Source organism: Tachyglossus aculeatus, chromosome 22 (genome assembly GCF_015852505.1).
Source record: "Tachyglossus aculeatus isolate mTacAcu1 chromosome 22, mTacAcu1.pri, whole genome shotgun sequence".
NCBI classification, from domain to species: domain Eukaryota; kingdom Metazoa; phylum Chordata; class Mammalia; order Monotremata; family Tachyglossidae; genus Tachyglossus; species Tachyglossus aculeatus.
The window spans coordinates 17,983,594-18,271,951 of NC_052087.1; the positions used below are offsets into that span (position 1 = coordinate 17,983,594).

At 41.6% G+C, this 288,358-nt stretch overlaps 2 protein-coding genes and 2 non-coding genes across 10 annotated transcripts; 2 read left to right on the plus strand and 2 right to left on the minus strand.

Annotated features, from left to right (window-relative positions):
• The first annotated feature begins 32,073 nt into the window (after positions 1-32,073).
• ANO1 (anoctamin 1) lies at positions 32,074-213,805 on the plus strand. Of its 6 annotated transcripts, XM_038764537.1 has the most exons (28): positions 32,265-32,322; positions 99,103-99,281; positions 123,680-124,009; positions 136,537-136,635; positions 137,589-137,740; positions 141,079-141,133; positions 143,466-143,517; positions 145,931-145,996; positions 146,525-146,580; positions 149,405-149,446; positions 160,668-160,732; positions 162,021-162,155; positions 166,522-166,682; positions 178,253-178,335; positions 179,836-179,847; positions 180,504-180,575; positions 185,021-185,098; positions 186,057-186,131; positions 190,884-191,085; positions 191,166-191,277; positions 192,068-192,125; positions 193,413-193,513; positions 194,775-194,920; positions 197,428-197,580; positions 200,821-200,873; positions 203,313-203,497; positions 206,221-206,326; positions 211,878-213,805. In XM_038764537.1, exons 1-28 carry the CDS (start codon positions 32,265-32,267, stop codon positions 212,136-212,138), a joined length of 3,147 nt encoding a protein of 1,048 aa, XP_038620465.1. In that variant the 3' UTR covers positions 212,139-213,805. The 6 variants fall into 6 exon arrangements, with proteins under 6 accessions (XP_038620466.1, XP_038620468.1, XP_038620467.1 ...); XM_038764538.1 differs by lacking the exon at positions 145,931-145,996 and having other exon boundaries at positions 32,074-32,322; XM_038764539.1 differs by lacking the exon at positions 185,021-185,098 and having other exon boundaries at positions 32,075-32,322.
• On the minus strand, positions 51,956-52,093 carry LOC119944305. Its single transcript, XR_005455798.1, has one exon. It is a non-coding gene; the product is annotated as a small nucleolar RNA SNORA7 (small nucleolar RNA).
• Positions 213,806-217,862: 4,057 nt separating the features above from the next.
• On the minus strand, positions 217,863-218,000 carry LOC119944213. The gene has a single exon (XR_005455712.1). It is a non-coding gene; the product is annotated as a small nucleolar RNA SNORA7 (small nucleolar RNA).
• Positions 218,001-254,078: 36,078 nt separating this feature from the next.
• Positions 254,079-266,453, plus strand: FADD (Fas associated via death domain). 2 transcript variants are annotated; one of them, XR_005455674.1, is made up of 4 exons: positions 254,079-254,107; positions 254,467-254,771; positions 259,741-260,091; positions 266,282-266,453. XR_005455674.1 is itself a non-coding variant. In XM_038764633.1 (3 exons), the coding sequence occupies exons 2-3, from the start codon at positions 254,477-254,479 to the stop codon at positions 260,016-260,018; spliced, it is 573 nt and encodes a 190-aa protein (XP_038620561.1). In that variant the 5' UTR covers positions 254,079-254,107; positions 254,467-254,476; the 3' UTR covers positions 260,019-260,331. The 2 variants fall into 2 exon arrangements, 1 of the variants encoding a protein (XP_038620561.1); XM_038764633.1 differs by lacking the exon at positions 266,282-266,453 and having other exon boundaries at positions 259,741-260,331.
• The last annotated feature ends 21,905 nt before the right edge of the window (positions 266,454-288,358 follow it).

The window sequence follows — 288,358 nt, forward strand, 5'->3', positions numbered from 1 at the left end:
CAGGTTGAGAGATGGTGGCTGTTGGACTCTGACCGGCCTGCTGGAACAGTGAGGTGTCTGAATACTGATCCTCACATCTGTGATGCTGGTGTTCTCCTTGTTTTCATTGTTCTCCTTGTTTTCCTTATGTGGTTATTTGTTCAGCACTTACTATGTGTCAAGCACTGTTCTAAGCACTGGGGTAGATACAGGTTAACCAGGTTGGACACAGTTCTTGTCTCATAAGGGGCTCGCAGTCTAAGAAGGAGAGGGAACAGTTATTAAATCCCCATTTTATAGCTGAGGGAACTGAGGCATGGAGACATTAAAGTAACTTGCCCTGGGTTTCACAGCAACCAGCTGCAGATCCAGGATTAGAACCCAGGTCCCCTGACTCCCAGGACAGTGCTCCTTCCACCAGGCCATACTGCTTCTCTGTATCCGTCAGCCCTAATTCTTAGATTGTGATCTACTTGGGACCCAAGGACCTTTTTTGAATGATTATCCTTGTTATCTTGATCAGTACCTAGCACAGTGCTGTGTACTGAGTAACTATTTAATAAACACTAATGAATGAATAACTTCTCCACTCCATTGATTTGTTTTGTGGTATTAAGTTCTTACTATATTGGACACAGGTTAGACACACTTCACGTCCCATGTAAGGCCCACAGTCCTAATTCCCATTTCACAGATGAGGTAATTGAGGCACAGAGAAGTTAAGTGATTCGCCCAAGGTCACCTACCAGACAAATGGCAGGGCCGGATTAGAACCCAGGGGGTTCTACCCCTGGCTTCCCATAAGGAGCTTGAGGTTCTTCATAGGATCCTCCATCCAGGTAGTCATTATAGTTAATAACTGCTAAGTGAGATCTGCCTGAAATCACTCTGTAAAAATATAAGATCATCTCAGAAAACGGATCATGTCAGTGATAGAAATCAGAAGAGGATTAAATAAACAGTGGCCAACTCTCCCAGAGAAAAACATGAGCCTACTCTAAATAGAGACAATGTTCATGCTTCAGTGGTATTTAACCTCAGAGGAACAAGTGGTCTTTCCCTGGACTTCGATTTCCCTTAAGCATAAGTACTGCACTCCTCCCCCAAGCGTGACTTCAAAGTGCCCCTTGTCGGAAAGCCTGCTCCTGCTGAGTCAAAAAGCAGATGGATCCTCAAGTGAATATGCCCCATTCATTTCCATCTGCAAAGTCTTGGCGCTGTTGTCGTCTGTTCATACTGACTGCTAGAAATAGAGACAGGATGGCCTAGAGGTCCAAGGGTGCACATCCTGTGTTCCCATCTCATGGGCTGGCTCTGGGGATCCAGGAAAATTATTGAACCTCTGGATCTGCTTCCCTACCTGCAGGCTGAGCAGCTGCTGTTGTCAGGAGGCTGGCAGAAAAATGTCTGGTAAGTGCTTAGAGATGCCCAGATGAAAGAGGCACTTTCGGTCGGGTGCTTGTTTTTAAAGTCATTGCTGTTGTCTAGATTTGGATAGAGGTATAAGGGTGTATAACTCAGAAATAGGAGTCTTTGATGTTAAATAGCCATCCTGATTGTATGTACCCTTTGATTGGAGTTTCTGGCTTTGGGGAGAGAAGAGAAAGGCTAGTCGATGCTTTGGAGGGGATTCTGCTTCGGGGTATAATGTCCTTCCAGAGGTGTTCTTAAGGACTGGAATAAGGTAAAATATTAATAATAGTTGTGGCATTTGTTAAGCACTATACTAAGTGCTGAGGTAGATACAAGAGAATCAGGTTGCACACAGTCCCTGTCCCACATAGGGCTCACAGTTTTAACCCCCATTTTTAAATGAGGGAACTGAGGCACAGAGAAGTCAAGCAACTTGCCCGAGGTCACACAGCAGACAAGTGACAGAGCAGAGATTAGAGATTAGAACTGCTAACCTGCTGGTTCAATCTCTCATCCTAACCCGACTGGATTACTGCATCAGCCTCCTCTCTGATCTCCCATCCTCCTGTCTCTCCCATCCTCCTGTCTCTCCCCACTTCAATCTATACTTCACACTGCTGCCCAGATCATCTCTGTGCAGAAACGCTCTGGGCATGTTACTCCCCTCCTCAAAAATCTCCAGTGGCTACCAATCAACCTACGAATCAGGCAAAAACTCCTCACTGTCAGCTTCAAGGCTCTCCATCACCTCGCCCCCTCCTACCTCACCTCCCTTTTTTCCTTCTATAGACCAGCCCACACCCTCTGCTCCTCTGCTGCTAACCTCCTCACTTTGCCTCGTTCTCTCCTGTCCCACCATCGACCCCCGGCCCAAGTCCTCCCCCTGGCCTGGAAGGGCCTGTGCCTGGCCCTCCACACATCCGCCAAGCTAGCTCTCTTCCTCCCTTCAAAGCCCTACTAAGAGCTCACCTCCTCCAGGAGGCCTTCCCAGACTGAGCCCCCTCCTTCCTCTCCCCCTCCCCATCCCCCCACCATACCTCCTTCCCCTCCCCACAGCACCTGTATATATGTTTGTACAGATTTATTACTCTATTTATTTTACTTGTACATATTTACTATTCTATTTATTTTATTTTGTTAATATATTTTGTCTTGTTGTCTGTCTCCCCCTTCTAGACTGTGAGCACGTTGTTGGGTAGGGACTGTCTCTATATGTTGCCAACATGTACTGCCCAAGCACTTAGTACAGTGCTTTGAACACAGTAAGTGCTCAATGAATATGATTGAATGAATGAATAAATGAATGAACCCAGGTCCTTCTGACTCTCAGGCTCGTGCTCTACCCACTAGGCCACATTGCTTCTCAGCCTGGGGATGCATATATATCCCCAGACAAAGGCCTATCAGATGGCTATGGGGGAGAAATAAATCAATGGCATTTACTGGGCACTACTCTGTATAGAACATTGTAGTAGGCACTTGGAAAATACAACAAACAGCCAGTCAAAATAACCCTTGCCCTTAAGGAGTTTACAATCTAGAGGAGAAAGAGAATTAACAGCACTTTTTTCAGCTTCCCCTACCTCTTCAGATGACACAGGTTTGGATTACCTGTGAGAGCCATGTCTCTTTTGGTGGCCTCTTATTAAGACTGTTCAGTTGCTGAATGCCAGTGAGTGAAAAATTACAAAGATCCCAACCCTTGCATGGTATAAGCGAGTGCCTCACTCAAAAATTGTGATTGTAATAGATGTGGTCCAGAAATGCTCAGGTGAGTGTGCAGATATTCTTTCATTCCTAAAGGCAGAGTTTGGACTTCCAACACCATTATGTGTTGTTGGCCACCAGGGAAGTGTGGATTGGTGAACACAACCCAGCATCACCCCTACCACCTCCATCTATCAGAAAAATCAATCAGTTGTATTTACTGAGCACTTAGGAGAGTATAATATAACAAATATAAGATATAACTAGACAAATCAAGTGCATGCCATAATAATAGTAATAATAATGATGGCCTTTGTTAAGTGCTTACTATGTGCAAAGCACAGTTCTAAGTGCTGGGGAAGATACAAGGTGAGCAGGTTGTCCCACGTGGGACTCACAGTCTTAATCGCCATTTTACACATGAGGTAACTGAGGCACTGAGAAGTTAAGTGACTTGCCCAGAGTCACACAGCTGACAAGTGGCGGAGCCGGGATTAGAACCCATGACCTCTGACTCCCAAGTCCAGGATCTTTCCACTGATCCACGCTGCTTATCTAAATAATAATAATGATGGCATTTATTAAGTGTTTACTATATGCCAAGCACTGTTCTAAGTGCTGGGGAAGTTACAATGATGATGGCATTTATTAAGTTCTTATTATGTGCCAAGCACTGTTCTAAATGCTGAAGAGGTTACAAGCTGATCGGGTTGTCCCATGGGGGGCTCCCAGTCTTCATCCCCATTTTACCAATGAGGGAACTGAGGCCCAGAGAAGTGAAGTGACTTGCCCAAAGTCACACAGCTGACTAGTGGTGGAGCCGGGATTTGAACCCATGATCTCTGGCTCTCTAGCCCATGCTCTTTCCACTGAGTCATGCTGCTTCTAATAATGATACTAATAATAATGGTGATGGCATTTGTTAAGTGCTTTCTATGTGCCAGGCGTTGTACTAAGCATTGGGGTGGATACAAGCAAATAGGGTTGGACACAGTCCCTGCACCATATGGGGATTACAGTCTCAATCCCCATTTTTCAGATGAGGTAACTGAGGCACAGAGGAGTGAGGTGACTTGCCCAAGATCACACAGCAGACAAGTGGCAGAGCCAGGATTAAGGCATAAGATACGTTCTACCCTAAACAAAACATTTTATGCAGATGGCAGCCCAGGATACTGTTGCTTTGGTTGCTGAAGGGGTAACAGCGCTGTTTGGAAAAACCCTTTTGTGCCTAAGTCAACTTATTCAGGAATACACTGCTTGCACCCAATGGAGAAGGGGATAGAAAAGCTGTCCCCAAAATTACTTGCTTCATTAAACTCAGGCTGTGATAGAACTACTAATAGATTTGGACCTTGATTTTGGGAAGCAACAGCAAACAGAAAATTCCAGAGTTGGGGCAAAAGGAAATGATTACAACATGAACTATAAGAGACTCGGTGAGGATGAGAAGAGCAGACTTCTCACATGAAGCACCACTTGCATGCAAACTGGCCAGGTTCCAGAAATGAATGGAGTCTTCCAGCGCTTAGAACAGTGCTTTGCACATAGTAAGCGCTTAATAAATGCCATTATTATTATTATTCTAAAAGGATAATTCACAGGAAGGTACACAATATACTTTACCCTAGAAATGACTTCCTCCTCCTGAGCAAATGTTCTCAGTCATCAGCTTCATAATAAGATAATTACTTTCACTTACCTCGTCTTCCAATTTTATACAGAGACCTTAATGAGTCTGTATCTCTAAAATAGAAGTGCAATGCTACCTGTTGGATACTGATAAGGAGGAAGAAAGATTCTATAAGCCTCTCAACAGGCTTCATAGCAGTGATAGCAGTTCTAACAAGCTGGGAGATTCTAACAAGTCTTGGGAGATTTCAATGCAAATATAGGCAAACTGGCTGAAGCATGGAGAAAAATAATTGGTCCACGTGGGATTATCTACTTGTGCTTAGTGTATCAAGCATCAGTTACATTATCAATGAAATGTCCCATTTACTGAGTAAAGAAAGATGCATCCAGCATCTGAACTTTGACACCTTGCTGAGTAGGTCACTGTGCCTGGTACTGAATGTTGCACTTGATAAAATCCACACTTTCACTAGTGATACAATTAATAAATCATAAAGTTGTGTCTAAATCATCCAGATGGTTCAACGTCAATTCTTGGAGAATTAAGATAGTCCATTGCGTCTAGATCCTAAGCAGAGCCTTATTTGGACTGGCTAATGAAGAAATTTATTTACCATACACTCCCAAAATCACAATGTGACACAGCAATCAAAGATTTTGGCTGCATAGCGGACAAAATGTAAGTAAGAATCAGCATCAATATTTCTTCATCTATTTATTTAACTTTATAGAAGCATTTGACAACTTCAGTAGATCTGAATTCTGCCAGCTACTAAATAAGTTTGGCTACTCTAAGAATCTCAGCAAAATCCTAAAGCAGCTTCTTGATTATATGGCCAATTGTGTCATAATTTTGAAATGCACTGAATGATCCCCTTCCCAACAACCTTAAAATAAAGGAGACTTGATAATGATTTTGTTCTCTGTTTTACGCATCCAGATTTCAGGAAAAAATGGAAAATCCTGAAATGGATAGAATCTGCTTCTAGTCCTAAGGAAACTTGCAACTTAAAGAAAGGTTTTGAACCTCATTGAAAATCCTTGAATTAGATTCACTCAAACTGATGATTCCTCTCTGGGCGCACACACAGAAGGCTTGAAATGATTACTAATCACTTTGCAGAATTAGCAAAGCACAAGCCTGCATCTGGGAATCCCTTCACCTTGTTGAAAATATTTCTCTTGATCTAGGTCTGAAAGCTGTTCCGGATTGAGCCACATAGGCAGAACATGCTTTAATGAACCACATTTAGACAAAGTAGAAAGGTGAATCAAGAAGGCCAGCAGTTAGCCTCCTTTCTAATGGTATTTGTTAAGTGTTTACTTAACAAATGAGAGCTGGGCACAGCCCCTGCCCCTGAAGGGGCTCACAGTCTAAGTAAGAGGAAGCATAGATGTTGAATCCCCATTTTACAGTTGTGGAAAATGAGTCACAGAGAATTTAAATGACTTGCCCAAAGTTACAGAGCAGGCAAGAGGGAGACTTGGGATTAGAACCCAGGCCTACGACTCCCAGGCCAGTACTCTTTTGACAAGGCCATGCTTACTTTCTTTAGTCTCCTTTGAGAGACTAATGAACTGTGATGCCAAAGTAACAAACTTTAGACCAAACTGACTAGTAACCTATAGTAGTGCCCAACTTCTATTTGGGTACTAAACCTGGACCTATCATAAACATCAACTCAGTTTCTTGACTGGTTTTTATTAGATTCACCTGTGTGTCATAACATCAAAAGGCAGAACTAGTTCACAAAACAATAAGTGTTTGGGGCTACTTGGCTAATGTGCACCCAACCAAGATTAAAAATAATCATATAAATATGGACTTCCTAAATTCAGCACACTCCAGAGGCAAAGCCGGAGCAGGGAGGTTAGCCAAGTTCCATTTGCTAGCTCTGAACCAGATTCTCAAGTAGAAGAGCCCAAGTCAAGATTTAAATCAGTATTACACCTCGAAAAGAATACCAACAGTTACAGTGACCGGGGTTTACAGAATATTTAACACCACTGAGGTTTAAACCTGAAAATGCAATTGGATTGTCTGATGACAAAGGCCACTCAACCTCCTGTAGGCTTTAGTGAGCTTCATGACTGTGTCCAAGCTGATTATATTGTTTCTATCCCAGTGGTTAGCACCATGCTTGGTACATAATAAGGACTGAATAAATATCATCATTGTTATATAACACATGAACTTATTAAGCAGAGAGAAAGTTTTCAGACAGTCAGTACTCAAGAAGCAGGGAAGCAGCTACCAGCAGGGACTAAAGCAACACAAAGAGTGAGACTTTCTTCTTGGCAATCCCTTAGGCAAATGAGGTGGGGTGGAGCACTTCAGAAGAGGCAAACTCCTTCCAGAATGTCCCAGTAACTTCTGGGAAATTTAGACAAACCAGTTCCTTTGCACTTGGGTCTGCCTAGATGATCTTTTCACACTGTTTTGGCTGTGATGTAGCTGACTAACAAACATATAAGATTGGATGCCTCAGGTATCCAAAGCAGTTTCTTTACTGTGAGCTGAAGGGGAAATGAAGCCACAAGCTAGGATGGCAGAAGAAACAATATTAAGGATACAGAGAAACTGCCTTAGGCAACATGGAACAACTGTAGCCAAGAAAACTAGGCTGATCTTCCATAATCAGAATTAATTTAGGATAGGGACTTTGGGAAGATCTTGATGTTAGGGTTAGAACATAGTGTCAGGTGAAGCAAAAAACTAATTATTAAACTAATTTATTAAACTAATTTATTAAAACTAATAAAGTAGCTCAGCAAAGGACACTATTTTATTATTTTAGAATGCTTAGAATGGAAGGGATTTGGAGACACACATCAGGCATTCCACCCTGCCATGTCTCACATACAAAATCTTATGGTCAGTAGCACCATCCTCTAATCTACACAAGGGTCAGTTATAGTCATTACTACTATACTACTAATATAATAGATGAGTGCTCATAAGGTGAAATCTCAGAACTGGGGTTCCTCTATAGTTTTTAGTGGGAGAGACTTAATTTTCTGTAGGATAAGCACTAGGCTAGGATACAAGGTAATCAGATCAGATATCCTTGCCATTGTGGAGTACACAATCTAACCCTAGCCCTAATCCTAGGAAGTAAGAAGAGGAAGTTATCCCCATTTTACAGATGAGGAAAATGAGGCATAGAGAAGTTATATGGCTCAGTGGAAAGAGCACGGGTTTGGGAGCTAGAGGTCATGGGTTCTAATCCTGACTCCGCTGCTTGTCAGCTGTGTGACTTTGGGCAACTCACTTAACTTCTCTGGGCCTCAGTCACCTCATCTGTAAAATGGGGATTAAGACTGTGAGCTCCACATGGGACAACCTGATCACCTTGTATCCCCCCAGTGCTTAGAACAGTACTTTGCACATAGTAAGTACTTAACAAATGCCATCATTATTATTATAACATGATTTGTCCCAGGTTACTCAGCAGGCCAGTGGCAGAGCTGGGAGTAGACGCCCGGTCTCCTGACTCCCAGTGCTGTGGATAGTTCTAAGTATTTTGTTAGTATACATGATTTTAAAATGGCAAATGTCAGATATGTTATAATAATTATTAGGAATATTACTCTTAGATTTTTCTGCTTTTTGATGAGAAATCATTTTGGAGGCCTGCTTTGTTAATACATCACTTCCACCAAAAACTATAAGCACAGGGTGGGTTTTTACAAAAATGTAAACAAACACACTGTTTAGTGACACAGATCCTCTAGGATTTAATCTAAACATGGAGATTATGAACTTCCAGACAGAGTCATTTGAGAACAGCACCCACACTCCTTAGTAACTGCACATTGATGACAGCAAGACTGTGGAAAATGAAGGACAAATACTAATAATTTAATGATAGCTTGGGTTCTTAACCAAATAAGGGTTTGTTCTTGATTATAACCGTATTTAAAATTGCAAAGAGAAGAGCTTTACTTTTTTGGCTTTTCTATTACCAAGATTCAGTATCTTTACAAAAACTAATTAAAATGCACAGCAAGCTTACAAAATTTTCATGTTTTCACTTTTAAAATATATTAAACCACAGAGATGAATAAAATTTCTTGTCCCTGTCTGGTGTGTATAAAACTTACAAAAGAATTACTCATTGCAGTTTCTGAAACTAAGCTCACGCCTAACATGTGAAAAATGGCACATCTTATTCCAGGCCCTGAGAAAAAACAGAAGCAATTAAGAAAGTGTATACTATAGAGATAATTTTGGGGAGTGTGTGTGTTTCTGCCTTAAAAATTTATTTCAAACTTTATCTTACCAGAAAGGCTGCTGCTGCAAAGTGTATATTGTATAACCTTTATGTCCCGACAGTATTTATAAAATAAAATATACAGTTGGCAGGACCAAGTTTTAGTAATTGCCATTAATGATGAGTCGAGTGTAAATGTTTGAGCATATTAAATGGCTTTTAAACAGGCTAACCAATGTTTAAAACTCTTTGGTATCTGCTATGATGGCATGGAATAATAGTATATGCCTTTCATAAAACGTGATTTTCAGTCATGGAATTTCACCAACATTGAAGAGATCCACTACTATATAAATACATGTGAACAACACATAAATTATTTTTGATGTTTTAGTTGTGCTTTGCTAACTGTGCTTTACTAAAATTCTCATGATAACAAAATTAATTTATTTTAACAAAAACCCTGAGATCTTTCATTTTCTAGATAGTATTAATGTCTTCCCTGTTAATGAGTGGGTGGGGCACAAAAAGCAAATTGCATCTAACCATTTCCCTGATTAAATTATCTTAACCACTTAGGCTCCTTACTTTTCTGAGATGGAGGTGAGAGGGCGTAGGTACTGTGAAAGGAACAATCAGAAATAGAGATTTTATTTTTAGCTCTATCATTTTCCTATCTGTGGTATGTCCTTTCAGTCCCCTCATTTTCTTCCCTTGTCTAATGAAGCTAATCCCATATGTATTTGGAGGATGATGTGATGAGAGTTACTGTCAATTAGTTTTTGAACTCCATAGCTATAACTTGTTTATTGTGATTTCATAAGCAGCTTGAGCATTAATCATTAATGGAATGTTGCTACAACTCAAGTGCAAACATTCCTCTACCACTGAAATGAGTTGGTTATTTAATTTAGTGATTCATGTGCAAACTTTACACAACTGGAAGATTTGGCTTTCATGAATTAGGGTCACTTAGCCTGTAATGCTCTTCCCGAAGGTATTATCATTTATGGCTTTTACTGTCTACAAATTGCTTCTAAAGTAATTACACAATAAAACTTAAGAAGGCAGGGATTTTTACCTACACATTCCGGAGTTCATTTTCCCTTTCTCAACAACCGCCTGCTCTGTAAAACTGAAAGACTATTGCAGCCTTCTTTTTCAATCAATTAATCAATTGTATTTATTGGGCCATTGCTTACAGAGTGCAGGGCACTGTACTTAGTACTCGGGAGAGTACCATATAACAGACACATTCTCTGCCCACAGGAAGCTAATATTTTTTTCTTGTCAACCTGTCCCTAAGCCATATGAGTCTTTTAGGTCTACACTTTAAGTTTTCTTTAGCAGGGAGAGACATCACCAACAAATCCAAATCAAATAAATTTTTATGGCATGCAATTATTAATGATGATGAAGTGGGACAGTCTCAATTTAAACCCATGGTTCTAGGAGTTTGGAAACTATAAAACTTGAAGTTTACTTGCTTAAGACATGCCTTCAAGTTAGATTGCTGAGGAGACAGTGGAGAATCATTAAAGTGAGATTTCCAGTAAACAAAAAGATGTGACTGAAAGGTTCATTGTTTTGGGCCAAAGTCAAATTGGTAGAAGTCAAATTGATGCCTACCCTCAAGATTTTCCTGGGAGAGCCTGTCCCAGTTTTTAAACCTAAACCTAGCTACATTGCTACTGGAGTATTTGGGAAATAGTGATATATTGTATTTGTTATATAAAAGTTACATTTGAAAAGGCTGGAAACAAAATAAACAATCAGATCTCTAAGTCATGATCCTAGTCCAAGGGTGAGGTGGACTTGGGAAGCAGCATGTCCTAGTGAAAAAAGTACAGGTTTGGGAGTCAGAGGACCTGGATTCTAATCCTTTCTCTACCAATTGGATGTAGTGTGACCTTGGGCAAGTCACTTCATTTCTCTGTGCCTCAGTTTTCTCAACTGTAAAGTGGGGATTCAATACCTGTCCTCCCTCCTATTTAGACTGTGAGCCCCAGGTGGGACAGGGGCTGTTTCCAGCCTCACTAACTTGTATCTACCCCAGCACTTAGAAAAGTGCTTGACACATATTAAGCACTTAACAAGTACAATCTAATTAATTAGTTAATTAATTAGTTAACTAATGTGTGTCCAAAGTATATCTGATGAAAAACAACTTTATTGTGACAGACAGAGAGAGGAAATAAATATAATGGCAGTAATGGTATCATTTTACTCAGTAATGATATACTAGGGCCAGTGGAAACTCCTGATTAAGTAGAAGGGTCAGCAAAAACTGACTCTGTAGCTATCTTGGATGCTGGTGCATGCTCAGTTGGTCCATTCAAGCCAACAGGATGTCACAAGGTGTGGTGGGAAAAGAGTTCAATTCCCAAGCGATGTATCAATCTTCACCCAAACATTAGAAAGAATCATTATTCCCTTTAGAAGGAAACTGGTTGCTAGGTGGGAGGACCAGAAGAGAAAAAGGAGCAATGTAATGGCAGTTTAGCACTTTTGAAAAATATCTGAGAAACTGATGATGGAATCTCTCACCAGTAATGAAAAGTGAGCCTGAGTCCTGAAACTTCAGAACTGACAACTCGTGCAGAGGAACTGATTATAGTACTGGAGGCTTGCTCTCTCTCCTCTCTACCAGTCACACTACTCCATGCCAGTCATGGGTGCAATAAGTAAGTGGGAGGATAGAAGCAGGCTTCGGAGCCAGGTACAGGCAGAAAGAGAAACAGAATCCAAGTCTTCTGATCTCTAGTGTATTGCTCTTTTAATAGGAACAACAGCAGTGTTCGCTGCAGATTGAGTTATAAAATGCTTACAGATTAACCTCCATAACTATAATGGGTTGTCATGTTTCTGAGATTCCTAAATTCCTTTCCTGACTTGACTGAGACATTTACTGCTATTGAACTTGGAACACAAAATGATAGCAATTGAGTTTTAAGAACAAGTTTGTTTAGAACAATTATTAACTGCTCCCGGGTTCTATTGGCAACAGAGTTGATGATAGTTATAAGATAGCAAGCAAAAAAGAAGGAAAATGTTGTCTAGTTGGTGACATGAATTCCAGAAAAGCAACAAGTCCAATAGAGTACATAGAAAAGAGTTTAAAGCAGTGCATAAAAGTTATTTAATTTTGAGAGCTAAATTTAAACTGAATACCATGCAATTCTTCCAAACTAGGAGATTCTCTCAGGAGATATAAAGGATGTTTACCACCATCATCATATGGTTCATTTAAATTTAGTCTAGACAAAGCACTAGAAGACAAATAGATGAGGACGATGTTGCCCCAGTACCCAGTGGGGAATTGAATGTACTGTAGACCTTTCCCATTTCAGAAATTTAGGACCCTGAAATGCTGCTTTGAGCCCTCCACTTAAAGATTAATGAAACACTTGGATTACTTTTGAAATCAGCAATGGAAGGGCATTGAGTAATAGAATTCAGGTATCTCCCCTGTTACTTTAGAAATTTGTACAACTGAAAATGGTCAGGCTGAATAGGATTTTTCAAACTGTAAAAATTGCATGATTATAGGCATGCTGGGAGCTAAATCCAGTCCTGAAAAAAATAGAAGCAGGATCTAATCATTTTAAATCTAAAAACATTTAAATATCAAAGAAAGATGCCAGAGATGGAATTCTTCCTCTGAAGAACAAAGAATATTAATGGAGAAATTTCCATTGACTAAAATCCACAAGATTATCTTTACCATAGGTAAACATGGAAAAAAGTGTCTTTTAAGAGCATTGTGGAAATCATTCATCATTAATAAATATGCAAAAAGCATTCAACTAGAGACAGAATCAGGCCAAAAGAAGCTAAAAGTTTCAGAAAAAGGAGCAGGGCATTGCAGAAACATGAGAAGTTCATGCTTCTCTTGTTATAGTCAAGCTTCATTTTTCACTTGGCAGTCAGATGTGCTATTGTGTATAACAAAGCAGGATTAATCTATGGTCTGGGAATGCAGCATGTTTCAGAGAACACCTGAGTAGAATACCTTTGCAAGACTATCTGCTTCAAATAGTAAATTGGTTGCTATCAGCCCCAAATGGGAAATTGGTTGATCAGTAAGGACTGGTAAAAGATTTTACCCAAAAATGTTTTCCTAGTTTCAAATTTGTTCTTTCCTTGGCCAAACACACACTGTGGTTTGAAGGGGGAGTAAGCATGTAAAAAGCCCTGGAAATGAAATAGGTTTTAGAAAACAACATTTTAAAGAAATGAGGATAATTTAATTGAACAAAGGGATTATAATTTCAATTATATAATATATATTTTCAATATATAAGCATTTATCAACTGAAAGTGGGAAAGCACATGCAGGGAATCTGGGGATTGGGTAGAAAAGGGGCAGAAGCAGTTTGGATATTGTGCCAAACCTCAGAAGTCTTCAAGAATGGTTTGTGAAATTTGAAGAATCAAAGGGCCCCGCAACTGCTAGAGTAGGATCATTGAGTTCATGCTCCCTGTAGCTTCCAGTTAGCCCTGGAAGTATCTCCCATTGGCCTATGGTCATGTAATGTTCAGCTTTTGTGAATACAGTTTCATCCCAGTCATGCCCTGAAAGTTGTGGTTGTCGAGGTGACATCCTGTGTGATGGAAGTTTTCATTAAGTTCCTCAGCACTTCCCATTTTTACAAAAACTCCTCAAAGGGGTATCTTTTAATAATAATGATGATGATGATATTTGTTAAGTGCTTACTATGTTCCAAGCAATCTAAGCACTGGGGTAATTACAAGGTAATCAGGTTGTCCCATGAGGAACTCACAGTCTTAATCCCCATTTTTTAGATTAGGGAAAAGTCAAATTTCACTTTCTGTTCAAAGGCTTTCAGTTACAGCAGTAGTATTTATTGAATACAAATTATTTTCAGGGAACTCTACTAAAGGCTGGGTGTAGATAATAGGAGGAAAAGCCTGGTCCCTGTCTTTGAGGTGTTTATAGTCTAAATGGATATGCTACGTATAATTATCCTACCCAAAGTGAACCCTTGAGTTCCCTTTCAGGATCAGTCAATCAATCAATTGTATTTATTGTGCTTCTAGTGGGTGTAGAGCATTGTATTAAGTGCTTAGGAGGATACAATAAATACAATAACAGAAGATATGATTCCTTGCCCACAAGGAGCTAACAGTCTAGCAGAAGAGAGAGACATAAAATAATCTTCATATAGTGGGAAGGAAGTGCTCAAATTGCACAGTATGTTAAACAGAAGTGCAACCAGAAGTAATGAGGGCAAAAATGTTAAGGGGATGACAAAGTGCTGAGGCAGGAGTAGACAGAATGTGGGGGAGAAGAAAAATAATTGGTGAAAGCCTACTTGAGAAGGTGAGATGTCAAGAGGTTTTTGAAGATGGGGACAGCTATGATCTGGAGGATTATTATTTGAAGTGGGTTGGAGTTCTAGGCTGGGGGATACATTATGAGCTTCTTGAGGGCAAAAATCACATATACTAATTCTATTGTATTCTCCCAAGCACATAGTACAATGCTCTGCATGCAGTAGATGCTCAATAAATCCTATGGATTGGCTGATTCCTTGCAAAGGAATCAGGGGTCATAGGTGGGGATGATGCAAGAAAGAGGCAGAGTGAGAAGGTGAACCTGAAAGGAGCAGACAGTACAAGCTTCAGTGTATTGGGAGAAAAGAGTGGCTATTTAAGAGGAAGAGAGCTGAAGGAATGGCTTAAAGTCAGTGGCCAGGAGTTTCTGTTTGGTAAAAAGATGAATGGTAACCATTAGAGGTTTTTGAGGAGTGGAGAGATACGTGCAAAATGGCATTTATAGAAAGATGATCCAAGAAACAAAGTGAAGTGTAGATTGGAGAGGGGAGAAGTTGGAAGCAGGGAGACCAGTGAGGAGGCTGCTGCAGTAGTCAAGCCAGGATATGGTAAATACTGGGCCAAAGTGGTGGCAATTTGGATGGAGAGGAAAGAATGGATCTGGGAAATATTAAGGAGGAAAAACCAAAATGATTTAGCAACAGACTGGAATCAAGGATAATATCATAGTTGCAGGCTTTGGAAACCAGGAGGATAATGATTACTGTGAAGAGAAAGTTAGGTGGAGAAGAGGATTTAGAGGAAAGATGAGAAATTCAGTTTCTGACATAATGATCTTGAGATGCCAGCAGGACACCCACACAGAGATGTCTTGAAGGTAAGAGGAAGTGCAAGGTGTTAGATGAGGCAAAAGTTAGGATAGACACACAACAAGTGTGCAAATCCAACTACGAATTGGTAAACTTTTTCATAAAGACATATTTTCTTCATGGTATCACTGAGGTTAGCGAGATAGATTAGAGAATCATCCACATAAGGTGGTAGCAGAAGCCGTGAGAATGGATGAACGCTCCGAGGAAGTGAGTATAAAATGAAAAGAGTAAGGAAGCCATAACAGAGATTTGAGATATACCCACAGTTGGGGAGGAAAGGAGGAAGAGAAGCTAGTGAAAGAGATGATTGAGAAAGAGCAGCCAGAGAGGTAGAAGGGAAACAAGGAGAAAATTTTGTCAGTGAAGACAAGATTAGGGAGTGTAATGATAATGATGATGGCATTTATTAAGTGCTTACTATGTGCAAAGCACTGTTACAAGGTTACAAGGTGATCAGGTTGTCCCACGGGGGGCTCACAGCCTTAATCCCCATTTTACAGATGAGGTAACTGAGGCACAGAGAAGTTAAGTGACTTGCCCAAAGTCACACAGCTGACAATTGGCAGAGCTGGAATTTGAACCCACGACCTCTGACTCCAAAGCCCGGGCTCTTTCCACTGAGCCATGCTGCTTCTCCAATCAAGAAGAGGGAATAGTCCACCTTCCAAAAGAGGCTGAGAGGTCAAGGTGGATTGGGATGGAGTAAAGGCCACTACTTGTAGGAAAGAGGTGTTCACTGACAACTTCGGAAAGTGTGATCTCAGTGGAGTAAAGGTAGGAACCACCAGGCCTAGTGAGTCAAGAAGTGAGTTGGAAGAGAAGAAGGGGAGGCAACAGTTTTATATAATCTGTTCCAGAAGTTTGGACAGGAATGGGAGCAAGGAAATGGATGAGCTCCTTGTGGGCAGGGAACGTGTCTACCAACTCTGTTATACCGTATTCTCCCATTCTCCCATTCATTCATTCATTCAATCAATTCATTCTTTGCAAGTGCTTAGTACAGTGCTCTGCACAAAATAGGCACCCAGTAAATATGATTGATTGTCAACTATTGCTTAAAGAGTTATGAAAATAGCAATTTCAATATACTTTCATTCCCATGGGAAGATTTAACTAAATTAATTTAAACCAAAAATGGATGACAGTAGATTACACTTAATCCAAGAGCTCTATGGGTCCCTATAATGTCTCAAAGGATTTTTCAAAGAATCTGTTTGATGCAAAGAATTTGCTAGATTCTAGAATCTCTGGTGAGAAATCAAGGACAGCAGCAATTTTACATCTTAGTTGTCCTGGCTGGGTTAAGGCACATTTTTTCAAATGATTTTTCCTCTTATGACCTAAATTTTCTCAAGGAACATCTAACTTCTGGTGCTCTACTCGAGCTTGCAGGAAGAGTTCTAGGTATCTGGGTTAGTCTTTGTAGCTACATTCAAGCAGTCTGCTGGAGTCTTGCATGGGTTGGGTCCAATCCAGGGAATCTGATTTTCACCAGCAGAAAGCCAGATTCTGTAATTTTGGAACTGCTCCACCATATAATGTAATCAGATACCCCAGTGGGGGTTGAACCCACCCTTGGAAATGTCCCTTAGGAGACCCATTAATAAATAAATAATGATATTTATTGTGTGCTTACTGTGTGCAGAGCACTGTACTAGAGAAGCAGCGTGGCTCAGTGGAAAGAGCACAGGCTTTGGAGTCAGAGGGAATGGGTTCGAATCCTGACTCTGCCAATTGTCAGCTGTGTGACTTTGGGCAAGTCACTTCACTTCTCTGGGCCTCAGTTACCTCATCTGTAAAATGGGGATTAAGACTGTGAGCCCATGTGGGACAACCTGATCACCTTGTAAGCTCCCCAGCGCTTAGAACAGTGCTTTGCACATAGTAAGCGCTCAATAAATGCCATTATTATTATTATTATTATTATTATTATTATTATTATTACTAAGTGCTTGAAAGAGTGCAATAGACACAATCTCTGTGTTCAAGGAGCTTCCATTCTAGTTTTGTTTTAGGCTAAGGAGGTGGGAATAGGCCCAAAATAGCACTGATAATGATAGACTGTTTGAGGAGTGGAAGAGAAACTGCTTCGTTTATTTCTTCTCTTGCTGTTCCTCATTCTCCTCCTCTTCAGTCGCTGCTATTGCCACTGCTACTGTCAGTGTCCAGCGCTTAGAACAGTGCTTGGCACATAGTAAGTGCTTAGCAAATACCATAATTATTATTGTCAGTGGCAGGTAACACTAAACCTAAAATGACAATTTTCAAGTTGGTTCTGGGAGACTACTAATATGCACCTGATATGTTTCCAGCTGCCCCAGCAATACCACCCAGGGTACCACACACTGCCCCTTATACCATGGCTCCAGGTATGTAGCCCTTCTACATAGTTCTGCAGCCTCAGTGGGGGTCGATGCTCCAGTGGGTGAAGTCTCTGCCATTGCTCCGGAACTGCCATTGATGTCAGTGGTTAGGTGAATGCCATATGTGTGTGCGTGTATGTGAGCATGCACATATGTGCATTTATATGTTTCTGTATGCTTGCATCAGAAAGCCCTGCCCCAATCCTGTTTGAGTTCCCCAATATGAGGTGAATAGGGGGTTTCAGTCCAGGAAGAGCAGGGGTGTTGGACATTACTAAGCCAGGAGAAAGACTCAGCCAATCTGAAAGTAACCTGAACTTCACTATGAGAGGAGATGTCAAGACTCCCAGCAACCCACTGAGTCAGCTGCCATGTAAAGAAATACTCCCTGGAAAAGGGGCTAGGCCACTTCTGGCTTATCTCGGGCTCATTTTAGGCTGATTTCAACCCAGGTGGAATTCAGTTGTCATAGATGGAAGACTCCCTTAAGCAGGGCCTGGCAGTGTGGGTCAGTGGAAAAGAGCAAGGGCTTTGAAGTCAGAGGTTATAGGCTCAAATCCTGGCTCTACCACTTAGCTGTGTGACTTTGGGCAAGTCACTTCACTTCTCTGTGCCTCAGTTACTGCATCTGTAAAATGGGGATTAAGACTGTGAGCCCCCTAGTGGGACAACCTGAGCACCTAGGAACCTCTCCAGTGCTTAGAACGGTGCTTTGCACATAGTAAGCACTTAATGAATGCCATTATTATTATTATTATTATGGGCCTGGGTCAAAACAGGCAGGGTTGAGTTACTCCATCCCATTTAGGGCTCTAATCCTACCCCAGTGCCTGCCTCAGGATGTATGCCTATGTTCTTTCAGTCTGTGTTCCTTTCTCTGCATACATCTCTACCACTCCAGGGAGCCTCAAGGCAGGCTGCTGAGCCCATGCAAGTTTGCAAGCAGGATGAGGTGAGAGGAGCAGGGTTCCTGGCATTTCCATGCAAGCATGTACCAATAAATGGACTCTCAGGTAATTTGTCAAAAAGTCAGGGAAATAAACCACATTGGCAAAACCTTGGTTCGGAAAGGTTAAAACAAACCATTTTCAGCTGACTGCAAAATACTGTAGCAAAAATTTACTGTTTCCCGATCCCTCTCTGGTTTGAGAGAAAACAGATCTGGACACACTTGTGCTGCTAAAAAACATGCAAATTCAGGATTTGTTTTTAGAAACTAGCATTGGTTGAGGCCAGTGTAAACTTGGCCTTTGAATTCTGAAACCAGCTATTCACAAATATTAATTGTGGTATTAGACTGTGTTAGAAGGACAATCAGTACTTTTATCTCTGAGGTTGCATTACCTTTGAAGGTGAAGTTGTAAATTCCTCCCATTCTATTGCTTAATACATAGTTAATTTATGTTTATAACAATAAAAACTGATAGAAAAAATTTCTATAAATGGAACTCTTTATAAATGAGTATTTCAAAAAATGTTTCAGGTTGACTTGCCATGGTATTTGATGAGGATGTTGATATTTGAAAATGACAGATATCTAAATGTTAAAATACTTTGCATCATGTTTTTAAGGACACATTTATTGTAATATTTTTTTTAACACTCTGTGCTCAATATCAACATTAACCTAAAAAAAAAAAACCCTGCCGTGGCAACTATATAAAGTGACACTCACCTTGGTAGCAATTCCTTTTGGTGTCAATTCAAAAACCAGTGCTCATTTCCTGAACAATTCTTCAGGTTTTTCCAATAGGGTACTCCAAAATTTTATCATCCACAAATACAAATGTAGTCTTCCTAGAATTGTAAAACAATTTCGTGACAAATCTACAGTTTTTTTAAAAATCACAAATCACAACTGTTCTTTGAGTAAATCATTTAAATATAAATGTTGTGACCTCTAACTTCATTACCATACTGTTGCAAAAGAAATTTTACCTTACTTATTCAAGGCACTTCTAGGTCATTATCCTCTATAAGAAATCTTATGACATTAAAAATGCTTCATAAACTACCTGCCCAAAGGTAAATATTTATTTTACTAATATGTTTAGTGGATAAACACAAAAACTCAACACTGGAAGCTTTTGTAAAGACAGCAAGAGATGGAAACCATCTGTTTTTCAAAGTATTTATCTTTCCTACTGTCCTTTAGAGTGTCTATTAAAGATAAAAAAGTACGCCTTTAAGTCCTTGGTCTAGCAGCTCTGGTGAGTTATCTTCTCCTGGAATAGTATAATGAAGCCATACTGTGTCTATACTTATCTGTCCCTGCACCAAACAAGAAAGAAATCAAACGAGGAAGCCTGGTACTGACAATGCTACTTCTCTTCTCCACAGCTACATTTTGAAACACATATAGCGTTTACTACATACTTACAGGCCCAAGTTACTCTAACCACTAAAGGGCATCTACTGGGAGCATCAGTGTTGTTTTTAATTCTTTGGAGTTGTTAAGTGCTTTTTATGGTTCCCAGAGTTTTACTTTTCTTTCTCGGATTACCATTTATGCTCTTGGGGTGCTGTTTGACCTCACCATTTGCAAGAGAAAGCTGTTAATAAGCTGAAGTATGTCTCGGGTTGCAGTGTAAATGGATGATCTAGTAAGGATGATACAATTCTCTTTTTTAAAAAAGCATTTAGCAGTAGTGTACACTGGTCCAGGTTATGAATGTGGGAATACAATGAACGCTTGGCCTGGCTTCAGTAAACTGAATCACCCTAGAGCTGAACTGTATCAGCAGAGAGCTGAAAATTGTATCCCTACTCCCCAGAGACATTTTTGTCTCCACCAAAATCTGATCTGGGAGAAGAGCAAATTGTTCCTTTTCCCTTGTAGAAAATGACCTTTGTGAGTGCTCGAGTCTGCAAAAAAAGCTTCCCGCTGCAGAAAAACAAAATAAAAATGGGGCCTTTGCTTGAGGTCATTCAGTTCGTGTTTTTTGCTTTGAGTCTGGATTCTTTAGTTTGCGTCCTGAATGGCTAAAGATCTGATTGACAATTCTTGCTGAGAATGGCAGGCAGACTTGCTCTGCTAGCTTCACCCTGTTGCCAGCCATCCTGGACTCTGTAGTTGTCCCAAAAGAAGTCCCCATTCAAACAACAGATTTTTCTGCATTGGGAACCCCGAAGCTAAATTACAAGACTGCTCTCCTTTCGTGACACGTAAGTTTTTTCATTCCTTATGGAGCTTTTGCTCGAAGAGAGTCACTCCTTTCTTGAAAACAGCATCCAAACATTAAACATTAAACAAACATTAAACAGTAAAACATAACAAGGGACAGCCTTTTGGGGGTAAAATATGGCTGGGATTGTGGGTCCCACATTGGCCATTTTTTTAATGGTATTTGTTAAACTCTTACTACATGCCAGGCTCTGTACTAAGCACTGTGGTAGATACCAGACAATCGGGTTGGAACCAGTCCATACCTCACTTTGCCCCATACCTCACTTTGCCTCGTTCTCGCCTGTCCCGCCATCGACCCCCGGCCCACGTCCTCCCCCTGGCCTGGAATGCCCTCCCTCTGCACATCCACCAAGCTAGCTCTCTTTCTCCCTTCAAAGCCCTACTGACAGCTCACCTCCTCCAGGAGGTATTCCCAGACTGAGCCCCCTCCTTCCTCTCCCTGTCCCCATCCCCCCTGCCCTATCTACTTCCCCTCCCCACAGCACCTGTATATATGTTTGTACAGATTTATTACTCTATTTATTTTACTTGTACGTATTTACTATTCCATTTATTTTATTTTGTTACTATGTTTTGTTTTGCTGTCTGTCTCCCCCTTCTAGGCTGTGAGCCCGCTGTTGGGTAGGGACCCTCTCTATATGTTGCCAACTTGTACTTCCCAAGCGCTTAGTACAGTGCTCTGCACACAGTAAGTGCTAAATAAATACAAATGAATGAATGAATGAATGAACTAGTCCATGTCCCACATGGGGTTCACAATCTTAATTCTCATTTTACAGATGAAGTAACTGAGGCACAGAGAAGTGAAGTGACTTTCTTAAGGTCACACAGCAGACAAGTGGCAGAGCCAGGATTAGAACTCAGGTCCTTCTGACTCCCAGCCCCAACCCATGTTCTCTCCACTAGGCCATGCTGCTTCCTTTTCAGCCACACACTCACTAGTAGGTGAACTTCCCTATTGGTGGCTTCTTCTTTGAAAATCATGGACAATAATATACATAAAGCCAGCCCCACCCCCCACTTTTTGCCCCTCCCCAGTTCCCACTCCTCTTCTGGCCTTTCACCCTGAATTTGCCCCTGCTCCATTCTCTTTGGTCCCCCGACACCCTCCACTCTGGTATAAATCTATTCTTTCTGATTTATTTTGTCCACAGCTCCTGAGCTGCAAGGTTTCACTGGAGACCTACCTTTCTGGGACCTCACTGTTCCTTCCACCACTGCAGCTTGCCTTCCTCCCCTGGGACTGCCACAGCCTCTTCTTTCCCATTCTAGCCCCAGCTCCACAGCCACACAGAAGTGGTTGGGACAAGAACAGTGGTGGAGGCCGTAGCTGGGGCAGGGAGGTTCCTGATGGAAATGAGCAGTTCTTGAGCTGTTAAATAAAATCTGTTAAAATAATGGAAATAGAATAGGGGAGGGGAAATGCAAGAGGGATTGGGAGGCAGGGGAGGAATTTGGGGTGCAGGCAGGGGGGCAGGGAAACCTAGGGCCATGAACTGTTTAGAGTTAGAATGGGGGTGGGGACAGGAGGAGGAGGGAGAAACTGGGCTACCTCCCTGGGGAATTCACAAAATACAAAACTCAAGCTGCAACCACTTTGGGAGGAAGTGATTTCCAAGTGATGTGATACCCTTGGGACCCTCAGAGTAGAAGCAGTGTTGGGGGCAGAATTGTACAAGCCTGAAATGCAGTCTGTCAGTCAGACATATAAGCTGACATCATGTCTCTCAGGATAGCTCGAGGTCACATAGACCCTGCTTTTTGCCTATGAGCCTGCATTCTTCAGCTGGTCTCCTGAATGGCTAAAAGATGCTCCTGGTTGGTAGCCAGGTGGTTCATAGCTCCACAACTCTTTCCCCTGACAGCCTTGGGCAGTCTCTCCAAATGTTTATTTAATATCAGAGATTTGTTTGCTCTTTGCAAATTAGGATAAAAATAGTTAAATACAGGAAAATGGTCTTTTCCACAGTATATTTGCCCCAGGCCGATTTACAGTTTACTTTTTAGTAAGTCCACTAAGCTCAGTCCACTGAGACGTGATGGTGTCCCAGTAATGATCCCAGTTTCTTATGACTGCAATATTTGGGGAAACTCCACAGCTTTTATGTTGCAAAATACCTCCAACAAACAGAAGTCTAAAGTTCTGGGAGAGTAATCCTGCTGGTATGCAATGATCTTTTTATCTTCTCAGTAATTTTCACTAAATTGTCAGGGGGTTTCCTTTCTTGGAGAAGCATATTTTTGCAATAACTCAGCAACTCAAATCTCACTCGTGCCTGAGGCTCTTTTTAAATCCAATATGGTAAATTTTCTTTAAAAATCTCTCTGAATTGTACATTTTTAAATTATAAATCTAAAATTTTAAATGGCTTTGAAAAAGCATTCATATCCACTTTTCTGGCCCCTACCTGTTTCACCTCAGATAGCTCTGCTCGGGGCATTATTTTATATGAAAGACCAGCTATTTTTTCACATATAATAATAATAATAATGGCATTTATTAAGCGCTTACTATGTGCAAAACACTGTTCTAAGCGCTGGGGAGGTTACAAGGTGATAAGGTTGTCCCACGGGGGGCTCACAGTCTTAATCCGCATTTTACAGATGAGGTAACTGAGGCCCAGAGAAGTTAAGTGACTTGCCCAAAGTCACACAGCAGATAATTGGCAGAGCCGGGATCTGAACCCATGACCTCTGACTCCAAAGCCCACGCTCTTTTCCACTGAGCCACTCTGCTTCTCAAATCTGACATTCAGAATGAATATTTGTATCATGAACTAAAACTCTAGGCAATATGTGGAGTCCCTAAATGATAACAGATAGGGTGATACTATTCGCAACTCAAAAACTTTAGACCTAAATGTCTCGCTGTTCACCTTTTTACCTGATTTTAAACACATGATCAGCACTAGAATATAAGCATCTGACACAGTTCCTAGCACAGTGAAGAAATTTCAGAAATGATTATAATAACATTTTGTAACATCCCCAGCTCCTCTCAGGGTCACACCTGGAGAGTTTCCAGGCCTCTATCAGTCTCAGCTATAGGAGGGAAAGTCAAGCAGTGGCCTATCCATTCCATCTGTAGCTAGGGCAGTGGCTAGTGAGTGGAAGGCAATCTGCTACAAATCAAAACTCACCCATGCTGGGCAGCAGAGGCACGGGAGAGAGTTGAGGGCTGAGACTAGAGTTTACTGTGCAGAAGGAGGCAGTGGTAAATCACTTCCATATTTTTACCAAGAAAACTATGTATACTGCCAGAATGATCGCAGATGGCGAGTCGGGCATTCTGGGAGAGATGTGTCTGTGGTGTCACTGTCAGTAGGAAACAACTCAACGGCATAAGACCAGACAAGACAACATCACCCAGAATAACAATAATTCTGTAGACATGTACTGTTTTGAAAAAAATCCATCAACCCAAATTCCAAAGTCTAAGAGCATGAACCAGCCTGTATTTGCCTGGCACTTTATGTGTAGGTCTCTAAGAAAGTAGTTTACATCAACCTTGAAGTGCAGCAGCAATCACTGTGTTGTGGTACAGATGAAGAATGGTTTTTGAAATAAATCCTGTCTTCCAGGAATATTTTGGTACCCAGAACTTAAATTGTGTTCATTTGGAAAAGAAGCTTGAGTGCGTTTTTTCTTTTAACCCCTGGAAACTGAAATTCATGCCTGCAAAATCTGGGTTCAGCTTGGCTTTTACTCCATTCTGGCTAGAAGAGCCACAGATATTTGCATTTTTTTTTTTTTTTTTGCACACTGCTGATGGTGAATTCAAGCAGCAGCTTCAGTTTTCCAACCAACTATGGAATTATTGAATTACTGTGTAAATCAGCAATTATTTTCCATTTTAGCAGTTTTCCAGCACCCAGTTCACCAGAAATTAACTGTGCTATTGCGATCTTATCCTCTTTATGATATAGCCTCTCATTCTTTTCCTTCACAATGGTACTATCTGGGAAAACTTCAGAGAAACTAGAGACTAATTCTCTTATTCCTGATGCCAGCCTTTTGGGGAGGAACTTTGATATCAAGTCTTTTGCTTGCAGAATATGAACATATCCCAATATCATACAGCCCAGGGAAAACTAGAACAAAATTCTACTGTAAAAAAAATGTGGCAACCACTTATGTCTGATGTAGAGGTAAACTTGGGGGATGTACAACAATAATTTCATATTCCTTTTTGAAATATAGCAGCAACACTAGTACTGATGGCTAAATTTGGGATTCCATGTTGCATTTGTGTCGGTAGCTTTAAAGAACAATTTGACTCTGGTACAGATTCTCAGTCTTTAAAATACTAATGGTTCAAATAAAGTTTTTTAAGACAGTTAAAAAACATGCTATTATCTGTGGGTCTTGCTGAGTGAGGTACAAACGCAAAGTCATCTACAAAGAGTAAGACCCTGATAAGACACATGTTCTATGATAAGAGCTATGCAGCAACTCACTGCAATATATGTCTGTGAACTTATTTCACATATATTTTGTGCACATTTCAGATCTCTGGGGAGAGCTCAGTGAAGAAGAGATGGCTCCAGAATTGTAGAGATATGTAAACCTCTCCCCCATTATCTCATTCTTGCCAAAAAGGGAAACGTTTTTCTATAATTATATGCATTGGATTTGCATGATCATTCTTTAATGATAGGAGGGGTAAGCATCACTTCACTGAAGGGTGGTTCAATTTTTAGTATGTTTTTAACATAAATACATCCCTTCACATATGCAATATGTTTTGGGACGTGTGCATCAAATGACTACGTTTATCAAAGCGAGACCACACTGTTAAAAGACTGAGAACCGGGTCCTCAAAAATTGACTTGAAAACTCTTTTTTCCAAGCTTTTATCAATTATTGATTTGACTTAAAATATCTCAACTGTTTAAACCTAGAATGTAATAATTGTAGTATTTGTTATGTGCTCATTATGTGACAGACACTATAGGCAGGGAATGTCTGCTTATAGTTATATTGTATTTTCCATACTGCTCTGTACACAGTAAATGGTCAATAAATACTAGATATTCAGGTTGGGCATAATCTTTGTTTCCACATATAGGGCTCACAGTCTAAGAAGGAGAACAGGTATCTTATCCCCATTATAAACATGAAGAAACAGTGAAGTAGTGATTTATCCAAGGGTTAGCCAATCCATCAGTGGATTTATTGAGCATTCACTGTTTGCAAAGCACTGTACTAAATGCTTGGGGGAGTAAACTACCTGTGTTAGACACATTCCCTCCTCAGGTAACATAGCAGGCAGGTGGCGGAGCTGAGATTAGAACCCAGGAAAACTAATATTTTGAATATGTGGTGCATGGTTAAAGAGTTCTTTAGGACTGGCTATAATTAAATCCTAGGAAGTGAAAACTTAGAGAATTGGATTCAATACTGGATGTAACAGCATTTGTTAATAACTGTTTAACATATTGCTGCTAATAACAATACACTAAATAATGCATTTAAAAGTTGGCTAAACACATAGCCAGCCATAACAGCACTAAAAGAATAAATAATGATCATTAAAAATAGCCAAAATATGTATTTACATTTTTATGAGTCTTTATGGTTTACAGTTCATTGTGCCAGGGCTACGCATTCTAAAATTTTCTCTGTGTATTTACACAACTGAGCTTTTGCTATGTATCGTGTCAGTTACTAAATGCTTCCAAGAAAAATGGTTTTATCTCTTCTTTTTTTCAAACTTCAGTGGGGAGAATAACAAAGCTATTTGAAATGAATTTAGCCAAAGAAAGGGAAAGTTTGAAATAAGACTTGGTTCACATTCAACACTTTTCTTTTCCTGATAAGCCTAAATAGGGTAGCACAGAAGATATCATGGCCTCTTTGGAAAATTTTGCATCAGTTACGGTCTTCACCCTAGGAAAATAAATCTTGTGAATAGTGTTATCTTCTTGGTCAGTTGGATGAAAATTGTTCAATCTCTTAGAGGAGGAAATGTATCACTTTCATAGAGAATAGAAGGTAAAGTAAATTTTAGTTGCATGTATGTCCACCCTTGTATCTGTCTCTTTTATTTCCAATTGCAAGCTACTGGAGGATAGGGACAGATTATACAGTGTTCAGTATTCAGCCCTTTCTGCTTAATGGACATTTTGTCACACCTTTCTCTCCACCCAAACTGCTAACACCTTGGTACAAGTTCTGGTCTTGCCATGGGTAGACCACTGCATTAGCCTCCTTCTCAGTCTCCCAAACTCCAGTCTCTCCCCTTTCCAATCTGTACTACACACTGTTGGATGGATCATCTTCCTGCAACATTGCTCGGTCCACATCTGTCATCACTTCAAAACCCTCTTCTGGACACCTGTGTGTCTTCATAGCAAACAAAAACTCCTTACATTTGTCTTAAAGGCTCTCCACCATCTGCCCCTGCCCCCACCACCACCTGTCGGTTCTGTCCACCTTCTATTCCCCACCTCACTGTATTCATTCCTTCCATGCCAACCGTGGAGATGTTCCTTGCTCTTTAGTTCTCCCACATCTATCCTCTAACCTACACTATTCTCCTGGCTCGGAATTCCCTCCTTCCCCACATCAGACAGACCATAGCTCTCTCCACTTGTAAATCCCTTCTTAAAATCCACCTGCTCTAACAATCCTTCCTCAATTAATCTTCCAGCCCCCAACGCATAGACTTCCATCAGCAAAATCTAGCACTTTATAAACTTATTTACATCCATCATCAGAACTCTGAATATCTGTATACTTATTTATCGGGTTGTAAATATTTTTCTGTTTATCTCTCCCTTTAGAATTTAAGCTCCTAGTAGGCAGAGAATGTGTCACTTGGTTCTTCTGTACTTCCCATGTACCTAGTAGAGTGCACCACATCAACTAGGTGCTCAATAAATGCTGCTGCTATGACTACTAGTGCTACTACTACTATTGCTACTACCATTACTATTAGTATGGGTAATATTAAAAATAAAGATAACGGTATTAATGATCCCCCTCCATATCCAGCAATCACTCTCCCCACCTTTCAAAGCCTTATTTTAAAGCACATGTCCTCCAAGAGGCCTTCCCTGACTAAATACTTATTTCCTCTCCTCCCATTCTGTTCTGCGTCACCCTTGCATTTTAATTTGTACCCCTTTATTCACCCCTCCCTCATCCCCACAGAACATTTATTTATACTAATGTCTGTCTGCCCCTCTAGACTGTAAGCTCATTTTGGGCAGGGAACGTGTCTATCAACTCTGCTCTACTGTACTCCCCCAAGCTCTTAGTACAGTGCTCTGCACCCAGTAACACAGTAAGAACTCAATAAATATGATTGATTCATTTATTAATTACTGGGACTGAACTGAAAAGGAAAAATGAGATATGACATGCAGAAAAGCAAGACCCGTAGTAGAGGATTGCACTTTTATATCAAGATAGCTGGTTAGAAGGCTTCTCATCTGTGTTGTTTTCCTTAATGCTTCAAAACTGTCATTGGGTCTGTTTCTGGGGGCTGATAAAAACATGCAGGGGCTGGGTGTTATGTGGGGTGATTTTGCACAAAGTTTTATGTAGTGATGGCCAAGTTGGACACCATGGGAAGCTCATGTGGCCCCATGATGGGTAGCTTCCAAGAGCTATCCATGCTCCTGCAGTTTGAGTTGAAAGAACTTAATGACCTTTAGAGAGGAATTCTCCCTATGCATGTCAGCTGCCCCTGTCATTTGGGCAACTTGCTCCCAAGAGTAGCAAACTGTAAAATGTTTTGTTTAAGTTAGGCTCGTGTTGGGGTTTACTGTATTTGCCTGTGGGTGACACTTGTTTGGGGGTTATTTTTTTGGCTATAAAATGAGATGCCTTTATTTTTATTTATTTATTTTTTAAACAAGCTGAGGTTCAGTCTGTTCTCTTTCACATCAAACTGGTGACAGCCTCCACATCTTTGCAGGAGACATTGTTACTTTTCAAAATTGAATGAGGTTGGGGAATAGTACCCCAAGACAGGAAACTCCAAGGACACTTCCCAGACTCAGTTCTTTGCCTGGAGAAGGGTCATTCAAGAAGTCTTTCTCCTTGGACACCTGCAAGCCAGCTAGCAAGCCCAAGCCCCAGAGACAGTCCTGGAAGATCTAAAAGGAGGTGGGATGAGGTCAAGCTTTTATCCCACTACCTTCAGCAAGTCCCACCCCACCTTTATTCTAAGGGGACCTCAATCATCTCTCCTTGGCAACCTGAGGCTAATTTTTCCGTTAACCTCATCATCCATTTTCTCTCTCCATAACACCCCCTTCTTTGGCCTCCCTCTCCCATTCCTCCCTTTTCCACCCAGAGTCATCTGTCATGGAGAAGCTCCTCTGACAGGAGACAGGGAAGTTGCTGCCCCTTTCTGGACCAGAACAGTCTCCGACAAACTCCCCAGCTGCCCCAGGCACTCAGAGACAGCCCCCCAAAGTGGTACACAATTACATCAGTAATGCGAGTAGTAGTGATGGTGATCACAGCTCACAACTCTCAAAGCCAAACAAGGGCAATGACACCCAGCCCCAAGATCCCATTTGGGGGGATTAGAGATGAGTTCGCCGAGGAGGGGTGTGAGCGTGGGAGTCAGTTTGGGAGGCGCAGGTATTGCCTCCTGTTACACCTACTCAATCAATCAATCTATCAATCAATCATATCTACTGAGTGCTTACTATGTGCAGTGCACTGCACTAAGCACTTGGGAAGTACAAGTTGGCAACATATAGAGACAGTCCCTACCCAACAGTGGGCTCACAGTCTAAAAAGGGGAGACAGAGAACAAAACCAAACATACTAACAAAATAAAATAAATAGAATAGATATGTACAAGTAAAACAAATAAATAAATAAATAAATAGAGTAATAAATATGTACAAACATATATACATATATACAGGGCTCCTTAGCCCTCAGCACCTCCTTCAACACGGGGCTGAGGAAGAAGGTGGGTGGGCGGTGGTCTTGAGGAGAAGGAGGAGGAAGAGAAGAAGGAGGAGGAAGAGAAGAAGGAGCAAGAGCGGGTGCTTTATTTTGCTATTCAGACCTCGGAACAGAGTGGGACAAAAGCTTCACGAACTTCAGAGTGCGAGCGATCCTGCCTGTGGTGCGTGTCTCTGTAGTGTGAATCCGTGGGAGGGTTGTATGGTCAGGGAGTGTAGAGGGGATGTGTGTGAGTGTGGGTGGGAGTGGTAGAGTGTACTTTCCAAGCGCTTAGTACAGTGCTCTGCACACAGTAAGCGCTAAATAAACACTAATACTAATGATGGCATTTGTTACCAGCTTACTACGTGACAAGCACTGTTCTAAGCACTGGGATTGATACGAGGTAATCAGGTTGTCTCACATGAGGCGCACAGTCCTAATCCCCATTTTACAGATGATGTAACTGAGGAACAGAGAAGCAGCGTGGCTTAAAGGAAAGAGCACGGCTTTAGGAGGCAGAGATCATGGGTTCTAATTTCAGCTCCACCACTTGTCAGCTGGGTGACTTTGGGCAAGCCACTTAACTTCTCTGTGCCTGTTACCTCATCTCTAAAATGGGGATGAGGACTGTGAGCCCCATGTGGGACAACCTGATTACCTTGTTTCTACCCCAGCGCTTAGAACAGTGCTTGGCACATAGTAAGCGCTTAACAAATACTTTCATTATTATTAAGTGACTTGCCCAAAGTCACAAAGCTGATAAGTGGCGGGGTCGGGATTAGACCCCACGACCTTTGACTCCCAAGCCCGGGATCTTGCCACTAAGCCAAGCGGCATCATGCGATTGAATACGATTGACTAAATGAATGAATGAATAGGCGTCTCTGCCGATGAACAGGTTGTGTCTGTGATGTGTGTGTATGTGTGTAACTGAAATCTCCATTTATGTGTGTAACTATACCCTGTGTGCGTCTTTGATTATATGTATTTTTTTCCTAGAGTGAGCGTGTGTGTGAGGAGTGATAAGTGTGCTGAACTATCGTGTGTGCTTGACTTCGAGTATGTGGGTGTGTTGCGGTGTATATGTCCGTCAATGATGTGAGTCCTCTCCTCCTCCCCATCCCCCCCGCCCTACCTCCTTCCCCTCCCCACAACACTTGTATATATTTGTACTGATTTGTTACTCTATTTTACTTGTACATATGTAGTATTCTATTTATTTTGTTAATGATGTGCATATAGCCCTAATTCTATTTGTTCTGACGATTTTGACACCTGTCTACATGTTTTGTTCTGTCGTCTGTCTCCCCCTCCTAGACTGTGAGCCCGTTGTTGGGTAGGGACGGTTTTTATGTTGCCGACTTGTAATAATAATAATAATGTTGGTATTTGTTAAGCGCTTACTATATGCCAAGCACAGTTCTAAGCGCTGGGGGAGATACAAGGTGATCAGGTTGTCCCACGTAGGGCTCACAGCCTTCATCCCCATTTTATAGATGAGGGAACTGAGGCCCAGAGAATGGAAGTGACCTGCCTCAAATCACACAGCTGACAAAGGGCAGAGGCGGGATTAGAACCCAGTACCTCATCATCATCATCATCAATCGTATTTATTGAGCGCTTACTATGTGCAGAGCACTGTACTAAGCGCTTGGGAAGTACAAATTGGCAACATATAGAGACAGTCCCTACCCAACAGTAGGCTCACAGTCTAAAAGGGGGAGACAGAGAACAAAACCAAACATACTAACAAAATAAAATAAATAGGATAGATATGTACAAGTAAAATAAATAAATAAATAGAGTAATAAATATGTACAAACATATATACATATATACAGGTGCTGTGGGAAAGGGAAGGAGGTAAGATGTGGGGATGGAGAGGGGGATGAGGAGGAGAGGAAGGAAGGGGCTCAGTCTGGGAAGGCCTCCTGGAGGAGGTGAGCTCTCAGCAGGGTCTTGAAGGGACCTCTGACTCTCAAGCCCGGGCTCTTTCCACTGAGCCACGCTGCTTCTCTACTTGTGGATTTCAGGAGTCTCAAAACATCACTGCCTAATCCATCAAACTCTGAGCATGTCTGTGATGGACTTAGGGCCCAGTACGGTGCTCTGCACACAGTAAGCGCTCAGTAAATACGATTGAATGAATGCGAGTGTGCATCCCAGTGCTTAGTGGTGCTGCCGGCCGGTGTCACGTGGAATTCCCGATGAGCCGAGGCGTCTGCGGGAGGGGAGTGCGGGGCTATTTAAACTGGCCGCGCAAACCTCCTCGCCTCTCTCCGCTGCGGGAGCAGGGGGATGGGACTAGGGTTGGGCCCGGGGTCTCAGCCTAGGGACCATGCACCCTTCCCCTCTGCCGTTGAAAACTTTAGATTGCTGTTCTAGGGAGGATCAAAAAGAAAAAAGAGGGGTGTATTTAATTAGGACCCCAGCTGGGTCCTAATTTTAATTGGTGCCTTTTCACTCACCTTGTCTGATTGAGGGGCTTGCTTTCTACCCCTGAGAGCTATTCTTCCCAGCGCGTCAAGAGGCAGGCTGCTGCTGCTACTACTGAAACAGAGGAGGCTGCGGATGGTTGCAATTGAATGAACAGCCCCAGTTCCCTCTCCACATCCCTCGCTTTCAGACATTTTCATTTTGATACCCAGTTGCAGCTGAGCTCTCCAGGCTGGGCTAAGACATGAGTGAGGATGACATTGATCTTCAGAGAATCCCCCCGGAGGAAAGCTGGGGACCACGTAAGTATTTTAAAGTAAGAGAAAAAATGCAGAACGTCTGCGGAGTTGGGTTGGGGGGCGGCTAGAGGACGTTGGGGATTACATGAAAAGGAAATGAATTTTCCCCCCTCTAGACTGGACGTTTTTGAATGGCAAAATAAATATGGGACTGGGTGAGTTTTGAGGCAGCTTCACTCCAACTCGTGTCCTGGAAAGGCACTAGGGATTGACTGTCTCCCAGGCAAAGCCAAATGCTTATCATATGAAAATTATTTCCTAATGCTCAAAGTTTGATGGGTTAGGCAGTGATGTTTTGAGATTTCTGAACTGAAGACATTTTCATCAATTGCTACCTAAATATAGAAACTCTGAAACGTTATTTTCTAAACTCTGAAGGATGCCAAAACAAATCCGCAATATTTTAAGCAGCCAAAATATGAATATGCTCAGTAATTTTATGTTATATAATCAAAGCATAGGCTTCTAAGATGTTTCTAAGCAATGTATTTATATATGCATGCTATTTTAGATATCTATTTGGTATATAAGGAAACTACCATGTCTCAAAATAATATTATAAACCACAGAGAAGCTCAGATGAACTAGCTGGGCAGCTACTGCACATCGAGAGTCAGGGATAAATAGTTCTGAGGAAGGGGCGGAGGAGATTCCCTAGTTTTACACATAAATCACTGTCTTCTATTTTTATTCCAATAATCTTAAAATAAATGACCCAGGCAACGTTTACTAAGTGTTTGAGCTTATTTAATAACCTTTGAACTGGAGGGAAAAAGCAAAGTAAGCTACTAAGCAAGGAGTAGTATACTATGTTTTATTTGATTATACTACTGAATTGCACCCAGATGAAACAGGATAATTTATCATTTCCATTTTAAAATCAGAAAGCTAAATCTAACTAGTTGTTTCTAAGTATAGAATGGGGAGCCCTTTTCCTTGCTTTTCTATTCTTTTTTTTTTCATTCCCACGGAGACTGCAATCCCAAAGACTGCTTATTAAACAGCTAAATATTTAACTGGACTTTAGCCCATTTCTAAAAGTAACACTGTATGCTCCCCAAATCGGACCTACAGGAGTGGCTCAGAAAGAATGGGCATGGATGGGGTGGGAGAAAAGGGAGAAAGTACTAAACAGCTGGACTCCATACCAATGTATTGTTCTCATATACTTTCTTATAATAAATAAGGAAGCCATAATGTCATTGATTTCAATGATGAACTCCTGGGACCAGGAAGAGACAAAGGGAAAAGTAAAGTGTTATCAAAACACCTTACCAGATAAATTAATTGGCAGATGAAGCTCCAAAATGTTACTCATAGGTAGGATGGAAGATGGCTTACTAAATCAGCTAAAATTTCTGCATCCTTATGGGTAGATTTGAAAAAAAATCTTGAAGAAATGGAATCACACTGAGTAGTTTCAGAAACTAGAACATCAGAAATAATCCTCAAATAAAACAGCTGACAAAGATAGGTATCTGCTACACCAAAACTACTAGAAAGGAAATATTATCAGAATTTCATCATGATTCATTTCATATACCATGTGGAAACTCATTGTGGTTTGGTTATCTCTGATTAGGGTGGACAATCGTAATGACACCCTGGGTATTATGCATTAACATCTCCCCAGGGAGGTCAGTATACCTTCTCAGATTTCAATTCATATAACTTTTCAATATGCAAGATTCAGCTGCCAGATTTCTATTTTATATTTGGAGGGAAACTGAGGCCAATATACATTGTAACTTGTTCAAGGTCTCTCTGTGAATTAGTGATTGGAAGAGGACTGTATTGCACTTTTCTCAACTCTGACCCCAGAGTTCTGGTCATTACTGTAGTACCACAGCTCCATAGAGCTGGAAATTAATGAAATTAATGTCCAGTGAAATTGAACTAGAGTCTCTGGTTATTTGCATTTACAAGCAAATTGAATAATGTCTATTGGGTTATCGAGGTTATGAATCAGGGTCTGTAAGATTAAATTTAAGCTTTCTATCTTTAGTTTTAGCACAAGTTCCCTAGTTTCATTGTAAGCCTAGCTAATAGAACTTAGTGTTAACAAATATGAAGACAACATAATCATTTTAATTTAACTACTGTGAACTTTGTTCCAACAAGTAGCCACAGGAAGTTACACAAACTGCCTAACTTTTCACTGGTGTAATTATTTATTTGTATTTGTTCAGGTTTGCATCTTTAGTGGAAGGTCTGCCTCACCCATAAAGGAAAGTTTAGGAATGCCAGTCATCTCTGGAGAAGCAGCATGGCTCAGTGGAAAGAGCCCGGACTTTGGAGTCAGAGGTCAGGGGTTCGAATCTCGGCTCCGCCACATGTCTGCTGTGTGACCTTGGGCAAGTCACTTAACTTCTCTGAGCCTCAGTTACCTCATCTGTAAAATGGGGATTGACTGTGAGCCCCACGTGGGACAATTTAATCACCTTGTATTCTCCCCAGCTCTTAGAACAGTGCTTTGCACATAGTAAGCGCTTAACAAATGCCATCATTATTATTGTTATCTCTTCATTGTGCTCAGAAGTGCCTTCACCTTCTGGATAAGGGTCTTGTTTCATGCTATTGAGTTGGGTGGGGAGCCACTGAGTCAGTGGAATCATGAGACAGCAGAATTGGGCACTGAGTGAGGAGTCCCTGCCTTTTTTTTTTATCTCTGCAGAAGAGATTATAAGAGCCCTGTTCCTCTTATGGTATTTTCATTATGAAATGATGAGGACTAGAACGCCAGTGTAGAAGGCAGAAGTTTAGCCCTGAAAAGATGGGAAAGATTGGCAAGTGAAGAAAATGTGCCAATTCCTAAACCTCTAGCATCAAACCTATACTAAATACCTAGTGTTTGAAGCAGGGCAAGTGTTCAAGAATAATATGGAGGAAAGCAACTTTAGAGGGAGGAGATGAGACATGTATAATCTGCCACTGGTCAGAGGGGCCTGGTAGAGACTCAGGTCAGTTAGCAGACACGGTAGCTCTCTAAATCAGTACATTAGAGTAAACCTAGCATTATAGAAAGGAGGCATTTATCTTCAATTTCCTTGCCAGTGGTAGGTATTTTACCTGGCATTATGAAAACAAGACTAAGTATACTTCTGGGCTTTAATTTGGCCTATATCATGCATTTGCATATAATTCAGATGTGCAAGATTGGCATTGTTCTCCTAGACTGAATTGCTTTTCCAGCCTCTTAATGTACAATCTGTAGAGCACATGGTACCACTTTCAAACAGTGTAATGAAGCATTAAAAGCAATATAAACCCTCAGAAATCCATTTGACATTCAATCGCACAGTCATTAGGTAGGCAAATTATTAGTCTCTTATGTTTAACACCACAGGTAGAGGCAAATACATTCAATGTCTGCCTGGACCAGCAATTTCTATTCCTTTTCATGTGGCAAGTCGTGTGGCTTTTGTTATTAAGAGTCTCTTAAACCATGTCTGCTGCAATCAGAATCATTTGTGGAAAATGTTTAGTTTGGAGACCAGCTTGGATGGGTGAAAACAACCTGGGAAATGTATTTGTGATTTTTCCCATTCTTGATTGGGATCCGATTTTACTATGAGATTGTGTGCAAACATCACTCTTCTTACACAATATTTTAATCCTTTTCCTGGAATTGTCTCTGAGCTAAGCTTATGGTTTTGCATACTTAAAAAAAAAACTTTCATGGTATTTGTTTGGAACTGCTTAAACTGATAGCCCTTAGGCACTGATGCTGCTTTGGACCCATGGGTCAACATAAAATAAGAAGCAGTGGAACTTGTAATAAAGCTAAAGAGGTTGGTAAGTGCCAAAAAATCTCCTGACTGGCAAATTTGAGTAGTACAGGCAAAAGGGCTTAGATGGGCAACTCCCAAAACCTGAAGTGCATGTAGCACTACATTTCTGACTTCGCATTGACTTGGCAAATGACCTATAGCATAGCAAATTTCTCAGTTTCTCTATGTGGAAAATAGGCACCGTGGGCCAGGCTCCTTGTGGCTGTAAACCCAGAAGGGGCTGCAAAGTGCTGAGAACAAACATGGCCTAATGGAAGGACCATATGCCTGAAAGTTAGAGGATCTAGGGTCTAATTCTGACTCTGCTACTTACCTGCTTTGTGACTTTGGACAAGACACTTATCTGTGCCTCTGTTCTCTCATCTGTAAAATGGAGTTGAATACCTGTCCCTCCACACCATAAGCCCCATGTGAGACAAAGAACTGTGTTTGACTTGATTACCTTCTACCTACTCACCTACCCTAGTACTGTTCTTGGCCCAAAGTAAGTGCTTAAAAAATACCACTCTTATTGTTAGTACCTGGTAAGAAGGAAATGATAAGGTTTTTTTTTTTTTATTGGAGTTGCATTTAGTGACTCAAGGTAACACACTGTATGTGTGACTGGCCTTGAGGGGAAAGGTTCTCAGAGCCCCTCCCAAACAGAGTGTAGTCCCTGCAGGAGTGAAAGGAAGCCAGAATGGTTTGCAACACCACACCAGCAAAACGGCAAGGACCACTATGGCAGACAGCCCTAGCTATGGCGAAAGCCAGCGGGTGCTCCCACAGATTGCCTTCACTTGCAACAACTGGTGCTCAATGTATAAGCTGGTCTGTTGTTTCACTTTAACATCACATCCATCCCCCAAATTCAAAATCTACCTTGCAGAGATGCCTGGAGCTTTGAATGCTCATGGTTGGGAATAGAGCCTCATCCTGTTTTTATCTTGCTCTGCAACAGAGTTGTATCATGCAGAGCATTGGAGACTCTTTTGGTATAATATCCATGGCCTCTGAGGGACTTGTGGCAGTGATTTGGTTTTGTAAGCTTGGAGTGTTTTCCTCCAAAATACCATTAAAACCCTGCCTGGAGCAAGACTCCACTGGCTGAGGCCCCCAGTGTGTGCCTAGAATGTTTGTGGGTAGTCCTGGGTTGGGGACTCTTGTGACCTGCTTCCTCCCTCCCCAACCCCGTCCCTCCTTTTCTGTGGGTATCTGGGCCAATTTTCTTGCCAGTTCCAGGTCCCCTTGCATCCTTCACACCTGGCCCCTCTCCCCATGGTACAGTGGGATAGAGGAAGAGGGCCAGAGGCTGGATGCTTTAGCTGCATGGCACTGGTGGCCAGATTGTGGGAGTTAAAGTGCTCATTTTCAGTTTGATCCCTGGTTACCTCTTATCCCCCTCCTCCCCTTCCCACCAACCTACCACCGCTCCTCCATCCCTCCCCAACTGATGTGGCAGTCACTTGTCTGTTCTGCCAATATTTTTTTCTTTTATTTACTTTCATCCCTGATTTATCTTTGAGGATTTTTTTCCAGTTCTGAAGTCAGATAGGTGATGTAAACACTCATTCTTCTAGACTGTGAGTTCGCTGTTGGGTAGGGACCATCTCTGTGTTTCCAACTTGTACTTCCCAAGCGCTTAATACAGTGCACTGCACACAGTAAGTGCTCAATAAATATGATTGAGTGAATGAATGAATGAATTCTTGTATTCTTATAGTTCTTATAATTATACACTCATTTTTTCATCTATTTTTTGTACGAGTATTTAGTGGGATGTAATGTAGAAATCCCATCTGTTTTCTGTTGTCCAATATGTATTAAAACTTGATTTTCCTCTTTGCCTTTCTTCTTACCTATACTGCCCTTCAAGAAGATATTGTTGGACAAAATGGCCACTTTGGGACCCTCTCCACAAACATTTTCAGGCTTTGGGTGTGGATGCTCAAATTTTTCCCAGATTTCATAGGGAAGGTTTGAGTTTGTGGTAACCAACTCCCAGAACTGAAGTGTGAATGCTGATATCAGCGATGGAGGCTGTGGGCAGAATTATTTACAGGAATTAGAAATGGTGGCATAATATTGTAGTACAGCAGAGATCCATTAAGCATGTAGCCAATCTCTTAGACTTTAGCTGATGCCAGTGGCTTGTTCCTTATTTCACAAAAAAATTACTCTGTTGGCACAGTGCCCCAGATTATTCTAGGATATGGCTGAAAGAAGGTACAGTGTTTTGAAATCCATATTTCTGTATGTAGTCAGCCAAACATCATCCTGATGGTGGCATTCAGATGCATATTTCAAGTTTTTTGGGGGTTGTGTGTGTGATGAATGGTAAGCTGAAGCTTCTATAAATAAAGCAGTGTTTTTCTTTTTATTTCCTAAGTCTTAATGTATTTTATTCATGACTCTTTTGCCCAGATGACTGAGTTTATCAACTCGGAGTAATCCAAAATTAAATGTTCTCATCTAAAACAGTGGGGAAACTTCCTCTTTTAGGCCTTGCCCCATCTGTACTTTAAGGGGTGTCTTTTATGTTCACTAAGAACTTTTAGCCTGATCCATACCCCAGCAGAGTGTGAGGATTTCAAGAATTGCTATGTGATTTGGGTGGAGTTGATAGGGAAGTCAGACCAGTTGGATCATTAAAGAACCTAATCTTACTAAAACAGTTAATATCCAACCTTTCAACTGTTTCCCCTAAATGATGTAAGACATAACTTAATCTTAGTCTTTTTATACCTCTTGGTGATGTGATTTGTGATATTGTGTTTATAGCATTCATTGGCATCAACTCATCCCTTGAGTCACCACAGAATATTCATTGATACCAATTACTCTCATTAGATCAAGAAAGGAAGACTTCCTCTGGGGATGAGCGCTTTAAAGCTTGGCCCCCAATTGAGCATTCTCAAAGATTAGAAATGTTGAATGTCAAATCTCCTTAGGCATAATATGGATGGCTTTTCTATGTCACTGTTGATGATGTGTGTTATCCAGATCAGCTTTAGAAAATGATGCAGCATGACCTCAGTGTTTTGCAGAATGTAGGCATGCAATCAGTACTGCTGATTGAATGGGGAGAATTACTGTAACTACGTTTATATATGTCTTTAAACTAAGGAAGGTTAGCTACTATTTATTGAATTAATTACTAGTATCTCCCTATCTTCCATAGACTCACACTGTTTCTGATATCTTGGATGCTGAATATCAAACCATTACATTTCAAGTACATTCTTTCAAAATGTTTTCAATAAAAGAACATGCCCAGTGGACATAAATCTTGGGATCCTTGTCTTTCTATGTGTCACTATAGAACATACATAGCAGTAAAGTCAGTTCTCTGAAAGCCTTTTAATGAGACCCTAAAACACAAGGAGAAAAGTAAAATCAAAATAAAGACAAATTAATATTTTCTTTTTTCAAATTTTGGAATTGGCTTGCCATATCTGACTAGTGACATAATTTCAAAGTTTCCAAAACTAATAAATAGACCATTTATTTTTGTGTAAGTGCTTCCTTTCTTCTTTGAACTAATTGTACTAGAGTGAGTCTTAAACTTGGTTCCTATCAATCAGTCAATCATATCTCTTGAGTATTTACTGTGTGCAGAGTACTGTACTGAGTGCTTTGGAGAATACAATATAACTGAGTTGGTAAACAATAATAATAATTGTGGTATTTAAGTGCTTACTATGAGCACTGTACTAAGCACTGGGGCGGATACAAGCAAATTGGGTTGACAGAGTCCCTGTCTCTCTTGGGGCTCACAGTCTTAATCCCCATTTTACAGATGAGGTAACTGAGGCACAGAGAAGTGAAGTGACTTGCCCAAGGCAGACAAGCGGCAGAGCAGGCATTAGAACCAGTGGCCTTCTGATTCCCAGGCCCATGGTCTGTCTATTATGCCATGCTGCTTCGCTACTTCACAATGAACTTACAGTCTAGAGGGGGAGACATCCATAATTTATTTATTTATATTAATATCTATGTACATAAGTGCTGAGGGAATGGTGAATAAAGGGAACAAATTCAAGTGCAAGGGTGGTGCAAAAGGGAGAGGGAGAAGAGGAAATAAAGGGAAAGCCTCCTGAAATAGATGTGCCTTCAGTAAGACTTTGAGGATAGGGAGAATGCTTGTCTATCAGATATGAAGAGGGAGGGTCTTCCAGACCAGAGTCAGGACATGGGCAAAAGTTCAGTGGAGGATAGATGATATCGAGGAGCTAAGTGTGCAGGTTGGGTTGTAGAGGGAGAGCAGCATGGTGAGGTAGGAGGGGGCAAGGTGATTGACTGCTTTAAAGCCGAAGGAAAGGAGTTTCTGTTTGATGCAGAAGTGGATGGGGAAGCACCAGAAGTTCTTGAGGAGTCGGGAAACTTGGACAGAGCGTATTTGTAGAAAAATGAACCAGGTGACAGTGCAAAGTATGGACTGGAGAGGAGAGAGACAGGAAAAAGGGAAGTCAGCAAGGTGACTGATACAGTAATCAATGTGGAATGTACAAGTTCTTATCAATACTATTTATTGAGTGCTTTCTGCAGAGTACTGTATTAAGTGCATGATAGAAATGAAGACATGATCACTATACCATTAAACAATCTGTTTTGCTCAGGCCTCAATATGCACTTTGCCTGAAGTATTCAGGATACCCTGGATAATTGCTAACCTAGCTCTGTTGAGAATTATTTTGCTGTGGAGACTTTTTAAAGATGAATTTGGGGGAAAATGCTACTAAGGAACTTAAACATAATATTGCAAAGATAACTTTAAACTCATCCCTCAGTTATTCATATTTGCCTATCTACTTCTCCTTCATGTTCAAGAATTTTCAGTGCAGATATGTATTTTTGACCCAAATCTGAAAAGAGCAAATCTTTGATGGCAAACAAATGTCTTCCCCATATAGGCAAGAGCAAATGTTTCTGGAGTTAAGAAGCATTCGTCCATCTCACTTTCTATTGTAGAAATCCAGATACTCTCAGACCTATCTAATTGTACTTTAGTTTTCTCCATTCATCTTCTGCCCACTCATCTTATTCTACAGCTACCCAAGAAGCTCTGAAAAAAACAAATTGATAATGTCTCAGAGGAGAAGAATCAAAACTTTCTATGGACTTGGTAGGAACTCCTGCCTTGGTTCCAATCTGTGAAAGCATGTCTCTCTTCTTCCTGTTGATTAATGACATGATCATACAAAAATTAGGAGAGGGAAAGGAGGAAAAAGATTATCTTCTACATGGGATCCTTAGCCAGAAAGCAGTTCTAAAAGGCAGACAGTAGCATATTATATTCCTTTAGACTGTATGCTCCTTGTGGGCAGAGTACAAGTCTACCAAATCTATTATACTGTACTCTCCCAGGTGCTTAATACGATGTCCTGCACACAATAAAGATTCAATACACACATTTGTTTTATATTAGGCTAACTGGGGAAAAAAATCATCCATGTGATGATGGAGTCTCTAACTGGGAAAAATGGATGAGCCTTCAGATCTGGGAACTGCTTTCAGCCAATCCATATAAATGATGACAAATTTTTATGCGTTTCATATCTCCATTGTATTGGGTTGAAAATTTCACCACTTTGTGTGACTTGGGAATTTGTTTTTCCTAATGTGCATCCTTGTAATCTCTAGAGGGGGGAAAAAAACGAAGTCACAGAAAGGAGAGATTCCAAATGTTTCTCAAGCTTTGCTCCATTTTATTTCCTTGAGATAAAACTGGAGTGGAAATAAGGGGAAAAGGCATTTAGTGAGATAAAAGTGTAACCGCATTACCCCCTGTCTTCTTCTGGTTTTGTAACTAGAAAATTTGCCAAGTCTGTAGGAAGTCTGAATGCCTGGTTTAAATGGTGACCTCATTTGCCTTTCTCAGATTTTTTTATTCAGAGGCTATTTTGCACCTTTTTCTAATTTCAACTCAAATCAAATATAGCCCTATCATGAAAGTGCCCGTAGTTCCAGGGATGGATGGTCCTAGTGGTGAGTGTAAAAATAAATAAATGAATTATATATATATATATATATAATGCATATTTCTTCCAAACTGTATTAAAACTTAAATCCAGGCCATCATAACTAGTCTTTGGGAGGATGAGATTAGCTGTGCAAACAAGAATTTTTTAACTAGAAACTGTATATTAAAGTCTTAAAAAATCATGAACACCATTATACTGTCTCTCCCCTCCAGTCCACATTTCACTCCGCTGCCTGGATCATTTTTCTACAAAAACATTCAGCCATTTTTCCCCCCTTCTCAAGAACCTCCAATGGTTGCCCATCAACCTTCACATCAGTCAAACCCCTAACCATCATCTCCCCTTGTTCCCCACCTCACTACTCTTCTATTACAACCCAACACCCACACTTCACACCTGTATCTTGCCACGGATCACTCAAGCACATCATGCCTCTGGCTTGGAATGCCCATCCTCTTTATATGTGGCAGACAATTAATTTCTCCACCTTCAAAGCCTTATTGAAAGCTCATCTCCCCCAAAAGGCCATCCCTAAGCCCTCATTTTCTCTTCTCCCACTCCTTTCCCATCGCCCTGATTTGCTCGCTTTATTCACCCCTTCCTCATACCCGTAGCAATAAGGTACATATCCATAATTTATTGGTTTATATTAGTCTCTGTCTTTTCCCCCTAGACTGTAAGCTCTTCGTGGGCAGGGAATGTGTCTACCAACTCTGTTATTTTGTACTCTCCCAAGTACTTAGTACAATGCTCTGCCCATAGTAAGCACTCAATGAATATGATTGATTGATTACTGCATTGTGAAAGTCAACAATTCAAAATCAAATGAAATTCTTGTTTGCTTTCTTTCAAAATTCTGATGAATAAATTTAAACAAACTATTTTTTCTTCTCCTTAGCAGCGTTACTATCACAGCTTCTGCTGAAATGGCTGTAATTCTTTTAAATGGTGACCTCATTTGCCTTTTCCCTAAGGTTCTAATTCTTTCATGTTTAAATATATAGATCTTTTCTGGTTCAACTTAGAAGAATTAGCAGCTTTTACGGTCACAGTCAACCCCTCTATGATATAACCTCCGGTTTTCACTGGCATTTTTTAAACCAAATTTTCTAGTTGAATTGAGAGAAAAAACAAAATGGCCCAAAGTTTGACAGGCATAGCTTTTGTTCAAAACAGAAAACTTCTCTTGCTTTGCATGTTGACAGAAAACTATAGATTATTAGTGTCAAAAGCAAAATAACTTTTTAGAGGTGTTCTTGATGGACAGTCTCCAGCTATCCAGTAAGGGACAATTCAAGTTTATATATTTTTTTTTGAGTCTGATGTTAATGAGCAGACCCTAGTCAGGTGCAGAGCAAGCCAGGCATGCTTTATATAGTTAAGACATGCCTGACCCAAGTCCTCAAAATGGGGAGAGTGTTGCACCAAAATGAACTTTCAGAGGCGCCTCACTGATTCGTTTGCCACTTTTACCACTCATATGTCCTTTCATGCTCTTGAGATTATAAAATTAAAAAAGCAGCAATAGCTTTCTTTTGAGACTTGTGTGGGGAGACTGTCTCCCTAACTGAATTAACTCTCTTAAAGAACAACTCAACATTAATTTGACAGTCTTGCCACAGATTGGCTGGCTTCTGGTTTGCTCATAGATGGAAGAACTAACCCACTATAAGGGTCATCTCATTAACATATGGATTGAGTCCTGTCTAGCTTCCTAGATCTCCACTGTAAGGATTACTCTCTTCCTACACTCCTTAGAAATACAAATTTGAGGTGCTTGATAGATTATTTTCCCTGCATTTTTACCTCTTGAACACTAAATTCTAAGACTCTACACATTTATTATTGTATTATTATTTATTATTATTGTAACATATAATTTAATAGTAAATTTTATATAGTCAGCTCACTTAGACTAATCTATTGCCAATCTTGTACAGGTTAGTATTTTGAAATGACTTCTAGATCTTGATTTTATTTCTGAAAGTTACATCTTTAGTTTAGGATTCAAAAATGATTTTCTTTGCTAGGTCTTCAGAGATAAAACAGAGACAGAAAGGAAAATATTTTAAAGTAAACCATGGACTAGAAGTTTTCATTCCACCCCGGAACTTGAGTAATAATTATTTTTAATGGATCTGCTTCCTTGGTTGTCCACTCAAGCTTTTCCCACATCAGTCATCTGAGAGATCTCAACAGTGACTCTTATTAACAGAAACAAATGCTCTAAGACTCAGTGATAAGGTCCTACTTGTTCAAAGGTTCCAAAGAAGTAAATAATCAGAGTTCTGGACTCTGAAAGCTCTACTGAATCATAGAATCAAAAGACTTGGGGACTTCCAGAGGACATGGAAGTCCATCCGCGTGTTTCTAGATGGGCCTCAAGCTGAAAGCAAAGCACAAAAAGGTTACCATTTAAAATTAAACCCGGGAAGTCTAGGGCATGTTAACTCAATCCATAAAGCTGGAAGTACTTGAAACTCAACTTCTGTTACATCGATGCATTTTCCCAAGAAGACCTCATATTGGGTGGGGAGAAAAATAGGAAAGAGATTATTGAGGGAGTGAGTCACGATGTGGTTCTTTTAATGAAACTCAAGTGGAGCTCACTGTTTTCTTTACAGAACTTCAACCTTTCCACCTCTTTCAGCTTCCTGCCCCTGTGCCAGCTGCAGATAGGTTTGTCAGAAATGAGTGAAGGAAAAAAATAGTTTGTCTTCTCTGGTTCACATGAACTGTTTTGAACTGGAACAGATGTGGACAGGAGAAGCCAGTGGCTCCCTCGCTTCACTTATTCTCCATTCATTTACTCAAAAGGCACAGAAAATAACCATGGATAAACAGAACAATATTCCCCCAAATATAATAAAACTGGAAAAGTGACACTTTGATCAAAGTAAATGCATCCACCACAACTCTGTGTTGGGCATCAATCATCTAATTTCCACTCCAATGGCTGGTTGTGATATAGAAACATATGACAACATAGCATTGTGCATTATCAATTCTGAGGAATTTTCTGAGTTCCAAACTAATTTTAAAACCAAAATACATTTGGGAAACTTTTAATTTATTTTAGGAAATGATGAATACTTCTCCCCACAAGACTTCATGAAATATTAATGTTTACTAATTGATCCATGTCCAGTTTTCTTCATGCCCACCCTGAAGGTTTGTTTCTGCATCCAAAAGACTGCTTTTTTCTGACTAATGATAACAATCATAGGCCAATTTCTGCTTTAGACACTCCTAAGTAATCTATTAGAATTGAGTATTCCCTGTGGGAATGATTCCACAGTGAAAAGGAACATATCCCAAATTAGCCAGGGATTTGATGGGGCTAGTATTATTTTTGTTTCAGAGAATTTCAAAGATGGAAATAGGGGCTTTTTTACAAGTTGGCATTTTGAAAAGATGGAATTCTGATTTCTCTACATGCTGCTTTATACAAATTTGAGGCTTTTCTGGTTTCAAAAGGTCAGTTTGTATTTATTTAGCGTACCCCAAATACGATTGATTGATTGATTGATTGATTATGAATTTCTGCAACTATGTCAGGTATCTCTGTAGAATTTCCTATGGCTTTATTTTGCTTGCCTTGTTTTTCCTTGTATAGCATCACCGAACCTTGTCTAGACACTTCAAAAGACCAGTGATTTTTTTTTAATTAAAATTTTCATTTAATCAGAATTGTTTTGCTCTTCTGATTTAATGTTAAAATGAGAAAAAGTTACTTGTAGATGAAGCATATTAATTGTTCACAATTGTTACTCTGCATTAAAAATATCTTATTGTGAGCAAATGAGTTTGATTGCTAGAAACATATTCTCTATCTCTGTTGCACTACTTAAATCTTGTTGTGTGTCTGTTTTAAGTGTCTACTATTTTAACTTGTCTGGTTTTAAGCTTCTGAGGTTGTTTTTTTTTAACATGAATTGAAGAATTGAACCCGCAGGGGGCAGAAGGAGATAAAAACGAATGCATCCTTTTTTTTTTTTTCAAGCCTAGTAAATAGTTCAATTCATTTAAAACTCAATATATTCAGAAGAGAAGTAGAAGCAGCAATAGCCACCAGGTCTATTAACTGAAGGGAAACTTTCAACATAGAAAGTAATAACTCATGACAATTAACAGATATTCCTGATTTATAATTTTTTAAGGGTGATTGTTTAGTTCTAGCTCCCCCAATCCCTCCCCTGTTTAAATATTTTTATATTAAAAATATCAGATTGAGGGTAAATGTGTTGGTGTACCTTCAAAAGAAAGAAATGGTAGAAGAGGCTCTAAGTAAAAAGACACTAGTAATCTTGTTTTCTTTGTCTTCTTTTGCTGCTGTAGAAAGAGACTGCAATTTCAGTGTCTGGCCTTTATGTGCCTTACAAACCTTAGCCCCCAATTGTTTTGTAAGGTTTTATAAAAAACATATCCACTTCAACTCCAAGAGACGAAATGGAGGCAAGGAAACAGCATTAAGCAATTTGCTCAAAGCTATCTCATTTGCAGCCAAGTTCAGAATTCAGTGCCTGGTCCTGAGTTTTCAGAGCAGGTCCCCAGGAAGCAGTTTCTTTATTGTGCAGAGGTCAGAATTAAATGAGACCAAACTCAACTTCTGAAGCCTCAAAACTCACTGTCAAACAGTTAAGACTGAGGCACCCTCCCATTTAGCCCGGATCACACCATTCTTTCCTTAGTCTCTGAGCAATGAGCACTCTGGTTAAGGGCCAGAAAGGTCCACCACTGAATTTCATGGATTCAGCATACAAGAGATTCCTTCAGTTAGTCAGTGGTATTTACTGAGTGTTTACTGTATGCAGAAAGAGAACTGAACTAAGCAGTTGGGAGAGAACAATACAATAGAGTTGGTAGACATGGTCCCTGTCCTCAAGGAACACACTCATGAATACAGTTTAACAGTCAGCAGCTTCTTCAAAAGGCACGGCAACTCTCCATAGCTCCTTGGCAAGAATCCTATGTGAATTTCTGTGCTTTTCCTAAGTAAAGTGTTTGGAACTAGAGTCTAACTGTTGGTTTGTTTTCTTGATACTTAGCCTAAAATTTTCCTTTTTGTAGATATTCTCAGTAAGCTTGGAAATGTGTCCATTATTCTGTTCTGGTTAGAGAAACAGCGTGGCTCAGTGGAAAGCGCACAGGCTTTGGAGTCAGAGGTCATGGGTTTAAATCATGGCTCCGCCAATTGTCAACTGTGTGACTTTGGGCAAGACAGTTCACTTCTCTGGACCTCAGTTACCTCATCAGTAAAATGGGGATTAAGACTGTGAGCCCCCCGTGGGACACCCTGATCAATGTATCCTTCCCAGCACTTAGAACAGTGCTTTGCACATAGTAAGCACTTAAAAAATGCTGTTATTATTATTATTGTTCTCCAATCCACGTTTCTTTAGTTAAGAAAATGCTACACTTGTTTTAGCCTTTCTCATAGGTCATTCTACCTATGAACAGCTTTCTGGCTCTCCACTGCACCATTTCCATAGTACCCTTGTCTAAGAGTTGTGCTCGAAATTGGTTACAGACCTTTATTTAATTACCCAGGCTTTTAAAGGGGCTGAGTTTAAAAAAAAAGAAAAGGGCCTAGATTCTGTCTGTGTTAATGATGCTAAGGATATCTAATTTATTAGACTTCTAGCACTAAAGGGATTTACTGCTAGTTCAGCACAGAAGGGCAAAAAAAAATTAGGTTGAGTTCATTATTAGCCTAGGAATTTGCTTAATAATGATGATGTTATCTATTAACCATTCATTCATTCAATCATATTTATTGAGTGCTTACTGTGTGCAGAGCACTGTACTAAGCGCTTGGGAAGTACAGGTTGGCAACATATAGAGACGGTCCCCACCCAGCAGTGGGCTCACAGTCTCGTAGGGGGAGACAGAGAACAGAACAAAACATATTAACAAAATAAAATGAATAGAATAAATATGTACAAATTAAATAGAGTAATAAATACATACAAACATATATACATATATATAGATGCTGTGGGGAGGGGAAGGAGGTAAGGCGGGGGGATGGAGAGGAGGGGGAGAGGAAGGAGGAGGCTCAGTCTGGGAAGGCCTCCTGGAGGAGGTGAGCTCTCAGTAGGGCCTTGAAGGGAGGAAGAGAGCTAGCTTGGCGGATGTGCGGAGGGAGGGCATTCCAGGCCAGGGGGATGACGTGGGCCGGGGTCGACAGCGGGACAGGCGAGAACAAGGCACGGTGAGGAGATTAGTGGCAGAGGAGCGGAGGGTGCGGGGTGGGCTGTAGAAGGAGAGAAGGGAGGTGAGGTAGGAGGGGGCGAGGTGATGGAGAGCCTTGAAGCCGAGAGTGAGGAGTTTCTGCCTGATGCGCAGATTGATTGGTAGCCACTGGAGATTTTTGAGGAGGGGAGTAACATGCCCAGAGCGTTTCTGGACAAAGACAGTCTGGGCAGCGGCGTGAAGTATGGATTGAAGTGGGGAGAGACAGGAGGATGGGAGATCGGAGAGGAGGCTGATACAGTAATCCAGACGGGATAGGATGAGAGCTTGAATGAGCAGGGTAGCGGTTTGGATGGAGAGGAAAGGGCAGATCTTGGCAATGTTGCGGAGGTGAGACCGGAAGGTTTTGGTGACGGCTTGGATGTAAGGGGTGAACGAGAGAGCGGAGTTGAGGATGACACCAAGGTTGTGGGCTTGTGAGAAGGGGAGGATGATAGTGCCGTCAACAGTGATGGGAAAGTCAGGGAGAGGGCAGGGTTTGGGAGGGAAGACAAGGAGTTCAGTCTTGGACATGTTGAGTTTTAGGTGGCGGGCAGACATCCAGATGGAGATGTCCTGAAGTCAGGAGGAGATATGAGCCTGGAGGGAGGGAGAGAGAGCAGATAGATAGAAAATAATCCCATCATCCACCTAGGGCTCACAGCCTAAGAGGGAAGAACAGACTTTTCCCCCCATTTCACAGATAAAGAAAATGAAGCACGGAGAAGGTGTCACATACCCAAGGATATAAATCAAATAAATGATGCAGCTGGGACTAGGAAATGGGTTTTCAGAATTCCAGTCCCATTTTCTTTCCAGAAAACCTCACTGTCTTCTTGAGGACTATTAGAGATCCTGGGCCTCCCTTTTACTCCACCACTGGCCTTCATGGTGACTGCCTATATAATCCCCGCCTCTGGAGTGGGGATGGTGAAAGAATCAGAGATGAACAGTAGAAAAGTCCAAAACTGAGCTTGATCTTGAGGAGGACTTGCTGAGAGAGTCTTAGGACAGGTTTAGAGGTTTGGTTTGAGGTTCAAAAAGCTAGTCTTATTTTGCATTGTGCAATCCCAACTAGTATTAGGTTGGTGTTCAAAGTAGATTTGACCCATACTGTGTGGGTGCAGGTTTTTTTTATGGAAAAATAGTTTTTCAAAAATACAGCATGCTCCTGGTTCACGCAGGCACCTACCAAGTGATTGCTTCTTGGGTCATGGCAGTGCTATTTGGAGGTTAGTTTCTTGCTTAAATCACAGCTGTGCCTAGTGAATATGAAGGAACCTACTTTGAAGTATTGAAAGCCTGGATGAGGGCTCTAGACCACAAGTTGTCCATACGCTACTTGGGGTAATTCTCAGCACTACTTCTGAGTCAGGGCCATCACTGGAACATGGTGGTGGGGAAGGTGCAGGGCCAGGGTCAGTTAATCCAGTATGGGGGAAGGGAGAGTATGGGAGAGTATCAGAGAATGGAAGTTGCCCTTGAGTCTCCTGCCTACCATGGTCACATCATGGACATCGCCTTCCTCTCCCTGCTTCCCCCTATAAGAGATCATTCAGCTCCTGGTGCTGCTCCCTAGGAAACCCCAACTCTTGACAAGCAGAACTCCAGAGAGTTGCTGCCACCCAATGAGGTAGGGGGAGGGAGTGGGGGCAGTCAATCAATGGCATTGATTGCTTACAGTGGTAAGCACTGGAGCAGAGTGATTACAGTGTGCAGAGCACAGTACTAAGCACTTGGAGGCAATTAATAGGGTTGGTAACCATGTTCCCTGCAAAATAGAATTTTACCATCCAGTGGGGACTTGGTAATGGGCCTGGCCTGCATTCTTGGTATTCCCTTCCCCACCTTCTTGGGAGCAGGTCTTATGGGCCATCTTTGCCAAGAGTTGGTCACCCCTTGGGCTCCAAACTGCCTGAGGTTCCACTGGATGGAAAAAGTAATGGCAGACCTTTGTTGGTCCAGGGAAAGAGGTTAACGAGCAGAACCTTTGCTCACACAATTCCAACATTAGGCACCTTCCAACCAGCCAGTGGAACTCTGGAGAGCTGCCCTGTGGAGGGTGTAGTGGAGTAGCGAGGAGAGGGGTGTTGTGGGATTAGGAAGTTTGGGCCTATGACTACTCCAACCCTCTCTCCACCACGCTACTAATAGATGTCTTTCTGGAGTGGCACTCTCCAGGAGATGTGGTGTCCCCTGGGTTTAGAATCCAGGGTAATTGTGCTAATTAATCCTGCCCTATAGTCAGACTTTCTTGGATCATCATACTGTAGAGAAGCGGCATGGCCTAATGGAAAGAGCACAGGCTTGGGAGTCAGTGGGCAAGTCACTTAACTTTGTGCCTCAGTTACCTCATCTGTAAAATGGGGACAAACACTGTGAGCCTTATGTGGGATAGGGACTAAGTTTGATCCAATTATCTTGTATCCTCTCCAGTGCTTAATACAATGCCTGGAACATAGTAAGCACTTAACAAATATTACCACTATAATTATTATTATTATTTTTGTAAGCTCCACATGGGCAGGGAATATGCATACCAATTTTGTTGTACTCTCTCAAGAGTTTGGTTTAGTGCTCTGCACACAGTAAGCACTCAATAAATAATAATAATGCTATTTGTTAAGTGCTTATTATGCGCAATGCACTGTTCTAATCACTGGGGGGTTACAGGGTGTTCAGGTTGTCCCACGTGCGGCTCACAATCTTAATCCCCATTTTACAGATGAGGTAGCTGAGACACAGAGAAGTTAAATGACTTGCCCAAAGTCACACAGCTGACAAGTTGGAGAGTCGGGATTAGAACCCATGACCCTTGACTCCTAAACCCATGCTCTTTTACACTGAGCCACATTGATTGAGACAGGCATTACAGTAACCAGCACAACACAGTGAGGGGAACTATATGACCTACATTATCCTGGTAAGACAGACAGACAGACAGACACACACTCTCTCTCTCTCTCTCTCTCTCTCTCTCTCTCTCTCTCTCTCTCTCTCTCTCTCTCTCCCCCCCCCCCCCCCCCCCCCGGTCCTCTTCCTCTCCTCCTCCCCCTTTCCCTCCTCCCACAAATCTATAGGTCATCATCCAGGACATCATTTTCAAAATCAAAAACCTTTTTTCTACCAATATATGTCAAGTTCTCCTATTATATGTGGGTTGTGGTTTTGTAAACACCCTATTAAGACCTGTATCAACTACTTACCAAGTCCATTGCCGTGAACATGCACACAAACTTTCTTCTGCCACTTTTGTCTAGTATCCAAACAGACTCACATTACCAGAAAAGAAAGCCCTAATCCCCTATAACATTCTGGCCAAAATATATAGTCAAAACACCCTTTATGTCAGAACTGAATGCACACCTGTAGACTGTAAGCTCCTCCTGGGCAGGGATCGTGTCTATCAACTCGATTATATTGTCTTGTCCTATGCTGTCAAGTCACTTCCAACCCATAGTGACTCCATGGATGCATTTCTCCCAGAATGTCCCACCTCCACCTGCAATCGTTCTGGCAGTGTATCCATAGAGGTTTCTTGGTAAAAATACAGAAGTGGTTTACCGTTGCCTTCTTCCGTGAAGTAAACTTTAGTCTCTGACCTCAACTCTCTTCCATGCGGCTGCTGTCCAGCACAGGTGAATTTTGATTTGTAGCAGATTTCCTTCCACTCTCTAGCCACTACCCAAGCTAGGAATGGAATGGGTATGCCTCTGCTTGACTCTCCCTTCCATAGCCGAGGCTATTAGGGTACTGGAAACTCTCCAGGTGCAATCCTGAGAGGGGTTGATTATATTGTACTTTCCCAAGAATCCCATGTTGTTATTTTAATGTAAATTAAGACCTTTGTTATGTATGAAATGAATGAATCAATCGATGGCATTTATTGAGGACTTACTGTGTGCCAAGCACTGTACTAAGCTCTCTGAAGAGTACAACATAACTGTTGGTAGACACGTTCCCTGCCCACAATAAGCTTACAGTCCAGAAGTCATGAATTTTTGTAAAGTATGTGATAATCATTTTTACTTTAAAGTACTTATATACTTTATAATTACTTGTAATTATAATGCTGTTCGTGACAAAGGCCATCACAATAATCTTACTGTTTTATGTTACAATAATTGTTTAAAATTCACTGTTATCATAAGTTTAGTTGGGTGTACTGCAACTGTTTAACTATTCAAGTAAATTCCCTGTAATGAAATTACAGTGTGAAGTATACTGTGATTTTTAGAGCTGGGATTGAGTGTGAGCACATTTGACTTGTAATGACAGCATGAAAAATGGCCATTGAAAACCTATAATTTCTCAAAACTAAATATACTAATTGTCAAAATGGAATACAGAATATGGTTGGTGTAGGAGACCTGTATATTCTGACAGAAAGTATCTAAATTTGTGGCTAAGCTAATGTTCATCATGGTCACCAGCAGCATTTTTTCCTCATTTCCTAGTTACTTGGTCCAATTAATTCTGCCAAAATAGGGGTCTCTGACATTAATTTTGATTTCTGCTTTAGTCTTAGAGTCAAAGCAATATGAATTGTCTGTCTTCCTGCCTGTCTGACTGAAGTACATATAAATATCAACAGCTCCTGTGAATTTTAGCAATATTTACCTAGCAACATTCCCAGGAACGCTGTAACCTTTGTTTCTAAAGAGATGTCATAGTGGTGGAAAGAGCATGCAATTGAGAGTCAGAAAACCCAGGTTCTAGTCCCAGCAATAACACTGGCCTGCTATGTGGCCTTAGGTAAGTCACTTAACTTCTCTGTGCCTCAGTTTTCTCACCTGTAAATTGAAAATATTTCATTCAATAGTATTTGAGTACTCAATGTGTACAGGGTACTGTACTAAATGCTTGGGAGAGTACAACACTCATTCAGTTGTATTTGTTGAGCCCTTACTGTGTGCAGAGCACTGACTAAGAACTTGGAAAGTACAACAATAAACAGACACGCTCCCTACCCACAATGAGCTTAGAGTCTACAGGATGAGCTTGTAGTCTTGAGGACTAGTTTACAGTCTAGAGGAAAATACTATTTTCCTTACCTCTTAAATAATGAACTCAGTGTGGGGCAGAATCTGTGTCCATTCGTGGAGGAGGAGAAGTAGTATAGATAAATGACTACTATGTGCAAAGGCCTGGGAAAGAAATATATAGAAGAGGTATAGACATGGTTCCTGCACCTTAGGAATGCACATTCTAAGAATAAGGAGGTGAGCAAATTGTATGTACCCCGGTGCTTAGCACAGTGCTTTACAACTGAGTATTTAATAAATAGCATAACAATTTTATTAATACATCTTCAAATGGGAAGAAAAATATTCCAGTGAATTTGAGTGCTTACTGTGTACAGAGGACTGAACTAACTATTTGGGAGAGTACAAGAGAATTAGTAGACATAATTATAATTTTAAGGAGTTTATAATTTAGCAGTGGAGATGGACACTAAAATAAATTGTGGAAAGGAAGAAGTAGCTGAGAATAAAATTACGTACATAAATTCTATGGAGGTTTGGTAGAACTTCAGTCCTTAAATGGTATGGAAGTGCTGATTGGATGTAAGGTGGGGGAAGGTGTCCTGAAGGAAATGTTATTTTAGAAGGTTTTTGAAGATGGGAGAGCTGCAGTGTAACATATGGAGAGAGAGGGAGTTAAATGCAGGTCATTATGTTTATGGTCAGCCTAGGCCCAGAAAGTCCAGATAAAATATTATTTCTGGATGTCGTCTTCTTTATACCATTTACTATTCTTCAACTACTTGGCTTCTAGTGATCAAACACCACAGCAGCCCCTGGCAAACACCACCCAGAGACAACAGAAGAAAAAGGCAGTTAATTCTTAGGTAGTCGCATAAGTTTCTTCCTCTGGTCCAGCAAGGATCTGTGTAATGAGAATGCTGCCTTCTTAGAGCCATGAGGTAAACCCAATTCTGAGACCAAATGTTCAGTTCCTCTTCAAAAACCCAATTCTGAGTCCAAATGTACAGTACCTCTTCATCAAAGTTTAAAATGGCTTAAATTTGTTCAAAACAGCTTAGGCTATAAGAGAAGGCCTATAAGAACTTTCTCTAGGACACTAACAGTTCCAATTCACTTAGCCATGTCATTCTCATCCCTTACCTGCCAGACAAATCTTCCTCTCAACATGTTCATTCACTCAATCGTAGTTTATTCATTCAGTCATATTTGAGTGCTTACTGTGTGCAAAGCACTTTACTAAGCACTTTGGAGAGTGCACTACAACAGTAAGCAGACATATTCCCTATCACAAAGAACGTACAGTCTAGAGGAAGAGATAGATATTAATAGAAATAAATTACATGTGTTTGGGAAACCCAACATGCACCTACCAACAAGAGCATCAGAATTCTCTCACAAACGCAAATTCATCTGTAAACAAGATAATAGGGACTGTGGGAATAAAGAGAGAAAAGATGAAATAGTGAGGCATGCTTCAAAGATTGAACTTCATTGCCAAAGGAATGCGGAAGGTGGAAACAGAAAGAAAAGACATAGAAATTAAGAAAAATGAAGAACCCAACTAAGAGGGGAAAGAGGAGTCTTGTCTTGTGATTTCCTTATCTGTGCATTGTTTTATTTTAGTCTGGACTAATTTCTTTCGGGCCCTGACCACGTGCTAATTGCCTAGTTGGACTTGCATTTACTGAGATCACAAAATTGCTCCATCTATTATGTACAGTTGTCCTGGTAATATATTTATTCAGGCTTCTATTGACTCAAATGGGTATTAGGCAGACATCTGGACCCATAATTACTGAACTTTTTCTTTTTTTACTCTGAGAATCTTGACTATTACAGTAAAATAATTTGCTGTTAAATTACTTGCATTCTGATGAGTTCTGAAACAACCCCAAGATATGTTCTAGAAGTCACAGAAGTGACCAGTATGGTATTCCAGTCAATGTCCCACAAGGGGCTCACAATTTTAATCCCAGTTTTGCAGATGAGGTTACTGAGGCAGAGAGAAGTTAAGTGACTTGCCCAAGGTCACAGAACAGACAAGGTCACATAGCAGAGAAGTAGACAAGTTTGTTTTGAAACTACCCTCTTCAAATTCCAATGGATATCCTCTATTCCTAAGCATCTGAGCTTTGGTGAACAATGATCCACATTTACGATTTTGTAAACTTAAATCCTTCCTCCTCCCAGCTTCCCAGGTAGAATTCTAATTTTTTCAGTTAGTTTTCATGACAAAATTTCTCTATACCCCTAATCATCTTTGCTACCCTCTCCATCCTTCCTAAAATGAATTGGCCAGAACTGACCACAGTATTCTAGGTGTATATGTTGGTGAAATTAAGTTCCAGTGCTGGTCTAAAGGCTGAATTCTGTGGCTGGGTCTCAATTTCTGGGAGGGTGTGGAGGTAGAGGAGAAGCAGCTAGTTTGAGATCCAAGTATTCTGTTAATCTTAGCTCCCAATAATGGTGCCCCAAGAGTATCTAAGCTCCCAGTGCCTACTTCTTCCCAACCTGTAAGTCTGAGCTCTCTTGGCATCATGTCAGACAAGTTCTCCCTTTTGTTGGGGACCTATATGCAGTCCTTTTATGGACATTAATCCTTAAAGGACTATTTATTAGTCCAGTGCTTAAAAATGTCTCCCTATGAAGAATTGTCTCCCTTCAAATCACTGGGTCAGGTTCCCTGGCTCTCCCAATGGTAGATCAACCCAGGAGCATATCTAGATTAAGGGAAAAGTAGGAAATGTATGGCCACAATTGGTACTGAAACATCAAAACATCAAGATTTCATATGTCACTTGCTCCAATTCTCAATAAAAGGGGTCTTTGCATTTCATTGCTCCTCCCAGACTCACCATTGCATGGACTACCTCCAGGTCTGGCTGGCTGCTGTTTTTGTACATGAACCTAGCTAGGTTGGAGATCTCTTCTTCGGGGCTATTCCACTCCACCACTGCTTCTAGGCTGGAATTCCCACCATTTCAGCCTGCCGCTTCACTTCACATAGTGAGGTCAAGTTGCACTTGCTGTCTACTCCCAGCTCCTTCCTGTGCTGATCTTCACAGGGAACATGGTTACACAGCAGTATAACCGTCAGATTCAGTGAAGTGTCAGTAAGCTTCTAGAGTTACCTGTAAAGTCATATAAATCTACAACATGCTGAAACTAGCCTAGATCCAATCCCCTTTGGGAGAGTCTGGGTTACAATATCTGGGGTTTGGAGGGGCTACAAAGAAAATGGTGCACCAAGAAAATATAAAGGTCTAGAATCTAACCATTTCTGGTCATTGGTCTGAATTTTGAAGTTACTGATGCTTCTAAACTTTGGTCTAGCCCAGGTTGTGTCTAATGTAGGGAAAATTACTGCTCTTTAGCTACCTTCCTGCTAGAATAAAGAAACGAATCATGCTGGGATACTTTTTCACAAGCACTTATGACTGCATCTGAAGTTTAGAGGTGCCCACTCACCAACCTGCCTCCCAGGACTAAGGTCATAAAGGTCATAAATTGGTAGACTACAGTTTGTATACAACAAGATGCCAAATTGGGCATCAGTAAACCACAAAGTTAGAAATGTTCTTTTATCTTGAACAATGTCAAACACGTCAAAACAAACATAAATTATTTATTTGAAAAGAACAGAACAGGAATTAAAGCATTGATTTGTCCCTCATTGACTCCTGTAGGTATTTGTTTGACTATCTGTATCCACAGAATGGGATGTGTTTCCACACAAGAAAAAGGATGATCTCAAAGTGTTTATTTTCCTACAAAACTTGAAGAAAGGTTAAACATTAGCAACAAAATAAATGAGAAGATGCACAAGAGGCAAACACATTTTTACCTAATCAGGCTATCAGTAAAACTGTACCCGGAAGGAATTTAGAGCTCAGTGTGACTATTAATTTAAAGTGTTATTTTTTTCTTTAACAAGTGTGTACAAGTGGGGATTTTTGGCAAGATGGAAACCAGGATATGAGGGCAGGACCTGGATTTGGAGGAAGGGTGTGGAGGTTTGGCTCCAGGATTTGGAATGGTGCAGTGAGAGTTCAGCAACACGGATGAGATTTTTGCAGACTTGGAGAATGTGTTCCTAGATAGGTAAGATTGTGATTCTAGTGACTGCAGAACTTTTTATTTTCGACTACAGTTAGCTTCAGGTGACTGAATTTACTTCTAATACTAAGTGTGGTGTTTGTCAAAGGCTCATTATGTGCCAAGTACTTTTTCTAAGTGAAGGGGTGGGTGTAAGATAATCGTTAGACACAAACCCAGACCCATGCAAGGCTCACAGTCTATGTGGGAGGGAGAAGAGGTATTGAATTCCCATTTTGCAGATGAGGAAATTGAGGCACAGACAACTTAAGTGACTTACCCAGGGTCACAGAGAAGGCAAGAGGAAGAGCTGGGGTTAGAACTTACGTCCCCTGACTCGTGCCCTTTCCTCCAAGCTATGCTGCTTCCCAGTTTGTGAATGATCTGAATCTCTGGCTTCTCCTCCTCATTCTTGGTTGTCTCACTCTGTCATTTTCATTTTTTTAATGGTATTTGTTAAGGGCTTATTATGTGCCAGACGTTCTATGCACTGCAGTAGATACAAGGTAATCAGATTGGACACAGTCTCTATCCCACATGAGACTCTGTCTTAATCCCCATTTTACAGATGAGGTAACTGAGGCACAGAGAATTTAAATTACTTGCCCAAGGGACCCACAGCATATAAGTGGTGGAACCGGGATTAGAACCCAGGCCCTTCTGATTCCCAGGTCCATGCTCTATTCACTGGGCCACACTGCTTCTTTGTGAACCACTGCACCCCAGGGAGATGGTAAGCAGAGGTAGTGGGAAGGCAAAATCAATAGGTTGACTACCTTTGGTTAGCAGTTTTGATGAAAGACTTGGTAGAAGAAAAAATGGAAATTGAAGGTTTAAATGATTTCTTGGGTTATTAGTAATTTATGCTTTGTGTCCCCAGTGAATAATTATTCAATTGGACACATATTTTAACAAAATGAAATATTTTCCAGCTTTAACCCATTGTGGTCTAATGGTTAGAGCATGGCCCTGGGTGTTAGATGGACCTGGGTTCTAATCCTGGCTCTGCCATATGTCTGCTGTGTGACCTTGGGCAAACTATTTAACTTCTCTGTGCCTCGGTTATTACATTGTAAAAATGGGAGTTAAGATTGTGAGCCCTTTGTGGGACAGGAACTGTGTCTAACCTGATTAGCTTGTCTTTACCCCAGCGCTTAGTACAGTGCCTAAAACATAGTAAGCACTTAACAGAATTGTACTTTTCAAGCACTTAGTACAGTGCTCTGTGCACAGTAAGCACACAAATGATTGATTGAATGAACAGCTACCACAAAAAAGTAGTATTTATTAAGAGCCTACTTTATGCCTAGCATTGTACTAAGTGGGGAGGTAGAAAACAAGATAATCAGGTTAGGCACAGTGCCTATCTCTGCATATTAAAACTAAACAGTTGCCAGGGTTCTCTTAATTGCAAAAATCCATATGCTAACTAAAATTTGAACATAACATATACCTTCTTGGATTGAGTTACGTTTTCAATATGTCTATCTACATGTCAAATATTCAGCATTCACTATTCCATTTTTTTTAATTTTATAGATAAAACAAACTTATTTAACAAAGTTATTTATTTCTAAATTTCATCGCAATCAAAATATTGACTCAAGAAAAATTTCTAAGAAAATGACCACTGTGTCATTTATGGGAATATCTGTCTTCCTCCCTAGACTCTAAGAGCCTTGTAGGCAAGGAACATGCCAACCAACTCTGCTGCAGTATACTCTCTCAAGCACTTAGTACAGTGCTCTGCGCTCAATAAATACTGTTGATTGATGGCGCCAAAACATTTTAAAACTAAAATGAATAATACTCTCAATCATAATAAATTTGAAAAGAAAATTACAGAATAATTTTTAAACAGATCAGTTTTTAATTTTTAATACACTATAATTTGAATTTAGAAACTCCTACAAGACTAATTGTTTTAATAATATTAATAATAATAATAATGGCATTTATTAAGCACTTACTATGTGCAAAGCACCGTTCTAAGTGCTGGGGAGGTTACAAAGTGATCAGGTTGTCCCACAGGGGGCTCACAGTCTTAATCCCCATTTTTCAGATGAGGGAACTGAGGCACGGAGAAGTTAAGTGACTTGCCCAAAGTCACACAACTGACAATTGGCAGAGTCAGGATTCGAACCCATGACCTCTGACTCCAAAGCCCGTGCTCTTTCCACTGAACCACACTGCTTCTTTTTAATATGATACCTCGATCCTGACAATGTTGTGCTCAGGTTACTAAAATGAACTGAAGTATGCCGGTATTTGTTGTCGCTTGAATGAATAAATGAATGAGGAAATGATTTTAATTTCATGCCAATCAAAGGAATTTCCAAGTGCTTGCAGTGTGCAGAGAACTGTACTAAGTGCTTGCAGCAATACTTTTTGTACTTTACTAGTAGTAGTAATAGTAAATGATGTTTATTTAGTGTGCGGTGCACTGTAATAAGAGTTTGGTAAATTGCCACAGAAGCATGAGATCTATCCCCTGCCAACAAGCTTACTCTTAACCAGAATGCAGGAACAATATCTTACTAATTAGTGGTATTTACTGAGTGCTTATTGTGTACAGAGCGCTGTACTAAGCACTTGGGAGAGTATGTTTCATGCCCACAAAGAGTTTACAGTCTAGAAGACTGTAAGCCTTTGACATTATCACAAGTCAGGCTAGTGAAAAGGCAGAGAAGACTCTTATAGGTTATTTCAAGCCATATTTATGCTGAAATAGTTGAAAGAGTCAATCTGTTACATTTAATTTTGAAAACAAATTGCATCTATTTTGCATGAATATTTTGAATAATAAGGAAGGTTAATTCACAGGGATGTTGCAACTTGCTGAATGCTGCTGACATTCTTTGCAAATGATATGCTAAATGATTTATAAATTAAAAATAAAATAGCATTTCTAAATATTGTGGCAAAAGTAAAATTTTTCCATTTTATGGGATTATTTTAGTCATCCTTCTGTACTTAAAGTCAAACATAATATTAAGGTTTGATTCCATTTTATTTCCACTGTTTAGCTTTGCCCCAGAGCTTTCAGATAAACATTTACCAAAAAGATGGACTGGAGCATTTTGATATTTAAAACATTGTAAAAAAATTTCAGTATTATAATAATAGAAATATATAGAAAAAATTAAATCCCCCCAGGCTGTTAAATCTTGAAAAGGAAATTTCCAAAAATATTTTAAAATCATGTCAAAGAGCACCTAGTCTGTTATATCTCTTCTCTTCCAACTTCACTTAAATCTTGTTCCATAATGATTAGGAAACCCATCTGTAGTTCTCTAGAGGATGACTAGAGAAGCAGCTAGCTAGATTCTTAGTTATCTCAAGCGAAAGTAGACAAAATGGGAGAATACTTCGAAGCTTGGGGTAGAGAGGTCTGTTCTTAATTCTGACACTGACTTTTGTGTAACTCGGGCACAGTCACATGGCACTTTTTCCTCTCAGGGACCTTATTTTGTCCAGAAGTAGAAATGTATAAAGTAGATTGTTCCCTTTTGGGAGGTGCATCCAATCCCTTCCATCCCACAAGGGTGTTGTTCAGCTCATTGGCGAATAACTCACTATGCAGTTGGCAATATTCTTTCAACTCGATCATGGATTAACAAATCCACAGGGATCATATCTCACCGTAAAGTGGACAGACTAGTTTCAGGGCATTTTATTTGCCAGGTGGAAACAGGTTCTTCTTGAATCTTGTGTTCTTTATGCCATTTCCTTTACTTTGTGTATCTCTTGGGTTCACCTGAACATATGTCACATTGTACTACCCTAACGCCTTACCGTCCTAAGGCATTCTATTTGTCTTTGGAACAATTGCTTTTAATGTCAATTGATTTTTTTTTCTGGTGGTTTAGCCTAGAATTGGCAGAGTTGAAAGCAGCGTGGTCTAGTGGAAAGAGTAGAGGGCTGGGAGTCAGAAGACCCAGATTATAATCTCAGCTATCCCACTGGCCTTCTTGGTGACCTTAAGCATGCCACTAAACCTCCCTGAGTCTCAGTTTTCTCATCTGTGAAATTGGCATATCTGCCTCTCCCTGTTTCTTAGACTGAAAGTCATGTGAGATGGGCTAAGTATCCTGTATTTTCCCTAGTCATCAGCACAGTATATAACTTCAAATAAGTGCTTAATAATATCAATATTATTGGAAGAGACCTGTGGAATAACATATATATATATATATATTATAAATTTTTTTAATGAATTCAGAATGTATATAATAATTATATTATTTCAATAATGTAGTATTATTAAGCACTTATTAGGTGTTAATATTAATACATATATGTATATATATATATAGATAGATAGATATAAAATTCCCCCCGAAAAATCAGGTGGAAGGGAGAAATTATGCGGCAGAGGCAATTGTGTGAGGAAAATATGGTACATCATCATAAGTGCTATAGCCCTATTATCTATTTGATGGGAAACTTAGACTCATGTAGGACAGAGACTGGGTCCAACCTGATTATCTTGTATTTACTGCAGCACTTAGTACATTGCATGGCTATTAAGAACTTAACAAATACCAAAATTATCATAACTCACCAAGAAGCTTTTGAGCCTCTTCACTAATTATCCCAGAAGCAAGAGACTAAAGCTCCCTTTCTGTCATATTCTCTATTATTGCTTCATTAGCTTAGCCTCTGGGACTCTCTTTGTTTCACAGGAGAAAAAGTACCTAGATGCATCAAGGATGGCTTTCCCTGAAGGAGCAACTTCAGGTCTTTGCCCAAACTAGGCTGCCAGATGCAAAACAGCTCAGAGTTGATCCCATAGATTATCCTCATTTTCCCTTTTCTTCAAGAATCTTCTAGCCACTGAGTATGGAGGGTGGTGGGAGGGGCTGATGAGAAGGGAAGGAAGGGATTTAGAACAGAAATAAAGGCTGCATTCCTTAGATGCGTTGGAGGCATGGAGCAGGGTCAGTTCTTTTCTTAATGCACAAAGGTTGTTTGCGAGATGCAGTCCAGCCAAAAAAATTCTTCTGATTTCTTAGGGTATTTATTGCTTGTTGAATGAAGGAAGCTTATAAAATATAAAAAGTTCTTCCAACATCCATTAGTGCTTACTATATCATGGGTGATGCGGATGCTGTTTTCAATCACCAGAGGAGATCTGTAAAGTTGATGTTTTTTTCTCAAGCTTATGGGTCTTAAGAGATGGAGGTCTGTGGACCTCCGGACTTGACTTTATCCCTGAACTATTTGGCAGGCCCTTGAGGAAGACATTAGCAGAGGAAGTACCCTGACCCACGGATATTTAGAAATCCACCTTCCTGTCTTCCTGGCACTGATTTTTTCAGCCTAGGAATCACGGGTGGGAACAGTGGGTGCCCTAAAGGCCAAATTCCTACCAGGAAAAAAATGTTTTCCCTACTTCCCCAGTTCGGTCCAAAGGTCCACCCTCGAATAATCCAACTGATAATAATAATTGTGGTATTTGTTGAGTGCCTACTATGTGCCAGGCACTGTATTAAACCCTGGGGTAGATACAAGTGAATCAGGTTGGACACAGTCCCTGTCCCACATGGGCTCACAGTCTTAATCCCCATTCTACGGATGAGGGAATTGAAGCACAGAGGAGTGAAGTGATTTACCCAAGGCCACACAGCAGACAAGTGGAGGAGTCTGAATTAGAACCCAGGACATCCTGACTCCCAGGCCTATGCTCTATCCACTACGCCAAGTTGATCATTTGTAGAAATTCTGTCTTAACTTCAGGTGAGGAATCGTTTCAAGTGGATGGCACCGGGAGAGTTGGGGATTAGGCAGGGGCAAGACAAACTATTCTTCATTTGATCTCCACCTATGGGACAGTGGATGAATGCAACGGTTCCAACTGGTGTAGAGAGATTTATTTATTGTTTTTAATTTCATAGGTGTTTCATAACTTCTGACTTCACATAATTTCATTTCCGTATTGTTTATTCAGAAGAACCCATAAACTAAATTTAAATTCAGTATGGCATGGCAATGTGTGAAGTGTCCAAAAAAAGTCCCTTTTCCCCCAAATGGTATTTTATTTGTAATTTTATGAGTGACACCACCAAGTCATGGGTAGTTTGAGAGGTTCTTAGGGACAAGCTATCCTTCAGGATCACAGAGATCATATTTTGATTTGCCTAGGCCCATCTGGATTGCCCACCACACTCTTCCAGAATCATTCAGCATTGGGTTATCCCCACTACCACTAAGTATGTTTACTGTGTGTTTTTTCTGATGATAAAGTTGGCTGGAAAAGATATATGGTCTGGAGAGACTGGTCAAACCCAATTTTTAAAGTTCTGGGACATAAGAAAACTGTGAATTTATGTTGGTCTTTTCATTTTGTAACTCTCTGGAACTAACAAAAGGTTAATAGATGAATATTTAAAATGTCACTCATAAAGTAGAAACTCCACTTCCTCTCTTGCTACCTGTGTAGGCATTTCTATGGTAATTGGGCATTACCTTTGGATTCCAAAGCAAATCTGACATGGGATCATCCAGAAACAGATGGTTTTTAACTATTATGCACACCCATTCCCCACCCCCATAACTCTCCCAAAAAACACACCGATCGTGAAGGCTGGTAGGGAATATGTCTGTTAATTGTTGGATTATACTCTCCAAAGCACTTAGTACAGTGCTCTGCACACACATTCATTCATTCAATCGTATTTATTGAGCGCTTACTGTGTGCAGAGCACTGTACTAAGTGCTTGGGAAGTACAAGTTGGCAACATATAGAGACGGTCCCTACCCAACAGTGGGCTCACAGTCTAGAAGGGGGAGACAGAGAACAAAACAAAACATATTAACAAAATAAAATAATTAGAATAAATGTACAAATAAAATGAATAGAGTAATAAATATGTACAAACATACATACATATATACAGGTGCTGTGGAGAGGGGAAGGAGGTAAGGCGGAGGGGTTGGGGAGGGGGAGAGGAAGGAAGGGGCTCAGTCTGGGAAGGCCTCCTGGAGGAGGTGAGCTCTCAGTAGGGCCTTGAAGGGAGGAAGAGAGCTAGCTTGGCAGATGTGCGGAGGGAGGGCATTCCGGGCCAAGGGGATGACGTGGGCCGGGGTCGACGGTGGGACAGGCGAGAACGAGGCCCGGTGAGGAGATTAGTGGCAGAGGAGCGGAGGGTGCGGGCTGGGCTGTAGAAGGAGAGAAGGGAGGTGAGGTAGGAGGGGATGAGGTGATGGAGAGCCTTGAAGCCAAGGGTGAGGAGTTTTTGCCTGATTTTTTTTTTTTTTTGCACACAGTAAGCACTCAATAATTACGATTGAATGGATGAATACTATCTTCTTTTACTCTGAAGCTCCTGAGACTGCTTAGCCTCCCTGTTAACCTGAAGGCAGGAAACGCCTTTCTTGGTCCTTTATTTCCCAGCTTTTTTAACTGGTACCAAATATCATGATCCATTTTGACAGAACAATGAGGCGGCACCTCTGTGTCTGTTGAGCCTAAATTGGATTCCCCCAGGTGTAAACTATGGGGAACCAGAAGGATCTTTTTACTTTACTTTCCACTGGGTTAGTGTCTATTCTCTCTAACCATTTCTATCTTATTTTCTAAGGCTGCCAAATAAAGACGCCAGAGACATTTTGTTGGGCTGGAAGCTCTACTGTGGTACAATAAGTCATTTAGTGCCTGCAACAGATAAGCTACAGGGCAATTTGGAAAATGAGAAATCTTTTTAATCAAAGCAGATGCTTTACTGATACATTCTTAGCAATGTTTCCAATCCATTGAAAGAAGATTTGGTAACTCATATTATTTATCTTAATTAAGCCTGTTTGCCTGCAGAAGGCTGTGCTTTTGAAGAAAAAGGTAGTGGTCCACGTTATAGTTTCCTTGTGACCTAGGAAAATCCACAATGGATTTGCATTTCCTCTCTCCACTCTGCACCAGTCTTGCCCAGTCTAGGGGCACTGCCCTGAAGCTAGTGGTGAACATTAGTGCTCAGTGTGGCCCAGTCTGGGTGAAATCACTGGTCATGGGGAGCAAGTCAGAGGAAGCATGGCAGCGTGTAAAAAGCAGCTGGAAAGAAACATTCCATCCTATCCCCTGCTCAAACTAACCCCTCAAACTCCCATGCTGGGAATTTTCCCTTTTAATATTTTAGAGCCAAAGTAGTCTTGCCACCAAGAGTGGGTTTAGGAGGACAGAGTGGTGGGGGCTAAAAAGGGTTGCTTTCTTTGTTATTCAGGTTGCCACAATGCCAGTTTCCTGGGTTGGTCATTTAGATGGAGCTAAAAGTATGGACCTTGGTATGATTTTTTTTTTGCATCTACCCAGCCCCAAGACTGTCAGCATTCATGAATACTGAGCAGCAGGCTTGCTCTTTTGTAGCTAAAGAAATTTCTATTGAGAATTCCAGTTAGGAAAAATACTAATAACTGGTACAGACAAGATGATTTAGTTTACGAATTCTCTGGTGAATATTCATACAAAGGTGAAGGTGAAAATCATTTCTCTGGCAGCCTAGTTATTGAAAACTGAGAAGCAGCAAGGCCTAGTGGAAAGAGCACATGCCTCGGAGTCAGGGAACTTGGGTTCTAATTCCTGCTCGGCCGCCTACCTGCTGTGTGACCTTGGGCAAGTCACTTTATATTTTTGGTGGCTCGTTTCTTCATCTGTGAAGTTGGGAATCCAATACTTGTTCTCTCTCCTCCTAAGATTCTGAGCCTCATGTGGGACAGAGACTGCGTCTGACCAGATTGTCTTCTACCTACTTCAGTGCTTAATACAATGGTTGCCACAAATACCACAAAAATAATGATAATAGTAATAATTATCATCATCATCATCACTGGTATTTGTTAAGCACTTACTATTATTACTATTATTATTCTGTAATCATTCAATAATATTTTATTGAGTGCTTTGTCTATTCAGGGCATGGTCCTAAGTTTTCTCAAGACTGCAGTAGAATTAGTAGACATGATCCCTGTCTTCGATGAGTTTACAGTATAGCAGGGAAGTTTCTTCCAGTGCCACAGAATATTATTGTTGTTACATTTTAAATCACCTGAAGGCGATAGAGTAAATTTAAATGAAATTCTATTTTTTTCTGCTTTCTTGATTAAGGAAAGTGTCTAAAGACCTTTTGTTTGTGTTTATTCAGAATACTTGTTTTTGAACTATCCTGAGCTTCCCCTAGGTTAAAAATAGAGACCGAATTAGGAATGTGTATCTGTCAACTGATAATACGTATTCCAAAAGGTAGCCTAGGTGAAGGAACTGCAGATTCTTGCTCCAGCCTACATGCACACGATTGCCATGGTGGGGGGTTCAAAAAGGGTGACAACATTGCTGAATTCATTAAGCTTTTAATAGGTTCCTCAGGTTCTTCAGGCAACAGCAACCAGCTCAGGCCCACCCATGAATGTGGTTGTCAATTTGCTGGCACTTGGCAAACAATAGCAGCAGGTTTGGGTTGGCCAAAGGAAACGCCAAGAAAAAAATAAGGGGGCCACAAAAGGACAATCATAGAGTGATTCTTGGTTAAGTTTTAGCTGGGTTTATATTCATTAGAACATTTATTAATTCTTGCTGACTATTATTATTAATAAAAATGACTGATAATAATGTAATAGTCATTATAATATATACATCATTATTACAGTCATATATAATAGTCATAATAATAATGACTAATATAATAATAAAATAATGCATAATAATAATGACTAAAATTGTTATTACTAATAATACTAGTCATTATTATGCATTATTTTATTATTAGTTATAATAATACTAGTGGTATTTAAGTGCTTTATGTCAGACACTCACTAATAGCAATAATAATAATAATGATGACAGTATTTGCTAAGCGCTTACTATGTGCTAAGTGCTGGGGCAGACAGTAGCAAATCGGGCTGGACACAGTCCCTGACCCACATGAGGCTCACGGTCTAATAGCGATGTTTAGCTGCTTAGTGTGTCCCAGACACTGTTTTCAGCTCTGGGGTAGATACAAGATAATCAAGATGTACATAGTGCCTGGCGGTTCACAGTCTAAGTAGGAGTGAGAACAGGTATTTATATGACACCTTCCTTCTTTATGGGGAGTTAAAGCATTTTTATCAGACTGGATATGAGCACTCCAGAGCAGAAAGAGGTGACAGGGTTGTACAGTCACTTGCTTTAAGTTAAATAGAATGTCTCCCATCACTTCAAATTTGGCACCCTGTACACTAAACTACTGTATTCAATTGTATTTATTGAGCACTTTGTGCAGAGCTCAGTGCTAATCACTTGGGGGAGTGCAGCACAATAATAAGCAGACATATTCCTTGCCCACAACGAACTTACAGTCTAGACAGGGGTGACAGACATTAATATAAATAAATTACAGATATGTACATGAGTGTTCATTCATTCATTCAATCATATTTATTGAGCACTTCCTGTGCGCAGAGCACTGTACTAAGCGTTTGGGAAGTACAAGTTGGCAACATACAGTATTGTGGGTCTGGGAGGAGGGATAAACAATAGGAGCAAGTCAAGGTGACGTGGAAGGGAGTGGGAGAAAAGGAAAGGGAGGTTTAATCAGGGAAGGCCTCTTGGAGGAAATGCGCCCTCAATAAGGCTTCAGATTTGAGGAAGGAGGGCATTCCAGGCCAGGGGCAGGAGGTGGGCGAGGGGTCAGCGGCAAAATAGATTGAAATCTAGGCGTTGCTTTAGACTAATTCCAGCTGGTCAAAGGAAGTACGTCCCACCCAATAAATAACAACTATTGTCATTAATTGTCCGTTTTCTGGGTAATATTAGCAGGGACACAGAGTTGGATGAACACAGGTGAATGATAGTGGCTTTTTGCCTTCTCCAAGGTGGTCTTGATAGGCCAGACCCAAGGCTCATTAGTGGAGCACATATGGAAGTTTGTACTCTTTCCAGAACTAGTTTTCCGGCCTGTCGCATCTGTCACCTTTCACCAGTAACAAATTCACTTTAAAATGTTAAAAAAAACCATCTCCTTCCTCATCTAGAAGAAAATCTGTTTATGGAATTCCTAACTGATCCTGAAAGAAAACTTCATATAACAAAATGGCATTCTCTGACTCCCTTTTCACTGAGTCAGATATAAATTTAGAGCTTCAAGCTAAAATTCTCCCATCTGTCATGAAAATTGGCATCTACAGTACACATAGAACAAACAAGCTTCTCTTTTATTAATTTCTCTAGTAGAACTGATCTATAACCCAAGATAAAACTAATAGCTTCCATATGTTTGGCAAGACTAAAGGTTGCAACTTGCCTAAGGTAATCAGATTTTTTGGAGCTCAAGGTGGGACAGGGAGGGTGTTCTTCAAATATAACTAATATCATGCCAGTTGGTATTAGCAAATGAGAAATAAATGCTCTAACAAGTGTGCTCTTGCCGGGAAGTCACAAACCCTAAATTTCAGGTAGGACAACATCAATGCAAAGGCTGTTAACCTCTCCCCCTTTCCAGCAGACACACATACCCTCTCTCAATTTTCTTTCATTTGATTAGTTCAATGAAACACAGACAAAAATATCTTGGATGCAAAAAATTGTTCTCAATTAGAACTCTTCTATAGGGACATTATAATGTCTTCGTTACAAACAAATTACCAGCCAAAAAGATGAAATACAGAAGAATATGGCCACAATACCTTTCAAAGGACTAAAACCCACTCATCAAATCCTATGCAAGAGGAAGAAAACCCCAATATCACTGGAATCTTTCCCTGGAACCAACTCAGGCCCGATGAAAGGTGATCAGTCAATCAATCAATCGTATTTAATGAGCGCTTACTGTGTGCAGAACACTGTCTTGGGAAGTACAAGTTGGCAACATATATGATGAGACAAACAGGGTGTTAACTACCAACAGAAAACTCATTCTGTGCCAAAATGGGTGACATAATTTTCACCAGATGTGACTCCGTTCATCACACTAGGAGTCAATTATAGGACATTGTGAAATGTAAATTCATTCAATTGCATTCATTGAGCGCTTACTGTGTACAAAGCACTGTACTAAGTGGCTAGGAGAGTACAATATGACAATAGACACATTTCCTGCCCACAATGCAGGGGCACTAGGAATTTATTTTTGTTGTTAAGATCACATGAAGTATTGGCCCATGGAGTTTTTTTGGTGGTTTTTTTTGTTTGTTTGTTTTGCACAGTGGTTGGGGGTTGGGATTCCAGATGGCCGTGATAATTTACCTCCTACCTCACCTCCCTTCTCACCTTCTACACCCCAGCCGGCACACTCCGCTTCTCTGCCGCCAACCTTCTCAATGTGCCTCGTTCTCGCCTGTTAACCCCTGGCCCACGTCTTAACTCTGGCCTGGAATGCCCTCCCTCCTCAAATCTGCCAAACTAGCACACTTCACCCCTTCCAAGCCCTAATTGAAAGCTTACTTCCTTCAGGAGGCCTTCCCCGAATAAACCCTCCTTTTCCTCTGCTCCTCTGCTCCCCCACTCTAGCCCCCGCCCCACAGCACTTGTGTGTGTGTGTGCGCGTGCGCATATATAAACATATTTATAATTCTATTTATTTTATTAGATTTGTATATATCTATAATTATGTTTATTTATATTGATGCTATTGATGCCTGTTTACTTGTTTTGACGTCTGTCTCCTCCCTTCTAGACTCTGAGCCTGTTGTGGGCAGGGATTGTCTCTATTTGTTGCTGAATTGTACTTTCCAAGCACTTTGTACAGTGCTCTGCATACAGTAAGTGCTCAATAAATACAATTGAATGAATGAATGAGAACTAATATGAATTGAACTTTTTTTGTTGTTTAAAGTTGAGCACTCCTGCTATATCTTTGAAGTGTTTAGAGACCTTTATGTATCACCTTTTCTGTCACCATGTTGGCATCCTAAATCAACGTTATTTCTTCATTAATGTAGCTATCAATGCTTGCAAATTTTCATCTAGGACAGTATGCAAGTTTAGTGATTTTGGCTGTTGCTATTTTTTAAGTGGTTAAAGGTTTTTACCTAGTACCTTTGCTGGCACCGTAAAGTCATCCCATGTCAACATTATCTCTGTATTAATATACCTAGCAATGCATGCAAACTCAGCATCCAGAACAGCATTCATTTAGCATAAAATAAATTTTCCAGGCACAAAAATCAATTATTTTCTCAACATCTAACCATCCTGGAATCCTTTTCAATAAAGTCCAAATCTAAAACGTCAAACTTTCTCTATTATCCATACTGGTCATCAAAATTATTCTAGAACATTGTCATAAAAGTGTTTTCACATTGTTCATCACTGTTGCCCATCAACTAATCCTTTCTAAATTTTCTGCAAAGCAACCACAAATGACAAAAAACAAAATTGATCATCCATTACCTCAACCATATTAACTCCGTTGACTTCTTCTCAGAATTAGTTTTTAAAATAGTTTTCTCTAGCGTTGTTGGTTCACAGCCAGGAAGGTTAAATTGCTTTTCAGAAGGTGAGTCTTCAAGTTTATCCCAGCTGATGTTTGGGAACAAGGCAGGGTGGGGGGGGTGGGGTTTGACTACAAAAAAGTGATTTTTAAAGCCGGACAGAACCTTAAAATCTACTCAATTGCTTTATGTGTTAATCACTGAGTTTTACCACATCTCCAAACTTTCTTAAATTTGACATTAACAGATGGACAAAATTGCCTTAGTTCCTCTCCTATAACAGAGTAGACAGAGAATTATGAGTAAATTTCACCTACAACACCAACCACATCACTTAGCAAAGGGATCAGGGCAGTGAGGATTGCATTGTGTCAATATGGACAACAATCAATAATATTCATTATTCATTCAATCATATTTATTGAGCTCTTAGTGTATGCAGAACACTGTACTAAGCACTTGGGCGAGTACCTGCAATAATAAACAAACACAATCCCTGCCTACAATGAGCACATTGCCTACTCTATGCAGAGGATTGTACTAAGTGCTTGGGAGAGTACACGGACATTAGACGACGTGGTTCTTACCTTTAAAGAGTTAACAATATAGTGAGGGAGACAGGTCCTAAAATGATTTATTGCTAGGAGGAAGAAGGAAACACTTCTAATACCTGTAAGATCTCAGCTCCCCCCGTAAAGTTTAGCTTTCAGTGACCCATAGCAAAGCATCACCAAAATTGCTGTTCATATTTGTTGGAATTAATCAATCAATCATACTTATTGAATGCTTACTGTATTCAGAGCACTGTACTAAGCACTTGGGAGAATATAATACAACAATATAGTAGACACATTCAGTGCTCACAATGAGCTTACAGTCTAGACAGGGAGACAGACATTAATACGAATACATAAATTACAGATTCGTTCATCCAATCATATTTATTGAGCACTTCTGTGTGCAGAGCACTGTACTAAGTGCTATGGGGCTGAGTGGGGGTGAATAAAGGGAGCAAATTAAGGTGATGCAGAAGATGGGAATGGGAGAAAAGGAAATGAGGGCCTAATCAGGGAAGGCCGCTTGCAGGAGATGTGCTTTCACTAAGACTTTGCATGTGGGGAGAATAACTGTTGGATATGAAGAAGGAGGGCATTCCAGGCTAGAGGCAGGACATGGGCAAGAGGTCAGTGGCAGGATAGATGAGATTGAGCTACCATGAGTAGGTTGGCATTTACAGGACTGAAGTGTGTAGGCTGGGTTGTAGTTAGTAGGGAGGTGATGTAGGAGGGGACAGGGTGATTGAGTGCTTTAAGGATGATGACAAGGAGTTTCTGTTAGATGCATAGGTGGATGGGCAACCACTAGAGGTTCTTGAGAAGTTTGAATCCCAGAAACTGGTACTTAGCCTTTGAGACCATTATTTTTTTGGAACTTCAGTGATATACTTCACTATTATTTCTGAAGTTTCATCTGGAAGTGGCTGGAATTTGAACCTGGAGATTAATATAAGGATAAAAATAACGAACTAGGGAACAGCCTTTCCTTGCCATGAATGGATGCAAGCCTTGTTGCCAGATTGACCCACAGTCCTTAAAGCAAAAGATATGGCTTTCCCTGAGGGCCCAATACACAGGTTCAGCTACAGCAATATCTACTTCTTTTGACCTCAAGGACACAACTTTGAAAAGAATCCAATGCTGGTCTGCTGGAACATGCTCTGTTCCAGCATTCAACCAGTGGTTGAATTTATTTTGTGATGCCATTATCCTTATGGTGAGCAATGCTGAACTCAGCTCTGTTTCTGCCACCAGCAGATGTCTTAATGGCAGGAAGTTTACTCTGCAGTTCAGAGCTGAACTTGGGCACAGACTTCACATAGAGAAGGTTGAGCGAAGCCCAGTGTCCCTCGATATAAATACACATCTATCTCCCATTTTATTTGGATTTTTTTTAACTGAATGCCAGCATTCTCAGTAACTGTAAGTTTTGGGGGACCCTAGCATGTCCTGAAAGACCTAAAACAGGCAGTTGGATAGAGCCTTGATTCTTGTTCTCTTTGTCATCTTAAACTTGCCACCATGTAATTTACCAGTAGAAGTCAATTCTGTTGATTTGATCCCTTCCCTTTAAAATTGGGCCAGCATTTTTGTCTGATTTCCCAGGGGTTTTTTGTTGCTGTTGCTGTGTAAAAAAATCTGTGTTTCTAAAGGCTCTATAAATTTATCTCAGTATAGTGTTACTTTAGTATAATGTTTAGACTATATCTCACCATTACAAGCTGTACATTTTTGCCTTTCTTCTCATAGTGTTCTTGATAGCAGAAAGCGTCATTGCAGTGTTTTTCTCTTGCTAAGATTTTTTAAATTAATAATTGTGCATTGTTGTTCAAGGCTCTTTGCCATCTCTGAGTACAATAGGGGTTTCTTCTCTTACTATTTTTCCCTTTGAGGAACAAATTTGGGCAACAACATCTTCCCTTACCAAGAATAGTATCAACTTTCTCTTTTGAGAAGTAGGTTAAAGGAGAATAATTATACAGGAAGGGATTTTTGACTGAGAAAACAGAGGGGGATGGGGAATAGGAAGAGGAAAAGATAGATGAGAAGATTCCACCACAAAAAGCATAATCCTTGAAGCGGGAGGAGTAGCTAGTTATGCTGAGTGAGGAGTCTGTTGGATGGCAAAATTCATTTGGCAAACAGCAGCAATGGATCTTATATTTCTAGAAATCTTTAATAAATAATGTGGTCACAGTAGTAGCATGCGACAAGTTACACCTCCCAGGCATTGGTTAGAAGAAATCATTGACGAGAAGAAAATGTAAGCCTCTTCATAATGAACTTTTTTGAATAAAAGTTCAGGGAATGGGTGGTGTTTTAAAAATATATTGGGTTATGGTGGTGGGTTACTAGAATGAAATTCTACTGATGTTATATAGCTGAATTTACTAGTTTAACCAATCCAGCTAAATAAGTTCAATTCTTTCCTACCTGGCCACAAAAATAGGTCACACTTGCTTTGCCTAATAAGGGTATTTTTATGCATGGAGGAAATCGCTCTTGAGAAGAAAGCAGAGTAAGGCTGCTTCACTTGCACTTTGTCCTTCTAAGTCCAGGCCCTAGGGGTCATTGCCTGGCCATATGTGAACAGGGCTGACTGCCTCGTCCATCCTTGATTCCACCACTACTGCTATTACTTCTGAGGTGGTGCAAAGAAATCATGTTACCAAAGGCTAAGCGTCTGCAAGCTCACAATAGGTGTTCAATAAATACTATAGATTGATTTAGGGAGGAATTAAGCACTTTATTACTCATCCCAGCCCTATAATAGTTATGAAAATCTTCTTATACTCTACTACTTCCTCTAGCCCTAAGTCTATTTTAGTGTCCACCTCCCCTGTAAACTGTAAGCTCCTTGTGGGCAGAGATCATGTCTTTCAACTCTGTTGTACTTTCCCAGCACTTACTACGGTGCTCTGCACATAGGTACTCAGTAAATACCAATGAGCAGGGGCAGATTGTTTCTCCTCTTGTGCCTTCGTGGACATAAATGATGAACTCAGGGTAAGTATCTTTTAGAATCTAAGGATGACAGGACCCAGGGATGCTTACAAAACCATCCAGAAAGTCAGCCTTAACACTTACTTAGGAACAATCCACTGAAGCATGATGAGCCCGCCTTGTTACTGGGCTAGGATTCACACAGATTCTCTGGTATACCGCCTTCAAAGTCTGCAGTCCACCTATTCACTTTGACTTTGAAAATCTAAGTTATTTCACTCATCAATTAAAGAAATAATCACTCAAATGATATGAATTTTTTGTTCCAATTTTTGTAGGTCTTGGTTGAATGCAATTAAAATGGTCTAATGGCTATTTTTACTTATTAAGCAATAGATATGCCAAATTGTAGCATCAGGAAGCCATACTTCCTATTTTATAGACATTTCCAATTTTAGTGTAGTGTTTTTCCTAAAATATTATTTTTTGAGGCACTATATGTCAGAACCCAAATCTCAACCCATAATAGACTGAGTGCTTGCCATTGATGTATATCACTTACCTGTACTTCAAGTATTCCGGAAGAAAGATTTCAGGCCTTTTGTGGTATTTGAAAATTAGTGCAATGTTTGCTAGCCCTAATCACAATAATATATATTTACCTCCTATTAAAAAAAATCTCTTTCCTATAACCCAGACTTCACAATATGAAAAAAATCCATCTCAGTAGGCCACTCTTCTACCTGCAATGTTGTTCATAATAATAATAATAATAATAATAATAATAATAGTGGTATTTGTTAAGCACTTACTATGTGCCAGGCACTGTACTAAGCATTAGGATGATATAGGCAAATTAAATTGAACACAGTCCCTGTCCCACGTGGGGATCACGTTCTCAATCCCCATTTTATAGATGAAGTAACAGGCACGGAGAAATGAAGTGACTTGCCTAAGGTCAAACAGCAGACAAGTTGCAGAGACAGGATTAGAACCCAGGCCTTTCTTACTCCCAGGCCAGTGCTCTATCCACTGTGCTATGCTGCTTTCCTAGTTCCCTACTGAAACTCAGATGGTGACTGTTTCTAAACTGCAGAAATAGAATGGGGGAATTGAGCTTTTATTTGGTTGCTAATTCAGGTTCCCAAGGTATCTTCTTTCCCCAAGGATATCTGAAAAATTCAGTTGTCAATCAAACAATAGTATTTACTATGTTTAGAGCACTGTACTAAGCACTTGAGGGAGTACAATACAACAGATATAACTTCAAACATCCTCATTCTGCCTAGTAAATCTTACAAATGCTACCTCCTGGCCTGAGTTCACTCATCTCTGAACATGAAATACTAATTAGACACATTTTTTTAATAATGTAAAGTAATTTGCTGTCCATGATGGATTTAGGATAGGACTGTGAATGACCCCATTTTCAAAGAGTATTTACAACAATGTTATTCCAAGAATCCCGTTACCCAGTTTTTTAATAGAAAGTGAATGTAGCAAAATAAACTCGGTATCAAAAAACTTTATAAAATTTATTCCTAAGTGTTTCTTTATAACTGGCTTAATATTATTTGTGGTGGCTTTTGCAAGTAATGTCGAGCCCATTAAAGGTATATCCACAATGGAAAAAATCTCTTTAAAATATAGTGTTTTCTTTATAACCCATCCTTATTTGGTCATATCTTTTGAGCCACCCTGATGAGTTCTGTTACAAGCCTTTGCTTTGCCAAGAAACATTTTGGATGAATAAAAATTTGTTTAAACTATTTTGGCAAAAACAAGAATTGCTTCAGGGTAGTGGTGGTTAGGACACCAAACTATTTTCTAGTATTTCCATCCATTCCATTAATTGCAAAGTGTTAAATGATGCAAAAGGTTTTCAGAAACAGTGGGGGCATAAGGATGTCCAAGAGACTTGGGAGATTCTTTGGAGGAAGAGTGCAGTTGTGGTTAGGATGTAGCCTTGTAAAACATTCACCAAGGCCATTCTTCACCTCTGCTATTAATAATAATTCCAGAAGTGAATAATAAGGAAACTATTGCCTCAAAGCATGAAAACATTGTTCCAGAGTTTGCAAAATTGACTTGCATTACTTCAAAATAATCTTATAATTGTTTTAAAATTATTTTGTAATCCGTGATATTCCAGAATTACTCTTAAAGTGTGTACCACTCAAGATTCCAGCATCAAATTTTGCAATATTCATTTTTATTGTCACTTGTCTTCCTTACTCTGAAACTATTTGTCTTCAGGCCTTTTCCTCAGGAGCACGAAAGTTCTGGCTATCTTCCACCTGCCATGCTCGCTTTGTTTAACCAAGGCTATGTCTGCATGGGAAAAGTGAAAAATAAATGAAAGAGAATTTTCTGATATGAAATTCCATTTGGGGACTGAATTTCTTTGGGGCAAATAACATTTGGCTTCCACCTAGTTTTAACAGGGATTGTACTAATGTAGACAGAATATTTGTTACTGAAGCCAAGTGGCTATAGTTCTGCCTCTGAGCCTGTCCCAGGACTGATGGACAGGTTGGTTACATTCATTTCAGGATTTTCCACCCTGTTCCCCTTCCTTGTTGTTAACTTGGGGTGGGGGTGTGTGCTCAACTTTCAGGCTGGCAGTGGGGACCAGGTAGATCCCCCAGGTATCATCTAGAGTCAAAACAGACTCCTTGACCCAAATAGAGTTATGCACAAGGATAACTAAGGATACTAAGTCAGCATGACTTCAGGTTAACACCTCTCAGGCTTTCCATGCTGAATTGACAGAAAAATTAAGACTGATACCAAATGCCCATAGACTTGGCTTCCACAGGAAGGATATCATTAAAGCTAAGACATGGATGAAATTTTGAATTACCTACCAAGTGCAAAATTGAAGCAATATTTACATAGTTTCAGGTCCAAAAACCCATTCTACTTAACAAATAAGTTTTGTCTAGTCTGAATGATCTAGATTGATTGTCATAATCAAATTATCCAAGTAAGTCCTCAACTTTCTTCTTCACTTTACTGGTACAGACAAAATTTCTGAAATCTCTTTTTGCCCATGGGATATTTATTTTGTATTTTTTTCCCTTACTCTCAAAGAAAAATGTAACAGGAGGCCCTACATTTCTAATCTCTACCCTTTCAGGATGCTCTCCATCCCTCAGCAATCTTTTATAAGTCAATGCAAGAAACTTATTTTAGGCTGGTTTTTACGTTTTCAACAAATATGTTATTGTTGTCATTTTACTGGCTGAAGGCTGGCTTAAAGACTCCTGGGAACTACTGAAGAGAGCCACCTCCCTTCATTTCTTCTGGGTTCAGCAGTAGACTGTGCTCTGACATTGCCAAAGAAATACCATAAAAAAAACTAAACTCTTCTAGACTGTAAGTTCTTTATGAGCAGTTCCTTACAAACTCTATTGTGGAGTTCTCTCCCAAGTACTTAATGCAGTGCTGTATGCACAGTAAACACTCAGAAAACACATTTGATTGATGGATATTCTAAGAAAGTAGCCACTAGGTCAGGACTATTTGTGATAATGGAAGCAGTCATTGTCCTATAAAGAGAGCAACTCAACTTCAGTTGCTGGCCAGGTACAAACTTGATATTGCAGAACAATAGTACTGGATGAAGAGCCATTCAAAGAGCTAAGTGCTGGATAAACTTTTTGGAGGGACCTTAACTCTTCAAAGTGGTCCATCAGGGATGGATGTGCAGTCAGACAATCACAAATATTAGGCCTTCCAAGTCTGTCCATAAGCATGGTGATGCTGTCTGCCCTTAAGAGCACTTAGTCACCATTAGCACACACATACCTCTTCAATATTAAGCTACACCTAAGAAAAGATCTTCCAAGATTTAGACAAATGAAACTACTAATGGGAGATAAATGAATTAAAATGGGAGATTTTTAACACTAGGGTTGGTAAGTAATCCCACACATGGAAGAAAGTAATCAGATGGCATGGGATTGGTCAATTTAACAGCAGTGGCCTACTTTGCTGAGTGAATGCATGCACCATCATCTCCTGCCTGCCCACCCATAGAAAAAAACAATGTAAAAGTGGCATCTTATTGACTATATCATTGTACGGCAAAAGGTCTGCAAGGATGTTCAAATCACAGTAGTTCTGTGTGGAGCACAGTGATGAACAAGCCACCATCTAATGTACTCCAATCACTGCATCAAACAAGAGTTCCCAGAACAGCTAACCAGAGAATGGAGATATCCCCAAGGAGCTCTGCAACAGTAGTCCAACAGCCCTTTTGGAACAAGAACCTGCAACCACAATCTCCAATAAAAACAGTGAATTGGCTTTTTTCCATGATGCTATCTGTAAACTCATTATGGGCAGGGAACATGTCTGCTAATTCTGTTGTACTCTCTGAAGCACTTAGTATAGTGCTCGGAACATAGTAACAACTCAGTAAATATGATTGATATCAGACAGCCGTCATGATATTGGGCATGGCCAGGCAAAGTCATCAAGATTGTGACAATGACTCAGATAAAAAGTCTGTCAGTCAATCAGTAGATTGACTGGGCACTTACTGTGTGCAATCAATCAGTAATATTTATTGAGTGCTTACTGTGGGCAGTGCTTTGCAGGGCCTGGGAGACTCCAATATAACAGAGTTGGTAGACATAATCCCTGCCCACAACAAGCTTGCAGTATAGAGGTTTGCAAGAGTACTGTACTAACCCCTTAGGAGCATACAACAAAGTTCAAAGACATGACCTCTGCTTTCAAGGGGTTAGCAGGAGGCCCTGCATCTCTAACCTCTACCCTTCAAGGGTGCTCTCCATCCCTCAGCAATCTTTTATAAGTCAATATGAGAAACTTACTTTAGGCTGGTTTTAAAAATTTCAATGAATAGGTTATTGTTGTCATTTTACTGGCTGACTACCAGACTAGTTGGGGAGACTGATACTAAAATTGCACATAGGAGGAAACAGATATGTACATAAGTGCTACATGTGGGGAGGGTAGCAGTAAGTACCCAAGTACTTATGTGATGCAGAAGTGCTGAACTGGCGATAGGAGAAAAAATTCGATGGGGGGGATTGGAGACTAATCAGAGATGGCCTCTTGAAGGAGTATAATTTCATGAGGACTTTGGAGATGGGAAGAGCAATAGCCACCGAGATGTGAAGGGGGAGTGAGTCCCAGGCAGAAAGAAGAGTATGAGCAATAAGTAAGTGGCATTTTGATGAGAACGGGGCACAGTGAATAGATTGGCTCGAGAAGAGTAAGTCATGCAAGCTTGGGTGTAGTGGAAGAGGAGTGAGGATAAGTAGTGGGAGAGAGATGGCTAAAGCATGGGCCTAGGAGTCGGAGAACCCGGGTTCTAATCCTCTCTCTTCCACATGTCTGCTGTGTGACCTTGGGCAAATCTCTTAACTTCTTTGTACCTCAGTTACCCCACCTGTAAAATGGGGAGTAAATCCCCCTCCCTCCTACTCAGAATGTGAGCCCCATGTGGGACAGGAACTGGGTCCAGCCTAATTAGCTAGTATCTACCACAGTGCTTAGAACAGTGGTTGGCACAGAGTAAGCACTTAACAAGTACCATAATTATTATTGGACAATTTTGAGGAGTGGGGAAATGTACTAAAAATGATGTTCTAGAAAAATGATCCAGGCAGAAGAAATATTAGCTAGCTGAGGGGAAGCAGATAGATGCATGGAAGTCTATGAGGAGTGCTGGTACAGTAGTCAAAACGGGGTATGACAAATGCTTGGACTAGCATGGTGGCCATTTGGATGGAGAGGAAATTGCTGATGATAAGTCTAAATAAAAATCAAGGGAATGTAACACTGAGCTGAATGTTATCAACAGAATTTGCTTACCGAGGCAGCAAACTGACCAACGATGCAATGATAGGGAAGTGGAATGTGAATTAAAAAAGCCAATACATCCTTGGAGAGAAACTGTCAAAAAAAAAAACTGTGGTGGCAGCTGGCTTTTCATCTCGGGATAAAATTAAAGGTCTACAGACCTATAGTGCTGTCCAACTTTCTCTAAGACTTTGAGGGCTGGACCCCACACATGGCTATATATGACTCCTTGAACAGTTCCATCAGTGTGACTTATGGACTATACTCAACATCAAATGGCAAGATAAGATCATAAACAATGAAATCGTGGCACCAAGTCAGCCTCCTAGCATTAAAGCAGCTCTGTTCTCAGTGCAGCTGCACTGGATGGGACATGTGAGAATGGAAGTCAGTAGGATACCCAAAATAGCTGTTGAGATGAAATTGGGCAACTAAAAGCAAGGAGGACAGAGGAAACATTTGAGGGGTACTAGGAGTCAGTTGCCGCAGGTAGACAAACTTGGCACAAAACACTCAAGAAAGAAGTAATTCCTTTCAGGCAGAAGCTTTGAAAGAATCATGAGGTAAGGAGGCAAAAACAAAAATGGCACTAGGCACACAAACAACAACAACCGTTACAGTTCAACAAAGGACAATCTTTGTATGTGCACAGTGTAATTAGAACAGTGCGTTTGACTTTGGCCTTTTCAGGCATAGAGCCACCCATACGTGGATTTCACCTGCAGTCACAGTTCCTTCTTTCTCTCCCTCTCTCTGTATTTACATTTGAATAGGTATATGTGTATGTATGTTCATGTGTGTACATGTGCATATGTATATAAGTAGATGTGCATATATATATATATATATACATATATATGTGTGTACACTAAACTATATGCATAAATATACACATACATACACTAAAGTAGTACCTATTAGGTGAAGCAGGGTGAACTTAACCGATGTGCATCCAGATTGCTTTGGCATTTGGTATTTCAAACAAGAAGAACCATGTAAACTTCAGGCTGTAACTCTTAAAGATGTTTGTTTTTATTGAGTTCACAGAAAGGTTCCAGTGGTCAGGCAGAAATGAAAATATTTATAATTTCATTGTTTGGCACCAATTACTGTGAAATCCCTATTATTCCTCTGAGACCCTTAAAGGTGTGGCCTAAAGGACTTTCAAGGTGTTAAAGTCAGAATTGTTTAGAATCAATATCTTTGGCTAGAAGGTAAACATCTAATTGAATCTCCCCTGGGGTGAAGTTTGGATGGAATTTCAGACAGCAGAAAATACAAACAGCATTTCAGTACAGTCCAGGATTATTAGTAACAGATCCGTTTAAACACCGAGTGTAAAAAATGGCTTCTTTGTGTAATTTACATGCACATGTTAATTAAGAGTTATACAAGTATGGACAGCTAATGCAAAAAAAAAGCATATTTGACTTTAGTGCTTTTGTGACCTAGCTTTAGGGAGTAATTGGTAGCCCTCTCTAACTTTATGCATATTGCTGTTGCATGGGTTCAAATTTGAGAAGTACGTTTTTGGAAACCTAAATTTCACCTTGCATAGGGAAGAGCATGATCTAATCCAACTGAACAGTCTGTCCCTACGTCTTAAATTTCAGGTTTGGTGGAGGCCTGGACTAAGAAAAACGCCACTGCATTCGAGCAGGAAAAGACTGGGCCTGCGTCTCCCCACTCTCAGTCTTTCCATGTCCATTGCACCCAGTTTCCCTGCCCCCATGGTTTGAGCCTTCTTTATCTGAGGGAGCTGCCACTACAGCTGTCACACCATCATTTCTGGGACAGGGGGTGTGGGGGTGGGAGGAGATTATTTATGAACAGAACTTCCTTTGAGTTTTCTCGGACTACAAATCCCAGCATCCCAGAGGGATAACACTGAATGGATGCTGCACCTATATGCATGAGCTCACCCCCATCCAGATATAAGATTGGGTTCTGATGAGACTGGAATGGCCTTCTGACCAAATGTAGGTCCCATGGGCTCGAGGCTCACATTGAGCCTTGAAAAGTTCAAGGATTTCTGAATGTTCAGGGATATAGTGAGTAGTTTAAAATATACCAATATCTATATAGTTTGGAGAGACAGAAAGGAAGCGAAGTTGGGCTGCCACAGTTCTACCAATCTCAGTGCCAGTTAAATGACAGATCACTCAGTTTTATTCTGGAACCTGCACAGTTTCCTGTCCAGTACTGATCCAGCAGCAGATACCGTTATGTCTACTATTTTCAGTATGATTTTTTACTTCATCCTTGTTTCCTTCCATCAAGTCTGCAACTCCAAAGTGGCAGCCCTATTTTCAGGGCCCTGGGAAGGAAAAGTAATGGCTCTGAAACAAGGAGGTGTCAGGGACTCCCAAGGGACATCGTCTAGGTTCTGTGGATTTCCAAAAAAGGTTCTGTGTGATGTCTCATTCCATTCCATTGCCTGGCCTATATAATACATTTAACGTACATGGGTTAACATACATGGATTAACATACTTCCACAGGCCTGGGAGTCAGAAGGACCTGATTCTAATCCTGGCTCTGCTGCTTGTCAGCTGTGTGACTTTGGGCAAGTCATTTAATTTATTTGGCCCTCAGTTCTCTCATCTGTAAAATGGGGATTAAGACTGTGAGCTCCCTATGAGACAGGGACTGTGTCCAACCTGATTAGCTTATCCCTACTCCAGGGCTTAGAACAGTAGTTGAGACTGTACTCATTCTTTAGGAGGCTCCGTAGAACTGAGTGGACATGTGGTCTGTTCACCCAAGGATCAGGGGACTGTTCACAATTGCCAAAGCTCAGTAGATCCTGCGTAAGCCTCTTGGCTTGGACTAGTTAAAGAGACTTGTATGTGCAGGACTAAGCCATCTCCTCAGAATAGACCAGGTGAAAGTTCATGCCAGGCCGATGGATGGGTCTTCCAAGAGATCAGGCTTTACAAGAGGGACAATATCAAAAACATATTTTTGGAGGATTACTGAAGAAGTGTAAAATTAAAAGACATACAATGATAATGAAAAAGAGGGACTAGACATTGATTGGAAACGAAGCTCAGTGTGGGCAGAGAATGTGTCTACCAACTCTCTTATATTGCACTCTCCCAAGTTCTTAGTATAGTGCTTTGCACACAGTAAGTGCTCGATAAGTACGATTGATTCATTATGAGTGTTTTAACAGAGTACTTAGACCTCAAAATTCAACTCCAAACCTCCAATAAATTATCAGTAGATTCATAGCTGGACTTGTTTATGGTAAACTATCTTGGTGCTGTTTATTGGAATCTTCTGGACACTTCCATTGGCTAGCATCTCTCTTACATCCAAGCTCAAACAGTTTTCCACAAGCCCCGAACTCTCTTCAAACCATCTGCCCCCTCTGCATTCTCTAAAAACCACTCCATCTCCCACTCTTCTATTCTTTCTTTTACCAATCCACACGTATAATTGCTAAACTCTTTCTGTTTCCAACTGGTATAGTCCCTCTAATGACTCCTCATCACTGTTTTTTGGAATGCTACATCCAAAGCCATTAAGATAGCTGCCAAGGGAGGCATTCATTATTTTGCTCCTGTAATCCTCTTGTTCTCATGGTCAGAACAGGGGACTGGATGGTCCATTTTCTGGTCCAAGAGTGGCATGTTTAAAGTTCTTAATTTTTCCCTGTTTTCTGTTGCCCTGTCCTTTACATTCTGTTCTTCCCTGAGCCACCTCCTGTCTTATTTTTTAACTATCCTCTTTCTGTTTCTCCTGTTTCCTCCAGACTTTTTTTTCCCTCTTTTCCTCTTTTCCTTCTCCTTTTCCTTTTCCTTTTTCTAAAGATCTTCACCTGTTCCTCCTCTTGCCCCTCCCTCCCATCCCCTTGTGACAGGAGAGATTTGGAAAGTTGTCATGGGCTAACCCGTCCTGTGTTTATGACACTGCTCAAGGCATTCAGGGTCCTATGTGTCCGTGCCAACTTGAACCTCCAGGTTTCTCCCATTAACTCACCTGCCTCCATATGAACAGATGAATGATCTGCTTCCAGGGTCATGTGGAAAGCTGAAAGGTGACTCGCACAGGCCTTCTGATCCCAGAAACTGCCTGAGGCCCAGTCAATGTTAAGAAAGAGGAGCTGCACATTTCAACCTTTCAACCTCTCCTTGTGGGAAAGAGGAAATAGGGAAGTGCGGTCTAGGAGTACCAAACCTAGGGCTTTTGAGGGCGAGGGGCCTTAAAACATAGGAAATATCTAATTAGACTATAAGCTTTTTATGAGCAAGGAGCATGTCTACCAACTCTATTGAACTGTCTTTCCCAAGTGTTTAGTACAGTGCTCTGTGCTTGGAAAAGTGTTCAGTAAATACCGTCAATTGAGTGATTGATCGATTACTGGTTCAAACCAGTAGATTGTCCCCTTGTTGAGTGCAGAGACCATGTCTACTTACTTAATTGTACTCTCTGAGTTGCTCAGTACAGTGTTCTGCTTAATAAATACTATTGATTGAAGCAGCGTGGCTCAGTAGAAAGAGCACGGGCTTTGGAGTCAGAGGTCATGGGTTCAAATCCCGCTCCATGAATTGTCAGCTGTGTGACCTTGGGCAAGTCACTTAACTTCTCTGTGTCTCAGTTCTCTCATCTGTAAAATGGGGATTAAGACTGTGTGCCCCATGTGGGACAACCTGATCACCTTGTATCCCCCCAGCGCTTAGAACAGTGCTTTGCACATAGTAAGCGCTTAACAAATACCATCAGTATTATTATTATTGATCATCCAACCAGGAATTCTACTTCTGACAGCAGCACCCAGACTCCCTGATATCCACACGGGTAAGTATGGATGTGGCAGCTAACATCCCTAACTCTGCATATTTTCCCAACTCTCCCTCTAGTGGACCTCTCATCACAAGCTTCTTCCAACTCTTTTTGATCCTATTGATATTTTTAGCCTGCCCAGCTTCCTGGGGTAACATATCCTATCTGCCCACTTACAGCCACTTTGTTGCAAGCTCCCAGGCCTACTGGCCACCATGGATCAGGGCACGTGAGCACCCATACTGAATCCCTCTCAAATCAGCATTCCTTCCCTGCGGATTCTGGGCACCCACAACTCATCATCCCCTCCCAGGGGTGGTGCCAGGATTGCAGTTGGCACCGAATGGAAACAACACAACTGCAACTCAGCAAGGGATGGGACTAGATGAGCCCCTCCCATGGCTGCTTATAAAACGTGATAGCTGTTTCTTCCTGTTCCCACAATCTGAGAATTTCTTGCATTCCTGGTCCCCACCAATGGGGACTAGCTCAGTAGGCAGTTACCAAAGGTCTGTCATGAGCCCCGCCCTGGGATCGTTCCCCCACAATATCAGACACTTGACCTGTGAGCCCTTAACCAGGGATTTGACTCCCCTTTTAATTTGGGCGCTCAAATGACATGTTCCAAAAGTAAAACAAAACACCACTGTCACAGTGGAAGGCTTTATTTTACTAAAACAGGGGTTAGGTTCATATACACACACATAGCACAACATTTATAGTTATCAATCCAATTTGTTTTCCCCAACTCTTGGTGAAGATGATCCCATATTGGAGGAGTTTCAAGGAGTTGGTCGCAGCTCACAGTCGTCCTTGTTCAAGTCTTAGGTGCTTGGCCATGGCAGCCATAGGTGTCTCAGTGCATGGCTTGGGTGGTTCCACACTGGGTACAGCGGGCCAGTTCTTTCCCCCTTTTATCCATTGTTCTAGGGGGCGGAAGGAGATTACATCAGGGGGGCTGCTAAGGCTTTCCTGCTGTCTTCCACTCATTACTGGGTAAGCCAGAGGGGACGACAACCCCTTCCCTTAGGCTTATTCTCCCACAGGCATAGCACCGTCCAGCATTTTTTTTCCTGCCCAGCAGAGCAATTTAGCCCTCTTTAACTCCTCTGCAAAACAATTTGGTTCCTCTCCAACAATTCAGATCCTCAGAATTCCTCAAAAAGATTATACAGTTTCTCTTCTAAATCGTTCTCTGGCCTTGTTGCTCCCAAGGTCAAATAATAAAAGATGGAGTCACTCTCGCTCACCACAAGGTCCACTGGAGTAGATTTGACACTTTACATGAGTAGCCTCTGGGGAACTTCTTGAAGTCCAAGGTAGGAGAACTGAATTCTCTTACTGGTTCATCCCTAACAGGCTTGGTGACTATGAGCAAGCAGCATGGCATAGTTTTAAGAAGCAGCATGTCAGAAGTCCTTAAGAAGCAGCATGACATAGTCTGAGAAACAGCATGGCATAGTGTATAGAGCATGGACCTGGGAGACAGAAGGTCATGGTTTCTAATTCTGGCTCCGCCACTTGTCTGCTGTTTGACCCCGGGCAAATCACTTTGCTTCTCTGTGCTTCAGTTACCTCATCTGTAAAATTGGACTGAGACTGTGAGCCCCACATGGGAAAGGGACTGTGGCCAACCCTATTTGCTTGTGCCTACACACAGTAAGTGCTTAGTACAGTGCCTGACACACAGTAAGCGCTTAAAAAAATACTGCAATTATCATTATTGTTATTATTATTAATAACAGTACCAACTATGGGCTGAAACTCAGAAAAAGTTAACTATGGGAGTTCTGAGGATACCTGTCTCAGGGAAGCTTCCAAGAAAGGTATCAGAAATGTAAAATTCTTTGAGTCTCTTGAAGAAAGGTGATTTATGGGTATATGGAATTCTGGTATTCTGCTATTCAGTAAATAGATTCTCCCATACTTTGCTGGTACAGTTAAATCCAGGTATGGGATGTGGAACTGAAAAGAGCAAAGATGCCCAACTAGGACATGTGCTTGATTTACATAAATCAGGATCACTTTTGCCTCATCAACTCTTAAAAAACAAATTACCTATATTTTAAAATTTGGTAGAATTGAGCTAATGGATGCTTTTGGTACTTTGGGGTTCTTGGGAAAAGGTGATATTGTTGAATCTACAGCATTCCAGGAGGGTCTAATTCCTTCAGCTCCCCTTCTAAATGAGCTTAATCAGCTTGACTCATCAAATTACTTTAGCAAATTATTTGGAATTTCCTTTACTGTAACTGAAATTTTGACTGAACGAAAGTGTTGTCAAGCTGCTTCTTCTGTTGTATCCTGCAGTGAAGTCATCTTGTAGATAGTGTTTCTGATGTCAAACAATCGGTTGCTATGGGAAGTATCATTGTGTCACATAGTTGGCATTATGACTTTGTGTCAGAATCACTTAAGAGGAGGAAATGAGCTGTTTGAGAGAGAGAATGCATTTAAAAATATATCTTAGATAAATCTCAAAAGGGGAAATACATAAATAGTCATTAGATTGATATATTTTTAAAAATCAGGACTTTACTATGAGGGTGGCTGAATAGAAAAGATGGTCACCTTTCAGGGATATACAGCAGTGAGAAAAACCAAAGAGCCCAAAGAACTGATGTTGGATCCTGAAGGGAAGTAGCCAGTGAGGCCTCTCCTGTTTGTCATGTAGGAAACACCAAACCCAGATGTCTGGCTATCGGTCAACTGCTGCTCAACTGAAAGCAATAATCAAATCTGAACGTTAAGCATAGAGTGTTGTGTTGATGATTCCCATTGTTGACAGAAGTAGAAATAAATGGAGCAGCTGGTAATATTCATTCAGTCTCATCACGGAACATGGTATACCATATATGCTTGGATACTTGTTTTCAAAGCTTTAAAGGAACTGGATTAGAACCTTCTATCTTTATCTCCCACATCCTTTCTAGTTGCATATTCAAACAGTAGATTTTTAAATGGGTGAGTATTGGATCTGAGATCCCGTGAGGTCCTGTCTGGATTAAAATCTGACCCATGATCCATAGAAAACCTCTGGGTCGTACCCCCAAAGTACTGTAATAATAATGATTTTGGTATTAGTTAAGCACTTATTAAGTGCCAGGCACTGAAGTAAGCACTGGATAGATTCAAGCAAATCATGTTGGACACAGTCCCTGTCCCACATGGGGCTCACATTCTTAATGCCCATTTTACAGATGAGGTAACTGAGCCACAGAGAAGTTAAGTGACTTGCCCAAGGTCACTCAGTAGACAAGTGATGGAGCTGGGATTAGAACCCTGGTCCTCAATCAATCAATCAATCAGTCATATTTATTGAGCCCTTACTGTGTGCAGAGCACTGTACTAAGCACTTGGGAAGTACAAGTTGGCAACATATAGAGACAGTCCCTACCCAACAGTGGGCTCACAGTCTAAAAGGGGAAGACAGAGAACAAAACCAAATGTACTAACAAAATAAAATAAATAGAATAGATATGAACAAGTAAAATAAATAAATAAATAGAGTAATAAATATGTACAAATATATATACAAATATACAGATGCTGTGGGGAGGGGAAGGAGGTAAGGCGGAGGGATGGAGAGGGGGAGGAGCGGGAGAGGAAGGAGGGGGCTCAGTCTGGGAAGGCCTCCTGGAGGAGGTGAGCTCTCAGAAGGGCCTTGAAGGGAGGAAGAGAGCTAGGTTGGCGGATGTGGGGAGGGAGGGCATTCCAGGCCAGGGGGATGATGTGGGTCGGGGGTCGACGGTGGGACAGGCGAGAACGAGGCATGGTGAGGAGATTAGAGGTAGAGGAGCGGAGGGTGCGGGCTGGGCTGTAGAAGGAGAGAAGGGAGGTGAGGTAAGAGGGGGCGAGTTGATGGAGAGCCTTGAAGCCCAGGGTGAGGAGTTTCTGCCTGATGTGTAGATTGATTGGTAGCCACTGGAGATTTTTGAGGAGGGGAGTAACATGCCCAGAGCATTTCTGGACAAAGACAATCCGGTCAACAGCATGAAGTATGGATTGAAGTGGGGAGAGACACGAGGATGGGAGATCAGAGAGAAGGCTGATGCAGTAGTCCAGACGGGATAGGATGAGAGCTTGAATGAGCAGGGTAGCGGTATGGATGGAGAGGAAAGGGTGGATCTTGGCAATGTTGCGGAGCTGAGACTGGCAGGTTTTGGTGACGGCTTGGATGTGAGGGGTGAATGAGAGAGTGGAGTCGAGGATGACACCAAGGTTGCGGGCTTGTGAGATGGGAAGGATGGTAGTGCTGTCAACAGAGATGGGAAAGTCAGGGAGAGGACAAGGTGGCACATCAGCAAGGACAAGGTGGCACATCAGCAACTAGAAAAGATGTAAGCACTGCATAGGTTACTGGAGGATGATTACTAGAATTCTGATTATAGTTTTAACCTTAGGCCGGCAGACCTCGTGCAGTTCATTCAGAGCCTTGCCAGACTTGGCCATTGGTAGATTTCCAGGTCATGGAACTGCCTCATCAGCTGTTTTAATGTTTACCATATGAGTTACAGTATGTAGTTAAGTTCCACTAAACCTGAGGAGACAGCAGGGCCTAGTGGAAGAATCATGGAACTAGGAGTAGAGAACCCCAAATTCTAAGCCCAGCTGTGCAACTGGACTTCTGCATTACCTTGGGCCAGGTCATTCAGCCTCCGGGTGCTTCAATTTGCTCATCGGTAAAATGGGTCTAAAATATCTTCGTCCCTGTGCTTGGCACATAGTGAATGCTTATTGAATAAAATAATTATTATCATTATTATTATTATTATTATTCACAATTTAAAATTGCCTGCCAGTGCTAAATCCCTAGTTTGTTCCTAAACTTGAATATGGCTCAAATTAGTTTCTGTGTGTAGTTTCATTTTGATTCCTAAGAGATTAGCTCTGAAAGGAAGCTCAAAAAGCAGAATTCAGATTCAACTTTTTCAGTGGTTTCCAATTTTTATTTCACTATTAATACATGTAACCTCTTGTTGTGGCTGCATACTCGTTTGTCAAATAAGAGTTCCAGTATCATGATCAACAGCATTTATAAAGCACTTAGAGTGGGGACTTGGGAACCTTTAGGAGTCTACTGTGCAATCCCTGCCCTCAATCAATCAATCATTCGTGTATATTGAGCACTTGCTTTGTGCAGAGTATTGTCCCAAGCTCTTGGGAGAATACAGTATAACAGAGTTGGTAGACATGTTCACTACCCACAGTGAGCTTACAGGCTAGAGATACTAATATAAATAAATTATATATATGTAGGTGCTGTGAGGCTGAGGGAGAGGTGAATAAAGGGTGTAAATCCAAATGCAAGGGTGAGGCACAAGTGAATGGGAGGAGAGGAAAAGAGGAATTGGGGGGGACGGTCTCTTGGAGGAGCTGTGCTTTTAATAAGGTTTTGAGGGTGGGAAGAGTGATCACCTGTTGGATTTATTATTATTATTATGGTATTTGTTAAGTGCTTACTATGTGCTAAGCACTGTTCTAAGCGCTGGGGTAGATACAGGGTAATCACGTTGTCCCACATGAGCTCACAATCTCAATCTCCATTTTACAGATGAGGCAACTGAGGCACAGAGAAGTTAAGTGGCTTCCCCAAGGTCACACAGCAGCCAAGTGGTGGAGCTGGGAATAGAACCCATGTCCTCTGACACCCAAGCCTGTGCTCTTTCCGCTAAGCCACGCTGCTTCTTTTAGGGTTAGACACATACATACATAACACACGCAAAAACACTCTATCTTTCTCTCTCCTCTCTCTCCAACACCTATAGTTACCAATCCAACTTTTTTTCGCCAAGATGTGTGCAGATGATCCCACGTTCGAGGAGTTTCAAAAAATTTGACCGCCTGCAGCTCAACATCCTGCTTCAAGTCTTGGGTGCTTTGGCCGCTGCGGCAGTGAAGTGTCTCAGTGTGTGGCTTCTGTGGTTTTGCTGCTCTCGGGGAGCCGGGTATGAAGAGGGAGGGCATTCCAGACCAGAGGCAGGATGTGGGCAAGGTGTCGGTGGTGAGATAAGATGAGATTGAGGCCCAGTGAGCAGTCTGTCATTAGAGAAGTGAAGTTTTCGGGTAGTATGAAATCAGGTGGGTAAGGTAGGTTTGAGTACTTTAAACCCTTTGGTAAGGAGTTTTCTGTTTGATGTGGAGGTGGATGGGATTCTTGAGGAGTGGAGAAACATAGCAGAGCAAAGTGTGGACTAGGGTGGGGAGAGACAGGAGGCAGGGATGTCAGCAAGGAGTCTGATGCAGTGATCAAGGTGAGTTAGGATAAGTGCTGGGATTAACATGGTAGCAGTTTGGATGGAGAGGCCTGGAATGCCCTCCCTCTTCAGATCTGACAGATGACCACTCTTCCGGCCATCAAAAACTTATTAAAGACACATCTCCTCCTAGAGGCCTTCCCCAATTAAGCCCTCATTTTCTCTTCTCTTTCTCTTCTCTTCTCTTCTCTTCTCCCATTCCCTTGTCACCCTTGCACTTGGATTTACACCCTTTATTCACCTTTCTCTTAGCCCCACAGCACTTATGTACACATCTGTAGTTTATTTACTGATATTGATGTCTGTCTTCCCCTCTAGACTGTAAGCTTGTTGTAGGCAGGGAATGTGTCTACCAAATTTGTTAGATTGTACTCTCCCAAACACTTATTACAGTGCTCTGCACACAGTAAGTGATCCATAAATATGATTGACTGATAGATTGAAAGGCCAGATTTTACCAGTGTTGTGATGGTTGAACTGACAGGATTTGGTGAGAGATTGAATATGTGAGTTAAAAGAGAAAGATGAGTCAACATTAATGCCAAGGTTGTGGGGCTTGTGAAACAGGGAAGATGGTGGTGTGATAGGATATTCAGGGGGAGGGCAGGGTTTCAGTGGGAATATGAGGAGTTTGGTTTGGGGCATGTTAGATTTGAGGCATCAGTGGGACATCCAAATAGAGATGTACTGAAGGAAGGAGTAAGTAGAAGAAGTGTCAATGTTAATTAGTCTCTGTCTTGGATTGTAAACACTCAGAGGGCAGGCATGGTAATAGTGACAGACAAAAAAATGCATACAGTACCAACAACTGGATAAATGGATCAAGTATCGTGGATGAATGAATGAATAACCTGTTATCAGAAGGACCAGAAATTGGGATTTCAAGAGTTGTCTAAGAGGTGGAATGGATAGGTGGGACATCCCACAGCTAAAGAATGAGGCCTGGATATGATTCTGAGGAGCATTTTCAGTTGTACCAGATATTGCACCTATCAAAAACCATCTGTCCACACAACTGCATTTTAGTAACACTAAAAATGTTGCAGGGCTTTAAATATTTCCAAAATGCAGTAGGCCACATATACAAATAAAACTAATATCTCTAGAAAATGGGAACATGTTGAAAGTACACATTTTGAAAGTACAATTGGAAGACATATTTTAGTCAAGTAATTGGAAATATTATTGTTACATTTTGTAAATTGGTAGACCCCAGATGATTTCATAGGTGAAAAATGAAGGAAAATACTCCATAATATGTCTACATTTTGGACATAGAGATTATCTTCCAGAGGGTTGATTCCTTTAATACATGGTATCACTCCATTTATACTTTCACAACAGCCCCAAAGCTCATGAGATACCTGACTTTGCTTGCAATTCCATAGTTTAATTTTGAATTTGATGGTCTTCAAAATGAGTAAACATGTATAGTCTTACACCCCTATCCTAGAATTACTAATGATAATAATAATAATAATAATAATTGTGGTATTGAAGTTATTACTATATTCCTAGTACTGTAGTTAGAACTGGGATAATCAGATAATCAGGTCCCACATGGGTTCACAGTCTAAGTAGGAGCGATAACAGGTATTAAATCCCCATTTTATAGATGAGATTAACTGAGGCACAGAGAAGTTAAGTGACTGTCCCAAAGTCACACAGCAGACAAATGGCAGAGCCAGGATGAGAACCCAGATGCTGGCTCCCAGGCCTGTGCTCTTTCCACTAGGCAACACTGCTTCCCTTTATGCTAGATGCCCAGAGTGTCAATGCTCTAACACTTAGTTTTTCACTTTAATGTTCACCTTTTGCTAAGCACGTGCTTCAGTAATAAGTAATAATAATAATAATGATGGTATTTGTTAGCTTCTTACTATGTGCAAAGCACTGTTCTAAGCGCTGGGGGGGGGTACAAGGTGATTAGGCAACATCTCTATATGTTGCCGATTTGTACTTCCCAAGCATTTAATACAGTGCTCTGCACACAGTAAGCGCTCAATAAATATGATTGAATGAATGAGTGAATTTAAGTAGGAAGTCCTTCTCAGCTCTACCGGTCGTTGATAACCAAGAAAATAAATTCAGTTCTTGGTTTGATTTTTGGTTCTCCCATAATATATATGTAACTGGCCAATGGCAACAGTGAGAGACACCTGGCTGTTGAATATAAGTGAATTAAAACTGAAGGCACTCTTTTTCCCTGATCAAAATATTTAGATTTTGTGAATTAACATTGCTCTTGTTCGTGGGCCTAGAACAAATCAGGTGGCCAGTCCAAAAGAAATATATTATATGAATATATACATATACATACTTATAAATATTTATATGCTTTCATATATACATGTATATATACATAATATATAAAATGAGAGAGAGCGGAAGTAAGAAATCATCCTATAATTTGAAGATGATGCTGTTGACTGTGAGACGTTGAGCACAGTAGCAACTAGACATCCCACAGGATCTAAATGAAAGAATACAGATTTGTCCTCAGGTTTGAAGATGATGCTGCTGACAGCTTGTAACCATGTGTGTGTCACTGAGAGAGAATCTCTTGCATATTTATTCTATGAAAATACAGTAGTGTGCACCTTTTTGGCTCCTTGCCATTGAGGGATATTGCTCAGGCATTAGTGGTTAAGAGGAGAAAAAAGTCAATCAGTGGCATTAATTGAGCACTTACTGTGTGTACAATTCAGAGAATACAATACAGAATTGGTAGACACAATTCCCTGGCCACAAAGAGTTTACAGCCTAGTGCAAAAGTCATTTGAAGTAACTGAATAATTGTACATACAAATGAGGCACTTAATAATAAACTGTGGTATTTGTTAAGCACTTACTATGTGCCACTTGTACTTCCCAAGTGCTTAGCACAGTGTTCTGCACACAGTAAGCGCTCAATAAATATGATTGATTGATTGATTGCCAGGCACTGTACTAAGCACTGGGGTGGATTCAAGCAAATCCGGACGGACATAGTCCGTGTCCCACTTGGGGCTCAAAGTCTCAATCCCCATTTTACAGATGAAGTAATTGAGGCCCAGAGAAGTGAAGTGACTTGTCTAAGGTAACACAACAGATAAATGGTGGCGCTAGAATTAGAACCCAGTTCCTTGTGATTCCCAGGCCCATACTCTATCCACTAGTTCACACTGCTTCTGTTCATAGATGATGAGGATGAGAATAAAATACACAATGGCTAATTAAGAGTGACCATACAATTGAAAGGAAGTAAGAAGCATATGATTCCCTGCCAGGAAGCAGTGTGCTTGAATTATTTGGATCATAGTGGTGATGGTTGTGCTGAGCCATTCATACTCTCTCCTGGTTCCCCTGTGCACAGTGGTATGCTTTGTGATTCAGCTGGTGGAGAAAACAGGTAGTGAGTGGTTACAAAATAGAATATTACTGAGATTTCAAGAGCAGATACTGCTGAACCTTCACCCATTTTGTAAGCCATCTTTGAGTAGGTGCTCAAAGTAGCTTAGTAAGGATCAAAGGAGTCTTTTCCTCTTTCTTTTTTTTTTTTTTTTTGTAAAAACCAGGGCAAAAAGCAAGCAAAGGATAACAAAAACAACAACCAAACATAAAGCTGCCCTCGGCACAGACGGACACATCAGAGCTGGGGAAAAGCAACCAGCAGGAGACTAGACAACCCAGCTCCGCCATTTGTCCGCTGTGTGTCCTTGGGCAAATCACTTAACTTTTCTGTGCGTCAGTTACCTCATCTGTATGGGGATTAAGACTGGGGTATGGGGTAGGACTGTGTCCTACCCGATTAACTTGTATTTACCCCAGCGCTTAGTACAGTGCCTGCCTCTCCTCTGCTTCAAAGCCTTATTGAAGGCACATCTCCTCCAAAGGGCCTTTTCTGATTAAGCCCTCCTATCTCTTCTCCCACTGCCTTCTGCATCACCCTGACTTGCTCCCGTTATTCTTTGCCTTGCCCAGCTCAACAGAACTTACTTCGTAATGCGTTTATTTATTTAAATTAATGTCTGTCTCCCTGTCTAGACTGTAAGCTTGTTGTGGGCCTGGAATGTGTCTGTTTATTATTATATTGTGCTCTCCCAAGTACAGTGCTCTGCACGCAGTTAGCACTCGATAAATTCGATAGACTGACTGACATGGTAAGTGCTTACCAAATGCCATAGGAAAAAAAAAAAAACAATTCCAAGGGCTGGTGTTTCAGGGTGCAGTGCAGGGTTATCACAGTCACAGCCAATTCTAATGCAGATTTGGAAGCAGATATCTGGCAATATTTTGTCTGAAAAACCACCTCCCCAAAGTCACTAGTGGGATGAGGAGGCACTGCTCCAAAATAGGGTACCCCCAGCTCCCATCTTGGAGAACCATCCTTCCTCAGTGCTATGGCCTCAGTTCCACATATAGCCAATCCTTGTACTCCATATGATGACATTACTTCTGAGTGTTGATTTCCCATCACCCAGTTCCCTGATTAGAAGGACTACAGTATGAAAAAGGCACCTGCAGAGAGTGAAAGAGGGGGTGAGAAAAAGTTACAAACTTCAAGGTGAAACTCCACACTTCATCACACCAGCCAGAATGTCAGAGGCTGTACATTTCCCCAGTTCCCTGGGAACCTCCTTTTCTGGGTCAGGCCAGAGGAAGAACACACAAAAGAGAGAAATGGAGCATTCAGTTGCCTGAATGTATTTTGAACACTACTGTTGCATGAGATTACCGCTACTGATGTCACAAAGCATCAGTATAGATGCTAGGCTGTAGCATCACCCCTTCTAGACTGTAAGCCCAGTGTTGGCAGGGATTGTATCTCTTTATTGCTGAGTTGTACCTTCCAGGCGCTATGTACAGCGCTCTGCAAACATTAATTCTCAATAAATACGATTGAATGAATGAGTAAATGAACAAAGCGTTGGCAGTTAGAAGTTGCTCAGAAATCCAAGTCTTGGTTTCAGATAGTGAGTGGGAAAGAGAAATACCAATAATATACATGGTGTCCACATGTGCTCGGGTGTGAGTGAAACTTCCTACCCTTTTCCATGTTAGCCAGGATGCATGGGGAAATCAATCAATCAATCAGTGGTAATTGCCGAGTAATTATTGTGTGCAGAGCACTAGACTCAGAGTTTGGGAAAGCGCAACAGTAGAGTATGCAGATCCGATCCCTGTCCTCAGAAAGCTTGCAAGGTCTTCCCGAGAAACCCCCCTTTCTTGGGAGATTCTGTGGAGATTTGAAGGAAAACCAGTTGTGAGGGGAGAGGTGGTTTACCCTGCTCACTGCCCTTCTGTTGCCTTGTCTTGAGCTTGGTGATTAAAGAATAGGATAGATATGAACCCAGCAGTCTGAACCAATACCTTCTTAGTTAAAGAGAAAGGGAGGACTGAATTTCCAGAGTGGAACAACATCCTTTTCAATTCATAGACTCTTGCGCGATTATGTAATCGTGTTTGTCTTTTCTTTGGGCTTCTGGCCTCTTGAACAGACATAAGCTTTGAAGTACAGAACAATAGTTACACAATCGTCATTGTTTACCAACAAGCATAATAAAATGATTACATAATCTTTTGGGGGGAATTTGGGCTGGCTCAGAAAGTTTGAACTTTGAAGTATAAGGCTGCCCCACTATGATGGAGGCAACTCAAGAATGTCTTTTCTATTTGCCTTTGACTCTCTAACTGAACTCTAAAGACCAAAGAAGGTTGTCTGAACTAGAGATTTTTTTTGTGGAAATGTCGACTTCAACAGATGTTAGGTGATGATCTTTCTGTGTTTAGACAAAAACTCTGGTGTCTGTCCTAGCACACCAGGAACTACAGCACTCTCAGCCTTAATAAATAAGGTCATAGCTCACAGATTTATATACGATACCTTACTTCAGTATCCAGAGGTAGTCTAGGAGATGCACTTGGGGTTAGCTCTGGCGTGGAGAGTTTGACAGAAAACATGCTTTGGTTGTTGATGTAAGAGTCCTCCAATAATCAGGAATGGAAGGCTCATCTTGAGGGATGTGTATAGGCAGACCCTGAGACAAGGAAGTGACAGCTGTAGCCACAAACCAAAAGGCAGTTCATGTATGCATATGTGTATGTGATGCTGACAGGGCTGTTGGTTACACATCATTTTTCTCAGTCCTCCATATATACAGGGTCACTGGTCACCATGTAGGGGCCTCATCTAATACAGTAACTTTATTTTAAAAAGACAGTGAGAAAGAGTACTATGCAATATGGGGGAATCCCAGGGCGATTACACCCCTAGGTGGTTACAGGACTACCATTTCTGATGCTGCTAGAAATGATGATGAGCGCTTAGAAATGATGATGATAACCGCTTAATACAGTGCTCTGCACACAGTAAGTGCTCAATAAACACGATTGATGATGATGATGAGGTGCAATGCCCGTTTGACCACGTGCATTGTAATCTTCCTTCTCTTCCTCAGCCTGTATATCAGTTCAGGCAGGTAGGGATCTAGCCCCCAAAATAGAAGAACCAATGGTAGCAGTGGCAGATTCGAGACCAAATGTTTGATGATGAGAAAATGAGGAAAGAAAAGTAACAGAAAACAGGAAAAACAGATTTTAACAGCTGGGATCGTTTAGTCACGTTGTTCAGCTGCCCCCAGACCCTTTCGTTCGTTTGTTCATTCGTTTGTTCCCATGCCACCCTCTTCTCCTTCCTCCCCTCATCCAATGCTGCAGGTATGCACATTATTGGAATGTGACCCGAAGAAAGGGGTAGGGCTGGAACTGAGGATTGTGTTTGGTGGGACACTGAGGGCAAGCCCAAGCATTCTTCACTATATGGTGGTGCCTATGTCCATTTTTGAAACTCCCAGTTCCAAAAATAAACAAGCTCGGCCCAAGCTTCCAGCCCTTCAGACAGGCTGAGCGAACAAATAAATAAGAGCAGAGTTATGTTGTGCGATTTGATCCCATCACAGCAATGGTCGTATGGGAAGAGTGTTAGCAGAAGCTATAAAACACGGAAAAGTGAATCGCCCTCCCCTCTCCCAAAGGAAAACCGAAAAAGTTAAGAGGCTGTGAAGAAAATAGGAAGCTGTGTGTGTGTGTGCGCGCGTGAGTGTTGTCTGTTTTTCAAAAAGGTGACTTAATGGGCATCAGACCTGAGCACCACGGGCCAGGGGGATGCAACTGAGGCCCGTTTCCCTGAAAAGACAGCTCGAAGGTCAACCTCCCTGCTAATTCGTTTGCTGGGCAACAGAACTGGGACCCACGTGCCCGCGGGGGGGGAAACCGAGCCGGCTGATCCCGAATGGGTTTAAGGAACGCGTGGCCGTGCCCGGGAAGCCGCGGGGACCGTCGGCAGTGAATCGATCCGGCCTGCTTCATCGTCAAAGACTGGAGAAAAGCGCTGTGCCCCAGCAAGAGGCCAAGCGGGGAGGAATCGCTTGCGATGGCTGCGGGCGACCAGCCCGGGGCCTTCCCAGACTGAGCCCCTTCCTTCCTCTCCCCCTCGTCCCCCTCTCCATCCCACAGCACCTGTATATATGTTTGTACATATTTATTACTCTATTTTACTTGTACATATCTATTCTATTTATTTTGTTAGTGTGTTTGGTTTTGTTCCCTGTCTCCCCCTTTTAGACTGGGAGCCCACTGTTGGGTAGGGACCGTATATGTTGCCAATTTGTACTTCCCAAGCGCTTAGTACAGTGCTCCGCACAGAGTAAACGCTCAATAAATACGATTGATGATGAGGAGGAGGAGGGCAACCCGGGCAGGGCTGAGCTGGAGACGGAAGGGGTGAGGGGCAGGGCCGGGGCCCAGGGAGGGAGGGAGAGAGGGCGGCAACAGTTCCCAGCCGGGTGGCACAGAGGGAGGGAGAAGGGAGAGAAGGAGGGAGGGAGGGAGGGAGGGGCCAGGGCTCGGCCTCCCGATCCCCTAGACTCAACCAGCCCCTCCGTCTCGTCTCAGAGGAGGACGGAGCCTTCCCTGGGGAGGGACAGCCGCCCGGAGAGCCCGGCCCAGCCCCCAGCGAGCCAGCCATGAGGGTGAACGACAAATACTCCTCCCTCCCCGCGGGGGACAAGGGGGTCCACATCATCAACATCCGAGCCATCGAAGACATCGGCTACCTCCGCTCCGAAGGCACGGTGAGTGGCCGCCGGGGGAGGGGGGGGGCGGGCCTCACCCCCCTCCTCGCCCCGCACACCTGCGCGGGGGGAGGCGTCTGGGAGTCCGAAGGTGCTGGGTTCCAATCCCGCCGCCACTGGGTGGGTCGCTTCACCGCCCTGGGCCTCAGTTTCCTCGGCTGCAAAATGGGGGGGGCGAGACCGGGGGCCCCGCGGGGGACGGGGAATGGGTCCAGCCCGGCGCTCAGGACGGTGTCTGGCGCCCAGTAAGCGCTTCGTACTAAGAATGATGGTATTTATTAAGCGCGTACTAGGTGCCCCGCGCTGGGCTAGATACGAGATAACCGGGTCGGACCCAGTCCCCGCCCCCCATGGGGCTCAGGGGCTCAATCCCCATTTTACAGATGAGGGAACTGAGGTCCAGAGAAGTGAAGTGACTCGCCCCAGGTCACACAGCAGACGAGGGGCGGACCCGGGGATTGGAACCCAAGACCTCCGACTCCCGAGCCCGGGCTCTGTTCATTAGGCGATGATCAATCAATCAAATTTATTGAGCGCTTACTATGTGCAGAGCACTGTACTAAGCGCTTGGGAAGTACAAATTGGCAACATATAGAGACAGTCCCTACCCAACATTGGGCTCACAGTCTAAAAGATGATGTTTAACGAATGTCTGGATAATAATAATAATAATTATTATTATTCCACCCACCTGTCTCCTTTCCCCAAACCCAGGCCAACCGGGGGGAAAACGTCTGTTGGTCCTCCCTTGGTGGCGAGCGCCGAATGGCCCCGTGGGTTTGGAAATGCCAAAGAACCAACCGCTCCTCGGCCAAAACGTGGCCCCTCCCGGGCCCACGTGGGAGCTCCCTGCCCCCCCGTAATAATAATAATAATAATAATAATGGCATTTATTAAGCACTTACTATGTGCACAGCACTGTTCTAAGCGCTGGGGGCGTTGCAAGGTGATCAGATTGTCCCACAGAGGGCTCACAGTCTTCATCCCCATTTTACAGATGAGGTAACTGAGGCCCAGTCGAAGTGACTTGCCCAAAGTCACCCAGCTGACAATTGGCAGAGCTAGGATTTGAACCCATGACCTCTGACTTCAAAGCCCGTGCTCTTCCCACTGAGCCACGCTGCTTCTCTACTTGTACTTCCCAAGCGCTTAGTACAGTGCTCTGCACACAGTAAGCGCTCAATAAATACGATTGAATGAATGAATGAATGGGCCGAGGCAGCCTTGCCCGAGGGCGTGGGCTTATTTTGGGGCCCGGGAGGGGGCCGGTTGTGGGACAGGGGTCGCGGCCCTGGAGGATAGAGCCAGGGACTGGGCAGCCGGTGGCGGGTTTTCTTGGGAGGGCACATTCCCTCCCACGAGGCTCTTCCCCTGTAAGAGCCACCGCATTAATAATAATAATGATAATGATGGTATTTGTTAAGCGCTTACTATGTGCCAAAACACTGTTCTAAGCACTAGGGTAGATACAAGGTAATCAGGTTGTCCCACGTGGGGCTCACAGTCTTAATCCCCATTTTTCAGATGAGGCAACTGAGCCACAGAGAAGTTAAGTGACTTGCCCAGAGTCACAGCTGACAAGTGGCGGAGTCAGGATTAGAACCCATGACCTCGGACTCCCAAGCCCAGGCTCCTGCTACTTAGCCATGCTACTTCTCTAAGGGAAGTGACTTGCCCAAGTGACGCAGACAAGTGGCGGAGCCAGGATTCTTTCATTCATTCAATCATATTTATTGAGCGCTTACTGTATGCAGAGCACTGTACTAGGCGCTCACGTCCTCCATCTTCCAAACCCCATTTTACGGATGAGGTAACTGAGGCTCTGAGAATAATAATAATAATGATGGTATTTGTTTAGTACTTACTATGTGCCAAGCACTGTTCTAAGCACTAGGGTAGATACAAGGTAATCAGGTTGTCCCACGTGGGGCTCATAATCTTAATCCCCATTTTTCAGATGAGGTAACTGAGCCACAGAGAAGTTAAGTGACTTGCCCAGAGTCACAGCTGACAAGTGGCGGAGGCAGGATTAGAACCCATGACCTCGGACTCCCAAGCCCAGGCTCCTGCTACCTCTCTAAGGGAAGTGACTTGCCCAAGGGACAGCAGACAAGTGGCGGAGCCGGGATTCTTTCATTCATTCAATCGTATTTATTGAGTGCTTACTGTGTGCAGAGCACTGTACTAGGCACTCACGTCCTCCATCTTTCAACCCCCATTTTACGGATGAGGTAACTGAGGCCCAGAGAATAATAATAATAATGATGGTATTTGTTTAACACTTACTATGTGCCAAGCACTGTTTTAAGCGCTAGGGTAGATACAAGGTAATCAGGTTGTCCCACGTGGGGCTTACAGTCCTAATCCCCATTTTTCAGATGAGGTAACTGAGCCACAGAGAAGTTAAGTGACTTGCCCAGAGTCACAGCTGACAAGTGGCGGAGTCAGGATTAGAACCCATGACCTCGGACTCCCAAGCCCAGGCTCCTGCTACTTCTCTAAGGGGAGTGACTTGCCCAAGTGACAGCAGACAAGTGGCGGAGCCGGGATTCTTTCATTCATTAAATCGTATTTATTGAGCGCTTACTGTGTGCAGAGCACTGTACTAGGCACTCACGTCCTCCATCTTCCAACCCCCATTTTACGGATGAGGTAACTGAGGCCCAGAGAATAATAATAATAATGATGGTATTTATTTAACACTTACTATGTGCCAAGCACTGTTCTAAGCACTAGGGTAGATACGAGGTAATCAGGTTGTCCCACGCGGGGCTCACAGTCTTAATCCCCATTTTTCAGATGAGGTAACTGAGCCACAGAGAAGTTAAGTGACTTGCCCAGAGTCACAGCTGACAAGTGGCGGAGTCAGGATTAGAACCCATGACCTCGGACTCCCAAGCCCAGGCTCCTGCTACTTCTCTAAGGGAAGTGACTTGCCCAAGTGACAGCAGACAAGTGGCGGAGCCGGGATTCTTTCATTCATTCAATCGTATTTATTGAGCGCTTACTGTGTGCAGAGCACTGTACTAGGCGCTCACGTCCTCCATCTCCCAAGCCCATGGTTCTTGCCACTTGGCCACGCTGCTTCTACTCCCCTTCCTGCGGCTGCTTCATCCATCACTCCCCATGCCCTGAGCCTTCCCTTCCTTTCAGCCACCTAAGCTGTGGCTGCTGGATTTGACTCCCTGGGGATGTGATCCCAGTGGCCCGGGCTGGCCTCTTCCTTACGAGGGCAGAGGAAGATGGCCAACCTCAGCACGTCCTACCCCGGAGCAGAGAGATGGAGTCGCTGGGAAGCCGGGGCCCTTGGGTTTCACCTCCATCCGAGCTGCACCCCGGATCCTCGCCGGGCCTTCCCTGGTCCCCCCCTACTCTCTGCCCGACCCCACAATCGGTCAATCAATCAGCTGTAGTTTTGGAGTGCTTACTGTGTTCAGAGTACTGTACTGAGTGCTTTGGGAGAATTGAATTCAATAGACTTGGTGGGACACGACCCTGCCCACAGGGAGCTTACAGTCCAGAGGCAGAGACAAACATTAAAAGCAATTACCTCCTGGGAAAACTGCAGAGTATAAGGATAGGTACTTAAGTACTATGGGGATGAAGTGAATATATCTTAACGGTCCCTTCCCAATTTTGCCCTGGCCCTCCAGGAACAATGGACCTGCAGGTGGGGATTGGGACCCAAGCTCACAAAGAAATGTGAGGAGGTTCAGGAATTTCCCCTAAAGGTGGAGAGGGAAAAAAGGGCAAATCCTTCCCATGGGTTCAGTTTCCATAGGGTGATAGTGCTCAAAGGCTTGCCCCTTCCTACCTTACCTCCCTGATTTCCTACTACTACCCAGCCAGTACACTTTGCTCTTCTACTACCAACCTACTCATTGCATCCTGACCTCTTCTATCTCTCCGCTCACCTCTAGCCCACGTACGGCTGTCCTGGACCACCCTCTCTCAGACAATCACTCTCTCCAACTTCAAAGCCTTATTAAAAGCCCAGCTCCCCCAAGAAGCCTTCCCTGACTAAGTCTTCATTTCCTCTTCTCCCATTCCCTTCTGTGTCACTCTTGCACTTGGATTTGCACCCTTTATTCTCCCCTCCCTCAACCCCACAGCACTTCTGTACATATCCATAATTTACTTATTTATATTAATATCTGTATCCCCCTCTAGACTGCAACCCCTTGTGGGCAGGGAACATGTTGGCCAACTCTATTACATGGTACTTAAGTGCCTAGTTCAGTGCTCTGCACACAGTATGCATTCAATAAAAATGAACGATTGATTGCTTGCTTTCTAAAAAGCCAAAAAGTTTGCCCCAGAGAGGAAATGACTGTGAAGAAGCTCACCTCACCTCACCTGTTGAGAGGAAGTCTGTGGCAAGGGTAGCCTAGTGCTTCTCCCAGGAGCTGTGGAAAACAGATGAGAAACACTGTCTGAAAGGACTCACCTACTTTGCACCCAAACAACTATATGTAGCACTGCTGGTCAGTCAGCAGTATTTATTGAGCGCTTAGTGCAGAGTGCTGTGCAAAGCACTTGGGAGTGTACAATGTTAGATTCCTCATTTCCAGAGCTATCTCACTTCCACACATCACTTTTGCCCGACATACGTAAGGCAAAATCAGCATTCAAGTTCTGCATTAAAAGTCCATTCCAACTTTCTTATCTCATCTGCTTAGATTGTATCTACCCCAGTGATTAGCATGGTGCTTGTCCCATCGTAGATGCTTAATAAATAGCACAGTTATTACCATCATCATCAAAAGAGAAGAAAATGGTTGTTTGAAAGGGCAGGAGCTGCTGAGTCTGAGCTCAGCTAGTGGTTATGAGGAATGGGTCCAGAAGGAGGAAAGGAAAGAGGGAGGGAGGGGAATGTGTTATCTAATACTGGATTGGGACTCTGGGATCGACTGGCAGATGTTGATGGACACAACACACTATAAAACTCAAATACTGTAATAACAACACCTTGTATTTATAGACTGCCATTCCCCAGGGGAATGCAAGCATTGTGTGTTCACGGTGTAACTAGCCACACTGCACCGTGTGAGTGAGGCTGGGGGAAAGTTGACAAGCGAGATGGCTGCAGCCTAGAGAGGAGTCAGGGTCAGTGAAATGTTTAGTTCAGGATCACACAGCGAGTTTGCAGCAAGGTTTGAGGCTCAAACCCAGACCTCCAGCTGTGAGCCTCTCGCATTCATTCCTAAACCCATCCTGCCTGTTTCCAAATTCCCCAGATTAGGCACCAGACCAGATTTTTATTTAGAAGCACTGAGCTGGAACAGATCTTGAAAGGTCACCTGGCTGAACCCTCTATGTCTAGGCAGGTGAATGCCTAAACTGTACAAGAACACGATAGATGGCTGTTTCAGGGTAAAGGCTTCACAATACCGTAACAATAATACCTCGAGTTTCAAGCGTACTTTGATTTTTCCAAAACATTTTCACCTCAATCATCTCATTTTATTCTCATAACTACCCTGAAGCAGAAACCATTATCCCCATTATATAGATGAAGTAACTTGATACGGAGAGGTTACACAGCAGGCCAGTGGCGGAGCGGAAACAGAACCCAAGTTTTTTGGCTCCAGGACCATTTCTTCTCTCTCCTCTTTCCTGTCAGTCCTCTCTTTCTCCCACAATCCCCAACTCTACTTTGAAGCGGTGGTAGGGGTTCTGAGGACCAGGATTCCATTCCTGTGTTGGCAGCATTTATTCTCTTCATCATTTATTAAGTCCCAACTCTGGGCAGAGCAGTAGTCTAAGACTTTGGGAATGTAAAATAACAATATAAGGCATAAACCCCAGCTTCAACTGAGTTCCAATCTAATGGAGGACACAGACAGACCAAATTGTACACACACAATGGGTGTGAGGGTGGAAAACCTAGATATTCAACAACCAAAGTAACAAGATAAAAATAAACCTTACAAAAGATAAATAACCAAATATTGTAAATGTAGTAAACAAACGGACACAAGCATAAATGCTAATGGTACTAGTAGTATCTTTGCGTGCAATGCCCTGCACTGAGAGCATTCTAATATACAAAACAAAGATGTGATGGGCTCTCTGCCCACAGTTTACTCTCTAACAGGGGAAACGGACACAAAAACATTTACAAATAGGATACCCAGAACAACTACTTGAATGTACTTTTGAATATACATGTATACAACGGGGCTGAGGTGGGTATAAGTAAGTTCATATGTGCTAGACTGGATGTTATGTCCAGGGAGAGGCCATGACTCTTGGAAGAAGATGTTTTTCAGGAGTGTTTGGAGGGAATGAATAAAGGGTCTTGCAGATTTGAAGGGGATGGAGCTCCAAGAAGCAGGGATGGGGAGACCAACAGGACAGAGAAAGAGGAATCGACAGTCAGATGCGGTTAGGAGGCTAAACAGGCTGTGAACTGGGTTAGCAGATGACAAGAGTAGAAAGGAAGGAAGGGGAGAGAGCTAATGGAAGACCTTGAATAAGGTGGTCAGGAGTTTATTTTTAATGCAGAGAGGATGAGGGGGTGGCGTTTTTGAGGAGCAAAATGATGCATTCTGAACCATGTTTTTGGATGGTGACCCAGAAGGGTGGGTGTAGAATAGACTGAAGAGAAAAGACACGGGAGACAGGGAGACAGTTAAGACTGATACAATAAAGAGGTCCTTTAAAGATTTTAGACAGCACAGGCCCCAGCAGTAGGCAGCAGAAGGGCAGCAAGGAAGGTGTGTCACTTTTCAGTCCATCCTTTTAATTTTGACCTCTCTATCCCAGCATTTGCTCCATCCTGGAGTGTAGGCGGAGAGGTATTCTGGGGGTGCATGGTCCCCCTGGCTCATGCCTTCCCACTAACACAGAGAAGAATGTAGAGTTCCATGTATGCAGACCCCACTCCACAGATCTGAAACACAGTTTTTTTCCTTGTCCCTCTTTATCTGACTCTAACTGGAGCCTGCATTACTGGACCCTGTCTGGTGGCCAATATTTTGTGCATTGGAAGGGAGTCAGTCTCTACAACAGTATACTCATTGAATCCAAGGTAATAAGAGGGCAGTATGACAGGCACCTTTCTTTTTATAACTCCATCCTCTGGACCAACCCCAGAAATGAACTTCTGGGGGATTCCTAATCCCTAATGCCTGGTTGGTGCTGTTGCAGTGTTTTGACACCCTGCTTCTTTACTGTCTATAAGTGTTCTTTCCATGATGTGCTTCCTTTTTATGGTATTTGTTAAACACACACTACGTGTCAAGCAGTGTTCGAAGCCCTGGGGAGGATACAAGATAATCAGGCTGGAAACAGTCCCTGTACACTTGGAGCTCACGGTATAAATAGGAAGGAGAACAGGTATTGACTCCCCATTCAGCAGTTGAGGAAACTGAGGCATAGAGAAATTAAGAGACTTGCCCAAGGACACACAGCAGGCAAATGGTGGAGCTGGGATTAGAACCCAGGTATCCTCTAGCTCCCAGGCCCATACTTTATCCACTAGGCAACATTGCTTCCCACTCACTGGGGTACCACATGACAGTGAGAATTCATGGCCAGAAAGTACAGTGGAATTTGTTTCATAAGGACTAATTGGGTGCAGAGTCTATTACAGCACTGGGTGAGGCTGTCCAGTCTGGTGAAGGATGGCTGGTTCATAGCCATGGATCTGGAAGAATCTTGATTTGGTGAAGTCTCTCCTAATATAAGCAGGATCTGACAAGGGATATTTTTACAGCCAGACAGTTGCTAGTAGTAGGCCTTTAAATCTGCCCAGAAGTAGAAATCAAATTGTGCCATCATACCCTTGCCCACTTATGCCCAGCTCTCATCTCCTGCTGTTCCTGTCTATCCCCTGTCTCCTGCCTAGATAGTCATGCAGTTTTATTATTTTGTCATTGCTGTTTTTATTTGTGAGGTTTCTTCCCCCAGTTTCTGTAATAACAACAATAATAATAATTCTTATAATTGTAATATTTGTGGAATGCTTACTATGTGTCAAATATGGTTCTAAATGCTGGATAGATATAAGTTAATCAAGTTGGACACAGTCCCTGTCCCATGTGGGGCTCACAGTCTAAGTGGGAGGGAGAATAGGTATTGTATCCCCATGTTACAGAAGAGGAAATTGAGGCCCAGAGAAGTTAAGTGATTTGCCCTAGGAGACACAGCAGGCAGTTGGCAGATCTAGGATTAGAACCCGGATCTTCTGACGCAACGATCACTTAGTAAAAGGATAAGGGACCAGTTGTCTCAGCTGTTTTTGAGATCTGTTCTGTGACCACAGGCTACACCCATTCTCCCTTCCAGGTGTCATACAATGCTTACTGCTGGACACAGGGGGAGTGGGCGAGAGAATGTGGATGGCTCAAACACAACCATCACCACTACTGCAAAAACAATTCAGTGCATATCCTGCTCACAGCAAGATAAAACTTTCTCCTCTTAAGCACTGATGTCTGAGCAGTGCTCACCCAAATGGCTAAGAGCCAGATCCAGTGCTTAGAACAGTGCTCGGCACATAGTAAGCACTTAACAAATGCCATTATTATTATTATTATTATTATTATTATTATTATTATTATGTACCTGCCAGGGTATTTCCTTGGACAAAGTGTGCAAGCGTGCAAGAGAGTCTCTGTAAAAGAGAGGGCAGCATCGTTTCCAAACCAAAGGATAAATGTCACTGGTAAACACAATTTCGGTCGAGTGAAGGGGAGAAAAACAGACTGAAGGGATAATACTGAACTTAAATCATGACAGTCAGAAAGTCCCTCCTTAAGTTCAAATCAAATTCTTCCCACAGTTTAAGCTTATTTTCTCTTATTCATTTTTCTGCAGAAACGAAGACCTGATTAGCACACCCTTAAAAAAACTTTATCAATCAATCAATCGTATTTGTTGAGCGCTTACTGTGTGCAGAGCACTGTACTAAGCGCTTGGGAAGTACAAGATGGCAACAGATAGAGACAGTCCCTACCCAACAGTGGGCTCACAGTCTAGAAGCTGAAGACTATTTTCAAATCACCTCATCCTTCTCTTTCAACAAATCCTTTCATCCTTTCATGAAGATCTATTTCCCAGTTCTTTGACTAATTAGTAATTAAGACTGATATTTGTTAAATGTTTACTTTGTGCCGAGAGCTGTGCTAACCTCTGGGATAGATACCAGGTAATCAAGTCAGGCAAAGTTCCTGCCCACAGAAGACTTAATATCTAATTGCTTATGTTGCTCTACAGTTTCTCCGTGTCCTCTTTAAAGGATGGTGAACAAAATGGTACCCAGAAACTCTGAAAACAATCCGACAAATTAGTGCTGAGGCCAGCAAGAGGATCATTCCCTCATGCTTTTATGTCACACTGCTATTAATTCATTCCAGATACATGTCTTTTTAAACGAATAATAGCTCATGAGTATTACTCCACATTCAACATGTGGTTGATTGGAACCCCAGGTCTTATTCATCTGTTCCGTGTATTCGGTCTTTCCCACCTTGCAGCTGGGTTTGCTTTTTATCCCTAAGTGCCCTGGGACCCAGGGGCATGTGTTAATTACCCTTTGGGTGCAATTCTGACACGTTTATGCTCTCTGTAATTTGGTCAAGAAAGATCTCACTTTTTTCTGTTTTTAGTGAGGCATGGGTAGAAAAATCCAGATAAGCTAATAATAATAATAATAATTGCAGTATTTATTAAGTGCTTACTTCATGCCAGGCACCAGTACATCCACTCCAGTACTAAGAGCTGGAGTGGATACAAGCAAATCGGGTTGGACACAGCCCCTGTCCCACGTGGGGCTCACAGTCTCAATCCTCATTTTACAGACGAGGTAGCCGAGGCACAGAGGAGGAAGTGACTTGCTCAAGGTCACACAGAAGACAAGTGGTGGAATTGGGATTAGAACCCATGACTGATCCCACTGGCAAGATTTCAGGGACTTTTGATTCCTCCTGAAAATAATATTGAAGTAGGGTGAGATGAGATGCAAGAAAAAGTTGACCAAATGTTTTCCCATCCAGCTCCATCTCAATTCCAATATATCCAGAATTTGGGCTTCTGGCATCATTCTGTGGCCAGACTATAAGAGAAGTTCCCACGGCATCTGGATATTTGCACACTGGTATTTTTGTTTTCATGCATGTTAACTTACCCAATACTTTTAAGAGCTTTTAAAGTCCAGACTGTTTTAAATCATATGACAAAATAATACCCCATAAACCACTAAGCAGAAAAGGAAAATGGATGTTAATAATTTAAATACAGATTTATCTGCTCGAAGCAACAGTTTAAAAGCAAATTCATTGTGATGTTTTCATTTTTAATTTACCTATCATAATAATAATTATTATTATGGTATTTGTTAACCACTTACTATGTGCCAGGCACTGTACTAAGCACTGGGGTGGATACAAGCAAATAGGGTTGAACACAATCCCTGTCCCACATGTGGCTCACGGTCTCGATCCCCATTCCACAGATGAGGTAACTGAAGCACAGAGAAGTTAAGTGACTTGCCCAAGGTTACACAGCAGACAAGTGTCAGAGCCAGGATTAGAACCCATGACCTTCTGACTCCCAAGCTCTTGCTCTATCCACTATGCCATGCTATCATTTCATGTATATCGCATATACCTAAACCTTTACAAGAGCAAAATGGATGGAAGCTTTAATAATCAAGCCTGATTATTTTGTATCTATCTCAGTGCTTGACAGATATGTTTAACAATTTTCACTATTACTTTTATAATTATTATTATTATTATTTTAAATCATAATTCATTATTGGCTGCTCAGATGTGATTTTAGGAATTTAAGTTATAAGAGAGAACAGAGTCCATATCTTCCAGGCATAGATTTCTGCTTTATTTTTGGTCCAAGTTGTTGCCAACAGTCCCCAAACTGCCAGGAGCAAAAACCAATGTTCCTGGGAAGTCAAATGGACTTGGTTCCAATCAGTGTGAACTGGGCTGAGAGATCTAGTGCACCAGAGCTTCTGAAGTTTGCCAGGAGCATCCCAGATATAGGATACTTTAGAATGCACTTTTTCCATTCAAGTGTGACTCCAAGATGCTGGGGAGATGCTAGACCCCTTTTGGCATGAAGGGTTCTGGGAGGTTGTAGACCAACTGTTCTGCTCCTTAAATCTCTCTTCTTCTCCTCTTTTCTCCCTTCCACAGTGGATTGGGTCTCAGGAGTGGTACTCTGCTGGTTTTGCACACACTGAAGGTGCCTGCTCCAGCCAGTGAGATTCTGGCCCACTCTGAAAGGGGAAAGAGGGGCAGTTGGTTAGATCGTCTAGGCAATGGCTCCTACCCTTCCCCTGTTGTCTACCAAGATGTCAGCTGAGCCAGTTCTGGGTGTTTAGGGTATCCCTAGGGTCTGGGATGGTTGCTCCAAATCATCCTTGAAAGGGAAGAGACTGGTTCCTATTTCCAAAAAAAGTATATTAGAAGCCAGAGCAGTAAGGCATGGTTGGAGCGCAGTTTATTATCATTATTGTCAGCATATTATTATGATATTATAATAGTAACATAATTTTATACAGTATATTACATAATACTATTATTATATCACAGTAGCATCCTTAACATAATTTCTGTTATTATTATTGTTACCACTAATAATAATTCAGCAGTTCTATGCCAATCATTGTACTAAACATTGGAGTAGATACAATATAAGCGGATCAGACAGTCCCTGGCCCACAGATTCTCAATTCCCATTTTACAGATGAGGAAACAGATGCACAGAGAAGTTTACTGATTCATCCAAGGTTACATAGCAAGCATGTGACGGAACCAGAATTAGAACCCAGGTTTCCTGACTCCCAGTCTGGTATTCTTTCCAATAGGCCACCCAGCTTCTCCCAGAGGCCAGAGCAAAGAAAAGACCTATTCAAAAAAAGGCTTCTTGCTGGTTGTAGGTGAAGGTCTAGATAGATAGGTTATAAAGGGAGGATCATTCACAGACAAATGTCAGGTCAGGGGAAGCAGGATAGTCAAGGACCATAAATGGAAAACAGAAATACTACTAGTAGACCGTAAACTCCTTGTGGGCAGGGATTCTGTCTACCAACTCTATTAGACTGTACTCTCCCAAGTTCATAATGCAGTGCTCTGCACACCATAAAGCGATCGATAAATATGGTTGATTGATGTATGGTATTTATTGAATGGCCCTCAGTTCAGTGCACTGTAATAAGACTTACAACGTACATTAGAAGTACACCAATCCTGCCTGCAAGGAGGCTATACCTGAACAGAAGTGCTTACACTAGAAAGCAAGAGCCCAGACATCTGGCAAAAAAAGCAGCACGGAAAGTTCCATAACGTACAAGTTCTAATGAGGCTGCCAGACTGGAAGTTAACCTTAGGCGCAGGTAGTAACTCATTCATTCATTCATTCAATCATATTTATTGAGCGCTTACTGTGTGCAGAGCACTGTACTAAGCGCTTGGGAAGTACAAGTTGGCAACATATAGAGATGGTCCCTACCCAACAGTGGGCTCACAGTCTAGAAGAGGGAGACAGAGAACAAAACAAAACATATTAACAAAATAAAATAAATAGAATAAATATGTACAAATAAAATAGAGTAATAAATACGTACAAACATATATACATATATACAGGTGCTGTGGGGAGGGGAAGGAGGTAAGACGGGGGGATGGAGAGGGGAAGGAGGGGGAGAGGAAGGAGGGCGCTCAGTCTGGGAAGGCCTCCTGGAGGAAGTGAGCTCACAGTTGGGCCTTGAAGGGAAGAAGAGAGCTAGCTTGGCGGATGTGCAGAGGGAGGGGATTCCAGGCCAGGGGGATGACGTGGGTCAGGGGTCGATGGCGGAACAGGCGAGAATGAGGCATGGTGAGGAGATTAGTGGCAGAGGAGCGGAGGGTGTGGGCTGGGCTGTAGAAGGAGAGAAGGGAGGTGAGGTAGGAGGGGGCGAGGTGATGGAGAGCCTTGAAGCCGAGGGTGAGGAGTTTCTGCCTGATGCGTAGGTTGATTGGTAGCCACTGGAGATTTTTGAGGAGGGGAGTAACATACCCAGAGCGTTTCTGGACAAAGACAATCCGGGCAACGGTGGGAAGTATGGATTGAAGTGGGGAGAGACAGTAGGATGGGAGATCAGAGAGGAGGCTGATACAGTAATCCAGATGGGATAGGATGAGAGCTTGAACAAGCAGGGTAACAGTTTGAATGGAGAGGAAAGGGCGGATCTTGGCAATGTTGCGGAGGTGAGACCGGAAGGTTTTGGTGACGGATTGGACGTGAGGGGTGAACGAGAGAGCAGAGTCGAGGATAACACCAAGGTTGCGGGCTTGTGAGACGGGAAGGATGGTAGTGCCATCAACAGTGATGGGGAAGTCATGGAGAAGGCAGGGTTTGGGAGGGAAGACAAGGAGTTCAGTCTTGGACATGTTGAGTTTTAGGTGGCGGGCAGACATCCAGATGGAGATATCCTGAAGGTAGGAGGAGATGCAAGCCTGGAGGGAGGGAGAGAGAGCAGGGGCATAGATCTCTGCAACCCTGACACAGTGTGACCTCTAGCAGTCCCTTAACTTTCCATGCTTCATCTTAAAGTAGGCATAATAAAAATACTTGACTTGTTCTCATCTCTCCCACTTCTAAACCCTTCTTATGCCCTCACTTCTGCCTGTAATTCCTCCCTCCTCCACCACCTTCAAAACCTTCTGTAATCACATCTCCTCCAGGAAGCCTTACCCTGTTGAATTCTTCTTCTCCCTAGGTGATATTCTCCCAACATTCACCTTAGCACTTTTATGCCAACTCTGCATTTAATGCACTCACATTCATCCATGGCATTTCTGTACATATCATCTTACATATTCTACTATTAAAGCACTTCTTGACTTGTCTTATGCTGTTGAGTAGTCTCTCCAGAATGCTCCACCTCCATATGTAATCATCCTGGTACTGTACCCATAGAGTTTTCTTGGTAAAAATATGGATGTGGTTTACCATTGCCTTCTTCCAGGAAGTAAACTTGAGTCTCCACCTTCAACTCTTTCCCATGTTGCTGTTTCCCAGCACAGGGGAGTTTCGAAGGCAGATTGCCTTCCACTTGCTAGCCACTGCCCAAGCTAGGAATAGAATAGGTATGCCTCTGCTTGACTCTCCCTCCCATAGCCGATACTGGTAAAGTACTGGAAAATCTCCAGGTGCAATCCTGAAAGGGTAATTACTCATCTTCATATCCATTTTTCTTTTCTCTTCTATCTGTAAATTAATTTGCATCTGTTCCCCCATTAAACTGTAAACTTCTTGATGGCAAGAACTGTATCTTCTAACTTTACTGTACTTTCCCAAATGCTTAGTCTGTGTACAGTAAACAGCCAATCAATAGTGTTGATCGATTGACCTGCCCTCATTCAGTTATGCCACAAAGGGTGTTCACTATGCACTTTGGGTTGAATGTGGCAGCAAAATTAGGGAAGATTCTTCCACTATGAAGTTTATACTTTACCAAGCACTTAATTCAGTGCTCTGCAAATGGTAAGTGCTCAATAAAAACCACTGATTGAATGATTGGTTGGGCACAGTGAGAGGCAGAATTGGAAGAAACAGTTGAGACTCATTATGTCACAGCATACCCCATGGGGATGATGTGGGCAGTAGTTCCCAGCCTTGCTCACCTCAGGCCCTTGAAAAAACCTGGGAGTTTCCATTAAGGGCTGAAAGAATCAAAATGGTGGCTGCTTTCAAGCGTGTACCCTCCCTGATATCACTCTCTTCTAAAATCACTGTCCCCTTACAATTTCAACGTTCAAAATGAAAAGTGAGCTTGAATTTTCCTCAACTCGAGTTTCTGCAAGAGTAACCCAGTCTCCACCCCAGTTATAGGAGAACTAGTTGTAATTGATATGAAAATGCTTTGGGGGGAAAAAAAGTGTTACCCACATTCAAGTATGACATACAAGGCATGCTTACCTCTTTCATAGCTATGTGATATGTGCAGCAAGGAGAACTAAAGAAACTACTTTGGACTCCCCTGCACCTCAGCCAAAGAATAGAAAGGGGACTGCTTAATGACAGACAGACAAAGAATCTTAAGCAGGCAGCATTGACTAGTCGAAAGAGCACGTGCCTGGGAGTCAGAAGGATCTGGGTTGTAATCCCGGATCTGCCACTTGTCTGCTGTATGACCTTGGGCATGTTACTTCTCTGTGCCTCATTTCCCTCATCTGTAAAATGGAGATTAAGACTGCGAGCCTGATGTGTGACAGAGACTGTGTCCAACTTGATTAAGTTGTATCTACCGCAGTGCTCAGAACAATGCCTGGCACATAATAAGTGTTTAACAAATACCATTGTTAGGGAACCTTAGCATGTAAAAAAATGAGCAGAAAGTGGTGCTAATTTGCATAATATTAACCTTTAGGTAAACACCTTGACTGGTTTATCTTTGTTTATTTGTTTTAACCAAAGGTGAATGTGAAAGTAAGTTGCTGGAACTCCCAATGCCAGGGGCACAGCCTCAGTGTGAAGCAAAGTAAAGGAACAGGCAGGTTTTAGTCAATTGACTGGGCAAGAAACAGTAAAATAAGTGTTTAAGCTTACACAGATCTAACAAACAACTATCACTTTCAGCCCATTTATCTCACTGGTAAGGCATCATTTTAATGCAGGTCTTTAACAATTGGTTTTCAGTGGTCTGTGCTCTGCTCTCCCATATTGTCTAATTTGAATCAATCAATTCTAATTAATTGCCTAGATAGATGATTTATCTATATCTATAGATGATAGATCTTTGTATTTTCTAGATTGCTCTATAATCCAAGGCAGATAACAGTTGCTAATGTAGAGGAAATGGGTTTAAATTGCCCAGAGAGAATAGGTTATAAATATGCACTTCTTCATTTAGACTTTTCACTCTTGTGATGGCCAGGGATTGGACAAAATGATCTCTTGAGGTTCCTTCCTTTCAGAGCTAAAACTCTATGACGTAATTAACTACCTCTTCTTATAAGGAGTAAAATGAATGTTGGAAACGGATGTTATTCACTAAACTTAAATTGCACAGAATCAGAGAATTAGGGAAGAGACTTTAAGAGATTATCTATCCATCCTTGATTTAGCTAGGAAAAACCTACTGTTATTTGAAACTGATATCCTAATCAGCATATTCATGGTTACAGTAATAATATTAATAACAATAATTGTGGTATTTGTTAAGCGCATACTATGTGCCAAACACTGTTATAAGCACTGGGGTAGATGCAAGGTAATCAGGTTGTCCCATACAGGGCTCACAGTCTTTATTCCCATTTTACAGTTGAGGTAACTGAGGCATAGAGAAGTTAAGTGGCTTGCCCAAGGTCACACAGCTGACAAATGGTGGAACCGGAATTAGAACCTACGTCCTTTGGCTCCCAAGCTTGTGCTGTTTCCACTAAGCCATGCTCCTTCCCCAGTAAACTCTGATAAAATAAAGATCTCAGAATAAATTTATTCATGTAGTGTGCTACAGTCGTACTAAAAACCCCATAAGCAGATCACACAACTGAACTGCACGATCCTGTCACAAATTAGGCACAAATGAATAGATACACAGGAAAGCAAAAATACATAGCCATAGAAAAACAGAAAAACTTTCTCCTGTCCCACAGTATTTCAGTTTTCTCTCTTCCTCTCTCCCAAAAAACACATCCACTTCATTTGGCCATATCCTATTCCAAAAGGCATGTTATCTTTTCACTGGACGTATTTTTTCTGGCTTTCCTTTTGCCCCTGGCTTCCACATGGTCATGTTGGTAGTGATAAAAAAAAAAAAAAAAATTGGGCCCAGGCACCATGACACTCTCCTGCTCATTTACTGACCCTGAGGCAAGAGGTAAGTAAAGCTATAGGGAGGCAACAGTTGCCACAAAACAAGAACGACTCGTATCCCTTCCATAGGAGTCAACTTCATGGGGTCAGTGGGGGACAGTCAGCTGTTCTCCCAGCCTTGTCCATCCTAGGTTTGCAGTAGGATCTGAGAGTTTCCCAGTGGGTTTGAAAGGACTTAAACAGTGACTTTATCATCTGTTAACTCACTGAAGCCTTTCTTTTCCTAGTCCCTATCTACCTAAAACCTGTGCTGGGCAGCAGTGGCATGAGAGAGAGTCGAGGGTGGAGACTCAAGTGTAATAATAATAATAATAATAATAATAATAATAATAATAATAATAATATTGATGGTATTTGTTAAGCACTTACTATGTGCCAAACACTGTTCTAAGCACTGGGGAAGATACAAGGTAATTAGGTTGTCCCACGTGGGGCTCACAGTCTTAATCCCCATTTTACAGGTGAGGTAACAGGCACAGAGAAGTTAAGTGATTTGCCCAAGGTCACACAGCTGACAAGTGGCAGAACCAGGATTAGAACCCCTGACCTCTGACTCTCAAGCCCAGGCTCTTTCCATTGAGTCATGCTGCTTCTCTTTGCTGCTTCCATTTACTGCTCTAAAGGAGGCAATGATAACCACGTCCCTATTTTTACCAAGAAAACTCAATGGATCCACTACCAGAACGATTGCAGTTGAAGATGGGACATTCTGGGAGAGTTGTGGCCATGGAGTTGCTATGGCTTGGAAACCACTCCACGGCGTAAGACAAAATCTAACTAAAATCCTTGTACCCATCTCACCCCCTTGCTCAGAATGAAAACTTTTCACCTATGATCCATTCCAACCTATAGGGGAACAATGTAAGCCCGCTAGGGAAGTGGTTGAGTCAATCCATGAGCCACTTCTCTCGTATTCTCTATAGCTATGTTCATCTCCTTCCTTTCAACATCCTCCTGAACTCCTTGCTCCTATGCAGTGAAGAAACCCCCTTTTCCACTGACCTGTTGCATCGCGACCCCAGGGGAAATAAACAGGAAGGCCCTATCTGCTTTATTTTGCCTTCCTCCCTAACCTGCTTAAGGTCATCTTGAGGAGGAAAGGGGGTGATGTGGGGACAGTCATTTTGGGGGATAGTTCTCAGGTGGGAAGTGAAGGACTATATCTGGAATTCTGGAAAGTTGGTGGCACTTAATAATTCATAGCTATCTACCTTATTCTTAAGAACATCCAGAGCTGCACACCCACTCCTAAGGTTTGGAAGTCCTTCATAATGTTCAACAAAAATTAATCTGGCGGCACTTTAGGATTCTAAGCAATATCATTCCCAGAACTCATTGTGGGCAAGGAACATCTCTACCAATTCTGTTATATTTAATTTTCCCAAGCGCTTAGTACAGTGCTCTGCATACAGTAAACACCCAATAAATATGATTGATTGATTGATCAGACCACTGGTCCATCCAGACTAGTACTCTGTCTCCATCCTAGGCTATGGGAGCAGGTCATTATAGCTGCTCTACTTGATATGCATAACTAGGGATGTTCCTTTGAATATTCCTTAAACTACTTCCAAAAATCAATCGGTCAATCAGTCAGTCACATTTATTGAGCACTTACTATGTGCAGAGGCCTGTACTAAGTACTTGGGAGAATTCAGTCTAACAGAGTTGATAGACACATTCCTTGTCCACAAGGAACTTCCTGTCTAAAGGGGGAATTGAATAAACGTGGTTCAGTAAGCCCCACACAACATCCCTTTCATTTTTCCTGTGTGACAGAGTGTCGCTCCAGGCCAGTCTGTTTGGCAGTACAATCTCAGGTCACAGGTGCTGGATTAGCCATTTTTCCCACAGCCCTTTGCTACCCCCGGCTTCTAGTGCAACTTATGTTTCCCCACGTGATTCTCTGGTACCATCCGAAGGATCCCACTCTTATGTACCTCCGTTTCAGTGGGAGGAGTCCTGAGAAGGGAATGGGAACTGAAATCAGCAACCCCATAGGAAGAAGGGTGACATGGATGATGTTAAATGTACTGGAACTCAGGAGCTGCAGAAGGGAAAACTTCTGAACTGTAGCCAAAATCTGTAACCTTGGGAACAGCCTGCACCCTATCCAGCTGGCAGCCAGCAACAAAAATATGCCAATATGAGTCCAGTATAGGCCCTATTGTTTGGTCATTTCATTATTTTTAGTCTTCTCCTTTGAATCCTTCCTGAGTTCTCATTTTTGTAACTACCTAGGAGCAAAATTGGGCATGATATTCTAATAAGGGCCTGACCAATGCTAAATATAGAGATAGGATAGACATAGGATTACCTCATATTTCCTACATGCTCTTTTCCTGAATTTACATCATATTTCTTTCTGCATACAGCCGCTTGCATGGCTAACTCTTGTTTCTCTTGTGTCTTCTGGTCTCACCACCTGATATTTTTATTTTCGGTTATATTTATGTATAGTGAGAACTTCCTTATTTTCAAGATCATTTGTGGTATCTGTCTTTCTTTCCTATATAATTTCCCTGTCCTTTCCCTTCACTCTGTTTTTATCTGTCTGAGTTGTCAGGGTCATTTTGAATTGATAGCTATTCAGTGTGTTAGCTAACCCAGCCAACTTGATGTCATCAGCAGTTTTAACAAGTGCGCTCTCTAATCTATCATCGAACCACTATAAAATGTGAAATGGTATCAAGCCAAGACTGAGCTATGAGCTGCTCCCTTCCAATTTGAGAATCATCCTTCTACTAGCTGGGTAACCACCTAAGTGTAAGATGACTTAAAGAAAAGATATGGATGGAAATTTAAGCCTCAGTTTGCAATTGGTGAATATATAATCCTATCTGAGTTTTAGGAAGAATCTGAAGGCAAACCAGTGATGGATATACCCATAGGACATTTACCAACTCTTCATCCAGACTGGTATTCTGTCTCCAATTTAGGCTCGAAAGGACATTTGAAAGTAGGTCTTCATAGCTGTCCTCCTCGATATTCATCCTAATTGCTAGAGGTGTTTCTTTTAATGTCCCTAGGCTTTTTATCCACTTGACTTTAGTGGGAGAGAGAGATAGAGAGATAAAAGGAGAGAGAGAAGAATAAACAGTAACTCCCACTGGCAGCTCCCCTTTCTTCTTTACCCTACCCCAGTTCTCACAGAAGGATTCTGGAATTAGAAGTGCCTTCTGGGACTGCTGGGATATGTCGGCCTCCCCGCCAAAGGAGAGTAATGACCTAAGGCAGCAAAAATGTCAGCCTAATGCTGGGCCTAGTTGCTCACTTCACTCCAAGCCGGATTGTGTGTTTTCTCAGTAGTGCACCCTTGCCCCTCATTCTCACCTTAGGCTAGTCCTTGCCCTTAGGAATCTAGAATCTTCCCTCTCCAAGTTTTTGGCCAATTTTTAAATACTGATTTAGGCCACGTTTCTAAAATTGTTTTAATAGCCAAAAAACCCAAAGTAAAACATGAAATTAATTTTAAGCATTGTTGCGTAGTGAGTAGACCACGGGCCTGGGAGTCTGTAGGAACTGAGTTCCAATTTCGGCTCTGCCACTTGTCTGTTGTGTGACCTTGGGCAAGTCACTCCATTTCTCTGTGCCTCAGTTACCTCATCTGTAAAATGGGGATCAAGAATTTCCAACCTTGTATCTACTCCAGTACAGTACAGTACCTTGTATCTGCTCAGTACAGTGTCTGGCACATAGTAAGCACTTAACAAATATCATAAAACATTTGAAAGTTGAAATTAATCACTAAAATAAAACTTAGTTTAATCAGCCCCCATTCATATGGTTCACCATATTGTAGAATATGTAGTAGACTGTGAGCTTCTTGAGGGCATTCATTCATTCCTTCAATCATATATATTGAGTGCTTACTGTGTGCAGAGCACTGTACTAAGTGCTTGTAAAGTACAAGCGGGGATTGGGCAGGGATTGAATTTCCCAAGCATGTAGTACAGTGCTCTGCAGATAGTAAGTGCCCAATATATATCACTAATTGATGGATTTGATTTACTATAAGTCAAGCCATGACTCACAAAATCTGGATTCCATTGCCGTAGTGTGACACTCAGGACATCCCCTGTAGCAGTGTTATTAAAAATTGGACATGTTTAATGAAATGTCATCCTTATTACCTAAATATACACTTAGTAGCCCTTGCCTGTCTCCAAAATGTTACACTTTTCCATGAGAGGTCTCTTCCTGCTTCAGAGGTTAGACACTATTTGTGTCCTAGATTCGTAAATGAAAGCTCCTCTAGACCGTTAGCTTCTTTGGGGCCGGGAATGCAACTCTATTGCATTGTTAACTCCCGAGTGCTTAGTACCATGCTCTGCGCACAGTAAACACTCAATAAATACCATTGATTGATTGATGTATGGATCTAAGCAGAAAATAAACACTTTAAGGACCTCAAATTGACTATGATTTTGCTCTTTTCACCTTAATGATGTACTAATTAGTCCGAATGTTATCATAAGTGATGTATTTATTCCAAGGGCCTGGTAATGGAATTTGTCAAAATACTGATGCCCTGCTTTCTTGAAATGAGGAAATATTGCTTTTCTGACTAGTGAATGAATATGATCTTACAACTAACACTTGGCTTCCTTGAATGCAATTTGTCTATTATTCAATTATGCTACTCTAGCATACTCTCCATAATCTACTTTATTTTGAAAAGATGCATTAACTCGGGCATACTATATTCTTAGCTTAGTAGCCTAAATCCTTAGTTTGATAGACCAAGAATGTTGAGCAACCAAATAATAGTATTTATTAAGCCCCTGCTCAGCACCTACAGAACACTATACTAAACAATTGGAGGAGAGAACAAACTTCCTGCCCTCATTGAGTTTACATTCTAATGGGGGAAACCAACAAATGCAGGAGAAAAGTGAATGGAAAGGTGGGTAACAAAATAAATAAATGCTTAAATTGTGTCGTATGTAAATTTTTGTGTAATTGAGAAACAAAATTATAGATTGCATAGTGTAAGTTTATTGAGGGCAGGGATTATGTAGACCTTGTCTATTGTACTCTCCCAAGTGCTTAATACAATGCTCTTCACACATTAGGGTTCAGTGGTCTTTTTTAAAATAGTATACATTAACCACTATGTGCCAGGCATTGTTCTAAGCACGAGGTATATCCAAACTAGTCAGTCCCTGTTTCACAGTCTCCATCACCATTTTACAGATGAGGTAACTGAGGTACAGAGAAGTTAAGTGACTTGCCCAGGGTCACAGAGCAGACACGTGATGAAGGCAGAATTAGAACTCAGGTCTTTCTGACTCCCAGATCTATGATGTATCTATTCAGCAATGCTGCTTCTTATACTTAGACTGTGAGCCCCATGTGGAACAGGGACCGTATGCAAACTGATTAACCTTATCCACCCCAATGCTTGGAACAGTGCTTGAATATGATCTCACAACTAACACTTGATTGGCTTCCTTGAATGTGATTTGTCTATTATTCAATTATGCCACTCTAGCTCCTAGTCTCCATGATCCACTTTACATTGAAAAGAAAAGAATATGCACTTATCACATCTAAAAATAAATAAATAGTCTAGCTGAGCTATGACAAAGGTGATGGCTGAAGCTAGAGGGGAAAGAGAAAGAGCTGGAGAAAAACAGGATTTAGAAAGAGACTGAATGTGAGAGTTGAAAAAGAATGAAAATTAATCAATCGATCAGTAGTATTTATTGAGCACCATGAGTAACTCAAAGTCTAGAGTGGGAAACAGGTATTCAAAGAAATCACCAGTGGAGGAATGGGAGAATATTGGAATAGGTAATCAGGGTTAGAACAAGGTGGTGGATTTCAAATATAAGAGGATGGTGGCCTTGTCAACCTGGATGGGAAAGTTCATTCAGTCATTCAGTCATTTATTGAGCACTTTATTGAGCTCATTTATTAAGTGTATTTATTGAGCACTTACTGTGTGCAGAGCACTGTCCTAAGTGCTTGGAAAGTACAATTCAGCAACAAAGAGGGACAATCTGCCCACAATGGGCTTACAGTCTAGAAGGGGAGAGATAGACATCAAAACAAGTAAACAGGCAATTTATTGAGTGCCTACTGTATGCAGAGCACTGTACTAAGCACTTGATGGCTTCTTAGATTAGATTGAGCCTAGCCTGGGCTTTCCCCACCATCCTCTTTCCTCCCGGGGCCCGTATTCTTTCATTCTTTCAATCATATTTACTGAGCGCTTAACGTGTACAGAGCACTGTACTAAGCATTTGGAAAGTACAATTCAGCAATAAAGAGAGACGATCCCTGCCCACACCAGGTTTATGTACTTAGGTGGATGCTTGGATTTGAACACTGAAAGCTGCACTGAAAGGAGGAGTGTTACTGCCAATCAATCAATTAATCAATCAATCCTATTTTTTGAATGCTTACGCTATGCAGAGAACAGTGTAAGAGGTTCAAGATTGGGAACCAGCATTGTTTTCCAGTTCCTTCTTACGTCTAATTGAGATGCACAATTCTTGTTCTTCTTCAGACAATCAGTAAGTCATATTTATTGAACACTTACAGTGTGCAGAGCACTGTACTAAGCACAGGGGAGAGTACAGTATAACAATGTTGGTAGACACAGTCTCTGACCACTATGAGCTAATAGTCTAGAGATTTCATATCATAGACGTCAGGTTATGGTCTGTCACTCTGATTTTCTTCAGCTGCCCTAGGCTTCTCTTACACAGTATTCTTCCTTCCCAGCCCCTTGTTTTTCTTGATCCTGTTGATTTCCATTTGAGAATAAGACAATAATATTTCTGTTACTCAACATTCCTGCTTTGATTACCCTGGGACAATGAAACCAAGCAGAAAGGCTTCATAATTCTACAACGACTTAGGTTTAAGAAAGAGCAATCTTTCCATTTTGTTTTTTAGCAGCTGGTTTTGCATTTCACTGAGTGTTTAGACCTGGAGTCAGCTTCTTGTTTCTTCAATATAAGGTGACGTCCATCCTGAAGTTGCAGCCAGGAACCCTTCTGTTTCACAGGGTCACAAAATGGGAAAAGATCACAAGCTAAGCATCCAGCCCTGGCTTCAGTCCAGCCGAGCTAACTAGCCAGCTGGCTGGCTTCATGCTTTATCTAGGCTAATCTCTTTCTCAGATGATGTAAAATGTCAACTAGAGATATTGGAAGTAAGAAGTTTTTGCACACTATGATATGAATCTGAGTCAGAATTAAAACTCAGATCCCTTGGTTAAGTGCAGAACCTAGGTCACCTGAGAGAAGACCAAAGTAGCCAATGGTGATAACTTTCAAGTTGGAATGTTGATAATTAGATGAAAACCCAGTTTAGTTATCTGTTTATTTTGGACCACTGAAAAGTAGTCACTTGCTGATCAGTGCACCTATCTGTTCAATTGTATAATCTCAAATGAGTAAGTGCTAAGGACTATTTGTGTATGCGCAGCAGTATTCTCAGTTGAAAGTTTGTCTTTCTCCACTTGGAACAGGGAGAAATATTTCACACTATGTCGAGGTACTTTTAAGTGTACTTTGCAGAGAGCACACTAATGGCTGTTCTCTCTATCTTCTCCACAGTTGTTAAACTCCCTTGCTGTGGATCCGGATGCTGAATGCAAGTATGGACTCTATTTTCGAGATGGCAAAAGGAAGGTGGATTATATCCTCGTGTACCATTACAAGAGATCCTCAAGCAGCAAGACCCTGGCCAGACGCATTCAGCACAATGACTCTTCCTCAGGAACTCGGAGCATCAAACCGGATCATCTGCCCGGAAAGGATGGGAGCATGGATATAAGTGAACCTGAGCAACAAATGGATTATCACGAGGATGACAAGAGATTCCGCAGGGAAGAATATGAGGGCAACCTCCTGGAGGCTGGTCTTGAGTTGGAAAGAGATGAGGATGTAAATAATTTCTACTTTTTGTAACTTTAAGTTAGTGTGCAGAGCCGAAGTGTTTACATAGCACCGTTGAACAGTACTGTTCTTGCAGTAAATTTTTATTTTTAGAAAGCTAAGGCTGAGAAATATCATTTTAGCTATTAGCATCTCTCTGAGAACAAAAGCTAAAATAATTTCTAGACTAAAGCAATTTCTAGGCTAAACCTTCCCAGAAAGAATCCAAATGATATATCCCTTACTCTGATTACTGAACTCATGTTCTCTGCTTTTTTTAAGGAAATTTCTTTGGTTTCATGTCTTTTTATAAACTCACAAATGTCAGCCCTTTATAAAAGAAAAAGAATCAGGCCTTCTACTAACCTCTGTGGAGTATTATGATATTTAATTAGGCTGGTGATGTTAGCAGAGCTCTTGGATGGCAGAAAAAGGACATAGTACTGTATAGTATGAATTACTATGGAATTTGTATTTTGGTTTCCTAGTGAATATTTTCTTCACAAATTTCATGGCCACCAGTAAAATTCTAGTAGTCTTAAGTTACACTTTTTTTTTACTAAATGACAGGCTTTGCTAAATTACTAAATGAGCAACAGTGTTACTCAGTGGAAAAACCATGGGCCTAGAAGTCAGAGGACCTGGGTTCTAATCTCACATCCACCACTTTTTCTGCTCAGTGACCTTGGGCAAGTCACTTCACTTCTCTGGTTCAGGGATTTAGACTGTAAGACACAACAGGGATTGGGTCCAACCTGATTATCCCAGCGCTTAGTATGGTGCCAGACACATAGTATGCCCTTAACAAATATAATTTAAAAAAAAAAGTAGGCAGGAATTCATTCTGGGAAAACAAAAAATATTTTATTGATTTAACAGGTAAATGACGTCTCAATCAATATTTACCTCCTGGGTGTCTAGCTCTTGATGTTCAGCAAATATAAAACTCATCTCTGGATTATTATCCACCATTGGAAGATTTCAATTATCTGAAAATCTATCCATTTACAGTATTATTTTAGAAAGTCTGGGAGTATTTTTCTTTGAATTAATAACTCATGAAGGCCCTTGATAGTATTGGATGGTGAGACTGTTAAAATGTTCTGCAAATTCACGAATAATATTCTTCCTTTTATGAATTGTCCAAAAAGCATAGATTTGATTCATTCATTCATTCATTCATTCAATCAATCGTATTTATTGAGTGTTTACTGTGTGCAGAGCACTGTACTAAGCTCTTGGGAAGTACAAGTTGGCAACATATAGAGACGGTCCCTACCCAGTGGTGAGCTAACAGTCTAGAATGGGGTGTATTCTGATTTTTATCATAGGCACATGCAACATTTTCATTGAATCTAATTCCTCTAGGGACTATGGCTCATATATTTAGTAACTTCTTTGGTTAACTTTGCACCAGCAAGACCATCTTAGAATCAATAATTAATTCTTATTGATTGATGGCTTGACTCTCTCTAGCCCCCAAATAACTTTTTCTCACAGCAATAATTCTTCTCTACCAGGAACACATATTCAAATTCTCCTGTAATAGAAGTGATAAAATAACAATTATTACCCTTTAAAGTTTCGTATATTTGCATAAGCAACTAAATTCTGCCCCTGCTTTGTGTGTTTATATCTGTAACATGGAAGGGAATAGAATGTTTGTGAGAGATATTTTGTGAAAGAGGGTAAAGGGAAGGATTCCAATCGAAGAATTTTGTATAGGACCAGAATTTGTCCATTTAATATTTGAGTGAGGCTAATGACATTTAAAAATAAATGCAGGGCTATTAACTACAGTCATGGTAAAATTCAGTTTTCTTTTTAAATGATCCTTTAGTTACCTCTTAAAATGTTCAGAGCACTGTACTAAGTGCTTCACTGTACTAAGCGATCTTTCATCTGTAAGACTTTTTTTGCTTGGACCATTTATTTTCTCTCAGTTATGGCACACCCTTTACTATTAAACAGTTGGCTGAAACTCAAGTATTTCAGCATTATTTAACAAACGTAGAGAAATTAAATTTTCTACATCTTATTGTAGTCCTGAACAGTTCATGGGAGCCATTTGTTGATGCTCTGGACTAGCTACTTGACTCTGAGATGAAACTTTACCTTCATTCTCTATTTGGATTAGAGATCAGTGATATGGCATATTGCTTTCATCTTACACCGCAAAACCAACCAAATCAGCATATACTGAAATCATAATAAGAATAACAATAATAATTGTGGTAGTTGTTAAATGCTTATAATGTTTCAAGTACTGTGTTAAGCACTGGGGTAAATACAAGATAATCAGGTCGATCTCAGTCCCTATCCCACAAGGAGAAGCAGCGTAGCTCAGTGGAAAGAGCACGGGCTTTGGAGTCAGAGGTCATGGGTTTGAATCCCAGCTCCGCCACCTGTCTGCTGTGTGACCTTGGGCAAATCACTTAACTTCTCTGAGCCTCAGTTACCTCATGTGTAAAATGAGGATTAAGACTGTGAGCCCCATGTGGGACAACCTGATCACCATGTACCCCCCCCAGCGCTTAGAACAGTGCTTTGCACATAGTAAACACTTAACAAATGCCATCATTATTATTATTATTATTATTATGGGACTCACCTTCTAAATACTATGACTTTGAAGAATAATTGAGAGGGATGTGAACATTCACCAGAGTGATTAATTAGTAGGAATACCCAGTGTCCTCTTCATTTAAAAGAAAATCAATATGATTTAAAGTTAATTACTACAGTCAGCATGCTTTAGGTTACAAATTAAGAGAGCTCAATGCTTAGGAATTTCAGTTACAAGACATTTACCCTAGATTTGAAATTTTTTCTCTGTAATATAATCCTCAATAAAAAGAAAGAAAAGCAGGGGAGAGGGGAAAAAAGGGAAGGGGAAGAGTACGAAAAGAGAGGTCAGAAAAAAAGAAGAGGGAGTAAACATGCCCAGATTCTACAAATATGAGCTAGCCATGTCCCTTGAGAAATGGATCTCTTCTATATCTGTCTTTCCTGGCACTGGAAACAATCATAGGGTTGAGACTCTAGTCTTCTTGCCAGCTAATCCAAATGACAATGGCTTGATAAGAAGGTTGCAGGAGTGTTCTAGATTCTGTTCTTCAGGATCTCATCCTAGCGAGTTTGAAAGGGGATAGAGTCACCCAACCATGCTCTCTGTCTTCAGCCGGATAGATGACATCCATCTGGGATAGAAAACTATTAATTTCTTTTCTTAAAGATTTCCGGGGATTCCTAATCTCCCTCAGTGGACTGTTGCCGGCATGGCAAAAAAATTATCAATCTTTTTGTTTGCTTTTAGGAACAGTAAGCATTGATTTTGAAGCTCCACTTCATTTGTAGTTGAAGCAAAGTAGTTCTTAAAAGCAGTTATAGAGGGGAAAATAGTTGTAGTATTTTAGAGGCAGAGGCAGTGCTCCAATTATTTTTTTAAACTCCATCTCCTGCTAGGAAACCACATCTGCTGAGAAAGTAGAAGATACCTGAGTCCTATGTCTGAGCTTGGCATAGGGTCTGGGGGAAACCTCTCGAGCTAGGCCAGAAACAGAATCCCGGCATCTCTGTGCCACAAGCAGCCCAACCTACCAACTAGCGGGTATTGCCAGGGGTGGGGAAAGAGCTCTAACCCAGATTTCTGAGCTGCAGGGGAAGAGAGATAACCTGGTCCCATTTTCTTAACAAAGCATATGTTCTGAAGAGTCCCCTAAATCTAAACTCCCTATCCTATGCCAAGATTTGAAATGGGGAGAAGACTTTCCTCCAGCTAGAATTTTGAACTACAGAGTGGCTATTTTTGCCCATTGTGTTCACCTTATGTAAAGACCTACTATGTGAAGAAGGCCTATATTAGGCTCAAAGGATATGCAAAAGGAGCATAAGATGTGATCTTTACTAGTTGAAAATGCAGTAGGGAAGAAAATCAGGCAAAAATGGATGAAACAGAAGATAATGGCTCTTCCACTTGTCTGCTGTGTGGCCTTGGGCAATTCATTTAACTTCTCTGTGTCTCCTTTACCTCATCTATAAAATGTGGATTAAGACTGGGAGCCCCATGTGGGAAAGGGACTGTGTCCAACCTGATTACCGCGTATCTACCTCAGCACTTACACAGTGCCTGGCACATAGTAAGCGCTTAACAAATACCACAATTATTATCATTATTATAAATGTAATAAATAGAGGTAAATAATATTCATGGCATTTATTAAGCACTTATTCTGTAATGTGTTTTAGTATCTGTCTTCCCTACTGGACTGTAAGCTTCGTCAGGGCAAGGATCATGTTTACCAACTCTCACTTTTCCAAGTGCTGGTCCCTGCACAGAGTAAGCATAAATAAATACGTTTGCTAGATTTCTTACTACATGCAATAGTGGATACAGGGTAATGAGCTCAGACACAGCCTCTGTAACAAAGAGGTTTCCCAGGCTACCTTATCCCCATTTTACAGAGTGGGGATCTGAGGTTAGGTGATTTGCCCAAGATCACACAGCAGAACTGTGGCAGAACTGAAACTCAAGCCTGGGTAATTGCAGTGGCTCAAAGTTGCAGGAATTAACCAGGAAGTGCCTTCTGGGGATGGCAGCTCTTTAGAAGAGCTTTGAAGGAGGAGAGGGATGTGTGAAATTTAGGATAAAGTAAGTAGTAGTAGTAGTAGGAATAGTAGTAGGAATAGTAATAATATTTATTAAGCACCTACTTTGTAAAGAGCACTGTACTAAATCCTGGGAAAAAATATACAAATGAGGATTGGGTAGGGACTGTCTCTATATGTTGCCAACTTGTACTTCCCAAGCGCTTAGTACAGTGCTCTGCACACAGTAAGCGCTCAATAAATACGATTGATTGATTGATTGATTGATTAGGCTTGCCTTCCCTATGAGAAGAGGCTCTGTTAATTTGCAGGATTACATCCCACTGCAAATTAAACCAAGTAGGCCTTCTATGTCTCATGAGTGAAAGACACAGCCAAGACCTAGCTGGATTATCTCCAACTTCTGGAGGAAGGAACCCCAGGGTCAGAATTGAGAAGGCCCATTTAGGTACTTATGGATTTGTTTGCCATGAGTGAAGAGCATTTGTTGGAATTTAGCAGAAAAGAGAGGAGATTGATTTATTCATATTGTATTCTGTATTCATTTATATTAATGCCTGTTTCCTCTTCTAGACTGTAAGCTTCTGGTGGACAGGGTACATGTCTACCAACTCTGTTGTACTCTCCAAAACAGTTCAGTGCTCCGAATAGAGTATGCTCTAAATAAATACCATTAATTGATTGATTGATAAGAAGGAGTCTGCTGATGGAAAATTTTGATCATTAGGAGTTTTTGTTTTAGTTGAGATGGACTGGGGTGTACATTTTTTAAATGGGGAGTGATATTACCCAAATAGCTGTTTAGAAAGATGATATATGCCGTATTATATGAGGTAGAGGGAAAAGTGAAAAAAAAGAGGCCAGTAGGAAGATTGTTACAGTAGTCCAACTGGGAAATGATGAGGGCTTGACCAGTGTGATTGTCATTAGAGTAAAGAGGAAGAGGCAGATCCATGGAAGTTTATACTATATAGGAAGACAAAGTGAGACTTTAGCGACAAGTAGAAATTAATAGAGGTATCAAAACGGACACCAAAGTTAAGGGCTTGTGGCACACAGAGAGGATGAGGTGGGGTCAACAATGATATTGATTAATCATTAGTCTTTATTGAGAACTTTCAGTATACTAAGCACTTGAGAGGGTACAATACAATAGAGTTGGTAGAACTAATCCCCACCCTCATAGGGTTGACTATCCAGTAGATAGGAAAGTTAGGAATAGGGGAATTTTTAGGAAGGGAGATGGAGGATTCAGTTTCAAACATATTAAGTTTGAAATATATTAAAGTGTATGTGGATGGCCCACACTGAACTGTTCTGAAGGAAGGGGGAAATGTGAAATTGTAGAGACAGGGACATCTCAGGGCTACAGCTGGAGAGTTTCCAGTACTCCACCAGTCTTAACTACGGGAGAAAGAGTCAAGCAGAGGCATATCCATTCCATTCCAAAGTTTCCCAGCGTCTAGCGAGTGGAAGGCAACCTGCTACAAGTCAAAATTCACCTGTGCTGGGCAGCAGCTGCATGAGAGAGAGTTGAGGGTGGTGACTCAAGTTTACTGCATGGAAGGTGGCAGTGGTAAACCACTTCCTTATTTTTACCAAGAAAACTCTATGGATACATTACCAGAATGATTTCAGCTGGAGACAGGGAGTTCTGGGAGAGATTCAATTGTATTTATTGAGCATTTTCTGTGTGCAGAGCACTGTTCTAGTGCTTGAATAATAAAAATGGTATTTATTAAGCATTTACTATATGCCAAGTACTGTTCTAAGCGCTGGGGTAGATACATGGTAATCAGGTTTTCCCCCGTGGGGCTCACAGTCTTCATCCCCATTTTCCAGATGAGGTAACTGAGGCCCAGAGAAGTGAAGTGACTTTCCCAAGGTCACACAGAAGACAAGTGGCAGAGCCAAGATTGGAACTCACGTCCTCCGTCTGCCAAGCCAGGGGTCTTGCCACAAGGCCATGCTTCTTCTTTGAGAGATGTGTCCATGGTGTTGCTATGGGTCTGAGACAACTCGATAAGACAGGAGACAGGGAGTGAAAAGCCAGGGCTCTCGTTCTGTAGCTGAAGAGGGAGGGAATATCGAGGTTCTCTTTGGTAATCTTGCAATGTTGGGTAAGGACCATCTCTATATGTTGGAAATTTGTACTTCCCAAGCACTTAGTACAGTGCTCTGCACATAGTAAGCACTCAATAAATATGATTGAATGAATAAGATTCAAGGACACTTAGTATTCCAGTTGCATGGTCTGAACCTGGAACTTGGTGTCCTCTCAACTTCTGCAGCCTTATCTGTTCTCTGACCTGGAGCCAGGTTTAAAATAAAAGGGCCCATATCACATATTGAAAGATACTTGCCAATTTAAAGGACTTGTGGCAAGATTGATGAGATAAAGTGATAGTTTCTACCATTTCAATATTTCCTTCTATGTAATTGTCCCAGGCCTTAGAAGAGTGTAGTAAATTTTAAATATAAAAAAATACATTGAATCACCTTAACTGCATCCATTTAAGCAATTTATTATTTAATTTTTAATGCTGATTCTCAACATTCTTATTGTAATTAACGTGTGTTTAACAGCATCTGTTTCTTTGCTCTTTGGTTCTTTCTGTTTTGAAGGCAAATAATTGACCTGCCAGTGTAGATGAAATTTATGTAGTTATAAAACCCATCTGGTGACTTTAATGTTCATTGCACAGGCAAACCCACATGCCTGGCTGGTATGGGGAAGCATTTAATATTATCTCTTAAATGAATTTGGGCAGCAAAGTACCAAAGCCTAGGCAACAGTCAATGAACCAGCAAAATCTAAGACTAGAGAAGGCATCACCGCGTGTGTGCTATAAACTAGTGCCACAATATGTCTACTACAAGCAGAAGTACCCAATGTGGCCTGGGAAAGTTTGCATAAAATAGGTGTAGACCTATATGAAATAAATAGCAGATGGGGCCTGCTATTAACCTGAGTCTTGGTTTTCACCTCCATTATAAACTGGGTACAGGAGGTTTGCAGCCCAAGATCAACACACCCATGGGAGTGATTGTTCTGTGAAAGTCTCCCCCTTCCTCAGAAACCTCTAGGGTTTGCCTATCCTCCTCTGCTTCAAGCAGAAACTCCTACCCTTCCGGTGTAAGGCACTCAGTCAGGTCATTCCCTCCTACCTATCCTCTCTCCTTTCCCACACAACCTGGCCTGCACAGTTCACTTCTGTAACACCAGTTTACATATTGTGCTTCCATCTCCCCGTCTCGCCATCAACCCCTTCCCATGTCCTCCATCTGGTCTGGAACTCCCTGCTCCTTTTTATCTGACAGACTACTTCTGTCCCCATCATCAAAACCCTAGTAAAATCTTATCTCTCCCAAGAAGCCTTCCCTGACAACCTCTCACCTCCCCACTCTATTCTTCCTTTTTCCTATGTCTCATTCCAAGCTCTGCTCAGGTCTAATGTTGTAGTTAATACTCTGGCTGAGGCTTTTCAGGAAAGGCTCCCACTGAAAATTAACACCCTGACTAAACAGCTATAAAAAGATATCCTGGACCTGGAAATTTTACTGTCTTACCTTGCTATCTAAATCAAGGGACTAAATATCTGTAGCTGAAATCCATTTCCACTCTATATGGAAGCAATACTGCAGTATACTGGCCCAGAAGCAGCATGGGTACTGGAAAGGGAATTGTTCTGGGAGTCAGAGAACCTGGGTTCTAATCCCAACTCTGCTGGTTCATTCATTCATTCATTCATTCAATCATATTTATTGAGCATTTACTGTGTGCAGAGCACTGTACTAAGTGCTTGGGAAGTACAAGTTGGCAACATATAGAGATGGTCCCTACCCAACAATGGGCTCACAGTCTAGAAGGAGGCCATTTGCCTCCTGTGTGATCCAAAGCTAGTCACTTAACTTCTCTTTGTCGTAATTTCCTCATCTTTAAAAAAGGATTCAACGGTTGTTCTCCCTCCTACTTAGGCTGTGAGACCCATGTGGGACAGGGACTATGTTCGACTTGATGAGTTTTATCAACCCCAGAATTTTGAATAGTGTCTGACCCATAATAACCATTTAATAAATACCGCAATTATTATTTATCATAATGTTATTATATTATTATATTATCATTAATAATAATGATAATCAGCCCTAGGTTTGGTTTGTGCGCACTGCAAATATGAGATGTGCATGTATCCAATTCCACAGCTTCTGGTGTGCTACTAATTGGGCACCCATTATAGCCTTGGTTCAGCTGAGCCATGGGCTACAATTGGGCTGTTGATTACCTTGTCCTTTGAAACAATTAAATGAGCATCATTATTTCGTAACTATCTCTGGCTTGAGGACATGCCTGCAAACATCAGTAAGGAATATACACATTTCTTGGTGTGGTATATGGTATTTGTTAATAATTGTGGTATTTGTTAATCACTTATTATGTGCCAGGAACTGTTCTAAGTGCCGGGGTGGATGCAAGCAAATAGGGTTGGGGACAGTCCCTGTCCCATGTGGGGCTCACAGTCTCAATCCCCATTTTACAGTTGAGATAACTCAGGCACAGAGAAGTGAAGTGAAATACCCAGTGTCACATAGCAGACAATTGGTGGAAACGGAATTAGAACCCATTACCTTCTGACTCCCAGGACTGTGATCTATTCATTATGCCATGCTGCTTCTCTTTGTGCAGTGGCATGCTTATTATCTGTAATTTCTGTGAATTATTCCTAATTTTACTGACTTGGGAACATTCATTCATATTTATTGAGTGCTTACTGTGTGCAGAGCACTGAACTAAATGCTTGAGAGAGAACAAAATGACAATAAACAGACACATTCCCTGCCCACAACAAGCTTACAGTCTACAGGGGAAGACAGACATTAATATAAATAAATAAATTACAGATATGTACTTAAGTACTGTGGGGCTGGAAGGGGGGAGGAATAAAGGGAACCAGTCAGGGTGTCGCAGAAGGGAGTGGGGGAAAAGGAAAGGAGAGCTTAGTCAGGGAAAGCCTCTTGGAGAAGATGTGCCTTCAATAAGCTTTGAAGATGGGGTGAGAACATCACCTTCCACTTTCTGGAGAAACTGGATGAGATGGGATGCAACATTTTTCCTTGACCCAGAATTAGCTGTGAGGATCCTTGTGTATGAGGATCCTCGTGTAGGAGGATGAGGCAGAAGGAGCTAAGAAGGAGCTAAGCTCTGCAGTGTGTAGCCATATGTAAATAGAGACAGAGATAAAGAGAGACAGTGGAGCATTATTAGTGTTGCCTGGGAACTAGTTATTATAATCAAGTTGGAACCAATTTGTTACAAATCAGATAGAGCTTGTTGAAAATAGCAAAATTATCAACCCCAAATGTACAGAGGTAACATTCAGAGGGCTGTGAATTATAGGTCTGATTTAGGCCAAAGGCACTAGGGTTAACCTTAAATTCCACTTGTGTTTAGTGACTTCAAATGTCTGGGCTGGTAAAACTTTCGAGTTTATTTTTCTACCTTTTTCTACAGTCCTTTTACCCCACAGTTTGCCCAACTACTTGAAAGTAAATTGTGTCTCAGCTCCTATGAATTTATTTTGTTTCACTATGACATATAAGCCCCTCTCCATCATGCCCACATCATAGTTTAACTCTTTATTTCCCCGTTATGCTCTTGCTTCCAACAATTTCTTTTAATATGGAGGGGCTTTAAATAAATAATAATAATGAATAATTATGGTATTTGCTAAGCACTTACTATATGCGAGGCACTGTACTAGTGCTTAGAACAGTGCTTGGCACATAGTAAGTGCTGAACAAATGCCATCATTATTATTATTATTATTATTACTAAGAGCTGAGGTAGACATAAGCAAATCAAGTTGGACACAGTCCCTGTCCCATATAGGACTCACAGTCTCAATCCCCATTTTACAGACGAGGTAACTGAGGCACAGAGAAGTAAAGTGACTTGCCCAAGGTCACACAGCAGATAAGTGGCAGAACCAGAATTAAAACCCATGACCTTCTGACTTCCGGGCCCGTGCTCTGTCCACTATGCCATGCTGCTTCTCAAGTGCCGCCAACTAGGTTCAAACAATATCGCAAATGAATTATATACTAGGTGGGCTCTCTGGTTCTTTGCTTTTGTGGTTTCTGTTTATGGGCAGTTTGACCATTCTGGCCTGTGCATGAAGGGACTGGATGGGGTTCTCATCGCTGTCCCAAGGAAAGGTGGCCTTCAGTCTAAAAATTACGTTTCTGCATTTGCATTTGAGTCAGTAAAAATGAATCTCATGACCTTCCTGCTCCCTACTGGACATATTGAATTGTTGGACTGAGCACTATTTCTCAAATGACCTGTGTTTGATTTTGCAAAGTCAGTCCCAGGACCTCATTCTCAAATCTAGCCAGATGTTTCCCAGGGAGAGCACAAGTTGTTCATTAGACAGAAGACTATGTTTTCCCACTACAGTCAGAAGCAGACATCAGAACCATGGTGACACTGAAGAAAAGCCTCCATGAATTTGAAAAGATATACTTTGTTTTTTGTGAGTGAATGGGTATAGTCTAGTTGGAACGCACAGTCACAGACTACATTTAAGTTCATAACACTCATCTTTCTAAACTTTTGTTTCCCTAAATAAATACAAAGTTGAACTCAAAGTGTAGTCAAGGATGCATTATGAGACTAGGAAAGTCACGCTCTTTGTTTTTCAGATTCCTCCTTCCTGCTGCTACGGTAGGGAGATATGGATTCTGTAAGCCCATAAGCATGGTTGTTGCCCAGAGTGGATTCCATTTAATTAGGGGTTACCATCATCATCATCATCATTGTGTTGTGATATTTGTTATGCATTTACTATGTGTAAATCACTGTTCTAAGCACTGAGGTAGATAGGAATTAATCAGGTCAGACATAGCCCATGTCCCACTTGGGGATCATAGTAGGAGGAAGAACAAGCATTGAATCTCTGTTTTGCAGATGAGGAAACTGAGCCACAGAGAGGTGAAGTGACTTACCCAAGGTCACATACGAGGCAACTGGCAGAGTTGGGATTAGAACCCAGGTCCTCTGACTCCCAGGACAGTGCTCTTTCCAGCACCCATGCTGCTCCTGGGTTAGTGCCCTGTAGCATCGCTTCCATATAAAGTGGAGATGGATTTCACCTTCAGATACTTATTCTCTTGCTTTAAATAGCAAGATGGTGGGCTCTGAGGCAGCAAAACTGTCAGGTCCAGAATAGAGGAGATAGCTTTTTATAACTGTCTATTTAGTCAGGGAGTTAATTCTCAGTGGGAGGCTCCCCTGAAAGGCATCAGCCTTTCAGTGACTGCAATGTTAGTAGACTTGTGCAGAGTTTGGAATGAGACATTAGCAATGATGGTAGGATAATCAGTTCCCCAGCTGGGATGCAGGTAAGATTCCAACCCAAACCTGCCTCTGACAAGAATATCTTCAAAGGGATGAGAGTTTTTCTACATCCTCACAGGCTACACAGGCACTCTTAGGTTTAAATTATTCCTTCTAAACATACATTTTGTGTCTGGTTGTGAAGAGACAAAGAGAACCCTCATTATGTAGCATATAAACAAATACTCCATTCTAGGAACTTCTCATTTTTGTTGGTGGTCATTCACAAATGTTCCATGACCTTACTTTTGAGTTTATTGAGTTCAGCATTTTGGTGGTAACTTTAATTAGTGTATGCAGCCAATTTACACTTTAGGCCCAAATCCTCTCCTTTCTCCTGTTTTATACAAAATGATTTCCTTAATTCTCCATTTTTTCACCTGTGTAGGCAGCCCCAACAATCTGCTTCCACCTTCAGACAGATAAGATTGGCTGCATTTATTTTTGTCCCACTTGTGTTGCCATGCATAAAGCTCCTAACATCATAAAGAAATATAAATGCCTCCAACTGAAAGCATTCTCTTTTTTTTAGACTAAAATACATGGAGTTGGATTTGTAAAAATTCATGCTCCGTGGAATGTTCTATGTCGAGAAGCTGAATTTTTGAAACTCAAGATGCCCACTAAGAAGGTCAGTGATAATCTTTTTCAAAATACTGAAATATAAAAATGCATAAAGAAAAATATCACTTCAGAGATTCTTGGCATTTTATCAGCCTGATAAACAATATTGAACATAACATTTTGTATGGATTCCTTGTTTTTATGTCAATTAAAATAGAATTTGTTCTATATCAAAATATTTTAAATGATAATTAAATGTTTACTAATCTAATTCATTTAAATTAAATTAAATTTTAATTTTTACTCTTTGAAGCAAAACTATATAGAGTCTTTGTCTTCTTGTAATTATCCATGAGTAGTCAATGTTTACAGAAATAAATTACACAGCACTAATATGGTATTTAGTGACTGTTATATGCCAGGCAGAATTGCTGAATATTGTTTGGGTGAATGAAAAATTCTATCCGAGGTGGAATAGTAGGCTGTCTCAAAATGCCCTGAAATTTATAGGTGATAAAAATAAAATTAAACTTTTACTTCTTGTTTCATATTTACACTTGTCTTAGCTTATTGGTCATACTGATTTTAATTACATTTCTTTTGCTCTATAACAACTTTTGCAGTTAAAGAACAGTTTTGCCATATATTCCACAGCCTTTATTTGTTTGACGTTTCTTCTAAGGGAACGGCAGGCCTGCAGGTATTAAAATTTGATAGCAAATCAACTCTTTGTCCCAGTTTTTCCTCACACATAATAATCTTCTACTATGAATATTTTGAGGGGGTGAATAGGAAAATATTGGGTAGGTTTCTTACGTTTGATTACTTGTGTTCATTTCTATCTGTCTGCCTCCGAGTCTCTTTAGGAAAGTAGCTATACTTTAGGGATATAGCAAATACTTCCTTTATTACAACTGATTTGTCTCTATAGGATGCTTTGGTTCCTTGTACTATACTAGATTTAGTAGGTCTATGGAGAGCCATATTACACTGACTTCTTTTTTTCCCCCTCATCCTCAGCTGTACCAGATTAATCAGGCCCGTGGTCTCCTGAAAAAAATTAACTCAGTTCTTCAGAAAATAACAGATCCAATCCAACCTAAAGTGGCAGAACACAAACCTCAGACAATGAAGAGGCTCTCCTATCCTTTCTCCAGAGAGAAGCAGCACTTGTAAGTGAAAGCCACATTCGAACACACCGGGTATGGCTTTGGGGAAACTCTTCTGGAGTGTTTGAGATTGTCACAAAAGGTTAAGTCAATCAGCTGTCATATAGGTATTTCAATGCACTAGATTTTTCTCACTATTCTGCAGGGTGCTTAAGCCAGCTTTTTTATTGTTATACTCTTGGGCTTCTGATTTCATACTTCATTATCTTTTGGCCAGCAATAACATTTTGAGTTAGAGTTACAGATTGAATGACAAGATACACTTGGGTTTTAAAGAGGAGGGAGTTAAGTAATAATAATAATAATAATAATAGTATCTCTTAAGTGCTTACTGTGTGCCAGGCACTGTACTAAGCCCTGGGGTGGGTACAAGAAAATTGGGTTGGACACAGTCCCTGTCCCACATAGGGCTTACGGTCTTAATCCCCATTTTACAGATAAGGAAACTGAGGCACAGAGAAGTGAAGTTACTTGCCCAAGGTCACACAGCGGACAAGTGGCAGAGCCAGGATTAGAACCCACAAACTTCTGACTCCCAGGACCATGCTCTATCCACTACGCCATGCTGCTTCTTTTCCCTATGAACTTTCTTCAGAGAAAGGATGAACTTTTCCCTTTTTCCCCCCAGAGGTTGAGGCCAGGCTATGGGTCAGTTGTGTTCAAGGATTCTTAGCTATAGCAAAGCTCAGTTGCCCCAGAGAAGCTGGAGGACTTGAACTACAGAGTTTAAATTCGCTTTCTAATCAGGCATATAAGGACTCAGGAGAATTGGTATGGGTCCAGGAAAGAGAATGCTATTTTCTTGGTTTTAAGTCGAACACCTTAACTCAGTTTAACAGCCCTATCCCTCCTGTGATCCCAGAAGTAAATACCACTTTTGTTGCACCACTCTTAGGAAAGAACAGTCATGCACAACCACTACAGATCCTTCTGATGTGATACAGTAGGCTCAGCCGAGGCACGGTAATAATTGACCTAAGATGCCCAGTAAGAAATCCTAGGGATTTTGTGTGGACTTGACAGGATTTCATGTAACAGTAGCAGCAGCAGCAGGCACTCAGCTGGTTGCCTAGCAGGTGCAGTGCCTATTCTAGGAAAACCATTCATTTCTGAGCCCTCAAACCAGAAGCTTAAAGGAAAGCTGATTTTGTATTACTCACCAGCAGGGGTGTGAGTACCACTCAAGCAAGTCCTGCCCATTGTGGTGGAGACCTATGAGAGAAGAGGAGGGCCCTAAGTTGAGAATAAGGGGGCTTATTTTCACCTCCTTCCAAATGTCCTCTGGCTCTGGAGGTATTTTTTTTATCCTACTACTTCCCCAGCTAGACTAGAACAGCAGCAGCGGTGAGGGAAGCAATGAGGACAGTGGGAAGAGTGACAAAGAGGCAGGGTACTAACAATACTGCCAGCATGCTCTGCCCACCTCACTCTGAGCTTAATCACCAGGGATAGAGGCTGTCAATCAAGCAAGCAATGCTATTTAATGAGTGCTTACTATATGTAGAGCACTGTCCTAAGTGCTTAGGAGAGTACAATACAACACATTCCCTGCCCACAAGGAGTTTACAACCTATAAGGGAAGGTAGACATTAAAATAAATTGCAGCTATGTACATAAGTGCTTTGGCGCTGAGGATGGGTGCATATCAAGAGCTTAAAGGGTACAGATCAAAGTGCCTAGGTGACACAGAAGGGAGAGGGAGTAGGGGGAAATGAAGGCTTAGTAGGAAAAGGTTCCCTTCTTTAGGTTTGATTTGGAGAGGTCTTAATCTTAAAGTTATGTACCTGATTGTCATACTTGTAGCTGCTGCTGTATATGACCAAACACAGAAAATTCAGGGAGTTTCTATGACTGGCCTCATTTTAGTGTAAGTAGTCTTGGGAATAGAAATTGTTAACTCTGGAAACGCTGATGGTCTTTCAAAGTGTTTGGAATATATTATCAATCAATCAATCAATCATATTTATTGAGCACTTACTATGTGCAGAGCACTGTACTAAGCGCTTGGGAAGTACAAATTGGCATCACATAGAGACAGTCCCTACCCAACAGTGGGCTCACAGTCTAAAATCTGAATTATCAGATTCAGTACTTTGCTCCACTGACACTGAAATGATGAATGAAACTAGGAAATTTTGAGATTCCTAATTTTGTACCCGGTTTAAGTAGGGTGAATGATTAAATCCTTGGGCAGAGACTCATTTTATCTTCTGTAGGGCCTTTCCTTGCTTTTTCTCTCTCTCTGTTTCTGTCCATAAATACATATTAACATATAAAAAAGGCTATAGTGCCAGATGTTTGGGTACTTAACTAAGCAGATGCAGAAATACTGAACTTGGACAGCTTTTCAAACTGGAATAGAAAGAGGAGAGTGGAGAGAAAAGGGGATGTGTGGAGAGAGAGATTTTCGAAAGCAGAGAAAGTTTGGAGGAGAGGCACATAATACAGAGTTATGTTATGATTTTAGTACCCCAAGGGATGATGCCAGATGAAAGATGGGAAAGTTGGAGGGAAGATGAAAAAGAGAAAATGATGATGATATAATGAAAAGGCAGAGGAGATTGGGAAAGATGGGGAAACTGGGGAGGAGATAAGCATAGGAAAAAGGGAGAAATGACAAGGAGAGTGGAAGGGAGACATGCCTGCATGGGATAAATAGAGGGCAAATAAGGAGAATATCAAAAATAAAATTCCCAGATTTTTGAAATTTTGGAGTTTCAACTTTGTGGGCCAGTTATGGGGCAAGATCACTTCCCCAGGTAGAAATCCCAGTGGAAATGTTGATAGTGATCATAAAACTAGCCTTCCTTAGTCTGGGAAAATTTATATTAATAATACTGAATTCCTGAGGGTAGCTCAGATTTTTAAATTCTAAAAAAAAAATCAATGGGTGATCTAACTTTATTGAAATAACTGTGTATATTTAAATATACTTCAGTCTTATTTCATGTGATTTTTTTTATTCTCTCATTTGGTTAATGGAACATTTCCAGGTCCCTTCCAATTTTATTACTCAAGTTCATATCCTAGAGTTGATTCCTTCCAGTCTACAATTCTGGGGTGTGTAGTAAGAATGCAGTGCCAGATGTGGTGCCTCTAAGAACAGTGGTTCAACAGATCACACTTAAGAGGGCTGATTGGTCTTAACTGATGATTGCATCTTTTCTCATATTTATGTAGCTCTTGATGTTTGCCAAGTATATAATTATTAGTTATTTGACCAAGTTTATCTGGTCAATTAGCCAAGGAGTGAAGGTCATTTCCTGGAGTCTAGCATCAAAATAAATGGAAACTCAAAGCGTATGCCTAACAATTTCTTATTTTTTTTGCTATTTCAACAGATTTGACCTGTCCGATAAGGATTCCTTTTTTGACAGCAAGACTCGAAGCACAATAGTAAGTATTGCATTTCAGTAGTATAAAGAGAAAGATTATTCCCTTGGATATATGATTTTAATTGCTCTCCAGTTAGATTTCTCTAGTTGGAGGTGACACTAATTGCCTATGACAGAAATAATTTGAATAACAAAATCGAAAGGGCTGTAATGTTCCCAGAGGGCAGTTCTGTAGCATTGAACTAAGAAATACTGGAATTGTAACCTTGTGTCAGTAGGAGGGAAAGTAAAGAGATTTTAAAAGGTACAGCTTGTTTCCTGGTTTTGATATGTACAACTAAAATGAACAACAAACTACATCTTAGAAAATTCCCCCTTTGAGTTCAAATTGTTATATATTCTAAATGTCTTAACTGCCATTGTTCTAGCATTTTTTATTTTATGCTAATGAGGGCATGTATATTATTTCATGATGATGGCTTTTGAGCTAGTGTATGTGTTCTCAATACTTATGTGTTGTCAATACTCCCAGATTTTAAATTCAACCAAAGTCATTTTGCACTAGAAAGGTACTGGATTTTTGTATGTACATTAGGCAGCCCACTTGTAATAAAGCCAGAACATTTAACTAAAAGTGTGTTACTTTAAGAAAAATGTCTTATCTGAACAAGAAATGAATAACAATTATGGTATTTGCAAAGCACTTACTCTGTGCCAAGCACTGGTAACAGCCAACTGTTAGTCCCATTTACTCATTCAGTGGAAAACAATTAATGATTTTTAAATCATCATCATCATCATCAATCGTATTTATTGAGCGCTTACTATGTGCAGAGCACTGTACTAAGCACTTGGGAAGTACAAATTGGCAACATATAGAGACAGTCCCTACCCAACAGTGGGCTCACAGTCTAAAAGGGGGAGACAGAGAACAAAACCAAACATACTAACAAAATAAAATATATAGAATAGATTTGTACAAATAAATTAAATAAATAAATAAATAGAGTAAAAAAAATATGTACAAACATATATACATATATACAGGTGCTGTGGGGAAGGGAGGGAGGTAAGATGGGGGAATGGAGACGGGGACGAGGGGGAGAGGAAGGAAGGGGCTCAGTCTGGGAAGGCCTCCTGGAGGAGGTGAGCTCTCAGCAGGGCCTTGAAGGGAGGAAGAGAGCTAGCTTGGCGGATGGGCAGAGGGAGGGCATTCCAGGCCCGGGGGATGACGTGGGCCGGGGGTCGATGGCGGGACAGGCGAGAGCGAGGTACGGTGAGGAGATCAGCGGTGGAGGAGCGGAGGGTGCGGACTGGGCTGTAGAAGGAGAGAAGGGAGGTGAGGTAGGAGGGGGCGAGGTGATGGACAGCCTTGAAGCCGAGGGTGAAGAGTTTCTGCCTGATGCGCAGATTGATTGGTGGGTAGGGTGGAGGAAAGAATGTGCCCAGAGAGAAAGGAAGACCAACATAACTCAGCTTCAACTTGTATTTGTTGCTTTCTTTGTGGTACCATTATAGTGTGAAACTCTGTGGTCAAAAGTACAGTGCTCCCCCTGTGCATGAACACATACTATTGAAGAATATTTCATACCTCGGAGGCTCAGACTTTTGATGCTGTTTCCCTGGAAAAATTTCCCTTACAAACTGGAAATATCCTTCTTCTAGACTTTGAAGTCTACCCAAGTAATTAAGTAATTAAATATAGCTCAGAGAGCTCCCTCAGGTCCTTTTAGTCATTATTTTTCCTCATCCCAAGGTCTTCCCATACTTATTCCATCTATATTTTAGTATGTTACAGAACAACTTTTAATCAAGACATCTATTTGTAAGAAGAGTTAGGGACCTTGTTTCTCTTAGCCACAGTCTGATAAATGGAAAACAAGCCAATGTCCTCAAACAAAAGACTAAATTTATTTTAAAGCATCCTTTTTTCCCCAGATTGGAGGTAAAACATGGCCAATGCATAGAAGCCTCAAGTGAGAGTTTTCTCATCCAACCTTCACTGTGGTCAGGGCTTAGTTGAATGAAGTCCAGCTTGAGTTTTTCTTTTTTATCTCTTAGTGTCTTTAGTTCAAATAAGGTGACTGCTGTACTTGTATTTTTGTGCCTGGACCTTGATTTGAATTACTCCTGAACTACATGATCCTACCAAGTGCTGCAGTGACATGAGAGGGTACTTTTTCCATAAATGCTAACCCGTGAATTGTGGTGCTTCTTTTACCCCCATTTTTAAGCACTGAGTGTACTTGAAAATCCATCACACAATGAGAATAATACATTTTACTGGGAAATATTTGTCTCTACAGGATATAATCATTAAATTTTGTTTAAATTATGGTTGAGAGGTGTGGGAAATAGTTGATTTTCTTTCCATTTCTGTCTCTCTGAAATAGGTATATGAAATACTGAAAAGAACAACTTGTACCAAAGCCAAGTACAGCATGGGTAAGGATATTTTTTAGCTTTGATATCAGCATTAATCTCCTGGTATTAAAAATGCTTCATGAATATATTTGAAGGTGGTGTGGTTCTACGGTTGTTTACTTTGCTTTTAGTGTTTTATCTTTGCCTAAAAGATTTAGACCATTTTTGATAGCTGTAAAGTAAATGTGCTGTTCCAATACTGTGAAGCAATTTTTTGGACAACAGGTTAAGTAAATTGACCCGGTACTTTCAGTCACAAAAGATGCAGCTTAGGGAATCAGCAGTGGTGCACACAGAACTTTTCATTTATGTGATATAGGCTCACTAGGAATCTTGGCTACTCTTTTAATAGTATATCACAAAACCACTTCAACCATGCTTTCTGAATGCCATCTTGGTCAAGAAACCAAAGTCAGATGGCATCTTGGAATCTCTTTTTAAAAGCCCATGGGAAAGATGGGGTGGAGGGAAAACATTGTTTTTCTGATGAATGCCAATTCCTTAGAGAGGACTTTCATCTCCCAAAATGTTAATTGGACATCCTTTGCAAATGCTGTTTCCAAAAAAAGCACAGAGAAATGTCTTTCCCCAGTACTCTCTATTTTTTTTTGACCTTCCAGCTATCTCACATCCTGCTGAAAGCTAGTGATGGTGGCTGGAAATCCATTAAGGAATGTAAATGAAATTAATAGGCAATGGTTCAGAGAAAGCAAATCTAAGTATGATAATAGCCTAAGTCAATATGTACTAAGATCATTCTTTTGACAATTGACTTCCTACTGAGGTAAAGCTCTAGTGGGAACTAAAATGCAGAGAATGTGCTGCTTAAAACTGAAGTGCTTTTTCTAGTCTTACTCGGCAGCCCAATAACTGTCCATATGACCTGATAAACAGGATAATCAGAACTACTTAGAGTTCTTAGTGTTACTTGGTTGGGGAGCAAGAGGGGTAGATTGTCAAAAGCAAATTGGATACACACTGGGAAAAGTGAACTCCAGGCTTGGCTTCTAATTGTCATTCTCTACACCAATAAATGATCAGTTGCACCACATAAGTCATGATAGGGCTCAGATAAAATGAAAAGAAGCAGTCAAGGCCACCCATTCTGATGTAGGCTTTAAGCAGTGGAATCTTTCTCCCAGAGGAAGATATAGGTTCCCTTGCAGAGGAGTTAAGCAAATACCAAGTTTTAATGGTCTTGAGTAGTTATGGGCACGGAAAATACTTATAAGAAATGCATCTATTTTTAAGCCCAAATGTCTGTGAAGCCTGCAACTCTTGGAGAGTTTAGTAAAGTATTTCAATGACCTGTAGGGCCTATGCGGTGGTATGGCTAAAGCTCCAGTGTTCTAGGGTGTAAATAGCCCATCTATGAGAGTGAAGATTCTGATTTGAATATTTTAGTGCCCAAACCTGGAAGAAGTGTACTATTGTGCTTTTGTTTCAACTACAGGGGATCTATCTCACAGAGATATGTTTATATGGTCTCAGCTTAATTCACATTTACTTTTATGGGGAGTCTGAAAGTGTTATTTCCCACTAAGTAAATCTTAATGCTAATAATAATAATGGTATTTGTTAAGCACTTACTATGTGCCAAGCACTGTTCTAAGCGCTTGGGTAGATACAAGATTATCAGGTTGTCCCACGTAGGGCTCACAGTCTTTATCCTCACTTTACAGATGAGGTAACTGAGGCACAGAGAAGTTAAGTGACTTGCCTAAAGTCACACAGCTGATAGGCTCATATGGATCTGAAATGGGATTTTTTAATTATAGATGATAAACATTTTTCAAAATTTCTGTCTTGAGAAAAAAATATCAGTTCTGATTCGAAAGCCTCATGGAACTCAGTAATGACCTCTTCCCTCCCACCCCTGCAATATGCAATACTTTATGACTTATTTTTTCAAGAACATCCTAAATCAACAGAACAATATCAGTAAAAGGGAACTCCTCCACAGGTAATGTGACCTATTTTCCACCTGTGTCTCTCATCTGGAAGTGCTTTCCTCTAAACAGCCAAGCAATAATAAAAGACATTCAGTGGTAATAGCAATCCCCAAAGAGGAGGCTGGGCTTTGCATGCTGGAATTCTGTGACATGATGCAATATCTAAGAACACTACTTCCCCAGTTGCCCATCTCTGGCTCTGACTCCTTCTGTTGTAGACCCACTTTTCCGGCTGAAAGCCAAAAGTTTCATGTTGAGTCTCCTCCTAGAGATGTAGGTATGAATCTGGTATTTTAAAAATGTGCACAGTGCCAGAAGGGACCCCATTTTAGACAGATAGTCATCCAAGCCATTTAATTCCCTTAGAAGGAAAAAATCCAAGCTGCTTAAAGTTCCCCTACCACCACATTATTTTTTTTCAAATGCAGCATTTAACCGCTTTCAGGCCCATTCATGTATCTAATAGACGAATGTATAAACAGGGCAAGGAGAGGGAAGAAAGAAGGAGTCTGCCCTTTTAAGTAAAAGGCGAAAATGTGGTAAATATGGTAAGTATTTCTCTCTCGCCAAGGCCTTTGGAAAAGCTCTTCCTCCAGCTTCTCAAATCAATCTAAAATCTAATTTTAAATTGTATGTGTGTTTCTTTACACCATCAATTTTTCCATCCATATTTTTCTCATGATTCAGCCTTTTCTAACCACTTAAATCCACCCTTTCAAATCTGCAGGCTTGCCCTTGCCCTTGAAAGCAGGTGAGATATTTGAAGAATGATGTGTATTGGAATGACTGGATAAAGCCATGGGCTTCTCGCACTTGATTCTCCAAGATATAACTTCCTCTTTTTCTCTGGAGCTTTCTAATTCTTAAAATGGAGCATGTTTTAATAATCTGGGTAATAAAATGGAACTTTATAGGTGGGACAATTAAGAGCAGCAAGAATTCAGAATTCAGTAAATCCAGGCTTTTATTGCTCAGAGAAAACTTTCAGAGCTTGAGGCATCCCTGAGGCTATTCTGATTGAATAAAATCTTGAGATGTGTCATGTTGTTAATCCTTTTTATGCCTCTGCTTTTAAGGGATCACCAGCCTCCTTGCCAATGGAGTGTACAGTGCAGCGTACCCATTGCATGATGTAAGTGACCTTGGAACTTATTTTATCTCTCTGCTGTGGAACACTTCAAGATCCTTAAAGTTATGTTATAATCCCAAATACCTCTCCTACCTCTACTGTCACAGTTTTCTGCTTGCATTTTATCACAAATGTCAAAGATATGTAGAGATCTTTCACATTAGCTCTATTTGCTCTGTGAGGAGTCAATAATTTATGGTCCTAGTAATGTTTTCTGCTAGGAAGTCCAGTTTTTTTCTGAGATATGTGTAAATAACTCTCCACCTTTATTTCAACTTGCAATAGGACCATAGATGCAATAGGATAATAGATGCAATATTTTTATTGGTCCTGACCTTCTGCTCTGATCAGCTCTGGTGGATAGTTGCTAGGATATGTATGTATAATGTGTGGGTATTTCTGGGAAGCAAATGGCTAGCTTCCTGGATTAAATCTCCTAAACCCAGTGGCATCCCCCTAACAAATATAGCACACAGAGATTGGGAGATGGGTGACCTTGGGGGAAAGAGAATAACCACTGTGTATTCGAATGATCTCCAGAGAAAGGTTTAGCTGTGATGAAGGACACTAACTTGATCTGAGTAGTGTAAGAACCTAAAGTAACAAAGTCTTGTGAATATTCCAGAGGTGCCTAAGTGTGCAGAAAGTAGAAATCTCAAAGGATAGAAAATCAGATATGGAGCTAAACTTATCTCCACCCACTGCGCACACACATTTTTCTAACATTTTTCTGCAGTTTGTATCAGGACCTTCATGAGGCTCTGAGGCCTAGGGGAGAGAGTACCAGAGCTGGGATTTGAACCCATGATCTCTGACTCCAAAGCCCATGCTCTTTCCACTGAGCCACGTGACTTGCCCAAGGTCACATAGCAAGCAATTGGCAGAGCAGGGCTTAGAACCATGGCCTCTGATGCCCAGGCCTGTGTTCTTTCCACTAAGCCATGCTGCTTCTCAGCTTATAAGTGGGAAATGTATAATGCTGCTATCTCTTAGGGTCAGTAGGGTCGCCATTCTAAGGTTTAGGTTAGGAATCAAATTCAGCTACACTGCAGGACCCTACTGGCTCCAAACATGTTTCACTTCCTAACCTTATCTCTAACCGAATTCATTAGCTCATCATGCCATGAAATTTAAGCATTGGTCCACATGCTCAGAACCTTAAAGCAGCAGACAGATAGATCAGACCTAATAAACATTAGTCAGTTTGGGCAACAGGCCTAAAAAAACATATACTAAGCCTCTCATTTCTATTCCTTTTCTGTTTGATTTTCTTGAGAACTGTGTTTTTTGGCAAACTCTGAGTGGCCATGTCTGTGTGGGACCAAATGGAGAAGTGAAAAAATTCCCTGGTTCCGTTAAGCATTTGAGGGCAACAATGCAATCTAATTTTTAGCCAGCCATTTAATTGCAATCCCAGAAGACATCAATCAATCGGTTATATTTATTGGGTGCTTAATGTGGTTTTTTTATGGTATTTGTTAAGTGCTTACTACTGCGAAGCACTGTTCTAAGTGCTGGGGGGTTACAAGGTGATCAGGTTGTCCCATGTGGGGTTCACAGTCTTAATCCCCATTTTAAAGATGAGGTAACTGAGGCACAGAGAAGTTAAGTGATTTGCCCAAAGTCACAGAGCTGACACGTGACCGAGTCAGGATTAGAACGCAGGACCTCTGACTCCCAAGCCTGTGCTCTTTCCACTGAGCTATGCTTGGGAGGGTACAATATAACATTCATTCATTCAATCATATTTATTGAGCGCTTACTGTGTGCAGAGCACTGTACTAAGCGCTTGGGAAGTATAAGTTGGCAACATATAGAGACGGTCCCTACCCAACAGCAGGCTCACAGTCTAGAAGGGGGAGACAGACAACAAAACATATTAATAAAATAAATAGAATAGTAAACAGAGTTGGTAGACATGTTCCCTAACCATAACGGGTTTACAGTTTAGAGGTGGGATGATGATTGAAAATTGTATTTTTGTAGAAAGGGTATTTTTGATGTGGGATTCTGTTCTTCCCTTCTGATAGACTCAGGAGTCCACCCAGTTGACAGCTACTAGCACAGTTGTATCAATATCTCTGTGCACCCCCCACTCCATTACTTGCCTGGACTCTGGGAATTAGCCTACTAGTAACAGTGTGTATTACGCCTTGCTGGTTGACAAGCAGTCCTTTTGTTGAATGGAAGGGCAAGAATGAAGGATTGGGAAATCCCAGCATTCCTTCTGGTAATCAGACAGGTATAATCACATCAACGTATCCAGAACTGGCTCAAAAGTGGGGCAACTGGTACATGTGGTATTTGATGCCAGCAAGGTCACAGGTGTGCTGGGAGAGATAACCACCACAGGAAAGCAGAATCCAGCATCAGCCATTCCTTTTGGTCTCATCCAGAGTGTGGAATAAAGAATGAATAGAGCTATGTAGATTGTGAGCCCTTGGAGGACCAGGGACCATGTCTAATTCCCATCTCTGAATACTTTTCTTGAGTCTAGTACAGTGCTCTGCACCATAACTGCTTAATGAGTACTATTACTACTACCTTGGAAATGCTAAGGCGGATGCTGTCTTACCTACCATATCTACATTCCCTTGTTTCTATAGGAGGCAGAACTTGGATCTAGAGAAACTACGGGTCTGAACCAATTTCCCACGTCTCTATGTTCTATCAGATGATCATTTTAAGTATCTGAAAAATGAGTTGTCATTTCAGAATGGATTATTTCTTTCTTTGGAGTTTGTTACTTGAGCAAGTCCTTCTGTACATGAGACATGATATCTTTGGGTGTCAACAACTAGCTGACCAAACTTTCCCTTTTTTCTAGGGGGACTACGAAGGTGAAAATATTGAGCTCAATGACAGAAAAGTAAGTCAATGCAGATGATTAACCAAGTTCCTAGAAACTGCGTTAGTATTTGGAAAATTGCCAGGACTTTTTGACAGCTGCATAGGAGAGGCAGATTAAGTTGATGCATTCTTCTAGAGAGTTATTCTGCGGTTTGCTTTATTGTAAATATGCTCATATTTGAAAAACTTCCAATGTGGTCAAATTTACTGTAAGCGGATATGGATTATATAAAGGAGTGTGGCTTCATTACCGTAAGTGACAGTGATATATTCCAGCTCAGCAGACACTGGTGCTTTAATTATTCTCTCAGTACATAGTTCTGGCCTGAGTAGGGACTTAATAAATATTTGTTGAGCATTATCATGAAGGATATGTGATATTCATTCATTCACTCATTCAATCGTATTTATTGAGCACTTACTGTGTGCAGAGCACTGTACTAAGCACTTGGGAAGTACAAATTGGCAACATATAGAGATGGTCCCTACCCAACAACAGGCTCACAGTCTAGAAGGGGGAGACAGACAACAAAACAAAACAAGTAAACAGGTGTAAATACCATCAGATAGATAAATAGGATTATAGCTATACACACTTCATTAATAAAATAGAGTAATAAATATGTACAAATATACACAAGTGCTGTGGGGAGGGAAAGGGGGTAGAGCAGAGGGAGGGAGTGGGGATGATGGGGAGGGGAGGAGGAGCAGAGGAAAAGGAGGGGCTCAGTCTGGGAAGGCCTCCTGGAGGAAGTGAGCTCTCAGTAGGGCTTTGAAGGGAGGAAGAGAGCAGTTTGGCAGATGTGTAGAGAGAGGGCATTCCAGGCCAGGGGTAGGACATGAGCTAGGGGTCGGTGGTGGGACAGGCGAGAACGAGGCACAGTGAGGAGGTTAGCAGCAGAAAAGCGGACTGTGTGGGCTGGGCTGTAGAAGGAGAAAGGAAGTGTGGTAGGAGGGAGCAAGGTGATGGAGAGCTTTGAAGCCAGTAGTGAGGAGTTTTTGCTTCATGATAAGGTTCATTCATTCAATCGTATTTATTGAACACTTACTGTGTGCAGAGCACTGTACTAAGAACTTGGGAAGTACAAGTTGGCAACATATAGAGACGCTCCCTACCCAACAGTGGGCTCACAGTCTATAAGAGGGAGACAGAGAACAAAACAAAACATATTAAGAAAATAAAATAAATAGAATAAATATGTACAAATAAAATGAATAAATAGAGTAATAAATACATGCAAACATATATATATATACAGGTGCTGTGGGGAGAAGAAGGAGGTAAGGTGGGGGAATGGAGGGGGGGGAGTGGGAGAGGAAGGAGGGGGCTCAGTCTGGGAAGGCCTCCTGGAGGAGGTGAGCTCTCAGTAGGGCCCTGAAGGGAGGAAGAGAGCTAGCTTGGCAGATGTGCGGAGGGAGGGCATTCCAGGCCCAGGGGATGACATGGGCCGGGGGTCGACGGCGGGACATGCGAGAACGAGGCACGGTGAGGAGATTAGCGGCAGAGGAGTGGAGGGTGTGGGCTGGGCTGTAGAAGGAGAGAAAGGAGGTGAGGTAGGAGGAGGTGAGGTAGGAGGGGGTGAGGTGATGGAGAGCCTTGAAGCCAAGGGTGAGGAGTTTTTGCCTGATGCATAGGTTGATTGGTAGACAGTGAAGATTTTTGAAGAGGGGAGTAACATGCCCAGAGTGTTTCTGGACAAAGACAATCTGGGCAGTGGCGTGAAGTATGGATTGAAGAGACGAGAGACAGGAGGATGGGAGATCGGAGAGGAGACTGATACAGTAATCCAGACGGGATAGGATGAGAGCTTGAATGAGCAGGGTAGCAGTTTGGATGGAGAGGAAAGGGCGGATCTTGGCAATGTTGCAGAGTGAGGCCAGCAGGTTTTGGTGACGGCTTAGAACTGAGGGGTGAATGAGAGAGCGGAGTCGAGGATGACACCAAGGTTGCAGGCATATGAGAGGGAAGGATGGTAGTGCCGTCAACAGTGATGGGAAAGTCAGGGAGAGAGCAGGGTTTGGGAGGGAAGACAAGGAGTTCAGTCTTGGACATGTTGAGTTTTAGGCGGCGGGCAGACATCCAGATGGAGATGTCCTGAAGTCAGGAGGAGATGTGAGCCTGGAAGGAGGGAGAGAGCACAGTGGCAGAGATGTAAATTTGGGTGTCATCAGCGTAGAGATGATAGTTGAAGCTGTGGGAGCGAATGAGGTCACCAAGGGAGTGAGTGTAGATCGAGAACAGAAGGGGACCAAGAACTGAACCTTGGGGAACCCCCACAGTAAGGGGATGGGAGGGGGAGGAGGAGCCTGCAAAAGAGACTGAAAATGAACAACCAGAGAGATGAGGAGAACCAGGAGAGGACAGAGTCTGTGAAGCCAAGGTTAGATAGCGTGTTGAGGAGAAGGGGGTGGTCCACAGTGTCGAAGGCAGCTGAGAGGTCGAGGAGGATTAGGATAGAGTATGAGCCGTTGGATTTGGCAAGCAGGAGGTCATTGGTGACCTTTGAGAAGGCAGTTTCCATGGAATGTAGGGGATGGAAGCCAGATTGGAGGTGGTCAAGGAGAGAGTTGGCATTGGGGAATTCGAGGAAGCGCTTGTAGACGACTCGTTCAAGGAGTTTGGAAAAGAATGGGAGGAGGGAGATAGGGCGATAACTAGAAGGTGAGGTGGGGTCAAGAGAGGGTTTTTTTAGGATGGGAGAGACATAGGCATGTTTGAAGGTAGGGGGGAAGGAACCAGTGGAGAGTGAGCGGTTGAAGATGGAAGTTAAGGAGGGGAGAAGGGGCGGAGCGAGAGATTTCATAAGGTGAGAGGGAATGGGGTCAGAAGCACAGGTGGCTGGAGTAGCACATGAGAGGAGGGAGGAGAGCTCCTCTGAGGATACTGCTGGGAAGGATGGGAGAATTGCGGAGAGCGTTGAGAGCCGGGGGGTTGCAGAAGGGTCGGGGGGGAGGGACTTTGGGGAGCTCAGACCTGATGGATTTAATTTTGTTAATGAAGTAGGAGGCCAGATCGTTAGGGGTGAGGGAAGGAGGAGGGGGAGGAACCGGGGGCCTGAGAAGGGAGTTGAATGTACGGAAGAGCTGACGGGGATGATGGGCATGGGTGTCAATAAGGGAGGAGAAATAGTTTTGTCTGGCAGAGGAGAGGGCTGAGTTAAGGCAGGAAAGGATAAACTTGAAGTGAAGGTTGATAGGCAACCACTGGAGATTTTTGAGGAGGAGTGTGACATGCCCAGAGTGTTTCTATATTTCCCCACCTTCAGAGCATTATTAAGGCCACATCTCCTCCAAGGGCCCTCCCCCAGTTAAGCCCTCTTTTCCCTGGCTCACTCTCCCATCTGCATTGCCTATGCATTTGGATCTGTGACCTTTGGACATTTGACATTCACCCCATCCCCAGTCCCACAGCACTTAAGTACATATCTATGAATTAGTAATTCATTAGTAACATTTGTCTCCCCCTTTAGGCTGTAAGCCCATTATGGGCAGGGACGATGTCTTGTAAATCTATTGTATTGTACTCTCCCAAGCACTTAGTATTGTGCTCTGCACATCATAAGCATTCAATGAATACCACTCATTATTGATTAATAAAGGAGCTAACTGGCATAGGTGGTACAGTATTTAAGAAGTCTCGACTAGGACAAAGGTGCCTTCAAATCTGGGAGTTTGAAGGAACAAACAATAAATGGCTTAATGTATCCTGATGCGCCAGTAGTAACTCGCAGTTTGACTCAATTGAGAAAAGTTCGTGTGCCCCTGGGCTCAGCATTTAATTCATTCCAAGAGAAGTGCCACGGTTCTAAATGCCCTCCCCTCTCCCATTGCTGTTTTCTTGGGAGTGGCATATGGGAGTGGTAGTTTGAAGACTAGAAGGAGTAGGAGATATACTCTCCCAGAACTAACATTCTCAGTCCTGGAGCTAGGGATGCCAAGGCTCTGCCCACAGGTACAGAGCTTTACTGGGCACAGATTATGCCCTGTCTTCCACTTTGGGGAAGGGATCATTCATGGTTGTTAATGACTTGGCAATTGTAATTCTTTGAGCCAGACTGAGAATAATGCCCTTGTTTACCAAAAACCCAGTTAAGACACTCTTTAAATATCAGTGATTTTCTGGTATTGATTACATCATTTCTCTCAGGCCTCAGAAGAAGGTCAGTGCTAGTGCAGGAACAGCAAGCTCAGGAAGTTTATGATCAAAGCTGGAGTCTTTTGTGACAGATTGTAAAGAGAATTTGAGATTCCAACCTTCATGGGATGAGGTTACTGGGGCCCCTGGCCCTTCCAGTTGTAGCCTCCTGGTTTGACTAGCATTAGATGCATTGTATAGTAAAGTTAATCACACCTTCTTCATGCATACTTTACATTTAGATTACAGAAAGATAGGGTAACCATAGCAGTAAAAACAGCATAGAACAGAATCTACCACTTCTATCCTAACAGCTGCAAACTTCATTTCTCTCCTTGCTAGTAGAAGGAGACTATAAATTCATTGTGTGCTGGGAATGTGTCAGTTTATATTGTTGTGCTGTACTGTCCAAAATGCTTAGTACAGTGCTCTGTACATAGTAAGTGCTCAATAAATAAAATTGATTGAAATAATGTTCTAATAAGTATGGCTCAATCAGTTAATCGTATTTATTGAGCACTTCCTGAGCACTTACTGTACTAAATGCATTGGAGAGTATAACCCAGCAATATAACAGACATATTCCCTGCCAACTTGTACTTCCCAAGCGCCTAGTACAGTGCTCTGCACACAGTCAGTGCTCAATAAATACAATTGAATGAATGTATATTCCCTGCCCACAATGAGCTTAGAGTCTAGAGGAAGCTAACAGTCTAGAAGGCAGAGTGGTTACACAGCAAATTTTGAGAGGGGCTATCAACTAAACATTTCCCTACAAAGCAGAGTCACCCTCCCTCTCCTGCCACTGAACATTCCCAGAAACTACACTGTGCCAGCATGGATGGAATCCAGCTTTTATTTCTAAGAGGGTTACCCTAAAAGCTGGAAAGAGAGAATGCATTTACAAAGTGCCTGACCCATCTGAGCCATGGAGAGTTTAGTGGAAAGAGCAAAGATCTGTCAGTCAGAGGACCTGAGTTCCAATCCTAGCTCTGCCACTTGTTTGCTGTGTGGCTTTGGGTGAGTCACTTAACTGCTCTGTGCCTGTTATCTCATCTGTAAAATGGGGATTAAGACTGTCAGCCCTATATGGGACAGGGACTTTGTCTAACCCAGTTACCTTGTATCTATCCCACCATTTAGAACAGGGCCTGGCACACAGTAAGTACTTAATACCATTTTTTTAAAAGGCAACATATCTGACCCAGAATAGTTATTACTTCAGTCTAAAATACTTAAACCTATTATCAATCTTACCTAAATAGTACCTTGACCAACTTGGGAAAATTAAGGCACCAATTTATCAGAGAGCCAGAATTAGACAATTATTGGGTCATTTTTGTTTCACAAACTCTGTAGCATCTCTTACATAACAAAGAAACGCTGAACTTATTTAAGAAAGATTATTCAGCAAATTTACTTCTGTTACAGTTAGGAGACTGATCTGTATGGTTTGGTTTTTTTTTCCTGAGGAATACTACTGATAACAGTGTTTTCGCTTTCAATTTCCAGCTCTTAAATGATTGTAGCTTAGCCAACAAGTTAACCATGTTCTTTAACTTTATGTGGCAAAATAGTAACCTTTGTTTTCAGGGGAATTGGTTTCTCCTTGTTTCCTTGTTCCTAAAACACAAATGACAAAGGGATTCTGTTGATTTTTGTGGAAAGCCTTACTATACTGTTACAGAGTTTTATTCTGCAGTGATGATTTTATGTTTGAATTAATTAGAAGGAAGTTTGTCTCAAAATAGAGTAAATATGCTTATAAAAGCTTAAACATTCACACCCCAGAGTCCATATTTGTCAACCTGCCCAATGAGGCTCTTCTTTACCTTATAATTATCAGCATTGCCTTTTGATGAAATACAGCATTGATTGAGGCTACTATTGGCATATAGTCAAACAAATCACATCTATCAAAGTTCCACTACTGAAGGAGCTCTTTGTGGATAAGGAGCTGATGGACTCTGATACACATTTGTGAGTCAGTGAACATGTTTGCACAAGGCAAACAAGTGACTCTTCTGAGAGGGTTGTTTTTTAGTTTCTATTTAGGTAAGGCCTAACATTGGGCATCAATCAGTGGTATCTATTGAGCACTTACTGTGTGCAGAGCACTGTACCAAGTGCTTGGAAGAGCACTATAGAACAGAGTTGGTCGACCGTTTCCCTGCCCACAATGTAAGGTGACTCCGGACTATGCTTTCCAGATAAAGCTAATGTTTTGGGAACTGTGTACCGATAGTCTTGCCTCCGAGGCCCCCCAGGGATTCCTATGGCATTATGCCTGCCTGATTGACTACCTCTCAGACTTTCTCACCTGTTTCCATCTTCGTCCTAATGTCCTCCTGCTGCCCTGGGAAGCACTACAGAAATCAAGGCCCCATAAAATAGAGGGGCAGCATAGTGCAGTGGAAAGAGCACAGGGCTGGAAGTCGGAGGACCTGAGTTCTAATCATTCATTCATTCATTCAATCGTAATTATTGAGTGCTTACTGTGTGCAGAGCACTGTACTAAGTGCTTGGGAAGTACAAGTTGGCAACATATAGAGACAGTCCCTACCCAACAGTGGGCTCACAGTCTAGAAGGGGGAGACAGAGAACAAAACAAAACATATTAAGAAAATAAAATAAATAAATAGAGTAATAAATACATACAAACATATATACATATATACAGGTGCTGTGGGGAGGGGAAGGAGGTAAGGCGGGGGGATGGAGTGGGGGAGGAGTGGGAGAGGAAGGAGGGGGCTCAATCTGGGAAGGCCTCCTGGAGGAGGTGAGCTTTCAGTAGGGCCTTGAAGGGAGGAAGAGAGCTAGCTTGGCGGATGTGCGGAGGGAGGGCATTCCAGGCCAGGGGGATGATGTGGGTCGGGGGTCGACGGCGGGACAGGCGAAAACGAGGCACAGTGAGGAGATTAGCGGCAGAGGAGCGGAGGGTGCGGGCTGGGCTGTAGAAGGAGAGAAGGGAGGTGAGGTAGGAGGGGACGAGGTGATGGAGAGCCTTGAAGCCGAGGGTGAGGAGTTTCTGCTTGATGCATACGTTGATTGGTAGCCACTGGAGATTTTTGAGGAGGGGAGTAACATGCCCAGAGCGTTTCTGGACAAAGACAATCCGGGCAGCGGCCTGAAGTATGGATTGAAGAGAGGAGACACAGGAGGATGGGAGATCGGAGAGGAGATTGATACAGTAGTCCAGATGGGATAGGATGAGAGCTTGAATGAGCAGAGTAGCAGTTTGGATGGAGAGGAAAGGGCGGATCTTGGCAATGTTGTGGAGGTGAGACCGGCAGGTTTTGGTGACAGCTTGGATGTGAGGGGTGAACGAGAGATCGGAGTCAAGGATGACACCAAGGTTGCGGGCTTGTGAGACGGGAAGGATGGTAGTGCCGTCAACAGTGAAGGGAAAGTCAAGGAGAGGGCAGGGTTTGGGAGGGAAGACGAGGAGTTCAGTCTTTGACATGTTGAGTTTTAGGTGGCGGGCAGGCATCCAGATGGAGATGTCCTGATCCCTGATCCTAATCCCAGATCTGCCATGTGCCTGCTTTGTGACCTTGGACAAGTCACTTAACTGCTCTGTCCCTTAGTTACTTCATCCGTAAAATGGGGATTCATTACCTGTTCTTCTTCCTTCTTAGACTGGGAGCCTGTTGTGGGATGGGAATTGAGTCTGACCTGTTAGTCTTTTATTTTTCCCAGTGCTTAGAATAGTATTTGACACTTAGTAAGTGCTCAACAAATACCACAATTAAATGGGTAATGAAAGCATAGATACAGGCAGAGAATTTAATCTTTTTAGCAAGATTGCCTTGTTACCATTCACTAAAACAGTGAGAAACTTTTTTATGGAATTTGTTAATTGCTTGCTATGTGTCAAATACCATTCTAAGTGCTGGAATGGGTACAAGTGAATTCGGTTGGACACAGTCCCTGCCCTTCATGAGGCTCAATCAGTCAGTCAGTCATATTTACTGAGTGCTTACTGTGTGCAGGACACTGTACTAAATGCTTGGAAAGTACAATACAGAAATATCACAGACACATTTCATGCCCAGAGTAAATTTACAATCTAGAGGGGTTGACAGACATTAATATAAATAAATAAAGTATGGGTATGTACATAAGTGTTGTGGGACTTGGGGGAGAAGGGGGCAAATAAAGGGATCAAGTCAGAACAATGTGGAAGGGAGTGGGAAAAGAGGAATTTGAGGGCTTAGTCAGGGAAGACCTCTTGGAGGAGATATGCCTTCCATAAGGCTTTGAAGGTAGGGAGAGTAATTGTCTACTGGATAGAAAAAGGAAGGGCATTCCAGGCCAGAGGCAGGATATGGACACGAGATTGGTAGCAATATAGACTGTAAACTCATTGTAGGCAAGGAATGTGTGTGTTTATTGTTGTATTGTAGTCTCCCAAGTGCTTAGTACAGTACTATCATACAGTAAGTGCTCAATAAATATGATTGAATAAAAATATGATTGAATGAATAGAGGAGAATGAGGTAGAGGAAGGAGAAGCATTGCAAATCAAAGGAAAATAGTTTGTAAGCCTGGTGGCACTGAGCCCTAAAATGAAAGTTTTTTAATGATACTTTGTTAAGTGCTTATTATGTGACAGGTACTGTATTAAGTGCTGAGGTAGATACAAGATAATCAGGTTGAACACAGACCATATCCCACATGATGCTCACGGTCTTAATCCCAATTTTGCAGATGAGGTAACCGAGACACTCAGAAGTTAAGAGACTTGCCCAAGGTCATGCCACAGACAAGTGGCAGAATTAGGATTAGAACCCAGATCCTCTGACTTCCAGGCTTGTGCTCTTTCCACTAGGACTCGCTGCTCCTCTAATTCCACATTGAAATGTTATCAAAAACCACCAACAGTAATGTTAATCTGGTGAACACAACAAGCAATCAAGAGTGAACCTTGAGGTGAGAACTTCATAGGTTTTTAGTACCAAAGATAAATAGTGATCCATAAAGATGATGAAAAAAAGGAGTATTTGGAAAACACAGTTTTGTTTGATTGAAAGTGGTATTCATTCTATTTGTTCTACCGAAAAATTGTGGGCTTGGAATTTTATTTTCAACCACCTTTTGGTCTTGCTTCATGCAAACTTTGCCTTGTGTATGCCATGCAGTAACAAGTTCCACCTCATACGAACACTAAGTGCTTGGGAGAGTACAATAGAATTAGTATACTTGATCCCTGTCCTGAAGGAGCCTATGCTGTACCAGGAGAGAAGGAGACTAAGATAAAATATAGATAGGAGGAAGTTTAAGACTACTAAGATATGCAAATAAATCCTACAAGGTGATTGTTTGTAAGTGCTTGGGTGGCATGGAAGTGTTGAAATGGCAGTTGAGGGAGTAAAAGAGGGGTGATTAAAAATTAATCAGGGAACACCTCCTGGAAGAGATATGATTTCAGAAGGGGTTTGAAGATGAAGAGAACAATGGTCTGTTTGATGGGACGAGGCAGGGAGGAAGGTGGGCAAAAGTGATTTCTCAGTAGCGGGGAGAGATGAGAATTGAGGCACTGTGTTTAGATTAGATTGAAAGGAATGAAGAGAGAGCTTGGGGTGTAATGGGAGAAGAGATCCGATTGAGAACCTTAAAGCTAACAGTTAGAAGTTTCTGTTTGATGCAGAGAGCAATGGGCAATCACTGAAAGTTTCTGAGGAGTGCCCATTTAAGAAAAACAATCCAAACAACAGAGTGAAGTAATGGACTTTTCATTTTCTTGGGTGACTTTTTTGCCCGTGGAACTTGCCTTTTCTCAAAAGTATATTACATCTCTGCATAGAAAAATGTAAATATTTAGAGCAAAAGCCTGACAACTCTACCTAAATTAACAGAATTCGTCAATACACAAGTCTCATGCCTCTAATAAATCTTGTGTTTAAAGGTAACTTTTTTTCAGTGTTAAAGCTGCAATCATTGGGTCTTTATTATCACCTTCAACTCTGCTGAGAATTCAAAGTAATTTGAAAACTGTTGACATCAATTTGGGTGTCTGGGAAGCATCCAGTCCTTATTAATCAGTTTTGGTTTCTATAATAAACCTTTTAGTCCCCATCTTTATAATGGAGTGTGGGATTAAATGTTAGCAGCATACGTTACCACAAATAGAGTGGCACAGATGCCCTTTGTTGTTGTCAGCTACTGAGAAATTTCACACTCCTGGTCATGTAATCCAAAGACTAAGTTAAGAGACTGTGGGTTGAAGGAGAATCCTTAATTCTCTGACCCGCATCCATTGGTCAAAACCCACAGAAGGAAGAGACTGAATTTACAGGACTAAAGAAGTTTCCTTTGTACAGAATTTGCAGGCATGTACAGGTTTCTTTCATTAGATTAATCAGATGCTCTGAACTAAGCCTGAGGGATAACCATGTGCGTGCACGTATATGTGTGTATTTGTGCATTTGTTTTCTTATGAAGGGTTATAAATAATACCACTCAGCTCCTGAGATAAAAGGAGAGTTGCCTTTTCATTAGGATCTAAAATTTTGCTACTGCCATTTACAAGCTCAGTCAAGAATGGAAAACAAAATGTCAGTTAAGTAGATTGGCAACTGCTCCTGTCTAGAATTGATAGATAGAGTCTTTATTAAAGATCCTTAATGGGATCAAATTCGGAGTAAAAAGGACAAGAATTCTCAAGGACCAAATCATTTTAGAAAAATTACTAATTAAATCAAAGATACCTAATATAAGCAATTTTTTCAGATATTTAGCTATTGAGAAGCATCGAGTCAATCATTTAATATGTCTTATCTTGGCTCTGCCACATGTCCACTATGTGAACTTGGGCAAGTCACTTAACTTCTCTGTGCCTTAGTTATTCTATCTGTAAATTGGGGATTAAATCCTACTCCCTCCTACTTAAACTGCGAGCCCCATATGGGACAGGGACTCTGCCAACCTGTTCAACTTGTATCTACCCTAGTGTTTAGAACAGTGCTTAGCAAAGGGTGAGTACTTAACAAGTATGATAATAATAATAATTATTATTATATGTCATGGGACTCTGTGTTTGCAGTGAAATATGTTGTAGAAATAGACAATAGTCTCATTATCATTTTCTGTTTTTGCTTTTCAGCTCCTTTGTGAGGAGTGGGCAAGCTATGGGGTCTTCTATAAATATCAGCCCATCGATCTGGTCAGGTGAGGTGAACTAAAAGATGTAATCTTCTGCCCTTCAGCTCACATTAGAGCTTCTAAGAAGCTATTCCCCAGCAACAGATAGTGATACATTACCACATTTGCAAGAAAAGTTCAAATTGAATATGGAAAGGGCTGTTCCGGATTGTCATTTGGGACTTTTATTCAGCCTTGTAATCTTTCAGGTTAAAGCGGTATTTATAGCTAGGCTGACCCACTAGGACTGAGCTAATCTGAGCTAGTCATTGTTTCAGGTTACACAATGAAAATGGGGTAAACATTTCTTGCAGAGGAAAATTCTAGGGAAAGATGCTTGGCATTCTAGTCCCTTCCAGTCTTCCTCAACTTCTTTCTAGTTTTTGAATCGTAAGAGCTTTGTTTGGAATATTTTATGCATATAGGGTAGGTTGCAGTGTCAGAGGAAGCAAGAACAGTTTTCTTGGGCTGGAAGCATGAGTCTGTGGTAAACTCAGTTCCGATGCACCTGGAGCAGGGATTTTTCTGTAGCAGTGACATGGGTGTGAGACTGGAGATAAGGACTGGGAATAGAAAGGACTGCTCACAGTCATGTAGGAGCATGTAAGGCACATTCTGGCCCATGAAAATGAAGACAAATTAAGTCACAAAAGATTTTTAGTATTGCAGATGATCTTCCTGGAGCCTCCTTATGTAACTTCATTCCAGGGCTTAGATTCATTCAAACTAATATTCAAAGTTAATTCTTCCTAGTAAAGTAGATGTCCCTGTTCCTTGTATTTAAGAATATTAAGCACTGTTATGTCTGCTCAGAGTTTAAAAGAAATCAGGCAACAGGTCTAACAAAAATCAGGAGGCGTATCCAAATGGAATCCAATGTGATGTCACCTTTTTTCTTTGTAGATTTCTCCCTGGGAATCTATGTCTCTGGGGAGAATATTTGCTGCAGGTGACTATGTGAGTTCTGTCAACATGGTCAGGAAGTGGGAAAAGGGGATAGGATTTTATACAAGGGAAAGCAAGCAAAGTTTTGTAATCGGGGAAGAGTTGATGCAAATTCTTTAGGCTAGGATCAATCATCAAATTAATTGAGCACTTACTGTGTACAGAGCACTGTTCTAAGCACTTGGGAGAGTGTAACAGAATTCGTAGACACGTTCCCCACCCACAAGGAGCTTACAGTCTAGAGGGGATCCTAATGAATTTTAATACTCATAGTTATTTCAAAGTCACTTGCCAGTTCAGCTTTCATCGCTTTTGTTTGGAATTGGTGTTGTTTAGAAGAAAGCATTTTTTTTCCCTCGCCCAATTTCAGGAAGTATTTTGGAGAGAAGATTGGACTGTATTTTGCCTGGCTGGGGGTATATACCCAAATGCTCATCCCAGCTTCAGTCGTCGGGATTATTGTGTTCCTGTATGGTTGTGTTACCGTTGATGAGAACATACCAAGGTAAATTAATTTTTAAAAATATTTTATTTTTGAAAAGCATTCTACTCCTTTTCTTAACGTGTTCTTGTCTGAGGATAAACAATGCAACCAATTTGCAATGTCTTCCCCTTTTTTTTGCTGCTACCAGTATGCTTTGAATATGCCTATCAACCATCAACCTTGTTTTTCTGACCATTGTAGCTGAGAATCCTCTGATGAATGAAACATTCAAGGACCTGAATATTTAAATCAAGCATCAGAAATTTTTCATAGCCACTTTAATGGCTTTATGGACAGCAAAGTGCACTTACTTAGTGGGCAGATTATTTTCTAGTAAATTAGGACAATGTTAATCCCCCAGAAAAATACAAAAGTCAAGTATTAAAAGATAATGAGATCTAAAATGTTCTGTGTATTATCAAAATTTTAAGAAAATCTTGTGCTTGATTCTGAGTAGTCCTGACTTAATAACCTGTCTTACAAAATTATGTAGATGAAACTGTAGAGGTGAGACAGGACACACAAATTTCATATGTAAATATGCATGGTATAATTTAGTTTTGAATTAAAAGGTGTTCATTATGAATATTACTAGAGGCTGAATAACTACATGAAAGTTTTGCTTCTTGGGGTGATGGAACTAAATGCTTAGAGGAAAATTCAATGAGAAACGAGAAACAGTTTGACAAACAGAATGTAATATTTTCAAAATATACAAAATTCTCTATACACGTAGCAATGAAAGTCCTATGTTATTCTTCAGATATGACACTCTTAATCTACAAATGCTATCAGAAGTTTAAGGAAGAAAATAATGAATATGAAACCCTAGTTCACTAAGAAACAACAAATGAAAATGCCAGATTTCTACAATAGTGAATAACCAGGGATTAGTAAAAACTATGTTTTCAGTATAATTGGGATATCCTGTCCATAGTGATTGCAAGGAATACATTGATCCAGATAAGACTGAGCGCTCCTTCTCATGCCATAAAGAAAACTTGGATCTAAGCCACTTGACCTTCATCATCCATATTAATTGTTTGAGAAAGCCAAGTTCAGTTGAAAGACTCCTTTAAAGGCCTATCAGCTACTTATGGCCTAAATACTCCTTCCTTTTATATGAGTCACCCTTATTGAATTACAGCCCATTCTGTACCGTTGCACAGTTTCCAAGGTAAGGAAAAGTTGGAGGGAAAAAACAAACAAAAGGTTAAAGAATTAATTCCTGATGCAGTCAGGACTGTTTTCACTCATGCATTCATTCATTCATTCATTCATTCATTTAATCATATTTATTAAGTGCTTACTGTGTGAAAAGCACTGTACCTAGCTCTTGGGGGAGTACAATATAAAAATAGACACAGTCCCCTGCCCACAATGAGCTTGCAGTCCAGAGGGGGAGGCAGACATTACTATGAAGAAATAAAAAAATTACAGATATGTACGTAAGTGCTGTGACTAACCAAAGCCCACACATGGGGCTGGTATGTCCAGCAGATCCCCTCTCATGATTGACAATGCAGATAATAATAATAATAATGATGGTATTTGTTAAGCACTTACTACGTGCCAAGCACTGGGGTAGATAGAAGGTAATCACGTCCCACGTGGGGCTCACAGTCTTAATCCCCATTGTACAGATGAGGTAACTGAGGCACAGAGAAGTTAAGTGGCTTGCCCAAGGTCACCTAGCAGACAAGTGGCGGAGCCAGGATTAGAACCCATGACCTCTGACTCCCAAGCCCGTTCTCTTTCCATTGAGCCACGGTGAATAGTACTGCCTCATGATTCCATCACACAGGGACCAGTTGAAGGGGCAGCAGATAAAGAAGGCAGCTTTGGGTGGCTCAGTTGGCCATGCCTGCTCAGCCAGGCAGCTGGGACCATGGCCTTTTGTCTGAAGTGACCAGAAGGAGACCATAGAAAGAGATTGCTGGGGGGACAGGAGTCAGGAGGAGACCTGCTATGATCAAGTGGTGTTTCATTGCCTGCTCTCCTCCCTCTCTCGCCATGCTTTGTCCCATGGCTTAGTCTCTAGAAAGTAGGGTGGTTGCTGGGCAGACGCTTAGAGGAAGGAAGAGGGATAGGAAGGGAAACCTTTCACTCTTTGTCACTGGCAGTCCATCCCAGTGGCACCCTGCAGCACAGCAGTCCAATGAGGAAACACACACACACACACACACACATGCACACACATCATCATCGTCATCATCTCTGTTCCAAGGAGATTGACGGTTTTCCATTTCTCCACACTGCTCACAAACATCAAATGCAGTTTTCCCCTCCCCATTCACTGTGGGCTTAATGACCTACCCCTATGGAGCAATCAGTAAGATTCTTCCCTGAGGCACTGAGATGAGTAGCTAGGGGGTGGTCATTCATTCACGTTGATGTTGCTCACTCTACCCCATCTCCCCCACGACTCTGGTGGGCTAGGTGATGATGAGAAGGATGAAGAGAAGGAGGTGGTTGAGGCAATATGTAGATTTTAAAGGCACAACCCAGGCTTTCCCAGAATGAACTTCAGAATTTGTGTTCTCCTCTCTTGTGTTGTCCATTTTCCCTACAATCTAAAAGGTAGCAGCCTCTTTAAAAGACAGACATGCCAGCATGCCCCGTCTTGGAGCTGCTTCTTTGGGAAGAACACCATTTTCATGGTGCTCCAGGCAGTGGCCGTATTGGTTAGATCAAAAAGACACAGGATTTTGCAGGCCAGCCAAGGCTTCCCTAAATTCTAGGATGAAGCTGCGTTAGCCCCTGTATAACATGTTCCTTGTGACCTAGTGGATACAGCATGAGCCATGGAGTCAAAAGTACCAGAATTCTAATCTCAGCTCTGCCATTTGCGTATTCTTTGACTTCGGGAAAGTCACTTCACTTCTCTTTGCATCAGTTACATCATCTGTAAAATGGGGATTAAAACTGTGAGCCCCATTTGGGACATGAACTGTGTCCAACCTGATTAGCTTGTATGTACCCTGGTGCTTAGTTCAGTGCTCGGTACATAGCATTTAACAAATACCATAAATACAAAAACAAACAGTGGGTTGTGGTTTAAGAGGAATGATGCCTGCAGCTTACAGCAGCAAAACAACATTGCTACACCGCAGAGCCACAAGTTGGCTGATTGCCCAATGGCCTTAGCAGGGGTGTTAGATAACTGCTATGAACTCTTTCCCACTTCATATCTAACGATCAAACAATTATTGAGCATCTACTTTGTACCGAGCATTGCGCTAAGCATTTGGAAGAATGGAATTATTAGAAATGATCCTTACCCTCAAGGAGCATACAATCTAGCGGACCACTGTTTTCCCCATCGTCCAAGCCCTTTAGAAACTTCTCCAGAAAGCCTTTCTCAATAAATTTCTAATCTCTCCTATTTGCCCTCCCTTCTGTGTAGCCTATGCAATTGGATCTGTACCCCTTAAGCACTTGATATTCACCCCACCACCCAGTCCCACAACACTTATGTACATATCCTTATACTCTGTCATTTCCCCTGTCTGTAATTTATTTTACTGTCCATCTCCCCCTCTAGACTGTAAGCTCCTTGGGGACAGGAATCATGTCTCTCAACTCTGTCATATTGTACTCTCCCAAGCACTTAGCACCACACTCTGGAAACAGAAAACACTCAGTAAATACCATTCATTCATTGATTGATTGATGTATAGCCTCACAATCGCCACTTCTGTATTTCCACCCCAGCTAAGCATTTAAGTACTTTTATCCTCCTTCCTGTCTTCCTCTTATATATACTTTTTTTAGTGTGTGCTTCCTCGACTAGGTTGCAAAGTCCTCAAGAACAGGGATTACATTTACTAATTCTTTTATACTCTCCCACACAGTTGGCACCTAAAAAACTTGACTGAATGAAAAAAATACTAATAATAGTAGTGGTAGTATTATTAAATGCTTATATGCCAAGATCTCTGCTAAATGCTGGGATAATCAGTGAATCGCTCTAACTGCTCCACTTCTGAACCACAGGACACTGGCACTACTCTGAGAGTTTGGCCCAGAACTAAGGTGACTCTGGTCTAAATTGCAGTGCAGTTCTTCTCCTCACCTTGGAAACCCTTGGGGTTGTGATGGGGGAGTTTGAGCACTTTGAATGGAATCAAAATCAGTCAGAAGTACTGGGAACCGGCAAACAGACAACCATCCAGGTCATAACTCCCTCTCCATCCCCTTGGTTCAGTTACTACCCTGAGTCAACTAATCTGAACCTCCTAAATTGGCTGAAAGGGTCTCTCTGTCCATGGTGCGTGAACAAACCCTCAATCCTAAAAAAATAACTGGGCGTCGGGCTTGCAGATCAAACCTGAGGTCAAAAAGCATCAAGCTACTTCTTTGTATTTTCTTACTTTATTTCTTCCAGCATGGAAATGTGTGACCAGAGACACAATATTACCATGTGCCCCTTGTGTGACAAGACATGTAGTTATTGGAAAATGAACTCAGCTTGTGCCACTGCCAGAGCAAGTCACCTCTTTGACAACCCAGCAACTGTCTTCTTCTCTGTTTTCATGGCCCTGTGGGGTAAGGATGCTTTCAACTACAAATTTCACTTCTTTCCGAAGTCCCAATTTAAAGTCTGTCTAAGTAAAGGGCTGAGGTTATTTTGGGGTCTTCAATACTTGGTTTTTGTCTTTGTCCTTGAAATCAAAAGCCTGCACAGTGCATCTTGACTATTAAAATTGAGAGAGTAAAATGAAATAGGTAATAATTGGCTTTTCCATTGCAGGTTCTTATTGCTAGAGTCTCATTCAGGTTAGTTCATTGTAAATCAAACTTTCTGGCAAACCCAAGACATACAAATCAGAAATCCGAAGTGAGATATTTTGCCCTTTAGAGAGAGAATATGAGCAGTCGTATTTCAAATTAGACAAATATCTGTTACAATACTCGATCCGTAAGTATTTGCTGATGAACTGACAGCTTCAGGTGAGCTGACATCTCCCATATATTCTCTCAGAGATGATGTTCTGTACGATATCATGAAACAACCAGTCTACAAAGCTCAGTTCCAGAAAGAGAGAAAGGGTACCAAGGTATCAAAATAATTCTTATTCTTAGAATAGGATCCACGTAAAAATTTTCAATTAAGGACGTAAGAGCAATACTTCTGAAAGTAAGAATCATCCATTTATCTATCTAATTCTAAAAGTTACAGTAGATGGAATTGCAGCTTTCGGTATTTCTGGTTCCCCAAATCAAGTATTCACACTGTTACCAGTACCTTGAAAAATAGGAATTAAAACTAGACCGCTACTGAAAGTAGCAATTTAATGACTCACGCTTCCTGACCCAATTGTAGGCAAGATTTCTTTTCATTCAAGATGTACATTGCTGCAGTATATGGCTAAGTGGCAGAATGATTGCTTCTCTTAAGTCACTAGTTGATAAAATAGTTTAAAACAGAATATATATTTAAAAAGCAAATATCATACCTAGAATAAGGCTGCAATTTTTAAATGGTCGTACATATATCCAAGGATGGGTAAAGGAGAGGTAATGGCAACTGCATCAATTGAGATGATCCATCATTCTGAACATTTTGAGCAACAAGAGGAGTTTCTTGTTGCCTTTAATAATGAAAATGAAGTAAGTTAATGCCATCTGCACTGGTAACGTTAGACTGGCTTTTTAATGGAAATTATCGAGTTCCACATAAACTTATCTATAATGCTGTTTCAGTGTAGTGTATGTAGTCTGGGATGTTTCTGTGAGTAAGTTGGTAGTTTTGTGAAAGCTCCCTTAATAGAAGTTAATATACCTCATTTTGGTTCCTTTAAGTGAGTACATGAAGTAGCATTAAGGCAAATCAATAAGATTTGTTGAACAGTTACTGTGTGCAGAGCACTGTTTTAAATACTTGGGAGAGTGCACTAGAGTAAGAAGATATGATCCCTTCCCTCAAGTAGTTTACAGACTAGCAAATAAAAAAAAGACACAAAAATTAATTATATGTGGTAGGGTAAGCTTGTTGTGGGTAAGGAATGTTTCTACCAACTCTGTTACGTTGTACTCTCCCAAATGCTTAGTACAGTGCTCTGCACCCGGTAAGCACTAGATAACTAAACCCAGGTCCAGCTTTGGCTGATTGGCCCCATCCAACAAATATTTACTATAGTAAGGCATTGATAGAGTAAAGCAATACAAACATCATTTACCCAGGCATATAAAATTAAGTAAAAACTAACTGAAAACTAAGTCCACTTAAGTATACTTCTGACCTTCAAAAATTCAGCATTTTAATTTTGTGGGGTGATTATGATTATCTTGAAGGGTTTTTTTTTAAAAGTCAAAGAGCCTGCAAATTTATACACAAAATGTGTTAATCTGAGTTGTGGTCTGGGTATACCATGCCTGGACATTCTGATGTCACAAGTGCAAATTTGGAAAAGGACTTTGTCTTTTCAAAGGAAAATAATACTATTAATCATAGGGGTGAGTTTGGGTTATCTCTCAAAAACATTTTAAAAGGTAAGGATTTATTGTCTCTTCTGTAACTTTAAACATTCATGGAAACTTTGGAAAGTGATGTTCTTTTAGATTATGAGCGTCCCAGGTACAAGAACCCCATCTAATTCCCACTTTTGTATTATTTTCCAATACTTAGTACAGTGCTCTTCACAGAGTAAACTCTTGACAGATACTGTAACTACTATGACTTTAATCATCCTAAACACAAATTTTCAATCACTATTGTGAAACCTTGGACAGGAAAGTCTGAATGTGCAAACCAAAACACTCTTTGGGATATTACTTATTTAGTCAGTGAATATAGAGTTCGGTTATCATCATAAACATCTTTTGAAAGTGTTCTTGTGTAGTGGAATAAAACATTTTTAGAGGATAAAACTAAGACTGCTCTCAATCCTGAACAGAAAATAGCAAATAAGAAAATAGTTTGGGGTCAAATAGTGGTGGTAACAATACGTCAGCTGAAATCAGTGCCATCTACACTGTGAATCAGCTGCAATCAATGTGGTCTGCATTATGCATCAGTTGAAATCAAACCACCTGGTCTATGAATAAAAAGCTGTTCATTTTTTTACCCGATTTAACTTTAAGGTTCAATGTTTTTTTCCCCATTTCTGTGCCTCACTTATCCTGTAGATGAAGGCTGGAGAGGATTGGATACAAGTTGAGGGTGGAAGCGGAGGCAAGAAAGAAGTCTTTTGACTGGGGCAGATGGGATGATTTATGGAATGTTGGAACAAAAGCCTGTGATAAATTAATGAGAGGAGACTTACAACCAACTCCATTGCTCTTCCCCATAACCCCTTGACCTCAGAGCATCTCACACTAAACTCTGCCTTTCCTTGCCATGAAGGAATCCAAGCCCCTTGGAGCCCTCATCTGACCATTTCCTTGGGGAAAATTAGGAGTTCTAAAAAACTGATAGTTATTACAAAAACTCAAGTATTGCCTCTCGTTCTCCAGGATTATTGTGTTGTTATTTCTCATGCCCTTTCGGTGGTGTTGGTCTTTATTGCTGTTATAGCAGTTGAAAGACACCCAAGAAAGCAGACCAATAGATTCTTTACATACTACTTACACAGGCTAGATCCTCAGAGATAGCTTGTGACACCCTGCTAGATTTGCAATCTGACTGCATACCTGCAATATGTTCCCTTGTAGATTTTTTTATGGTATTCGTTAAGCCCTTACTATGTGCCAAGCACTGTACCAAGCCCTGGGGTAGATAAAAAGCTATCCCCCATCCCTCTACTACCCCAACATCTCACTCAGCCTTAGCTCTCTGGTGATTCACTGGGGAAGGCAGGGGCTCCCTCGTTCACGTGACCCAAACAATTGGCCCAGTTGGCCCTAACACAGGACTGGTTCTGCCACTGACTCCCAGGTGGAACTCTACCTGCTACACTATCATGTCTATAAATAGGGCAGCGTGGGTCAGTGGAAGGAGCACTAGCTTGGGAGTCAGAAGTCATGGGTTCTAATCCCAGCTCTGCCACTTGTCAGCTGTGTGACTTTGGGCAAGTCACATCACTTCTCTGTGCCTCAGTTACCTCATCTGCAAAATGGGGATTAAGACTGTGAGCCCCATGTGGGACAATCTGATTACCTTGTATCCCCCCCCCCAGCACTTAGAACAGTGCTTGGCACATAGTAAGCGCTTAACAAATACCATCATCATTATTATTATTATGGGAGGTTTCTAACCAATAGAAATAATTTATACTTATAAAAAGTCTTGCATTTCCCTCCTGCAAAGAAACACTTTGTCTTTCCTTTTCTACTTCTCCAGTTACATGCCCAGCATTGTAAGAGATTGTTCCCAGGGGAAATAGAAAGGACAAGGGAATGTCAGGATTAAGAAACAAAATATTTCAAGCTATAATTACCATATTTCCAGCTTAGAACACTAGAGTAACAAAAGGTCTTTGGTGATACGTGTTGGGTAGGATCTTTGGTAAACACTGAAAGTTGGATACCAGTAATTTCAAGGAAGATAATTCTTTGAGAAGTGAATTTGTATATGTTTTTCTTCTTTCCTCCCTTGTGCTTTTTATAGGATTACTGGATGCCTTGGTAAGGCTTGCTGGACACATCTGTTAGTATTCAGTTGAGAACAAGTCTCCTGGGGTTAGAGTTTCTCTGTAGAATTGCTTCAACCACAATTACTTATGTGCCATGTGGACCTGGGCTGTTCCTGTGTGTCCTCTGAGAACCAAAAGTCCTCAAGGCAGACAGAGTGACAAAAATGATGGTTGTTTGTTGCAAAGTGAACATATGAGAGTTGCTATCCTGAAACTTCCTGGTTTACCCACAGATTCTCCCCAGCAGTTCCCCTAGCACCACCTTTCTAGAGCACACCCAGAATTTCTGTCACTCCCAAGACTCAAATGAAACTACAGTAATTCAGTTCTAACTCAGAGCAGTGTGCTGTGGGTAAACAAAAGAGGTTTGGATAAAATCAAGATTCAAAGCCTACACTATTCTCTATATCAATCAATCAATCAATCATATTTATTGAGTGCTTACTGTGTGCAGAACACTGTACTAAGCGCTTGGGAAGTACAAGTTGGCAACATATAGAGACAGTCCCTACCCAACAGTGGGCTCACAGTCTAGAAGGGGGAGACAGAACAAAACCAAACATATTAACAAAATGAAATAAATAGAATAGATATGTACAAGTAAAATAAATGGAGTAATAAATATGTACAAACATATATACATATATACAGGTGCTGTGGGGAAGGGAAGGAGGTAAGACGGGGGGATGGAGAGGGGAACGACGGGGAGAGGAAGGAGGGGGCTCAGTCTGGGAAGACCTCCTGGAGGAGGTGAGCTCTCAGTAGGGCCTTGAAGGGAGGAAGAGAGCTAGCTTGGTGGATGGGCAGAGGGAGGGCATTCCAGGCCAGGGGGATGACGTGGGCCGGGGGTTGACGGCGGGACAGGCAAGAACGAGGCATGGTGAGGAGATTAGCGGCAGAGGAGCGGAAGGTGCGGGCTGGACTGTAGAAGGAGAGAAGGGAGGTGAGCTAGGAAGGGGCGAGGTGATGGAGAGCCTTGAAGCCGAGGGTGAGGAGTTTCTGCCTGAAGCGCAGATTGATTGGTAGCCACTGGAGATTTTTGAGGAGGGGAGTAACATGCCCATAGCGTTTCTGGACAAAGGCAATCCGGGCAGCAGCATGAAGTATGGATTGAAGTGGGGAGAGACACGAGGATGGGAGATTAGAGAGAAGGCTGATGCAGTAGTCCAGACGGGATAGGATGAGAGCTTGAATGAGCAGGGTAGCAGTTTGGATGGAGAGGAAAGGGTGGATCTTGGCAATGTTGCAGAGCTGAGACCGGCAGGTTTTGGTGACGGCTTGGATGTGAGGGGTGAATGAGAGAGCGGAGTCGAGGATGACACCAAGTTTGTGAGCTTGTGAGACGGGAAGGATGGTAGTGCCGTCAACAGTGATGGGAAAGTCAGGGAGAGGGCAGGGTTTGGGAGGGAAGACAAGGAGTTCAGTCTTGGACATGTTGAGTTTTAGGTGGCAGGCAGACATCCAGATGGAGATGTCCTGAAGGCAGGAAGAGATGCGAGCCTGGAGGGAGGGGGAGAGACCAGGGGCAGAGATGTAGATTTGGGTGTCATCAGCATAGAGATGATAGTTGAAGCTGTGGGAGCGAATGAGGTCACCAAGGGAGTGAGTGTAGATTGAGAACAGAAGGGGACCAAGAACTGAACCTTGGGGAACCCCCACAGTAAGGGGATGGGAGGGGTAGGAGGAGCCTGCAAAAGAGACTGAGAATGAATGACCAGAAAGATAAGAGGAGAACCAGGAGAGGACGGAGTCTGTGAAGCCAAGGTTGGATAGCTTGTTGAGGAGAAGGGGGTGGTCCACAGTGTCGAAGGCAGCTGAGAGGTCGAGGAGGATTAGGATAGAATATGAGCCATTGGATTTGGGAAGCAGGAGGTCATTGGTGACCTTTGAGAGGGCAGTTTCCGTGGAATGTAGGGGACGGAAGCCAGACTGGAGGGGGTCGAGGAGAAAGTTGGTGTTGAGGAATTCGAGGCAGTGCGTGTAGACAACTCGTTCAAGGAGTTTGGAAAGGAATGGTATAGGATATTATATTCAAGCCCTGTGATTTATTTTAATGTCTCCCATTCTAGACTATGAACTCTTTGTAGACAGGAATTGTGTCTACTAACTCTGTTATATTATACTATCCCAAACACTTAATACAGGGTTGTGACCATTCACTCTGTGAAGAACAGGAAAGCTGAAAATTTGCTCTACCTGGGAACCAAGATGACCTTTCCTCCTGATAAGTCATTCATTCATTCAATCAATCCATCAATGATAGTGTGTTCAGATTACTGCTCAAGGCGTAGCTTCAGGGGTAAGCCCCTTCCTTATACAAAGCCAGTGCCTTATGTGTGCACACATGGAAGTGAGGAGGATGACAGGAAAAAATTGCTTGGGGATGGTGGATGGGGGAAGGTTGAGGTTTAAGTGTTCAGATGCTTCTGGAAATTGTAGTGCTGTCCATCTCTAGACTGTAAATTCCTTGTGGACAGGGAACATGTCTAGCAACTTTGTTACATTGTACTCTCCCAACTGCTTCATAAGTAATTAGTAAGCTCTCAATAAATACCAAAGATTGATTGATTGATTGATTGAGTCAGTGGGGTGTGTTCCAGAAGAATTAACAACCTGGCTTTTCCAAGCTGAGCATGGACCTTATGGTGCATGGTTTGACAGGTCAAGTTGGGCTTGTAGTGTTTCATTCATTTTCTGAAATAAAATTTTACTATAGTGAAATAAGTAAGAATTGCTGGAGGTGATTACAATATGAACTAGACTAAGCAGGTTCAGCCCCAAATCTTACATATTGAAAATCTAAAGCTATGCAGATGTATAAGTGTCTGTTTAAAAATCAAAAGGGCTTTCATGAAGTACTTGCTCAATTGAGAAGGAACCTATTATACATGAAGACAGGAAAACAGGAAAAGTCATGCCGAGAATGAAAGGCACATTGCAACATTCATTCTTTGCCAAAATATATGCTGCACAAGGAAAGGTAAGAGGTGTCTAAACAAAAAGCTATAAAACCTTTAGGAAGTAATTTTTTCAGATATTAATCAATTGTAATTAGCAGAGGTTTCTTAAATCCCTCCTTCAGTCATTTGTTCATCACACAGTTAAGGAATATGTTTCCCCTTTGTTTCTTTTTAGTGTTTTCTCCTTCCTTTTTCTATTCTCCAGCTGCTTTTTCTAGCACAATTGCACAGAGCACTCCCAACCTGTTCATTGCCATGCTGTTACAGAGGCAGCTGAAAACTTAGTTGTCATTGTAGGAACAAAGCACACTACATTATATTCACCAAGGCAGATGAATCACTTACTACATGTTGTTTTAATAGTTGCTTCAAATTTTATATGATGTCCAGCTCCTCTAGTGCCTTTTAGTGTCCATTGAGCTGAAAGATTATTTTCATTTTGTAATGTCAAATAAGGTGCCTCAGGTAATTTAGAACACATTTAGGTTACTAGGCAGGCTCAAATTTCCTAAGCTGTAATCTAACAGTGGGTTGTGAAGGATTTGAACTATTCATCAATTGTGAAAAGAATAAAGGAAATAATTTTTGCCAGCCATTATGCAAGCTGAAAGCAAATGCTTCTTCTGTCATGAACTGCTATTGTGATGCTTAATGACTTGGCTCAAACTGTCCCTATCTAAGACTTGGAAAAGAAGCTGGCATATTGAGAAACTAAAAATACTAGGACTAAATTAGGAATTAAGGGGTTTATACTATGGATTCTCAACTGTAATTAAAAGGCAAATTATTGTGAGTTAACATGTATTCCGAGGGTAACGTTCCTTGTGACTCAGTGAGAAAATGATAAGGTAAAAGACCCGTCTGACACATCCCCTCCCCACCTCCCAACTGTGGCAGATGGTGTAGTGCACGCTGTGGAAGATGGGCAATGGAAACATGTTCAGGGGATTCACTGGTGACTAGAGATAGTGGACATATGTAGCCTACCTTGTTCAATTTGAAGGTATTCCATTCCCTCCCATGTTTTTCTTAAAAAAAAAAAAAAGTAGCATGGTGCAGCGGAAAGAACATAGGCATGGGAGTAAGGAAACCTGGGTTCTATCCCAGTTCCACCACTTGACTTGTCTGCTGTGTGACCTTAAGCAAGTCACTCAATTAATCTGGGTCTCAGCTTCCTCATCTGTAAAATGGGGATTCAATATTTGCTCTCTCTTCTGCTTAGATGATCAGCCCTATGTGGGACAGGGACTCTGTCCAAACTGATTGTCTTGTATCTGCCCCAGCGCTTAGTAGAGTGCTTAGCATATAAAAAGTTCTTAGCAAATAGCACTATCATTATCGTTATTAGAAAACAATGAGGAGCTTCCTTTAGATATGATCCTGAGCTGGTGGAGAAGCATATAAAGATTACGTTCTTCACCTCAAGGTGAAAAAGCTTTTGCTTTTCATGACATGGATATTTCAGTGCTTTTCAACTTCAGTGGTGGTTGAATAGTTGGGACGAAGTTTTGGTGTGTAAGAATGTTTAGGAGAGTTTCAGAATACCAGTTTCTCCACCTGAGACAGTGCCTTTTGTTTCTGGACCTATTAATGAATGTCATTGTCCGTGGCTGCTCTTGCAGCTAACTTTGTTCACATGCTCACCTTAGAATAAAGGCCAAACTGTGCCAGCTTCCTGAATTTATTCTCAGATATTGTTATTGGCCCAAGGAGGTGAAGCTCTGGATAGAAAATCAAGAGCTGAGGGACTCTAACCCCAGCTGTTCTACCCGATTTGCTAAGTGACCTTGAGAAAATACCTTCAACCCTCTGACCTCAATTTTTCCTATTGTGCCAGAATTATTATACTGTCTTACAGCTTACCTAGGATGAATGAGGAATGTAAAGTATAGTTGAGAAATGGTGTGGCCTAGTGGAAAGAGCACAGGCCTGAGAGTTAGAGGACCTGGGTTCTAATCATGACTCCATCACTTCATTCATTCATTTGGTTGTATTTGTTGAGCTCTTACTGTGTGCAGAGCACTGTACTAAGCACTTGGGAAGTACAAGTCAGCAACATATAGAGACAGTCCCTACCCAACAATGGGCTCACAGTCACTTGTCTGTTCTGTGACATTGGACAAGACACTTAACTTCTTTGTGCCTCAGTTCCTTCATCTGCAAAAAGAAAATAACTGTTCTCCCTCCTATTTAGATTGTGAGCCCCACATGGGACCGGACTGTCTTGTATCCACCCCAGTGCTTAGCACAGTGCTTGGCACTCAGTAAGCACTTAACAAATACCACAATTATTATTGTTTGTTATGTCTCTGTGCCTCAAGCCTATCATCAGTAAAATGGGGATTAAAACTGTGAGCCCTATGTGCGACAGGGACTGCGTCCAACCTAATTAACTTGTATCTACCCCAGTGCTAAGTACAGTGTCTAGCACATAATTAGCACTTAACAAAAACCATTAAAAATGCTTAACCCTTTGTTCAACTAACAGAGAAAATCAGAAAATAAATGGAATTATATTGTTCAGTAGAATTTCTGGATGATAGGTTCAAGTTCAAAGTCATTACCTCCGTCACCGAAAGCATTTTGTAAAATTTATCTCCATTACCTATGGCTTTTGTACATACAGGAAAGCAGATGGCTTTCCAGGAAGATGTGATTTTGAACAAGCTTGTTAAATGCACATCTAGTCTTCATCTTCATCAGCCTAAAATCAGAAGCATCTTGTTCTAGTGGAAAGAGTATGGGACTGAGAGTTACAGGACCTGGGTTCTCTAATCCCAGCCTGCCATTTGCCGTCTCTTTGATCTTGGGCAAGTCATATTGCTTCTCTATTTCTGCATCTGTAAAATTAAGGATTCAATACCTGTTCTCCCACCTACTTAGACAGTGAGCCCCATGTGGAGCAGGAATTCAGTCCAATCTGATTATCCTGTATCTAGCTCTTAGTACGGTGTTTGGCACATACTAAGCATTTAACAAAAACAAATACCACCACCTAAAATTCCCAGATGAGTTCCCTCTGGATTGTAATTTACAGACATAGAGCTAAATTCTAAGTAGGTTTAGAGCTCCTTATGGTCCAAAGTGACCTGTGTTTTTTGGCTCTTATGAACTAAGGGACAAACCCACACCTGTACAAACATCAGATTGGTTCACCAACAATTGCTCAGTCAACAACTATTCATTGACAATCTTCAGTGTACACAGCACTGTAAAGTTTTAAAATAGATCTATAAAATACATAAATTAAATGCTACAAAGTATGTAAACTACATATATATGTGTGCATATATATATGAATATATATATATATATATATATATATATATTCACACATATATTAGACTGTGAGCCCACTGTTGGGTAGGGACTGTCTCTATATGTTGCCAACTTGTACTTCCCAAGCGCTTAGTACAGTGCTCTGCACACAGTAAGTGCTCAATAAATACGATTGATGATGATGATGATATAAATATATCTACATATAATGATCTACATATAATGATATATTAATTAGAGAAGCAGCATGGACTTTGGAGTCAGATGTAATGGGTTCAAATCCCAGCTACCCAATTGTCAGCTGTATGACTTTGGACAAGTCACTTAACTTCTCTGTGCCTCAGTTACCTCATCTGTAAAATGGGGATTAAGACTGTGAGCCCCACGGGGGACAACCTGATCACCTTGTAACCTCCCCAGTGCTTACAACAGTCCTTTGCACATAGTAAGCACTTAATAAATGCCATTATTATTATAATTGTGTAAAAACTTAATCTTGGATCTAGGGGAGGCCACCATGGCCTTTGGGGAACAAAATGCACTGAAAGTCAGAACACTTAAATCCTAATCCCATCTCTGCTGTGTGACCTTGAACAAGTCACTTAGCCTCTCTGAGCCTCAGTTTCTTTACCCGTAGAGTGGGAATAAGATTCATTCATTCAATCAATCATATTTATTGAGGGCTTACTGTGTGCAGAGCACTGTACTAAGTGCTTGGGAAGTACAAGTCGTCAACATATAGAGACAATCCCTACCCAACAATGAGCTCACAGTCTAGAAGGGGGAGACAGACAACAAAACAAAACATGTAGACAGGTGTCAAAACCATCAGAATAAATAGAATTATAGCTATATGCACATCATTAATAAAATGCCTCCTCTCCCCATGTTTTAAATTGTGGGCTCCGTGTAGGACAGGGACTGTGCCTGAACTGGATATCTCTTTCTACTCTAGTGCTTAGCACAATACATTGGCATAAAAGCAACACAATAGCATAAAAAGGAGTTTTCAGAGTGTGTGGTGTCTCAATTCAAAGCAACTGTGCAAGGTAAGTAGAAACAGATGATGACAATTGAGAGTTCAGATCTCCTGTGTCTTCATTTCTGAATTGGGCTAGAATAAGAAAACTATATGTACACAGTCAAATGGATTCTTAGGTTGGCAGAATTTAACTAAATAAACCCAGAAAATATTAATTTTATGAACGGAGAAGATAATGTTTTTAATTAAGTATCCAGGTGTGTTTTCACTCTTGTGTAGGAATGTTTTAAAGTATGCTTAAATTACTTTTCTTATTTCCAGCTGCCACATTTATGGAGCATTGGAAAAGAAAACAGATGCGTCTCAATTATAGATGGGACTTGACTGGGTTTGAAGAGGAAGAGGTTAGTTTCATTTTTATTTGATTTGAGTGTTTATTCTTCCATTCCCTGTTTAATTATTCCTAACTCCAAAAGCGTTATACCCAACCACTACTTCAGAGGTATGAAACTGTGAAGTCACTCAGGGAAAAAGAAAATCTCATTTCAGATTATAGCTGAATTTGTATTGGGTGTGTTTAAGAAGCATGTTGTGTTACCATAGTTACCATTTTAGGTATGCAAGTGTTTTTGATCTTCATTCAAATATGAAATCACACTCATTAATGTGGTCACGGAATATACCAAAACTCATAAACACTATTGGCCCTTGCTATGGTACTAAAAACATTGTCTGGAGAGGCTGAGGAAACGTGCCAGAAACTTTACTATTTTGGAGGACTCTTACACAGAAGCACACATGTGGGTATTACATTTAGTGTATTTGTGCTGTGTGCCAACATTTTACTTGTTTTCGAGTGTGGTTAGTGTGTAGAAAAATAGTGACGTGAAAATGAAGGGGGAAAACTAAACGTTTAGGAATTTTTGCAAGGTGAAATCATTCAAATTGTACCTGCCGCTACAGTGAATGGATTGTAACTGGGTCTTTTGGGCATTATTTAATTGATGCAACTTATAACAATTTAGCAATTTCGCATGTTATCATCATCATCAATCGTATTTATTGAGCGCTTACTATGTGCAGAGCACTGTACTAAGCGCTGGGAAGTACAAATTGGCAACATATAGAGACAGTCCCTACCCAACAGTGGGCTGGTACACTACTACATCTTAAATATTTAAACAGATGGAAAAGAGCCATATTTTGTTTTATATAGAATCATTTGCTAAAGTATCTCTTACATATGTGTGCAACTAAAATATATTTGATATTTGCATTGCATATATGTATATATATATATATATATGTCACTTTCTTAGACACTTCAATTATTTATGAAAATTTTGACCCATTAGTTTGTGTCATGACTAGAAAGACTCTCTGAAGAATGTAATTGTCTCTTTATTGGGGAATCTATTGATCTATAAGTAAGAAGGGCATGGATTATTTTCAGTACACTTGGATGCCATTTCATGGAGCAGAAAACATTAAAATGGCCCTCAAGTGAACAAAAAGTAAGATAACTGGGCAGATCCAAAACCCCTGTCAATAGCAGATTATGTAAAACAGAACTAAACTTTAAATTAAATTGCTCCCTCTCTGAGTTTTCTGCACAGAGAGTTTTTTTCAATGATTAGCTATAAAAAGGCAAGGGAAGACCACATCTAAATTCATCACTGTATATTCCAAGCTATTTGAACAGGTCTCAATTATGACAGTTTCTGAAAATAATTGACTCAATAACCTTGAAATAACTTTGATGAGTAAACTCTTCCCCTTTGTTCTGATTGTCCATTGTAGTAAATGTAACTTAGATATGATTTTAAAGAAACTACGTGCAAAAACAGTTTAAAAGTACTGACAAGTTTTTTGTTTTTGTTTTTGTTTTTTTTCATTTCCTGAAGGAGGCTGTCAAGGTTTGGATTTTTTTTTTGTAACTGCTCTCTCTTTTCATTGTCTAATTTACTGGAAAAGGGAACTTTTGCTATCACTTAATACTTTTCAACTGTTCAATTCACGTTAAAGCTTTGGCCACGGTGCATCTTTTCTTCCTTTTTCACCAGTTGGTCCTTCTTTGCAACCATTCTCCCACCCTAGTATCCACCGTTGAATTGGTATAAGCCTGTTCTTAATTCTTGGGAAATTTTTTTTAAAATTCTTCCACTGCTTGCTGACTGTATTCTTACAGCTCTTATCCTGACTTCTTCTGATTAATTGGTATTAACAGTTCTTCAAACTGAGTAGCTATTTAGTTTTCACAATAAAGAATTTGCTGCTTGGGCCTTGCTACAAGGAAATAAAATGGGTTTGCATACTGGGGGTTTAGGTGGCAGTGGGGAGGGTGTTTGTATTAATGTACTCCTTCCAGTGACGAGTTCAGAGTGGTCAGATTCTTATCCTGTGTAAGTCTAGGAGAATAATTCCCAGAGAATGATAAAAAAAATTGAATAGAAGTTTAAAAAATGGTTACAACAGGCACTGATGAATATTCATCAGTCAATTGACTTGTTTTTTCATAAACAGATAGAATGAAAATATTGTTTGTGGTTTAAGTTTAGTTTTTCTCCCACAGGATCATCCAAGAGCAGAATATGAAGCTAAAGTTTTGGAGAAATCACTTAAGAAAGAAAGCAAACAAAAAGAGGTAGGAAAGCAATTGCCAGTAAATCAAATTATTGATTTTACCAGTTATATTCTAATGAAGGCTAATTTGTTTACTTTAAGTAACTTATTTAATTGTTCTCAAACTGTAACAAACACCCTAGCAGAAATAGAAAAGCAGTGTGGTTTTGTGGCTAAAGCAAGAACCTGGGAGTCAAAAGGATCTAGGTTCTTATTCCAGCTGTGTCACATGCCTGTTCTGTGACCTTGGACAAGTCATTTAACTTGTCTGGCCTTAGTTACCTCATCTTTAAAGTGGGACTTAAGATTGTGAGCTCCATGTGAGACATGGACTGTGTCCAACCAGATTAGCTTGTACTTATCCCAGTGCTCAGTACAGTGCCTGGCATATAGTAAGCACTTAATATTATTATTTTTAAAATTGTATGTGAATTCTACTCTTCAGTATTGTTCTTATTCCAGGAGTTTTTCCTCACTTCCATTATTGATTCCCTCAAATCTAAATGAAATAGTGAAATGAAAGAATTTGTAATCTCCAACATGAAGAACTGCTTCCACGAAATGCTCCATTTGTATCTTAAAGGAATTTCTTGACATATCTTACGTTGGCTTGCTGCTTTATGAAATTGAGGCGATCTGAATCTACATTAATATGATTAATGAAAACATTACTGTGTTTTTAAGTTTTAAATTTTTCACTGTGACCTTCCTTTCACTATTAGGGTTCTAAGTGTTGGAAGTGAAGAAAATGATAATGGCAAAACCCACGATTTTAACCTTTCGTTTGTAGTTCAACATATGAACATATTTACTAGTTGAAGATTATTTCATTTATTGAAACCAATGCAATTTTAGAAAAGTGAAAGTTTACGCCTTTTTCTATGCTATAGCACATGATTAATGTTAAGCATCACTCAGAGTCAGTCAATCATATTTATTGAGCACTTACTGCTTGCAGAACACTGTACTAGGGGCTTGGGAGTGTGCAATAGAGCAAGAAACAGACCCATTCCCTGCCTACAATGAGGTGCCCACTCCAGGAGGGTGAGAGTGTGGTGACCTCTGCCATTTGAACTGGACTCTAGCCTTGCTCATGTGGATCTTAGATAAGACCGGGGAATTTCCAGTCAAGGCTGAAAGATGCTCAAAACAGTGGTTCTCTCTTCTGTGACTTCTTTGAAGGCTTCCCTCTCCTAAAACCCATGCTTACTTTTTTCAGTGGAAAGAGCACAGGATTGGAAGTCAGGAGACTTGGGCTGTAATCCTAGCTCCACTACTCGGCTGCTGTGTGACCTTGGACAAATCACTAGACTTCTCTGTGCTTCAATTTCCTCATCTGAAAAATTGGGACTAAATGTGCTAGATTAAACTTCTTGAGAATAGAAATTGTGACTTTCAATCAATCAATGGTATTTATTGAGCACTTAATGTGTTGTATTCAGAGAACTGTACTAAGTGCTTGAGAGAGTACAATTTAACAAAATTGGTAGACATATTTCCTGCCCACAGTGAGCTTGCAGTCTAGAGGTGCATACAGACGTGAATATAAATGAATAAATTACAGATATGTACATCAGTGCTGTGGGGTTGAGGGAGGGTAAATAAGCATGCAAATCTACGTGTGACACAGAAGGGAGAGAGAAGAGGAAATGAGGGTTTAATCGGGGGCCTCCTGGAGGAAATGTGCCTTTATCGCTACCGTCAAGGTGGGGAGGGTGATTGTCGGTATGAAGAGGCAGGGTGTTTTAGACCAGAGGCAGAATGTGGGCAAGAGGCCAGTGGAGAGATAGACAAGATAGAGGTACAGTGAGTAGGTTGGCAGTAGAGGAATGAAGTGTGTGGCTGGATTGTAGTAGGAAATAAGGGAAGTAAGGTAAGAGGGGGCAAGGTGATTGAGTGCTTTAAAACCTCGGGTAAGGCATTTCTATTGTATGTGGAGGTGGATGGGCAACAATTTGAGGTTCTTGAGAAGTGGGGAGACATGGACTTAATGGTTTTGTAGAAAAATGATCCAGGCAGCAAAGTGAAATATGGACTGATGTGGGAAGAGAACAGGAGGCATGGAGGTCAGCAAGAAGATAGTAATAAAGACAGGATAGGATGAATACTTGGATTAACAGGGTAGCAGTTTAGACGGTGAGGAAATGGCAGATTTTAGTGGAGTGAAAGTTGAATCGACTGGATTTGGTAACACATTGAATATCTGGGTTGAATGAGAGAGATAAGTTGAGGATAATATCAAGGCTACAAGCTTCTGAGATAGGGAGGATGGTAGTTCTGTTTACAGTGATGGGAAAGTTATGGGGAGGGCAGGGTTTGGATGAGAAAATAAAGAGTTCAGTTTTGGACATGTTAAATTTCAGGTGTGGGTGAATCATCCAACTAAAAAAGTCTTGAAGGCAGGAGGAAATGTGAGACTGGAGAGAAGGAGAGAGATTGGTGTTGGAGATATAGATTTGGGAATCATCTGCATAGAGTTGAAGCCATGGGAGCAAATGAGTTCTCCAAAGTAGTGAGAGTAGATGGAGAATAGAAGATGACCCAGAACTGAGCCTCGAAGTACTCCCACAGTTAAGAGGTGGGAGGCAGAGGAGGAGCACAAAGAAGAGACTGAGAATGAGCAGCCAGAGGGATGACAGAGAAGCAGCGTGGCTCAGTGGAAAGAGCCCTGGCTTGGGAATCAGAGGTCATGGGTTCGAATCCCCGCTCTGCCACTTGCCCACTGTGTGACCTTGGGCAAGTCACTTAACTTCTCTGAGCTTCAGTTACCTCATCTGTAAAATAGGGATGAAGACTGTGAGCCCCACATGGGACAACCTGATCACCTTGTATCCCCCCAGCGCTTAGAACAGTGCTTTGCACCTAGTAAGCGCTTAACAAATAACACCATTATTATTATTATTAGGAGGGGAACCAGGAGAAGACAGAGTCAGTGAAGCCAAGGTTGGCTAATGTTTACAGGAGAAGGGGATGGTTGACAGTGTTAAAGGCAGCGGAGAAGTCGGGGAGGATTAGGATGTAGTAGAGGCAGCTGAATTTGGCAAAAAAGAGATTATTGCTGACCTTCGAGAAGGCAGTTTCTGTTTCTGACTATTCTGTTTCTAACTATTCTGTTGCTGTTTCTATTTACTCTATTGCTCTTTCCAAAGTACTTAATACAATGCTCTGCTCACAATAAATGATCAGTAACTACCACTGATTGATTCCTAAAAAGCCCTGCCCCTCTATTGCTCCTCTGTCAGAAGGAGCTTGGCCTAGTGAATACAGCACAGGCCTTGGAGTCAGAAATCAGTCAATCAATCAATCAATCGTATTTATTGAGCACTTACGGTGTGCAGAGCACTGTACTAAGCATTTGGAAAGTACAAGTTGGCAACATATAGAGACGGTCCCTACCTAACAGTGGGCTCATAGTCTAGAAGGGGGAGACAGAGAACAATACAAAACATATTAACAAAATAAAATAAATAGAATAGATATGTACAAGTAAAATAAATAGAGTAATAAATGTGTACAAACAAATACATATATACAGGTGCTGTGGGGAAGGTAAGGAGGTAAGGCGGGGGGGATGGAGATGGGGAGGAGGGGTAGAGGAAGGAGGGGGCTCAGTCTGGGAAGGCCTCCTGCAGGAGGTGAGCCTCCTGGAGGAGGTGAGAAAGACCTGGGTTCTAATTCTGGCTCTGGCACTTGTCTGCTATGTGAACTTGGGCATGTCACTTCACTTCTCTGTGCCTCAATTACTTCATCGGTAAAATAGAGATTAAGACTGAGCCACGAGCCCTATGTGACACATGGATTGTAGCCAACTTGATCAGCTTGTATCTACCACAGAGCTTAGTACAATGCCTGGCACATAGTAAGTGCTTGGCAAATAACATACTCACAGTGAAAAATTGGCACATATGGCCATTGTCAATAAGTTTTCCAAGTAAAGAATTATTAGCATTAGTAAGCATTTTGAACTCCTTCAGGGTGAAGTCCTCATGTTAATATAATACACTGGAATTTATGTTAAGTAAAATTAAGCCCATTTTGCATGCATGATAGGCCTAGTTTATCATAAATAAATGATTTATGTTACGGTCATAAATAATACATGGATGGGAATTTTAGCCATTTTAGCGCAAAAATCCATTGATTTTTTTTGCCTTATTATCACACGTAAATAGTTTAAACCTAAGCTTACTTTTTCTAATGCCTGATACTTATTTTCAAATGTCTTTTATGTACCTTACGTACAATCTTTTTTAGAAGCTGAACATCTTACCACATCATATTTACCTATATTAACCTGATCCTTAAATTAACCTTAGCAGTGAGTAAATCAAGAGGAGAGCTTGCTGTTAAGGTGGAGTGTGTGTACTTACAAAGCAGACTCATGTGATTATTAATTTGGCATTCTGTATCAATGCTATTTAACACTATATTGCATGGTCCTTTTTTGTTTCCTCCAATTGCCATCAGAAGCGTGGACAAATGCCAGAAGAGACAACAAACAAATGGAGGCAAAGAGTTAAGACAGCCATGGCTGGGGTGAAATTGGTATATATAAATTTATAGGAGAAGTCGAACTAAAGCAAACTGAAGTCAATGGCTTTTCTCAATGAACTTTGGATGTTCAAATGAGTGTTTTTAATATTCACCTCCGTTTTCTTTTTTTCCTTTCTCCAGTACCCAAAGAGATATTACATGTGTTGTGAATGTCACTGCATGGCTAATATTCAGACTCATATTTTGGATAGATGTTACATTTTATGCGATGAAGCATGAGAAACATGCTTGACACAAATGCCTGTAGGATAACATGCATGCAACCTACCAACCTGGAATAAGTATCTGGTGTCTAGTTTTAAATGTCATATTATGTAATGTTACTTCATTTTGGCACCTATTTCCTGTTTTAAAAATCTATTGCCATTCTTTGAATTTCATAAAGACAGTGATGACTTTATAAATACAATTGCTGCCTCTTGATTACTTTTATTTAGTGTACTCCAACATTAATTCAAAGATGTAAACAAACAGATTCTGATGGAATAGGGAAAAAATAAGCATAGCCATAAACTGGTATGGATGTACTGCAAACAGATTTTAACATATAATTAATATATAATAATTAAGTGCTTGTTTCAACTTGTCTGGAACAGAAAAATAACTATTATGGTCTGTGGTGTGCCACAAAATATTTTAAACCGAGAAAGGAAATATTCAAGAAGTAACTTCAAAATGTGGCATTTTTTTCCCCAGATATGTATCTCATAGCCTCTAGAAAGGTTTTTGGCTTGTTCTCCTGTAGGCAGAGAAAATCCCTTTCGAATCTAGTGGCAAATGTTCTTTCTGTATTAAGTTCCCTGTTACATTGCACACAAGATTTTTGCATCTGATTATCAATGATCTTTTTTAATATTACTTTGATTTTAGCTTTATTATTCCAGCTGGAAGCATAGGCAAGCTTTCCTTTCAGGCACTATTGATCTTATATGCTTCTTTCCTGTTGTAGACTGATAAGGAAAAACTGACATGGAAGGATCGTTTTCTAGCATATTTCACCAATTTTGTTGGGATCATATTCATGGTAAGTATTATGTTCTGAATATTTCCTAAACTTTACAGTAAGGTATTAAGCTGGAATACATGTACCATAATATATTATTATAAAAATCCAGAAATACGACATATTCTTTCAAACTTTCCATTGCCTTCCTCATGCTGAACTCACTGAAGTGGGAAATTAAGTCTTTTCTTTAGGGCCATGTGTTAATTCCTAAAGCTAGATGGTTAAAGAGGGATAGAATTTGCCAGACTCCATCTATTTGGAATGTCATCATTTGCGGATTTTGACAGGGACCATCCAATTTCAGACTAAGCAGGCCTCCTCATATGTCAGAGCTCTGAGATTCATCCAATACTTGGGAAATAGGTTTGTGAAATCCCATAGGTGTTTGGAATATTCAGTCACTGTGGAATGACTAGTTCCAGTATCAAATACAATGTCCTCAAACCCACTAAATCCTCAAAAACAGTAGAAGTTAATTCTAAGCAATATATCCCTAGCCTTCTTGATTTATTAATTAAAACCCCTTGTTTATGGTATTTAATAACTATTATGCATCCACAGTTTGCAAGGCACTATTCAGGTCTTGAGCACAATGAATCAGAGTACTACTAAGGTACTGGATCAAAGAGATAATTTTCCTGGCTTTCCCAGTGTCTGACTAAATTAGTAATTTAAATAGTTGATGTCAAAATTGAGTGAAATAAAACCAATATCAGTAGTTACGGAGGTGGAAGTTGTGCGTGGGGGGGAGGGGATTAAAGTGTTGAATTTTTCTTTGAATGTCTAAGATTTTAGGATGTCAGAACTTTGACAGGCTCTGCCGCAAAGAGTGGCCTTTTCCTATAATAATTAACCTGGTTTAAGTGTCCAAGGGTTCTCTTGCTTACCTAGGACTACTCTTTCACTTGTCCAGAAGTATCAACTGAGACCCCCAGGGCTGTCCACTTTCTTAAAGAAGTTAGTCCTTTTACTGAGTTCTTGTTGCAGTAGGGAGTCCAACTTCCCTTCTCCTGAGAATAAGCCAGACTTTGAATTCCTGGGGAGAATGGGTCATTTTTCTAAGTTAGTTCTCATCTCCCTCAGGAACTCTTTTCCTCCTCCTACAGGGTTTTTCCAATTCAGGGAATGAAACAAAGCATTTGTTCCTTGCTTCTTTATTTAAACTTGTCCTGAATGTTGTGTGGCAACTTGTCTAACATTCCTATTTAGCTGAAGCCTGGGAGCAATTATCAGCTAAGTCCCAGCTTTATGATCTGGTGTTTCAATGACTTCCTAGTTTACTGCTGTTTTATTTAACAGTTGAATAAACTGCTTATTTTCAGCGTTAAAGCTAGGGCATTTTTGCTCCTGGCAAACATCACCTTCCTTACCCAACTCATTTGGAGAGTTCCTGGAGCCAGTCATAAAACTTCTCTGTACTTTTCAAATAAAGAAATTGAGAAGACTCACCTCTCAGCTGGTCAAAATAGGGAGCACTGAATTTGTTAGGAGAAAATATCAAAATATTTTGTCATCAAAATCTAGACAGAGCTCCTGAAACAAATATGTAACAGTAGATCAAAAATCCATTAATGTATAGATTTGGGATTTTGTTTGGATTACGGTCTGACCATATCATAACTCTAACAGAGTGTTCTGTATACTCAGTGCAGGTTCTAAATGTCATCTAGAAGCAGCGAAGCAGCGTGGCTCAGTGGAAAGAGCCCGGGCTTTGGAGTCAGAGGTCATGGGTTTGAATCCTGGCTCCACCACATGTCTGCTGTGTGATCTTGGGCAAGTCACTTCACTTCTCTGAGCCTCAGTTACCTCATCTGTAAAATGGGGATGATGACTGTGAGCCCCACGTGGGACAACCTGATCACCTTGTAACCTCCCCAGCGCTTAGAACAGTGCTGTGCACATAGTAAGCGCTTAATAAATGCCATTATTACTATTATTATTACTTATTTGTAATAGAAATTTTAGATAAATACTAAACTCTATAAAGTAAAGCCAAGATCATCAGATGTAAATTGATGAAACTAGCCCAGGATACAAAAAAATCGATTTCAGTAAATCTTGTGCCTCTCAACTTTGGGGTTTTGGTGTTTGTAAATTTTAAATCTTTCTGTGAACAATCTTTTAAACCTTACCCAGTTCCCCTGAAAAGATAGATGTTTATTCCCTTTCTGTGCTACATATTGAGTTTGATTGGGTAAAAGAACCTCTGTAGTGTTTGGCAGTTCTCAGGGAAAGATTGAATGAATCGGTCAGAGGTGACATAGTAATGGCTTCTTTCTGCTAATAAGATCCTCTTCTTACAGCTGGACCCCAATAATAAATAGCCCTCTCTGGGTAGAATAACTGATTTACCATGGTGGAAGCTGCAGGGAGTTGGGGAGATGTGTGTGAGACTTGTTTGGAAATCCAGTTTGGGAATTAGCATGGTCTAATGGAAAAGGCACTGCCCTGGGAGTCAGAGAACCTGAGTTCTAATCTCAGCTCAGGATACAAAAATATAGATTTCAGTAAATCTTGTGCCTTTCAACTTTGGGGTTTTGGTGTTTGTAAATTTTAAATCTTTCTGTGAACAATCTTTTAAACCTTACCCAATTCCCCTGAAAAGATAGACCTTTATTCCCTTTCTGTGCTACATATTGAGTTTGATTGGGTAAAAGAACCTCTGTAGTGTTTGGCGGTTCTCAGGGAAAGATTGAATGAATCAGTCAGAGGTGACATAGTAATGGCTTCTTTCTGCTAATAAGATCCTCTTCTTACAGCTGGACCCCAATAATAAATAGTCCTCTCTGGGTAGAATAACTGATTTACCGTGGTGGAAGCTGCAGGGAGTTGGGGCGATGTGTGTGAGACATGTTTGTATATATGTATATATGTATATCATGTATATATGATTGTACATATTTATTACTCTATTTTACTTGTACATATCTATTCTATTTATTTTATTTTGTTAATATGTTTTGTTCTCTATCTCCCCCTTCTAGACTGTGAGCCCACTGTTGGGTAGGGACCGTCTCTATATGTTGCTAACTTGTACTTCCCAAGCACTTGGTACAGTGCTCTGCATGCAGTAAGTGCTCAATAAATATGATTGATTGATTGATTGATTTGGAAATCCAGTTTGGGAATTAGCGTGGTCTAGTGGAAAAGGCACTGGCCTGGGAGTCAGAGAACCTGAGTTCTAATCCCACCTCTGCCTCTTGCCTGCTGTGTGAATTTGGACAAGTCACTGACTTCTCAGTGCCTCAGTTTTCTCATCTATAAAATGGGATCCAATACCTGTTCTCCTCCACCATAGACTGTAAGCCCTTGTGGGACAGGGATTGTGTCACATCTGATTATCTTGTGTCTATCCTAGCGCTTAGGACTGTGCTTGGAACACAGTAAGTTCTGAACAAATACTGCAGTTATCAATTATTGTCATTATCCAATAAGTTAAATGTTTCTGATGAGGTTTCCCCAAAATGGGACAGTATCCCCTTGAGTAAGACTTCAAGTTGTGTAAGTAAAGGGCGTGTACAGGTGGGTGAAAAGGATAATAAATGAATAATTCCAAACTCTCAATATCAATCAACTTCATTGAATTCTTATTATGTTGAGTCAGTTGATCATATTTATTGAGCACTTACCATGTGCAGAGCACTGTACTATGTACCTGGGAGAATACAATATAATAGACACATTCCCTGCCCACAACGAGCTTATCATTTAGAGGGTGATTCAGACATTGGTATAAATAAATTAAATTAAAGATATATACACACATGTTGTGGGGCTGAGGGAGGGGTGAATGAAGAGTGTAAATCCTAGTCAAGGTTGACACAGAACGGAAAGGGAGAAGAGGAAATTAGGGCTTAGTCGGGGAAGGCCTCCTGGGGGAGATGTACTTTTAATAAGGCTTTGAAGTTGGGTAGAGTGATCTGTCCGTTGGATATGAAGAGGGGGGGAACTCGAGGCCAGAGGCAGAATGTGGGTGAGGGGTTGACAGTGAGACTGATGAGATTGAGTTACAGTGAGTAGGTTGTAATTAGAGGAGCAAAGTGTATGGGCAGGGTTGTAGTAGGATTCAGGGAGGCATGGTATGGAGTTTCTGTTCATTGTTCATTTGAAAAATGGATGGGCAACCCATTGAAGGTTTTTGAGCAGTGAGGAGACACAGTCTGAATGGTTCTGTAGAAAAACGGTCTGGGCAGCAGTGTGAAGTATGGACTGAAATGGGGAGATACAGGAGGCAGAGAGGTCAGCAAGGAGGCTGATGCAGTAATCAAGGAGGAATAAGATAAATTCTGGGATTAAAATGGTAGCAGTTTGGATGAAGAGAAAAAGACAGATTTTAGCAATGTTGTGAAGGTTGAACTGACAGGATTTGGTGACAGATTGAATATGTGGTGTGCATAATAATAATTATGGTACTTATTAAGCACTTTATGAAGTGTCTTGCACTGTTCTAAGCATGGGGGTAGATACAAGCTGATCAGGTTGGACACAGCCCTTGTCCCACCTGGGGCTCACTTTCTTAATCCCCAATTTTACAGATGAGGTAACTGAGGCTCAGAGATTAAGTGATTTATCCAAGGTCACATAGCAGACCTTGAGAGAATTGAGTCGAGGATGAGAGAAGTGAGTCGAGGATAACCCAGAGGTTATGTTTGTGGTGTCCATTGCCAGCCTTTAGATCCGATCAGATATATAGACTGTGAAAATCACTGGGAAGGATCCCATAGTTTCCATGAATAAATGACCTTTTAGGAATCTTTTCCTTCTGTACAGATTGGATTGACATTTGCCATTGTATTTGGAGTCATAATCTACAGGATTTCAACTGCTGCTGCTTTGGCAATCAGCTCCTCTCCTTCAGGCCGGTCTAATGTTAGAGTTACTGTCACAGCCACTGCAGTTATTATCAACCTAGTAGTAATCATCATTTTAGATGAAGTCTATGGTTGCATCGCAAGATGGCTAACTCAGATTGGTAAGTACAAAGCATGCTGATTTAGACTTATCCCTTTGCACCGAATGAGTCTCTTTGACCTTGGATCTTCTCTCCTTCAGAGGTTCCAAAAACTGACAAGAGCTTTGAAGAAAGGCTGATCTTCAAGGCTTTCCTGCTGAAATTTGTGAATGCTTATACTCCCATCTTCTATGTGGCTTTCTTTAAAGGCCGGTAGGTTTCTCCCCAAATGTTCTGTCTGTAAAAAATGAAGATTTTAATAATGTCATTTCAAATTCCAACTTCTGTACTGCCCATTTAGACTGTCAGTTCTCAGAAAAGCACTCTACAAAGCAACCCAGCATGTCCTTACGCTTTTTGCAACCCGTTAAGTGCCCAACAAATTGTTCGACTGACTCATATTTAGGCCATCCAAGCAATAGGGAATGAATGGAGAACAGCTTTTTTTATTGTGGAAGGCTTTGGAGTTTATTTTTCCCAGAATAAATATATGGTTACAGTGTTTCAGCATTTAGAAGTGCACTTAGTTACTCTTCTCTGCTTTATTGAGCCCACTCTTGGGTAGAGACTGTCTCTATATGTTGCCAACTTGTACTTCCCAAGCGCTTAGTACAGTGCTCTGCACACAGTAAGCGCTCAATAAATATGATTGATTGATTGATTATTTTTATCTTTCCTGGTAAGAAAGGTATGTTTTCCTTTCTTTTACACTTTCTTTCCTCCAACCATGTTTCCTCTGCTTTACTACTTCATTTCCTTACATTCTCAAAGGATTTGGTTTTAGAGGAAATAATCAGGTCAAATGTTTTTTGACCAATCAGTTGCTACAATTTAGGTAGAATATATAGAGAGCCTTCAATGATCAAACATCAGAAATAACCTGTACATCATATAGAATGTTGTCAACTAAAGAATCAAGTTAAGCATACATGGCTTCTTTCTGTCTTTTCTGGGAACCAAAGCAGCAGATCCTCATTTTAACCTTTTTCTCTAATCATTCTAGATTTGTTGGACGCCCAGGAGACTATGTGTACATTTTTCATTCCTTTCGAATGGAAGAGGTAATTGAAAATTTATTGTACATTTGGGACCGATGATAAAGCTTTGTTTCTGAGGTGTTTGACTTCATATTTGCCAGCAAACTTGTAGCAAGTTAAAGACTGGTTCAAGATTAAAACAAGCAGTATTTTAATTTAACAAGTAATGGCTAGTTACGAGAGCTGAATATTTGGTAATTAATTCTGTTGTCTTCTCAGATTTGTTTTTCCATTCTCAAGTTGGCCTTTTTGGACATGATTTTGAAAAGGGTGCATACATATAGTTTCCTAATGTCTTTGTTCAAGATTTTTGAAATCATACTGAATCAACATACAATCTTTCAAAGGGTGAAGTTTCCAAGCCTTTGAAATGGGTCAATAAAACACTTCACAAAAAAGTTTTAAGTTGAAATGATGCACAGTGACATCTCATTTTTGAAGGAGGGGCTGATTTCCTCATTTGGCCTTTGCACAAACATAAAGACCTGTAGACCTAATAGAATCAATGGATGAAGCCACTCACTTGTAAAGCATCAGATTTGCCCAGCTAGTCTTCCTGTGAATGAGCCTTGAATATCGGTTGCCTCAGTGTGCATAGGCTGGCAAATCATTGTAATGAAGCATGCAGTTTAGCTATACGTTTCCAGCTCCCATAAACACCCATCCTCTCCCTGAGTTAGTTAGGCATTTATTCTGAAGCCATGACAGCAGCAAGTGAATGGACTGAACACAAGTCACTGCCCCCCGCATCACTCACTTTCATTTTCCCTACCCACGTGAGCTATAATAGTGAGAGAAATGTCAAGGAAGAAGAGCAGGTTGAGAGTTTGCACGCAAGGGGCACAGGTAGGGTCAGTCATGTCACCAGCATTTGTGTCTATCTGGGAAAGGGTGAGGCATTTCTAGAAGCTGTAGTCACTTTAATATTTAAGGCCACAGGATAAGCCATATTGTTCAAATTTCTAATGAGGCTACTAAAAGTTTTATATTTCTAATTTGCTTGGGAATGTTCATTCACATAAAGAAAAAATTACAACAAAATAGTGCTTCTGTACTTAAGGTCTTAAGTACTTAACTGTGGAAGTGAGAAAGTGTAGTAAGATAGATATGTTTAGTAGAATGTCAATATTACAGCTGGGTTGGAGGTTCAGTTCTCAGTTGGGTTAAGTTTGGATCCTAAAACCTTCCCTCACCTTAGCCCTGAGATGAAAATCATAAATAGGAGGTTTTCAACTCACCCATCTCCTTACTGATGCCAGAAGCTCTCAAGTTGGTAGAAGCAAGGTCTAACCTCTTCTTTGTGTCTTCTAGTGTGCTCCTGGTGGTTGCTTAATGGAACTATGTATTCAGCTTAGCATCATCATGCTGGGCAAACAGCTAATTCAAAATAATCTGTTTGAAATCGGTATCCCGTAAGTAAAATCTAATGTTTAGATTTATCTAATGAATAAGCAAACTATCAACCTTTGGCAGTATAAACATTTGTTTTGGTTTGTAGCCTGCATATGAGCATTTTGTACGACAAAGCTGTGTCGCTACAATAAATATACTATGTCTTGATTCATTTCATAAGCACTTTGGGTATAGTAAGTTCTGTAATGAAGTAGTTATGTTTTTGAAGGAAGTTGCAGTATGGACAGAATTCAGTTATAGTACTCATGCTTTGATTGACACCACATACATGCCTGCCAATGGTTCTTCTTCAGACATATGTCATGGAAAGAGCAGTCTCTAATTCTTCAGTAGCCATCTATCAAAATAGTATAAAGAAAACACTTATTATATGAGACCTGACTACACCTTTTTGAAATCCATCACTTTTCCTGAATTTAATCAACTTGATGGAATGTAGCCAATTCTGTGTTTCAGTCTAGTAATTCTGAAAGTAAGATTATGTAAGTATGATTCCACCCCAGTCAGATTTTAACATCTGTCAGTATTGCCCTCTAAGTGCTGTTGGGCTTTGACTGTTTCATGCCCATGGACAAAAAAGAAAACTGAAAACTTGGAACTGAATCAACTTTCAACTTTTAGTCAAATCATTTAATCTTGGAATTTCATGGGACTAGCACTATCCTTGCCATAGATGACCAACTTTCCAATTTACATGCAGGGAAAAAGAGGGAGAGCCTTTAGTGGAAGAGCAAATGATATGGAGTTTAGGAATGACACTTAAGTTTTGAAAAGACCCAGAAAGACCCAAATTAGGGATTTTTTAAGCACTGCTTGGATTAACTTAAGTCTTGTCAAACACCAAGAATGAGCAAGCCTGTGAGTTAGCCCATAAAGCTGAAGGGTTGAAAACAAGGGCTTCATTCCCACAACTGAAAACTCAGTAGCGATCACCCCCATCACCTCAAGGAATGGACATCTCTGCTACATATCTATCTAGTTTGGGCTATTCATAAGCACTGACTAAGCAATAGGGTAGATACAAGATAATCAGATCAGACAAGCTGGTGTGAGTGAATGAATTTATCAGGAACTATTAAGCATTCATTTTTTAAAGGGAAATACAAAATTGGGAATTTTTTTTTTGGCTAGAGAGTAACCATCAACTAAGAATTCTGATCCCTGGCAGTTCCTTTGTTGCAAACATTTTAGCAAATATTCATAGTTCATCTGCAAAAAATCATCTCTAGAAGCTTGCTAAAATCATCATGCTCCTTTCAGAAAAATGAAGAAATTAATCAGATATCTAAAGTTAAAGAGACAAAGCCCTTCAGACCATGAAGAATATATGAAAAAGAAACAACGCTATGAAGTGGATTACAACTTGGAACCTTTTGCTGGTCTTACTCCAGAGTACATGGAAATGAGTGAGTAAGACTTAAAATAATTAAATATCTAACTGCAATACTCACAGTTTATGGTGAAGAACTGCATTTGGGGGCAAAAAAGAAACAGTCTTGCTCACTTTCTAGGCAAAAAAAGAGGCATATTTAATGCCACTGACTGCATTACCCAGTTTCGAGGATTTCTTGGGCAATGCCTGTGGAGGGAAAATATTTTCCGTTGTATAGTCCTCAAATTATCTGACTGAGGGCATTCATTCAAGCAGCAGGGATAAAAGAGACTCACATAGAAAGGAGAGAATTGGCCCATGTATTCATTGTCTGATGACTTCATTTTATATGAAAATGTCATTGAGGTCAAGACAAAATGTTTCTATACAAAAGCTCATCTCTTTTAGTCTGCAGTTTTGATGTATTAAATTGGTCCCAATTGGCCAGTTCCTAACTTCTGAAATAAGCTGCAGAGGAAAGGGCTATTTATTAATTCAGCTGATTATATTGAACTTTTTAAAAAAAAATTCTGTCAGTAGGGCCAAAGCTGTTTTCTGGGATAAAATCCAGTGAAGTGAAAGTGGAGTTAAATGATGACAGAAACACATTCTTGAAGCTGTGCTTTACAGCAGTCAACCAGTGGTATTTGTTGAGCGCTTACTGCGTGCAGATTTGAGGAGTGCTTGTCATTCATTCCACATATGCTCAGTGGCCTAGAATTCCCAGCACAGGGAGTTGATTGGAACTACATCTAAAGCCAGAGCTCTACAGCCTTCTCTCATTCTCATCCATTCCTAACTCCCTCTCCTCCTCTATTTCTGACCCCATGTAATCACCCTCCCTTTCTGGCCAAAATGCCCCCTGTAGCTTTAATTTATGCAGGGAAGAGAGAATGGCAGAATGTTCCAAGCATATTTTTCCTCTGCCCCCTGCCCTCTAGCAGTGTGACTGAGTGTAAAATGCAGCAAACAGAAATACAGTTTTTAACCAAGGCCAACCTCAGTCTAGCTGAACCACGTAGGCTCAGATTGAAACTAGACCACCACCCTACACTAACAGTCTAAGAATCTGTTCCTGTCAGCAGTGACTCTGGGCAGAGTCAAAGTCCCTAATGTTAAGTTCATTCCTTGTCTTACTGCATGGGGCCGATCAGAGCTCTGAGCTCCTCTTGCCTTCAAAGGAAGAATTATGTTTGGATCAGTTGTGCAGGCAGACACTGGCCCAACATTAACACAGACTCCCATCCCAACATTAACGTGAAGATCCAAAAGAAAACAGATCATTCATGGTTTACAATGGAGCCCTATTTTATTTATGCTAACACACACATAAACACACCTCACACAAAGATCCTTGATGAATCCAGTGATGTGACTTCTGGCTGTATTTCCTAATTTACCATTTGGCATGAATAGTTTGGGATGCTGTGCAGTTTAACATTTAACCAGCCAGATTTCCCCAGTGTATAAATTACTTCTGAAAGAAAGTTAAGCACTTTGGGAAGTCGAAGCTACCTCACCGTCGTTTGGTATATTACAGCTTCAGTGTACAAGTGGGACCCTTGGAACCTGAAAGTGTTAATGTAGTTTTCATATTTATCTTTGAAGCAAAATAGCTTTACGTTAGACGTTCATCAGTGTGAATCAAATTTTTTTTCTGCCTAGGTTAAATTAAGCAATTTGTCATAATTATGATGAGAGGTTTAGTTGTGAGGGAGGGTTATTGCTTAGGCCATTTAGCAACTTTGACAACCATATTGTGACTCCTCCTGGGTGACATTAAGGGTTGGTTGGGAAAAATTCTGATATGGCCAAAGGGATTTTCGTGCTTCACTATCCATATGAGAAGCAACAAGCTCAGAATGAAGGATAAGCTTGTTGAGGGCAGGGAACGTGTCTACCAACTCTGTTGCATTGTACTGTCATAAGCACATAGAACAGTGCTATGCACACAGCAAGCACTCAACAAATACCATTGAGGAGGAGGAAGAAGAAGGTTGCATTGGTTTGCGGGGAGAGTTGATGGTGGTATTTTTATGTGCTCACTCCATACCAAGGACCATACTAAGTGTTGGGGTAGATACAAAATACTCTGGCCTAACACAGCTTCAGTACCTCACTGGGCTCACAGTCTAAGAGGAAGAGAGAAGAACTGTTAAATCCCCATTTTGCAGATGAGGAAACTGAGGCACAGAGAAGTTAAGTGTCTTGCATAAGGTCACACAACAGGCATGTGGCAAAGCCAAGATTACAGCCCAGTTTCTCTGACTCCAAGGCCTGTGCTCTTTCCACTGTACATGGATTCCCAGGCCTCCTCATCCACTCTCCCACTCCATTTCACACTCCATTTCACGCAACTCTCATTAGGGAAAGACACCCCAATGAGGGTGGCACAGGTAGTGTGTCTTTCACCTCCATTACTGTACCCTGTTGAGGGACAGGTTAAGAGAGTAGGCTTAGCTACTGCTGTAATTCAAGATCAAGTTGTCCCAGCCAACACCCTTCTCAAATTCTGTGAGTGAAATGTGTCTTTCTTTCCAGTTATCCAGTTTGGGTTTGTCACCTTGTTCGTCGCCTCCTTTCCTCTGGCTCCTCTGTTTGCCTTGCTGAACAATATCATTGAAATCCGTTTAGATGCCAAAAAGTTTGTCACTGAGCTAAGGAGACCAGTTGCAGTGAGAGCCAAAGACATTGGTAAGTAATTATAGAAGTACGTAGAATTATCCGTTCATAGTGATTTCAACCCTGAGGGAAGGAATCTGCTCTCAGAAAAATGTTGAAGTGTTTGACGAAAGAGAGATCTTTTATACCAGGTCTTACAAAGAGATTATGAATTGATAACGCCCACCTTCCAACTGAAGTTATCTGGGTTAGCTTCTCATAGATCTTTAGCTGAGTTGTAATTTTTACCAGGCTTCTTGGATACCCTTTGTGTAGTGAAAGGTAAAGTTGAAAGTCCAGTTTGTGACCACAGTCTTTTATTTGTCATCTTATGCTGTCGAGTCATTTCCGACCTATGGCAACACCACAGACGCACCTCTCCCAGAACTCCCCGCTGTCCATCTGCAATCGTTCTGGAAGTGTATCCATAGAGTTTTCTTGGTAAAAATACGGAAGTGGTTTACCATTGTCTCTTTTGGCACAATAAACTCGAGTCTCCACCCTTGACTCGCTCCCAGGCTGCTACTGTCCAGCCTGGGTGTTTTGACTTGCAGCAGATTGCCTTCCACTCACTAGCCACTCTCCCATAGTCAAGAGTGGTAGAGTACTAGAAACCCTCCAAGTGTGACCCTGAGAAGGGAGTGTTTTATTAGTCATCAATCAATCAATCAATCGATCATATTTATTGAGCGCTTACTATGTGCAGAGCACTGTACTAAGCGCTTGGGAAGTACAAATTGGCAACACATAGAGACAGTCCCTACCCAACAGTGGGCTCACAGTCTAAAAGGGGGAGACAGAGAACAGAACCAAACATACCAACAAAATAAAATAAATAGGATAGAAATGTACAAGTAAGATAAATAAATAAATAAATTTAGTCATATCATAAATCATGTAATATGTGTATATATACATACGAAATATGGGTTGTCAAGATCAAGAACAAGACTATGTTCTCTTTCCATCTAATTCAATCCAAGCTCTTCCCTTGAATGACCAAAATTGTGATTTTATTGGATTGTATTTATCAACTGTTAAACCCAGGAATTTTTCATATCCCAAATATTATTCCATCTACCATTGATCTACCATAATTTCCTCTCTCTTTCATCCCCACATGCTTCAGGCCTCAGTTTTCCAGATGAAGTGGTTCAAAGGGATGAGGAGCAGGGAGGGAGTGTGAGACAGCAAACTGGGCCTGAACCAGGAACAAATTCTGTTCTCCTGACCCTTAGGCCAGTGCCACGGTCTACTACCAGACTAAATCTGAGAGACACTTTTGTGCAAAACCTAAAATATCAGGAGGATAAATTTCAATGTTCAGAATTATTTCTTGTCACTTGCAAGAATTTCTCAAATATTCATACTTATTTAGAAATTGTTAAAGCCAAATAAGAATTTTAAGTCAATGCAATCATTTTATTGAGGATAGAAAATATTACAAGGATATTCACATGATCAGGGAACCTAAAGAGAATGTATTCTGATGCATGCTTCATTGAAAATAACTCAGAAGATGTCTAGAGAAGAGACATGGACATTACAGTGTTGCTGGTTTTAATGGGTCTCTCATAATTTCTTTGATTTTTAATGAGTCTCAAACAGACAATTTTGCAATTCTTGCAAGTTGCTCCCTATTGTTATCGGTTAGTAAAAATCAGCTGTTCATTTCCTTGTTCTGGTCTGTTTTGTCGTAATCGTAATCTTCTTTTTTCACATCATTTATTTGTGAACTTCCTGACCAAAGCCTGTCCTTTGAAGAGGCCTTTGTATTATGCCTGTGAACCATCCATTGTCATTGAGCAGTCTAATTCCCCGGGCTTCAGCCAGGATGATACTATTCACCCACTGGGTGTGTTGGATCAAGTCATGTTTTACTGCGACTTCTGTGGAAAACTCAGATACTCTGTTTCTCTCCCATAGCTACAGTGAGATACAACATGAGTCACTGCATTAATTGAGGGACAAAAGCAACTATGGGAAAGCTTGAGCTACGCCGGCACTTATCACGTACATTAAACTTATCTCAGTTCTGCTTGCAGCCAAAGCAATCTCTGGGCACTTGCCATGTAACTTCTTCTAAAGGTTAATATCCTAAGTGCATGTTTGTATCTGGATGTGTTTCTCACCAAGCATTTCTTTCTATAAACACTCCTCGACTGTATTGTTTTAAGGGAGGAGCCAAGTTGCCCAAGAATAATTAAAGTAAATAAAACTGCTGGCCAAAATGAGTGATTCCTTGCAAGATCTACAGGAGAGAGACCAGATGATCATCTTTAATACAAACATTTGGTCTAAAATGTCCCCTGGTAAACAGGCCCTTTGCGGTCCTAAAGCTGGGGGTATTTCTACAGCTATGGGTAGCATCATACTAGGCATTGAGAAGACTAAAGTAGTTTTGCTGCCTCTGTTCTTTAGTAGCTGGCCAAATGGAAAGATGCCAGTCTCCCCTTCCTATCTCACCAAGGACCATGTTCTGAAGATGGGAACCTCTGAACAATCAAAATGGTGAAGGGAGGCACTCACTCCTCAAATTTGTATGCGCAAAGTGGTAATTAACTTCTCTGACCTGCATCACAACAGCTTACAGGAAAATGATACCTCAAGCCACTTACCTTTCCTCTTTGTGTGATAATGCTTGGGAGTCTAAAATTAAGTGGAAAACTTCTCTTTTAGCTACTTAGGAAACCGATGCGAACCACCAGAGACTGATAGCTCAAGAATGGGGGAAATGTTTCCACCATTGATTATTAGTTTCAATGTAAAAAAGCTGTTAAGCCCCCTGAGAAATTAGATAAATTATTTCCCCTTTTTACCTCCTGTTTTCTCATGGGTAAGGTGAAGAATAATTATTGAAATATTTGCCACAAATTTGTATTATGTTTTCATCCTTTCTGTGGACTGTGAGCCCACTGTTGGGTAGGGACCGTCTCTATATGTTGCCAACCTGTACTTCCCAAGCGCTTAGTACAGTGCTCTGCACACAGTAAGTGCTCAATAAATACGATTGATTGATTGATCTTTGAACTCCTTTATTTTGTGTTATATACTGCCATTGCTATTGCCATTCTGACAGTATCCATGGGTGAAGTCCTGTATGCTTTGAAACAAATTTACATATTGGTAGTGAGTTCCTGGCGCTGCACAGCATCATTTCCCCTGCAAGAGCTAACCAAGCCCTCATTTGAATTGGTCTGTGAGACTTAAAAACCGTAATATTAAAAAGATCCAAGAGATTATGATAAATACCTTTGTTTTCTTTCCTCTTAGGAATCTGGTATAATATTCTCCGGGGAGTTGGAAAATTAGCTGTCATAATCAATGTAAGTGAAGTTAATTGACTTGCAGCTATGTTTCAAAACTTAGATGTCTATATTCCTGTTTCACTCATTGTACTTGAATCTGTGACCTTTTGCTATTCACCCCATCCTCAACCCCACAACACTTATGTACATATCTATTGAATTATTTATTCATATTAGTGTCTGTCTCCCCCTCTAGACTGTAAGATCATTGTGGGCAGGGAACATATCTACCAACTCTATAGTATTGTACTCTCCCAAGAGCTTATTACAGTGCTCTGCACACAGTATTGTGGCTTAGTGGATAAAGCACAACCCTGGGAATCAGAAGGACCTGGGTTCTAATCCCATCTCTACCACATGTCTGCTGTGCGACCTTGGGCAAGTCACATAACTTCATCCGTAAAATGGAGGTTAAGACTGTGAGCCCCATTTGGGACAGGGACTGTGTCCAACCCGATTAAGTTGTATCTACCCTGTGCTTAAAACAGTGCTTGGTACATAGTCCGTGCTTAAAAAGTACCATAATTATAATTACTAGTAGTAGTAATACTAAGTGCTCAATGAATACCATTGATTTATTCATTCAATCATTTCATACATAGACTTGGTGAATTTTTAAGGCCTCAAAGATCTTTATACTAAAATGACAACATGGGATTATTTTTCCAACTTTACTTCTGAATTGTCATCATCTGCTATTGGAAATAAAGTGCCAGTCACTAGTAGGTCTCTCTGCATTTCTAGGACTTTCTAAGCAAGCTGCCCTGGCAAAAAAAGTAGTGAAAATTACAGATATATATTTGCATACACACACACACACACACACACACACACACGCACACACTCCCTTATAGGTATATTTACAATTATATTTATAAAATGTTTTTAAATGGTCTCTTCAGTAAGCATTTCAGTTTCTCCTGATGGCCTTCTATAGTTCTTGAGCAAAAATCCAGAAAACAACCCCATCCTCCATCCCTGCCCAACTCTAAGGGTCCAACCATAGCAAATCTTCTACACTCCACACCCTGGCACTTTAGAAATAGGGGTCCGGCCACATATTCTATTTTGCTCTTCCAGCAGCCCACGCCCATTTGTTTCCTCTTTGTTCTCAACCTTCTTTGCTTTCACATCTTTTCTTTAGTATCTTTTGCCTGCATGACCATTCGTTCACACTTTTTACTCCTCACTGCCTTTTCCCACTTCTCAGATTACATTTATGACTTTCTGCTCTCCCTTTCCCAAAACTCATGGCCAACTTTCCTACCCTCTGCCTGTGCGTGGTTTGGGAGCATCTCCATTAATATTAGAATAATGTCACTATTCCCAAAAGACCCTCCTTATGTACACTTCAATTCCAACTTTTTGCTGGAAAGAACAGGCCCGAAGTTAGCTTTGGAAATTAACTTTAAATATACTCCAGTAATCCGAGCTCCACCATTTGCCTGCTTTTTGGCCTCGGGCAAGTCATTTCACTTTTTTGTTCCTCATTTTCCTCATCTAAAAGATGGGGATTCAATATCCATTCTCCCTCCCCGTGAGACTGGAAATCCCAAGTGGGTCAGGAACTGTGTTTAACCTGAATACCTTGTGTCTACTCCAGTACTTAGTACAGTGCTTGGCAGATAGTAAAGCATTTAAAAGTATTAATAGCAGTGGTAGTAGTAGTAGTATAGTTGAGAACAGTGAATTTCAGCAAATTCATTCATTCATTCAATTGTATTTATTGAGCACTTACTTTGTGCAGAGCACTGTACTAATCGCTTGAGAAGTACAAGTTGACAGCGTATAGAGACAGTCCCTACCCAACAACAGGCTCACAGTCTAGCAAATGTTTCCCCACACACACACACACACACACACACACACACCTCCCCATGAAGAGTTTACCAACCCAAGACTATATCTCAGGCATTTTGAAGGAAACATTGAAGATAATCAGCAGGGCTTGCCCAATTCAGGAGGAACTTGTTGGGACTGGATCAGAAGGCGGCACCGGGGATTTGCCCCTGCAACATTCAACCAGTAATTTCATGCAAATTTAGACTTCACCAGCCAACTATGTGGCAGGTTCCCTCCTTCTGTCATTTAGGTGTCTGTTGGTACCAAAAGATTAGCTGCCTGACTCTCCCACACAAAGGCCTCTTGTTCCACATGCTTGATATGCAGGTCTGTGATGTTGCTTGCTTAAGAAGAAGGATGCAACAGAATTTCTGAATCTTGGTGTCTACTACCATCCATCTGTAAAATGGAGATTATGACTGTGAGCCCCACGTGAGACAACCTGAATACCTTGTATCTACCCCAGTGCTTAGAACATTGCTTGGCGCATAGTAAGCGTTTAACAAATACCATAAATATTATCATTATTATTATTATAGCACCCAGCAAATGGTTGGCATTCAATAACCCTAACCAATACCTACAACCCTTATTTTCTTTACTCTTTTGCCCTAGGCATTTGTGATCTCTTTCACATCCGACTTCATTCCGCGCCTCGTGTACCTGTACATGTACAGTGAGAATGGTACCATGCACGGCTTTGTCAACCACACACTGTCTTCTTTTAATGTCAGTGATTTCCAAAAAGGGACAGCTCCAAATGATCCAATGGACCTTGGGTATGAGGTTCAGATTTGCAGGTAAGACTCCTGTACTCTTCATTTATAACCATAGTGAAAACGCCTTATCAGGTCAGGATGAGTGAGTAGAGAAATAGGTAACCGAGGCGCATGAAGCCTAAATAGGCTTTCAGGCAACTTTCCTTTCTGCCCAGTTGTAGTCAATGCCAGACATTGATTAGTAGGTTCCCCTCTGATGCCATTTTTTGCATTGCCAGCGCAATTGAAGTTCATTCTACAAGTGTCCCATGGCCCTAGTAGTGCCAGTGGGAAGAGTGGACCAGCTATGGGGCAAGCAGGTGGATGGTATTCATTCATTCATTCAATCATATTTATTGAGCACTTACTGCATGCAGACCACTGTACTAAGCACTTGGGAAGTACAAATCAGCAACATATAGAGACAGTCCCTACCCAACAACGGGCTCACAGTCTAGAAGGGGGAGACAGACAATAAAACAAAACAAGTAGACAGGTGTCAATACCATCAGAATAAATAGAATTATAGCTTTATACACATCACTAATAAAATAGAGTAATAAATATGTACAGATATACACACGTGCTGTGGGGAGGGGAAGGGGGCAAGGCAGATATGGGGGGGGACGATAGGGAGGGGAGGGAAAGGAGAGGAAAAGGGGGACTCAGTCTGGGAAGGCCTCCTGGAGGAGGTGAGCTCTCAGTAGGGCTTTGAAAGGAGGAAGAGAGCTAGTGTGGCAGATGAGTGGAGGGAGGGCATTCCAGGCCAGAGGTAGGATGTGCCCCGGGGGTCAACAGTGGGACAGGAGAGAATGAGGCACAGTGAGGAGGTTAGTGGCAGAGGAGCAGAGTGGGCAGGCTGGACTGTAGAAGGAGAGAAGGGAGGTGAGGTAGGAGGGGGCAAGGTGATGGAGAGCTTTTACTGGCTCTGCCCGATCATTTCTTGCATCAGTGGCCACCAGGAGACATAGATAGCGAGGGCAGGTGACAGAAAAAACACAGACAGTTATCCTGGGCAACAAGAACACAAAGGAAATGTTTCAGATTTCAGAATGTGTGGCAGTGGCAAACTCAAGAAAGTAAAAAAAGTGCCATTTTACAAGAGTTTGTTTTTCAGTCAGTTGGCTCCAGAAGACTCTGCCTGTGGCCAGGGATCCCTGCCCCAGTGGTTCCTGTAGTTACCGTGCTGTGGTGACTACTCCCTTTTGTGATGATCAGAAAGGAGCAAACCATTTAGACCAGCATCTGGCAATGGGAAGCCTCTGGTTCGGTGCCACCTCTTACTTCTGAGAGAGCAGCTGGTGGGAGGAGGGCCAGTGAAACTCTGGACAAACCTGTATGGTGGCTGAGCAGATGAACAGAGCCCAGAAGCTGGAGTGGGAGACTTCTGGTGAAGATGGGTTCTCCACCAAACATGGACTAAAAGCACAAATAGTATTTCTCTTGAGGGAAGGGAGTGAGAAACGTGAAATAAAAAACCTCCAGCTTCTTTTTGCAGGATGGGCGAAGGGAAATAGAAAGAGATGGGGGCCTATTGGTCTGAAAAATGTTTGCATTCCTGGATGGCGGCTGCCAGTCAACCTACGCATCAAGCAAAAACTCCTCACTCTCAGCTTCAAAGTTCTCCATCACCTCGCCCCCTCCTACCTCACCTCCCTTCTCTCCTTCTACAGCCCAGCGTGCACCCTGAGCTCCTCTGCCGCTAACCTCCTCACTGTACCTCGTTCTCCCCTGTCCCGCCATCGACTCCCGGCCCACATCCTCCCCCTGGCCTGGAATGCCCTCCTTCCACACATCTGCCAAGCTAGCTCTCTTCCTCCCTTCAAAACACTACTGAGAGCTCACCTCCCCCAAGAGGCCTTCATAGACTGAGTCCCCTTTTTTATTCCTCTCCTCCTCCCCATCCCCCCGCTCTACCTCCTTCCCCTCCCCACAGCACCTGTACATATGTTTGTACAGATTTATTACTCTATTTATTTTACTTGTACATATTTACTATTCTATTTATTTTGTTAATGATGTGCATCTAGCTTTACTTCTATTTGTTCTGACGACTTGACACCTGTCCACATGTTTTGTTTTGTTGTCTGTCTCCCCCTTATAGACTGTGAACCCGTTGTTGGGTAGGGACCGTCTCTATATGTTGCCAACTTGTACTTCCCAAGCGCTTAGTACAGTGCTCTGCACACAGTAAGCGTTCAATAAATACAATTGAATGAATGAATGAAAAAAACACTGGCTATGTATCCCGGAAGTGACTTTTCCTCCCCTTCTATTTCTTTCCATTCCTTTTCTTGCCTCCCATTTTGCCTTTGTTTCCAGGCTGTGTAGAACTGAGCTTGATTTCTTCAATCTGGCAGTCAGCTGCCCCAAGGTATTTCTGACAGGACACACTGTTTCTGGCAGGACACAGCTCGATCCTGCCCTTCTGTCCCTCCTGCACCTGGAACTGGAAATACATTATCCTGGGTCTCTGCCTAATCTGCAGTCAGTACTTCAAGTTGTGTCTCTGCTGCTCTTGCCAGCTGCAACTGGCTCATGGTTTTTCCAGGGTTTCCCACGAAGACACCTTGTTTTCCTATTTTCCTGTGAATTTCATGGAGCCGGTCTCCTGCAGGAGGGAGCTGTAAAATAGACCTTACTGGCAGCTTTAACTGGGCCCCGGTCCCAATGGAGACTCTAACTTTGATATAAGATGAGACCAGTAAGGAGAGCCGAATAACATTTAAAACCACATCCTTGATTCACTGTGTTGTCTTTTCCAGGTACAAAGATTACCGAGAGCCACCCTGGTCTGAAAACAAATATGATATTTCAAAGGATTTCTGGGCTGTTCTTGCGGCCAGACTAGCATTCGTTATAGTTTTCCAGGTATTGTTTGTTCTCAGATTTCTTAAGATCATGCTGAGAAGCAGAAAGTCCAGATAAAGCTCCATACCCAGAATCGTGTTGGGAAATGGCATAGCAATAATAATGAGTAATAATAATTGTGGTACTTGTTAAGTGCTTATTATGTGCTAGGCACTATACCAAGTGCTGGGATAGATACAAGGTAATCGGGTTGGGCACAGTCCCTGTTCCTCATAGCACTCACGGTCTTACCCCCTGTTTAATAGGTAATATGAGGCCCAGAGAAGTTGAGTGACTTGCCCAAGGTCACACGGCAGACAAGAGACAGGGCCAGGATTAAAACCCATGTCCTTCTCAGGCCCATGCTCTATCCACTAGACCATGCTGCTGCTCTAATAAAGTAGTATTTTTTAAATCCCTACTGGGTGAAGAGCACTGGACTAAGTGCTGAGGAGAAAACAATAGACCTAGAAGCCATGATCCCATCTGTAAAGGAGCTTTCAGTCTAGCAGGGGAAACAGAAGCTGAAATAGATAGGCAGAAGAACCAAAATTGGATATCGTGTAGATGGGTGAGTGTATAATAATGCCATATGTAACTCATCATGTACGGGAGCATTATCAATCAATCAATCAAATTTATTCAGCACTTATTGTGTGCAGAGCACTGTACTAAGCACTTGGGAGACTACAGAATAACAGCATTGGTAGGTGCATGTCTAGAGGGGAAGACAGATATTAATAGAAATAAATAAATTACAAATATGGGCATATGTGCTGTGGGACTGAGAGGGGGGAATGAATAAAGGGAGCAAGTAAGGGTGAAACAGAAGGGAGTGGAAGAAGAGGAAAGAAGGGCTTAGTCAGGGAAGACCTCTTGATATACCCTTTTCCCCATAGGCATGGCGCTTTGTCTAATCCTGGCTCCACCACTTGTCTGCTGTGTGACCTTGGGCAGGTTACTTAACTTCTCTGGGCATCAGTTGCCTCATCTGTAAAATGGGGTTTAAGACAATAATATAGTATAGTAATTTTAATTATTATATTATATTAATGATAATAATAATGGTATTTGTTAAGCACTTACTATGTGCCAGACACTGTACTAAGCACGGGGGGCGGGGGTGCGCTGTGGGAGAGGTCCAAGCAAATTAGGTTGAACACAGTTTCTGTGCCACGTGGGGCTCACAGTCTCAATCCCCATTTTACAGTTGAGGTAACTGAGGCACAGAAAAGTGAAGCTACTCACCCAAGGTCACACAGAAGAAAAGTGGCAGAGCTGGGATTAGAACCCAAGACCTTCTGACTCTCAGGCCTGTGCTCTATCCACTGCACAATGGGATTAGATTGCATTTACCTCAGAGTTTAAAACAGTGCTTGACACACAATCAGAAGGTCATTCATTCGATACAGTCATATTTATTGAGTGCTTACTGTGTGCAGTGCACTTTACTAAGCGCTCATAGGTTCTAATCTCAGCTCTGCCACTTGTCTGCTTTGTAACCTTTGGCAAGTCACTTCACTTCTCTGTGCCTCAGTTACCTCATTTGTAAAAATTGGAATCGAGACTGCGAGCCTCATGTAGGAGAGGGATTGTGTCCAGCCTGATTTGCTTGAATCCACCCCAGTACTTAGTACAGTGCCTGGTACATAGTAAGCACTGAACAAATGCCATTTAAAAAAAAGATGTGCCTTCAGTAAGGCTGAGAAGCTGGGGAAAGGGAGTGTCAGATATGAAGAGAGAGGATATTCCTGGACAGAGGCAGGATGCGGGAAAGGGGTCAGCAACAACATAGACAAGATCAAGGTACAGTGACTAGATTGGTATTAGAGGAGCTAGGAATGCAGGCTGGGTCGTAGTAGGAGATCAGCAAAGTATGTTAGGAGGGGACAAAGTGATTGAGTGCTTCAAAACTGAAGGAAAGGAGTTTTTGTTTGTTGAGGAGGTGGTTGGGAAACTACTGGAGGTTCTTGAAGAGTGAGGAAACATGTACTGAATGCTTCTGTAGAAAAATGATCCGGCCAGCAGAATGAAGTAGGACTGGAGTAGGGAGAGGCAGGAGACAGCAAGGTCAACAAGGAGGCTAATATAGTAACAAGGAAGGATAGGATAAATGCTTGGATTAACATGGTAGCAGTTTGGATGAAGAGGAAAGGGTGGATTTCAGTGATGTTCATTCATTCATTCAGAGCACTGTACTAAGAGCTTGGGAGAGTAATATAAAAGTTTAAACTGACAGTGTCATAACAGATTGAATATGTGGGTTTAATGAGAAAGATGAGTTGAGGTTAATGCCAAGGTTATGGGTTTGTGAGAAAGGGAAGATGGTGGTGATATCTACAGTGATGGGAAAGTTATAAGGAGGACAGGATTTAGGTGCAAGTATGAGGAGTGCTGTGTCAGACATGTTAAGTTTGAGGTGTCAGCCGGACATCCAAGTAGAGATGTCCTGAAAACAGGAAAAAAAGATACTACAGAGAAGAAAGATCAGGGCTGGAGATGTAGTTGTGGAAATTATCTGCATAGAAATGGTAGTTGATTCCATGGGAATGAATAAATTCTCCAAGGGAATGAGTGTAATTAGAGAATAGAAGGGGACCCAGGACTAAGCCTTGAAGGACTCCCAGAGTTCAGGGGCTGGAGGCAGAAGAGGAGCCTGAGAAAGAGACTGAGAGCAAGTGGCCAGAGAGGTAGGAGGAGGACCAGGAGAGGACAGTGTCAATGAAGCCAGGGTTGGATAATGTTTCCAGGAGGAGTGGGTGTTCAACAGTGTCAAAGGCAGCTGGGAGGTTGAGGGGGACTAGGATGAAATAGGGGCCATTGATTGGATTTGTCAAGAAGATCATTTGGACCTTTGAGAGAAAGGTTTTAGTGGAGCGAAGGGGTGGGAAGCCAAATTGGAGGGGGTAAAGGAGAGAATTTGATAGATACAGGTGACAGTGGATGTAAATAACTTGTTCAAGGTGTTTGGAGAGGAATGGTCAGAAGGAGATGGGGGAAGCACACTGGAGGAAGCAGTGTGGTGTCAAGTGAAGGTATCTTTAGAATAGAGGAGACATAAGCGTTTTTGAAAGCAGTGGGGATAAAGCCATTGGAGAGCAAACAGTTGAAGATGGCCATCAGGGAAGGAAGAAGGGAGGAGGCAAGTGCTTTGGTAAGGTGCAAAGGGATGAGGTTGGATGCACAGGTTTAGGAGGTGGATTTCAAGAGGAGGCAAAAGACTTCCTCTTGAGATGCTGTTGGGAAAGATGAGGGAGTTGAAGAAGGGGCAGGAGGAGGGAGTGATTGGAAAGGAGCAGAGGATATTGTAAGGAGATCATGCCTGATTGCTTCAATTTCCTCAATAAAGTATATGGCCATGCCATTAAGGGGCAAAAGATTGGGGGAGGCAGGGGGTTTGAGGAGGGAGTTAAACACCTGGAACAACTGGTAAGGACAATGTGCGTGGGAGTCAGTAAGGATGCAGAAATAATTTTGTCAGGCAGAAGAGAGGATAGAGTTAAATCAATCAATCAATCATATTTATTGAGTGCTTACTTTGTGCAGAGCACTGTACTAAGCGCTTGGGAAGTGCAAGTTGGCAACATCGTTAAAGCCCATAAGGATGAACTTGAAGTGGACAAAGTCGACAAGATATCTATATTTCCACCAGCAGTGCTCTGCAACTCATGCACAGGAGCAAATAATGTGGACCATGGAGGTGATCCTGGGCTGTGGGTTATTAATATGAGAACACTGAAGGAGAAGGGGAGCAAACGAGCTGAGTTCAGTGGAGAGGGTGATGTTGAGGGTGTCAATCTGGCTATCAAGGAAAGGAATTCTGGGTATGGAGACTAAATGTGGCACAGTGACTTGAGAAAATTAGATGGGGTCAAAAGATAAGAGGTCTCTATGAGGGAACAAGACAGATTTTCAAGGAGGAGGTGTGTGGGAGAGAAGGCAGGTGAGATCAATGAAATTGAATGAATAAAGGTTGTGGTCAGATAGAGGGATTTCAAATTTGGTGAGGTAGAGATTGTATAGTGACTAGAGATGATGAGATCGAGTATTTGTCCAGGTTGGTGAGTGGATGAGCTCGGGTGCATCGGTCCTTGAGAATGAAGAAGTAAGAGTTTTGGAGTAAACTGGAGGCTGGGTTGAGGTAGAGACAGGTGGCTGTTGAGATGTAAAGATCTGGATCAGTGTCACCAGGGTGTCGGGCACCCACACCTGTTCTGTCTTCTCCAGTGTGGATTCAGGCCCCGCTGCAGAGGATGGGAAGATGGAGAAATGGCTGCTTCTTGGACATAGCAGTTACAGAGTGAAATTTCTGTGTTCTGGAGGGCGGGCAGTCTACAGTAGTTCTGGTGTTTTATGAACTGGCCCGGTTCGGGCAGCTCAGCAGGGAGATCTCAGTGTCCTCGAACGGGTCTCTGTTCCAGCTGAGGCCAATAGATAAGGAGAGAGCTCAGTGTCCTCGGGCCGGTTTCTGCCCCAGGCATTGTTCAGTGGGCCGTGCTGGTTGAGACCGCTCCACAGAGAGATCTCAGTGTCTTTGAGGTGGTTGGGCGTACGTAGTACCAAGTGTACTTAGCGCAGAAGGGCTGAGGTGGTTGTTAAATGGAATGTAGCTTGGAGAGAACAGAACAAAAATTAGTAGATTAATCAGGAAAGCCTCCTGAAGAGATATGATTTTAGAAGGACTTTGAAAATGGGGCTTTCTGGGTTCCAATGGATTTGAAAGGTGGGCAGGGAGTTGCAGGCAGGAGGAAGGGCGTGAGCCAGAGGTTGGAGGCAGGAAATACTGCCTGACTTTTTCTCTTCCACCAGAGATTTGGGAGGCAAAAGAGAAAGCTACCTCTATGGGTTTCATAGGAAGCTAAATGTCTTACTAGTTGGAATTCAGTACAGGACTTGGCAGGCAGCTAGAGCCCAACCCAAGACTCTGGGCTTTGGCTTTGTTCATGTTTAAGTGGTGCAGGATCATTTGCCAAGGAAAAATTTCTGTCTGCAGCAGGATGGCAGACTTTCTGACCCGCTCCAGTAAAAATTCCATGACATCACCCTTGGAATGTACAGACCACCTGCAGTGGGAGAGCTCACTTGCTGAGCCAGAAGGGATTTCCTCCCTGGCTGCCGTGTTCTACCATTGCAAACCCTCCAGGACATGATCTCTCCCATAGAGTCTTTTCCAAAAGTTCATCTTATATACACTGTCTAGCGAGGTGCAGCAAAGGATCAATCAATCAGTCGTATTTATTGAATGCTTACCGTGTACAGAGCACTGTACTAAACACTTGGGAGAGTACAGTATAACAGAGTAGGTAGACATGTTTCGTGCCCACAATAAGCTTACAGTCTAGAGGACAAGCTTACTCTCTAAAGGAGTTGAAGTACTATTTATTCATTCATTCAATAGTATTTTTTGAGTGCTTAATGTGTGCAGAGCACTATACTAAGTGCTTGGAAAGAACAATACAGCAATAAAAAAGAAAAAATTCCTGCCCATAATGGGCTCAAGTACTAATAATTTCTCTATCTTTTTTTTTAATTTCCCCCACCATAACTAGGTCTTTCTTTTGTTTGTTTCCAGAATTTGGTCATGTTCATGAGTGACTTCGTGGACTGGATCATCCCAGACATTCCCAAGGACATTAGCCAACAGATTCATAAAGAGAAAGTTCTCATGGTAGAACTCTTTATGAAAGAGGAACAGGGCAAACAGCAAATGTTAGAAACCTGGAAGGACATGGACAAGAGAAACAGTGAAAACTGTAACAACCACAGTCCCAAATTCTCCAGGAGCAACAGAGGTAGCACTTCATCTTGCCATTCATATCATGTCGCTGTATAGACAGAGACAGTAGTGTCTTAGGAATCTGGGCATTCCAGTGACTGCTGTTATCACAAGCAAGATCTGATTCATGGACCAGCTGGTGCATGTTTAAGGATATACAACCATTTTGTGAGAAATTGTCTTCTTGCAGAAATGGAGGACCACAATCTGGATGGGATTTTTTTTTTGCATAAACAGAAATGCAGGGAACTTTTTTTATATTTTACTGTTCACCCAAAAGATTAATAGTGATCATATGCGGTTAATGCAGGTACTTAGTGCACATTCATGGTCACAACAATTCTTTGAAGTCTTGATAGTCTTCTTTCCCTTTCCCAAAATAAAAAAAAGGCTGATATAAATTATACATTTTGATCTTACAACACCTTTAGATATTTGCAAAACCGTTTTCCAAAACAGCAAACAAGCACTGATCTATTTTAGAGCAGAGAAACTTAGAAAGTTATAGTTTTTTTCTTTCCAGTTCAGACATATTTTTGCACAGCTGCTGTGGTCAAAAAAAAAAGTTTTGTTTTGTTTTTTCTCCTGGTATTTTGGTTGTTTTTTCTTAATATCAAAAACACTAAGCACTTCCATCAGAAGGAGCCAGACTCTAGGAGGACAAGCCTTTCCCATAAAATCTTTGATTGATTTGTTCTGAATCTGGTCCTAAAAAAACAGGTCTAATTTTGCTTGGGTGCGTCTCAGAGTTTAGAGCACTTGAACATTCAGGAGGGCTCCATACCGGTAGGACTGGCCGTGGGTTCCCACTGTCCTGCATTAACTGGGGCAGTTAATCTCCTTTTGCCCCTCACCGTCTCACTCTCCTTCACCTTGCCAACTCTCTTGTTAAATCAGCATCCAATGTCCTTTGGATCATTCAATGGAACCAAATGACAAAGACTGTTACGTTGCAAGAGGTGTTGCAGCTGGTGTTTTTAAAAGCAATTTAAAGATTTAAAATGGATGTTTTATGTTTCCAAGGACACAGGCTACACTTTTTGATATTTAATGGTTTTAGAATAAATTACGTGGGCTATTGATTATTTTTCTGTAGGTGGTCTAAAATGCACCAGAGGTGGAAGGAGCCTATTACGTTAACCAAATATTGTTGAAAATAATTTAAAATATCGTTCCTACCAAAGATTTTTATTAATAAAGGGCTTATATTTTGGTAATATTTTCTCTTATATTTTTAATTACAGGAATGTCACTATTGTACAATTATTTAAAATATTTGGGTAAATAGTTCTCAATGTGCACTTACTCTTAATTTGACCATCACAAAATTATCACATCAGAAATTTCTGAAATACCAACAGACAAACAAGTCCCTGCACTACTATAAAACTAAATGATCCTACAAAGGAATAATGAATGTAAATGTTTTTATTTTAAAAGCTGTTGGTGTAATACTGACATTCCTGTAAACTTCAGAACTATAACCCAAGTACCCAGTTGTCGTATATTTTCATTATTTGCTGAAATCATATGAAATTAACTGATGCTTATATTTTCTCTTGTACAGTAAGTAGTTTGAAATGGGGTTTTGTAAATAATTGTATTCAGAATAAGGTGATTATAAAAATCCTTTCAAGGAAACCATTTTTTTAAAAAAAGTAAATGTACACAAATCCATGTAGTATTTTTGTTGAACATTTATTCAAAATAAATTTAAATATATATAATCATTTCTCAAGTGGAATCCCTTCAGTACCTGCTTTGTTCACAATGCCCAAGTTGATTAATGATGGCTTAGAATGCTGTTTTACTAATTCCAGAACTTATGGTCATCAGCTGAGGCCTCTGGCAGCAAGATCCCAATAGCATCACACTTCCACCAGCCCTTCTTTGGCTAATACTTCAGAGCCTGGATGAACTGTCTATGTAATGCTAGAGGAGCAGTAAAACTGGTTTTATTTTGTCCGATTTCCTTTGTGCAAAATTTCTCTCCTTAAGTGGTCAGAATGCCCTGTAACTCCCAGAATTTTGCATACCAATAGAATGAAAGGAAAATAATTAGAGACTGGTTGGGTCACTGCAGCATTCTGCGTAGTGTCCTAGAACTTGGGGGACTGAGCAAAGTATTGCTCAGTATTGTATTACTTGGCTTTGTGCTGCTGGGGTCATTCTCCATCTCAGTTAAGAAAGACGTAGGAAGAGAGGGGTGACAAACATAGTTTCCTCAAACTGGAATTTCAATTGTAGAAAGTGCTCACCCCCAGTTTTTGATCTGCTTTAGAACATTCACCAGTAATCCAAAGATCCTAGAATCGTTATGAACTGATTGATTGCCATTCTCCACAACCCCCCGGATTTAGAACTTACACAAAACCATTAGTGATGTTCTCAGAGAGATATGGATCATGGTGTTTTGTCTTCCAAGATGTGCTGCCCAGGGGTGTTGCTATCTGTATGTGACTGTTGCAGAAAAGGATGTGTAACTAGCAAGTATGTGAAAAGTAACCATACAAAGGTAATTGCTATTTACAGGGCCAGTTGCCATTTGCCAATCTGTTTTATCACCTTGCAGACTGCCCTACAGAACCCCAGAAATGAAGGTTCTATTTCAGGTGTATTACAGGCATGGGTTTGCTTCTTAACAGCACAAAGGAATAACTTCAGCAAGACATTTCAGAGAATTGTACTGTTGGAACCAGTCTGTTTACTGATCTAGTCGATTACTCTCATGTAAACAATCGAAAGGACTAAAAGGGGCACAGTGCCATAGTCTCTGCCTGTGGCTACTGAGCATGCCCAGGTCTGACGATTGATTTCAGTCCTCAGAGAGGGCTAAAAGAGGAAACTAGATTTGATGCAAAGAGATATTTAATTCCAAACAAGGACCGAGTCTGAGGATTGGGTTAAATAGGGCAGAGCAGGAAACTATGGGGAGAGTGTCACACTGACATTTTCTCCAAACTAGCCACTGCATTTACGATTGTTGCATACCAAGCTGGTCTGTTGGGGACTTCTTTTCTCAGCATTCCACAGATCTGTCACTTTATTTCAAATTGGACTTCAAAGCTTCTTTGTAACATTTCTTTTTAATCCTTCCTGCTTGCAGTTTTCCCACTTCAGCTCACCATGGAGGGGGAGGTTATTGGCATTCTCTGCCCATATTCAGGTCAGGTTACATTGAGCATCCCTTCAACGTTGACTGAGTTTCAGGACCTCATTGTTGGTGACATGGTTTAGTGAGTCATACAGTTGTTGCTGATTAAACTATACAGGAAGCTAGCTGTGACATCTGTGGCGAGTTCAAGTTTCACACCTATATAGAAGGTTTGCCATCTCCACCATTCTGCAGACGTTCAGTTTGACGTGTGGCTTGATATTGCGTTGGTGCTATGTTGGATGGGAGCTCGGTGTTATACCCTCTAAAGATGACATACTGGCCGTGTCTATAGGAGGAAAATCTAACAGTGAGTTGAAAAAGGTTATGGAATCTAGTATCTGAATAGCATTAGTATAGCCTGACTTGAGAACAAGTAACATTCAGGAAATGTGATATTACCAATTTGTACTTCCCAAGCGCTTAGTACAGTGCTCTGCACATAGTAAGCGCTCAATAAATACAATTGATTGATTGATTGATTGATTAAGACTCTTTGACACAGTTCAGTATGGGACTGCCAAAAGCATGGTTTTGGTGTTGGATAACATCCTTGGACAGATTTTACTATTTGACCCAGAATACTGACCATTTGAAGGTTGCTACTTGAAAGTGCTGGCACTTTCCCTCACCACTCTACTAAGGATCAGGAGGGTAAATGAGGGGACTGTCCATTTTGAGGGGATTTTTTTCTCTAAATTCACCTCTAGACGACAATAGATAAATCTCTTGCTGATAAGAATGACTCTTGTGGGTTCCCAGCTATGTTGTATTGGTTTTCAAGCTCTATATTGCTGTTGAAATTGTCTTATTCTGCGTATCTTCCCTAATACAGACTTCGAGAAGACTGGACAAACTCTTCTAGACTGTAAGCTCATTGTGGGCAAAGAATGTATCTACTAATTATGTTATATTGTTATAGGGTCCTTTCCCAAGAGCTTAGTACAATGTTCTGCACACAGTAAGTACTCAATAAATATGATTGATTATAATGCAGTTTATAATTTGAATGCTTTCTCGAAGGTGTTAAGGAGCACAATCATAGTCAACTGTGCTTTCACAAATTTTTAGGTGCTGTCCAAAGCCTGTTGAGTTGAAAACTTTCCCAGAATTCTGCAAGGACAGCCAAATATATCTCCATGTTTTCATGTTTCTTGTCAGGTTCTCAAAATGGCTGTGTAAAACAGACTGAATAAAACCAGCACTAGCACACAGTTGCACATCATTCAGTGGTGCTAAATGAGTTGAACAGAGGAAGAGACATGAGTATCCCATTATCATAATAATAATTGTGGTATTTGTTTAAGCGCTTATTAAGTGCCCAGCACTGTTCTAAGCACTGGGGTACATTCAAGGTAATCAGGTTGGACACAGTCCCCAGCCCATATGGGGCTCACACTCTTAATCCCTATTTTACAAATGAGGAAATTAAGGCACAGAGAAGTGAAGTGACTTGCTCAAGGTCACCCTACAGACATGTGGCAGAGCTGGGATTAGAACCCATGTCCTTTCACTCCCAGGCCCATATTCTTTCCACTAGGCCACGTTACTGCTCTATTGAAGTCTCAGTGATTTTTTTAGAACAACCAAATTGTTCACTAGGTGCAGGAACATGGATTCTTTATCTGTTTGGTCCCCCAAGGTAGGATCTGATTTGTGAGAAAATCTGACTTCTAAGTCCCCCAATCTTGTGATATACTCCCTCTGGTTTTGAATATAGAGGATAAGGACAGTGGACAGTTAGGGACTCACTGTGTCTTGCTTGGGCAGAAACTGTGGGAGGCAAAGGAGAGGGAAATAGAAGCAGTTTGGTTGTGATGGGGTGGGTGTCTGAGCTGCGACACACTCAGGACAACCTGTCTGAACCCAGGAGTGTACTTAGTGTTAAGCGCTTAGTACAGTGCTCTGCACACAGCGCTCAATAAATGTGATTGATTGATGATGATGAGGAGCGTGGGTACAGTGGGAGCTTTGGTTCCCAAGGCCTCGCTACTACCAGGATGTGATAGATGGAGTTTAAGGTGGAAAGGAAAGGACTTTTTCTCCCCCTACAAATCCAATAATAAACTGAAAGGAAATGAGAGGGAAAGAGAAAATATTGTTTTCACCTGCTTCTCTGTGAATCTTCATGCAGAACCCTGATTCACCCTGCCTTCTCCCCTAATCCCAACACCGCTTCACAAGCATTGCCAAAACCAAGTCACTGTGAGCATGAGAAAGGGACAAGTCACTTTGACTAAAGCCCCGCAAAACTAATGTCTTTGAGGAATTTGCTAAAATGCTGGACTTTTTTTGCTTTGCATTAGAAGGACTCTGGCTGTGGTGTAGCTGGAATAGAGATCAGTGAGATGCCATTTTTAGCCGCATCTTATCTTAGTTGCATCTTTAGTCGCATCTTTAGTCCTTGTCTTATGCTGTCGATTTATCTCTGACGCACAGTGATGCCATGGGCACATCTCTCCCATAACACCTCACCTGTATCTGCAATTATTCTGGTAGTGTGGCCATAAAATTTTCTTGGTAAAATTATATAAGTAGCTTACCATTGCCTCCTTATGCACAGTAAACTTGAGTCTCTACCCTCAACTCCCTCCCATGTTGCTGCTGCCCAGCATAGGTGAGTTTTGACTTGTAGCAGATTGCCTTCCACTCGCTAGCCACTGCCCAAGCTAGGTTTGGAGTGGGTATGCCTCTGCTTGACTTTCCCTCCCATAGTCGAAACTGGTAGAATACTGGAAACTCTCCAGGTGCGACCCTGAGAGGGAATCCGCTTCCTAACCTTTAGTATTTAGGATGGCAATGAACGGTGGTGCACGAAAATCTCTTCACACTTGACTCACCTTATAGGACAAGCATCAAGGATGCCACCATTGAGGCCCTATTGAAAACTTTTTGTCACTGGAGATCATTTTTTTAAGGATTCCATCCAAGTTGAGCTGGGTATGAGGGTTCTGTTTCAGGTGCATACAAGCATGGGTTTGTTTCTTAGCACAAAGGAATTACCTCAGCAAGACATTTCAGAGAAATGTACTGCTGGAACCAGTCTGTTTGCTGATCTAGTCGATTGCTCTCATGTAAACAATCAAAAAGACTAAAAAGGGCACACTGCCACAGCCTCTGCCTGTGATTACTGAGCATGCCCAGGTCTGAGGACTGATTTCAGTCCTCAGAGAGGACTAAAAGAGGAAACTAGATTTGGTGCGAAGAGATATTTAATTCCAAACAAGAATTGGGTTAAAGAGGGCAGAGCAGGAAACTATGAGGAGAGTGTCACACTTAGACTTAGTGTCAGCCAGTGTAACCTCAGTTCTTTCCAACCCTGCACCTTCCCGTGTCCTAACTTTCCTCATCTCACCTCAGTTTAGAGTGTCCTCCTGCTGCATTTTTAATGATATTCGTTAAGCGCTTAACTATGTGCCAGACACTGTACTAAGTGCTGGGGTGGATACAAGCAAATCAGGTTGGACACAGTCCTTGTCCCACGTGTGGCTCAAAGTCTCAATCCCCATTTTACTGATGAGGTTACTGAGGCCCAGAGAAGTGACTTGCCCAAGGTTATACAGCGGACAAGTAGCAGAGCCGGGATTAGAACACATGACCTTCTGACTCCTAGACCCATGGATAGAGATCCAGTACACCATGCAGCTTCTCATAAAGGATCACTCCAAAGCTAATGTTCAGTGTTTAATTTGGGGTTAATTTTGAGTATTTTTTATCTAGTTGATGAAAAAATCCCAATAAACCTCAACAGAGTCAGTTTCTCAAAGTGGTTCCAACAGCTGTTCTGAGAAAGAATAAGAAAGATTTTTAATAGCCTTGTTTTGTCTCATCAATTAATGGTATTTACTGAGTGCTTACTGTGTACAAAACACTGTACTAAGCACTTGGGAAAGTACATCACAGTAGAGCTGCTAGAAACATCCCTGCCCACAAGGAGCTGACAGCAGGAAGTATTTCAATAGACTTAAGGTTGTAGTTCACTCTCTTGATTGTCTTGGAAGATTTGCTTAGCATGATTGAGTTTTACTCTTTTACCTTTCCACAGTAGCTCAAGAAGTTGTTAAGAGTTAAGAATAAAGCATGTGATTTGTGTAAACAGTAGTGGAAGGTGGGAGTGGAGGAAGAATGTTGCAATAGTCACATCCTTTCATCACCAGCCTTCAAAAATTACTTGTTTTCTTAAATTGTGCTGGGGATTTTTATGGGTGACCAAATGACTAATCTTATTTTTCTTATGTTCTAAATAGTCATTTTGTGTGTAGATTAGCAAAGTGGTCTCGCTTAAATGAACTTCATAATTTCTAAGTACAAAGTGTCAAAGAATTTTGCAGTTAGGAAAAGTCTTGTCAGTTGGATAAATGGATTTTCTTTGTATATTTGGTGAAAGTTATTGTGTCTACCTCAAAATTCACACTTTGTACATACATTAATACCAGCTGCCTCAGAACTGATTCATAGTAGGATTATATTCATTCTCATTCTCTTTCTCTCCCTAGCCCTCTCCCACCCCTCCTTCTCTCCATTATGAATCAGTTTTGATGCTGCCAGTTCTCATGGTTTGTGGAGGGCAGGGAAGTAGGGTGGAGGACTGAAGGAGAATTTCAGGGGGCGGTGAATATGCAGTGTATGTGCTTACCTAATTTGCACTTTGAGTTGCAATATGCTTGTTTGAGCAAGGCAAAGAGAGTTATTGTTATTAATAATTATTATTATTTGTAAACGCCTTACTATGGACCAGACACTGTACCTAGTGCTGGGGTAGATACAAGCAAATTGTGCTGAACACAGTCCCTGTCCCACATGGGGCTCAAAGTCTCAATCCCCAGTTTATGGATGAGGTAATAATAATGATGGCATTTGTTAAGCGCTTACTATGTGCAAAGCACTGTTCTAAGCACTGGGTGGATACAAGGTGATCAGGTTGTCCCACATGGGGCTCACAGTCTTCATCCCCATTTTACAGATGAGGTAACTGAGGCTCTGAGAAGTTAAGTGATTTGCCCAAGGTCACACAGCAGACATGTAGCGGATCTGGGATTCAAACCCATGACCTCTGACTCCAAAGCCCGTGCTCTTTCCACTGAGCCACGCTGCTTCTCTAACTGGTAACTGAGGAACAGAGAAGTTAAGTGATTTGCCCAAGGTCACACAGTAGACAAGTGGCAGAGCTGGGATTAGAAACCAGGTCCTTTTGATTCCCAGCCTCGTGCTGGCTGGCCACCAGGCCGGTTGACTTGCTGCTGTCATCTACAGAGAAGTGAACTTCCTCTGACTGCAGCAAAAAATAAATCAAACAGGAGAAAAATAACACAAATTGCAGACAGTGGTCTCAGGCCTGCCAACATAAATAACTTCAAGATGACTAAAAGTATTTATGTTTTATTCCAATTAACATCAAGCTGATTATGTGAAAGATAAAGCTGCAATCCATAGAAATGACACACATTGCTGTACTTTGAAGACAGAAATGAATATTAATGAATTCTCCACATGAACTGCAGACATGATGATCGATCAATATTTAATAAACACCCACGGTGTGTTAGCTGAAATACAAAGCTGCACCTCCTACCTTCCCTCCATACGGCTGTCTGACTTTCTGCATCTGTGCTTCTCTCTCTCTCTGTCTCTCTCTCTCTCTCACTCTGTGTCAGAATGTCTATCTCTCTTACTATGAATGACTCTTGAGCATTTCATCTCCTGATAGCTTTTCAAACAGTGTCAATATCTGCCTCTTTCTTGAATACTGTAAACTAATATGAATTTGAAGAAAAAATGAATACTGAATTCTGGTTTTCAAATATAGGTGGAAAGATCATCAGAGCAATTCACAGCAAGGAAGCATGTGGCAGCATATAAGTGTGGTAGGTTGAATTATTTTTCCATTCTGGAGCATCAGATTTTGGTGGAGTTGTCTTGAATCCAAGACCAAGGTAATCTTGAAGCCATATGATATGTGCAATGCTGTAAATTACACACATGCTCATATGCTTCTGAGCAGGGAATTTGTCTGTTATATTGTTATATTGTACTATCCCAAGTGCTTAGTACAGTGCTCTGAACACAATAAGTGCTCAATAAATATGAATGACTGACTGATATTGCTTTTTTGTGCACTCAATTTGTCCTGTCTTTTCTATTAAATTGTAACTTCCTTGAGGACAGAGACCCCCGAATATTTTCTTAAGATTTATAGTTTGTAATTCAGATAATATAGTGCTTTGCATAGAGTTTTCACTTAATAAATGCTGGCTAATGACTGGCTAAACATCAGGGAGCTAAACTTCTCCCAATCTTCAAAGCCCTACTAAAATCATATCTCCTCCAAGAAACCTTCCCTGTCTCACCATCGACGCCCGGCCCATGTCCTTCCCCTAGCCTGGAATGCCCTCCCTCCACACATTCGCCAAGCTAGCTCTCTTCCTCCCTTCAAAGCCCTACTGAGAGCTCACCTCCTCCAAGAGGCCTTCCCAGACTAAGCCCCTTTTTTACTCTCCTCGTCCCCATCCTCCCCGCCCTACCTCCTTCCCCTCCCCACAGCACTTGTATACATATTTGTACAGATTGATTACTCTATTTTACTTGTACATATTTACTATTCTATTTATTTTATTAATGATGTGCATATAGCTTTAATTCTATTTGTTCTGATGACCTTGACACCTGTCTACATGTTTTGTTTTGTTGTCTGTCCCCCCCTTCTAGACTGTGAGCCCATTGTTTGGTAGAGGCCATCTTTATATGTTGCCAACTTGTACTTCCCAAGCGCTTAGTACAGTGCTCTGCTCACAGTAAGCACTCAACAAATATGATTGAATGAATGAATGAACTATAAGTGCTCATCTCCCTATCGTTTTTTTCCTTCTCTTATACATCACCTATGCACTTAGGTATTTAGCCCTTAAGCACTTCTAGTATCCATCCACCTCTGCCTCCACAGCAGTATGCACACATTTTCATACCCTGTTGCTTCCCCCAGCTGAAATTCATTTTAATTCTTGTCTTCCCTACTAGACAGTATGATCTTTGAGAGAAAGGATCATTTATACCAACTCTATTGTACTCTCCCAAGTCCTTAGCACAGTGTTTTGCACTTAATAAACATTCAATAAATACCTTTGATTGATTTGATGTATGCTAATCTACGCACAGAGCTGAGTTGTTCCAAAACAGCATGAATAGTATCAGAATGGGTTAGGACAATTTCAATGTAAATTATTAATTTTTAAAATCCTGAGGTACAAAACCTTTCCAAAGATGCTTCCAACCTTTCTTCAAAATGAGTGTCAGTTTAAAATTTAGATACTACTCAATACCGAATTGTATAGTATTTGGTATATTGCAGAAAGTTTACCAGAAATGATTGTATCCAAGAGAGGATATCGCTGGCTTTTTGAATCCAACTCCAGAGGAATCACAAGACTACTGACTTCCTGAAGATGGGAAAGCAAGTAGGCCAATGTCCCAATTAATGATCATATGTAGGTCACAGATCTAGCTACCTGCTTAAAAAACGGTTTTAGCCTAATTCAAGACATGTCATCATTATTATGTTTAGAGCTAAAAGTGACTAGTTCTTACTTCTTTACTAGCTGGAATAATAGAGTTACATTTAAGATATAGAAGAAAAAAATACATGTTAAATATAAGTAATAAAAAATGACTCCAAGTTTGCAGAAGATACAATGAAAATCAGCCACTCAACAGTCTTAAATTGTGAAGAATACTTAATTTTAGGATCTCCCACTTATCTTGGTCATTCTCAAAGACATGTTCTGCTCTTCTTGATTGTAGGCACTCTGTCATTAATTTTCAGCAGAAGACTTTCATTGGATTAGTAATAATAGATTGTTATATTTCATTTGTTCAATCATACTTATTGAGCGCTTACTGTGTGCAGAGCACTGTACTAAGCTCCTGGGAAGTACAAGTTGGCAACATATAGAGATGGTCCCTACCCAACAACGGGCTCACAGTCTAGAAGGGGGAGACAGACAACAAAATAAAACATGAAGACAGGTGTCAAAATCGTCAGAACAAATAGAATTAAAGCTAAATGCACATAATTAACAAAATAAATAGAATAGCAGATATGTACAAGTAAAATAGAGTAATAAACCTGTACAAATATATATAAATGCTGTGGGGAGGGGAAAGAGGTAGAGCAGAGGTGGGGATGGGGAGGAGGAGAGGGAAAAGGAGGTTCAGTCTGGGAAGGCCTCTTGGAGGAGGCAAGCTCTCAGTAGGGCTTTGAAGGGAGGAAGAGAACTAGCTTGGTGGATGTGCAGAGGGAGGGCATTCCAGGCCAGGGGGAGAATGTGGGCCGGGGGTCGACGGTGGGATGGGCGAGAATGAGGTACAGTGAGGAGGTTAGCAGCAGGGGAGCAGAGGGTGCGGGCTGGGTAGAAGGAGAGAAGGGAGGTGAGGTAGGAGGGGGCGAGGTAATGGAGAGCCTTGAAGCCGAGAGTAAGGAGTTTTTGCTTGATTCATAGGTTGACAGGTAGCCACTGGAGATTTTTGAGGAGGGGAGAACATGCCCAGAGCATTTCTGCACAAAGATGATCCGGGCAGCAGAGTGAAGTATAGACTGAAGTGGGGAGAGACAGGAGGATGGGAGATCAGAGAGGAGGCTGATGCAGTAATCCAGTCGAGATAGGATGAGAGATTGAACCAGCAAGGTAGCAGTTTGGATGGAGAGGAAAGGGTGGATCTTGGCAATGTTGTGGAGGTGAGACGGGCAGGTTTTGGTGTCGGATTGGATATGTGGGGTGAACAAGAGAGCAGAGTCGAGGATGACACCAAGGTTGCGGGCTTGTGAGATGGGAAAGATGGTAGTGCCGTCTACAGTGATGGGAAAGTCAGGGAGAGGGCAGGGTTTGGGAGGGAAGATAAGGAGTTCAGTGTTGATTTGCTAAGTGCTTATTATGTACCTGGCACTGTATTAAGCACTGGGGTAGATATAAGATAATTGGATTGGGTACAGTCCCAGTCCCACCCGAGGCTCATGCTCTTAATCCCCATTTTAAAAATGATATAACTGAGGCACAGATAAGTCAAGTAACTTGCCCAAGGTCACACAGCAGAGAAGTCACAGAACTGGGATTAGAACCCAGGTCTTCTGACTCCCAGGTCTGTGGATTTTCCTCCAGACCACATTGCTGTGGCATTTATTAAGCACTTGCTCTGTGCAGACTACTCAACTAAGTGCTAAGGAGAATACAATCAAGTTAGTAGACATGATCCCTGCCATCAAGGATTTTCCAATATAGGTGGAAAATAGACACTAAAATAAGTTACAGGTAAGGGGAAGCCACTCTCCCAAGGCCCTCTCAGGATCTCACCTGGAGAGTTTCCAGTACTGTACCAGTCTCATCTATAGAGGAGCATCAAGCAGACGCATACTCATTCCATTCCTAGCTTGGGCAGTGGCTAGCGAGTGGCAGGCAATCGACTAAAAGTCAAAACAAACCTGTGCTGGGCAGCAGCAGCATGGGAAAAAGTTGAGGGAGGAAACTCAAGTTAACTGTGGGGAAGAAGGCATTGGTAAACTACTTCCATATTTTTACCAAGAAAACTCTATGGATACACTACCGGAATGATTGCAGATGGAGATGGGGTGTTCTGGGAGAGATGTGTCCATGGAGTCACTTTGGGTGGGAAACAACTGCATAAGACAAGACAAGGGGGAAGCAACAGAGTTTAGAGATATGTACATAGTTTAAAGATACATAACGTAAGTGTTGGGAGTAGGGAGGAGAGGGTGGGGTCAGTACATAGGGACGTTTAAGGGAAAGGAGTCCATGCATTGTTGAAAAAGTGTTGAAAAAGTTTCTTTCACTGGATAATATAGAAACTTGCTTTTAACAGTGCTTCTAACTTCTTGAGACTTTTGGGGGTGCTTTCATCCTTGATGCAGAATTATATATCATGATGAATGTGAAATTGTTTCCTACAGTCATGCAAATTCGCCAAGGCCCCAATTCCTGGGTCCAAAATCTTAGGTTAGCATGGAATAATTCTAGCCCACATGGAAGATCCAACCTTATCCCCAGACTGTACATCTTCGGCTTTCTAATGCTAAGATGGCTCAATAGAAACAGGGCAAGTGTGGTAGGGCTTGCACTTGGTTTTTCAGGGTCTCAGTTGATTCGCACACCAGGACACTTCCTGACAATTTGGGAAAGATGTTTTCACTTCAGCAGAACATCTGCATGTCCAGAGCCAATGAGCACAGAAAAAAAAAGATTACAACTTGCCAACACTCTGGAAGAAAACTACCAAGAACTTGGATTCCAAGAATAAAATTGAAAGTGAGTTGGACAGGCTGGTAAAAGGTTCTCCTATAAATAGAATAGGAACGAAAATAATTATCATTACTACTAAGTCAGAGGTATTTATTGAGTGGTAACCAATATAGGATGAAAGGAAGATTATAGAGGCTCTGCTACAAAAGAAAAGGAAATGGATGAGGCAGTTACACTGACTCCAAACTGACTAAAACTCACCAATATGCTGAAATGAATAAGCCAATAAGGCTGGGGTGATTTGACAGGGGTAAGGAAAACAAGAGTAAAGATCAAATGCTTAGTATAGTGTTTTGCACACAATACGATTATTATTATTAATTGTATCCATCCACCCCACCTCCATCTGCAATTGTTCTGGTAGTGTATCCACAGAGTTTTCTTGGTAAAAATATGGAAGTGGTTTACCGTGGCCTTCTGTGCAGTAAACTTGAGTTTCCTCCCTAGACTCTCTCCCACGCTGCTGCTGCCCAGCACAGGTGAGTTTTGACTTGTAGCAGATTGCCTATGATTATCATCATTCTTCCACTGTATTCTGCACTGCTCAGACCCTTAAAGTGGTGGTAGTAGTATTCATTGAGCAGCTACTGAGTGAGATGCATTGTATTAAGAATTTGGGGAAAAGACATGATCCTTGCTCATAAGGAGCTTACAATTTATTGGAAGAAACAAACCTGCCAAATATTTATAAACTGTGAGAACAGTAGCAAGAACAAGAAAAGAGACCAAATATACCAGAATGAAATAACAGCATACAATGATGTAAATAACTCTCCAAGGACAATTGAATACATATACTGAGTACAGTGCTCTGCACACAGTAAGCCCTCAATAAATGCTCTTAATTGACTGATCCATTGAGGCTAGGTAGAGACACATAAATCCTGTGATCAGTTTAGTCATAGCATTTTAAAAAGGTTGGAAAAACTGGAGAGGGTTGACAGGAGAACAATGAAAATGATTACCGAGACGAAAGTATGTTCTATGAGGAAAGGTTAGAGACACTGGGCTTCTTCACTCCTAATTAGCGTGTTAAAGGTAAAGAGTGAGTTTAGTCATCAAAAACACAAAAGGTCTTTATGGGACCACAAAAACAAGTAAGAAAAAAATGGCCTTAATGCAGGAGAGATTTTGTTGGGACAAAATCAATCAATTAATCGTATTTATTGAGTGCTTACTGTGTGCAGAGCACTGTACTAAGTGCTTGGGAAGTACAAGTTGGCAACATAAAGGATTTATTGACTATTGGGAGATGAACACTAATGAGGGAGGGAAACTGGGTAGATGTGGCACTGACTATGTGTCAGGCACTGTGCTAAGTGCTGGGGTGGGTGCAGGGTATTAATAATTGTGGTATTTGTTAAGCACTTACTATGTGCCAGGCACTGTTCTAAGCACTGTGTTGATATAAGTAAATCGGGTCATCAGATCAGACATGGTCCCTGTGCCACATGGGGCTCAGTCTAGTGGGAGGGATAACAGGTGTTTTACAGATAAGGAAACTGAGGTATAGAGAAAAATCACTTGCCCACGGTCATACAGCAGGCAAATGACAGAGCTAGGATTAGAACCCAGGTCCTTGGCTATCTTTAAGGAAGGAACCTTAACTATCAATCCCAGATAGTTAATTCATTCATCTTCCTTAAAGTGGAGGCTAGGACCTATTTGAAATTACCTTTCAGCTCTGTTTATTTCTTTAATGGTGTTTTTTAAGCATTTACTATGTGCCAGGCACTGTTCTAAAATATAGGATAGATACAAGATAATTATCTGGAGCACAGTCTTTGTCTTACATGGGGTTCACAATCTTAATCCCTTTTTTACAGATGAAATCACTGAGGCACAGAAAAGTTTAGTGACTTTCCCCAGGTCACATAACAGACAAGTAGCAGCTCCAGGATTAGAACCCAGGTCCATTGACTCCAAGGCCCATCCTCTATTCACTAGGCCACAGTGTTTCACAGCTGCTTATTTTCTGATTTTTTAGACTGTGAGCCCACTGTTGGGTAGGGACTGTCTCTATATGTTGCCAATTTGTACTTCCCAAGCGCTTAGTACAGTGCTCTGCACACAGTAAGCGCTCAATAAATACAATTGATGATGATGATTTGAGCTCTGGATGGACAAGAATCAAGCACAAAGGCCACATGAATGACCAAAGTCACTGTTGATTGCAAAGTTCCCTGAAGCCTCAAAGACTAGAAGTTGGTATGGAAAAGAAATGAAACTATAACCATGTGAAGTTGTGACAGAAACCCTACTGTCTCCTTGGCTGAGCTTCATCAAATGGCATTCCAATGGAAAATTTAGAACATCCATAATCATAGTTCCCAAAGATGCCTTTTTGTGAAGAGACAGAACCAGACGCTATGTAGGGACTCATAGATTCATTTTCTTCAGGATGCTTTTAGGCACCATTGCATAATGTAATTACTATATGTCTAAAAAAAGAGAGGAGGGAAAACACATTATTTGCAGGGAAAGGAAAAGTCTCATGGACTCCCAAGGCAAGGCAGCCATGCCAAATAGGGATGAGAACATCTGAGTAAAAGAATATTTAAAGTATATTTTTTTCCATTAACTTCTCAACATGATGGGAAAGACAGAACATTTCAGTTGTGTGCTTGCAATAGAAATCACACACACACACACCCTGCTATGTTTGAACCTCTAAATGAAATTTTCTGGATTTTCACTTTATTGGGTTTCCTAGATATTATAGAAAAATATTTGCCACCCTAAATTGCTTAAATATGAATAAGCAAGCCCTCAGGTTAAGACTGGCTTTATGTAATTCATCATCACAACCTTTTAGCACTCCCTAGAATGGTCCCCCAATGCAGATTTTCTTTCTTTGTTATTGGCCTGCTTTTCAGTGCAATTTGATCTGCATCATGTACTTGTGGGAACGAGTTATTGAAATATGTAACTGACTGGTTATTTAACAAAGCTTTAAAGATTTTAATTTTAAATATTTTACTGGTATTAACTGTACAATGGCAAAAATGGCAAAAAAAGATTTCTTGGGCTGTTTTGTTGTTTGGTGATTGCTTTAATGTTCATGTATGGTACTTGTACAGTAATGCAATATCCTCTTTTCTAAATGAATGCTACTGTAGGGAATGTGATGCTTCTAATGCCAAAGCAAAAAGAAAATTAATTATGTTACTTCTTTGTCTAGTTTTTCCTTAATGTATTTTTCATTAGACTGAATTTAAGAAGTAGATTTTTTCTAAACAAAAAGATCTCAAGATTGAAATTAAGGTGATGAAAAGTCTTCAAGTAGGAGGGGTGTTTGTCAAGAATCTGGCCTAAGGCTTGGAATTCTTCTGGCCAATAAATGTAAAGACTTTTGACATTTACAACTCAAATTTTCTTTTTCTCCATTCCTTCATGTGATCCAGCCCCAGGACATTACTGGGATAAGCCCCTAAAAAACGTCTCTGCCACCTCTGCTAACTTTCTGCTTCATCCTTAGTCTATGTATATATTGATTTATGTCCTCTACTTATTCACTTACTTATTCTCCTGTCTATCTTTCTTTCCTCTTGCTATCACCAGTAGTATCTTCAATTTCTCCCCCTGCTCCCACTAGTTGCAGGTAATCTGTGACTACCCATCTCCTCTGTTAGAATGAAATTTCCTTGAGGGCAGGAACCAGGTATTTTTACCTCCATTGAATTTTCTCGATTGTATTTTTCTCATAGTAAACCCTTAACAAATGCCACGTGAAAGCACTATGCCTGTGAAGTCCCACCTTCATAAACCAGCTTGAGTCAGCTTCAGTCAGTCCCAGCTGGGTATCAAGCTAGACCTGGAGCCCAGAGTCTGAAGCTCCAACTAAGTTGAGCTGAGCTGGAAAACTGAGGCCTGAAAAAGACTCTTCCCAGATACCATATTGGGTTACCCCTAAATTATTTTTGGGCTTGGAATACTTGGAGCTATTATTTTTGTATCAAAAAAGAAGCTTGACAATTATTTGGAGAGGAAAAGACATGAAAAATTGCTTGAAAGTGGTAATTCAGATAAATGTTTATTGAGTGCCCACAGGCTGCACTGTCCTGTACTAAGTGCTTAAGGTAAGCATGATCCTGGCCCTTAAGAAGTCAATCAATCAATCAACCAATCATATTGATCACACACTTACCAGGTACACAGCACTCTACTAAGTGCTTGGAAGAGTATAATTAAACGGAGTTGGTAGAAACGTTCCCTGCATACAATGAGTTTACAGTTTAGAGGGAAGATAATCAGGTCCCACATGGGGCTCACAGTTTAAGTAGGAGCAAGAGCAGATACTGAATCCCATCTCTCTGGCCATTCATTCTCTGTCTTTCACAGGCTTCTCTTCTGTCTCCCACTCACTATGGGTGTCCCTCAAGGTTCGGTTCTGGAACCCCTTCTATTCTCCTTCTTCACCCACTCCCTTGGAGAACTCATTCACTTCAATGGCTTCAACTACCATCTGTATGAAGGAATGATCCCCAAATCTACATCTCGAGCTCTGATCTCTCTTCCGCTCTGCAGTTTTGCATTTCCTTCTGACTGCACAACATCTTTACTTGGCTGTCCTGCCATCACTTCAAACTTAACATGTCCAAATCAGAACTCCTTCTGTTCCCACCCAAACCCTGTCCTCCCACTGACTTTTCCATCACTGTAGACAGCACCACTATCCTTCCTGCCTCACAACCCCATAACCTTGATGTTATCCTCAACGTATCTCTCTCATTCAACCCACATGTTCAATCTATCACTAAATCCTGTTGCTTCATCCTTCGCAACATCGCTAAAATCCTCTTTCCTTTCAATCCAAACTGCTACCACAGTAATCCAAGCATCCTATCCCACCTTGATTACTACCTCAGCCTCCTTGCTGACCTCCCTACCTTCTGTCTCTCCCTGCTTCAGCCCAGATCATTCTTCTACAAAAATGTTCTGTCTCTGTTTCCCCCCCTCCTCAAGAAACTCCAGTGGTTGCCTATCCACCTCTGTATCAAACAGAAACTCCTCACCATTGGCTTTAAAGCACTCAATCACCTTACTCTCTCCTATCTCATCTTGCTGCTCTCCTACTACAACCCAGACCACACACTTCACTCTACTGCCAACTTACTCACTGTACCTCAGTCTTGTCTATCTCACTGTTGACCTCTCACTCACGTCTTCCCTCTGGCCTGGAATGCTGTCCCTCTTCATTACTCTCCCCATCTTCAAAGCCTTTTTGAAGGCACATCTCCTCCAAGAGGCCTTCCATAAGCCCTCATTTCCTTTTTCTCCCTCTCCCTTCTACTTCTCCCTAAGTTGCTCCCTTTATTCACCACCACCACCACCACGACCCCCAGTGTCGTGTCTGTCTCCTCCAGGAATCTGTCTCCTCCTGTAGACTGTAAACTCATTGTGGGCAGGGAATGTGTCTGTTATATTGTTATAATGTACTCTCCCAATCATTCAGTACAGTGCTCTGCACACAGTGAAGTGCACAATGAATACAACATATAGATCAATCGATATTTTACAGAGGAGGGAAATGAAGCACTGAGAGGCTAAGTGACTTGCCCAACCTCACACAGCCGGGATTACAGTCCAGTTCCTCTGATTCCCAGTCCTGAGCTCTTTCCACTAGGTAACACCAAAGTGTATGATTCAATAGACAAAGTAATAGACAAATTTTGGAAATGCTCAGCTGTCCCTTTAAGAGAGAAGTATGAAGTAGATTGTCTCCATGGAAACTAATGAAAACTTTTCAGTTATTTTTTTTTAAACTGTGCGTGCTGGCTAAGACATAGTGGGTGGTTTCCAGAGAAACCTACAATTGAAATGTGGCAATCCCTAGTTACTGAAATGAACTGATCTGTTGTTTCTCTTCTTTTTGACTCACTACTATAAAGTCAACAGTAAAAAAAAAAAAAAATCAAAGGAATTTCCCTACCCACAGACTGGATCAGCAATAGATCCCACCCCTTCTACTGTAGTCTTCAGTGGAAAATTATATGTGGATGTTCCCCAAAGTTAGAGCCACTGTGAGCTCTGCTTACTCCTTCAAACACTGACTGCCACCAACGCCAATAATTTCCCTAGCCTTCAACAGGCTTCTCAGTGCAAAGCAATGGGCAAATCTACAGGATATGTTTGTGCTAGGGTAACTTTATTTTCTGGAAGGGGACTGGGAAAATCCCACTGGAAGCAATTTTGTGAGGAATTGACTGCCTACCGTAAAGGCAGGATATTTGCTGGAAATCCCATTTTACCCCCCCCCAGTCTTTTATGTCTATTTTCAATAAATGCTAAATATTAATATTGCTATCAGTTTCTTTACTATTCACCTAGGTCATATATATGCTGTGTCTTCAAATTTGAATGTGATGTTACTGATAGTGAGAGCCTAAACCACATGACAGGTGTGGCTGAAAAGACCCATGCACAACCAGTGCGTTAGTCCATACTGGGAACAGAAAAGCAGTCCTTTGCTGTACTGATGAGTGTCTGTCACTTGGAGATCCTGGCACTGTTTTCTAATCAATCTCTTGGTCTCCCAATCTTCCTAAAGTCTCTGCTCAGGGAGAGCTCTTCACTCCTGCTTGCCTCACCTAAAGTCAATCCGTCTGCTGCAGTGGTCTCCCAATAGTTGTTGGCTGGATCACATAGCTTGGGGCAGTTGCCCTCCCTGCTTGTATGGGGATAATACAAACTTGCCATAAAGTGGCTGCTTTGGTGTCCTGTTATCATCCTTCCCCTTCCATGCCCTGCTTGTGATGCTGCTTTTCAGTAAGGATTGACTCAGTGATGGCGATCTCATCTACCTCATTGCTGACCTCTTCCCCACGTTCTGCTTCTGGCCTGGAATGCCCACCCTCCTCAAATCCAATAGACTACTATTCTCCCTTCCTTCAAAGCCTAATTGAACGCACATCGTCCCCAAGAGGCCTTCCCTGATTAAGCCCTCCTTTCCTTTTCTCCCACTCCTTTCTGCATCTCCCTGACATGCTCTGTTTATTCATCCCCCCACCTAGCCCCACAGCACTTGTGTACATAGCTGTACTTTATTTACATTACTATATGTCTCCCCCTCTGGACTATCAGCTCATTATAGGCAGGGAATGTATCTGTTTATTGCTATAGTGTACTCTCCAAAGCACTTAGTACAGTGCTAAGCACACAATAAGTGCTCAATAAATATGACTGACTGACTGAGAGCTGACTGCAGTTTAAGACCTCATGGTTGCTAACTTGCTTTACCATGTGTTGTTAAGTGGAGCTCTTAGGAGACTGGTATTATTACTGGCATATATAATAATAATAATAATAATAACAATAATGGCATTTATTAAGCACTTACTATGTGCAAGGCACTGTTCTAAGCGCTGGGAAGGTTACAAGGTGATCAGGTTGTCCCACACGGGGCTCACAGGCTTAATCCCCATGTTACAGATGAGGTAACTGAGGCCCAGAGAAGTTAAGTGACTTGCCCAAAGTCACACAGCCGACAGTTGGCGGAGCCGGGATTTGAACCCATGACCTCTGACTCCAAAGCCCACGCTCTTTCCACTGAGCCACGCTGCTTCTCCACATATATGAAATGTGTTCTCTGTGCAGTGCACTAGAAATACAATAAGATGAGATTCAGACATGGTTACTGGTCCATGAGAGGCTTACAATCTAAAATAAGCAAAGGACAGATTCATGGAACAGAAGAATAGCACAAAAACAAAGTGAAATCAATGGATGCAAAACAGTACAAATAAGTGCCAACAATAATAGCTAGCAATAAACAGTATTGAAGGGGAAATTCTAGAAGTTTCTTACCTCTCCAGGCCAAGAGTTCTGGATTTCAAATCACCACAAGCTTCTGAAAGTTTGAAAAGTCGGAAAGAGCATTGGCTTTGGGTTCTAATCCCAGCTCCATCACTTGGCTGTTGTGTGACCTCGGACAAGTACGTAACTTCCCTGTGCCTTAGTTACCTCATCTATAAAATGGGGATTAAGACTGTGAATCTCATGTGGGATATGGACTGTGTTCAACCTGATTGTGGCTAGAGAAGCAGCGTGGCTCAGTGGAAAGAGCACGGGCTTGGGAGTCAGAGGTCATGGGTTCAAATCCTGCCTCAGCCGCTTGTCAGCTGTGTGACTGTGGGTAAATCACTCAATTTCTCTGTGCCTCAGTTGCCTCATCTGTAAAATGGGGATTAAGACTGTGAGCCTTACGTGGGACAGCCTGATCTCCTTGTATCCTCCCCAGCACATAGAACACTGCTTTGCACATAGCGCTTAACAAAAATGCCATCATTATCAATCTCAACACTTAGCACAGCGCCCAGCACATAATAAGCGCTTAACAAATACCATTAAAAAAAGTCAGAAGAGTATTCAGACACCAGGGATCCCAGGTGCTTCATCACATCTTCTAGCCTGGCAGGAAAGCCTAGGTTGAACAGGCCAGGACCAACCACACAACCCTACTTAATTCTGGTGACTCAACTGGTGATATCACTAAGAATTAAACGGTCTATAACACTTAATAAATTTCTCCAGGCAGTAAAATTTGCCCCAAGCCAAGGACTGTTGATGGTATCAAATGCTTTTTAAAGAACTATAATTAGAGGATAGAAGCTTGGTGTTGTTTACTGTACTTCTGCATATGAAAAGATCTTGCTCACTGTGCTGCATTTTGGTCTGAAACCAGGTATTCTTCAGAGAATAAAGAGCATCATTCCCTCTCCCTTTCCACATTCCTTCCCCTCTCCTTCTCTTTCCTTTCATCCAAGAAGTCTTAGTGTATGATCACCTTCCTTAAACCTAGATTTTAAGGAAGGCTCTCACACTCTAGGGACATTACGGATGTTTTTGAAAGAGGGAGAAAGAGAAAGAGGTTGATGGGGCTCTTAATTCTCTAAAAGAAGACTACAGTGACCTCAATAGGTGATAACATTTTGGTCTAGTGGAAAGAGCAGGGGACCTGGGCTTTAATCCCAGCTTTGTCACTGGCCTGCTCTGTGACTTTGGGCAAGTAATTTAACTTCTCTATGCCTCACTTTCCTCATTTGTAAAATGGGGATTAAATTCCTCTTCTCCCTCCTACTTAGACTGGGAGCCTCATATTCATTCATTGATTCAGTCATATTTATTGAGTGCTTACTGTGTGCAGAACACTGTACTAAGCGCTTGGAAAGTACAATTTGGCAACAGAGACAATCCCTACCAAACAACGGGCCATATGGGGTAGGTACTATATGTAGCCTGATTGTATTGTACCTACCCTAGCACTTAGTACATTCCTTGGCACATACTAAGTGCTATACAAATACCCCTATTATTATTATAGAATTTCCATTGAAGACTGCCTGTTAATTTAGGCTTACCACCAACAGTTAACTTGATTTGAGAGTTAATGATAATTATCTCAACATTTTCTTGATCCACCTTGCTTTTGAGATTGAGCAGTAGGAAAACCTGGATTGAATGTTCCTTTAGAAAAATGATCCATGCAGCAGAATGAAGTAAAGACTGGAATGGGGAGAGGCAGGAGATAGGGAGGTCAGCAAGAAGGCTGATAGGGTAGTCAAGAGAGGAAAGGATAAGTTCTTGGAGCAACATGGTAGCAGATGTTTGGAAAGGAAAGAGTGTATTTTAGTGATATTGGGAAGACAGGACTGGTATGATTTGGTGACAGATGTACTATGTGGATTTGAAGAGAGATGAGGGTGATACCAAGATTATGGGCTTGTGAGACAGGGAGTTGCTGTCTACAGTGATGGGAAAGATAGGGGGAGGAAAGGGTTTGGATGGGAAGATGAGGAGTTCCGTTTTGGACATGCCAAGTTTGAGGCGTCAGCAGGACATCCAAGTAGAAACCTACTGATGGCAGGAGTAAGTACAAGACTGCAGAGAAGAGTGTCCTGTCCCTTCATAAATGACAGACCACCACTCTCCTCACCTTCAAAACCATATTAAAATCACATCTCCTCCAAGAAGTCTTCCCTGACTAAGCCTCGTTTCCCCTACTCCCTATCCCTTCTGAGTAGTCCTTGCACTTGGATCTGTACCCTTTAATCACTTATTATTTGACCCACCCTCAGTCCCACAGCACTTATGTAGATATCCCTAATTTATTTTAACATCAATTTCCCACTCTAGACTGTAAGCTCCTTTTTTATGGCATTTGTTAAGTGCTTACTCTATGTCAAGCATGGTTTTAAGTGCTGGGGGAAATAAAGGTTAATCAGCTTGGACACAGTCCATGTCCCACATGGAGCTCCTTGTGGGCAGAGAACATGCCTACCAACTCTGCTATATTGTACTTTCCCAAGTGCTTAGTACAGTGCTCTGCACACAGTAAGTGCTCAATAAATAAAATGAATCAATTTATATATTAAGCAGGTTAATTGGAAAAGCCAGAAAAGATAGAAAAAATGATGAAAAAATGAGATGAATTCAAAGATCACTAAAATAACCATACTTTATTCTCTCATATTGGTGGAGATTGCAAAATTTCATGTTGAGGGAGACTCATGCTGTAGTGGGTATCATGGTCAATGCCACACACAGGTGCATTTGCCCATGTACACAATTATTTCTTCAAACACCGCATCGTGCCATGTCCAGCAGGCAGTGTCGGAAGAATGCTTTTGGCTCTCTTAGCCAAAATGCAGATGGAAATGCACATTATGACAGAACTAAGTGTACCAAAAGCCAACCATCAAAACTGTATCGACAAGTTAATAAAGTGGGCACAGCGAGAAAAATTGACTAAGTACAAGAAGTTGAAAGGGTGGAAGGGAGAGTGGGAGATTAAGACTGACATTTAAAGATCAGGCAGAAAGGATCAGAGAGCAGAGGGGAAGTCAGTGAAAAGATGAAAGAAAGAATGGAAAAGGTCAATCAAGGCCCCTGGGCCCATAGAGGCCAGGGGAGAAAGGAGGAAGAGGTTGAACTCTTCAGTATAATTATTGTCTTGTAGGAAGTTATGGTGAGGTATGCCATTTCAAGCCCCAGTGGAATTTCTCCGGAGTCTTCGGTAATGGTTTATCTGCATGACTGTCAGCTCATTTAAACTGACCCTTGCCCATGACCGAAGGCAAGAATCCCAGGGAATGTGACTGGGAGGTATTGGTTCATTCATTCATTCATTCAATCGTAGAGCACTGTGCAGAGCACTGTACTAAGTGCTTGGGAAGTACAAGTCGGCAACATATAGAGACGGTCCCTACCCAACAATGGACTCTCAGTCTAGAAGGGGGAGAAAGAAAACAAAACAAAACATGTAGACAGTTGTCAAAGTTGTCAGAACAAATAGAATTAAAGCTGTAGGCACATCATTAACAAAATAAATAGAATAGTAAATATGTACAAGTAAAATAGAGTAATAAATCTGTACATATATATATATATATATATACATATATATATATATATATATATACAAGTGCTGTGGGGAGGGGAAGGAGATAGGGCGGGGGGGATGGGGAGGAGGAGAGAAAAAAGGGGGCTCAGTCTGGGAAGGCCTCCTGGAGGAGGTGAGCTCTCAGTAGGGCTTTGAAGGGAGGAAGAGAGATAGCTTGGCGGATGTGTGGAGGGAGGGCATTCCAGGCCAAGGGAAGGATGTGGGCCGGGGGGACAGGCAAGAACGAGGTACGGTGAGGAGGTTGGTGGCAGAGGAGCAGAGGGTGCAGACTGGGCTGTAGAAGGAGAGAAGGGAGGTGAGGTAGGAGGAGGTGAGGTGATGGACAGCCTTGAAGCCGAAGGTGAGGAGTTTTTGCTTAATGCATAGGTTGACAGGCAGCCACTGGAGATTTTTGAGGAGGGGAATAACACGCCCAGAGCGTTTCTGCACAGAGATGATCCAGGCAGAAGAGTGAAGTATAGACTGAAGTGGGGAGGGACAGGAGGATGGGAGATCAGAGAGGAGGCTGATGCAGTAATCCAGTCGGGATAGGATGAGAGATTGAACCAGCAAGGTAGCGGTTTGGATGGAGAGGAAAGGGTGGATCTTGGCGATTTTGTGGAGGTGAGACCAGCAGGTTTTGGTGCTGATTTGGGTGTGTGGGGTGAACGAGAGAGCATATTGGTTATTTCATGGGGGTCAAGAACTTGTAAACCTCAACAGGGCCCAGTTTCAGCAGCTACAGATTGAAGGAATGTATTAGGTGCTATCCATTTCAGACCTGGGTTTATAAGGAAAGTGCCACTCCTACCTTAAGCGGTTTGCTCATAATTTCAAAAGCTACCGACACAAACACTTAGGCCCCTTTCCCTAGCACTCTTGAGGCAAACACTCAGTAACCCATGGCAGCACGAAAAAATAGTGCAGGGCTGATAGAGAGGAGACCTGTTTCAAAATTTCCCTATGAAAACCTCGGACTGCAAGGGCCTGCCAAACAGAGACTGCACATTTTAACAGGGCAGTCACTCCACGAGACATGGGCTCATCATGACCCAGCACTTTGGGATAAACCTCAGAACAGCTTTAGTGGATACCGGTGATCGGGGCCTGGCCCTTCTCCTTCCCTGGAGAGGGATTTCCAACTGTGCAGAGCTCCTTTTTCTCCACCCAACAGGGCCAGGGATTGATTCAGAAGTGACTCAGGGAGCAGTAAGTCACCAGCTGAATCACCAGCACCACCACTTCCTGCAACGTCTATTTTTCTTGGCGCCTTTCCCGGGGGGCCCTCGGGCCAGGTCTGCTCCTAATTAGCTCATGAGAATGATGAGATCATAGCCTGCGGCGGAATGGCTGCCGCTGCCGCCACCTATATCTGCACCATAGATAAAAGCTTGGTTTCCAAGATGGAAAATCAAAAACAGTGCTCAGCCTCCATCTAAGGGAGCTGACTCTTGCTGGCAGGTCTGCTTTGGAATACAAGATTTCTGAACTCCAGGAAGCAGGTTGTGTCATCCTGTCCCACGTACGGACAGCCTGGAACAAGTCCAGTTTCCAAGACTTTCTTTTAAACCCTGTCCAAACAATGTGCAGAACAGCCCACTCCTTCTGGGAGCTGACCACACCTTTTTTCCTGATTAAGGGAGGTTCTGGGGCTCCTTCCAGGTGAGAGGTCTCAAGGGAGGCCAAGCAGACAGCACAGAAGTGAGTTTAATGTGAGCAGAAGTCATCGATGGCTTTAAAAAACAATCTTTGCTTCGGGGTTTCCCAATTCATTTTTCAAATCTAAGCACGTGCAAACACACACGTGTGCACATCGAACTTTGAGATAATGTTGGAAAGCTTCCACAGAAGCACGAAGAGCTGCTTCCACGTGGAGAGTGTAAATTAAATTTTGCTCATTCTTTTATGATAATGAGACTGGCTGTGTGATTGAATATTAAGCTCTGGGCTCTTCCATAGGCGACACAGCTAAATTTCTTCAGGTCTTGGTGGACTGTGAAAACTAAGACAGCAGCCAAACTGCTCATGACTGAAACTCTTGTTGCTCTCTTCAGATTGCCTGGAAAACTCAGACATTTTCTCTGTACATGGGAGTTTCCTGTCTTATTCCCTATGGGATTGCAAATTATCAGCTCTTGCTCTGATACTGTTAGCGCATGGGCATGGGGCGATGAGGGTGGGTACACCTGCTTTGATTGGCACTGGACCAAGGGATTCAAATCTTTCCTAGATGATCATACGTAGTCCACATGGTGTCAGCTGTATGTCAATATAATCAGAATTTGAGTGTGTGTGTGTGTGTGTGTGTGTGTGTGTGTGTGTCTGTATCAAATGAAAATGTCTTAGGAGAGAAATTGATAAAAAGTGATTTCTCCCAATTCAGCACCCCCTCCTGCCAGGAACCCCCTCCTCCTACATCTGACAGACCAGTAATCTCCCCATCTTCAAATCCAGACTGAAATCATACCACCTTTAAGAAGCCTTCCCTGATTAAGCTCTCAACCCTAGCACAACCTCCCCACCTCATTTTCCTTCCATACTGCCTCACCTATGCACCTAGGCCCATCCCCTAAGCACTTCGGCACTCACCCCCATCCACAACACTTTAGTATATATCATTATACTCAGTTGCTTCCCTTACCGGTAATTTATTTTATTGTCTGCCTCCCTATTTGATTGTAAAATCCTTGAAAGCTGGGATTATGACTTCCAACTGTAATGTATTCTCTCATGTGCTAGTATAGTACTCTGCTCAATAAATAATGTTAATGAATTGATTTTTGCCCAATAAGTCTTCCCAATCTCTCTAGAGATGTTCATTTTCAAAAATGATCCTTCTTAAAATGAAATCCTATCCGTGCCTGAGAATGCATAATTGACATTCTATTCCAAATTGTGTGACATAGCTCTAATAATGTGTTTGCCCCATATGGGGCCTGCCTCTGTTTTTAAGACTGCCTCTTGTTCTCTGTCTTCATGAAATCTTTACTCGCAAAGAGCAGTCCCCTTCCGGATTGCTACGTATCAGTTTGATTTATCTAATGTGGTGGACTCCCAAGAGTCCATTGTTCTATTTTACTGTTTGAGGCTGTGGTTCACTATCAATCAGTGGCATTTACTGAGTGCTTATTGGGTGCAATGATAATAATAATTGTGACATTTGTAAATGCTTACTATGTGCCAAATACTGTATTAAGCCCTGGAGTGGATACAAGCAAATCGGGTTGGACACAGTCCCTGCCTACATGGAGCTCACAGTCTCAATCCCCATTTTACAGATGAGGTAACTGAGGCACAGAGAAGTAAAGTGATTTGCAGAGCACTGGTAGTAAAGTACAATAAAACAGAGTATCTAGGCCCGAGAGCTTATGTCTTTAATGAGTTTATTTTGCCCTCCCTGCTCATGTAAGCCATCTTTCAGCTCACCATTCAGCAGCTGTTTGAGTATACTAATGTTATCCATTCTTCTTCCAGCAGAGCTGTGTGGCTGTGAGCATTGCTTCAGTGCCGGTGAGCTGACTTCCTTCCCAGACCTCAATGTTGATGTTCCTTTTCCTGCTATTTGATGTTGAGTTGGGTTTGTCCATGAGGCTGATGAAGCTCTAGAGCATAATTATCAGCCTACAGAAGTATCTGTCATCAAGACTTCTGAAGAGATAGAGGAGTTTTCTGGTGAATCGGAAGTGTATTTGAAAGCCAGTTTTCAAATGTTTCATTATACTGGCAACCTTGGGTAGTTTGAGAAGAGGACCAACCCCACAGCCCTATTTTACACCAGGGATGATGGGGAAAGATTAGACAGGGCTCCAACCCTAACTCAATCATCAATGTATGAAAGGATCTTGGTAGACATCTCAAGGCAGCCAAATGTGCTATTCTATTGATCAGTCAATCAATGGGATTTATTGAGTGATTACTGTATACAGGGCACTGTACTTAATGCTTGGGAGAGTAATAATAATAATAATTGTGGTATTTGTTAAGTGCTACGTGCCAAACACTTTACTAAGCATTAGGGGAGATACTAGATAATCTGACCCCAAATGGCTCTCACAGTCTAAGTAGGAGAAAGAACAGGTATTGAATCCCCATCATGCAGATGAGGGAACTGAGGCACAGAGAAGTTAAATGATTTGCCCAAGGTCACACAGGAGACAAGTGGTGGAGTCAGGAACAGAGCCCAGGTACTCTGACTCCCAGCTCTTTACCCTTTTCACTAGGCCATGCTGCTTCTCAATACAGCAGGGTATAATACAATAGAGTTGATAGACATGTTCCCTGCCCAATCTAAAGGAGAAGACAGGCATTAAATTGCATTATAGATATGTACATAAGTGCTGTGGGGCTGAGGGTGAAGAGAATATCAAGTGGATAAAGGGTACAGGTCCAAGTGCAGAGGAGTAAGGGAAATGAGGGATTAGTTGAGAAAGGTCTCTTGAAAGAGATGTATTGGACCATGTCAAGTGCTGTTCTACAGAAATGGTCTAGAGGTCTTGGTGTGAGTCTCTGAGTTACGAATTGTCCTGTAGACAATGCTGCAGTCCAGTCAATTGCTGAGGGCCTTCAAGAAGGGAGTTCCTCTCGTTGAGTGAAAGCTTTGCTTTCCCTTGCCTCTTAGACTGTCAGATTCCTGAGAGAAAATGATTGCATCTCATATGAATGTGATTTGATGAACTGTACTTGGCACATAAGTATGATAAGTAACATAGTAAGTATTAAAACAGCACAGCCTAGTGCTCCATCACTTGTCTTCTGTGGGAACTTGGACAAGTCAAATAACTTCTCTGTGACTTAATTCCCTCTGCAAAATGGAAATTCAATACCTGTTCTTCCTTCTATTTAGTCTGTGAGCTCCGCGTAGGACCTTATTATCTTGTATCTACCCTAGTGCTTAGTACAGTGCTTGACACATAATAACCGCCTAACCAATATCACAAATACCACAATTATTATTATCACCATCATTACTATTAATTAAAAGGAGAGGGGATACTAAGGGCACAAGGACCTGTTTATGTATCCATTATTCTAAATCTGTTGATAATGTTTCTCAAGATCTTCACCACAGGACATCCTCATGGGCCCTGATTAGCAGGATCCCTCGCCACACAAAAGATGTGAACCAATCCATTCTGCCCACTGAAGGACCTGAAGTCACTTTCGCTGCTTTTTTTTTATTTTTTTCCCACCGTGACTGCCCTCCCACCGGACATCCTCGCAGCATCCCTTCCTGAAGGTCACGGAGTTGAAACTGGGTTGGGGAGGACCCTGGGAAGTTTCACCACTCTCCTGTCCCCATCCTACTGCTCCATGGGTTTGAGGGGACGGTCCCAATGTGGGAGATGCAAAGGAGCCACAATGACAAAAGTAACAGTGGTGGCCTCAGTGGTGCAGGAGTACGAAAAAAGCAACCCAAGTCGTTTTCTGCTTCTGAGTGTCATGGGAGGTGAGCATTCAGGGGAGCCAGTTTCAGGGTGACAGTCAACTGTAAGAAGGGGAATTTGAAAGGGCTGTGGAAAATGCAAGGGTTGGGCTAAGAAAAATAAATAAAGAGACTGTGGTGGGTGACAGGTCACGTAGAATTCCATCCAGATTGTATATAAGTGGTAAAGGATACCCCTGACACTACCATCTCCAGATCTCTGCTGAAAAGATTCTTTGGAAGAAGGCTTTGCTGAAGCCTTGTAGAAGTCTGAGGGCTCCCTCTGTGGCATTTCTTCAAAAAGTGCTGCACGAAGCTTTAACCGGATCCCTCTGAGGCCACGGGGACAGAGTGGACCATGAAATTGAAGACAGTTTTATGAGTGGGATTTTGGGGGGCGGTCTTGTTTCGTCCAGTTAAGTGGAGTCGGTGTGGAAAAGGGGAGAAATGGCTATCTGCCCTCCCCCTGTAGAAATCTGAGCTTTTGTCACTTCCCTCAGAAGAGGAACCGTGGGCTCCAATCTGCTGCTCTGTGAGCTTTAAAATTACGTCATAGTTTATTTAGGTTGTTTTTTAAGCATTGTGGAGGAAGTGACTTTACCTGCTGATAGCTGTGGAGAGCAACTGTTGCTTTCACCCTAAAAGTGTCCCAGGAGGCTTCTTAATGACAGGTGTCTTGGTGTGGGCAGGGAATGTGTCTACCAACTGTTATATTGTTATATTGCACTTTCCCCAAGCACTTAGTACATTGCTCTCCATACAGTAAGCACTCAGTAAATATGATTGATTGATTGAAATGTGGAAGCAATAAAAAACCCACAGTTAAATTGATAGTAAAATGAGCTAATCAAACTAGCTATATAACTATAGGCCTCTGTCAATAAGAGCCCACTTCCTGAAATAGGAGCAGAAAGGAGATAAGGAGAGGCAGCCCTATGAAGCGTAAGGAGTTTTGGCCCACGAAATAGGGGAAAAGGGTAAAGGGAGAATTCAGATCAGGCTGCATGGCCTCAGAGCCAAATTTTCTTCACTTCCCAAAGTCATTCTGAGCTTGAAAGGATTGGGAAAAGTGCAATTCAGAAATCAATACCGAAAAAAAGCAGAACATTTAAAGCTAAAAATTGGGTAGTAAGCAAGCAACCCTTAAAACTGGCCCTTTTCCACTACTACCACAGAATCCAAGCAGAGGTCAAAAACACATGAGGCAGTGGCACCCATGACTCAAATAGCAATAAATGAGAAGACATGGACTAGGTCACGATCCCAACACAGAGAAGGAGAAACAGGCTGGGGTCTTTGGATTTCCAGCAGGTTTTCTGGTTCGCTGAAACCATGCTTTGATGCCACGTAGACGTCGAACCAGAACTGGTCAAAACAGGTTTCATATCATGTCATCACTTGATTTCCTAGGCTGAAATCCATGTTCTGCTATTATAAGTGGCAGACCTTTCCAGCGATTCTCTGGGCTAACTAATTATACCCTAGATCCTTATCAGGGCTTGGCCTCTGCCTGGCCCTTGTGAGTAGAGCCCCAGAAACTGTCCCAGAGCCCCAGCCCCTTTGGCTGGAGATCTGGCACCTCTACCCAGCACTGACTTTCAATCCATGGTTCATGGGGGCAGCTAATTTAGGGGAACACTGGCCTGGCTGCAGGCGCCTTAGACCCAGCTCCTGGGGCAAAGTTCAGTAGCCAAAAGACACCATCCCCTATCCTTGCTTGTCTCACTTGGCCCAGGAAGTAGAGGAGCTGCTGCTTTTCCTCAAATGCTCCCCTCTAGAGAATGAGCTCGTTGTGGGCAGGAATGTGTCCGTTTGTTGTTATAATGTACTCTCCCAAGTGCTTAGCACAGTGTCTTGAACACAGTAAGCACTCAATTAATATTATTGAATGAATGAAATGTCCTCTCCTGAGGCCAATACATTGGAAGAGTGGCTCATATTTATAGCCCCAACGTCTCTCTCAGTACAAAATAAGCTCTGCCCTGTAGTAATTCTCTTCCATTTGGCAAGACTCATAGCAAAGTACAGGGAGAAAGAGCCTATTAGAACATTTCATCCATATGCTAAGGAAGGATGAGCCAAGGATAAGTCCTCACAGTAAAACTGAAAAAGTATCAACTGTACCATGCCATCAAAAGGCCATACAAAGAGTTGTAGGAACAACACAAAGTCCCAGAAGCAACAGCTAAGAAACATAAAGTCGTCCTTTCATCAGTGCCGGTCATGCAACCAGGAGAAGCACCCTCTCTTCAGGAATATCCCTTCCCCCTAACCAATAAAATCCCTGGGTCAGGGTTGTTCCTGAGCAGCCTAGGTCTGGAAAAGATCAGTTACTGCAGGGCCATTGATTTCAGGATGGATTCAGACTAGGAGAAGGAGAAGCTGCGGTTAAGGAAACAGAACGACTTGGTGCAGGTAGTGGTTCACTGAAACTGGGACCACAGGCCCAGCCAGTCCTTGTAGGGTGCAACCACTGGCTTCTATCTATCTTCACCCAGTCCCTCATCTAGCTTCTCCCAGTTCCTTCTCTAGCTTCTCTCTTTCCTCTCCTTTGCTATTCAGGGAGGATGGTTTGCCCACATTCTAAAGGAACCTAAAGCTAAATGTGGCACAAACCTCCTGCAAATTAGAATTGCCTCACCCAAACTGGGATGTCTGGGAAGCAGTATGGCCAAGTGGATAGAGCATGGGCCTGCGAGTCAGAAGGACCTGGGTTCTAATCCTGACTCTTCTACTTGTCTGCTGTGTGACCTTGGGCAAGACACTTCACTTTTCTGCCTCAGTTACCTCATCTGTAAAATAGGGATTAAGACTGTGAGCTCGGTGTGGGATCGGGGCTGTATCTTGCCTGATTGGCTTGTATCTACCCCAGTGCTTAGAATGGTGCTTGACACATAATAAGCACTTAACAAATACTGTAGTTATAACTATTATTATTATTATGTCTGGTCACCTTACAAGGACTCCTCTGGGCGTTGATCTCCGTTGATCTGTCGGCTTCAAGGCTTTCATCCACTCACCCCATCTTATACCACTAATCCCCGACTTGTTCTTGTCTCTCTTCTCGAACTAACCTTCCAGCTAACAAGAGCTAACCTTGCTCTTGTCTCCCATTTGATCCCTTTGCTCATACTATTCCCCCAGCCTGTACCTTCTTCTCTTCCTAAATCTGGCAAATCTCAGCAGTCGCCATACACAAAGACTTCTTAAGATCTTGCCTCTTCTAATAAGCCCTCCCTAATCAGATCCCAGCACCCCAGACCATGCAAATCCACCCGCAATCTCTGGCACTTATGAAATTATTTATATCTATGCTGAGCACTTCTGTATATATGTTATTCAATTGCACATTCAATTATTTACTTTAATTACTCTCTTTGTAAATATTTTTCTTTCTGCCTCATGCATCTGATTGATTCGATTCATTGATTGGAGTGAAATTTCCTTGAGGGCAGGGAATATGCATTTTTCACTCTTTTGTACATCCCAAAGGCATAGTACAAGGCAGTTTACCCAGTGGGTGCTCGGCTACTAACAGAAGCCACAATGAAATGTTCCTTCCAGAACTTTGTTAGCTAACCAGTTCCCTCTACAGGCATACAGACATTCAACCTAATTCATTCCTTGTAGCATGAATCATTGTGTCATGGGGTACATTTTCCCAAAGGTTCTATGGTATCAATTAGAATCCATTCCAGAACCTCTGGTAAAAACCAAAAATCTATGTTTAATTTTATTGAAGTCAACGTATAACATCACAATATCCAATAAATGAGAAGTTGCGATATGAATTTGAAAGTGTACAGAAGTCTACAGAAGTGGATGTGTTCCCTGACAAAGCAATGATTTTCCAACTTCAGAAAAAAATCAGTCCAACTTGGGTTGAATAACCCAAGTACCTATATAGCAGGCAAACTCCTATGAAACACTTCTGCATATCTTTGAACTTATCTCTCTTATAGGATCATCTTCTACAAACACATTTATAAGTTCATCCACTCCCTTGAAAATTAATGGAAGGCTGTTTTACCCTTTAACTGTTGTGTGAAAAACCATAGCTACTTTTTCATTTGTTGCAGTACTTTGCAATGATATGTTGGATTTTTGAAATTTGATGAGATTCTAGTTGGACAGTGATTCCTCTGAATAAGATGCAATCCACTTGCCGGGCTTCAGCTTATCCATTTCTAAAGTGCTTCCCCGGGTTCAGTGACTTCTGTAATTATCTGCTCGGAGTCTTATCTATACTCTGAAAATCGGGCAAAAACTTGAGGGAAGAACTTCCTTCAGAATCCATTCCTTGCTGGTTGCTTAATCTCAGCCCAAGTAAGAAGAAGCCAGGGAGATATTTACTTATCTATAGTGGTTGGTCAGAACACAGGGCGTTTGGACTTTTACATGGGGCAAGGTAGCAAACAATATAGGTTGTGACCCTGGGGTAGCTATCTCATGGGGTGGTTGTAACCTGGGGTAAGGTTTCAAACAGAAACTTTAGAAGCAACATGGTCTCGTGGAAAGAGCACAGGCCTGGGAGTTGGAGGATCTGGGTTCTAATCGCAGTTCTTCCAAATGTTTGCTCTGTGACTTAGGGCAAATCAAAACTTCTCTGTGCCTCAGTTCTCATGTTCTCTCTCCTACTTAGACTGTGAGCCCTACAAGGCCTATGTGGGGCAGGGACTGTGTCCAACCTAATTAACGTGTGTCTACCCTAGCTCTTAGAACACTGTTTGGCACATAGTAAACTCTCAGCAAATACTATTAAAAAATATGGATGCTATCCTTCGATCGTACATATCATGAGGTGGCAGTAACCTGGATTACACCTGTAACACTTCCAAGCCTTCTCCAATGCAAGTAGGTCAAACTAGACTACCACTTTTTCTTCTGAAATAATATTCCATAATTTCATGTACTTGTTGATGCCAACCAAATTCTGGGAGTCAGCGGGAGACTGTTCAGAGTGGCCTGACTATTCTGCCCTTTCTTTGTTGTCTCAGGGCAAACAGCTGTGATCCCTAATATTTCACCACACATTGCTTCCTCTCTGTTTCCTTCGCCTTCCTTTTTTCCCCCAAGAAACACTTGTCTATTTTCCCCTCTAAACTGCAAGCTCCTTATGACTAAGGAATATGTGCGTCAATTCTGTTGTATTGTACTTTCTCAAGCATATAGGACAGTGCTTTGAACAAAATGCTCAATAAGTACCGCTGGAAGAAAAAACTTGCACAGATATACATATTCTCCTGGGACAACATTTGGCCTAACAGGTTTGTGTAGCTTTATATGATTGCTTGCTTTTGGTTGATGGGATCTACTGTTTATGCTGTTATGCCTTGCCTGTGGTGATGTTCCTAGAGGTAGGAGACGCTTTTCATTTAAAAAAAAAATGGTATTCGTTAAGCACTTACTATGTTCCAGGCACTCTACTAAGTACTGGGGTAGAAACAAGCTAATCAGGTTGGTCACAGTCCCTGCCCCACATAGACCTCATAGTCTTAATCCTCATTTTACAGATAATAATAATAATGGCATTTGTTAAGCGCTTACTGTGTGCAGATCACTGTTCTAAGCACTGGGGAGATTACAAGGTAATCAGATTGTCCCACATGGGGCTCACAGTCTTACTCCCTCTTTTACAGATGAGGTAACTGAGGCCCAGAGAAGTTAAGTGACTTGCCCAAAGTCACACAGCTCACAAGTGGCAGAGCCGGGATTTGAACCCATGACCTCTAACTCCAAAGCCCGTGTTCTTTCCACTGAGCCACGCTGCTTCTCTAATGAGGTAACTGGGGCACAGAGAAGTTAAGTGACTTGCCCAAGGTCACACAGCACACAAATGGTGGAGCAGGGATTAGAACCCAGGTCTTCTGGCCCCTTAACCCATGTTCTTTCTAGTGGGCCATGCTGCTTCTAAAGAGAATTCGTTAAGCATGAAGGGTTACACTGTAATTCCCTCATGTCTTCAAAAATGATTTACCATGCCCTGACCTCACACAGTAACAGTGGTACAGTAAAAGCTGGCAGAGTCTAGCTTGGCATCTTTAGCATATCATTTTTCTCTTGACTCACGACCTACCAAATGCAGTTGGCAAGAGACAAGCTTCACTTGATGGGGCTATTCTGGGATCTGTGATTGACGTACAGACATTAACCTGGCCTGGTGAGACAGCTGTAACAACGTCCAAAGACAGCGTCACTCTGGATTCTATTAATTGGGGGTGGGGGGCTTACAGAAACTTCTCCCTTAGGCAGGCTGTGATCTTCATACTCAGGCATTCAAGGCACCCTGCAAAATTCTAGAGAGATTGCAGGGAGCTGGAAGGGAATTGCTTTAAGCTCTGAGTCAATGGGCATCCCCCTAGGCTTTTCCATTTCCAAAGATGGCAGGAACTTCTGGAGACAGGCCCTTGGAGGGAGAGCCATCTGGACGAGGGTCTCTGCTCTAAGCTACTCTGAAGAGACTGACCCAATTCACTAAGGACACGGTGTATTCCCTGGCAGATATAAAAAGTTGAAAAGAAGTCGTGGGGATGTGCAGTGAGGCTGCAGGGAAAGGGAGAGAAATAAAATGACCAAGTGAAATGGAGACAAAGGTTAGAGCCAGCAGGGTGTCCTATTGGCCCTGGGCCAGTGACCTCTCTCTGCTGTTTATTGTGGCTTCATCCTGTGCTGGGGATCTGGTCAGAGGATCTGGTCAGAAAGTGGCAATGTTCTGAGATAGGGGTGGCCCATGTCACCTCTGCAATCAATCAATCAATCAATCAATCCATCGTATTTATTGCGTGCCTACCGTATGTGGTGCATTGTACTAAGCGATTTGGAAAGTACGGTATAACAGAGTTAGAAGATGTGTCCCCTGCCCACAATGTGCTTACAGTCTAGATGGGGATGCAAACATTAACATAAATGCATTTCATATATGGAGATAAGTACTTTGGGATTGAGGGAGGGGTGAATTAAGGGTGCAAATCCAAGTGCAAAGGTGACACAGAATGGAGTGGAAGAAGAGGAAATGATGGCTTAGTCGGGGAAGGCCTCTTCGAGGCAGTGTGCTTTCAATAAGACTTTGAAGGTGAGGAAAGTGATTATCTGTCAGATACGAAGAGGGCGGGTGTTCCAGGCCAGGGCCAGCACGTGGCCAAGAGGTCAATGGTGAGATAGACAAGATCTGAGTTTCTATCTGATGCTTTTATTGCCAAAACACCTTACAGTAGTTATTTTAATTTGCTCCCCGCAACACTCCTGCAAGGCAGGATTCAGGTACTTTACGGAATTTTACAGAAATAAAATACTTTACAGTATTTTACAGAAGAGGAAACTAAAGGCATGGGAAGTTTAAGGGAATTGCCCAAGACCACGCAGTAGACAGGTGGCAGAGCCAGGTCTAGAACCAGGAACCTCTGACTGCAAGGGCTACACTCTGCTGCACTGTCTCCTCCTGAAATCTTCTCTAGCCTGGCGTGGGTCTTCATGTTGGCTCCCCTGCTTCCCAAGCCCAAAGGCAGCCCTGTCTCCCCATAAGCCTCACTGGCAAACCTGCAGTATTCTGCAAGGAGGCAGGTGTAGAAAGCTGGCAGTAACACAGCCTTGGGGACAGGAGAGAGTCTAGGCCACCATGGCTTCTGCTTCTGCTGCCATGGAACATATATTCCCCTCCCATATCCTTTCCTCCAGGCCTGGAATTGGACATAGTTTTACCAATATCTTTTTTATTGATGTCATTTTGTGGGCCTGATTAAGACCCATGTGGGGTTCAGCTTGATTAATTACAATACAGAACATATCATATCTATGGATAGCTGCAGATGAGAGAGCCAGGAACAGAGGTGCAGAGACAGACACAGAGAAATATGGAAAGAGACAAACAGAGGCAGACAGACAGACAGAGATAGAGAGGGAGTATGCAGTGGCAGGTAACACCACTGGGCAGGAACGCCCACATGGCCAAGCCTGGTGGGAGAAGAGGGAGGCTTCTGAATATCCTGGACCCTTGTGAATGGCACTGCCTCCTTCCCCAGAGGCGTCTGTTCTCTTCTCTTCCTACCAACCTCATCTGCCTTTTCCCTGTGACTTCACCTTCCTGGGAATGTGCCTGTTTTATTGTTATATTGTACTCTACCAAGCGCTTAGTACAGAGCTCTGCACACAGCAAGCACTCAGTAAATACGATTGACTAACTGACCTTCCCACTGTCCCATTCCAGCCCCCAAATCATCTCATCCAAGCACGGGCTGCTCTGTCTGTGGATGATATGCTGATTGTCCCTGGCAGCAGAGTCTGCTTCAATCAGTCGTATATATTGAGCACTTACTATGTGCAGAGCACTGTACTAAGCACTTGAGAGAGTACAAATCAACAAAAGTAGCAGACATATTCTCTGCCCATAGCAAGCTTACAGTATAGAGGGATTTTTTTTTAATATCACTCCCTAGTACAGCATCAATAATAAGGGAGGGTGAACTCGTGGAGCTCTGCTGAGAGATTTTTTGCTAAAATCAAAGCCTAAAATCCTAAACTACAAAGACTGACAGTGAGGATATTCAGAGACCTACCCAGCGTTCACCAGCTAGGGCTGCCCTACCCAAAATATTTGCTCTACTCCTCATCACTGATGCAAGCAGAGGGTATTTGCTGCTAAAGAGTCGGCCTCAGCTCAGGAAGTATGGATGGAAAATGGGAGGCTGTAAGCTCATTAACGGCAGAGAACGTGTCAGCTAATTCTGTTGTACTATCTTCAACCATCTTCAACCGCTCACTCTCCACTGGTTCCTTCCCCTCTGCCTTCAAACATGCCCATGTCTCTCCCATCCTAAAAAGACCCTCTCTTGACCCCACCTCACCTTCTAGTTATCGTCCCATATCCCTCCTACCATTCCTTTCCAAACTCCTTGAACGAGTTGTCTACACGCGCTGCCTAGAATTCCTCAACAACAACTCTCTCCTCGACCCCCTCCAGTCTGGCTTCCGTCCCCTTCATTCCATGGAAACTGCGCTCTCAAAGGTCACCAATGACCTCCTGCTTGCCAAATCCAACGGCTCATACTCTGTCCTAATCCTCCTCGACCTCTCAGCTGCCTTTGACACTGTGGACCACCCCCTTCTCCTCAACACGTTATCTGACCTTGGCTTCACAGACTCCGTCCTCTCCTGGTTCTCCTCTTATCTCTCCGGTCGTTCTTTCTCAGTCTCTTTTGCAGGCTCCTCCTCCCCCTCCCATCCTCTTACTGTGGGGGTTCCCCAAGGTTCAGTGCTTGGTCCCCTTCTGTTCTCAATCTACACTCACTCCCTTGGTGACCTCATTCGCTCCCACGGCTTCAACTATCATCTCTACGCTGATGACACCCAGATCTACATCTCTGCCCCTGCTCTCTCCCCCTCCCTCCAGGCTCGCATCTCCTCCTGCCTTCAGGACATCTCCATCTGGATGTCCGCCCGCCACCTAAAGCTCAACATGTCGAAGACTGAGCTCCTTGTCTTCCCTCCCAAACCTTGTCCTCTCCCTGACTTTCCCATCTCTGTTGACGGCACTACCATCCTTCCCGTCTCACAAGCCCGCAACCTTGGTGTCATCCTCGACTCCGCTCTCTCATTCACCCCTCACATCCAAGCCGTCACCAAAACCTGCCGGTCTCAGCTCCGCAACATTGCCAAGATCCGCCCTTTCCTCTCCATCCAAACCGCTACCCTGCTAATTCAAGCTCTCATCCTATCCCGTCTGGACTACTGCACTAGCCTTCTCTCTGATCTCCCATCCTCGTGTCTCTCTCCACTTCAATCCATACTTCATGCTGCTGCCCGGATTATCTTTGTCCAGAAACGCTCTGGACATATTACTCCCCTCCTCAAAAACCTCCAATGGCTACCGATCAATCTGCGCATCAAGCAGAAACTCCTCACCCTGGGCTTCAAGGCTCTCCATCACCTCGCCCCCTCCTACCTCACCTCCCTTCTCTCCTTCTACTGCCCAGCCCGCACCCTCCGCTCCTCCACCACTAATCTCCTCACTGTACCTCGCTCTCGCCTGTCCCGCCATCGACCCCCGGCCCACGTCATCCCCCGGGCCTGGAATGCCCTCCCTCTGCCCATCCGCCAAGCTAGCTCTCTTCCTCCCTTCAAGGCCCTGCTGAGAGCTCACCTCCTCCAGGAGGCCTTCCCAGACTGAGCCCCTTCTTTCCTCTCCCCCTCGTCCCCCTCTCCATCCTCCCGTCTTACCTCCTTCCCTTCCCCACAGCACCTGTATATGTGTATATATGGTTGTACATATTTATTACTCTATTTATCTATTTATTTATTTATTTTACTTGTACATTTCTATCCTACTTATTTTATTTTGTTGGTATGTTTGGTTCTGTTCTCTGTCTCCCCCTTTTAGACTGTGAGCCCACTGTTGGGTAGGGACTGTCTCTATGTGATGCCAATTTGTACTTCCCAAGCGCTTAGTACAGTGCTCTGCACATAGTAAGCGCTCAATAAATACGATTGATTGATTGATTGATTGATTGTACTATACTCTCCCAAGCATTTAGTTCAGTGCTCTGCACATAGTAAGAGCTCAATAACTATAATTGATTGACTGACTAAACCTTGTTGGGAGTTTGTTATCTTATTTCCCTGTAATGCAATGGAGGGTAGAGCCTCTGCCAAAAATGACATATTAAGAACACAAACTGAAAGAGAAAAGATAATAGAAAGCCAAGGATGAGTGGAGTCACCCATAACCACAGTGAATAGACAAAGGTTCCCTCTGCAAACACAGAATATTAAGTGGAAGCAGGAGTGCTTTGACATCAAATCAGGCTTGGGATGTGCCAGCCCTCTAATGCTGACTGATCTTCAAAGTCAGGGACCGAGAAACGGGAGACAAATGGATTATACAATGTTTTGGGAACACTGGGTGTTAATAATAAAGGAATCAAGGTGGAGAGCGCAATAAACTGAAATGCCTTGAGTCACCAACATGAAAGATGACAAGGACCTCTTGGTTTAGTCTGTTCACCCTGCCAATGCAAAAAGCCCCCCAAAAAAACATCAACTGAATCACTTGATATAATCTTAAAGCTCAAATGCCAAACAATGCTATCTGGTTTTTGTTTTTGTTTTTGTTTTTTTGGAAGAGGGAGAATCAATCAATCATCATCATCAATCGTATTTATTGAGCGCTTACTATGTGCAGAGCACTGTACTAAGCGCTTGGGAAGTACAAATTGGCAACATATAGAGACAGTCCCTACCCAACAGTGGGCTCACAGGCTAAAAGGGGGAGACAGAGAACAAAACCAAACATCCTAACAAAATAAAATAAATAGGATAGATATGTACAAGTAAAATAAATAAATAAATAAATAATAATAATAAATAATAATAAATCAATCAATCGATCATATTTTTTGAGCACTTACTGTGTGCAGAGCACTGTACTAAGCGCTTGGGAAGTACAAGTCGGCAACGCATAGAGAGTTACACCTTTTTTTGGAAGGGGGGCAAGAGAGAGAGACAGAGAAAGAGAGACAGAGATGTCCCCTCCCTTTTTTGTCTGTTTGCAAATGTGTAGAAAAGTTTCTAGTTGCAGGGCCCATGACTTGTATTGTATTGCCATCTACTGTCAATTGTACTCTCCCCAACTAAAAAGTTAAAAAGTTGGAGTAGGGTAATTTCCGGCTACAGGAATAGATTTTTTTTCTTCAGTGGGAGGGCCATTTCGCTGACCCAGAAGTTGTTCTTCCTGATGGCAAGCTGTCTGCAAGGCCACCCGAATAGTACCAGGAAGTAAGTAATTCTTTTTCTGAACTTGAACCTATTTTCATTTAATTTCCCAAAGAAAGTGTGCTGTTGTTTGTTTTGAACCACTGACGTTGAACTGTGCAGGAATTGGTATTAAAGTAAGGTTCTTTCGAAGGCAGAGATTCGAAACAATATGAAACTGAAAGTGCTCTTCAACGGAGTTGCTGTTTTGTGCAAGTGCCAGCTCCACATGGAAGGTGCCAATTAGTAATCCTTTTTGCTTTTGAAAAAGTTTAAATGTTATTTCAAAGACATCGAGCCCTGGTTATCCAGGACTAAATTGCTTAAAAAGTATCTTTGTTTTCGTTTGTTAACTCTAAATATCCTTGTTGATTCTCTTGAAGGACTGCCATTATGGATCCATTTTTATGCTTATTGCATAAATTCGCCATGAATTTAAAGGAAAGTGAAATTGCTAGCATCAAGTTTTTGAGCGGACCAAAAGTTGGAAAAAAAAAACTACAAGAGGTCCAAAGTGGAATCGATCTTTTCACCATTCTGATGGAACAAAATGAAATCTCCAGAAGCAACGTTGACTTCCTTAGGGAGATGTTCCAATCACTTAAAAGGGAAGATCTGTTGGCTGACTTGGACAAGTTTGAAAAATATGGATCTGATACCGAAGATCTACTAGACCCAAGGGAAAGGGGTAAGAACACCCTTTCACTTTTGATGTCAGAGCAGTGCACTGGTTATTGGAATGAATTCAAATGAGGCTTGATTCAGACTGCTAAACCCAATTTCATTTGTTGAACTGAGCTGAGAACATGCTCCATTTTCTGTAATTATCTGAATCTCTTTTTTGATTATCCAAACTATTAACCAATAGCGTGCCCAAGCAAGTGACATTCAGGAAGCCAGTCCTGTAACAGTAAAGTATCATTTATTGGGAAGCAGCATAACTTGGTAGGACGGGAATGGCCCTGGGAGCCAGAGGACCCGGGTTCTATTCTCGGCCCTGCCACTTGCCTGCTATGTGAACCTTAGCAAGTTACTTAATTTCTCCATTCAGTTACCTATTTGGTGTTGGAGAAGGCTTGTACGAATACCATGGACTCCCAAAAGACAAACAAATGGATTTTAGAACAAATTAAACCAAAGTGGTATTTGGAAGGCCAAATGACTTGACTTAGATTAACATATTTTGGACACATAATTGGGAGGATAATAATTCTCCATAATTCTCTGGAGAAGGCACTAATGCTAGGAAAAGTCCAAGGAAAGCATGAAAGAGGCAGGCAAGCAGCTAGGTGGATAGAGACCATAACAACAATAACGGAGTAACCATTAGAAAGATCGCGGATTATGCATCGTCAATACTAAGTCAGAATCTTGTTTGGCAAGGACTCACTTTTTTGTTTTTAATGGTATGTGCTAAGTGCTTACTGTGTGCCAGGCACTGTACTGTGTGCTGGAGTTGCTACAAGCTTTTCAAGTTAGACACAGTCCCACATGGGGCTCACAGTCAGTCTTAATACTCATTTTATGGATAAGGTAACTGAGGCACAAAGTAAAGTGACTTGCCCAGAGTCACACAGCAAACAAGTGGTGGAGCTAGGATTAAAACCCAGGTCCTTCTGATTCCCAGGCCCATGCCCCATCTGCTAGGCCATGCTGCTTCTCCCTGAATCAGAGTTAAATAGTAACAATGATGGTATTTGTTAAGCGCTTGCTATGTACAAAGCGCTGCTCTAAGCTCTGGGAAGGTTACAAGGTGATCAGGTTGTCCCACGGAGGGCTCACAGTTTTAATCCCCATTTTACAGATGAGGTAACTGAGGCACAGAGAAGTTAAGTGACTTGCCCAAAGTCACACAGCTGACAGTTGGCAGAGCCGGGATTTGAACCCATGACCCCTGACTCCAAAGCCCGTGCTCTTCCCACAGAGCCACGCTGCTTACCCAACTTGGTACCTAGGCAAAGGAAAGTGGATTTTGTGCTGAAGGCAAGGGGAAACTGAGCCATAATGCCATTCTCTCCTCCACTTCCTTCTTCAAGCCTCTGTGTCTGCCAATCCCAAATCCTGTTGGTGAGGTCCAGGACAGATTTGAGATCAGACATAGCCCAGATGTAAAGGTGGAGCAGCATCAGACCCTGCCCAGTCATAAGAGCCCCATTTAGCTCTAAAAATTGTGCCAACAGCAAAACTGTCCTGGTATATCAGTAGTTGCTAATGTTGGGGGAAAGCAGAGAGTAGTATCCCCCTGTCCGCTCCAGACCCTAAACTGAGCGAGTGATTGCATTCAACCGCGTAAAATTGCCCCATCTCAGTGCACTTCATATGGAGGAATAGTTAAGCCTTAGCTACTGAAAGCAACGTGGCCTAGTGAAAAGAGCACGAGCCTGAGAGTCAGAGGACCTGTATTCTAATCCTGGCTCTGCCACTTACCTGCTCTGTGACCTTGGAAAAGTCACTTAACTTCTCTGTGCCTCAGGTCCCTCATCTGCAAAATGGGCGTTCAATATCTGTGCTCCCTCTTCCTTAAAACATGAGTCCCTTGTGGGATCTGACTATCCTGTATCTACCCCAGTGCTTAGTACAGTCCTTGGCACATAGGAAGCACTTAAAATACCATTATTTTTATTATTAGCTATTCTCTGTTCACAGGAAATCTGAGTGAAATGTTAAAAACCTAGTGAGGTTGCCAGTAAGAGGCCCCTGGTAAGATTGTCATTCATTCATTCATTCATTAAATCGTATTTGTTGAGTACTTACTGTGTGCAGAGCACTGTATTAAGCGCTTGGGAAGTACAATTCAGCAACAGAGACAATTCCTGCCCACAACAGGCTCACAGTATTCGTAAACTGAGACTGGGAAAAATGGACAGTGAATGCAACCTGTGAACTCTTTAGTAAAATGTGTGTGCTGTCAAACCCAACAGTTAAAGGCAGCATTTCAAGCAGGCAGATTCACAGCATCAGGGCTATCACTAGCAATTTAACTACAGAATTTAATGGAATTTAACCAGAACATGTTTCTCTCGTTCTCTCTCACTCCTACCTCTCTCTCTCTCTCAGCAGTGAATGTTGGCAGTGAGCTGAATGCAGCACTTAGAACAGTGCTTAGTACATAGTAAGCCCTCAAGAAATCTATCATTATTATTATTATTATCATTGGTGTGTTATTATTTGAGTTGATGTGATCACCACAGTGATTTTTTTCAAACTGTGTTCACTGGGTACTGTGGTGTGAACTGTGAGGAGCTTGAAATCCTGCTGCTTCTGTCATGTTTGTCATCGTCTCTGTCTTTCATCATTTTGTTCACTGCTCCTTACTTGCTGTCACCACCCCCAACCCCTTCCTCATTCTTAGATTGTGAGCTCCTGAGCGACCAGGTACCAAGACTGTACCTCATCTGTGTATTTGCTAACTAGATTGCTCCGCACATAAAAAAATCCTAATAAAGTTGAGGACTACTACTACTACTAATAAGGAACCTAATGTGAGTATGTGGGTGTGTGTCTGTGCACGCACGCATGTTCAGGAGAGGATTTCTGAGGAGATGACATCTCCCTATTCTCTCTTCTCCCGTTTTAGTTCTATGTTTTACAGGTACCAAGAATGGCTGTCTATCCAGCATATTATGTGGGCTTCAGTAAAAGTTCAAGACCTCAGTAGCAGTCTAGTCAGAAACCAGCTGAGAGGAAGCAAGTTTATGGTGGGAACAATGAATGGGCTTGCAGTATAAGGGGAAAGTTTCCAGCAGAAAGAGGAAGGTCTCTCTCCATCTGTCCTGCTTCTCTCTGCCGGGAGACTTTTGCTCCTCCTCCGATCAGCTTCCCTTTGGGGGATGTGCCTGCCAAACTTAAAAAAGTGTCCGATTTTGGAACTGCTGCAAGTAATCATTTAATCAATCATGAATCAGTCAGTCAGTCAGTGGTATTTGTTGAGCACTTACTGGGTGCATTATACTACCTGCTTGGGAGAGTACAATATAACACAGTTAGTAGGCACGTTTCTGCCCACAAGGCCCTCATAATCTCTCATCAGGATGAGTTGCTCTGGGGAATTCCGAAGGGGTGGAATGGGGTGGGTCTTCGGACAAACTACAAGTTACCCTGCAAATAACTGCTGGTTTCACAAGTTTGGGGAGGCAGAGTTCTCTTGGCACTCATCACATAGATTGGCCTTTAGCAGCTGCAGAATTCCACAGCCCTACACACTCTAAACTGCCAGCACTTAAACGTGCAGTCTATTCATTACCAAATCGTCCGTTTCTAACCATGTGGATAAGACTGATAATAAAGCTTTCCTGATGTCTGTGTTCTGGGAGAGATGTGTCTATGCTGTCGCTACGGGTAGGACTCAACTCAACAGTATAAGACAACAACAACAACAATGTGTGTGGGAATGATTGGTGGTGCACCTGTACACAACAATAGACTGTGAGCCCACTGTTGGGTAGGGACTGTCTCTATATGTTGCCAATTTGTACTTCCCAAGCACTTAGTACAGTGCTCTGCACATAGTAAGCGCTCAATAAATACAATTGATGATGATGATGATGATATTAGTGTCTGTTTCCCACATAGACTGTAAACTCTTTCTGGACTGGGAATGTGTCTACCAACTCTATTTATTTTATTTTGTTAGTATGTTTGGCTTTGTTCTCTGTCTCCCCCTTCTAGACTGTGAGCTCACTGTTGGGTAGGGACTGTCTCTATATGTTGCCAATTTGTACTTCCCAAGCGCTTAGTACAGTGCTCTGCACATAGTAAGCGCTCAATAAATACGATTGATGATGATGAACAATAATAAAGATATTTAAATGCTTACTATGAGCCTAGTACTGTACAAGATAATCAGGTCAGACCCAATCCCTGCCCCAAATGGAGCTCACGGTGAAATGATAATAGTTTTGGTATTTATTAAATACTTCCTTGTGTGCCAAGCACCGTGCTAAGATGAGCAGGTTGGTCTAGACTTTAAGCCCATTGTGGGCAAGGATTGTCTCTCTTTATTGCTGAATTGTACTTTCCAAGTACTTAGTACAGTGCTCTGTACGCAGGAAGTGCTCAAAAATATGATTGAATGAAAGAATGAATGAATATGGTTCTTATCCCAGTGGGGAGAACAGGCCAATTGAATCCCCATTTTACAGATGAAGACATGAGGCACGGGGAAGTTACGTGACTTTCCCAGAGACACACAGCAGGTAAGTGGAAGAGCTGAGAATAGAGTCCAGAGAAGCAGAATTAGAGAAGCAGCGTGGCTCAGTGGAAAGAGCACGGGCTTTGGAGTCAGAGGTCATGGGTTCAAATTCTGACTCCACCACTTGTCAGCTGTCACTTTTCTGAGCCTCAGTTATCTCATCTGTAAAATGGGGATTAAGAGTGTGAGCCCCACGTGGGACAACCTGATCACCTTGTAACCTACCCAGCGCTTAGAACAGTGCTTTGCACATAGTAAGCACTTAATAGGTGCCATTATTACTATTATTAATTATTAATCCAGGTCCTCTGACTCCAAGGCCCACGCCCTTTCCACTAGGCCACATTGTTTCTCAATATTTTGAAAGTCAGTACCTGGGGTTTGTAAAGATTCTTTGTCCTGAAAAACTCACGTATAAAACTGCTCTGTCATTTAGCTTCCTCACTGCCATTTTTTTTTTTTACAGAGCGACTGAGTGCAGCATTTGATATTATATGTGAGCATGTGGGAAGAGAATGGAAAAAGCTGATTCGCACCCTTGGAGTTACCGACACCAAAATTGATAGCATTGTTTATGCACACCCTTATGACATGACGGAACAATTCAGGCAGTGCCTCAAAGCCTGGCAGAATATAAAGAGGAACGAAGCAAATGTTTCTCACCTGTTCGAAGCCCTTCGCAAATGTAAAATGAACCTGGTGGCCGATATTCTCAGTGAGAAGCTTCAAGCGATGGAACAATAAAATGGAGAAGAACAAATTCAGGAACAAAATCAGAAGAAAAAAAACTATGAATTCCGACAGCATCTTCTTGCAGGTGTTATTCTGTATTATATATTGCAGGGTCTGATTTTAGCACTTACCTGCTATTGCTTTCTTACCCATATTTCTTGCCAACTCATGGAAAGACGTAGGATTATCAAGACATCAGTATTTTTTTGTTTATAAAATGGGAAATCTTTCTATGTCCCCTTTCACTCAATGATTGATCAGTGGTGTTTATTGAGTGCTTACAGTGTGCAGAGCACTGTGCTAAACACTTGGAGAGTACAGTACAATAGAAGTGGTAGATACAATCTTTAAATTAAATATTATTAATTATTTATTCATTTTAATGTCTGTCTCGCCCTCTAGACTGTAAATTCATTGTGGGCAGGGAATGTGTCTGCTAATTCTGTTGTATTGAACTCCCCAAAGTACTTAGTTCGGTACTCTGCACGTAGTAAGCGCTCAGTAAATACCATTGATGATGATAATAATAATAATTTTGGTATTTTTTAAGTACTTACTATGTTCCAAGCACTGTTCTAAGCACTGGGGATGATACAAGGTGATCAGGTTGTCCCATGAGGGGCTCACAATCTTAATCCCCATTTAACAGATGCGGTAACTGAGGCACAGAGAAGTTAAGTGACTTGCCCAAAGTCACACAGCTGACAAGTGGCGGAGCTGGGATTTGAACCATGACCTCTGACTCCTAAGCCTGCGCTCTTTCCACTGAGCCACGCTGTCTAGCCGGGGAGATAAATGTTAAAATAAATTGCAGATAGTGGAAGTAGCAGAGGATAAGGAGAAGCAGCATGACCTCGTGGAGAAGTAGTGTGACCTCATGGATAGAGCATTGACCTGGAAGTCAGAAGGACCTGAGTTCTAATCCTGCTCCACCACTTGTCTGCTGTATGACCTTGGGCAAGTCACTTAACTTCTCTGTGCCTCAGTTCATTCATTCATTCATTAAATCGTATTTATTGAGCGCTTACTGTGTGCAGAGCACTGTACTAAGCACTTGGGAGGCAATATATATAGAGACAGTCCCTACTCAACAACGGGCTCACAGTCTAGAAGGGGGAGACAACAACAAAACAAAACATGTGTCAAGTCATCAGAATAAATAGAGATAAAGCTAGATGTGCATCATTAACAAAATAAATAGAATAGTAAATATGTACAAGTAAAATAAATAGAGTAATAAATCTGTACAAACATATATACAGGTGCTGTGGGTAGCGGAAGGAAGTAGGGCCGGAGGGATGGGGAGGAGGAGAGGAAAAAGGGGGCTCAGTCTGGGAAGGCCTCCTGGAGGAGGTGAGCTCTCAGTAGGGCTTTGAAGGGAGGAAGAGAGCCAGCTTGGCGGATGTGCGGAGTGGGGGCATTCCAGGCCAGCGGGAGGTGGTGGGCTAGAGGTCAGGAGGGCGGGACAGGTGATAACGAGGTACAGTGAGGAAGTTAGTGTCAGAGGAGTGGAGGGTGTGGGCTGGGCTGTAGAAGGAGAGAAGGGAGGTGAGGTAGGAGAGGGCACGGTGATGGCGAGCCTTGAAGCTGAGAGTGAGGAGTTTTAGCTTGATGCATAGGTTGACTGGCAGCCATTGGAGATTTTTGAGGAGGGGAGTAACATGCCCAGAGTGTTTCTGCACAAAGATGATCCGGGTAGCAGCATGAAGTATAGACTGAAGTGGGGAGAGACAGGAAGATGGGAGATCAGAGAGCAGACTGATGCAGTAATCCAATCAGGATAGGATGAGAGGTTGGACCAGCAAGGTAGCAGTTTGGATGGAGAGGAAAGGGCAGATCTTGGCGATGTTGCGGAGGTGAGACCAGCAGGTTTTGGTGACAGACTGGACGTGAGGGGTGAATGAGAGAGCAGAGTCGAGGATGACATCAAGGTTACAGGCTTGTGAGACAGGAAGGATGGTAGTGCCATCTACAGTGATGGGAAAGGGCAGGGTTTGGGAGGAAATATAAGGAGTTCAGTCTTGGACATATTGAGTTTTAGATGGCGGGCAGAGATCCAGATGGAGATGTCCTGAAGGCAGGAGGAGACCCGAGCCTGAAGGGAGGGAGAGAGAGCAGGGGCAAAGATGTAGATTTGGGTGTCATCAGCGTAGAGATGATGGTTGAAGTCGTGGGAGCAAATGAGTTCACCAAGGGAGTGAGTGTAGCTAGAGAACAGAAGGGGACCAAGAACTGACCCTTGAGGAACCCCTACGGTTAAGGGATGGGAGGGAGAGGAGGAGCCCGCAAAGGAGAATGAGAATGAAGGGCCAGAGAGATAAGAGAGGCGAGGTGAGATGTGAGGCGCTAAGAAAGATGGATGGGGTTGAGAGAGTGGAGGTCTCTGTGAGGTAGTAATATAGATTTACAGGGGAGAGGAGTGTGAGTGAGGAGGCAGGTGAGAAGGTTATGATCAGAGAGAGGGATTTCAAATTTGGTGAGGGTGGAGATAGTGCAGTGGTAGGAGATGATGAGGTCGAGGGTGTGACCGAGTTGGTGAGTGGGCAAGGTGGGGTGGAGCAGGAGGTTGGCAGCGTCAAGGAGAGATAGAAGGCGGGCAGCAGAGGAGTCACCAGGGAGCAAGTCAGTTAACTTCTCTGTGCCTCAGTTGCCTCGTCTGTAAAATGAGGATTCAGAGTGTGAGCCCCATGTGGGACACATCTCCACAAATCTCCAAAAATCTCCAGTGGCTACCAATCAATCTGCGCATCAGGCAGAAACTCCTTACCCTGGGCTTCAAGGCTGTCCATCACCTTGCCCCCTCCTACCTCACCTCCCTTCTCTCCTTCTACAGCCCAGCCCACACCCTCCACTCCTCTGCTGCTAATCTCCTCACTGTACCTCATTCTCGCCTGTCCCGCCATCGACCCCCAGCCCACGTCATCCCCCGGGCCTGGAATGCCCTCCCTCTGCCCATCTGCCAAGCTAGCTCTCTTCCTCCCTTCAAGGCCCTACTGAGAGCTCACCTCCTCCAGGAGGTGACTTCCCAGACTGAGCCCCTTCCTTCCTCTCCCCCTCGTCTCCCTCTCCATCCCCCCATCTTACCTCCTTCCCTTCCCCACAGCACCTGTATATATGTATATATATTTGTACATATTTATTACTCTATTTATTTATTTATTTATTTATTTATTTTACTTGTACATATCTATTTTATTTATTTTATTTTGTTTGTTTGGTTTTGTTCTCTGTCTCCCCCTTTTAGACTGTGAGCCCACTGTTGGGTAGGGACTGTCTCTATATGTTGCCAATTTGTACTTCCCAAGCGCTTAGTACAGTGCTCTGCACACAGTAAGCGCTCAATAAATACGATTGATGATGATGATGATGATGATCACATGGACTGCGTCCAACCTGATTAACTTGTATCTATCCCAGCACGTAGCAGAGTGCCTGGCACATAGTAAGCCCTTAACAAATACTGTGAAAAAGATATGTATCTAACTGCCGTGGGGCTGGGGGTAGGGTGCATAAGTGGTACAGACCTATGTGCAAAGGTGATGCAGAAGGGAGGGCAAATTAGGTGGAGAAAGGAGATGTAACTTAGGGAAAGCCTCTTGGAGGAGATGGGATTTTAGTAAGGGTTTGAGGATGGCGAAAGTGATGGTCTGTAGGATATTAAGTATGAAGGAGTACAGGCCCAAGGGCGAATGTGGACAAGGGGACACTCCATAGAAGTGAACAATGGAGGCTAAGCCAGTGAATGATGGACCAAGTATAGTACGCTAATTAGATGGCTGTGGACTGCAAGGCACAATGACTTTCCAGTGTATGAAAACTAAAAGTACCAGGGTTAGTCTTCTTTAGGGACTGACTGCTTCATTTTCTGGGACTATATCCCCATGTACTTGATTACCTTGTAGCTACCCCAGCCCTTAGAACAGTGCTTTGCACATAGTAAGCACTTAATAAATGCCATTATTATTATTATTATTGCCTACTTGTACTTCCCAAGTGCTTAGTACAGTGCTCTGCACACAGTAAGCACTCAATAAATACAATTGAATGAATGTACATTTGTCAGCAACCGGGACAGTTCACCTAGAAAGATCTGCTCCTAAGATAAAGATTTGGCATTTTAGAAGGTAGCGTTGGATTTCCTTTCCAAAGGATTCACGGAGACTTTCTGATGCCTGTGACAGAAATCCAGACAGTCAGAATGAGGAATTTGCAGTCCCGGGTCTCCAGCAAGCCCATGGGAATGCTACCCAGCTGGAGCACACAGAAATTACTTGTGCAACTCACAGCCTCCATCCCTTAACTTTAAAATTTAGTCCCACTCAAAAGATGTGGGAATTGGTTGGGTTTCTGCCATCTGGCTGTGTTCCACACCGGAACCAATAGCTGTGCCCAGTGGGATTTTCTGAATCCCAACTATCCCTTAATAACGTTTACCAAATATGGACTTGGGTGTCCAGAGCACAAAACACACAGGCTCTCCCACTTTATAGTAGAAAAGAGATGAGATAGTATTTTACGCAGCTAAAGAAAGGTAGTTGGAGTATGTATTAAATAAAATCATAAACAGGATTTGGAATTGAATTCGCTTACAGTAAATCTCAACACTGCATCGGTATGCAATCAGAGTAGCACAAAATCAAATCCAGCCATAAAATAAATCTCTACCTCATACTGTACCACTTCCTGAACTAGGCCCCAGATTCATAAATGCTTAAGGTTACTTATCCATCTACGGAATTACACTGGTTTTTTTTCTAGTATTTGTTAAGCACTTACTATGTGCCAGGTACTGTACTAAGCACTGGGGTAGATATAAACTAGTCAGATTGGACACAGTTCCTATCCCACATGAGGCTCACAGTCTACCTAAGAGGGAGTAGAATTTAATCCCCATTTCACAGATGAGGAAACTGAAGCACAAAGTGACTTGTCCAAGGTCACACAAAAGACAAGTGTCAAAGCTGAGACCAGAAGGCAGGTCTTCTGACTCCGAGGCTTGTGCTAGTTCCACTAAGTCACACTACTTCACTGCTTTCCATGATAATTGTGATTCCTACTATAAAACAGTTTTGAATAGGTTTATATTTCATGTGAAAGCAAACCAAAATGGATATATCTGTTTCAAGTAAATCCAGAAAGGAACCAAATGAGTGGCCCTTTCAGGAGAATGGAGATCAGCAACTTCAGATTTGAAGCTATGTGCAGATAAATTTCCATATAAAATCTCACAGCATATTACTTTTGGTTATGGGGAACTGAATATAAGTGAAGATTATGATTCAAAAATCTGGATAAGATCCTTCAACATGTGTGTGTTGTGTGTGTGTGTTAACTCTGTCAGCCTGACACACACTGGGAAAAAAAATTCCTATTTAATGCATTCTCTACTCTCCTACTCTCATCTATTGCCCTTTTTGCTCCTTAATAATAATAATAATTATTATTATTATAATGATGGCATTTATTAAGCGCTTACTATGTGCAAAGCACTGTTCTAAGTGCTGGGGGGGGGGGTTCAAGGTAATCAGGTTGTCCCACATGGAACTCACAGCCTTAATACCCATTTTACAGATGAGGTAACTGAGGCACAGAAAAGTGAAGTGACTTGCCCAAAGTCACAGAGCTGACATTTGGCGGAGCGGGATATGAACCCATGACTTCTGACTCAAAAGCCCGGGCTCCTTCCACTGAGCCACGCTCCTGACCTAAACTTGAAGTTCGCGTCTTTCTTCTCCTTTATCCACCGCTCTGCCTCTCTCCTCCTTCCCAAAGTTTGACCTTGGACCTTAACCTTCTGGAATCTAGACAAGCCTACAAAATCTGAAATGCTCTAAATTTGCCCCCAAAATAGAGAAGAGTGTGAAATCAAGTAGCTGATTTTCCTAGTTTTTTTATTTCAAAAGAGGTAAAATTTATCATTTAAGGCTTTTTACAAATCAGTATACATCATATTCAACAACAATTTTACATATTTGCCACTAGGTGGCCTCAGTAAAATTCGTAGTAGATAAAGAAATGGTTTACCGGAGTGAATTCTGACTGTCCTCCATTTATATCTATAGATGTATATATGATGTATAAATCTTTTTATTTCTCTTTTTCTCTCTCTTTTTCTTTCTTCCTCCTTGTTGCTGAGATAAGTACTACCATTGCTCCCCTTGTGCTTCTTTCTCCACCGCTTTCTATGTTGATTTTTTTAGTTACCGTTACTGCCTCAACCCCCATAACTGGTCCAATTTTTCCTTTTTTTCACTTTTTTATTTTCACCTAACCAGCTGCTGATACCACTGCTACCATCTCCCCTTCCCCAGCTCGCAGCACTTCCCAAGAACCCCCTCACCAACTAACCGTTCCCCCACCCCATCCTGCCCCAGTCCACAACACCACCCCTGCTTTGGCCTGGGCAGTAAGGAGACTGCAACAGGGGACAGGGAAAGGTAAGGGCAAAAGCCGCTATGATTTTTTAAAAATTCTTGAAAAATTTTTTTAAAAGCCTCTCTGGTTATGTGGGCTGGATTGGTCTGGTGGGGAGGTGGATAAGGAAGAGAAAGTTAAGGGTTGGGGTGGCCGTGCATATTTAAAATGTAAAAAAGATGTGGGGGTAAGGGGTGTATTTCAGGTGCAGAAGGGAGGCAGGAAAGTCACACCCGGAACCAGGAAGAACAGGCAAGATGGGGAGTGGCTTATGTATGTGGAGGGACCTTCTTATTTGGTCTTTTCTCTGTGGAAATGCAAGTGAAAATCACTTCAACAAGGATGAGTGATTTTCCTAAGGCTGTCATGGAGCCCTGCAGAGCATCTGAACCACTCTTCTTCATCTCCAGTGAAGGCAGAACAGTAGGAATGAAGGTGTATGCTATAGTAGGACTAGGTTTCTGGGATGGAAGAATTAATGAGGCATGTTAAGCTCTCAATTGGCAGAGCAGTTATGGAATTTTCTCAGATGGTATTTATAAATAATGTAGATTCTCATCTGCCTGGGAGATCAAGGGAATGAACTAAATGATCTCTCACCATCTCTTCCAGTCCTACAATCAGGGACAGCTTCAATAATAACTGTGGTGTTAGGTTCCAAGCACTATACTAGATAATAGGGTAGACGCAAGATAATCAGGTCATATACAGTCTGTGTCGAATGCCAACCTGTCCAGGCCCCATACTCCAGGGTATGGCTTTGACCATTGCCCATACCAATAGGACTATGGATATCTGGCCACCCACAAAACAATCTGAAATTGATTATGTACATAGTGCCCTTAAAAATATTTCATTGTCCATAAATACAGAGGGCTGCCATACTGGAGTAGTGGCAGGAGGAATCCCATTTCCCCTGCAGCCCAGGAGCTATCCTTTCAGAGCCCTCCTACCTGACGTGGATGGGACAGCCAGAGTTGCCAAGAAAATGGTGGAAAATGGACAGGTTTTCTTCCCAGAAGGATGAAGGAGGGAAGCAGGGTGCCTCCCTAGCCAATCAGTGATGGTGTCAGTGCCATCCTGGAGTTGGAGCCATAGACGCCTCCCCTCCCTGACTGAGAACTGAGCACCTCACCTGATGCTATGACACATCTAAGACAGATGAACCACCCGCTGGCTGCCTTCCCCTTCCTATACTCTGGGCCTCACAGCTAGCTCATGAGGGCCATTGGGTTCTCCCACTGATCAGTGCCCCATTCACCTCAAACTAATAGAGTCTAGATGCTCCCCTCTCCCCATCAGGTCTATCAAATATTGGTCCTGGCGGTGGGTACCTGGCTGTCTGCCTGCAGAACAGGGGGAGATTAGAGAGGGGAAGCAGGGAGGAGAGAAGGGAGAGGGGAAAAGTAGATGCTTTTCACTGACTCTTCTTCCCTCCATTGCTCCTCTCCCCACTCCTCTCCTCTTTCTCCTTTTTCTTTTCTTTCTTTTTCCTTTTCCCCTTAATTCTCCCTACCCTTTCTCCATTTCTCCCCCTTTCCCTCTCCTTTTTTTCCCTTCTCAAGCTATACTGGCTCAAAATGGACATGGCTTACAGTTATGGGCCTCCAAGCTCCTGAGAGCACACTTCAGCTGTTCCGCAAGGAACTGTCGTGCTTTATATTTCTTTTTATGTGTGGTCAATGAAGTAAATAAATAAATATTAACAATACTGGTATTTGTTAAGTACTTACTATGTGCCAAGCACTGTTTAGACCTCCTAAACAAGTACAGCATAAATGGGAAATGAGAAGCAGCGTGGTTCGGTGGAAAGAGAATGGGCTTGGGAGTCAGAGGTCATGGGTTCTAATCCCAGCTCCACCACTTGTCAGCCATGTGACTTTGGGCAAGTCACTTCACTTCTCTGGGCCTCTGTTACCTCATCTGTAAAATGGAGATTAAGACTGTGAGCCCAATGTGGGACAACCTGATTACCTTGCATCTCCCCCAGCACTTAGAACAGTGCTTGGCACATAGTACGTGCTTAACAAATGCCATCAGTATTATTATTATTTATATAGTTGTAAAGATTATTTGTTCACTTAACACATCTGTGCATCTGTCCCCTTGGTTTCCTTTCCTTTTGGGGCCTCAATACTTAATAACAATAGTAGTAGTAGTAGTAGTAGTAGTAGTAGTTAGTAATAATAGCAGTAAGGGTATTTATTATGTTCTTACTCTGGGCTGAACTGAGTTCTAGGAAAAGGAGGGAATTAAATATGGTTCCTGGCTTTCAAGAGGCTCACAGTCTAAGAAGAAATGGGAGATAGGGGGACTGGCAACTGACACAAAAGGACCGATAAAACAATAAAACTCAAAAATATCATAAAAGACAAGGACAGATATGCAAAATAAGAACAAAAATCAGTATGGTGCAATGGCTAGAGGAGCAGAATTTCAGGCTCTTTGTGGCTCAGAGCCTAAGGCACAGCATAATCATAGTGATCACTATAGCAGTCACCTGTTTTCCAGGATTTTGTGAAAGCCTCACGCTGACGTTGCCAAACTCTTTCCCACCAGGATGGTGGAAGGCAGGATGGGATGGAGACTCTCTGGTGACATGGAGTGAGGTGGAGCTAGTTCCCGGGAAGGCAGTGTGGTGGTCCAAAGGTAGAGGCCACTGAAGGCACACTGCTTTAAGTATGCTTATGTACTTTTCTCTTGATTTTAATCTCATGCATTTATCTAAGTTGATGATCTTACATTTCAGTATTTGTTGGTCTTCCTCATTAGATTGTAAGCTTGAAGGCAGGAGCAGGGGATTTATCTTTTGTGTGTTTGCCCCAGTACCTAGAAAACAGAACATAATAAATCCTATTGGTGGTGTAAAGATATTAGCCATTAGAGTACAGGTATACTACTACTCTCATGAGGAACTCTCAAGTAGGATCTCCAGGTATTTCCATTTGCTGCTGCTATTCCAGTTAAAAGACTGAGAAACTATTTTCTTTCAAAATACAGTAAAACCTTAATTAACACTAGTGATGTGGCGGGGGGGGGGGTGGCGGGGGGGTGAGGGGAAGGAGGAGGTCTTAGTATGAATTAGTGAAAAGGATGAATTGCCAAACTATCTTTAAATGCAATTTCACTATAAAAATATGGGAGTGAGATGCTCAGAAGAGATGTGTGAGTATGTATAAGTATGTGCGAGTGTGTGTGCATGTGCGTTTGTGTTTTCTCAATTTCTTTTAATCTGTTTAGGGCAATTACAGAGTCCCATCTCTTGCTCCTGTTGTTCCTGCGGCCTCTGCATGGCTCCTGAGCATGTGTCTTAGTACTCCCTCTGTCTGATTGGAAATTATCCCGAATTAAACAGAGGGGATCTCGGTCTGGTCAGACATGTCAAACGGCATTCAGGCACAGAGGACCAGGACTACATATAGAGCAGGAGTCACATGAGGTCACTGATCCCTCCCCAGCTCTTGCATCTCAACTGAGGCTTTGTTAACCGCAGTCTAGATCAAACACTTCCTTCCTCCTGTAGATCAAAGACCACTTCTCTTTGGCAGCAGTACAGAGGACAAAGGAAGGAGGGGCAGGTGGGGGAGGGCATAAGAATGGAGATGATTCCCAATCCCAATCAGATGGGGACCCCCCAGGAGGCTCTGAAGGTTGCCCTCCCCCTTTACATGCCTTGGTTTAAGGTGAGAATGATAACTGTACTTGCTTCAGCCAGGCACTTGCTTTCCCTGTCCATAATTATTTTATTGGTGGTTTGAATTACTGATAATTTAGCATTTGTTTCCTGGGGGTCTTATTTCTAATCCTGATTCCTTCCATATCATGAGCAACCTCAAAGTGTGAGAAGCAGACAGCTTGCTCACATATCAGCCACAGAGAAGCAACATGGTTTAATGGAAAAATCACAGGTCTGGGAGTCAGAAGGACCTGGGTTCTAATTCCGGCTCCACCATTTGTCTGTGTGACCTTGGAAAAGTCACAACTTCTCTGTGCCTCAGTTTCCTCATTTGTAAAATGGGGATTAAATCCTACTCTATCCTACCTAGACAGTGAATCCCATGTGGGACAGGGGCTTTATTCGAACTGATAACCTTGTATCTATCCCAGAGCTTAGAACTGTGTTTGGCACATCTAAAGTGCTTAACAAATGCCATAATTATTATTAATTATTATATCATGGCTAAGTACACTGGAATCACTTCAAGTCATGGGTTGGACACTGAAGTCCCTGGAAGAGACTTAAGGGGACTCTAAGAACTGTCACCAACTTTTGTCCCATGTCCCCGCTTCCAACCCTATCCACAGTCTTTCAATGGGTGAGTATATCCTTACCTCCACTTCCTCTCCTCTAACTTCCTTCTTGACTTTCTACAATCTGATTTCCATTCCTTTCATTCCACAGAGCCCTAACTCTCCAAGATCACCAGTGATATCTCATTGCCAAATCTAATGGATTCTATTTTATACTCATCCTCCTCAACCACTCAGCTTCCTTTGCGGTGTAGTACTACTGCCTTCTGGAAATGTTATCTAACTTTCGGTTTGCAGACACGGTTCTCTTCTGGTTTCCCTCTTACCTTTCTAGCCATTTCTTCTCAGTCTCTTTCACAGGCCCCAACTCTGCACGCCTCATAAGATTACCAGTTAGGTCCTCTTCTCTTCTGGCTTGCCATTTACTCCCTTGGGGAGTTCATCTATGCCTATGGCTTCAACTACCAGCTCTGTGTGGTTGATTTCCAATTCTACCTTGCTAGGCCAACCTCTCACCTCAATTGCACCATCATGTTTCCTCTTGCCCTTGGGACATCTCCACCTGGATGTCCCATTAGCAACATAAGTTTGATATGTCTAAGTTAACACTCCTCATCTTCCCTCTCAAATCTCCTTTGCCTTACTTTCTCACCACAGTTGACAATACCACCATACTCCTTTTCTGAGAAGCCCACATTCTTGGCATTATCAATCAGTCGTACTTATTGAGTGCTTACTAGACTATAAACTCATTGTGGGCAGGGAATGTGTCTGTTTATTGTTATCCTGAACTTTTCCAAGCCCTTAGTACAGTGCTGTGCACACAGTAAGCATTCAATAAACACAATTGACTGACTGGCTTACTACTTGCAGAGCACTTTTCTAAGCACTGGGGAGAGTACAATACAAGAGAAATTAGCAGGCACGTTCCCTACCTGTTATCCTTAATTCTTCCTTCTCTTTCAACTCCGACATTCATTTTTTTGCTAAATCCTGTCATTTTTTTCATCCATATCATTTCCTGGGCCCTCCTCTTCCTCTCTATCCAAATGGCCACCACACTGGTCCTAGTACTTGTCATATCCCAACTTCATAACTACATCAGCATCCTCACTGTTCTCTCTGCCTCAGTTCTCTCCCTTCTCCAGTCCATGCTTCACTCTGTGCCCTGGTGATTTTTCTGAAAAGTTATTCTGCATTCGTCACCTCATTCAGCAAAAATTCCTAATGGTTGCCCATTCCTTTCTGTATCAAACCCCTGACCACTGGCTTTAAGATACTCCATTACCTCTCTCCTCCCACTATACCTGTTTGCACAACTAAACTTACACCTTAGTTAACACCTCTCAAGCTAGCCTACTCAAAGTGACTTGCTTTCTTTAACACAACCGGACCGCTTGTTCACACCCTTACTTTGTCCTGGAACTCCCTCCCACTTCAATTACAGTAGACCACAGCCTTCGCCATCTTCAAAGCCCTTCTGAAATCTCATCTCATCCAAAAATCCTTCTCCAATTAATTTTTCTTCTCCTGCAGTCATAAACTCCTATCTCCTCAGCTTATCTGCATCAGCTATGCATTTGTTTACAGACTAAGAAAGAATAATGTTACATTTGAACTCCCTAGATCTCAATGTGACTTCCGACCAATCTCAGCAGATTCATATTTCACAAGACAAAAACGGGAAGTATGGAAAACAGCGATATTCGGAGCCTTACAAAAGTATTTGACCCCATCAACAGGGCTATAGCAACAAGTAAGCAAATTTGCTGGTACCGTGAGAATCACCCAGAGTCTAAGACTACTACATGATGTTTGAACACTCAAATCAGAGTTGAGGTTGCATTGGTTCCACGGAGAACCATCCTGAAAATGTTCAGTGAATCCTAGACAAATGTTAGTAAATCAATTTATTGAGTACATATATATATACATACTTCTGGAAGAGTTCACAATGATGCTACTGATGCTGGATATCTAGCCATGTGTGTGAATATGACTGAAAAGATTGAAGAGAAATTTAAACACCCTCCCAAATTATTTATGAATAAGGATGGATTCTTATTGCTGCAATGAGTTTGTCCCACATCTGGCTGGTCTCTGTTTTTGACTCTGCATCCTTGTAGCCCTTTCTTCACAAAGTCTTAGAAGTGCAACCTCTCCGAGAGCTTCTGCCCACCACGCTAGTCTGTCTGATGCTACTGCTGCCGAATGTAGCATTGTTTATGATTATGCTTTAAAATCTTTGTTCTGCCTTCAAGACTTTCATGTGCCCCTCTCAGTTCCTCCTACAGGAGCTGCTTGAGTGTCCTCTGTCATCCAGCACTTATGTATGTATCCATAATTTACCGATTTATATTAATATTTGTCTCCCCTTCTAGGCTGAAAACTCATCGTGGGCAGGGAATGTGTCTGCAAACTCTGTAATATTGTTATATTGTATTCTCCCAAGTGCTTAGTATAGTGCTCTGCACACAGTAAGCGCTCAATAAATACAGTTAGTTGATTGATTGATCCATTTTCCTCACATGTTTTACTCAGCAGAGCTGTGTTTCTGGGAACACTTGCTTCAGGGCTGGTGGGCCAACTACATTCCAAAACATCATTGTCAGCTCTGCAGGCTGGGGCGAGGGTACTGGATTCATCATTTCAACCACACTTTGCAATATGCCCTGTGATGTTGGGTATGTTTATAGGTGGTGTTGATAAAACTAATTCAGGGGCTGGATGACTCTTATGTAGCAAGTCCAGGTATCAAGTCATAGAGAAGGTGAGATACCACGACCTTCATCTTGGTATGGCACTTGACTCCCCATTGTTACCATATAATAATAATAATGACATTTATTAAGCACTTACTATGTGCAAAGCACTGTTCTAAGTGCTGGGGGAGATACAAGGTGATCAAGTTGTCCCATGGGGGGCTCACAGTCTTAATCCTCATTTTACAGATGAGGGAACTGAGGCACAGAGAAGTTAAGTGACTTGCCCAAAGTCACACAGCTGACAAGTGGCGGAGTTGGGATTTGAACCCATGACCTCTGACTCCAAAGCCCGTGCTCTTTCCACTGAGCCACGCTGCGGAGCTGGGATTAGAACCCCAGTCCTTCTGACTCCCAGGCCGGGCTCTATCCACTAAGCCACACTGCTTCTTCTCTATCCCCCAGGAGGCCTCCCTGGAGCTGGGGTTTGGATCTGCCATGGCCACGAGGAGTGGGACGGGGAGGAGGGGGTGACTGAGGAGAGCGATATCTTTGCTGGCCCCCTCAACTGTACCATGGCAGTGTCCTAAAATATATCTCTTAAAGTTCCATCAAAAGTATACATACTTTGGAACAAGGTCTACTATTTCTAACTGCCAGGCATTATCCCTTTCCCACTAAAAAATTACAAAAAGCAAAGAAAGACTGGAAAGAGCAATTCTGTAATGTTTAATGAGCCCGATTATCCTATTATTATTAAGGCAAGTTAGGTCAGGTAAAGAAGTTCATGTGGAATAAGTGCTATAATTTAGAATGCAGCAGTGATCTGGATGTGTTTACAACAGTTTTGCCCCACACAAGTCACTGAGCAGAACTTTTACACTACAAAATAAAGGCTTGAGCTCAGTGGAAGCAACCCTCTTACAATGTGCCATTTCAGCAGGTAATTCAAAGGAGGGAGTATCATTTACTGTTTCTGTATTTCTGGGCTCTGGGGGATAAGTGATAAAAATTACTGGTTGAAAAAAATTCATGTAATCAGCTTGAAACAAGTGCCAGCTTCAGAGAGCAAGCAAGGTAAGCCATCACCATACTGTATGATGTTAGATGTGGCAGCATCCCTGTCCCTTCCAAAGATGGTGACCAACCACAGTGGCCCAAAGATGGCAGCCATCCAATCATTCTCAAAAATGGTGGCACTGCACCCTTCACAAAGATAATAATAATAATAATAATAATAATAATGGCATTTATTAAGCGCTTACTATGTGCAAAGCACTGTTCTAAGCACTGGGGAGGTTACAAGGTGATCAGGTTGTCCCACGTGGGGCTCACAGTCAACCCCATTTTACAGATGAGGTAACTGAGGCACAGAGAAGTTAAGTGACTTGCCTGAAGTCACACAGCTGACAAGGGGCGGAGCCGGGATTTGAACCCATGACCTCTGACTCCAAAGCCCGTGCTCTTTCCACTGAGTCACGCTGCTTCTCTAAGATGATGGTGAGGCGCAAGTAGTCCACTAACCAGGTGTAGGTCAAGGTCCTGAAGCCAAATTTCCCAGGGACAGAATGTCTTTGGTGGTGGGCCACCTTTGGAGGGCAAGGTGGCAGTTCCATAGCAGCATCAGGGAAACACTCTTCCACAAAATTTTGCATATGATATTGTTTTGTTAAATTGCATTTGCACATAAAATAACACAATATGGGATTTGAAATGGGGAGGTGGCCTCAGGGTGACCAAATGTCTGATAATAATATTTTCTGTACCAACCAAACAGCATTAGACAATACTACTTCTTTTTTTAGACATAATTCAGCCTATCTTTCTGAAGTCCTCCTTGAGTTACTTCTCTGTGCCTCAGTTTCCTCATCTATAAAAAAATGGGGTTAAGATATCTGTTCTCTCTCTTCCTTAGACCGTGAGTCCTATGTGGGACAACTACTGTATCCAACCTGATTGTCTCATATCTATCCCAATGCCTCCTAGGGTGCTCGGCATGTAATAAGTGTTTATGAAGTACTACTACTATTATTATTATCATTATTATTATTATTATCATTATTATTATTATTATTATTCAAGACAACATCCTTGTGCTTATCTCCTGGTTGGCATAGAAGCCTGTCTGATGCATCGTTCAGGAGTCCTAATGGCTCAGAAAACCTTTCTGCTGTCCCATTGCCAACAAGTTTGAACTCTAGGACTGCCTAAAGACCTCAGGGTTCCAACGAAATTGGAAGACAGTGCTGAACGGGTAAGAAACTTGAAATTGGATAATCAATTAGCTAGACTTACTGGTGTTCTGGTTCCTGGGGTGTGATTAATGATACCGTGGCTTCACAAACCCACACAGTGTGATCCCTTCAAACATTGGATTCGTGTCTAATGCCTAATCCTAGGTTTTCCCCAACCAGTTCCAGACAAGAATGCAGACAGAGTCATTGTGGGCTGAGCTGATAATGGTGATGGGGATGACAATCCACTTCCTTGCTTGTGTTTCTTCCCATCTCACATGCAAACAGCTGCCATTTTTGTCACATTCTAAGCATAAAACAGCACAGCTCCCTCCAACAGTAGTTCAGTGCCCTTAATGAAATGTATGGAAAGTCTTATTGCAGTATTTCCCCAAAGATTAAATCTTTGTCACAGGAAATGTCACCACAAGTCGTAATCACTGCTGCCGCTCTGGCTGTTAGGTTCAGGAGAAGGAGAAGTGATTGAAAGTTCAACAGCAATAGAGCCTTCAGAGTGTGGGTTTCATTGTTTAGATAATGCATATTTTTTTATTCTATATAAACACATCTGTTAGTTAAAAAGACATCATGGATTGTGTCCTGGTTAAATCTGGGCGTGTTATAGAAGTTGGTTTATTGAGACAAGAGGTTGAGCAACAATTATCTTAATTGATGGGTGCCATACCTTAAAAAAATCAATCAATCATATTTATGGAACACTTGTGTGCAGAGTACTGTATTAAGCACTTAGGAGAGTTCAGCGCAATAGAGTTGGTAGTCCCAATTCCTGCCCACAAAGAGTTTATAATCTTAGAGGGTACAGTCTGGTGAGACAGCTAATGCCCCAAAATTTAATCAGTTAATCAGTAGTATTTACTGACAACCTACTGGTTGAGGAACACTTTACTAGGTGTTTGAGAGAGGATGATAAAATTATTTGACATGTACCCTGCTCCCATGGAGCATGCAATCTAGGAGAGTAACACACTAGAATAAATTACAGAGATACTGAAATAAAATTACACCCACAGATCTGATCCAGAGGAACTGGAGTGTTAACCGTGATGGAGTCCCTGAAAGTAATTAATGGTCCTGCTCTGTATTTTCAAATAACCCAAACTGATAACGACTCAGTGCAGAAAGGAAAAACAGAAAGGAAGAACCTACAGAAAAATCCAGATTTCACATACCATGATCTAAATACTCAAATCCCTTTCACCTTATTAAGAAGTTTCTGTAGGAAGACAGACCAAGAATTTTAAGATTATTAAAATTCTAAAGGGGCTATTCTCACAGCACGTGGAAAAATATTTCCCCAGACAAAAAAAGCAGGTTTCAGTCAGAAGTAGCAGAGACTGCCAATCAGCCTCATCACTGAAACTTTTAGAATTTCACATCCTATGGCTTCTGGAACTGTGGGCCTTTTGCCCTCTGGTTTATTTAAATGTCTGTCTCCCCCTCTAGAGTGTAAGCATTTAGTATAGTGCTCTGCACGTAGTAAGGACTCAATAAATATCGTTGATCGATAGGAGTGGTAATTTCCTTGGATGGTGTTCATACTTCACCTCAGTCCTTTAGTGCTGCTTCCAAAGGACACCAGAGTATGTTTCCTACTAGCCAAGACTGCCGACAATAATTAAGTGCAAATAGCTCTGTGGCTTAGCATTAGTTTTGTTCTATTAATTTAAATTTTAAAAATCCAAACTTATAAGATGTATTAGACGTTTCGAAGTGAATTGTAACTATTGTGATTTGACCATTTATTATTCTGAGTTTGGCTGTTTCAGTGGCACACCCTTTACATTTTTTTTATAATTCAGAGACATTTTTGAAAGAACATAAATTTACTTACTGGTGACGTAAACACCGCTGCTTTCACCCGTGTTTTGTATTAATCATATTTCTCAAAGCTCAGGTATATGGGCAACCATTTCAAAAACTCTCTTTGTGGAGATTTTTCCATTTTAGCTTTTAGTTTTAGTTTTTAGTTATATTTCAGTTTCTATTTTGCAAATGCGTACATCAGCTAGATGAAGCTAATGTAATAGGTTATTCCAGGACCCAGAAATTTTCAAGGTATCCAAGCTGGTAGGAATGCTATGACCTTGTGATCTGATAAATAATTGTCTAAGATTCTTTTTAGTAATGGCAGTTAAACAACTCACAGAAAGAATTGGCAGAAGAAATGTGTGACTAGCACACCAGATTGGGTGTTAATGGTGGGACTTTGCTTAGCTAAACAAAAAGGTGAAAAATTATTTTCCATTTTCACTTCCACTTACATTACAAATTTGTCAATCTTATGCAGAATTGCTGCATTGCAGGTTTACTCTGTTTCTAGGGTCAGTTCTCATTTGCAGGGAGACTTCTGTGGAATACTTTATTTGAAAAAAGAGGAAGATCAGGTTAAAGTAATTTTAAAATTACAAATACTGCTGCAAAATATTACTGAGGAAATACTTTAATTGAACCACATACAAGATATTGAACCACATACAAGATAAGCTAATTGGAATGTAAAAGTCTGTGCACCAGTAATTTATCATGCAGTGAGTTGCAGTGCTCTAAATGACATGTCCTTTCCAGTGATAAGAAATGGCACTTCACGACCGTTCTAAATTAACATCCTGTTGCACCTTTACACATCAATTTCAGCTTTGCTATAGACCCTTCTTAATGCCATTAGCTCCAGGGTGCAGGCAGAGTTGATGGGGGGAAGGTTCACGGGATCCACAGGAAAATGGAGAAGTAATTATAAAAGCCATGATGGGAGGAAAAAAGAGGAGAAAATTTAAAGACCGTGGGTAAGCAAAACAGGAGAGGCTGAGGGGATTCAGCAAGCACAGTCACTGATGCAGTAAATGTTGGCTACCATATTTTGGAACAACTATACCTCAAAATAATAGTGTTATTATCAACCTGTGGTTAAGTAAGTAAAAAATTTTAGGTAATTTTGGTAAAAACAATTCCCCCATGTCTAATGTTGTTCCTAAGAAAAACTTTGCTCCTTCTTAACATTTTGGTCCAAGATGCAGTTTGGGGACACGAGTCAATGGTATCTATCGAGTGCTTACTGTGTGAGGAGCACTGTATTTTGCACTTGGAGTGAGGTCATAAATCCAGAGACTGCTTGTTCAAATCAATCTGGATAGTGTTTCTTTTTAAAATAAATTACCCTTCACTTGCATGTAGATTGATAGCTGCATTTACATACCAATATTTTGTATATCTAACAATCACCACAATTAGGTGACATTTTAAAATGCTTTCACTTTTGGTATGCACATTGATAACTGTATCTAGGCACATACCAACATATTTTAAAAGTAGCAATTATCATGCTTAAATAAGCAAGTTTTAGAAAGCCTACACTGATGGTTAATTTATGTCAAACCACATTTAAACATTTTTGTTTTTAAATACCTTGCGAGCTTTCCTTTGACCTTTAATCCTTTACAGAAACTTCAAGGGATTTATATTTAAAATAATGCTTAGTACTTCAGTTGGAAATAAAATCAATTCTATAGACATATCAAGTAAATGTTTAAAATAGATCAAAGGGGAAATATACCAGACCCTGAAATTTTCATTCAGGTTAAAGAAATGAAAAGGCCCCAACCAGAATCATGCCCAGTTTGATTACCTGAATTTGAATTATCCACTTATGACTGTCATCCATTACCATAAACCTGCCTGACTATTTGAATTATAGTCAGAAAACGGGGTTGAAGAATAAAACCATTGTATGATAGCAAAAAAAAAAACACCTAATTTTTAGGACTTCTTTCCAGCTGCATTTTTTGGATTATGATTGATGTTTGGGTCCTTTACCCTAAATTTGTTTTGTTTGGAGTAAAAACAATAATAACATTTCCTCAGTGCTTCAACGGTTCCTTTTCTCTGTTTTGCAAGTCAGTCCACTAGTGAAATCTTACTGAATATATGTGCTCTTTGAAATTCAAATATGAATCTTCACTTTCCACATCCTCAGAAAAATCCTGTGTCTGCAATGTATCTTTTGGTAGAAATAATGAATTCTGAAACAATGACGACTTCAAATTTAAAAACCAAAGAAATATTCCCAGCGTACCTCTCCTATACTATATTTCTGTTTGCTGACAACTTTCAGCATTTCTGACTGATATTTTTGTGAAACTGGGCTCCTAGAACCTCTCTTCCTCCTTCTCTCCCTGGCCTGCCCCAATTCAAACTCTGTTCTCTACAGTTTACCAGTAATCTTGGGTTAATCTAGGGTCAGATGCTGTCGTCTTCCTGGTTGGTATGGTTCAGGGTGGAGTTTTTTAACTTTTTCCTACCCTATTCCTTCATGTTACTTCCATATTTTACCCATTCATTCATTTATTTAATCATATTTATTGAGTGCTTACTCTTTGCAGAATACTGTACTAAAGTGCTTGGAAAGTACAATTCGGCAACAAATAGAGACAATCCCTACCCTTTCTATGTGTGACGATGAAAATTCATTTCTCTGAAAGTCGTGATGTCACTTACAGCACACGGGCCCACTGGTTGTGAAATAGGTATCGTAGCATGGCATAGCATAGCTGGACAACCTGAAGAAGGATGGCACATGGGAAAAGGATTGACGTGCCCCTCATTTCCAAGAGACCTTTCTCCATCAGAGGAGTAACCAAGCCAGGTTGTTTTTACAATCCATCAATTGCTGGGATCAGGCCATCTCAATCTACTGACCCATAGAAGCCCAACACCACACTGCTCTCTAAACAACTCTTCTTGCAGACTGTAAGCTCCTTGCGGTTATGAGTCGCATCTACTAACTATATGTACTTTCCTAAGCACAAGTGTCGTCGATTGATCGGTTGATATGCCTGATCTGATGTTCCTGCCAAACTCCAGCACCAGTCTATTGCTGTGCAGAGAGAAACAATATTTATTTGGTGCTGGGTTTTTTTAATGGTGGTTGTTAAGCACTTACTGTGTGCCAGGCACTGTACTAACAGCTGGGCTAGATACAGTCTAATCAGGTTGGACACAATGAGTGTCCCACATGTGGCTCACAGTTTTAATCACCATTTTACAGGTGAGGTTACCGGTGAATCGATGGCTTATTGTGGCGGAAGAGTTTGTGTACACCGATGAAGCTTAGAGCTATGCCATATAGGATTAACTGGGATGGAAAGGTCTAAGCTGAAGCTTCAGACAAAGTTGATTTGCCTATGTTGGGCAACAGCAGCAGAGAAAGAGTCAAAGGCAGGTGATCAAGTGATCAAAACGTTGATCAAAAACAATGGCAGAGACTCGAGTTTTTTTTAATATGCGGAAGAATGCAATGGTAAGCCACTTCCATATCTTTATCAAGAAAACTCTACCAGAACGATTTTATGGCAGAAGATGAGATGTCCTGAAGAGGGTGTGTCCACGGAGCGGGTATGTGTTGGAAACGACTCGACGGCATTTGAAGAAGAAGAAGTGAGGCACAGAGGAGTGAAGTGACTTGCCCAAGGTCTCACAACAGAGAAGTGGTGGAGCCGGAATTAGAACCCAGGTCCTTCCAACTCCCAGGTCCATGCCCTATCCGCTAGGCCGTGCTGCGTCTGCTGTTATTGTTGTTTTATTTTCCATTGCCTATTTTTCCTTTATTTCCTCTATTTTACAAAAAAACTAGAAAATACCCCTTCAGCCCTAAACCACTCAGAGTAGCACCTTAACAATGGCTTGCCAGTGGGTGAGGGCACAACTGTGTCTGCTCCCTATGAGAGTCTCAGAGATAACCTGTTCTATGACCAGAGGGTTAACCATCTTGCAGTGCGTCCCCCAGGGGACAGGGTGGGTGAGTGACAGGGGGTGGATGGCTCAGAGCAAACCATCATCGTAGACTATAAATTCCTTGTGGGAGGGATCTCGCCAACTCTGACGTACTGTATTTTCTCAAGTGCTTAGAACAGTGTTCTACACAGAGTTCGGTGCTTAATCAATACCACTGATTGATTGCTTGATTGATCACTGCTGCTGCTAAAACATCTCCAGCTCAAATCCTGCTGGTGGCAGGACGTGTCATGTCTAATCTCTAATCTCCCCACTTCATATTCCCAAGTGCCACTTCAGCCCCCCTCCAGGTTCCCTGAGCTCAAACATGGCCCTACCTCCAGAGATCGCAGGTATATATAGAGCCCATAAAGGCTATGATCACACTAGTGGTAACTTGTTAAAGGGTCCCACGCTAGACTGCAAGCTAATTGAGGGTGGGGAATCATATCTTCTAAGTCTTTTGTACTTTTCCACCAGCTTAGTACAGTGCTGCATACACAACAAACGCTCAATCAATGCTGTTGCTTGAGATGCCCCATTAGTGCTGATTTGTAAAACATTCCTTCCCCTAGCTCACACTTCTCCTCACCATCACCCCAACTAAAAATAACCTGGACTTGCTGGAGATCAGTAACCTGGAGCTAGAGGTGCAAATCAGCTCCAGGAAGGGTGGGGATGAAAAAAAGATTGCTGTGTGACTTTGGGCAAGTCACTTCACTTCTCTGTGCCTCAGTTCCCTCATCTGGAAAGTGGGGATTAAGACTGTGAGCCCCACGTGGGACAACCTGATCACCTTGTAACTCCCCCAGCGCTTGGAAAAGTGCTTGGCACTTAGTAAGCGCTTAACAAATACCAAAATTATTATTATTATTCCCATTAGACTATGCTGCTTTTCAGATAGTCTGTATAAGTTTATTATGATAGTGAGCTATTTTTAAATTAATATTCAATTTTTCCACGTAGCTGAACTAGTATAAATGTCTTGCTTGCCTTTGTTTGGGGAATTGTAATAAATGTGTCGGTTTATTTGCCTCCCAGCCCCCCCGCCTTACCTCCTTCCCCTCCCCACAGCACCTGTATATATGTACATATGTTTGTAAGGATTTATTACTCTATTTCTTTTATTTGTACATATTTATTCTATTTATTTTATTTTGTTAATATGCTTTGTTTTGTTCTCTGTCTCCCCCTTCTAGACTGTGAGCCCACTGTTGGGTAGGGACCGTCTCTAGATGTTGCCAACTTGTACTTCCCAAGCGCTTAGTACAGTGCTCTGCACACAGTAAGCGCTCAATAAATACAATTGAATGAATGAATGGTTAGGGTTGCTGGAATTCACTGCTCGAAGCCTACTCTAGCTATAAACTGTACCTACATAATGTCCAAGTCCAATTACATAACAACTTTAAAAAAATTAACCATTTCCCACTTGCTGTTCCTCATCAATAACTTGGCATATAACAGCGACCTTATCAATAATGTGTGATGGAAATCAAATAAACAGTGTGACCTAATGGATAGAGCACAGGTCTAGGAGTCAAAGGACCTGGGTTCTGATCCTGGCTCTGCCGCTTGTCTGCTATGGGACCTTAGAAAGGTCACTTAACTTCTCTTTGCCTTAGTTTCCTCACCTAAACTCGTTATGGGCAGGGAATGTGTCTGTTTATTGTACTATACTCTCCCAAGCAGTTAGTAGAGTAAACACCCAATTAATATGATTGAATGAATGTTGGAATGTGTCGGAAATGGACTGTGTCCAAGCTGATTCGCTTGTATCTATCCCGGTACTTAATACAGTGCCAGGCTTATACTTAGCACTTAACAAATACCGTTAAAAAAAAATAATAGTTAAGCATCTACAAATGCATTTCATCGGGAATGTCAAATATTGAAATTCAAATCAAGTGAAAATGAAATTCAAGCTCCCAAAACCCGTGGTAGGGCCTTAGTTAAAGTTAGGCCTCGGGAAAGGGTTTAATGATGGGATCAGTGTGGCCTAATGGAAGGAGCATGGGCCTCGAAGTCAGGGGACCTGGGTTCTAATCCCAGCTCTGCCACTTCCCTGCTGTGTGACCTTGAGCAAGTCACCTCACTTCTCTGTGCCTCAGTTCCCTCATCTGCAAAATGGGGATTCAATACCTGTGCTCCCTCCTACTTAAAATGTGAGACCCATGTGGGACCTGATTATCTTATGTCTACCCAATGCTTAGTACAGTGTTTGGCACATAGTAAGCACTTAATGAATGCCATTATTATTATCATTAGTAATATTAATATTGATTTTTTAAGGTGGAGGATTGCATGTGTGCATGCTTATCCCATTGGCCGCTCAATTGTTAATGAGTTTTTTAGTACTCATCAAGTACATATGCCATTTTATCTGGTGCTCTCACCTTATTTAAGAAAAACAAAGATATATCTATTGATTGGCCAGCTATGTTGTCTATGATTCATATAGTCAAGATCTCTTTATACATTACTAAATGTAATAATCATATATATTATTATATAGCTTAGATTGGGTATCTGATTTGATTTAATAAATGTCACAGCATAAAACTAACAGAAATACTCGGACAAAAGACAAGACTGAGAGCATCCTGGGTTCTTGGTTTTTTTTGTTTGTTTTTTTTTAATTTTATCAAACCAGGCACTAGAGTAATGGGAGCAGTTTCCTGTTTCCTTTCAGGGGAATTTCCTGGGGAATATCGTCTGCTAGTTTAAATTTCATTTTAGAATTTCACAAAGATAGTACTGTAAAAGGGCAACACACATACATAAAAACACAAACACACACACACAACCACACTCACAAAATACCCAACTAGAGCTAACAATAAAGAGCTAAAAAAAATCCTTTTATCTGAACTTCCCCAAAAAAGTTATTTTAATAAGCATTGACAGGAGGCTAGAAATAGCTTCATCTGCTGGCTTTCAGCCTGAAAACTCTCTAGTGGAGAGTAGAAACCTTGATTTCCCACTCCTCACACTCATTTTAGGTAGAACAAATACTATCTACCCCTTACAGTGTGTTGGAAAAAGGTAGTAATCATTCCCAGAAGTGCCCAACTGACAAACAGATGATAAAGCACCTTACATGGACTTTGTTGCTTCTAATTTCAGTACCACTTCACAGCAAGAGCATCAGGACAGGCTAGACCCTAGTAAGGACAGCTGTTTCATAGGGAAGTTTTCTTGGCTCTGGTCTGTCTAGTTGGGCAGAAGGCAATTATGCATTTTTGCAGGGACAAGGAACATGTCCACCAATTCTGTAATAGTGTGCAGTAAGTGTCCAATAAACACCACTGATGGAGTGTTATTCTTTATTGCAATTGTGTTCCTAGTTCTTTGCTTTTCCTCTGATTTTCTCAAGAAAAGAGGGGGGAATCCCTTTCCACTCTTATATTATCCAATGATGACTTACCAAATGGATGAGGGCACAATGTTGAAGCCTCACAGATATTCTGTTCTGTAACTACCAACTACACCCATTCCTCCCTCCCAACTGGCTAACTATGGAGGCTGTTGGGCAAAGGAGGACTGGGCAACAGAGTATGGATGTCTCAGCACAAACCATCACCATTGCTGCTAAAACAACTCAATCTCCTGTCCTCCTGCAGGGAAGACATATCTTTCCCCTATTAACCACTGGCGACTGAGCAATGCTCACTGAATTGTCAGGGAGCCAGAAAATGTGCTACTATTTCATTTGCATGGACAAGTGTATACACATGTAAGCTCCTCCTCTAGACTGTAAGCTCCTTGCAGGCAGGAAATGTGTCTACCAACTCTATTGTATTTTACTCTCCCAGCGCTTAGTACAATGTTCTGCTCATGGTAAGTACTCAATAGCTACAATTGATTGATTGATTGAAAAGTGACAGGCCACCACTTTCTCCACCTTCAAAGCCATCTGAAAATCATTCTCTTTCAAGAGGCCTTCCCCGACTAAGCCTCCATTTTCCCTACTTGCCCTCTTCTCCGTGTCACTTCTGGGCTTGAATCTGTACCCTTTAAGCACTTGATATCCACCCCACTATTAGTCCCACAGCACTTATGCACATATCCTTTATGCCCTGCAATTTCCCCTGGCTGTAATTTATTTTACTGTCTGTCTTCTTCTTTAGACAGTAAACGCCTTGTGAGCAGGGATTATGTCTACCGACACAACTGTACTGTACTCTCCTAATTCTAAATACAGTGCTCTGCACAAAGTAAGTTCTTAATAAATGTCACTGATTAATCAATTGAATGAGATACTCACTCAAAGTTTCCCACACTCCTGGATACATTCTCACTATGGGCAACAGCTCTATTAGCCTACTTGACCTGCTAATGACCTGCTTATTATACATCAGAGATGTCCTGGTAGAGAGTGCTCTCTTCATACCCAAGAACACAATCTCACCAACCCAGGGACAACTGTACTATTCTACTCAGGATTACATTAATGAGAAATTTGGGAGAAAGGCAGGGAAAGAAGGGGATTTGTTTATCCAAAAATATATTTGAAAATCTCTCAAAGATTGGTATTTTTTCTGGAAAACAGCTCATGCAATTATTGCACACAAGTTAAAATGTACCACAGAGAATACTAATGGCTATATATTTACATAAATATTAGCATATGGATAGATTCTTTCATAATACGTATTATCCAACAGAGAGCATTATAGAAATGCAAATCATTAGCATCCCTTGGTGGTAGCAGCATGCAAAATTTTGTTCCTCTCTAAGCCTAAAATTTTAACTGTTTAGGAAAACCATGCTTTTAACTTCTGAAAGTTTTTTTTAAGATTTGGGAATCTGATTTTGATTTAAATATGAAAACCTAAAGCTAGCTTTTTATTGTCAAAGAAAAAAGTGTTCAGGAATGTTTCTAAATGTTTCCTCTTAAGTGTGTGACAGTACCAAGTTCTTAGTACAGTCAAACGCTTCTTACAGTGCTCTGCACACAGTAAGTGCTCAATAAATACCATTGATTATATTATTGCTAATGTTTGCAGAAGGACATACGTGTTCCTATCAATGTCATTCTTACTACATTAAAATTTATGGTATAATGGCCTCATTTGGCAACTTAGAAGAATGTTCAAAGTATCTTGGCAGTTGGTGCTCTGACAAAAACTCAGCTTTTATAGATAGACTTTTTGATGTGACCTTTAGTGCTTTTTCAAATCAGCCTTATGGATGAATTTTTTTATGTTGTTTGATGTAAAGATTCTAAAAAATGTCAATATTGATTCATTGATCCTTCCTTATGAGATTTTTTAGCTCCATTTCTTTTGGAGGTTCAATGTTCCAATACTTTTACATATATAGCCAGGTTTCCTTCTTATCAACCATACTGAACAAAAGTATTTTTTCTATGCCAATTTCAGCAGTTGTCTGTGGATAACCCTTCAAATTTTGTCCCGATATCTCTTCATGGTTGTTACATTACATGAAGCCAAAGATTATAGCTGACTAAGGAGACCATATCTCCTACCTCACCTCACTATTCTCCTATTACAACTCATCCCACATAGCTCCTCTAATGCCAACCTACTCACTGTATCTTGATCTCATCTATCTCACCACTGACCTCTCATCCACGTTCTGGCCCTGTCTTGGATTGCCCTTCCTCTTCACACCTGGCAGACAATTACTCTCCCTTTCTTCAAATCCTTATTGGAAGCACATCTTGTCCAAGAGGCCCTCCCTGACTAAGCCTCCATTTCCTTTTCTCCCACCCCCTTTGGCTTGTCCCTGATTTGCTCCTTTTATTCACCCCCCCTATAGCATTTATGTTCATGCATATCTGTAGTTTATTCATATTAATGTCTATCTCCCCCTCTAGACTGTAAGCTTGTCGTGGACAGGGAATATGTCTGTTATATTGTCATACTGTACTCTCCCAAGTGCTTAGTACAGTGTTCTGCACATGGTAAACACTTGATAAATATGATTGGCTCATTGATATCATTTGAGAAGCGAGCTGGAGTGTTGACCCCATGGATACTGACATTAGATTGTGAAGACGGCGGGCAGACAGCAGGACATGGAGTTGGAGATCTCTAAGGCCACTGTATTTCGCATCCACAGATTATCAATGTGGTTTAGTGGAAAGTGCGTGGAAGTGAAGGTCAGGGGACCTGGCTAAAATCCCACCTCTGCCACTGGCCTGCCGTGTAACCAGGAGCAAGTCACGTAAATTCTGTGGGCTTCAGTTTCCTCAGTGGTAAAATGGAGATAAAATAGACTGAGCCCTGGGTGGGACAGGGACTGGGTCTTATCACACAATAATAATAATGATTAATGATAATTGTCACGTTTGTAAAACACTTACTATATGCCAAACACTGGAGTAGATGCAAGATAATCATGTCCCACATGGGGCTCATCTCTACGTAGGAGGAAGAACCGGTGTTGAATCCCCATTTTACATTTGAGGAATGTAAAAGTTAAGTGACTTGTCCAAGGTCATAGGAAGGAGCATGGCGCAGTGAATAGAGCCTCGGCCTGGAAGTCAGAAGGTCATGGGTTCTAATCCCAGCCCCGCCACATGTCTGCTAAGTGACCTTGGGCAAGTCATTTAACTTCTCTAGACCTCAGTTACCTTGTTTGTAAAATGGGGATTAAGACTGTGAGCCCCTTGTGGGACAGGGACTGCGTCCAACCTAATTAACTTGTATCTACCCCAGTGCTTAGAGCAGTGCTTTGTACATGGTAAGCGCTTAACAATTACCATAATTAATTAATTAAATTTGTGACAGAGCCTAGATTAGAACCCAGGTCCTCTGACTCCCAGGCCTGTTGCTCTTTCCATGAGGCCACACTGCTTTCCTGTATCCTTGTATCAATCACAGGGTTTAGCACATAATAGTGATAGGAAGAAAACTAATTCATACCCTACCCACATCTGCAAAGGTCTACCTTCCCAAACCAATCTGCCTTTGTGTTGGCAGTTGAACTGGTGCTA

What these genes read in the sequence shown, in the direction of transcription:
- ANO1 (XM_038764537.1), top strand. Translation starts at nt 32,265, where the DNA reads ATGAGTGAGGATGACATTGATCTTCAGAGAATCCCCCCGGAGGAAAGC. An exon ending in TGTTTTCATGGCCCTGTGGG is followed by an intron (nt 166,683 to 178,252) that starts GTAAGGATGCTT and finishes TCTTATTTCCAG; the next exon opens with CTGCCACATTTATGGAGCAT. An exon ending in TTGTTGGGATCATATTCATG is followed by an intron (nt 186,132 to 190,883) that starts GTAAGTATTATG and finishes CCTTCTGTACAG; the next exon opens with ATTGGATTGACATTTGCCAT.
- FADD (XM_038764633.1), top strand. Translation starts at nt 254,477, where the DNA reads ATGGATCCATTTTTATGCTTATTGCATAAATTCGCCATGAATTTAAAG. An exon ending in ACTAGACCCAAGGGAAAGGG is followed by an intron (nt 254,772 to 259,740) that starts GTAAGAACACCC and finishes TTTTTTTTACAG; the next exon opens with AGCGACTGAGTGCAGCATTT.